General features: G+C 40.6%; 12 protein-coding genes, 1 long non-coding RNA gene and 1 other non-coding gene across 21 annotated transcripts in view; 7 read left to right on the forward strand and 7 right to left on the reverse strand.

The window, feature by feature from the left end:
• Positions 1-17,004: 17,004 nt before the first annotated feature.
• Positions 17,005-21,162, reverse strand: LOC119648131. Its single transcript, XR_005249019.1, has 3 exons — positions 21,151-21,162; positions 20,551-20,555; positions 17,005-17,160 (listed from the first exon to the last, which is right to left on the reverse strand). It is a non-coding gene; the product is annotated as an uncharacterized LOC119648131 (long non-coding RNA).
• A 12,646-nt stretch (positions 21,163-33,808) lies between these two features.
• On the forward strand, positions 33,809-35,074 carry LOC119648130. The gene is made up of 3 exons (XM_038049667.1): positions 33,809-33,968; positions 34,339-34,479; positions 34,539-35,074. The coding sequence occupies exons 1-3, from the start codon at positions 33,908-33,910 to the stop codon at positions 34,835-34,837; spliced, it is 501 nt and encodes a 166-aa protein (XP_037905595.1). The 5' UTR covers positions 33,809-33,907; the 3' UTR covers positions 34,838-35,074.
• Positions 35,075-42,497: 7,423 nt separating this feature from the next.
• Positions 42,498-44,136, reverse strand: LOC119649453 (60S ribosomal protein L10a-2). The gene is made up of 3 exons (XM_038051607.1): positions 44,023-44,136; positions 43,496-43,651; positions 42,498-43,038 (listed from the first exon to the last, which is right to left on the reverse strand). Exons 1-3 carry the CDS (start codon positions 44,025-44,027, stop codon positions 42,546-42,548), a joined length of 654 nt encoding a protein of 217 aa, XP_037907535.1. The 5' UTR covers positions 44,028-44,136; the 3' UTR covers positions 42,498-42,545.
• A 7,396-nt stretch (positions 44,137-51,532) lies between these two features.
• Positions 51,533-61,966, reverse strand: LOC119648211 (protein ANTAGONIST OF LIKE HETEROCHROMATIN PROTEIN 1). The gene is made up of 4 exons (XM_038049818.1): positions 61,785-61,966; positions 52,350-53,099; positions 52,209-52,278; positions 51,533-52,153 (listed from the first exon to the last, which is right to left on the reverse strand). The coding sequence occupies exons 1-4, from the start codon at positions 61,796-61,798 to the stop codon at positions 51,716-51,718; spliced, it is 1,272 nt and encodes a 423-aa protein (XP_037905746.1). The 5' UTR covers positions 61,799-61,966; the 3' UTR covers positions 51,533-51,715.
• An 895-nt stretch (positions 61,967-62,861) lies between these two features.
• Positions 62,862-81,764, forward strand: LOC119648084 (NADH-cytochrome b5 reductase 2). The gene is made up of 4 exons (XM_038049573.1): positions 62,862-63,201; positions 79,677-80,327; positions 80,519-80,618; positions 80,700-81,764. Exons 1-4 carry the CDS (start codon positions 63,184-63,186, stop codon positions 80,870-80,872), a joined length of 942 nt encoding a protein of 313 aa, XP_037905501.1. The 5' UTR covers positions 62,862-63,183; the 3' UTR covers positions 80,873-81,764.
• Positions 81,765-91,338: 9,574 nt separating this feature from the next.
• LOC119649873 (active regulator of SIRT1-like) lies at positions 91,339-92,014 on the reverse strand. The gene has a single exon (XM_038052249.1). It carries the CDS (start codon positions 91,864-91,866, stop codon positions 91,408-91,410), a length of 459 nt encoding a protein of 152 aa, XP_037908177.1. The 5' UTR covers positions 91,867-92,014; the 3' UTR covers positions 91,339-91,407.
• Positions 92,015-92,242: 228 nt separating this feature from the next.
• LOC119649871 (serine/threonine-protein kinase unc-51) lies at positions 92,243-186,385 on the forward strand. 4 transcript variants are annotated; one of them, XM_038052243.1, is made up of 15 exons: positions 92,243-93,162; positions 114,378-114,554; positions 167,679-167,766; positions 167,831-167,956; positions 168,051-168,124; positions 168,189-168,349; positions 168,513-168,649; positions 168,766-168,882; positions 169,124-169,286; positions 169,415-170,272; positions 170,339-170,427; positions 174,740-174,876; positions 174,945-175,080; positions 175,168-175,240; positions 185,342-186,385. In XM_038052243.1, the coding sequence occupies exons 1-15, from the start codon at positions 93,073-93,075 to the stop codon at positions 185,415-185,417; spliced, it is 2,502 nt and encodes an 833-aa protein (XP_037908171.1). In that variant the 5' UTR covers positions 92,243-93,072; the 3' UTR covers positions 185,418-186,385. The 4 variants fall into 4 exon arrangements, with proteins under 4 accessions (XP_037908171.1, XP_037908172.1, XP_037908173.1 ...); XM_038052244.1 differs by having other exon boundaries at positions 92,244-93,162; positions 169,427-170,272; XM_038052245.1 differs by lacking the exon at positions 185,342-186,385 and having other exon boundaries at positions 92,245-93,162; positions 175,168-175,499.
• On the reverse strand, positions 124,778-142,728 carry LOC119649872 (serine/threonine-protein kinase 11-interacting protein). Of its 2 annotated transcripts, XM_038052247.1 has the most exons (7): positions 141,700-142,728; positions 127,164-127,384; positions 126,874-127,106; positions 126,468-126,752; positions 125,708-125,948; positions 125,344-125,610; positions 124,778-125,239 (listed from the first exon to the last, which is right to left on the reverse strand). In XM_038052247.1, exons 1-7 carry the CDS (start codon positions 141,747-141,749, stop codon positions 125,088-125,090), a joined length of 1,449 nt encoding a protein of 482 aa, XP_037908175.1. In that variant the 5' UTR covers positions 141,750-142,728; the 3' UTR covers positions 124,778-125,087. The 2 variants fall into 2 exon arrangements, with proteins under 2 accessions (XP_037908175.1, XP_037908176.1); XM_038052248.1 differs by lacking the exon at positions 126,468-126,752.
• Positions 186,386-214,490: 28,105 nt separating the features above from the next.
• LOC119649019 lies at positions 214,491-235,033 on the forward strand. 3 transcript variants are annotated; one of them, XM_038050974.1, is made up of 11 exons: positions 214,491-214,704; positions 221,713-223,442; positions 224,371-224,931; positions 225,118-225,325; positions 225,408-225,973; positions 231,828-231,894; positions 231,952-232,000; positions 232,050-232,794; positions 232,845-233,546; positions 233,598-233,824; positions 233,907-234,092. In XM_038050974.1, exons 2-11 carry the CDS (start codon positions 221,732-221,734, stop codon positions 233,943-233,945), a joined length of 4,875 nt encoding a protein of 1,624 aa, XP_037906902.1. In that variant the 5' UTR covers positions 214,491-214,704; positions 221,713-221,731; the 3' UTR covers positions 233,946-234,092. The 3 variants fall into 3 exon arrangements, with proteins under 3 accessions (XP_037906902.1, XP_037906901.1, XP_037906900.1); XM_038050973.1 differs by having other exon boundaries at positions 221,706-223,442; positions 233,598-235,033; XM_038050972.1 differs by having other exon boundaries at positions 233,598-235,033.
• A 6,686-nt stretch (positions 235,034-241,719) lies between these two features.
• Positions 241,720-254,374, forward strand: LOC119648272 (U4/U6 small nuclear ribonucleoprotein Prp31). Its single transcript, XM_038049927.1, has 8 exons — positions 241,720-242,176; positions 242,235-242,439; positions 242,502-242,644; positions 242,709-242,820; positions 250,773-250,845; positions 250,917-251,057; positions 253,692-253,841; positions 253,903-254,374. The coding sequence occupies exons 1-8, from the start codon at positions 241,831-241,833 to the stop codon at positions 254,233-254,235; spliced, it is 1,503 nt and encodes a 500-aa protein (XP_037905855.1). The 5' UTR covers positions 241,720-241,830; the 3' UTR covers positions 254,236-254,374.
• Positions 254,375-259,462: 5,088 nt separating this feature from the next.
• On the reverse strand, positions 259,463-259,534 carry Trnap-ugg. Its single transcript has one exon. It is a non-coding gene; the product is annotated as a tRNA-Pro (tRNA).
• Positions 259,535-259,588: 54 nt separating this feature from the next.
• Positions 259,589-260,418, forward strand: LOC119648377 (reactive oxygen species modulator 1). 2 transcript variants are annotated; one of them, XM_038050109.1, is made up of 3 exons: positions 259,589-259,707; positions 259,785-259,994; positions 260,116-260,418. In XM_038050109.1, exons 2-3 carry the CDS (start codon positions 259,864-259,866, stop codon positions 260,222-260,224), a joined length of 240 nt encoding a protein of 79 aa, XP_037906037.1. In that variant the 5' UTR covers positions 259,589-259,707; positions 259,785-259,863; the 3' UTR covers positions 260,225-260,418. The 2 variants fall into 2 exon arrangements, with proteins under 2 accessions (XP_037906037.1, XP_037906036.1); XM_038050108.1 differs by having other exon boundaries at positions 259,591-259,701.
• Positions 260,419-269,739: 9,321 nt separating this feature from the next.
• LOC119650021 (transcription termination factor 3, mitochondrial) lies at positions 269,740-271,503 on the forward strand. Its single transcript, XM_038052497.1, has 2 exons — positions 269,740-270,708; positions 271,102-271,503. Exons 1-2 carry the CDS (start codon positions 269,772-269,774, stop codon positions 271,377-271,379), a joined length of 1,215 nt encoding a protein of 404 aa, XP_037908425.1. The 5' UTR covers positions 269,740-269,771; the 3' UTR covers positions 271,380-271,503.
• A 9,773-nt stretch (positions 271,504-281,276) lies between these two features.
• LOC119649418 (homeobox protein ceh-34) overlaps positions 281,277-288,358 on the reverse strand; it is a 22,250-nt gene continuing 15,168 nt past the window's right edge. Inside the window, exon 5 of the mRNA XM_038051557.1 lies at positions 281,277-281,539. Coding sequence (XP_037907485.1) covers positions 281,434-281,539 — 106 coding nt within the window. The 3' untranslated portion in view covers positions 281,277-281,433. The remainder of the gene's footprint in view (positions 281,540-288,358) is intronic.

Raw genomic sequence — 288,358 nt, forward strand, 5'->3', positions numbered from 1 at the left:
TAACTCTTTCAAAGCTCTGTGCCCCCACGTCCATTGTTTATCAGTAGACCTAAGCGAATTAGTCTATGTGCCGCTTTCATTTCAGTTCTCTGAATAAACAAATCCAAGGACTGCAAATTAAGTAACGCATTTAGAGCTGCGCCGAATGTCATGTTCATAGCGTCGTTAATACCCAGACACACAGTTCTTTGCAGTGTGGCTGTTATACAACGAAAACTTTTTGTTTTCACCTTAACTGACCACACTACGGGTGCATAAGCGAACATCGGCCTAATGATAGCAATATATGTCCACTTTACTAACTGAGGCCTAAGTCCAAATGTCGAAGCAAAGGTCCGCCTACACAGCCTACAAGCTGTAAGAGCTCGTTTCATCTTTACCTCCACATGTTTTTTCTAAAGAAGCTTCTTGTCTAGAATAACTCCAGATATTTCACTTCTGGAAGCCAAAGACGATTCAATTCCCCCCTTTTTGTAAATAATACCATTTATTTATCTGGATGTACTGAAAATCAATGCGGAGGCACAACTGTCAATCAAATCACCAGTGCGTTGTGCACTTTTACACATCGTCCCAAGATCTCGATCAACAACTAGCACAGCCATGGCATGCGCATAAGCATGAGGGGGTATCAGCAGATTCTGCAGTTCACACACGTAAGTTGATCAAGATACTCTACACAAGTGGCGATAGCATACCTCCATAAGGGCAGCCTTTCGTTGCTTCCGTTGTTAAGTTGCGATTAACACCCCCTCCAGCACACAGCAACCTCTACGATATTTTATCGAAAATAATGTGAAGTTGATTTGTCTGACGTTCTTTGGATTTGAATACCAATCTTTTCCAGGCTCACGTATGAACACTACTTTGATCTTCTGCCAAGAAAGCCACGTAGCCCAGAACAACACATTCTCGAAAAATATTTCTTAGTTTAGCTTTAAGTGCTCTATACCCTCCTCTTTTAATATTGCTGGATACATGCCTTTGAATTGTTCAAAGGATAGTATATCAGCTCTCTCTTTTTTTATTGGCAATAATCGCACTCGCATTGCCCACTTTTCCTAGCAACACCTTCATGTTGTAAAGTTTGAAAAAACCACCAATTTTGTCCCTTCCACTTCTGACACTTGTTTTCCCAGGAGGTTTGCTTCCAAAAGAGCCTTTATAGACTCAACTCTGGAGTTCATAAAAGCTCAGATCAGGCTTTTGATAAAAAAAATGACGAAACCGATGACAACGAGCCGACCCCACTTGTGATCGAACAGTGAGAAAATGTCCAAGCGTTACAACATTTAGGTCCTTCGGAGCAGCGCTTAACGGAGTTAGCGGTGTTGATCCTCGGTTTTCGTTAGCAGAGTGTAAATTTCCTCAACACTGAGTAGATGCGGTCCGCCCACTTTTATCAAATGTCCTTTCATAGTATTTTTTGAGAATTGTGGGGTCCTAAGTCCGCATCAGCTTGATGCCGGACCGGACCAAATGGGGAGCAACTTTCTCCCCCCTTTTTTGGTCCACGAACCCCTCGTTTAGGGATTAGCACCCAAACTTTAAAGAAATGTCATCGCCTGACATTTTTTTAAAGTTTGGGTGCTAAGCCTTAAACGAGGGATCCGTGGACCAAAAAAAGAGAGAGTAAGTTGCTCCCCATTTGGTCCGGTCCGGCATCAAGCTGATACAGTCTCGGGACCCCACAATTCTAAAAACATATTTCAGCTCTGGCCAAGCTTTGGTCAATAGAATTGGCGGATTTGCGCTCAATATAATTCGTAGTCATGTTGTATTCTGCAAAGGAGCACTTAACATCTACGAGCCACTTCGGTCACGTTGTTCCCAGGGCAGAGGTGAGGCAGCGTCTGACGATTTGCCTCTGTCCTGGTAAGAAACCGTAAAGCCGTCATCGCCTGACATCCTTTCATAGATTTAACAGCAGCCTCTTGGATTCTCCGAAAATATGGACTGGTGGGTGAATTTCCATTCTGTTTGACAGCAAGCATTGATTGCGCCTCTTCAACCATCACTTTGGCTACTTTTTCCAAAAGTCTATTGAACGCTATAATCGGCCGTATTGAACGCGTTTTTCATGTCCATGATCCAATTACCAGGGGAGACAAAAGAAAATTTTAACTTATATTTTGAAGAGCACTTGATTTCACTTGACTGGTTAGATTACGTTTCTATGCATAATCTGGACATTACACTGCAACATAGACAATGGAATTGGAAAATTTGATGCAAACCCTATCAATATATGCTAAATTGTGCTTGCCATGAGAATATATTTCACTCAAAAATAACGCAATTTAACAAGTTGACGTTCAAGTGAACTTGGTTAAATGCCAAAAAGTAATAAAGCAAAGAATTTCGATTGCGTAAATAACCAAAAGCTGTTCCACCAGAATGTTACACCTAGAGTGTTCAACTTACGATTTCTGACTTGTTACAGTTGCATACGGTTGTAAAATTAATTTTAAATTGCAGTCTTTGGACAATTTAAAAACCTACAAATGGTAAGAGCCTTGTCAACGAGCTTCAAATCCCAAGTTTTATATTCGAGTGTCAACCGTCATTTCATATGCATATTACAAATAAATGGCTACTACCATAAATCAACATGAGTTGCGGCAAGCATTAACTCGGATTTTGTTGAATTTAATAAGGCACAAACTGCTACCAGTTTGATCGCAATAAACCTCTTAGCGGACCCATACTCCCATACCACGTTCACCAAGTCAGCATCTATTTTATTTCGATCAGAAACCTGATGCCTTTCCCATATGGCATTCTTTCTGCAATCATCATTGATGATGTCACACAATAGCATTTGCATGTCCTTATTGGATTCAGTTCAATATTTTCCATATGTGCAAGAAAAAGTTTCAGTTAATCCTGGCATATATGGCGATCAGCGTATTCGAATGGGAGTTTGAAAGCAATCCGCTGCTACCCCCAATTTCGAATAATCTTCAATTTTTCGTTAGCGACCATACATGTAAAAGCTTTCGTTTTATTTTATTTTTTCTATTATGAACGCTGAATGTCAGAAGGGATTAGACTAACGAAAATTCTAAACGCAAATTTGGAATTTAATTACATTAGCGTGTCGCCCGTGTCTAATTATATATGCGTCGCCATTGAGAGGAATTTCTCTTATATGGCGCCAATATACATCCGTGAAATACGCGACCACAAAACTATTCAAATTAATTAGCATTCTTCAAATAATTACAAATCGGATAGATGTTTTGTAGCCGAGAAAAAAGAAGAATTCTATCAACCGTAAAAGGTTATGAGAAGAAGATTTCAGATAGATATTTAACCCTATTTTGTAGAAAGTTTCTAAATTTTTAGAATTAAGTTTTGCATTTCTGAAATTTCCGTGGGGCCACCAGCCTTGGTAGGTTATCCCTGCCAGACTTCCATGAAGATTTCTTCATGCAATGCTTTTGTAGATCAGCTTTTAAAGTTTTTTATAAAACAATGGGATTTTTGCCCACTAGAACCACCCCCTAACTCCTGTCCTCTTCCTCACGGAACCACCACAAAGTATTTTGTCGCGGGGTCCACATGGCTCTACTCTCCCTTCGCACATCAATTGCATTCACAACCGCGAATTTCTCGCCTCCTCCGCCTCTCTTAATCTGCACAAAATCCGCCCTACCATGTCGTTCATTGCATTCACTCCTGACATGCAAGCATTTTTCCAATTATATTTTCCGGTGCTAGTATTCCTCTCAATGTGTCCTCTAAAATCTTCCTTTCATCAGCGAATCTAGACAATGGAAGAAAACATGCTCCGGGTCCTCCGGGATACGGACGCAGCGGGTACAGTTGGGTGAGCTGTCCAATTTAAACCTATAGGGGTATTTACGGTAACCGTCATGTCCCGTCAGAAACTGCGTTCTCTACGTCCACACCATCAATCTTTTGTCGACCCTTTTGTCGCCTGTTCCCACTGTTATGCGATATGCAATGCAGTTGACCAAATTAGCATTGCGGAAAGCAGTATAGAGCTCATCACTCTAGCTATAAGCAGTCTGACAGTCTGGCATCATCCTTGCCAGTGCCATGCTTACATTGGACGCATTGATACAACCATTTTGTAAATGCTGCTTGAAATTCAGTCTCGCATCTATTATCACTCCAAGGTATTTAATTGCTGGCTTTGAAGCGATGATATGCTTCTCCATTTTGATACGGGCAGTGGTTTCCTTACACCGCTTCGTGATAAGCACTACCTGCATCTTTCAGCCACTTCTTTGTTAGCAGTGATTGCTTCGGATGAATATAATTCCACCCCAGCCAGATCTTTTGCAACAGCAATCACCGCTATGTCATCGGCGTAACTCACTATTGTGGCCTCACTAGCAACTGGGATATTGAGAACATCATTATACATGATGTTCCATAACAGCGGTCAATTAAGTAACTGGGTACACTAATCGCCGCCAATGATCTCCTTATAAGGTTCCAACTGGCAGAGTTGAACGCATTTTGCACGTCATGGGTAATCACAGCACAATACTTGCTAGTGCCACGTTCCATGCATTGCATTTTCAGCTAAGCCAGTGACCAGTTTGATGACGTTGACCGTTGATCTGGCCGTACGGAAGACGAATTGTCAGTCTGATAAGCCTCCCAGACTTCCTACAGCCGGGAGCAATCCGTTGTAGATTATTCTCTCCAACATTTTCCCCATAGTGTCCAATAGACATCCTACAGGCCTAGTAGGAAGATGGTTCACCCTTGTTTTTTCCATGTCTCAGAAAGATCCGCCAAGCATGCTTCAAACAACTCTACGAATATGTCTGACTTAACGGCCAACTTAAAGGCTTTGTATGGTATGCCGTCGTTACCGGGCGCTTTTTTGTCTCCCAGCCTACCGCAAATCTTCAGTACTTCTTCCTTCGTTACTGGGGGTATTACAACCAAATCTAAAGACGCCTGTAGACTGTAACCCATTGTGCTCTCCTGAGGGAACAAACCCTCAACGATTTTCAGTAAGTGATCGGGACATGCAATTTGTGGAGCAATCACAACCCTGTAGGCGCTTCCCCATATCCGACTCTGCGCAGAGTTGCTTGAAACAGTCTCTCTTGCTTGGTTGTATAGCCGTTTCTTCGGGCTACATTGTAAGCTCGCTGTTTCACCTCCTGGTCAATCCTATCCATTGCTCTCTGAGCCGCTCGTCTAGTCCGATGGTACGCCGTCCGTAGATCTGACAATTCACTATTCTACCAGCAGTTGGCCCTTCTACTGGGGAAAGTATAACGTCTTGGCATCGATGAGTCGCATGCCTTTACGATACATTTCGTGATATGGAGGGCTCTTTCCAAGGGTGCACCTAGTATAGTGTCCTGATCCAACCACACATCTATGAATATTTGCTCGTCAATTGCTTTCGCAGACCAACCTGACGTTCTCCTCATTTTTGGATGAGCAAATTTCTAACCGCTTGACCTGCTCTTCGGGTCAAAAACTATTGCCTGGTGATTACTATGAGTGTGCATCCTAAGTCCACATCCACTTGATATTGAACCGTACCATCCCTATCCCTCACTTATCCTAAACAATAATTTAGCTTTAGCCTAGTTTAGGCTCAAACTATTGGCGGTTTCACTTGGATATAATTCCCACCCTTGGCGTCTCTTTCCAAATATATATTTGGAAAGACATATATAAAGGAGCGTTTTCCATCTGTTGCCACTCACGGTCACACTGCTCCCAGGGCAGAGGAGCGTCTGACGAGTTGCCTTTTGTTTCATATATAGCAATGTTTTTCATCAAAACTGACATTATTTCCATTTTTAATAAACTCAGTTACAAATAATAAAGTTTTTTGTCAAACTAGGCACGCATAACACATCTTTCATAGTAATGTCGAATTTTAAGTCAGGAACAATATCGAGGTCTTTAGAACATATAACTTCTGATTCGTTTGCTACCGGAATTTCAGGTAAACACAATATGAAATTCCTGTTTCTAATCCAAAATTCGTTCGCCGTTATAGGTGCACTTCCGCAAGAATCCACGTACTACTCTGTTTTGTTAAACTTTTCATTCAGGAAAACGACATTAAATATGCATTTACTATGATTTTTTTTCAATGACGGGCACTGATTTCAATAATGACCATCTTCTTTGCAGTTATAGGATGTTATTATTTTCGTAAATGAATCTGTCATTGCTGTCACTGTCTTCTTATGTCACGTTGAGGGACTGCCATTCTTCGTTGTCCTAGTGTTGTCAGACAAAAATTTATTTGGCGCGGCAAATGCAGCTTCGGATCCCGCACTGTCATTGTCACTAGTCACTTTCATGTTAAGTAATTTCGACTTTATAACATCTGCAGTTATCGAAATACTCGAATGTTCAATTGCCATGATCATGGGAATATAACGATCGGACAAACCTGCTAATAATAATGAACCAACCCATTCGTCTGTTATTGTAAACCCCATTCCATTTAACCGCTGTCCTGTCTCGACCATTTGGGTCACATATGTCGCCATAGAATCGTCAGGCTTTTAGTCTTAAGGATATCAAATTTCGCAGCAAGGTTATTTTTTTTTTAACCGGAATCATCAAAGATGATCTTCAACGTAGTCCATAATTCTGCTGAGCTCTTGGTGTTGGTGTACAATGATGGCTCTATAGTCAATATTAGCTTTGCCTTCGTTTTTGCATCGTCCACTCACTTAACTTGAAAATCTGGCGTTGGTTTGATGGATTTGTACATCCCTTCGAGCACCAACAAATTTTCGGCCGCGAAGCTCCACTCCTCATAGTACTCTCTTTCTTTTAGTTTAGGAACACTGGCTGTTTAAGCGATTTCCCACAATCAATCGATCTTGTAAGTTAACATCAACAGCGTCAGCAATCATCGGTATTGATTGCTGCAAGGTCAGCGTACGTTGCTGACTGATTCCATATCATAATAAACAACAGCAACCTTGCCCATGTGCTAACATACAACATGCACATGTGCTAATGTGCAAAATGCAAGCGATTCCGTGTTCCGGCTTGCTACTGGGCGATGTCGTCACCAGCACCATAACATATGGAAAATATTCTGACGACCTCGGCCAACGGTTGACTGTTGTGTGTGCAGTTTTTGTTTGATTGGACTTTTTCCAACAAACTTAAGTTCCGGGTTGCTACTAATGGACTTTCCATATAAAAAACTGCAGCAACGCGGAAACGTTTTTAGAAGTCAGCTGTGTTGGAGTGGAGCCGTGGTTGGAGTCATACGTTGTGAAGTCAGGTGTGTTGGAGTGGAGCCGTGGTTGGAGTCATACGTGTGGAAGTCTAGTCGTGGGGAGGTCAAACGCGTTGGAGTCGGGTCGGGTCGGAAGTTCTGTTTGGAGATTTTTCGGTTATTTAAGTTTAAGGTAGAAAGTTAGTGATAAAGTAAATAAAATATTCAAGAAACCCGAAAAGAGTGTTTGTGTCATTGTTTCGCTGGAACTTCAGAAACAATTTGGTAAGACCCTAATTTAGTTCTCTCCACAGCCTCACTTGACAGCGAGGGATAAAAGAAGCAGGACTCCATCGCGCCCAAGGGATAAGCGCGCCAAGTTGGATACTTGGCTGGACTTGGGTGCGAACCACACTCTAATAGGAGACTTCTCGAACAATTGGTCCGTCGAGCCGGATTAGGATCCTTCAAGTAAGTATTTGTAAATTAAAATTTATAAAACAGTGAATTTTTATAAAGTTTCTTGTGCAAATTGTTGTTAATAAGTGCGTAGTTTACAAACGTGTTAGTGTTCCGCCGCGACAATACTGAACGGTTCATATAGTACATCGGTAAAGTTATCGGTGCTTTGTTTGTGCTGGAACAACATAGGAACGTTCAGACCAAAGGAAAGATCCTTGTAGTGTTGCGTCTCCTACGTTTTCAGTGCACTATTTTGTTGTTACGTGGGCGCGTTCAGACCAAAGGATAGATCCTTACAGTGTTGCGCTTCCCACGTATTCAGTGCCCCGTTCAGAGTATTGCCATTGCGGAGTGGAAATCACTAATTATTGTTGCTGCGGCGCTCAAATTAGGAGCGCAAAATTATTGTTGTTGCGGCGCCTAAATTTTAGGGCGCAAAATTATTGTCGTTGCGGCGCCTAAATTTTAGGGCGCAAAATTATTGTTGTTGCGGCGCCTAAATTAAGGGCGCAAAATTATTGTTGTTGCGGCACTCAAATTAAGAGTGCAAAATTATTATCGTTGAGGCGCTCAAATTTAGAGCGCAAAATTATTATTGTTGCGGCGCCTAAATCTTAGGGCGCAAAATTATTGTCGTTGCGGCGCCCAGATTAAAGGCGCAAAGTTACTATCGCCGCGGAGCTTGGTATTATCGCGATATTTAAATTTAGCCAGAATGGAGATTCAGGCAATTATTGATGCCCAGCAAGAAAGGGTCGCAAAACTTGAAAGTGTGCGGGAGTCCCTAGTCAAACTCCGGCAAGAAAAAAGGACGCGAGAGCGTTTTGCTGCGGCATGGGAAGAAGTGCAACAGCTTTATTGGGATTTCCTCGCCGGCCACAGCCAACTTCTTCGCCAAAACGCTTCTAAGGACATAGTCTATTTCCGAGAAAATAAACTATCCGTTATGATCGGTATTTACAATGCTACTAAGGAGCTGATTGGGCGTGTTCATCGCGATCTCATTCCCGAAGGCTCTCCCGTCGATATAGAAATCACAGGTGGAAGGGTAACATCAAGTCCACGCCCCGGACCTTCAGTCGAGCTTAATGAAGCTCAAGGGGAGTCGGAGGACGCGACAAAACAACCGGAAAACTTGTTCTCTAGAGAATGGTTTCCCAGGGTTCGCGATGACTTGAACATACCTTTTGGTGACATACCGTTGCCGTCAAGAGGCTTCGGGCTAAGAAGCTCCGAGACCGAAGGCATTCCTTATTGGAATCGCGGTCATAGACCTCGTCCTTGTCCACCAGTCCCTGATATTCCTTCGTTTGATGGGGATCTTCGTCACTTTGAGTCTTTCCGTAGTATTTTTCAATCAGTCTATGAAGGATCTGATATTGGGCGAGCTGAAAGGCTAATGATGCTGCAGAGCAAATTAAAAGGTGATGCGAGGAGAGTCGTAGAGCACTTAGGAGTGCATGGGGAAAACTACGCTAAGGCCTGGGAACTTCTGGAACGACGCTACAGTAATCCTCGGGCGCTGGTTGAAAAGGAGATCCAGGCCCTCATAGATCTTCCCCAGATAGTATTACAAGACCCCAGTACCATTGGAAGGGCACTTGATACAATGCGCTCAGTGGTTCAAAACCTGAGGAAGGCTGGGTTCAATTGTGATCAAGGTGTACCTTTCATACCTTTTATCCTTACCCGTAAAATGGATGTCTCCACCCGACGGGAATTTGACTCATTGCTAAAACAGCCAAAACTTCCCGTAACAATTGATGATATTGATCTATTCCTGGAAAATAGATACATAGTTATGTCTCCCAATTGGGAGGGGTTGGGCGGACTCGCGAAGGTTCAAGCAGAAGAACATTCCGTTGCTAAGAAGGCAGAGACCTTAGGTGGTCGAAAAAAAACCGCATAGGGAAATTTCCCTTGCCGCAAAAGCACAAGGGGGAAAAATAAAGCGGTTTCCATGCTACATTTGTATGGAAGATCATCTGGTATTAAAATGTCCACGGTTAATAAACAGCAAGGACAAAGGGGATCTTCTCCGGCATTATGGTATCTGTGTCTTCTGTGCCTCCCATAAGTACAAAAATGGTACGGAATGTCAAAGGCGTAAGTTTTTGAAATGTGAGCTTTGTCATGGGCAGCATGAAACAGTATTGCATCCCGGCAAAGATCGATCGAGCGGGTCATACATGCAAGGGAGTATTTCTCATCACGCAGAAAACTCTACAAAACTTGCCCATTCCGAAACTATATTGCCCACAGCTGTAATAAAGATAAAGGCAAAGGATGGAAGTGTAATTTCAGTTCGGTGCTTGGTCGACCAGGGTAGCCAGAGCAGTTATATCACTGAGGAGTTAGTTCAAAGGCTGCGACTAACTAAGAAGAGAACCAATGTGGAAGTATCCGGAGTGGGAGGAGTATCCGCAGGAAGAGTGTCTTCAATTGTCGGGTTGACTCTTAGTTTAGAGGATGGCTCAAACGTGGAAACGAAGGCGCTGGTAGTCAAGCGAGTTACCAAAGGGGGTCTTCCTCGTCCACCTAGGGGAATAAATTCATTGTTCCCAGGCAAGAGGCTGGCAGATCCAGTTACAGATCACGCTTCGCATGTTCCGGTTCTTCTAGGTTCCAATGTCCTTCCTCAATTATTTTTGGAAGGAGTGGAAGTTGTGGAAGGATTTTTAGCCCAAAATACTCGATTTGGGTGGGTAGTATCTGGTTCTGCAGCATTGCCTGCTTCTAAAGTTACGGCCTCATATGTTTCCTTGGAGGAACTTGAGCAAAACCTAAGGTCTTTTTGGGACATGCCCATTGACAAAAATGATAGGGTTGAATTGGATGAAGAGCGATGTGAACATTTATTCCAATCACAGCACTATCGAACTGAAGACGGTCGGTATGTTGTACCAACCCCGTGGCGTCAGGAGGATATTCAGTTGGGAAACTCATTTAACAAGGCAGTTCAGTATTTTCTCGGCCAGGAGAAACGGTGGTTAAAGAACGCCGAACTCAAAACGAAATCGGACGAGTTCATGTCAGAATATCGGGACTTGGGTCATATGGAAGAGGTCCCTACTGAACTCCGAGGTGATACTAGTGGAGACGTTTATTACATACCATACCTGAGTGTGATTCGCAAGGATGCTACCACATCGAAGCTCAGGAATGTTTTTAACGCCTCCAGTCCAACGTCGAATGGCGTTAGTCTTAATCAAGCAATTCTTCCTGGGCCAAAGTTACAAACCCACATCTTTGATATTGTTACCCGTAGTCGGAAATTTGAGTTTGTCTTCTCCAGTGATATTACTAAAATGTATCGCCAGATTTTGCTGAAACCAGAGGACCAGTTAAGACTGAGAATCTTATGGAGATCTAACCCGAAGGAACCTATTCAGGAGTATTTTCTGAAAACAGTGACCTATGGGATTGATTGCGCTCCTTGGCAGGCGATTAGGACACTTCATCAGGTAGCCGAGGACAACGCACCCGATGAGGAGACAAAATGGGTAGTAAAAAACGCCTTCTACATGGATGACTTGTTGTATGGGGCAACAAGCATTGGTGCTGCCAAGGAAATTATTAAAAAAATTTCGGGAACATTGGAGAAGGGGAAGATGTCTCTAACGAAGTGGTCCAGTAACCATAGCGAAGTTTTGGAAAACATAGATAGATCGCGACAAATTGATTCCTTTGTAGAATTGCAAAAGGCTGAGAGTGACTTAAAGATCCTGGGGTTGCACTACAATCCTCAAAAGGATTGCTTTCAGTATAGTATCAAGATAAGAAAAATTACTATGTTCACTAAAAGAAACATCCTGAGTGTGAGTGCATCTCTGTTTGATCCCATTGGCTGGCTATTGCCCGTTATTATGAAGCTACGAATCGAAATTCAGAAGTTGTGGCAAGAAGGTTATGGCTGGGATGAAGAGATTTCAGGAGTTGCCCAAGAACAAATAGAAAAAGTGTTTGCTTCATTAGGAGATTTGAATCAGGTCCAAATCCCTAGATGGATTGGGTACGGTAATGAGAGCCACGTAACTGAGTTAGTTGGTTTCAGTGATGCTTCGGGGGATGGATACGCTGCCGTTATTTATAGCAGAGTCAAGACACATCGGGGTTACGTCGTCCGTCTTATTGCATCAAGAGGGCGAGTTACCCCTCTGAAGGCCCGGGTTGGTCAAGCCGAAGGGCTTTGTACCATTCCCAAGCTCGAACTGGAAAGCGTGGTATTATTAGTCGAATTATTAAGGGATGTCAAAAAAAGCTTAGGGGCAATTCCACTAAAGTGCTTAGCCTACACTGATTCTGAGGTAGCCCTCGCTTGGATCCGAAGTCAGAAGGAAATTGAAAATAAGGCTGTAAAGCGTAGGGTCGCATCAATTAGAAAGGTTCTCGCTCCTTCCGAAATTCATTATGTACAGTCAAAGTTAAACCCGGCTGATTGTGCATCAAGAGGAATGCTCCCCCGGAAATTTGTAAACCATAAGCTATGGTTTGAGGGTCCTCCTTTTTTGCAAGGGGATCTACCTGTCACTCCCTTTGTGATAAAAAATTCAATAATAAGTTGCGTCTCTTTAGATTATGGGGAATCGAAGGGCTTTACCGATTTTAGTACCCGGTTCTCGTCGTCGACTAGACTGATCAACACCGTTGCGTGGTGCTTAAGGTGGAGAAACAGGAAATCGGGCTTCCTTTCGGCCATGGAGTTAAAACAAGCAGAAGTCGCGGCGACTAAATGGCAGCAAATGGAGCTATTTGGAAAGCAAATTGCGAGGTTGACACACGGGCTACCCGTGGAAAGACATCATTGGCTAAGTACGCTCGACCCCTTCTTGGAGGAAGGAAGTGGTCTTCTCAGGGTGGGAGGACGGTTGAGCAACGCTCCATTACCATTTGAGCAGCGGCACCCCATCATTTTAGGAAAATGTCATTTGGTGGATCTCCTCATTAGACAGGTTCATGAGGGCAATGATCATTGTGGGGTTGGAGTCACCATGACTATAATTCGAGAAATCTATTATATACCTGCTCTACAGCAAAGGGTTAAAAAATGGATAAGGACGTGTACCAAATGCATCCGTATGAAAGGTCTGACAGTTACCCCCAGGATGGCAGATCTCCCAGTAGAACGGACAGCAGCTGAATTTGTGTTTGAAAACGTTGGGACTGATCTCTGTGGCCCATTTCAAATCAAAAGTGGTCCGTTGCGAAATTCAAAAACAATCAAAGTATACGTGGTTGTGTTTGTGTGTATGGCAACCAAGGCTCTCCATCTTGAGATTTGTTCCGATCTCAGCACCAATGCCTACCTTGCCTCCTTCCGTAGATTTGTGAGTCGAAGGGGACAGCCGAGGTCGGTTCGGTCAGATAATGGCACGAACTTGGTCGGCGCAGCTAAAGTATTGACCAATGCCTGGCAGCAGGTATCTGCCGAAGTCGGGAAAACTTTAGCACAAAAACGGATAGTTTGGCACCACAATCCGCCAAGGGCAAGTCATTTCGGAGGGTTGTTTGAAGCTGCAGTGGGAAGCTTCAAGCGTTTTGTGAGAAGGATGCCAGCGGTTGTTAATCTATCATATGAGGATTTCCATACTGCTGTATGTACTTGGGAAGCCATCCTTAACAGTAGACCATTATATCCGTTATCAGATAATAGTCACGATTTGCAGGTACTGACACCCGCACATTTTTTAATCCAGCGGGGATTATTAAATCCTCCGATGGGGAAAGGTCTCAGGGAAGATCTTCCTGCAACAAGGCGGTGGCTGCAGGTCCAGGAATTGCAGCATCAGTTTTGGGTAAAATTTGAACAAGATTATTTGGGCCATTTACAGAAACGATACAAATGGAAAAATCCAGGGCGCCAGCTAGAACAGGGGGATTTGGTTCTAATAAAGGAAAAGGATCATAGTCCCCTGAATTGGAAGGCGGCACGGGTGGTTGAGACGTTTCCGGATCCCAACGGTGTGGTGAGGCAAGTGAGATTAAAAACAACTGAACGGGATAACGTGAACCGTGCAGTGCATCAGCTTGTCCCATTACTACCGGAGGATGGTAAGCTGCAACCGGATTTATCGGCAGATAGCAGGCCTAATCCGGGAGACAAAGCAGCAATCGATGGTCCTGCGTCTAGAACCCGTGGAGCCGTAAAGGTTAAAGGAGGTTTTCTGGCTCGAGCTGCCTTGATTTTGTGTTTGTTCTTTCTACCCGGCAGTTTGGCCTCCTCATCGGTGGAGCCGGTGTTAGAATCAAAGAGTATTCACTTAGGCGATGTTCAAGTTAAGGTGTTCGAGTTAAAGTACATGGTAGCAACCTCAGTAAATTTAACCGCCGATCTAGAAGTCATAGCAGATCAAATGGAAAAATTTAAAAAAATATGCGCCAGACAAGTCAAACAGGACATCCAGGAACATTGCGGGACTCTGTTAATCGCTAACGAGCAACAGGCTAAGGACGTAAACCAGAACCTTATTGCCGCTTATAAACCCAATCGAGCTAAGCGGGCCCCAAGCGTGGTTCCGTTTATGGTAAAGGAGGCTGTGAAACTAGGGGTTAAGTACTTGCCAGCTGTGTTCGGCACGGGGGCAATGGTATACATGGGCTATCGAGATGTCATGATCGGTAATGAGATACAGAGCTTGCAGAATCAGCAAGCTAAAATCGCATCCTTGATGCTTAATATCACGGATCTCGAGTATCATCAGGTTGAGGGGCAGATTAATGCTGTTGTGGAGCGACAGGAAGTAGCAATGCTCCAACAGGAAATATCAGAATACTCAATGGAGCTACAATCCCTAATAGCAGGGATATGGGCCAAGCATCAACAGTTGAGTAAACTGAGACCAATAGGAGAGCTTACAGAATATGTAAAGCGAATAAATAAGGATGTTCCAGGGATGACCTTACCAATTTTGGAGCATCCGGAGAGCATCTTTGACATTCATCCTCCTTCTGCATGGGTAAAAGACGATTTAATTACTATCGAATTTTTAATCCCTCTGGCTTACAAAGAACGGTTTGCCCACGTAGCAGTAATTACTACCCCCGATCATCAAAGCCTTACGTGGGATTTGGGGACGGCTGTCCCGTTTCGGGGTTTATTCATGGGGCCTGGGAAAAATGACAAATTTTTCTTTGAGGAAGATGCAGTGGAGATCCTACCCGGATTCTTTGAAACTAAGCTTGTTCGATCAGGACCGTCCTGCGCGCGTGAAATTGCAAAAGGAACAAAAAATCCGCGAGAGTGGTGTTCTCTTAGGAGGTGGAGTAATGGCACTTTTGTGGCACGTTTAAAACCACAACTTGGGGCAGTGTTTAAGGGTCAGGTGAAGGAAATTCCAATAATCTGTAGTGAAACTTCTTACGAGCTTCGGTTTCCAGTGTCCTTGATAGACTTGGCTCACTGCACACTTGATATGGCCATGTTCAATATCACAGGGACTCCTCATACCGTAGTATTGAATTGGACAGCAAAATTTGAGACAGTGACTCCGCGATTTCACCAATTAGATAAGTTGACAGTGGCCGCAAACATTTCTGTAGACAGGGATATTAGTATTTTGCGGCAGGAATTAGAAGCAACACTTGGACTGGAATCAGAATTTCGGCAATACATCCCGCACGGATTAATTGGGGGAGGTTTGTCGTTAATCGCAATCATTATCGGTGGTTTAATTTGGGTAATTAAAAAACGAGGTAGAAAACCGGAAGAAGAACCTAGCTTTGTGAGTCACCTATCCTTGGAAGATAGAAGGCCAGGGAGTTGGCGAGAGTCAGGGGAACAAACCAGGGGTGAAGGAATCACCACTTCAATTGTATAACAAAATTGACCAAGAGGGTGCACTGTATATATGTATTGGATTTGTAAATATAGTAGTTGAAGTGAGTATCTAGTTTTTTTCACGGCAATGTAAATATATTCCATGTTACGAATTAAGGTTCATGAATTAGCTTTCACGGCAATGTAAATAAAACCCATGCCGCGTCCTAAGATTCATGATCCTTACTGTGTTTAATTTAATGCATGCATGATTTTAGTATTGTTATTGGGTGATTAACAAAAAATACAGTAGTAATAGTTTACTAAACTAACATTGTCAAGTATGAAAGTCTCTTTTCAATACAAACGTATAACTTCTTTCTATATGTAGATGTTTACATCAAGAAAAATTACGAAAAAAAAAAAATATGTAAAGTAACTTCCATTTTAAAAAAAAAAATATTTGTAAGGAAGTTACTAGTAAGTTCAATTAAATTAACATTTTGTAAAGTTACTTCCATCTAAATCTTGTAAGGAAGTTACTAATCAAGTTAAATAGAAACTGTTGTTACGCTGTAAAGTAGCTTCCATTAAAAAAAAAAACTGTAAGGAAGCTATTAATGAACAAAAAATTTTTAAAGCAATCATTACCGTAACTAATAAGCATCATGTAAAGATTTTTTTTGTAAACTAGATAAAACTATATTCCGTAAGAAATAACTTTGTAACATTAGAAAATAAGTGCAAAATGTACACATCTTGTAATTCGTAATGTAATTCGTAAGAAGAAAATCTTTTGTAATAATAGGTAATAAGTTCAACGACCACAGATTACTCATCTGGCACAAGCAGATCATCAGGACCAACCGAAGTTATTATGACCGTCAACAAAATGCTCCGCCTCAGCAGGAAGTTTTCTCGGGTGGGAGAATGTTTAAGCGATTTCCCACAATCAATCGATCTTGTAAGTTAACATCAACAGCGTCAGCAATCATCGGTATTGATTGCTGCAAGGTCAGCGTACGTTGCTGACTGATTCCATATCATAATAAACAACAGCAACCTTGCCCATGTGCTAACATACAACATGCACATGTGCTAATGTGCAAAATGCAAGCGATTCCGTGTTCCGGCTTGCTACTGGGCGATGTCGTCACCAGCACCATAACATATGGAAAATATTCTGACGACCTCGGCCAACGGTTGACTGTTGTGTGTGCAGTTTTTGTTTGATTGGACTTTTTCCAACAAACTTAAGTTCCGGGTTGCTACTAATGGACTTTCCATATAAAAAACTGCAGCAACGCGGAAACGTTTTTAGAAGTCAGCTGTGTTGGAGTGGAGCCGTGGTTGGAGTCATACGTTGTGAAGTCAGGTGTGTTGGAGTGGAGCCGTGGTTGGAGTCATACGTGTGGAAGTCTAGTCGTGGGGAGGTCAAACGCGTTGGAGTCGGGTCGGGTCGGAAGTTCTGTTTGGAGATTTTTCGGTTATTTAAGTTTAAGGTAGAAAGTTAGTGATAAAGTAAATAAAATATTCAAGAAACCCGAAAAGAGTGTTTGTGTCATTGTTTCGCTGGAACTTCAGAAACAATTTGGTAAGACCCTAATTTAGTTCTCTCCACAGCCTCACTTGACAGCGAGGGATAAAAGAAGCAGGACTCCATCGCGCCCAAGGGATAAGCGCGCCAAGTTGGATACTTGGCTGGACTTGGGTGCGAACCACACTCTAATAGGAGACTTCTCGAACACTGGCAATGTAGTCAAGTTTTCGCGATATAACTTTCACTAATTATCTATTTTAATTCGCGATGCAAATGTAAATGCGAGAGGCACCATCCTATTCAATTCCACCCAATTACTGGCCTACGTTGACGATATTGACATTATGGGAAGAACAACCCGAAATTTACAGTCTACCTTCATCCAGATCGATCAGGCGGTGCGAGATCTCGGGCTGCACATAAATGATGGCAAGATGAAGTACATGGTGGCAACGTCAGCGCTAAAAAGCACAGAACGAACAACAACGAATCGTACTGGTCAAACCAAAACAATGAAAATAAGAGACTACAACTATGAGATCGTTGAAAATTTCTTCTATCTAGGGTCGAAAATCACAACCGATAGCAGCTACGATGATGAAATCCGCGCACGGTTGTTGGCAGTCGACAGAGCCTATTTCAGCTTTCAAAAAGTGTTCTGCTCGAAACATCTCACCATAGGGTCAAAGCTCTTACTGTACAAGACAATGATCTTGCCAGTCCTTATGCACTCCTCGGAGACTTGTGTTCTTAGTAAAAAAAAACTGCGAACTTTTGGCCGCGTTCGAGAGAAGAATTCTCCGAAGAATTGTTAACCCCCTACATGAGGATGGACGATTCCATAGCCTACATAACGATAAAATCTATGAGCGATACCATAACCGTCCGGTTGTGAATAAAATCCGGCTCAACAACTTGCGGTAGGTGAGTCACTTAATCCGTATGGATGGGGATGATCCAGCCCAGAAAGTCTATAAGGGCAATATTTATGGTAGAAAAAGAAGACGAGGCAGACCCTGCCTGAGATGCAGCGATGGCGTAGGTCAAGATATCGAATTGGTGGACCTGGGCGCAAAACTGGGGTGTCTTATTAAGGCAGGCCTAGACCGGATACCGGTTGTTGCGCCGTTGAAGATGATGATCAACATTAAACAGAATAACTGATAATTTCGGGATAAGCCCATAACCTATAATGAATCAAATGAATGTCGTTAACAGACTGACTTTATTTGACAAGTATAATTCAGATTTATTTATTGAGCAAAGAAAAGAAATACATGGGCGGTACAAAAAGAATATTAACTTAAAAGCTCAAGCGTGACTAATTAAGTATGTAACGCTAACCTACAGAAATATCCGACCTAGCCGGTTACGTGGTATAAAGTGAAAAGGCGGTGCATGTCAATGCTCATTTGACATAACATATGCTTAAACCTAAGAATAATTTATACCTTACAATACCTTATATTATACTTACAACACAAAACAACACAAAATAGTACTCCGTACTGGAAAGCGAGAAAATGGGAGTTTTTAGATACCGGTGGACAGGATTGATCGACGGATTCGGAGTGGAGCGCAGTCCTTTCTCAATGGTGATAGCAAACTGAGAAATGTCTACCTTTTAGTCGATTTGGACCAGTGCAAGGGCAGAGACCAAAGGCGGGAGAGATGAAGAGGCCTATGGGATTGCGTGACATGTACTTTAGAGCCTAATCGGTAGAAAAAAAGGACCTTAATTTAGGAGGGAAATTGATGATTACAGATATCAAATTTTGTACAGGCTAATTAATGTTGATTGTCTTAATTAAGACTAGGTAAAGGAAAATAATGAAAAGTGATATACACCTGCGTGGGGATTGACAGCCGGAAAATTGGCCCTACGTGGTTATCCTCTGTGAAAGTTCGGGGTGGAGCTTTGATAAAAGGAGGGGATGAAGGAGGACGAGGAGGCGTGATGGTTGAGAGGAGAACTACTGTCCGAGAGGAGAGCCAGCCCTGACACGTATTACCTCTGCTCGCGTAACAGTGCATTGCGCTTAGAGAGATTTTTTACCAGCGAGTTAGGGTGGGACAGTCACTTTTTCAGTCTGACGCACCACAACTTGATCTTGTGCGGAATTATGAGGCCAACCCTGGAGAGGTCGTACAGGAGAGAGTTTTTGTGAAATTTTAGGTTTGACCTTCTATATTTGGCCGTGCATTTCCTGAATATCGTCCTTTCTAATCGTTGCGGGGCTTCTGCAACGTTTTATGACATGGTAGCCCATGCTAAGAAACCATAGGTCAGGATTGGACGAATAAGATTTTTGTATAAAAGGGTTTTGGTGGCAGGGAACAAGGCCCGGGATGAGAAGAGGTTTTTTAAGGCAGCTGAGGCCTTAACAGCTTTGGCAATAGCACATCTGACGTGAGGGTTTTGCCAAGTATAATCATTAAAGCTGACATTATACCGTAAAAATACATAATACAATATAGTGTCTACATTGCACAAGAGATGGCGTTACTAATAGCAAAATACAAATAATAAATACTTTTATTATTTTGATATATCATTATAATATGTGAATATGAAGCATCATACTAGATCATTCGGTGGAAATCCTACTATTACTAACAAAGTTATAGTATGATAAATCAAAGTTGTCTCTTTCGCGTCAAACTACTTCTTCCCAAATCCCAGTATCATATCGAATTGAATTGAAGATTCAACGTATATATACTACGAGCTATGTACACAAATATTGTTACATATGAAATCAACAACATTTCATAACTGAAGTACCGAGCTTTCGGTTTCCGTAGTGTTAGTATCTATAATAAGTAAACAATAGGTAGTGTATCAGCCTGAACGCAATCAGTAGAATGTTATGATCGGCTAAGTCAAAGTGGTCAAAGGGTAGTATAAGTCCCAGAGCGAAACGTGGATTGGTACCCACGATGGAGCATAAAACCTGGAAAACGCCTGCTGAACCAACACCATCAGCTCTAATACCAAACCCTATCTCCAGGAGGTGATCGTCTTTGTTAACGAAAAGCTGCAGATGGAGAAGGATGAAGGTGAGTCACTTGTTACGAAGCCACAACAGGAGCCTCGGGCTGGACGGATTACACAACGACGAACCCAGCAACCAGAAAGGAATAACTATTTGCGCATTTTCTCAAGGAACGTGCGCTCCCTGTACGGAGATGAAGCTGATAAGCAGCTAGCCGATACCCTGTCCCAATATAGGGCAGATGTAACAGCGTTACAGGAGATGCGTTGGACAGAGACCGGTTTCCTGGAGAAGAGTCGCTACAACATATATTATAGCGGCCATCCAGTAAACCATCCAGTAGGTTTCTTAGTCAGCCAAAAAATGAAACCTGCTGATATCGGCTTTGAAAATATAAGCGAACGGCTATGCAGCCAAATTTAAAAATATAAGCCTCATTAACGTTCACGCTCCTACAGAGGAGACTGGACAGTCGGAGAAGGATACCTTCTATGAGGCAGTAGAACGAACCCTCGAAGCCTGTCCCAGATATGATATCAAAATCTTACTTAGGGATTTTAACTCCTTCCTTACTTGGAAGGAGCCCGTATTCAGGCAATACGTTGGCTCCCATACCTTACACCAAAATACAAATGATAACGGACTGCGGATTATTCAATTAGCAGTGTCACACGAAATGGTTGTTGGAAGTACCTGGTTGCGCGGAAAGCGGTCCACAAACATGCGTGGGCCTCTCCAGACGGTACCACTTTCAACCAAATTGACCACGTGTTGATCGAACGCCGCCACCTCTCAGCTTGATGAATGTCCGAACATATAGAGGAACCAAAATAGACTCCGGTCACTATCTCGTTGAGATGGTGCTCCCAGCTCGAATAACAACACCACCCAGAATCCCCTCTGACAATCAGTTGAGAGTTAACACAGAAGCCATCCACAACACCTATAAGCGGGAAATGGATGCCGCAATAACCGCAGTCAACGGAGATCCTGAAGATGAAGCGTCAACAAACGATCTTCACAATCACCTGAAGAACGTTATCATAAATACGACCACAAACATACTTTGCCCCAGTTGCAAAAAAAGTCGGAATAGCTGGTTTGACGATGAATGTAAGCTAGCGACGGAACGGAAGAATGCTGCATACAGTAATGCTGCATTCTCAAAGATCGCAGGCACGCGCGGAGACTTATTACGAACTCCGTCGAGCAGAGAACCGACTTCACAGACGGAAAAAGGAAGCCTGGGGGAACCAACAGGTCTGTGAACTCGAAAAGTACAGGGAGCAACCGCACCAGGCGCGCAAGTTTTAACAACAAGTTAGCGGGATGAATCCTTACAAACCTCGATGTTCATCCTGCCGAGACAAAGAGGGAAATCCGATTTCCGACAGAATGGCCATATTGGAGCGGTGGATTGAGTATTTTGATGAACTACCGAACAAACAGAATATCGGCGAGTTGGTGGTCCCGCCAACTGAAGACGACGGACAAATACTGCCATTCATCGGCTTAAAAACCATAAGTTGCTAGGAACCGATGGAATTACAGCCGAATTGGTTAAATATAGAGGCGACCAATTACACCAAGTGGTTCATCAACTTGTGCTCAAGGTGTGGGACAACGAATCCATGCCTGACGATTGGCAAAGAGGCATTATCTGTCTCATACATAAAAAGGGAGATATCACACAGTGCAGCAATTATAGAGGTATTAATTTGCTGAGTACCATCTATAAGATATTCTTCGCTATCTTGCTAGGCCGGATAGCCCCATACGACCAGAACATCATCGGCTTATACCAAAGAGGCTTCACTCCAGGCAAATCAGCAACAGATCAGATTTTCTCTTTGCGGCAAGCGATGGAAAAACTGTTGGAATGTGGCCATCAGTTGCACGATCTTTCCATCGAGTTTAAAGCCGCCTATGATAGCATAGCCAGGGGAAAAGTGTACACGGCCATGAGAGAATTCGGTATCCCGACGAAATTGATACGACTGACTATTCTGGCCCTGACCAATGTGCGAGGCCAGATAAAAGCAGCAGGATCACTCTCAAGACAATTCGACATCAACAACGGTCTATCACAAGGAGATGCCCTATCATGCGTCCTCTTTAACCTGGCCCTGGAGAAAGTGATCTGTGATGCTGAGGTAAATGCAAAAGGTACGATCCTCTTTAAGTCCACCCAACTACTGGCCTATGCTGACGTTATCGACATCATGGGAAGAACCACCCGAGACGTACAAACTGTCTTCATCCAGATCGAGCAGGCGGAACGAGTTCTTGACAAAGTATATTGTGGCAACGTCAGCACTAAAAACCAACCAACCAACAACATCAAACCGCACTGGTCAAACGGGAAGAATAAAGATAGGGGACTACAGCTTTGAGACCGTTGATAATTTCTCCTATCTAGGATCGAAAATCACAACCGATAACAGCTACGATGATGAAATCCGTGCGCGGTTGTTGTGAGCCAACAGAGCCTATTTCAGCTTACAAAAACTGTTCCGCTCAAAACGTCTCACCATAGGGTCAAAGCTCGTACTGTACAAAACAAAGATCTTGCCAGTCCTCATGTATTCCTTGGAGACTTGGGTTCTTAGCAAGAAGAATTGCGAACTGTTGGCCGTGTTCGAGAGAAGAATCCTCCGAAGAATGTTTGACCCTCTACATGAGGGTGGACGATTCCGTAGCCTACATAACGACGAAATCTATGAGCGATAACATGACCGTCAAGCTGTGGATAAAATCCGACTCAAAAAGTTACGGTGGGCGGGTCACTTAATCCGTATGGATGAAGATGATCCAGTCTGGAAAGTCTATAAGGGCAATATCTATGGTAGAAAAAGGAGACGAGGCAGACCCTTCCTGAGACGCCAGACAGCTGTTAGGGATATCGAATTGGTGGACCACGACGCAAAACCGGGATGTCTGGAGTTCCTTATTAAAGCAGGCCTAGACCGCATACCGGTTGTTGCGCCGTTGATGATGATGATGAGTCTTTCTAAATTTCACCAGATTTCCTGTTCCAACCACTACGAAGTGGATAAAATAACATAACAACCAAACTAGTGTCAGGCTTTAAAACTGATTCAATTTTGCGCATTTCAAAACGAAGCGGGCCTAATGCCATTGCCAAAAAGCAGATCTCCGAAAAAAAATACCAAAAAACGCCAGCAAAAAAAACAAAATTTTTCCACTGTCCTTTCTAAACAAGTTGCACAATATGGTTAAAAACGACATTATCCGGCTTCCATTCAAGCTGGCCAGAAGAAAGGCAACAAATTCAAGACCTCGAAGACGTTCTAATTAATCATATCGAAGATTTATATCTGTTCCAACGCGATAAAAAAAGCATTTCCAAAGATATTGAGCTCTAATGAATACAAACTCATAAAAGATTGCCAAAAACACACGGATTCCTATTTCAAATAGTCGCGTCTGCAAGTGGCATTTTGGAGCGAAAATAGGTGTAGGTTATTGGTGGCCCGGCTGCGACGAGGCGGATCTAGGCATTTTTTTCCAATTTAAAGCACTTGGTGGCTTTGCCTAATTGAATGGAATTCCATTCATTCTTCGCCCTCTCTCCGCAATGTTTCTTTCTTTTCACCGCAAGAACGTGTGTCCCGGGACCAACTCGCACCTTCGAAAGAGTATCAGATTTGGTGCGACATCTTTTGATAAGATCTTCACAGAATAATTTTAACTATCCATAAATGGGAGGAATATCTGTCTTGTCTTGTTGAAAAATTTAGTAGGGCCATAAAAAAGAGACCTCCTGAAATATTCTAATGTTCGAATTGACGACACCGCCGCCGGCCTTTCTTACTAAACTGGTACATGTGACTCGGTATCAATATCATGCAAATTATGTGCGGAAAAACGTGTGCATATTTAAGTATGGTCAGGTGTACGCCGATAGGTGAATAGCTGAGCAGATTACGGACACATGTCGTATATGGTTCCTTTTGTTTCACCCTAATTAATTTCATGTTTCGGCCAAAGTATGAAAAATTGCAGACGGTGGAATCGAAACACGCTGATGGGAAAACACACATCGGAAACGGCTTTACCGAGACGCAACTTATCATTTGCATTCCAAATGTAATCACTGAAAATAGATTATTATGAAAGCGATTAATTCATTTTATAACGTTTTTTATTGCCTAAGAAAATTTTTTTCCTATAATCCGGAAAAAAGTAACCGAATCACCTTTGCGGAGGTCAGCTACGTTCGGCCAATGAGGATATGATGGTCAAAACTGGCATTCGTACAATAGTAACTGGTTGCTCGCGTTATTGGAATCCTTCCGGCCATTCTTATTCAGCTTATGGTTTTGGACATTTGTTTACGGAGCAATTTAGCAATTCATTTACATGATAATTGCTTAGTTAAAGCGGAGAACAATTGTAGTCTAAACTGAGTTAAATGGTGCTGAACTCTTTCTGGTCCGTCTGAACAAAGCTTGGATTGTGTAGAATGAGTTGCTGAAAGCCCATCTAAAATTTAAATTTTTCATTCAAAACTCAGGAAAGAAAATTATAATATATGTGCCACAAACTGCATCCAATGTGATAATTAAGATCATGAGGAAAGAGATTGGTAACCTTAAATAGTAGAACCTCGAAACGTTGACCCAAAATTTGAAGGCTGAGTGCCCACATTGGGCGCCATTTTTAATAAATTGTCGAGTTGGGAAGAATTTAAAAAGTAATACAATTGACGATCAGAAAAGTAAGGATAGAAATCAAGTACGGAAGTCGAAAAGCGTAACAAATAGTTAGGAGCATTTCCGACCTATGTGAAATGGACCTCACTTGGGTTTATATGAATTTTTAACCATTCGAAAGACTAAAGTTTTACCCCAAACAATGAATGCAGAACTCCTCCATAGACGGTACCCACGGCCCATTTGAGGAAGGAGAAGGGAAGAATCACTACAGTGCGTAACATCCTGCCGTCTTTCGTAGTCTAGGAGAGGCTTCCTCTAATAGGAGACCGTAACGATAATGGTGCTTTCTGCAGCTTTCACCGCCTCGTAGTTGACGGCACATTAGCCATTAGGTTAGTTGGGTCTTAACTGACCAGCAACGTACATCTAATCAGACCAACCACATCACGAGCAGCAGTAGATTTAGTTCCACCTCTTTTAGATTAACTATGATAGTTAGTCATCGTTACATGCGGGTACAGACTGCTCTTCCAAACAAAAGAAAAATCATGTCGGCTATCAATACGCTCAATTTGACGGTCTCCCAACGGAATAATTCATTACAGCTCCGGCTGTCTTTGCAGAGCGGCTACTTCCATCTAAGAATCTAAAATTTGTAATGGTAATGGTCAAAGGACCATCCTGAGATTAAGGGTCGTCGGTTCGGGCCTCACGTTTGGCGCCATTTGTAATGACTTAACGGCCACTCAGGATGGTCTTTTGACCATCGCATTACCGTTAAGTTATTACCAATGGCGCCCAACGTGGGGCCCGAACCCTCGACTCTTAGATTAAGGGTTAATCTTAGGGTGGTGGCCACTGTTACGTGATCCTCGATCGTTGCTCTGCTAGATTATATTTTTGCTACCAATGGAAAATTTGCATAAGAATATTCAAGAAAACAGAGCGCTGATCATTCAATCTGTTTCTATAAATGGTTGAAATTTAATATCCACAATCACTCTCATCACTGTAATATATCATCATCATCAACGGCGCAAAAACCGGTATCCGATCTAGGCCTGTCTTAATAAGGAACTCCAGATACCCCGGTTTCACGCGGAGGTCCACCAATTCGATATCCTTAAAAGCTGCCTGACAGCCTGGCCTACGTCATCGCTCCATCTTAGGCAGGATCTGTCTCGTCTTCTTTTTCTACCATAGATATTGCCCTTATAGACTTTCCGGGTTGGAGCATTCTCATCCATATGGATTAAGTGACCCGCCCACCGTAACCTATTGAGCCGGATTTTATCCACAACCGGACGGTCATGGTATCGCTCATAGATTTCGTCATTGTGTAGGCTATGGAATCGTTCATCCTCATTTAGGGGGCCGAAAATTCTTCGGAGGATTCTTCTCTCGAACCCGGCCAAGAGTTCGCAATTTTTCTTGCTAAGAACCCAAGTTTCCGAGGAATATGTGAGGACTGGCAAGATCATTGTCTTGTATAGTAAGAGCTTTGACCCTATGGTTCGTTTCGAGTGGAACAGTTTTTGTAAGCTGAAATAGGCTCTGTTGGCTGCGCGGATTTCTTCATCGTAGTTGTTATCGGTTGTGATTTTCGACCCTAGATAGGGAAAATTGTCAACGGTCTCAAAGTTGTATTCTCCTATCTTTATTCTTCCTATCTTTGCGGTTTGATGCTGTTGGTTGGTTCGTCTTCGGTCTGACATTGCCACCATATATTTTGTCTTGCCTTCGTTGATGTGCAGCCCAAGATCTCGCGCCGCCTGCTCGATCTGGATGAAGGCAGTTTGTACGTCTCAGGTCGTTCTTCCCATAATGTCGATATCGTCAGCATAGGCCAGTAGTTGGGTGGACTTAAAGAGGATCGTACCTCTTGCATTTGCTGCAGCATCACGGACCACTTTTTCCAGGGCCTGGTTAAAGAGGACGCATGATAGAGCACCCCCTTGTCGTAGACCGTTGTTGATGTCGAATTGTCTTGAGAGTGATCCTACTGCTTTTGCTTTTGCACATTGGTCAGGGTCAGCCTAGTCAGTCTTATTAATTTCGTCGGGATACCGAATTCTCTCATGGCCGTGTACAGTTTTACCCTGGCTATGCTATCACTGAAGCAATCCACAACATTAACACTGAAACCATCCACAACACAGCCCTCCGCGACACCTATAAGAGAGAAATGGATGCCGCAATGACCGCAGTCAACAGAGGACCTGGAGATGAAGCATCAACAAATGATCTTCACAACCACCTGAAAAACGTTATCATGGATACGGCCACAAACATACTTCGCCTCAGTCGCAAAAGGAACGGCTGGTCTGACGATGAGCTAGCAACGGAACGGAAGAATACCGCACACCGAGTAATGTTGCATTCTCAAAGAACGCGGGCACGCGCAGAGACTTATCACGAACTCCGTCGAGCGGAGAAGCGACTTCACAGACGGAAAAAGGAAGCCTGGGAGAACCAACAGGTCTGTGAACTAGAAAAGTACCATCGCTTGCCACAGAGAGAAAATCTAATCTGTTGCTGATTTGCCTGGAGTGAAGCCTCTTTGGTATGGGCCAATGATGTTCTGGGCGTATGGGGCTATCCGGCCTAGCAAGATAGCGGAGAATATCTTATAGATATGTACTCGGCAACGTGATACCTCTATAATTGCTGCACTGTGTGATATCTACCTTTTTATGTATGAGACAGACAATGCCTCGTTGCCAATCATCAGGCATTGATTCGCTGTCCCATACCTTGAGCACAAGTTGATGAACCACTTAGTGTAACTGGTCGCCTCCATATTTAACCAATTCGGCTGCAATTCTATCGGCTCCTGGCGACTTATGATTTTGTAGCCGATGAATTGCACGGACTGTTTCTCCTAAACTTGATGGTGGCAGTATTTGTCCGTAGTCTTCAGTTGGCGGGACCTCCAACTCGCCGATGTTCTGGTTGTTCAGTAGCTCATCAAATTACTCAACCAATCGCTTCAATATGCCCATTCTGTCGGAAATCAGATTTCCCTCTTTGTCTCGACGGGATGAGCATCGAGGTGTATAAGGCTTCATCCTGCTGACTTGTTGGTAAAACTTCCGCACCTGGTGCGGTTGTTGTTGTAATATATAATACATAATATAATCGAATAAAAAGTTAGGTGTTTTTTTTTAAAAAAGGCATAACTTTGTCCGGTTATCGCAAGTGGTTAGAGCACTGGGCTGTCGTAGCAGAAGGCGGCGGTTCAAATCTCACTGGTGGCGGGGAGATTTGTTATCGTGGCTGTATGTCGGATACTAGTCGACTCAGCTGTGAATGAGTACCTGAGTCAAATCAGGGTAACAATCTCGGGCGAGCGCAATGCTGATCACATTGCCTTCTACAGTATACTGTAGTGTACCGTAACGGTCTTTAATGAAGTACTCTAACACACTTCAACGCCCTGATCAAAAATGGATTGTTGCGCCAACGATTATTATTATTATAACTTTGCACTTAAGACCCGTCCGGATAGTCTTTTAACCATCGCATTACCATTAAGTCATTACTTATTCATTATTGTAATGACTTAATGGTAATGCGATGGTCAAAAGACCATTCCTAGTGACCGGAAACGTATACTAAAGGGAAGAGCTATCCTAAAAACCTAAAGAAAAGTGGCTAAATTGGCCGTGAAGGTCCACCCGCAAATATTGAAGCCCCATCGAAGTGCTCCGTCGACAAATGTCCTTTGAGCACTTCGATCCCTCACGTGTAATTATACAAAATTTCACGTATCCATACCGCACCGGATCCTGAAAAATACTTAAAGAAACGTAGGGAGTCGCGTGAACCTACCGAAATAAACACACGCTAGCTAAACCTGGAAATAAAAATTTAAAAAAAAAGACGGCTCAACCACACGCGTGGAAGCGTAAATCGCCGGACCCGAATGCTGCGATCGAAAAGGGGGGCCAACGATGAATCACATCCTCGATCATTGTTTCTCCTACCTCAGATGCTCAGTGAAGCGCGGCCTTGGAACTTCCCATCTTCTCTCCTCCTCCCTTCTCCGCAAAACCCTCATAAAAATAGGAACATCCGCCAAAATAATGATCTAAGAATGCGAAAGAAGGGTGGGAACCTCAGAGGGTGCGCCTCACTAAGCATCTGAGGCAGGATGAACAATAATCCAGGATGCTATCCACCGTAGATCCTCCTTTTTAATCGCAACCCTCGGGTCCGGAGATATTCGGCTCCTCGTGCGCGGTCGGGCTGTCTTTTTTTTTTAAATTTTTATTGCACGAGAACCCCCGGTTTGTTCAAGTATTTTTCAGGATCCGGTGAGGCGTGCAAGCACGTGTCGATGAAGCACTTCAATCCAAGTCAATTTTTTTCACATTTTTGGAATAGCTTTTCTTTCAAAGTCCTCTCCGGCCATTAAGGATGGTCTTTTGACCACCATCAATCACTTCAAGTCGTTACAAATTGTTCCCAATAAATATCGAAAACGATCACAAACCTTTTTTGTTGTTGCTTGCACATATACCGATCACGCTTTTGCCGAGTGTAAAATCACTCACAACGTATGGTATATATGGTATTTCAGGTTCTAACGGTATCGAACTAACACATTAAAGGCGCCTCATAAGATTCTTCTAATAAGTTTATTTTTGCATTACTGATTTGTGTTGACACCAAGCGAGATCCCTTTTGTGAATTAGGAGCGGAAGTGAACAAAAGGGTAAACGGGAAAAAGTTCTACTAATATTAATTTCTGCTACGTAAAAAGCAGATATTTTATCATAGTGAAAATAAATATAATAAGTTATATAATATTTTTTTAGGAACGAAATGGGAGCAAACAACCAGTAAAACATTACCAAAAATAAAGACTGAAGGAAATGTTGTATTCCATTGGAGAATCTCATCTTCGACAAGCGTATTTGGTATCATTCGTAAAAATATAGAAAATGTTCCAGCCACGAATAAGCGAGGTCCACCAAACGTTCTTTCTAAATGAAATGGCAAATACAGTTGATCTGAAACACAAGTAGAGATTTTTTTTAATCTACACTTTTGTGACTGTCGTCCGATAAATGTTTGTCATAACAATTTTTAAAATGGTGCTCTCCAGGAAAAAGTTATTGTTTAGGATAGTGAAGGATCCTAAGTCCACATCCACTTGATGTTGGACCGGACCAAATGGAGAGCAGCTTACTCTCGCGTTTTTTAGTTGGACGAAACCGTTAGTCCCTATGTTTAAATGCTTAGGTGCCATGCCCCACACGAGGGATCCGTGAACCAAAAGAGGTAGAAATTGTCCTCGAAGCACTGTTGGCACCCGAGAATATCACGGAGCACTTGCTAGCCTCTGAAACAACTGCGAAGCGGTGTAAAAACCAATGAAAACAAAGGATGGAGGAGCTTCAGATGTGGTAAAAACAGCACGAGCCGCAGTAGCAATTCCACGGGGTAAGCGAAGAAGAATGAGGTGGTTTTAGTGTCACAGAACCGTGTGAACCTTTGCAAATTGAAGTTAATTGAATTTGCAATCTAAGATTGAGATTGCTTAAAGACTACGCGCCGCAAGAATGGGGGTTCAATTAAAGAAAACATGGAATTCAAACGGAACTTTCTTCAAAAGCAAAAATATAATAATACGAACAATTCAAATTAAATCGATTCAGGCGGCGATTTTGAAGGGTGCATGTGGCCAAGTTGATAGACAGGGTGTGCCCGAGGTGCCAAAGCGATGACCGCTGCGCTGATGGAATAAACCGAGGCGGGTGCGAAGGTGTAGAAAGCACCGTGACCGTCAGAGATTCCCGGTCCGGCGTCGTGGATTGCACTTGCGTCACAGGAAACGGCTGATTCGAGGATGAGGCTGGTGCTGGCGCTGATACAGGCTCGTGGCCGAACATCGCAGGTGACAACGACGACGGAGGCAATGATTCCGAAGGTAGATGATGTGTGGTCTGTCTGTTCCGCGTAAGCTGGCATGAGGTGCTCTGTGTTTTTTCAACACCGTTAACATCCAACAGGAAAGTTCGGTCGTTGCATGTTCGAACCACCCGGTGCTTGCCTGTAGCAGGCTACTCCTGCGGCTTCTTGACAACATCGATACGGCGGAAGACGTATTCGCAGGTGGCCAGGTCCTTGAAAACGAATGGATGATGTAATGTGTGTCTAGCCAGGCGCACCCGACAGATAGCGTTGAACAGTCGCCGGAGTTCCGAGACGAAGTCGTGTGAAGTAATCGCCCGGTATGCGCAGCGATGTGTCGAATACCAGCTGGATCGGTAATGTTTACAAGTTCTCCTTAAAGTGGTGCAGAGACCCGGAAGAACAGCTGGAAGTGCGCGGAGCCAAAGCGTCTACAGTGTGTAGTTTAGGGTCAGCTTGAGTGTTCTATGCATTCGTTCGACCATACAATTTGCCTGCGGATGGTATGGCGTCGTGGTACATAGTATGTGCCCACCAGGTGGCCGAGGTGAATCATCAACTCCGCCTCGAATTTACGGCCTTGATCCACTGTAATCTTGAGTAGTGTGCCGAAGGCGGAGATCCAATGGTCAAATAAGGCTCTGGCAACAAAGGAGGCCTTGACGTCTCGTGCGGGAACCGCTTGAGGCCAACAAGTGTAACGGTCGATGATCGTGAGGGAGTTCACCTAGCCCTCGCATAGTGGCATCGTGACCAGCTGTAGATGGATATGGTCAAAGCGCCCGTCCGGAATTCAAAATTGCCTAGCTCGGCGCTGTTGTGGCAATGATCCTTTTAAAGCGGACAAGGAACGTATGGTTTGGCCCAACGGAGGGCGTCCTTACGGAGACTAAGCCAAAAGAACTTTAGCGCTACCCTCTTAACGGAGGCGTTTCCGCCGGATGGTAGGGCTAGTGTGCCGTATCGAAAGCTTGGCGGCGAAGGGAAAACGGTAGATTCGGCTTGATATAACCATTGTGCTCCGCATAGTAGGCCTCGTAGTCGTCGAGATCGAGCCGGTGCAATTTAAGACGAGGACTGGCCAGGAAGTGAGAAAGTTGAATGTCCTTGGCCTTGCTGATGTTCTTCGCAGATATCGCTGTGGCCATAGAAACGGTCTCAACCTGTGAAAGAGCGTCGGCGACTACGTTGCCTGCGCACGGCGTTTATTACAGGCGCTGATAAAATCCAGTTGCCTACTCTGCCTAGGCGAAGCCTTGTCACCCGTCGAGAAGTAATGGTGTGGATACGGCGCTAATGGCGTGCACGTCCGGAAACGGGCCGATTGTGGAGGCCATGGAGAGACTGGTAAACCCGTCCAGGAGGTGTCTATAGCGCAGGTCGATAAGGAGCCCACGGTAACATTGGCTCCTAAAATGACCATCTGCACGTCGGCGATAGTGAACGGCCAGAGGAAAGGCCGGCGTAGCCCGAGATCCAGGATGAACTGCAGGGTGCAAGGAAGATAGCGGTGCCTAAGTCGACCGGAAAGCGTATCTTCGTGCTATAGTCGGAGACGTACAGCTGTTTTTGGGATATTTCGCCTGCGGTGGTCGGGACGTACAGCGCCGTCGAGTCTAGTTTCGCTGAGAGCAAGGAAAGTTTTACACACGAAAACGGCAGTGTTTTCTGGGACGTATAGCCAGGATACCATGTTTGCTGTGGTACCCGTAATACCCTGTCCTGGGGTTCGATCCCGGAGTTAGTCAGAACGTCCTCTGAGGTTCAAGTCGCGTGGTTGCGGCAGACGGTCCCCCGATGGGCTTGGCGACGGTCGACTTGATGGAGGGGTGGGGAACATGAGCGTGACATGATCCGGGCTGATCTGATGCATCTCATCGGCAACGGCTGCGAGTTCGCCCAACGTCTAATTTCTGATGAGGAGCAGCATTCTGTGAGTTTTCCGCGGTAGTAGTCCAGCTATTTGACCCTGATGATGCCATGTGCTATGCGCGTGCCAGCGAGCCCATGTGGCGTAGTAGCTGCGAAGGGCGTCGCTCGCCGAGTTCTACGCCAATGAGCAGCTTGTATAGCTATGCGTCCGCGGAATCTGTCAACAGAGATAATGGTTGACTTGAGCGCCAAGTATACATCACAGACGACGTCGGAGATCTCACTTATGGTGTCCATAGCCAAGGAGGACACGGTTAAATTAAACCACGAAGGGCCACTCGTGATGTGATGGACGTGGAATTGCGACTCGATTTGCCGAAACCATAGGTCCGGCTAATGCTGCTAACCTCGTGATGGCTGCTGATGTCGAGCAGGGGTGGTCTTTGGAGTTAGTCGACCAAGAAGAAGAATCTCGTTCCCCCTCGAGGAAATCGCGTCTATGCTCGTCGTGGCGCTCGGCGCCCCGTTGCATTACCAAACGGGTTTGCTCCTTATTCTCACGTTTCACGACCATCGCCGGTGTATGCTTTAGACACAACAATGCACAGTCCGTCGGATATCTCCGCGTCGGAATCAATGAGGCAAATGTGCAGAGGCCGAACAAGCACCGTCTTACCGACCATGGAGCCCAGATACACAGGACGCCATAAAGGGGGAAACACAACAAGTGAATGTTCGGAAAAGCAAAGCAGTGGAACTGTCGTACGGTGCGCCTTAAAATCTCACAATAGCGCGTGTATGAGGGTGTGGAGAAAGACACGAGGCACTCCGAAACCGCCGAGCGCAGAGAAAATGCCGGCCACTGCGGACCGATGCCACGAACGCAAACAATAAACAGGGTCACCACTTTGCAAAAGGAGGTTAATTGAATTTGCAATCTAAGATTGAAATCGCTTGAAGACTACGTACTGCAGGAATGGGGGAGCCAATTAAAGAAAACACGGAATTCAAGTCCCAACGGATCGATTACTTTATTGAAGGACAAAAATAATACAGACAATTGAAATGAATTCGATTCAGGCTGCAAAGTTGAAAAGTGCATGTGGCCAAGTCGATGGACAGGACGCCACAAACCTTTCCACCTTCCAACCGCAAAAAGAGATAGACAGACAGGCGAACAGATACTGAATCGATTTTAATAGCTTTTGTTTAACAGAAAACCTTAAAAAGGGTGATAAACAGGTTCATCAATGATCAACGTACTTACGGCCAGCAATTATTATTTCTTCTTCCACGCGCCAACCGTTAACAATTGCGCGCCTCATAAAATACTCACCACACTTCCGGATCTAGGAAACACCAGATGTCTCCAAGATCAGCAGAAGATTAAGTTGATGTCATTTCAGATGTCAAACTCAGATTTTGTCAACAAATTGTAAAGGGCGTTGCTCAGTGCTTCCAAGCAATTATTTTAAAATTCAAGGAGAAATGGCCGGGGTTGGGTCCTGCCTCTTAATTATATGCATTTTAAGCATTGCCATTAATCATTGTGAGTATATAAAATACCTATGAATACCAAATATACTGAGAAAATAGAAAAACACGTCTGTTGTTGCGTGAACATGATGTAAACGATCCATGCATTACTTTGATTCATCTTAGCCACTTATTTGTTCAGTGGAAATTAATTAAGTTAAGCTTAATCAAATGGTATATTCCTAGGTGAAAGTAAATGTAACTTGAGACGGTTAGCGGCTTTGTTGCTAGTCGTTCCCAAATGGCCCCCTTCTAACGCTCATTCCCATCCCTTCAATAAAACATTTCCATTTGGCATTATATTTACAGATTTTGGAAATATTTACACTTACCTTTATCGTATGAATTGCTATTGCTGAAAACTAACTAATATCCATCTCCAGGCTCGGCAATATGGTGCTACCGATGTACGTCAGCTACCCCGGGCTGCGCAGAAAAGTTTAACTGGCGCGGAATAGGTTATTGGGGAGAGCAATGCCCTGAAGATAACGACATTTGCGTCAAAGTCATTGAGCGGCGTGGCGGTAAGTTTCTACTTTCTGCCAAGACGTAACCTTCAACTAATTAATCTCTCTACCACAAGCCCAACAAACTATTATCCGAGACTGCTTGAGTGCCTTACGCGGACCACGAACCGACATTCCTCCGGATCATTACGAAGGATGCCGGCCGGCCGGCAAGGATGTTCGCCTCGGCCACTATGTCAACAACACAATTAAAGAACTAGACGTGCATCGGGATTACTACAACGACGTAACCTTCTGCTTCTGTTTCCTGGATCACCGCTGCAACGGCGCCGACTCACTGCAGTACAGATCGCTTTTAGTGCCGCTGACGACGATCGCGATTGTTCTGAGCTTGTACAAATTTACGAGATTGTAAATCTAGTTTTAGTAAGTGTTGTGTAAATCAAAGAGTCGCGCAACAATTCCGTCCATTTTCGAATGTATTCTGCCTCGAATAGTGCATTCCGGTTTTAAAAGTAGCGTAACGGTTCCCGTCCAAATTCGAATGTATTTTGCAATGAAAGGAATATCCCTGTTTTTACAAAAATAGCGTGTAAGATAAGAGAATTGTTTTATACTACTTGATAACAATAAATTTTTAAAAGACGTGAAATTAGCTTTTTCGACGCCAGCCGGTGTATGCTTTCCCTAGCACAATGTTTCCTTTCGTAGAAAATTTCAAAAAAATACTTTTTGTGTCGATAAATCTTTGGTAACAATAACAGATCTGATACTCAATTATCTCGAATCGACCCTTTCTGAAGTAATTCAAATAATCAACTCAATATTCTGCCTGATTTAGCCACTGGCATGCTGAAAATATCGACGACGATCCAGGAGAAATGAAAAAGGTAAAAATTAAACATATTTAATTCCCCGGGAACCAACCCATTCCATATTTTTAAAAGTTCATAGTAATTCCTTATTTGGTGAGGTAACTTTCCCGATGTGCAGAGGTCTGCAAGTCACACGTAATTCAAAGTTGGGCCGCAATACTTCATTTGGTGGTAAATCACTAAAGCCAAGAATTTACAGATCAGGAGCGGTGCACAAGAAATATTTTTAATGAAATTCCTCAGAGAAATGCTAACTGTTTTTTCGTTCAATGTGCACGAATGAGAGCCAGGAAAAAATCATCGAAAATCGCGTTGGAAAGCTGAATCATCCGTAGTTAAGAATGAACAATGTTGGAAGTACTTTGTCATGAAAAAAAAAACATTTCAGCTGGTCTGATCATCGTCGACTGGCCGTAGCCATCACGACTGGTCACTAGAAATCAGCAATCGCCACATCCTTTTAGGATCTTGCTCACTATTTCGAAAACTCTAACGATATGGTCATCATAAGCTCTTATATGGTGCACAGTGCATCAACCACACTACGCGCCTTCGCTGTCGATTTCTAGAAAGTGGTGCAACATCCTCCACGACATTCTGAGAAGCTTGCTCTCTTCATCTAGGGCTTCGCGCCACTTAATGCCACTCATATGCCCCGCATCTTTGCGTCCAGCAGCGTTAAGGCTCTGCCAATTGCTATTATGGAAGGTTGTTTCCACTTTTTGATAGCATCAGCCAATGCTACTGACACTCCAATTGCTGGTTCCGGTAGCGACATCGGAGGTATTAAACCCTCTTTTACTAAGGAATCCAAACTTTTACTTTCCTCCACACCACAGTGATCAGTTACCCAGAGTAGTTTCACCGTATTGAATCCAGGAATAAGAGTTTAATCGGCTTCTATATTCCTGAACGATCCGAGAATCAAAAGGCATTGCAGAAGCTGAATCCAGTTCCCTAAACAACCCTTCCAGTATTCTTTGCCCCTCATGTCTGTTGCTTTCCCATAGATTTAAACGTATTGGTCTATGAGCTTCTCTCATTCCAGTGTTCTGCTGCACATTGAGTAATGCATTAAGAGCTGCGCCGCTCAGACAGGGTCTGCCCCTTATAGACTTTCGGAGCTGATTCATCCTAATCCATACGGATTAAATGACCCGCCCACCGCAACCTGTTGAGCCGGATTTTATCGACAACCTGACGATCGTAGTATCATTCATAGATTTCGTCGTTATGTAGGCTACGGAATCGTCCATCCTCATGTAGGGGGTCAAAAATTCTTCGAGGATTTTTCTCTCGAACGCGGCCAAAAATTCGCAATTTTTTTGGCTAAAAACCCAGATCTCCGAGGAATACATAAGGACTGGCAAGATCATAGTGTTGTACATGGTGGGACCTTTCGAGCGAAACAGTTTTTAAGCCAAAATAGGCTCTGTTGGCAGTCAACAACCGCGGATTTTATCGTCACAGCTGTTATCGATTGTGATTTTCGACCATAGGTTCAAACGGCCTCAAAGTTATAGTCTCCTATCTTTATTCTTCTCGTGTGATCAGTGCGATTTGAGGATATTGATTCTTTGGTTTTTGGCGCTGACGTTGCCACCATGTACTTCGTCTTGCCTTCATTCGCGTCGCCTGCTGTATCTGAATGAAGGTAGACTATACATCTCGGGTTGTTCTTCCCATAAAGTCAATATCGTCAGCGTAAGCTAGTAGTTGGGTGGACTTGAAGAGGATGTTGCCTCTCGCATTCACATCTGCATCGCGAATCACTTTCTCCAGGGCAGAAGAAAAGGACGCATAATAGGGCATTCCTTTGTCTTAGACCGTTGTTGATGTTGAATGGTCTCGAGAGTGATCCCGCTGCTTTTATCTGGCTAAATATCCCTAAATGCGGTCTGACGTCCTGGCCTACGCCATGGCTCAATCTGAGGCAGGATCTGCCTCGTCTTCCTTTTCTACCATAGATGTTGTCTATGGTCTATTAGAGTAGAGCAAAAATCCTTCATATAATTACTTAAAGCTCTTAGGCCACAACAACATTATCGATCCTTGCTTAATTTATGAATTACGTCAGCGTTTTTTTAGTTATACTATTTGGAAGCACAATTGATAGATATAAGGTGAAGGTCGCTGGCTTGTTACTTGACCATGGTACATTGTGCGGGTGTCTTTTGTCCATTATGATGATTTTGCGTTGAGCACAAATTGTTTTGATGACCTGAGAGTTATTGAATGCGGAGGGATGATAACCTGTTTTCTTGAACCGCCCACCAAGAACCACTGGGTTCTTAGATACTTGTTTCATTATTGGCTGCTGGTATTGGAGCATACCAATTTACCTCTTGGTGGTTTTAAGATAATTGCTGCTGCTTGCAGAAGCACTGGATGTTCTTTCTGAAGAGTAGGAGGATAACGATACTGGCTAAACTCATAACGATAGTTAAGCCTTTTAAAAGATTGAATGCGTGGGAGTAAACTTTTTTATATGCTTCTTGTACTAGCGTGGAGAAAGACCCTGTTGTTTCAAGGAGAGTTGATCCGTTGAGTGCAGATACTGTTTCGATTGGCCACAAAAGGCTTGAAATATGCCCTCAGATCCGCTGATAAGTCTCTTTGTTCGGAAAGATGAATTACCTCTTTTGTTGTTGTTGTTAGGGAACAATCTGAAGTCAACCGGATGATGCCTTCCTCCTTGAGAATTATTTCACTTCTCTGTCCATTGTATAGAGCATATGCAACCATTGGTGAGGATGTTGCATATATCCAGGAATTTTTTTTCAAAATCATGGAGTGCTACGATGATGAAATCCGCGCACGGTTGTCAGCCAACAGAGCCTATTTCAGCTTACAAAGACTGTTCCGCTCGAAACGTCTCACCATAGGGTCAAAGCTCTTACTGTACAAGACTATGATCTTGCCAATCCTCATGTATTCTTCGGAAACTTGGGATCTTAGCAACAAAAATTGCGAACTCTTGGCGCGTTCGAGAGAAGAATCCTCCGAAAAATGTTTAGCCCCCTACATGAGGATGGACGATTCCGTAGCCTACACAATGACGAAATCTATGAGCGATACTATGACCGTCAGGTTGTGGATAAAATCCGGCTCAATAGGTTACGGTGGGCGGGTCACTTAATCCGTATAGATGAGGATGATCCCACTCGGAAAGTCTATAAGGGCAATATCTATGGTAGAAAAAGAAGACGAGGCAGACCCTGCCTAAGATGGAGCGATGGCGTAGGTCAGGACGCCAGACAGCTTGTTGTTGGCTCACTGCGGAATTGCGGATGCTTGTATAAGATCATAGTTATGTATGTGGAATATTGGCAAATATGCTTGCATCGTGATTTTCTGGATTGATGATGAATCTGTAGATAGTGGTAACAGCCTCGTAGTCCTGCTCAATGTTGTAACTACTTCGGTTGTGTCTAAACATTCCTAAATTGACGCTTGGTTTAATACAATTCGCCGCAAGCGAAATACGGTCGCTTACGGCTTCATTTAAAAAATACAAAACTTGTTGGCAATTTAGCTCAGACCAAATAAAATTTCAAATTTAAATCTTGTTGTTATTTTACAGGTTCCATTTTTGTTGTTTCATTCTATACTAATCGACCAACTGGACAATTAATCAAAACTCATAATTTGAGAAAAAATACAGCCACATTTTGTAGATATGCAACATGTGTGTGAGCCGCATATTGAATAAGAAACTAACATTTTCTAGAAACTAACATATTTTCTAGAATTTGATCGACTTCATGGAAAGGATATCAGAACTAGTACAGCATTATCTTTAGTACTGTTTTGCGTAAAAAAAATTCAGGCTCTCTGGAAGATTTCATTTTTTTTTTTTTCGTTAGCAGTAACCGTGTTAAGGGTGTTTTTTTTGCACATAATTAGTGAAGAAAATGGTGAAAATTGAAAATTTTTTTTGGAAATCCGCATAACTTTTTGATAATTTTCAGTTGTTTTTACAAAATTTATTGGTGATATAAAATTATAAGCTACACGTCCCGCGGTTGGAGAATTCTAGTTACGAACTTCAGCGGAATATTGTCGCGTAACTTTTATATTAAATTTAAAAAAAACTCTCGAAGTTACTCCAACCAATATCAATGATGATGCGCAGAACGCAACTACGATCCTGACTGAAAAGCCTCGCCCACCGGATGCTATATTTTCTGTCCGCAAAACTTCAAGGCTTGCCTAGGTAGTTTCACCTCCTGTGTACAATCTTCTTGCGTAGAACCTTGCAAAGTTCTAATTTTTATGTTACGTGGCGATTCCGTTTAGTAAGTCAACAGCCAATCACAACATGGTACATGGTTGTCCGCATTGAATTGTTTACAGAAATGAAACCTTTTGATAGAACTTGTTAAAGGTGCTCTGTCTCCTCTACTTTGGTTTTAACAATCCACCAATTCAAAATGTTTCGCGGATTCGAAATCACCATCAGCACACCTTCTTTAATGTTTAATATGTTGCATTTTTTACAACTGTAACATATTCTAATAATTTTTTTTTGTTATGTGGAGTATAAATCGCTTACTTTACCAATGTAAACCACTCAAAAAATTTTCATTTTCGTTCTTCATTTGTTTGATAAAAAATAATACCGGCATATGCTCTCTGTTTTTGCCTGGCATTTTAATTAGCACATTCTGTTGATTGTGAAAATTTTGCCGAGTGCTTTATTTTTATTGAAAGAAAAACATAGTTTTAAGTGAAAAATCATACAAAATTATCAGAATCAATCAAAAGGCGAATGGTTAGGAACATCTATACACGTGAAAACAATATTAACAAAATTGCTCGGTCCATAGGGTGTTCGCGCAAAAAAAGTTCAAAAGACGATTAAACACAACCAGGAAAATAAGTTTTGCCAATTCAGCGAATACTCTCTAATGGTTCGGCAATCATTGTACGACCCTTTTGTTACTTCCACGCAAATAAGAGTCGCAATACAAGAAGTTATGGTGTAGATATTTCTGTCAGAACCATCAAACAGCGACTTTTAAAGAACAATCTCAGAGAATGCCAAAGACTGAAAAAAGCAAAAGTTACACATTCTAACCGAAAAAAAACGGCTAGCCTTCGTCAGGAGTCATATTGACTCTCCTTTCCCCTTTCGGGATTCAGTGATTTGCAGTGACGAACTAAAGTTCAACTTATGCGGTCCTGATTGCAGAGCTTAGATACGACGTCCTCTTAATAAGGAGTTGTATCCTAGATGCACCAGGAAGTGGGTGAAATTTGGTGGCGCTAGTGTTATGATACGGAGTTGTTTCAGCAAACATGGAGCTGGGCTTGCTGTCAAGGTCAGGGAGAAACTTAAAGGTTTAGCTTACCGGAAGTTACTGTCAGAGCATCTTCTACCATTCGTGCAAAACCTCCCAATGTCAATTTATTTATTATATTTATAGCAAGACAACGCGCCATATTTTAAGTCACGATTTGTACAACGAAAGGTCACAGATAAAGCCATTTCAACCATGGACTGGCTTCTATGAAGCCCGGGTTTAAATGTAACACAAAATTTATGGGTGGTAATTAAACAGGTAGTTATGACACTGAAATCAACCACTGTCCCACAACTTTGGGCCCTCTTCGAGGTGAAAGCAGGTTCCGAAGAATGAATGCGAAAAACTTGTGGTCGCTATTTAACGACGATGTTTTATGGTAATTTCACAAAAAGGATATCCAAACAAATATCAAGTAGGTAAACAACTTACATTTTCATATATTTCCGTAGTTTTTTAAAATTTATTAAATATTTTTCTCTTTTTCTTTCAAGTTCGTTGATAGCTTAATGCAACCATTTTTGCCTTTATTTTTATAAAGAATATTTGCAAGCGTATATTAATAATAATAATCGTTGGCGCAACAATCCACATTGGATCAGGGCCTTGAAGTGTGTTAGAGAACTTCATTCAAGACCGTAACGGTACACTAGAGGAATACAATATAGGGGCAATGTCGTCAGCATTGCGTTCGTCTGATATTATTACGCTGATTTAACTCAGGAACTCATTGACAGATGAGTCGACTGGTATCGGACGTCAAATCACGATTGAAATTCCATTGCCACCAGAGAGATTTAAACCGCGAACTTACGTATGACAGCCTTGTGCTCTAACCACTCTGCTATCCGGACACAAGCTTATATTCCCTGAATTGAAAGCATTTTTATTTTCCAAAGTAAAGTTAGAATATCAATAAAAAATGTGTAAGTTTTCAACAAAATCAATAAACATTTCCAATAAGTATTTATTATGTTTTGTACGACTTTAGGACCATGTACCAGGGTGCGCTAATTAGGGTGCCACTCTTGTTTCATCATACACATTTTTTGGACAATATTCATCATAATAACGTTGGCCCTGCTGTTTTTCATATAAAGTTGTGGAAGTAAACCGTATTTTCATAAGAATTTTCAACAGTCGCAAATGAATAACATTGAAAACGTACTTTCGAAACGGAATATTTCTATTGCCGTACTCTTTCATCAATTTCTTTCCCTATAAACTACCTAACACTACCTTTCATCAATTGTGATTTGAATCAAAAAACCATTGTCACTTTATGTTCTTACGCTAATCGTAAATTGTAAAATATTACGTGGCACCATTTTAACTTAAGTATCTCACCTCATTATGCGCATCACAAACGCGGCATTAATTACAAAATTACAAGTGACGAAGTCGTTTTGAATTATGTCCAATATTCACATGATACCAGGGCAGCAGAGAGGAAAACTGGACCCGGAATCATGCGGAAAACCGAGTGTTGGGTGAAAATTGTCCGCCTAATACCGTATACCTAAGTCTAAACTAAAATTTCTTTTCCGGGCCCCCGAACAAACTCCGGTCCCAGAGAAATCCATCCACCCCTTCCGTCAGGATCACGCTCCACAATTTGTATCAGATAAAAGCACGCTGCGGGGAACCACTACCCGGGAGGAAACTGAAGGAACTATCTCAAACGATTCAGCTGTCACTGAAAGTCTCAAAATAGACATGCGACCTTACACCAATTTACTCGTTATTGAAACGATACATAAAAACCGAGCGCACTTCCCACCCGAATATTTCAATTAGCAATCGAAACCAAGTGCCTTCTGAGCCCCCACAAGTGTACTCGGATCAACTCTCCCTTCTCATCAGCCCTCTAAATATATGGAAAGAAAAAGACAAATTTCATGCCAAATAAATTTATTCAGCATCTCCTTGTGATAAAAACAACTTAATACAATCGTTGTGGGGGTCCCATGCTGGATTTGATGTGCAGTGAGCGGACGTTCTGCCAATGCTTCTTCAGCAGCGACACCAAGAAGTTGATTGACAAATGGATGTTTTGCACCAACTCGTCCTCAGTCATGTTAACGTGACCAACGGCAACTGACAGGCACAATACTTTCTTCATCTGGAACTTGATGGTGGCCTTGACTTCGTCGATCTTTCCCATCATTGATTCGGTGTGCGACAAAAGACCAGGGAACTTACCGGCCTTGTTCAAGCCGGGACCCAACAACCTGGGGATTTGTTTGATCAGTGACTCGGACGCGAGGAAAGCGTCGTATGACTTGGCGAGCTTCTTGACCAATTTCTTGTTCTTGTTCAGCTTCTTCAAGGCTTCGGCATCCATGCACGGCACGTTGTTGGCCTTGGCTTCGTCACAATGTTGTTGATCACCCAAAACGCACACCTTCATCTTTGGTCGGGGAATGTTCTTCAATCTGGAATGATCACAAGCGCATATTTAGTAACCAGAAATGACAAAGGACTTCTTTAGACTATTTGGCTGGCATCAGCGAAAAAGTTGTCGTCAACGTTATTCTAACGATAATACATGCAATAAGACATCATTTGAAAATTCCAAAACAATTCCTACTAAGGGTCGCGATCAAACTCACCCAAAATCTTGATTTCTATCTAAACCTCCTTAAAACTAATCGGCAAGGGAAGCTGCATCGCAACCAGGGAAGACCCCGGCTTACGACCGCAACCCATCACCTTCTCAGTTTGATTTTAAGACCCTGAGTGGAGGTCTGCCGCAATCGGCGCTATTCAAACCGGCTTTAGTGGCGACGAGCCTTCAAGACTGATATTTCCTCAATGCACAGCACATTCGCTTCTTGTCCAAGGAAATATTAACCTTTCCGAGCACGCCCCGCAGCCAGCTACGACACATACTTGACGGTACCGCTGAAACGCTTGTCCTTTTGTGGATCGTAGTTCTTCAATCCAATTTGGAGCTCGACAGTTTCAAGGAAACCTCGTTTCTTCGCCTTGGAGGCGGCGAGAACAGCGTTAACTGACTCATAGAGCGTATCACGGGATACTTTTGACCTGAAATGCAAATGAAGAATTTGTTAGAACTCCGTCGTATGCACACACTTAGCACTTTATCTAGTCACAAAAAACATGTTCGAATTACTGTTACTTCAACAATCCAGTATTGAATAATTGAATTACTTTAATAATTCACGATTGTTTACTGTTAGCAATCATTTCCAAACGAGGCCGCTAAGGATTTCTCACGCGCCAAGTTGGTTTCTGATTGCACAGCGGAACTTTGGTCGCGAATTCCTAGCCATCGCGCAAGAAACCAAGAGAAATTTCACAATAATTCGTTTGAAAACTCATCACCGTATCAATCAATAGAACTTTCAAGGAACGATGGCCAGGAAATCCCGAGATAATTAAGGAATTTTACTTACGCCATCTTCAAACGATGCGCACTGTTTCACGTATTGACTTGGAAAGAAGGTTTGTGTCAAGTCGACGGCCGAGGAACGTCAAACTGTGGTGAATTTAACTAGACAGAATTTGAGTTCAGTGACTGAGGTAAGTTGAAAAATTAACGAGGTTGTTCAGATAGATTCATTCTGAATTTCGAATAATATTGTGTACGAGAAAAAAACAAATTCAGGTTAGACGTAATTTCTCGCTTGAGAGTAGCCATGCAACCCGCCTTTTCCTCCATCTATCCACTGACCATATCTGATCATTTCCTAAATTTAATAATGGGCATTAAGTCTGCTCCAGTCTCCCAATTTTCTCGCTGCCGTTATCAGTTATAATTGGGAAAACTTATTTCAAAGTATGTCCCTTTGAGTTGAGGGAAAGACAGTGCTACAACTGTGAGCACTTAGGACATATTTCTAAGGTGTGTAAAGCAGCCAAAAGTAAATGCTTAAACTGTGGCTCATCCGAAGATTGCAATGGTGCAGCCTGCACAAAAAAAAATATGACTTATGTGAAAGTCTGGAACATAATGCAAGGAACAGGGATTGCCGTAAATGGATGGAGTATAAAAAAGCTGTTAGGATTGCCGCCGTAAAGAATATCACCATCAAGGAAGCGTCCAACACGATCAGAAATTATTACAAGCCGATCAACAATGACGTCGAATACAACATGGCTTTCTCCCAGTTAGTAGTCCAAATCAAACAATCTCACGAGATAGATAGAATACAGTACGGCTGTGAAGAAAAGAAACCCCGTTACAACTTACAGGACTTTTCCCCAGGTAGAGCAAATAACTACTGCCTACTTTATAGTATCTGAGTATCAAAAACTATTGCACAAAGTGATATTGATATTTAACAAACACGCTTTGATTAGATCCGAAATGAAGATATCCGTGGTCGATATGGGGTTCCATCGATCGTGGAAAAGTGGCGAGAGAGGCGTCTTCGATGGTATGGTGATGTAATTTGTGCTAACGAGAATTCACTTGCCAAGATTGGTCTGAACATCGAAGTCGATGGTAAACGACTAAAAGGCAGGCCGAAACAACGGTGGCTTGATGGGGATTTAAAAGCCTCAAGATTGCACCCAGATCAGGCATTTGATAGACCCAAATGGCGAAACCGATCACGACGAGGCAACCCCGCTTGTGAACGGAGAAAAGGCTGAAGAAAAAGAAGAAGCTGAGAGCCACGAGCACCTAGGAATTTCAGACGAGATACAGTACATCAGAGTTATCACAGAAAAGTTGAACCGCTCTAGCAACGTGATATTCATTGAAAATCTCGATGGTAAGGATCTTGCAACATAGTAGGCAAAGCATAATTATCTATAAGGATAAGGCATTTTACAATTTAAACAACATCGACATGGTGTCCCTGCAAGAAACCTATGACACTCACTTTACTCCGATTTCCAAGGTTATAACAGGATATTGTTTAGTGTCCAGATTGAGAGATGATGGATATGGCGGAGTGGCGCTCGCCTTTCGCAACGGAATAACCTTTAGAAAACTCAATTTTGACACTGAACATGAAATACTGATTGCAGAAGCACCAAATTTTAAACTTAACATCACTGTAAGTATTCCCCCCCTGCTCTAGGGAATGATAGGATACTTTACTCTTATGTAAACTGGCTGAATGAAGAAACCAAATTACACTTTTTTCCCTCCAACCACCACTAGAATGGAGGACAGTCAAGATTATCCCAATTCCCAAAACCACAGTGATCTGAACAATAGCATGAACTTTAGACCTATCTCCCTAATAAACACAGCAAAAATTCCCAATGGTATGATCAGGGAAAGACGACCATGACGTGCTTAAACGACCTGTTGCTGAAAATTTCTGTAGCCAAGAGTAAGGGCAGAGTCGTGAAAGCGATGTCTTTTGACGTCAACAAAATGTACGCCGAAACTATGAGAGACAAAAAACTTGCCATCTGATATATACTCTTGGACCCTGCGCTTTCTGGAATACATGGAGCTGAAGCTGGTTGAGTGGTCGTGCTTGGTAAACAGTGGCCTATCCCAAGGAAGTTTTTTAAGCCCGGTGCATTTTAATCTGTACACAACCTCGCTTCACTCCAAACTCAATGACTCAACTGGCATCTACTAATAAGCAGATGAGTTTATCATCATTGCTATGTGGACAGGAGATGATCAGGTGGATAGGCTACTACAAAAACAGGTTTTTTGTGAATAACACCCTGAAAATCTCAATGAACAGAGGTAAGTCTAGCGTTATTGCTTTTAAGAGAAATAATGGCAAACCATGTAAAATTTTAATATATTAGATAACATTTCTGGGCAGAACAAATACGAAATCCCTATCCCTGAAAGATCACTTCAATAAGACAATCATAAAGGCCAAACATACTTCGAGGGTAGTAAACTTTGCCACAGGTTTCTCATGGAGATTAAATCTGTTTAGGACCATTGTGAGACCAGTGCTTGAGTATGCTGCTGCCTCCGCACTCTTGATGCCCAAATACCTGGGCAACGAAATAGCCACTATTGTGGTGTCTCAGTTGAAAAGATGCTTAGGTTTCACTAAGTCTTCACCGCATTATGTGGCTCATGTTCTGGCGGACGAAAAGTGAAATTATGTTGAACAAGATGCGCACTCAGCAGCAAAGGTAGCCCTAATCAACGAAAGAACCATGGTTTCGTCTTTTACAGCTGAGGATGTACTATGGGTGGTGTAGAATAAAATCAGGAAGGATTGGCAAGATGAATACCAGGCAAAGTCGAGATTAAAAGGCAAAGATTTCGCGGCAATCTTTCAGGAACTGCCCATTAAAATAGCAGCTTTCATCTCAGCAAATAATATAGTAATTGTAAAAACTTTACTTAAACTATTGGCGAAATCAACAATGACAATTGTCTAAAGTCTGGCGTGGAGGAGACAATATACCACCTTATTTTTGAGTGTAGGAGGCACAGTGTGGCTAGGAACAAATTCAATTGGAAAGAATCTTTCAACTTCCTAAGAATTTTTTTTAAAAGAAGGAAACCAGCTTCGGATAGTGGAGTTGATCAGCTCTTTAAAAGAATCAAGAATCAAGCTTTTTATTTCATATTTCTTTTACCTTGCTTTTTGTGAGAAACTGTGAATATCGCAAGCCACAAGGCATTTCTTATCCAAAAACACCCTTCCTAATTCATTCCACCCATCCCATATATCCCCTATTTCATTTTCCTAGTTAAGATCAATGTGAATGAATAGTGCAAAATAGCACATACTGGTTTCAAACAAAACAAATCACATAACTCTGCGTCTTATTGTTACAAAAACTAATATAATCTGGCATAATAACAAAACGTAAAGTGCAAATAATACAAAATCTAGAACAAGTAATATACAAGATAACATAACCACAATCATATAAAGACGTTAGCTGCGTCTAAACTTGTCACACGTCTCCTGCCTGTTCGGACAGACTCTGACACAATTGTGCTTGCAATTCATCATCATCATCAACGGTGCAACAACCGTTATCCGGTCTAGGCCTGCCTTAATAAGGAACTCCAGACATCCCGGTTTTGCACCGAGGTCCATCAATTCGATATCCCTGGTCTGGTGTCCCGACCTACGCCATCTTGGACAGGGTTTGCCTCGTCTTCTTTTTCTACCATAGATATTGCCCTTATAGACTTTCCGGGCTGGGTCATCCTCATCCATACGGATTAAGTGACCCGCCCACCGTAACCTAACCTATTGAGCCGGATTTTATCCACAACCTGACGGTCATGGTATCGCTCATAGATTTCTTCGTTATATAGGCTACGGAATCGTCCATCCTCGTGTAGGGCGCCACAAAACAGCATAGTTTTCATATGAATTGTATTTGTGACACGACATTTTTCGGGATACTTTTTGAGATTGTTTGATCATATATTGTTCGACTTGCATGATTCCTTTTTTGGTTCATTCTCTAGACTAGTCTTCAAAAGACGGTATTTAAGCTTAACCAGTTTTTACATTCCGATTTCGCAAATACATTTTCTCCGGAACTGCTGGATCGATTTTAACAACTTTCTTATGAAAACGATCACAACACATTAAGTCCGTTTTCCGTTCGTTAAAAAAAATTAGGGCAATTTTGAAATTGAATTTTTTAAAAGCTTCTACTTCTTAATCGATTTCGTTAGTTCTAGTTCTAAACAAAAGTGTATTTGCACTTTCTTCTTCGGGTTCACAGTTTGGTAAAAAACGCAGAAGAAGTTAGAGTAAGTCTCAAAAAAGGGCAATGTCAACATCAAATAAACCTTATATACAACAACAACATTCCATTAAAGCACGGTGAGTTTAACACCTACAGCCCGAATACCAAATCCTATTCTCACTTCCTCTGTGGTAACTACTAAACAGGTTGAGGGTTTTGCAACAAGCTGCTGTTAGCTTATTCAGAGTATAATATTGTCTTGCAACTCGCATTGGATCGCATATATAACTATGGCTCCCTGTTCAGAACTGCTGCTCTTAGAGCACTCAATGAACATTTCGAGAAGTGCAACGCAATGAGGTATTTGATTCTAGGACGCGAGAAAGCAGCATCGCTTTGCAGTCAAGAAAAATTTTGCCTGCGACATAAGACTTCCAATCGCTGAAAAAATCGGTTGACTTCGAATGAAAACTAAATTTTTCAACGTTCACCGTGGCGTTCACTGTGTATGCTTCAACGGAATACAAGGACGACGAATTCTATAGTCGTCTTGAATCAGTATTCAATTCCTCGAACCATGTGAAGTTATTTCTCGAGGACTTCACCATTAACATTGGAAAAAGCTGATCCGCCGTGGTCCTACTGAGAGCTATAGTCTCCATCATATAACAAACGAAAACAGCCTCAGGTACATAAAATAACAGCAGAAACATGGAAAGAGGATTTTTTACACTACCGCAGGATCCATAGGACAACGTTTTCCTAAACAGCTGGATCTTCGTTCAACCACACACACTTCGGCCCGGTTCTCATTAAGAAACGAGCATCTACCATCCTTGGCATGCGTACATACCACGGGACGAACTGCGACAGCGTCCGATATTCCGTAAGGCGCTGAGCCGATAGTAGGAAACCAATAGCAGTGACATCAAGTGAAGACAGCAGGGAATCTAATTGGGGACATGGAGCAGATTGAAAATTGATGGGCTCGATATTTCAAAATGCTACAGTGCCACAACACGATCTCTACAGATCAAGGAGCTGATGAATATCAGCTAAAAGTGGAAAGTACCAACAAGCAAACAAAGGAAGTGATTCAACAATCCTGAGGAAAAGAGACCATGATTCGTAGCCCTTGAAAGCCAACAACTCGGTTTTTGCTAAGAAATCGGTTAATTTAAACGAAAAAGCTCCCACAGGGATACCTGGAGAATTATGTGAAGAAGCATTGTGCAAAACGATTGGTACAGTAGATTTTGAGTTATGCCGTACATGAACTTCAAGAATAGCAAGTTTCAAAAAACCTATTTAAAGTTTCGCACACTAAGACCCGGCCTAGAACAACAGACGTTTATATATTCATAACTTCGCCAATTTTACCCCATTCGACTTGAAATTTTGACACAATATTCTTGAGATGTTATGCATTGAAAATAAAATACATGATAAATAAAAAATGCAAAGAAAAAAGCTATAAATAGCCTACCCCCCTTGAGCATTAGGAAGCATTTAGTTGACGTCAATGCTCCCTTGGCTACTCAGGACATCGATTTGAAATTATGGTAAAAGTATGTAGAAATGTTAAGGACAAAGTCCGCAGGTGCAACTAGCGACACAATGGCTCCAGCTGATTTAGAGTGATAGTAACCAAACATGGTCCGATTATACCGGAGACCAACGATAGAAAGAAATACAATTTGGTACTGATCGATGACTACACTCACTTTAAAGCTGCATACGCATTGGAGTCAAAGTTAGAAAATTTCCAGTTTCTCAAGGCCTATGAGACAATGTTTACTTTTCTAATCTGAAACTGAACTACTGTCGTTAAGACAACAACAGCATATGGAGTTCCGGAGCGTTTCAACGAGATATCGTCGGATGCTCCACTATAATTTCGGAAAGTCAGTAGAGAGTTCTTCCATGTTGTATAGATGGACTCGAAGATAACCAACATTTTCCACTGATTCTGATGAAAATAAACTTAGAAAGCTAATTATGCGATCAATAACATCAGCTCATCAACTATACATCCAAATCCAATGCTTTTGGAGTACCACCAAAATGAACCAAAGGCAAGCATAGGAGATTTTGTGTGAACTCTGCATCCGCTAAAGAAGGAACACATTTTTAGATATTTTAATGTATTCTAAATTTTGTCTTGGAGGATATCTGGACCACTTCCTCTAAGTTAAAGATTTTAGTTGGTATCTGAGATTTTCCGAAGTATTTGACTCAATTTTATTTCAAATGAAATAACCATTAACTACAGCATTGCATACAACTGCTAACTTCAAACTCGCAACATAAATGATTTTGGGACGATAACCATCAGTTAACCAAATTCAAGGAAACAAAACTCACTTTTACAGAGTATCATGCATGATAGTAACTTTTCAAAGTAGCATTAACGAATCAATTGCCCATTTAATACTGGATACAAATAGCAGCACGCGGGCAGGGAATAGTAATTTCGTTCTGTTATGTAGCCCCGGAAATAGGGGAGCGTTTGGAGCAACGTATCTAACCTCAGTAGGAACCACAGGCGCTTTGCTCCACACCTTCGTTAAGAAAATTGGCAATATGATTAACATGACCCTTTCGGTTTTCCATGAGCTAACAATGTGCCAATATTAAAAATTTTCGGTTACAAGGCCTCGAATTTGACTCAGTCAACGACTTTAATCTCGCAAACGAAACACCGACCGTTTCTATTGGATCAGGAGCTTCAGAACAGGCTACAGAACACGAGGTTAATGTCGCCGAATAGCAGGACATGAAATTACATAGCTAAACTGGGAAGTAGTCTAAAAATTAAGGGTTTGCGTTCATTGTAGTATGATCCAAATAAGGATAACACTTTTCAAAATCTGGCTATTGGATGGATGATCGTTAAGATTCCGAATGTCAGCCGTCTTCACTGCGACAATTGTAAGGGTATCTCCCTGCTTCCAAATGTCGTAAAAATACTAGTTAAAGCCATCCCAGACCACAACAAAGAATACCTCGAAATCTTGATCGGGAAAGTGCAGGTTGATTTTTGCTGTAGACCAATACCGTACCAACCGCTTTAACAGTCTGTAGATTATTTTGAAACAACAAGTTTACCATCCCGTTTCACCTGGCCTTCATCGATTTAAAGAAGGCTGTCGACACAGCACAACAGGTGGTGCATCTGCAGCGAGATAAAGTTTCGAAGGAATTTGAAGTGTAAAACGGAGTCTGCCATGGTAACATCTTTTCACCGATACTTTTTCTTGTTGTTATCGATGACGTCCTTCATGCGGTCTAGAGGACATATCATACCCCTTTAGGGCTGAAAATCGTTGTTTATAAGAAAAAAAGTTTTAGTATTTAGAAAAGTGCGTGTATATTTTCTTAAGTGTTAGCATATATGATATGGAATGTCTAAAAAGATTTATATAAAAAATAAAATAGATTTTCATATCTACTCAACGTTTACTATCCTTAAATACCTTAAACTTAAAAAATCTAATTGCAACAAGTCTTTAGGAAATTCGATAAAAATTCTCTCAGTACATTACCACCATCCGTGTCGGGCAAAACACTCTGTGCATCATTCTCCGGCTGCATGTCTTTGTAGCTCGGCTTCATCTGACCAATCCACTCATAGTTGAATTTGTCGCCATTCATTTCAATTAAATTATGAAGAACCACACAGGCACCAATAACATTCGCCATATTACGATACTCAATATCCGTCTTTTTACTAATAACTCGCCATCGGGCAAAAAGACGGCAAAATGCATCCTCTGCAATGGATGTGACTTCTTCGATGCAGGCATTAAGAAATTCTTGACTTTCATCCTTGGGATTTGAGAACTTTGTAAGAATCCAATCTAAAGATGGGTATGGCGCGCCACCCACTAAGTATCCTCGAATTAATTTTTCGTCGATTGTCCTAGTTATCTGGAATAGTATTTTCGTTTAGTTTCTGTAATTATTGGAGTTTTGGAAAATTTACATCTGGAAGGTCGCCATGGCTTTCAACGTAAATTGCTGGATCACGAGCATTTAGTTCAATTTTACGAAATCTGAATAATATGATGAAGTGAGTATCAAATAAAGACAACACAAAACGTCATGGAGAGGTAGAGGTACTTACATAAACTTATGATCTACTACTCCTTGCAATATGATCGAAGGCCATCCATCGGCGTTTATATAATTCTCGAACCCATCCAGGGGTGGATTAATAGGGATGTGCGTCACCCCGACAGTGCCTAAGACCAGAGGCAAATGTGAAATATTCTCAAATTCGCGGATGATATCCAGTTGCTCATTTCGTTCAGGCATACAAACCAATGCGTCCATATGCTTATCACTAAGTGCTTCACACAGCATCCGTACAAAACGACACACTGTACTTCTCGCCACCCCAAACATTTGCGATACTACCCGATATTCAGATCCAGTTGCTAATTTATATAATGCCATTGCAACACGCTTTTCCAGCGGTATTGGTTTGTTAACCGTTGAGCATTTCGGGGTCATGTCGTCTTTCAAGCGACTACAGAGGATTTCGAATGTTTTCTTCGACATACGAAACGTTTCGAACCAGTCTTCATCGGTGAAAAATTGCACTTGGACATCCCAAAAATCGGAGTAGCGTTCCTCCCGCCAAACCCGTTTTTGCACTGGTCGTGGCATTTGAAGGAGGAATTGATTCTGGATTGCAATTAAACGATTCATGTATTGCATGCGAAGTAAACGCTGGCGTTTTCTAATTCGCTTGGCCGTCTGTCGCCGATTGTAAAGCATTATCTTTTGAAAAGCGATCGTTCGTTCAGCTAGAATGGTTATAATTTTTTGCCAAGCCCGTATCATGTTTTGTTCATGGGCATTCATATTAGTCCTGCAAGAAATATATCGATGATTAATTGAATTGCAATTATATTGTCTGATTGCAAACGTTTAATTTGTATATATATATATTGAATAAGACAGTGAAGGCACTAAATACAGAGATGAAATTTATAACGAAAACTTTGAATGCATGTGCAGAATAATGAAGTCGGATCAATTTAGGCCAATTTCTAGTATATCAATGATTAGCAGCGCGCCTACATACCCAATTCGATTAGACATGATTTTGAGTGCAAATATTTATAATTGAATAAAGTCACGTTCCTAACATCAGGGAACAGATATAGTATATGTTAGATTGCTCCCAGATCGTCTGCATAGGATCTGGCTATTAACATTGGACTCGTGACCTCGTGATCCAAACAAACACAGACTGCGTTGCGGGTTCGAATACCAATGTCATATGCTACAGCTTAACTAAGTTATAGTTCGGCCTCAATTCTAACAAAACCATTACAAGAACATATCTTGTATAAGGATTGCAAGAACTTCATCCCTAACAAGCTGTTACTTCACTGGTAATTTTGCGATGTTTCACTTTATTTTCTTTATCATTATTTCATTTCATTTTCAATCAACGCTTGCCTGAAGGGGAAAATTTTTCCTCATCGCTGGGAGGTTGCGCTGCCGTCGGCATACCGACAGCTCTTTACTTATCCCCACGGCAGTTCGGTTTTACAGCAGGGAGATCCACGGTGAAAGCTATCATGAAGATTGTGAATGCGGTTCATTGAGCTAAGGCGTACAATCGTCGACCTCGCCGGTTAGTGCTCCTCGTAACGCTTGATGCCAGAAATATCTTCACTTCTGTAAAATGGCGGATCTGCTAAGCACACCTCATGTCCCGGGCTTCTGGAATGCTTTCGCACTTGGTCAGTTATGTAAATGACGTTGAGGCACTTATTGCCGGACGTTCAGTTAAGCAGGCACAAAGCAGACTGGGCATATTAATGCGATGGATAAACGAGTGGAAACCGAATTAATCATCTTGACTAAGAAGAAAATTCGGATCCTGCGTCCCGTGACGATCGGCGAGATGATTAGAGAATCAAAACCAACCAAGTCACTGGCGGTCCCAGATCTAGCACTCTCTCTCATGAGTACCATGCAGTCCGGTCTGCGCTACGGCGCTGAGATACGGGCTGATGCTCTTGAGTGATCGAGGGAAACCTCCATAGTGGTGGCACCGGGAGACGCTGTATCGCATCGGCCTGCTGGCCGCGATCCAGTAGACGAATGCTCCAAAGGCCTAATTAGGGCGATCACACCCGAGTCTGCGCGGGGACTTATCTGAAGTGGCAATAGTCACGAAACCTTACCAGGGGTATACTGGTACCATGGGGACCTGGATAGCCCCTGAATTCACATACTTCAGGTGAACTCCTGTTGTATGTGCGTTCAGCTCGTTTGTTTGCGGTTGGCCCCTTATGGGGAGCTTCATGGGGGTTCAATTGCGTTCAAGCGAACAGAGACTTTCGGGTATTAGCGTGGTGTTGCTTTTCAACACGGGTGCCGTACTCCTTAGTTCAGTAGAGATTTTGGTAAGTCTTGCATCGTATGAATGAATGAATGCTGAGCCATGCACTTGGTATAGAATGGTACCGTCGTAGCTTGCTGCGGTAGGGCTCTGATTGTGATCACAAAATCAATCTGTGTCTCAAGAAGACCGTGGGATTAAGTCCACGAGACAGGTATACATGTTAAGCCGGTGTCGTAACTACCTACCATACTGCCTCAGAGTCAATAGTGAGAGTGATCGCAGAAGTATTCTCCGTCGCCCTCCTTGCTAAGGAATGCCAAACCATCTACAAGCTCAAGGGAAAAGACTCCAAAGGAGTGGGTGCCCAAGAAGAATAGCAACATATACTGAATGATTGACAACTCTCTTGAGATAGCGAGCCAAAAGGCGCATGGACCGCGAGGGTCATCGGCAAGTTAGCTCCGTGGTTGAACCAAAAATATGAAATTGACTATTTGCTTATCCAGGTTCTAAGTGGACATTGAGATGTTCAGTTCCACCTGCACAAGCCATGATCCCTGATTGTGCTTTGCTGTGGAGTGGTGGGCGACGATGATCACTTTTTTTTCTTGTAGAAGATGGGCTAGAATTCGTTGGTAACTTTTTGGAGACACAGGGGAGCTCTCTCGGAACAACACTATCAGAGGGATGCTAAGAAACCCCCAAAATGAAACTGTGTTGCTCATTACGTTCTGGTTCTCCTTCTCGATCAGTAGAGGGACCGGATGACAGCGGGTTTTCTCAACTAATAAATAATTCCATTTGTCCTCTCCTCTCCCGTTGGTGAAAGGAAGTACCTCACCTAAAGGCCCCCTATAGCGGGAGAACGCGAAAGCTAGAACAAAGTAATGTATCAAAATGGTTCCAGGCTAGCTCTCTGACGGCGGGGAGGCGATTAGTGGTTGTTCGATGGTTTACCATTGCGGAGGTTCAACACTTAGTGTGTAAGCACAATCATTCACCCTACCCGAAAAAATGTACTAACTTTTACTTCTTAAAGAACCAATCAACCAAAACTATTACGCCTGCATCTTACTGCTAAGATTTAGCTTAGCGCAATGTGATTTTTCATTACCCTCAAAAATTAGAAAAAAGTTTGGATATAAAATCTTTAACAACCATTGTGCAGAATGGAATCGAAATTTATTCATTAGTGCCTAGCTTTTCTCCGGAACACATTGCAAGCAAAAGCTCTTACTTCCTCCAATTCACGAACCTGTGAACGTTTAACACATATCGAATTAGAACTATTTTTACAAAGCACCCAAAATCTCCCGGTTTGAGGTCAGCAGAAAAACTTTTCTAAGGAGTAGGTATTAGCACACCTCATTTACAGGTTACAGGGAAGTGCCCGTTATTCAGGCAGTTATTGAAAATAATGGCAAAATGTTCACTGATGGTGGGCGCACACTTCCGTAGGATAAAGTTGGAAATGCCGTCAGGGCCCGATGATTTTTTTACTGTTCGATGGGATGATTGCAGATTCAACTTCTTCTTGGAAGGTAAAGAAGGAGGCGAACGGGTCGATTCTGACAATATCGTCCGGGCGGCTGGGGGAAAAATGTCATTGGAACAACCCTTCTATACTCACCCTTTTATCGTTGACTGCAGTGGCGACTGCCGAGTTCCAGATGGGATCCGCAGGTGTGGCTAAAGTAGTCTACGCAGACAGATATTTTTTCCTCGGGGGAATGGAACTGGAGGTTAATTGACGTTGAGAGTGGATTTTTTCCTTCCAGACAGTCGTCGATTAATTATTGAAAAAAATGGGGGCCAGGTTTAAGGGACTGCAGAAGTTTCTTGTAGGAGGCATTCAGTTCAGATCTAATAGCTCCATTAATGTTGTGCGATTATAAATGGCAAACTAACAGATAGAAAGAGTTGGAGTTCCTTCTTTGCAATCTTATTAACCAGTGAATTAATTTTCGAAATATTCAGAAACCACGCAGTGCCGGGTGTATGAAAAGTGACGGTATACAATTCATTGCAAAAACCGAACAAACTGCCTTTTCATTACGAATCTTTTACCGCCGTCCATTGTCGTCGTCTATTTTTTCGTGAATTGAACATTCAGTTATTCTTCAACCGTGGTCTCAATACTCTAAGCCTAGTCCAGACAACACGATCGCTACGGCTCTGTTAGGACAGTGCTAGCCTTTCCGCTTGTACATAGCTGGTGCATTTTTGTGTAAACACATTGATTTGGCAGAGAAAAATTACTACACATTCCAAGGGGCTAGAAGTAATAATTAAAGGCATTGAACCTGAAGTTGACTCAGAAAAGGGCTTGAAGATTAAATCGGTATATAATATTAAGAACCGATTCAGAGTACCACAGTTTCTATTTAAGGTGGAGCTGGAGCCGTAACTTAAGAAACTCTGCAAAGGTGAAACGCATCCCATTCATAGGTTGCGTTACTTTTTACATCGGAGGATAACAGTTGAGGAACCGATGAAACGAAAAGGACCTATACAATAACTTAATTGTCAAGAGTTCGGACACACCAAATCATACTGTACACTTCCAAGTGTATGCAGCATATGCGGCGACCTCCATCCACAACAATGGGATCGACATCCTCCTTATATCGCAGATTCATCTCACCAACAAATATAATTTCATGATACCCAGCTACAAATTTTACGATACTAAGCGTCTTGATGAAAAAGATCATAGAGGTTCAGAAATCCTAATTAAAAAGCATTAGGTCATGAAACACTTTGCTAAGGACTATATGCAAACCACATCTATATGCGTAGCAGAATGGGGGGATCCGGTTACAATCTCTGCTGTATAATGACCTCCGAGATTTACCATATCTGCAGAACAGTTTGTAAACTTCTTCAATTCGCTTGGTAGAAGATTTATTGTAGCTGGGGAATTTAATGCCAAACACAATCTCGTCTAAAGGTAAAACTCTCTCTCTGATTGCCATGTCGACGAACTGTGAACTCGATGTATTATCGAGCGGCCATTCAACCTACTGGCCAACTGGTCGTCGTTAAATACTTGATCTTATCGACTTTGCATTTAAAAGCAAATGTATCATTGAAATCAAACATCGAAATCGACCAGGCTGCACGTTGCTTCGCTGAAGTATAACATTAGCTGCCCTGCATGCAACACCAAAGTCCTAATGTGTAGTTTCAGATCATCAAAAGTCTTTAAAAATAATAGACCAGCTTATAAGAAAAAACGACAGTTGAGGTGTGAATGGCAAGAGTTTAGATCGCCGAACTCGAAAAAGAATCCGGCAGCGGCTAGAAAGGAGCTACAAAAAAGCATTGAAAAGGGAGAAGCATAAAAATCTAAAGTGTTTCCTTGTAAATCTAACACCTTTTCCGACAACGAATTATTCTCTTTGGAGAGCAATGAAAAAGCTCAATAGGACAATCCTCTGCGAATCAACAGTCCGATTGTCGGACGGTAGTTGGGCGAGAAGTAGCGCCGAGAAAGTTTCAATTTTTGTTTAACAATTGCAAGGCGTTTCCCAACCAGACACACCAAACGATTCGTTTCAAAGCTTCTGAAGTCTTAAGGTTCTCGCAAGACCACATTGAACTCAAAAAGGTTCCTGGTTTCGACCTTATTACGGGCAAAATCCAAAAACTGCCGAGATCTGCATTCACTTAACTAACACAAATATTTAATGGTTTCTTATATCTTAGCTACTTTTCTAAATGCTGGCAATTGTCGCAAATAACGATGATCCCAAAGGAAGAAAAAAATACTCGGACCACTATCTCATTGGCATGGTGCTCTCAGCTCAAATTACTACACCACCTACAATTCCCTCTATCAATCAGATGAGAGTGAATACTGAAGCCATTCACAACACAGCCGTCCGCAACACCTATAAGGGAGATATCCTATCCTGGAGATGAAGCATCAGCAAATGATCTTCACAACCACCTGAAAAGCGTTATCATTGATACGCTCACAAACACATTTTGCCCCAGCCACAAAAGGAGTCGGAACGGTTGTTTTGATGATGAATGTAAGCTAACAAGAACTCCGTCGAGCAGAGAAGCGACTTCACAGATGGAAAAAGGAAACCTGGAAGAACCAACAGGTCTGTAAACTCGGAAAGTACAGGGAGCAACCGCACAAGGCGCCGAAATTTTACCAACAAGTCAGCAGGATAAACCTCGATGTTTATTCTGCCGAGACAAAGAAGGAAATCTGATTTCCGACAGAATGGGCATATTGGAGCGATGGGTTCAGTATTTTAATGAGTTGCTCAACAACCAAAATATCGGCGACTTGGAGGTCCCGCCAACTGAAGACGATGGGCGAATACTGCCACCACCAAGTATAGAAGAAGCAATCCGTGCAATCCATCGGCTTAAAAGCCATAAGTCGCCAAAGAGGTTTCACTCCAGGCATATCAGCAACAGATCACATTTTCTCTCTGCAGCAAAACCGTTGGAATATGGCCATCAGTTGCACCATCTTTTCATCGACTTTAAAGCCGCCTATAAAAGCATAGCCCGGATAAAACTGTAGAGACGAAATTAATAAGATTAACTAGACTGACCCTGACCAATGTGCGAAGCCACAGAAAAGCAGCAGGATCACTCTCAAAACCATTCGACAGTAACAACGGTCCAAGACAAGAGGATGCCCCATCATGCGTCCTCTTTAACCAGGCCCTGGAAAAAGTGATCCGTGATACTAAGGTAAATGCGAGGAGTATGATCCTCTTAAAATCCACCCAACTACTGACCTATGCTGACAATATCGACATTATGGAAAGAACAAACCGAGATGTACAGTACACCTTCATCCAGATCGACCAGGCGGCGCGAGATCTTGGGCTGCACATTAATGACATAGGCAAGACGAAGTATATGGTGGCAACGTCAGCGCCAAAACCAAAAGAACGAACAAAATCGAGTCGCACTGGTCAAGGGAAAACAATGAAGATAGAAGACTACATTTTTGAGACCGTTGATAATTTCTCCTATCTAGGGTCGAAAATCACAGCCGATAGATAACAGCTATGACGATGAAATCCGCACACGGTTGTTGGCTGCCAACAGAGCCTATTTCAGCTTACAAAAACTGTTTCGCTCGAAACGTCCCACCATAGGGTGAAAGTTTTTATTGTACATATGACATGATCTTGCCAGTCCTTATGTATTCCTCGGAGACTTGGGTTCTTAGCAAGAAAAATTGTGAACTCTTGGCCATGTTCGAGAGAAGAATCCTCCGAAGAATTTTTGGCCCCCTACATGAGGATGGACGATTCCGTAACCTACATAACGACGAAATCTATGAGCGATACCATGGCCGTCAAGTTATGGATAAAATGCGGCTCAATAGGTTACCGTGGGCGGGTCACTTAATCCGTATGGATGAGGATGATCCAGCCCGGAAAATCTATAAGGGCAATATCTATGGTAGGAAAAGAACACGATGCAGACCCTGCCTGAGATGGAGCGATGGCGTAAATCAGGACGCCAGACAGCTTTTAGGGATGTTGAATTGGTGCACCTCGGCGCAAAACCGGGATGTCTGGAATTCCTTATTAAGACAGGTCTAAACCGGATACCGGTTGTTGCGCCGTTGACAATGATGAAAAATTAATGTGATGCAATAAAAACAATATTAATTTTGTTGGACAGGTTTTTAATGATCTCGGAGAAGAGACGGTAGTTATCGTTGCATCTGCTGTGTTGTCGGTGGAATAATGGTTTGGTTCGTTGCAGGAGTCTATTCCTGTCGCGGACTAAGAGGAGGGTTGAGGGGAAAGGCACAGGAAAGGAGCGTGTTTGTCAATTGTGAGATCGAAGACAAAATTGAATTTCCAGATCTAGCTGGTTAGCTCTTCATTGGTATGAACTCGTGTTTTGTCCAGGGGAGGCCCGAGCGCACTGGATAAACCGCGTCGGAAGGCATCCTAGTTTATCATCGTAAAGGGTCTACATTTGTACAGACGGGGAAAGAGGGAAGAATTTGCTATAAATGCATGGAGAAGCTGAGGGCATGATGATCAGAGTGAGCTGTCGTTGATCAACAGCTATTGGATGATTGGACGACATTATAAAACCGTCTAGGAAGGATGAAGGAAGGAAAAAAGGACGTAATGGGCCTGACCGCAATCAATCGAAGGGGACTTTGCCGTTGTCGTGCAATTTCCAAGTTCGGACAGGATGGGGGTGAGGCGATGACCTGTGTCATCCGACAAATAGAGAGAGCCGATTAGGACTCGGAAGGACGCCGCCGCCTCTGACAGGTAGTCCAACGACTGCTAACAGGCAGTTTGAAGCAAGTGAATTGGGAAAATATTTGCTCAAGTCCTGATTTAACTAAAATGACAGTGCCCCTGCCCGGGTCATTGCAGAATATGATGTATCTGGGGACGAGTAGTTTAACGTTGAGGATTTCCGCAAATCTGGTATCGTCGAGAAGAGCAAGATTGGCATTGGTGTCCTCGAAGAACTTGTGAAGGACGAAACGTTTATCATTTAAAAGGAGTGAGTTAGTATTGAGTGTTGCACATTCATTTTGGTTGTCTAACAATTTTAAGGGGAATTGTAAGTATGTTTCGAGTCTGTCTTCAGGTGGAGACGAAGGTAGTTGTGATAGAAGTCAGTGACTGGTGTCTAGAGGGAGTGGAATGCCATATTGAAGAAGGACCTAGCTTTCATAAAAAAACCCCTGGGATGGAAGAGTGTAGAGGCTGATAAGCTGTGGATTTCGGGTCTTATTCGCCCCCTGGCCACTACAGCGTAAGGAGTCAGTGAGGAACCAGTGCAGCTGAAATGAGGCAGAAGGCCTGGCGGAGTCACCAACTGCGGAGGGGAGGGGGAGAGGATGAAGAAGAGTGGGGATGAAGGTTGCCCCTAGCTATCTCTCGCTACATTGAATTGATTCCACCCTTGGGGACATTAGTTCCATTTCAAATTCCACCAGTACTTTAACAGCACAGCAAAATATATAGAATACTATACAATAAAATGAGCAAGTAAGCAATCCCTCCGAGAGTAGTTAAACTAGTAGAATTAATTAAAATTGGTTTCATGAGCATCGAAATACCAATATAAATTATTCAAGTGGAGACATCGCGAAGAACTGTCTTTCCAATCAAACTTATTGGTATCTAAAACAAATATCAATTCATATTTCTGATAAGCAAATTATTCACTTACAAAACTGTTATCATCTTGACTTAGTTATTTTTTAACTCTCTACAACAAAATAACGATTGGATCTAGAAGAAATCCAAAAACTTGTAAACAAAAAGTGAACACCAGCCGTCTAGTGACAGCGTCATATGACGTTTTCAACTGGTGGAATTAATGGGATAGGAACGACTTTTTTTGATTGTTTACATCCAGGAAAAATCATGACAACCAGTTTTATGGTATTCAAGGGGTCTAGAATTAAAAGAAGAATGTTCAGGAGATCTATCCGGTCGGAAATAATTAACAGTGCCATTTGGTGACGATGCGGGAATTTAAACCCGTGTGGAGCCCAAATAACAACTTTTCCAATTAGTGTTCGTTCAATGCTAACGCATCAGCTGATCATCAATCTGATTTGTAAACTTGGAACGGGGGAACAGTATACAGCCGATCCAATTGGCGGCGCGTATTTTGTATGTCGTGTTTAATATGGATTTCAGATGGTATTTCCAGTTCAGGGATACATTTCCATTTAAAATATTTACTCTTAATATGGATTCTAGGGATATTTGTGTAAATCACAACGACTTTAAATAAAAAATTGCGAAATCATATTTCCAGGCGCTGTCAAGTGCGCTAGACGTAAGAACTTTACCTCACAAGGCGACTGACGTCCACCCGCTAGACATTAAGACAAGATTATGACAGAAAATTACATAATTCCGGGCAAGTAAGATTTTCTCCGTCTCGTGTATGTATCCTCGAAGGTGAATAATCCTGCCGAGAACCAATCGCAACAGTGACTTTCCGGGCAGTCTGTCGCATATATTTATTATAGATTTTTTTGTGAAGAAGTCATCGTCTTTAAAATGCTGGAGAGAGCACATGTAAGTAAACTAAAAATATCCTCATTTTCCTCGCAATTACAAATGACAGCGAAAAAGCTACAAATTATCGCCTTCAAGGCAGGCGAGCGAATGTAACGAGCTAGTCCATTTGCATGATTAGAACGTTTTCTATCGTTTTACGACGTTCATAATATAGTAGATCACGTTATGGACGGCAGATAGTGTGTGAAGAAACATTTACATAGAAATATACGTGAAAAAATATTCGTATGGCTTTATCAAGCACGACTGGCGACTGATAAGGTTCTGCTGCCCCGAATAGGAAGCCCAGCCGAGGTCATGTACCGCGCTTCTATAAATCTACGTCGGAGCCCAATGCCGGTTCGAGTCGATAGATTCACCGCATCATTCCATCAGTCGCAAGTGTTTTCGGTAGTTGTACGGATCATCGGTTGGGCGATCTTTGGTGATTGTTCAAAATTCCAAATCTTGCGCCGGTTGCCTAGTGTAAGATTAATCGTGAGAGGATAGGAACGTGCAGGTTTTTTGTGGTTTGACGAAATAGGCAGGTCATCATGTCGGACGAATTTGATGTAAGTTGGTTTTAAAATCGTGTAAAAGGTGTTTTCTAAATCGTGAGGTGAAATTGAAAGTTTCTAAGTTCAATTGTAAATAAATCGGCGCAGCCTGGTCCATTAGAAACCGGTTTAACGAATAAATTAGATAATTCAGCGTAAACTCAGCCACCTTGACATTGTTTTTACTACGAGATAAACTCAATTGCTGTTTTCTTTTTGTGCAACTGCAATTACCCACTTTTCTGAATAGAAACGCCTAAGCATTATTATCTATTTAATTTGCTGCTAATATATTATTTGCAGCGCGATGAGATGCCTCATTTGCATTATGCTAAAGCATGAAACTCTAGCTAGAAAAGTTTATGGCAGTCACGTAGTCGAAATCCACCTAAATCATCTGAAACAGCCAAAAAGTTCCCATTCACTCTTAAGCCAAATAAATTTAAGTAAAAACTCGGCAGCATGGCAAGAGTACGTACGTGAGGTGCAACAACCGATCGGATCCCCCATTGAATATTGAGTAATAAATTGCATCATATCTGAAAATATTTCTCTTTCTTTTTGAGTAACGCTGATAATCAATAAAAATATAATGTGTAGCATTTCACTGCTTGTTTTTAGAGGACGCGTGTTACGCGCAATTAAATCGCAATGAGATAATCTACGCGAGTACAAAACCAAACTCAGCTAAAGATGAAAGTGCTAGACAGTCACAATTGCTTCGGTATTTTGATAGTTTAGAGCTTTTGTGCGCTATTCATTTATGTGAATCTAAAGAAGCTGCTGAAACTACATATTTCATATTAAATACCAGAAAACGATTGATAATTCTCTGATCTTATTCTTTTGATACATTGTAAAAGTTTTTGTGTTCTGTATTTATGTGCAATAATTGAAATTATCTAGCTCTATTGGATGCTGATCTCTGGGCCTTTGTTTTTCGCCTTCCATCATCATCAACGGCGCACCAACTGGTATCCGGTCTAGGCCTGCCGTAATAAGGAACTCCAGACATCCCGGTTTTGCGCCGAGGTCCACCAATTCGATATCCTTAAAATCTGTCTGGCGTCCTGACCTACGCCATCGCTCCATCTTAGGCAGGGTCTGCCTCGTACGTATTCTTTTTCTACGATGGATATTGCCCTTATAGACTTTCCGGGCTGGATCATGCTCATCGATACGGATTAAGTGACCCGCCCCCCGTAACCTATTGAGCCGGGTTTGATCCACAACCGGACGGTCATGGTATCACTCATAGATTTTGTCGTTATGTAGGCTACGGAATCGTCCATCCTCATGTAGGGGGCCAAAAATTCTTCGGAGGATTCTTCTCTCGAATGCGGCCAAGAGTTTGCAATTCTTCTTGCTAAGAACCCCAGTCTCCGAGGAAAACATGAGGACTGACAAGATCATAGTCATGTACAGTAAGAGCTTCGACCCTATGTTGAGACATTTTGAGCGAACAGTTTTTGTAATCTGAAATAGGTTCTGTTGGCTGCCAACAATCGCACGCGGATTTCATCGTCGTAGCTGTTATCGGTTGTGATTTTCGATCTTACCTTTTGCATTTACCTCATCATCACGGACTACTTTTGCCACGGCCAGGTTAAAGAGGACGTATGATAGGCCATCCCCTTGTTTTAGACTCTTTTGACGTCGAATGGCCTTGAGAGTGATCTTGCTGCTTTTATCTGGCCTCACACATTGGTCGGGATCAGCGTAGTCAGTCTTATCAATTTCGTCGGGATACCGACTCCTGTCACGGCCGTGTACAGTTTTACCATGGCTATGCTATCATAGGCCTTTAAGTCTATGAAAAGATGGGGAAACTGATGATCATATTCCAACAATTTTTCCATCGCTTGCCGCAGAAAGAAAATTTGATCTGTTTGCTGATTTGCCTGCAGTGAAACCTCTTTGGTATGGGCCATTGGTGTTCTGGGCGTATGGGGCTATCTGGCCTAGCAAGATAGCGGAGAAAATCTTACAGATGGTACTCAGCAAAGTAATACCTCTATAATTGCTGCACTGTGTGTTATCTCCCTTTTTATGTATGAGACAGATAATGCCTCGTTGCCAATCGTCAGGCATTGATTCGCTGTCCCATACCTTGAGCACAAGTTGATGAACCACTTGGTGTAACTGGTCGCCTCCATATTTAACCAATTCGGCTGTAATTCCATCTGTTGCACAGACTGTTTCTCCAATAGTTGGTGGTGGCAGTCTTCAGCTGGCGGGACCTCCAACTCGCCGATGTTCTGGTTGTTCAGTAGCTCATCAAAGTACTCAACCCATCGCTTCAATATGCCCATTCTGTCGGAAATCAGATTTCCCTCTTTGTTTCGGCAGGATGAACATCGAGGTGTATAACATAAGGCTTCATCCTGCTGACTTGTTGGTAAAACTTCCGCGCCTGGTACGGTTGCTCCCTGTACTTTTCGAGTTCACAGACCTGTTGATTCTCCCAGGCTTTCTTTTTCCGTCTGTGAAATCGCTTCTCCGCTCGACGGAGTTCGTGATAAGTCTCTGCGCGTGCCCGCGTTCTATGAGAATGCAACATTACTCAGTATGCAGCATTCTTCCGTTCCGTTGCTAGCTTACATTCATCGTCAAACCAGCCGTTCCGACTCCTTTTGCGGCTGGGGCCAAACATGTTTGTAGCCGTATCCATGATAACGTTCTTCAGGTGATTGTGAAGATCATTTGTTGATGCTTCATCTCCAGGTCCTCTGTTGACTGCGGTTATTGCGGCATCCATTTCCCTCTTATAGGTGTCGCGGAGAACTGTGTTGTAGATGGCTTCAGTGTTCACTCTCACCTGATTGTCAGAGGGGATTCTAGGTGGTATTGTTATTCGAGCTCGGAGCACCATGCCAACGAAATAGTGATCCGAGTCTATATTGGCCTCCCTGACATTCATCAAGGCTGAGAGGTAGCGGCGTTCAATCAACACGTGGTCAATTTGGTTGAAAGTGATCCCGTCTGGAGAGGCCCATGTATGTTTGTGGACCGATTTCCGCGCAAACCAGGTACTTCCAACAACCATTTCGTGTGACACTGCTAATTGGATAATCCGCAGTCCGTTATCATTTGTATTTTCGTGTAAGCTATGGAAGCTAACGTATCGCCTGATTACGGGCTCCTTCCCTACTTGGCTGTTAAAATCCCCAAGTATGATTTTTATATCATATCTGAGACAGGCTTCGAGGATTCGTTCTACTGCCTCGTAGAAGGTATCCTTCTCCGACTCTTCAGTCTCCTCTGTAGGGGCGTGAACGTTAATGAGGCTTATATTTCTAAACTTGCCTCGCAAGCGCAGAGTGCATAGCCGTTCGCTTACGTTTTCAAAGCTGATAACATCAGGTTTCTTTTTTTGCCTAAGAAACCTACTCAGAACACATGGTTTACTGGATGGCCACTGTAATATATGGTGTAGCGGCTCTTCTCCAGGAAACTGGTCCCTGTCCAATGCATCTCCTGTAACGCTGTTACATCAGCCCTATATTGGGACAGGGTATCGGCTAGCTGCTCAGCAGCTTCATCTCTGTACAGGGAGCGTAAGTTCCATGAGAAAATGCGCAAATCGTTATTCCTTTGTCGTTTCCGGGTTCGTCGTTGTATAATCCGTCCAGTTCGAGGCTCCTGCTGTGCTTCGTAATAAGTTGTTTTCCGTATAGGGTTGTCAGCCCTACCCAACCCCCAACCTGGGGGACCAGTTGGTACAATTTGTCCCGGTTTTTAGGCGCGGGAGACTCGCCTTCATCCTTCTCCGTCTGTAGCTTTTCGTTAAGAAACAGCTCAAAATGTGCAGAATGCAAATGCGCGTGGCATAGCACATGACGAAAACTAAACCAGGCATATGACCAAAACCAGACATGTTCCAAATCGCAGGTCTGTCCGGGCCCCCAAATTCTCTCGTGACCCCAGAAAAGTGAAACTTTTATAAAATTAAAGCATTTTCAACTCGATCCCGGCTTTTCCTTTCTATAATCCTGTCCAAGTGGATAGAATATTCATGCCTCATTAAGCAAGCTACATTCCAAAATGCCCTTTAAGGGAAGCTAAGAAAGTTTGGGAAAGTTACACTTTTTCAATAATAAACAAGGAATATACGGAAATCTCAAAACGTCTCCAAATTGTCAGTCAGAAACAAGCTCAAACTCCTAGGATTTTAGAAATATCATCTAAAGCTTTCACAATATCCTCGAAGGAAGAGCTGTCAAATCCAACTAGAATGAAGTCAATAATCAAAATTACCTCAGCCTAATCAAATCCCAGCACTATAGCCCAGCGGTATTTAGCATCAGTGGTCTTAATACCCATTTTCTTATCCATACGGAAAACATCTGCATAATCGCTAAACATTCAAGTTAAAGCTGCTCCTGGAAGCTATAAACAAACCCTGGTTTCATTATTAAATTCCCAAGCTGGCAAGTGAGTCGTCCTAAAAACATTTGGCACAGAATTGTAGAGGAGGAGGGAGTGTAGGTCACTCGGTAAGACCTGGAGGGAGACAAAACACATTTTAACGAATCGACAGTCATTTGTGTATTCGCTACATGCCCCGTGCAGTGGATAATGGAAACCAATAATTTCCGTCCGTTTGCTCTAAGCAGCGAATTTCATAAATGTGACTTCCACTGTCTTCCACCAAAGAGCTATGCCTATAGAAATTTGTGTCAAGCACAACACATGAGATGTGGTTATAACTGCCCTGGACATAAGTGCAAGGTTGATCTAAGAATTCTGAAAGAGTTCCTGATCCTCCCATCCCAACTGAAATTTCACTCTTAATTTTAAATTGTCTGCAGCTTAGAATAATTACATTTAATGGTAATATCCTATCTGAGTCTGAAAGACCATGCAGATAGCACTTTTGAAGAAGCCAAGCTAAATGGTGTTAATAGCATTAAAAGGGTGTCTAGTTAAAGTTAGGTCCTACGTCCGTTGTAGAGCCTTGAGATTTTCGGAAGTATTGTTAGATTTATTATTAATCGCTATCAATTCCGATACATCCAAGTATCTTTTCAATCAAGTCCAGAGCTTTATGGCTGCTTAATTCCGAAAATACACAACTCTGACAACGGACCGGGTTAACCCATAAGAATTAATTTTTGATATATGCCTACGAACCTTCATTGTCTTGTCGATGTGATCTAAGTATCAAACACTGGACTCTTCTTGTCAATGCTGTCGCAACCTTGTTTCAAATTTTGTTGGGTTTTTTTATTTCTTTCACAATTATTTGATTCCCGACAGCAAAGGCACGTGTTAATCCACGGCGTCCCTAAAAACCAAATATCCATCTCATGATGACTTTCATCGTGAGAAACAGAAATGGCAGGCTTGGCATATGACGTAGGCGTCTACAATAGGTGTTTAACTTGAAATTGATAATAGTAATTGACGGTGTTGATATTAAAAGATAAGTACAATGGTTTCCAGATTTTTCAGAAATATTTTCAGATTACAAAAAAGTGATTTTACTTGAAGAATGATGCAGATATGAGTTTCGTGGTGTCATTGGAAGAACGGAAAAAGTTGTGGTTGCACTATTTATGTTGGTCCACTGTGAGTTTATACTTCGATTCACGATGACTATCATCGCAAGGTCAAATTCCAAGCCAGGCCTATATAGTTAGCAGTATTGATAAAATTATTTATCAATTCTGGCGGTATAAATAAGATTTGTAAGTCCATGATGTATGTGTATTAATTAAATTTTTGTAATAATATTCTACCGCATATCCGAATAAAATTTACTAAGATGATATGATCCTCTTTCATGTTCGTAAAAAAGTCATCAAACACACAGGCTCACTAGATTACATGGCCCCGAAATCAACTTCTTTGATGATATGCGTCAGGGCATCCACAGAGGACAGACAAATTCTTTTTAAATTTCCTGTTTTATCAACGGAATTTACTGAGTTATTTCGTAGCCCCTGTGGATCCAGATCCAGGTGACTGCGACAGTCAGTTATCATGGAATTTTTTAAGTTTCCGTGAATCTTACCCGCTAGGTAGTATGTCGCTTAATAATCCTCTTGTAGGATACAAGCAATTAACCGGTTATAATGACTGTTTTTTTTTCTTTTCCTAACACCCATTTTAGTTAGAAAAAGACCGGTTCACAGTCACAATAGAATCTTTGTTAGACGCTCTCCTAAATGTTAAAGTGCCTATACGGGCGAACACAAACGTTGATGACGACCGAGATTTGAACCCGAGAAACGAGTTCAAAGAATTGATGCTGAACCAACTGAACCAGTTTATCGTCAATACTCAAAAATTTTCGTAAGGATTCCTATATAAGAAAAGACTCCCCGTTTCCGGCTTATGATAATTTTCCCGGAACTGCATAGTAAATCATTTGATATGTCAATATATAAAATGGGACTGAATAACATTTTATCGAAAATTTTAAGGGAGCAATTACAGCAAATATATCGCTTTTTTCTCCGGGACATTGTAAAGTTGCTTATAGAAAAGATCTTTTTTCTCTGTGACGGGAGTCTTCAGTTCCCGAGTCAAGAAGATATGCATTGCGTAAGTTGTCTTCCCGAGTCAAGAAGGCACACATTGCGTAAGCTGTCAAGACATTCCAACACTGGAGTCGCACCTGCAAAATACAAAAGTACAGTGCCTAAAGTGGGAGAGGTGCTCCCCTGGGCCTTTCCATTTCGCTAATCTTAGAATTTCCAGTCGAAACCGATGAGTTCTTTCTTCTCTGAGGCATTCATTAGCAATACGCGAGGTTTTGAAATCTGTAGGCCACGAGTCCACAAGTATCTATTCCTTTTTACCATCATCATCAACGGCGGAACAACCGGTATCCAGGCTAGGCCTGCCTTAGTAACGAACTCCAGATATTTTGGTTTTGTGGTTTTTCTACTGTATATATTTTTATAGATTTTCTGGGCTGGATTACCCTTATCCACCCACCTACCTGGTCGTGGTATCGCTTATAAATTTCATCATTATGTACGCTAGGGAATCGTCAATCCTCATATAGCGGATCAAAAACTCCTCAGAGGATTCGTCTCCTGAATGCAGCCATCAGTTTACGAATTTTCTTGCTAAGAACCCAGGTCTCCTAAGAATATATGACGACTGGCAAGATTATTGTATTGTACTGTAAAAACTTTGACCTTGTGGTGAGACGTTTCGAGCGAAACAGTCTTTGTAAGCTGAAAGAGGTTTTGTTGGTAGCCAACAACCTTGCGCGGATCATCCTTCATCTTCTATTATTATTTTAATTTGACTAGTGCTATTTTATATTGTTGATTCTTTGGTTTTTGGTGCTGACGTTGCCGTCATGTGCTTCGTCTTGTCTTCATTAATGCGCAGTCCAAGATCTCGTGCCGCGTGCTCGGTCTGGATGAAGATAGACTGTACATATTGGGTTGTTCTTCCCATAATGTTAATATCATCAGCCTAGGTCAGTGGTCGAGTGGACTTGAAGAGGATGGTGTCTCGCGTTAGCATCAACATCGGGGATCACTTTTTCCAGGGCCAGATTAAAGAGGATGCATGATAAGACATCCCCTTGTCTTAGGTGGTTATTGGTGTTGAATGGTCCCGAGAGTGACCTTGTTGCTTTTATCTGCCTTGCGCATTGATCTGGGTCAGATTTCATCAGGGTACCGAATTTTCTCATGACCGTGCACAGTTTTACTCTGGCTATGCCATCATAGGCGCTCGTGAAGTCGATGAAAAGATGATGCTTGCGGTAGACAAAAAATATGATCTGTTTCTGACTCGCCTGGAGTGAAGCCTATTGGGTATGGGGCGATGATGTTCTGGATCTATCCAGTCTAGCAAGATAGCGGAAATTATCTTATAGATAGTACTCAGCAACCTCTATAATTTTATATTATTTCTCCTTTTTTATGTATTGGGCAGATAATGCCCACACCTTGAGTATTAGTTGATGAACCGCTTGGCGTAATTATGTATGTTTGTGGCCATAGTAATGATTAGGCTTTTCAGGTGGTTGTGAAGATCATTTGTTGATGCTTCATCTCCAGGACATCTGTTAATTGCGGTTATTTCGGTATCCATTTTCCCTTCAGTATTCACTTTCACTTGATTGTCAGAGGGGATTGTAGGCGATGTCGTAATTCGAACCCGGAGCACTCTGCTAACGAGAGTGATCCGAGTCTATATGTATGTTCTGACATTCATGAAGGCTGAGAGGTGACAAAAGGGCCCACGTTTGTTTGTTTTATATTGGGACAGGATATCGGCTAGCTTCTGAGCAGCATTCCATCTATACAGGGAGCGCACTTTCCATGAGAAAATGCGTAAATCGGTCGTCCGTTTTCGTTGTCAGATTCGTGGTTGTAATATTCATCCAGTCCGAGGATCCTTTTGTTGCTTCGTAACTTTGGTTTTTCGTGTAGGGTTGTCAACCCTGCCCAACCACCAACCTGGAGAACCAGTTGGTACAATTTGTCTCGTATGTAGCAATGGGAACCTCGCTTTGATCCTTCACCGTCTGAAATTTTTCATTAAGAAAGAATTTCCAGCGAACACCACGTGAAAGTGGAGATAAGGTTTGGTAACAAAGCTGTTAATGTTAGTTCAGCCATCGTTTCACAGGTTTTATGCTCCATCGTGGGTACCAATCCAAGTTTCGCCCTGGGACCTATACTATCCTACTTTTACTTGCCTATTACGACATGCAGGGAACAGTTTGAATGAATTCCCAACAACTCAGAGGGAAGCCACTTTCTCAGAGGTAATTTGCTGCCTCGAATAATAGTGACTACTAACCAGAGCCAGTGAGACTTTCCCCTCCTTTTTCTCAAACGAACGTAAGGATATAGTATTTTATTATTTTGATATCTTATTGATTGTTTGTTTCTTTCTTATAATAATGATTTTTGAGTTTTTCTCCTTTTGCTTGAAACTTTAATTGTACATGTTTCTCGAATGAATTGTGTTGAGTTTCAGTATCTTCAGTAAACGAATACACCTATTCAGTTCTTGCCATATCCTTCTGGCATACTAATTACGACTCCAGATAAGAATCATCTCAATCAGACTTTATGCTAAAGATGTTTAGGAAATCTCGATGTTGTGATTGTGCCAAGTCTAGCCGGGCTTGTAATTCGCACTTCTGTCCCTAGAAAATCTTTTCAACATGCACGATATCACACTATTCACTCTGGCTCCATTCCCAAGGTTATTTTCTACACCACTTTCAGCTGATTGAGTGTGAATACTTTGACTTTCGATTTAGAGAGCAAACTTTCCATTGATATCGTCCGAATTATTTATCAAACCTAGATGGAACTGAGCTCAAATTAACCTGTTCAACATCATTCACATAGGTTCTCTCAAGTGAATGTGCGTATGTTATCAGAAGTGCAAATATTTATTTACTCTTCCCATTGCGAAGTTCCATAATATACGTGCTTCATTCTTGATTGTACAAGCTGCATGATACAGCTATATTGACTGATTACGAGCATATTATCATATGATTTTGCAGTTTTAAATTGTTATTAGGCTACATGGTGGTGTATCATAGATTTGATGTTCGGGATTAATAATAGAATAACTTGCAAAGTAAAAATACGAGGTTGCATATATGCTCCCAAGTTCTGATTTAAATTTGCAATGTAAGTAAATGTATTTGAGTGAAAGATCATTAAATTGCAAAAAGCATTTTTTTACTCGTACCTTAGTCGTTTCAACTTGGAAAAGTATATTTTTAGCTTTACGCAATTGTCTGACCACGTATTGTGACATAAGGGAAAGTATTTTTATCTAGCCAGAATTCAAGTAAAAATAATGTACTCCTCTAATGTCATTCATGACGCATAAATAAATTTTTGTGAAGAGGCAACGTACATTAAATTGCTTTCCGTTAGTACCGCACGTACGTAAATCTCATATGAGGTATTTTTAGAGAGTAAATATAATATTTCGGCATTGAAACACGTGTATAAACTCCATTGGAATCTATCAAGAAGCTAGTGAGTACCTGCCGATCGAATCGATTTTTTTATGAACTTTCCTTTATTAAGCTTTACAAAGAATTTATCAAAATCCCTATTTCTAGTTTATTAAATTTGATCATCCATACTGGAAAAGTTTTATCGTATATGTATATTAAATAACTAAAAGGAGTGGATTTTCCCCATTGGCTAAAGGTTTTAAATTGCAAATTTTGGTAAAGTAACTTACTACTAAATGATGAGAGTGAAGAACGTCAGCTTTTCAGTCTCGGTGCCCTTGGTTCCAATTCCGGTCGTCATGGATGTTTGTGTTCATCTTTGCACTTGTCTTGCTACTGTCAGCTTATTAAAGTAATGAGTGAGGTGATGATGAAACTGGAAAACAGTCTCCTGAAGAAAAGCCAGCAATTTTTAGGGGACTGTGTGGATCTTCCCTACTTCACAAAGAGAAATACAACTAAGTGATAAAAATATCCACCAAACCGAGGCCGCGCCATTGCACAAGTCTGTAGAATTATATTATTATTACAATGTTATGGAGATAATATGATACCACGTCAATATTCGACCCTTTCATCGTTCTTATAAGCTTTGACGAAGACGCAGACTGTGTGACCCCTATCTGAGGTTTTTTTCTTAAAAGCCACTTCTCCAGATAAAGAAGCGTCTCCTTCACCGGGATGTTTGGAAAGAAAGCCTTCACGTCGATTGACATTAGCCATTTATCCGGTGTCGTAAACTCCACATTCTTTAGTTTCTTGATGAGGTCCTCTTTATTCCTAATGGTTTTCCAGCGGGTAGTTCCCCTTGCTCCTTAAACCTACTCAACACCCTAGTTCTTTAAACTTAACGATTTTTTGTGTGGGCGAGTTTGTAGTTATAATTTTCCGGAATTCGTTTATGGATCTTAGGCAGGCCCTTTTTTCCATCTGGGCTCTAAGTTATTTCTACATATTGATAGGCCGTCCAGTAGCTCTAGCTCAATGCTCGAAAACTGATAATATGTGGTGCGCGGGTAAGTCCAGCACTCTGGTGCAAACAGTGGACATAACACTTTATCGCGAACGCGCATAACAATCAGTATGCTCTTTACTCACTCAATACAAGCCACGTTTAAACTCCACCTGTAAAAAGAAATTTTCAAGCTCAATTGTAACAGCAAGTGCAAACTCAGTTAAAAATTCGAATGATTCATAATTTAATAAAAAAGAATCATATGTTCCTAACTATGATACAACTCAGTTTTTCATTGGCAAATAGATATTTCGGAAGCAACTTGCTCCCGTCTGCAGTGCTTATGTCTCCGACTGATTTCATCAATTGAAAACAAAAGTATGATCAACAATATACATACATACAGTAAAGTTAACAGTCAAAATACAATAGTGAAGCGACGGGTAAATAAAGGCGAAAAGCAAGGTACAGTGAATTCAATGGGATCAATAACAAAAGTGAGATAATGCAAACTCTGGCAAATGAATTGCGGTCAGCTGCCCACAGAAAACTCAATGAGTTCGCTAACCAGAACATATTAGTGCAAACTCCGATAAAAAATTTGAATGTGCTCAACATGAGGGAACTGTCAACTGACGAAGCCAGTTACACCATTTCTAACCTTCACTCCCTAGGAATTAACAAATTACCACCAAATACCATAATAAGGGTCATAATAACAATCACAAGAACAACCAAATATATAAAATTCGCTGAAAAAGGACGTTTAGCCCGGAAAGTGAAAGTCTGGTAAAAACTTCCGAAATGCCCATAAACAATATACCGGACATTATTATGAAATGTGTGCAGCACATGATAAAGATATCAACGTAAAGAGAGTACAAGGCAAGCTGACAAAGCAAAATTGAAACCCCTGCAAATCGACCAAGCATAGGAATTCTCGTGGGGAACCATGCAAAAAGTAGTGAATTATCCAATGTAAAAACTGCCAAAAATATGGGCATTTTAAATTCCAAATTAACGAGCATTTGATGTCAACTGGAATATTTGATATAATCAACAAATGTAACATTCGGATGGAAACGCCTCACGAATCCTCTCATAACATGATAACGAACCCGCGGCCCCGACGATTACTTCGTGCAGTTAGAACCAATCAATCTCCTATCGTTCACAATGTTCTGGAATCCAAGAAGCTCCTATGGTGGTATATTAGAACAAACGGAAAACAGTCGTTTGCCAGTTCTCTGGCAGTGCTCGCAACTATGATCAGTAATTCCCAGAATGTAGTTATGCAAGTATAAGTTTCTTTAATGAATAATAAATAGCAACTCCCAAACGTAATGAGCTAAATAGAGACACGCTAAATTAATAAATGACCTTCATAAAAATAGTATAGTGAAATGACAGCCTCACGTAAAATTGAACTAGAATCTTCCTTACATATTTACAATATAAACATAATGTTCTTAGTGAAAAACTACCAACGCAACAAGAAGAATTTTAAAGTGTATGATTATACAGTGCACATCAATGACCGTTAAGGACGCCATACTGGTTAAAAATATCAACTATCTTGAGAAGGTTAAAACAATATGGAGGAAATATTACACATCATAACTTTAATAAGTTGAGGGTAAAAATGATAAAGACAATTGGCCGAACTTAAGGAAAACGAATATACCAAGCCAACAGCACTTTCTACAGCCAAAATTCACGAATTCGACTCCGAACCATTTGGCTTTACCTTAAAGGTCAGAGTTTTTTATATAACGGGGAGATTATTGCGTCCACAAACTTATTCTGACAAACAAGATTTTATTGTTGCAGAAGGTGATTACTGTACAATACAGTCCCAGTCCCCATGTATTTCTCGGAGAATTGAGTTCTTAGCATGAAAAACTGTGAACTATTATCCTCGTTCGAGAGAAGAATCCTCTGAAGAGTTTTTGACCCCATAGTCTATATAACGAGCAAATTTTTGAGCGATATCACGACCGTCTGGGTGTTGATAAAATCCATCTCAATAGATTGTGGTCGGCGGGTTACTTAAATCGTATAGGTGAGGTTGATCCAGCCCGTCTATAAGGGCATTATTTATCGTAGCGAAAGAAGAAGTGTTCCTTACTAGGGTTGGCTTAGACTGGATATCGATTGTTGCCCCACTGATGATGATGATAATTCCAAGGTTCTTAGCCTGTTTTTATCCACCATCAACTGGAATAGCATTTTAGAAAATTCGACGTACGAACAAGCTGTGAGCACTTCCTATACTGTTTAAAATTATCCTGCCTAGTTCTACGCTGAAGTTTAAAAACTCGCTGGAGAAAGCCGCAAATACATTTGAGCAGTACACTCTTCTCCTTCATCTTAATTCTAAATCGAAATTAAATAATCTCTCTCACCTACTCTTACAAATCTTTGTCTCTCTCACCTAGAAACAACCAAAAAATCAACTATCCTCTGTGGAAATACATGGTTTTCATAAACTCCTATGTTGGCATAGCATTTCAACCACAGTTACTCTCGCAGGCCCATCTTAGAATAGTGGGCTCCATTTCATATCATAATATCCAATAGAGTTGTCACCCTTTCTCAATGTATGGCCAATCCCCTACCAATTCCGCCTTCTAATGAACATATCCGTGGTACTGTTATTGTCTAAGGCCAGAACACCCCGATAAGATGACACAGAAGTTCCCCCACTGTTGTGGCGGCTATTTTGCGTGGGCTATTGCCAAGCAGTAGCACAGAAAAAAAATTGAATAAAACAGCCAAGGTCATCGCGGTATAAAGTTCGGTGCCATTTTCGGCAGAAACAACGCTATCGGGACATACAAGTCGTTCGACACAATGAATCGAAGGATGCTAATGTAGTCACTACTGGTAGATCTAGAGGAAGAGCCTGACTGATCTCTGTCGATTAAGTTTTCGAGGTGTTCTTTGGCCCGTTTTGGGATAATTAGCTAGTATATTCACGGTAGCAGGTTTCGAGATTTCCAAGAGTTACGAATAAATGAAAGTAGCAACTATGTAGAGGCTTGCAAAGAAAAGTTTCTCGAGGAAATCGTCGAATCGAGGGCTTGAGCACGTTGATAACAAAGATAAATTTCGCTTCTGTTTGGAGGTGGAGCCTGTTTCCATATTCACCGGATACCATACGATTGAGTCACTGTGAAGTGTACCTCTTCGACTGTTTATCATCATGGATGAGAATCATACCGTTAACGTCCCCTATAGGATCATCGAAACGCTTCCCGCCATCTGATAGCTCTTTTGTGTTGCGGTATAGAGCAGTGAAATCGTTGCTATTTGTAGTAGCTTGCTTGACGAACGTAATGGCGGAATTCCTTTTGACCCGCTATACACAACGCTGCATTTCTCGTATCTTTTTTCATAATAAAGGTCAACCTTGTACCACTCACTCTCTCTCATATTCATCAACAACGCTCTCAGCTGCTTACGTTCATTGATCCGCTTCCCCGTTTCTGCAGTGAAGCATGTCTTTTGATGTCCTTTTAGGATGTGGCTGACAACTTCATCCGCACGAGAGGTAAAGACAGAATTTGGAGCTGAAGCTGAGATACCCTGTTCCCCTGCGAACGCATGCAATGGCGATACGCAAGCGAAGGAAAGCGACCATCAGACGATCGTCACTTTCGAGGCCGATGTCCGTACTTCTTCTGTAACGCACAATCTGAAGACAATCTTAGGGACTTGGATCTATGGCTGACCGTTGATTTGATTAGATGTTCGTTACCGATCAGTCGTAACCCAATTTATTTTGTGGCAGGCCTTGTGCTGGAATAGTGTGTCACCGATGACGAGACGGTGAAAGTTGCAGAAATCTAAAAACCTGAATTGCGTGTGATGGCTCATATTCAAAGTGATGCTCCTTATTCGATCTGGTAGTCAAGATCCTGTCAGAAATCGATGTCATGAGAGCGCTCCTTGCGCTCATCGTTAGCAGTAGTCTGACACCAAAAACCAATCATAAACCATTTTCGTTAGCCAAATGTCGAAGGCCTGAAGTCAATTTCTATCCGAGGCGCTATTGACGATTCGACTGCAAGTTTCGCATCCATAAAAATATTTTCCTCTTTACACCTGCCAGGTAACCAAAAATAAACTTCTCGTCGCTACCTACTTCATCTATTTATATTCTTAACTCATTGCATGAATGCCTTTGACTCTCAAGATTAACCTGTAAAGTCTTGTCCAGGCTGCTCTTGTTCGATCTTGTATTATTATCTATTTACACTTCAGATTTGTTCTTGTTTAACAAAAACACGCCGATGGTTTAAATTAGAATGTATCTATTAGGACTCCTGTTAACTACGCGCCCCCTCGAGTTCAAACTAGATACTTTGAAAGATCGGTGGAGTGCTAATAATTTTTTTTCACTTGAAACCTTCCCGACTTTCTTTAATATAACTTTAGTGATCGCAGTCTGTCCAACTTAAATTCCTTTACGACCTGGAAGTAAAGTACGTCAATATCTTAATCATTCTTGCTTACAAAATATGAGGCTTTATCCTTTACTCTTCTCTTCAGTTCAATTCCATCTAAACTTTCGTGTCTTATCTATGATCTGATTTCCTCTCTATTAGTTGTGATTGCATCATCCTTGTGTTATTTCAATATAAATTCACTCACTTTCTATTTTAACATCATGCTTTCCTCAGGAATCATTACCCTCCTTTAGGTTATATCTGAAGTTCAGAATGTTTTCTACCTTCACGTTTCAACCATAAATTGTCTTCTTTTATCAACCTAATTTCTATCCAGAGGGTTAACTTCATCGAATCCGAATGGGTCTTAAATAGCACACGGTAGACCGGTCCTTGTTACGGAATAGATTTAAGTTAAAAACTATCCGATGGGCCTAGGTCCTAATGGAAGAACCGAAAAAATGAGAGGTGAGACGTCCATCAACGAAGTATAGATATATGCCAAAAGCACACTTAGCAGCATTATTTACATCACTCAACACCGACATTCGTTTGGTAAAAGGTACAACTTCACAATCTTCGAAAAAGTCCGCTTTCAGAGGGCAATCAAAACAAACCTCCGATTGGATACTAATTGATTTCATGTTGCAACGTTGCCGGGATTAATTCAATATATTGACGTACCTTAACTAGCATTTAATTGCAACTGCACGTGTGTCACACCTCCGTCTTTTATTTTACAAAGTCTGAAAGTCAGCTATCGTGAAATTACTTTTTCCAATACATAACATCTGACCTTCTATTCAACGAAAAATGCAATGCAGTTCGAGTGTTCAATAATAAACTAGAAGCTAGCTTTCATAGGAACTGATTCATTTGAGGTCAACGCTATAAAACAGCTTTGATTATGTTGCTATCATTGTGCTATTGTTCGATTTACTTTCACATGAACGTTCTTCAAATGATTCGACCATAATAAACATTGAGAAGGATACAATTCAATATCGCCATTTCAAAGTTAACGTCCGCATTCAAAATAATTTTCTGTTTTCGGTTATCACCATTTAGAGTAAGTTAAACATTTGAAAATGACTAATTTCTCATTTTTTCATTTCAGTTTATTCCAATCGCTGTTGGCTTGATAGCAACAATCGCAGGAGCATTCATTTATAATTATTTGAAAAAGAAATCAGGCAGATCAATAGCACCATCAGCAAAAAGCACAAAACTCAAGACCCTAATCGATCCCAATGACAAATACTTGCTGCCCTTAATTGAACGCGAGGAGATCAGTCATGACACAAGAAGGTTTCGTTTCGGTTTGCCATCAAACAAGCATGTTCTTGGTTTGCCAGTTGGTCAACACATTCACTTAATCGCTACCATCAAAGATGAGCTCGTTATTCGTTCCTACACACCAGTTTCGAGTGATGACAATCTCGGCTATGTGGATCTTGTGATTAAAGTTTATTTCAAAAATACACACCCGAAATTCCCAGATGGTGGTAAGATGTCACAGTATTTGGAGTCGATGAAAATCGGTGATACAATAGCATTCCGTGGACCATCGGGTCGTCTTCAGTATTTGAGCAATGGCAAGTTCTCGATTAAGAAACTACGAAAGGATCCTCCTAAATTGGTACAAGTTAAGAAAGTGAACATGATTGCTGGTGGTACTGGTATTACGCCAATGTTGCAGTTAGTACGTGAGATTTTGAAACATAGCGACACAGATAGAACTGAATTGTCATTGATTTTTGCTAATCAGGTGAGATGATTTTGGCTTATTTGATGATCAGGAAGGTCTAAGCAATTACACAATAAATAAAAACGACCTGGTCATTTTAACATTTGTTGTGAAGCTAAGTTAGATATTTTTTCAAATTATGACGCAAAAGGAACACATTTTAAATCTTCTAATGTCCTTTCCGAAATTACAAAATTCTTCTCTATTTACAGACTGAAAAGGATATTCTACTTCGCGATGAACTCGATAGTTTAGCTAAAGCACATCCACAGCAATTCAAAGTCTGGTATACTTTGGATAAGGCGCCTGAAGGTAAGTTTAAGTCATAGCTTAACCTGGATTTTTTTCACAATAGGAGTTACATTCATTATTCTTTTATTTTATTCCGTGTAGGCTGGAAATATAGCACTGGTTTTGTTAACGACGAAATGTTCAAACAGCATCTGTTCCCACCAGCTGATACCACTCTAGTATTAATGTGTGGACCACCTCCAATGGTCAACTTTGCTTGTCATCCAGCACTTGAGAAACTCGGATACCACCAGGATTTGCGTTTTGCTTATTAGATAGTGAGATAGCAACAAAAGAAAATTACCAAACGCGTTACAGTTGTATCAAGTTCCATTCGCTAGTTAGTGTAAACATATCCAGGGTAACATTCACAAAACCGTCAAGACATTTTTCTCTTTTATTATTAATTTAGTTTCCACTACAAATTCCTCGACAATCTTCATTTGTTCGTTGTGCGATTGTTCCGAAATCAGATGTTGGTTTATAGATTAGTCACGTTGTATATCCCTGCAATGTATCCTTTTTTGCGATATCTGTTTCGTGTGGGTATTTTAGGAATCTAAAGATTTAAGGTTAGGAGGGCATTTAGTTCTAATTCAACCAGTGTCTCGCTTTACACATTCGGTAATGTCCGTTTCTCACCCTTTACATATATACCATAAATTGAGATGAAATTTTACATTAAAAATTAGAATTCGTATATCATTAAAAAAGGCTGGATGTAGAGGTGCAAACAAGAACTATAAGAGAAACAGAAGCTCATTAAATCTCAAGGGATTTTTCTTGTATTTTAGAAAGAACTATAATTTTTTATTCCATACTAATAAATCACTTTCGAGGATTGTTCCTTCTTTTCTTTTACGTACATTTCTCTCCTCAAAGAGGAATATGCCAGTAACTTATTGCATTAAATTAAGTGCCGTGGACTAGTAAAACTAAATGATATTATATTTTTTAGTACTAACAAGAAGGGAAATAATTTATTAAAAAAATGTCGCTTGAATTGATTTCAATAAAGAAGCGAATACATATTAGAATTATATTGGTATTGCCAATTTCATTTTTGTACTCTGAAATGTGCTAAGATATTTTTTTAATAAAATTATAGAGCAAAATTGTTGATGTACGCGAAAAAATTGAATGAAATAAATAAGTTATAGAAAGGAAGTAACTATAGTTTTCGATCTAACCCAAGTAATAAATGACTAGATAGGTTCAATTGTCACAGGATATTCTGTGTACCGAATCTTAGGTTGGAAGGACCAACAAAGAGAACTTTGTGAAATGAGGGAACTTTATCTGAAAATGAAGCTACAGCTCGTTTGGACATTGAATAGTGTCGAAATTTATATTTCACATTGTACATAGTTCAAAGTTACACTTATTTGATTCTGCTGTGACGGAATAGGAATTCGGGTATTTCAATTTTATTCCTAATTTCCTTTCCAAAATCATCAATCACGAATTTCGCTTTATTTTCCAAAGTTCGGTCATTTAAAAGACATTTGTTTAAGCTTTCCATTTAACGTTGGTATGTTTGTAACTTTTCAATCCTAAGTCAACTCAGCACCGCACATGAGGTGGAAATACCTTGAAATCCAAACAAGGCCCTTCTACTATAGAATATCAACCGTCCGCCTGCATAAAAATCGCTCATCGCTTCAAAAGAACTGCATCTTTCCTCGATAGTAGTCATACGCGACGGACCAGGTCGTTAGTATCATCCATCTACACCCCTTGTAAAAATATAACCAAAGTGTTAACACTTCGGTTATATTTTTATAACTTACCTCTAATCAACGGAACCAGAGCCATAAATGATTCCCTACTATTCATCGTAGAATTCGTTGGCTAGGAATTTCGGTTAATTCTGCTCGATTTTTCATTTTCGAAATTCACGTCCCTGCACTTCCACAGTTTCAAGCCGCAAGGCATATGCTTTGGCGCCAATTTCCACATAAGCTTCAAAATTCTAATTATTATTCCGCGCTAGTACATCTTTGTAGAAATTTATCATTGCTGAGAGCCTCATAAAATGGTCTTATAGCGCTTTGCACCTATTTGGCTAACGATAACTTTCAAGTTCTCGTACTGCTTCAGCTATGTTTGCTATTCGGGCAATGTGCTTTGCGAATTACAAGAAGATGCATATAACATCTGCGAACCTCTTCGGTCGAACTGCTCCCAAGGCAACGTCTGATAAATTACAAACCGTCTTCGAGCCCTTTTAATGTGAGTCATTAATTCCTTGATCAGTTTGTTCGTCAGTTTTACTGGTTCTTCACCTTTGTCAACTTACATTTTTCCTGCGCTGGCCTGGTGATTCATAGTACAATATTCCTAATTGTCATATTCCAGATCGTCTTGCCTATTTTGCCAAAGTATCCCTTACACAACGGGATGATGAGAGGAGCAATGCCGTAGAATGAAGAAAAGTCGCGCATTTACAAAGAGTCATTAAAATCAGCGCATTGTCAGCTTTTTCATTTTTCTCAATTTTTTCTTTCATTGCTTTTTTTCTGGGCACAGGAAAAACTGGAATGGTCGCAAGGGTCCAAGAGAATATAGTAGGCATTGTTACAAAATTCGCCAGACAAATCTTTTAGAGCACAAAATACGTTGTACGCCAAGTAACGCATTGAGAATTTATCTGACAATTGATTTCGTAATTGCAATTCCTGCGGGGCGACAAATACATTTTTCATGCGCAATACGAATACGCTGCAGGAAAATCCAAAAAGAACAGGCTTAGTCTGTCTGAAATGTCGAATAGTTGTCCTCTTCCTTAGTAAGTTTTATTCTAAATAACTGAGGAAGAGGACAACTGGTCCTCAAAATATCGGTATTTGGAAAATAAAAATTCTTATTCGGCATTTAAGGAAAATTTAGTCTTTTCTTTTCGGTTTTTCTTACTAAAAACAAATCAGACAAAACGACACACATAACAGTAAAATGCTGCAGGAGTTGAAAATCTCAGACGATGAATTCCACTTCGCGAAAAAAAAAGTTGAGCAGTCCTTTGATCACTTCAAAAATCGTTGAGGAATATAAAAACCGATTGAACTCTATTTCTAGATTCAATACGGTGGAACTATTCTGGCTACCTGATCACTGTGGTGTAAAGAGAAATAAAATATTGGAAGCCTTAGCAAAAGAGGGTTCATTTTCCCCCATGTCAGTGTCGGCCGCCCATTTAAGTGTCTGTAGCAATGGCTAATGCTGCTATCAAAAACAAGTTTCCCATAATGGCAGACGGTAGAGCCGAAATGCTGCTAGACACACCAAACTTTTCCTTGTCAAAACCAAACAAAATTTATCCTGTCCAAAAGCAGGAAATGTGCGATGTGCTTCAGTTGGAGCGGGTAGCATCACATCCACTAACGGAAATCGTGCGATACATAAACGAATCCGGAATATTCCGTCATATGTGCTGCATTTAGATTTGAATATGAAATGCCTGAAATGCGCTTTTACTTTTTCTGTTCGATGTCCTCTTCAGAACCAGATAGAAAACGATGTACGTGGCTCTCTTATAGCAGGTCTTTGATATGGGGAGATGAGACCCTTAACCTTAACCATAGCCAGGAGCTATCCTTATTGCCCATCATGTTTAAAGAGCTTGTCCACTGGTTAGACACGGACTAAACGATCATCGAAGAAATCGGTTTTGTAGCTGTAAATTTGTTTCTGGCTAGCCTTCGTAGGTATTTCAAGACCGAAGAACAAGAGGTTTTCCGGTAGTTTTGGTATATGGTCAGAGTTGATTTTGTTCCCGAACACATTCCTGTCTTCATTGAAGAGTTTTGATTAATGTTGGACCAGCTTTTCGCTATCGAATAAGTCCAGGAAGATGGAAATTTAGTGGAGCATTCCTGCAACTAGGATGACCACTTCAACAGATCAGTGGGTGAGTCGATTAACCCTTTTTGACGTTAACCAGAGGACCATGCGCCATCAAGAAATCCGCTTTAAGTATAGCATGGGATGCCGATGATCACGAAGAAGTTAATATTGGTGTATCAGTCGTTTAGAAGCAAGCGAAGTTGGTCTCAGAGGCTGATTTCGAGGAAGAACATAGTAATCCATTGGTATATTCATTGACGGCATATTACTCCTGCCTGCCTCCTGGGGCCCTCTGCACATGGTTGCTAGCATTTCGGGAACCTAACCTTTTGACGTCTACCGACAGTTCGCTTGGTCATTTTGGGTGTGTTGAGTCTTTTCACGAGACTATTCTTATAGCTTGGTTTGAGGCTAACTGCCATGTCCTATGGGCTGAAAATCTTTACCAGACTTTGGGCTTTTTGAGGAATTAGAGAATGTCACTTAATAAGCGATGTCTCATTTGTGATTTTCGAACCAACGAAGCTTTTCATTTTTCGCCAAATGTTCCGAATCAATGGTTCATTCAAGAATGCTGGTCTACAGTCTTCTGTATTGTTTTTTTTTGTTTTTTAAAGGACGGTTGGAGAGGAGGTTGTTGAAAATAGGGCACTGTATAGCGTTGGTGTTAAATCAACTTGCTTTTTTCTAGCTTTTATTGTGAAATACAACTACAGGCCTTCGAACTGCCTACCACAAATGCTATTCCGCAACCTCTACGGAAATATCATTACAAGTTTGTCTACATACTAAGATATGCTGAAAATACCACAAGAAACTTGAATGGAAGAGCACAAAATGTTCGGAACTGCTTTTGCTGTTTACTACTTACTTAAAAAAAATTTAGTCATGACGGACCAGGTGATTTCAGTTATTATTTTCAGGATCTAAACAAAGGAACGAGATTTTTGAATAATAGACAATATGGTGGCGGAAGTGTAATCGCTACTGGAGGATACAAGGATCAAATATTCGGTTTTTAAACAAAAAAAAAAACTCTCGATATGTGAAAATTCTTCATGAGGAGTTTAATGATAATTTGGCAGAAAAACGGGATCAACCATTAATTTTCAAGCAAGATAATGCTGGATTTCACACTGCAAAAATTAATAAGGAGTATTTATGGCAGTAACAAATTGACGTTCACAATTGTCCAACAGGACCTCCAGAACTAAATATAATTGAAAGTTGTTGGGGTCAGCTGGCCCGAATTGTTTACGTTGAATCGAAACAATTTCAAGACGCAAATTAATTAAGAAAGGCCGTTATCACTACATGGATGACGACGGAGCTAAATTTCGAGAAAATATATTAGAAAATTGTATGAAAGTTTAGCAAAAAGAATGACCAGGTGATTATAAAAAAGGAAGGAAATTCAATAAAATAAAAATAATTAAGTCATCACGAGTCGCATACCGGTGACCACAATAACCAAACTGTCACCAAGACAGATTTCTATGACTACCGAGAAATGCTGCAAGATACCTGTGCTCGACTTAATGATTTGAAGGACGCTCTGCTGCCTGAATTCCGGCAACGTGCAAAGCTGCTGCTGAAATCGCATCTCTCGGGGGAAAAATAAACGCTTTAAACATGTTCCTTCCTGTATTCCTTCACTGGTCCAGGGACCGTCACCTACTACTAGGTTCTCATTCCGAATGCGCAACCTAAATTCTGCCGTGGAGAAGATGAACCCGCCTCATAACACTAGGGATGAGTGCAAGTTTGAGTTGCAGTACAACATCACCACCGAATTGACTCGCTGCACTCTTATTTTTACAACAGAGCAGGCACGTCCCTTGCATGTGGGTGTTTGTAAGGTGCTCCGGTGGGGGGGGGGGGGGGGTGAATTCAGACCGGTACATCATTCTATAAACGGTCTCGTGGCTGCGATTGGTTTTCAAGGGATTTTTCGAAGAACACAAGAAAAATAGCGAAGTTCCTCGGCAACTCTATGTAATCAGAATCTTCTTAGTTTCGTGCAGATCCACGAAGGCAAAGCAGTGTTGCAATTTTTAACCGCCATACCGGCCCATCTATCCGTGGTGATAGGGAAGAAGTTGGTAAGTCGAAAATGCTCACTTTTCAGGAGAGCACTTTTAAAGTCTACACTGTTCTCCAAAATCGTACATTTGAGTCCCAGACTTTGTTGTTGATCATAATGTGTTGTTTTTTGTAATACTATTTTATTTATGAAAGGAAATTATATCAAAATTATTATATTTCGGCCACAACTTGACTTATCTAATTTCTCACCTCACACTTACCTAGTTATTCACAGTGTGTACATGAGAAGAGTTAATGAAAAAATACGCTTTTATAAGACCAAGTGTATATAAATCGTATATTCTTATGAAAGTACAGAAGTTGTATATATTTATTCAAACTATGAAAGTAAAACTTAGAACATCAGGAAAAATATAAAAAAAATAAAAATATTAAATGTAATTAATCTAAAATTAACAGAACTTTTTGAGTCATATAAAAAAAATAATGTTAGTGCTTAAATAAAAATATTAATCTTCTTCATCTGGATTAATTTCAACTAGGTCAAGATCTAGTGGCTCCAAATTATTCGTTTTTAAATTTTTAGAAAAGTCATGAAAGGCAGAGTCAATGAGTGGAAGCAAATGCAGAATGTCTTTTTTCTTTTCCTGACTTATTGTTACTGGTCCAATGAGCTTTAAATTAACACTTTGCCAAAAATTTGTATTTTCCTCTAATGTAGTTTTGAAATGCATTTTGACCTCACCGTTCCTGTATTGGAGCCATTGAATTGGCATCCATAAATATTTTTTCCCGGTTAGGTCAACTTTTTTCACATAGAATGGACCTCCTTTCTTACCTAGGAAAGCAAAGTCATAAACATTGTCCATTTCCATCTTTTCGGCAGTGAAACGATGTTCAGTCCTTGCCATTCTAACTAATTGTATCCAATCGTTTAGATGATTGATTTTCATTCTCCTGGTTTCCTTTTTTTTCTACTATGGCATGGTCACTGTCACTGTCCATTCCATGTGACTATGACCACTTACTAAAAATGTATGGTTTATTATTTTTAAACTATCATTGTTTTGCATAAAATACAAAAACATCAATGACAGTATACTATTTTCATTTTCACCTCCGCATCCGTCTTTTTTATCTTAACTTAGTAAATGCTAATAAAGGCAAGAAGCAATTTAGTTAGCGCCTCTTCCTGAAATCGACTCATCCCACATGTAGCATACTGCCTTATCAATTCCAAGATCATGTACCGTCAAATTATTGCCTTTCATAAAAGGATACCGATGTTTGCAAATAAGGTGTTGGAAGATACTGTTGAAGATCAAAAGCATATAACATTTTTTTAGATAGTCTTTTGCGCACAATTTATCAGATCTTTTAGATGAATATGCCATCTCAGCCAGTGCTTGATGAACATCCCTTTTCAGCGATTAAATCTATTTTTCATTGCCTGAGGAGGAAATAATTTTCATCTGAAGGATATCACATTTGTGGCAGATGTTTTTTGAAACTTAACCTCATTTTGTGAAAGCATTGAGAATAAAATGTAAGGGAAACTGGATTCAAACTAGTTTCTTTATACATTGATGCATTTGTGATTTGTGAATCAGAAGATAAAAACTTTTTGAAGTTTGTAGTCTACAATAATGATACGCCGGGAAAAAATTACTATGATTTCTAATCTCTTCTAGTTCATATTCAGTACCCTTATTTTCGGGGGGGGGGGGGGGGGGGGGCAAGACCTCGTTGATCTGTAGAAATTATTCCAGATGATGATAATTTCTTTTTTTGCATAACAAGTTCAACAAACCCTTTGGTTTCTTCTAAGGTTTTTATGAATCAATTTTTACAAATTGGGACGTGGTTATTTTGGATAATTAAATTGTATAAACAAACACAGGACCTCGAAATGGTGGAATTTAACATTTGTGTGTTTTTTTTTTGTTCTTAAAAATAATAAATGAGGCTACATACGGTGCTCTCCTATTGCGGTTTCCCAACCCCCAATATTTTTTGAAACATACCTCTCTGTCTTCATTGTTAATTCTTTTAGCACAATCCATTCGGCAAGGTGTCAATGGCTCCATACGTCTTTCACGAACAATTTTTTCCGTGTACATTGAAACATAAGCTCCCAGTATTTCTTTATAATTTGCTTTTTTGTCTTCTTTCCCTCATTTGCCTCCCTTTTGACATTTCAGAATAACGATTTGCGCATTTTCTTAGTGAACGTGCGCCCCCCGGATGTAACAGCGTTGCACGAGATGCGCTGGACAGGGACCGGTTTCGCGCTTGCGAGGCAAATTTAGAAATATAACCCTCATAAACGTTCACGCCCCTACAGAGGAGACTGCAGAGTCGGAGAACGATACCTGCTACGAGGCAGTGAACGGACCCTCAATGACCTGTCCCAAGTATGATATCAAAATCACACTTGAGATTTCAACAGTCAAGTAGGGACGGAGCCCGTATTCCAGACGATACGTCGGCTCCCATAGCTTACATAAGGATACCAATAATAACAAACTGCGGATTATTCAGTTAGCAGTATCCCATGAAATGGTTGTTGGAAGTACCTGTTTTGTGCGGAAAGTGGTCCAAAAACATACGTAGGCCTCTTCAGACGGAACCACTCTCAATTAAATTGACCACGTGCTGATTGAACGCCGCAACCTCTCAGCCCTGATGAATATCAGAACAAATATGGGGGGGAGGCAATTTAGACTCGGATCGCTATCTCTTTTGCATAGTGCTCCTCGAAAAACAACACCGCCTACAATGCCCTCTGACAATCAGGTGAAAGTCAATACTGAACCCATTCATAACACCTATAAGGGGTAAATAGATGTCGCAATTTCCGCAGCTAACAGTGGTCCTGAAGACAAAGCATCAACAAATGATCTGCACAACCCATTGAAGAGCGGTATCATTGATACGGCCACAAACATACTTTGCTCCAGTCACAAAAGAAGTCGGAACGGCTGGTTCGACGGTAAAAGTAAGCTAGAAACGGAACGGAAGAATGCTGTATACCGACTAATGTTGCATTCTCAAAGAAAGCGGTCACGCGCAGAGACCTACCAAGAACTCCGTCGAGCAGAGAAGCGACTTAACAGACAGAAAAAGGAAGCTTGGAAGAACAAATAGGTCTGTGAACTCGAAAAGTACAGGGAGCAACCGCACAAGGCGCGGAAGTTTACCAACAAGTCAGCAGGATGAAACTTTATACACCTCGATGTCCATCCTGCCGAGACAAAGAAGAAAATATGATTTCCGACAGAATGGGTATATTGGAGCGATGGGTTGAATATTTAGATGAAATGCTCAACAACCAAAATATCGGCGGAGTTGGAGGTTCCGCCAACTGAAGACGACGCACAAAAGTAAGCTAGAAACGCACCACCAGCATAGAAGAAACAGTCCGTGCAATTCACTGGCTTAAAAACCATAAGTCACCATGAGCCGATGGAATTACAGCCGAATTAGTTAAATATGGAGGCGACCAACTATACCAAGCAGTTCATCAACTGATGCTCAAGGTGTGGGACAGCGAATCAATGCCTGACAATTGGGAACGAGACTTTATCTTTCCCATACATAAAAACACACGTTACTGAATTCCATCTATAAGATATTCTCCACTATCATGCTAGGTCGGATAACGCCATACGCTCAGAACATCATTGGCCCATACCAAAGAGGTTTCACTCCAAGCTAATCAGCAATTGATCAGATTTTCTCTCTGAGAAACTGTTGGAATATGAACGTCAGCTGCACCATCTTTTCATCGACTTTAAAGCCGCCTATGATAGCAAGCCAGAGTAAAACCGTACAGATTTGGGTATCCCGACGAAATTAACAAGACTGACTAGGCTGACCCTTACCAATGTGCGAAGCCAGATAAAAGCAGCAGGATTACTCTCGAGACCATTCAACATCAACAACAATCTAAGACAAGGGGATGCCCTATCATGCGTCCTTTTTAACCAGGCTCTAGTGATCAGTGATGCTAAGGTAAATGCGAGGGGTACGATCGTCTTTAAGTCCACCCAACTACTGCCCTACGCTGACGATATCGACATCATGGGAAGAACGACCCGAGACGTACAAGCTGCTTTCATCTAGATCGAGTAGGCGGCGCGAGATCTTGGGCTGCACATCAATGAAGGCAAGACAAAATATATGGTGGCAACGTCAGCACCAAAAACCAACCAACCAACGACATCCAACCACACTGGTCAAACGGGAAAAATAAAGATAGAAGACTTCAACTTTGTGATCGTTGATAATTTCTCCTATCTAGGGTTGAAAATCACAACCGATAACAGCTACGACGATGAAATCCGCGCACGCTTGTTGGCTGTTGTTGTTCCGCTCGAAACTCTCATCATAGGGTCAAAGCCCTTACTGTACAAGACAATGATCTGGCCAATCCTCATGTACTCCTTGGAGATGTGGGTTCTTGGCAAGGAAAATTGGAAACTCTTGGCCGCGTTCGAGAGAAGAATCCTCCGAAGAATTGTTGGCCCCCTACATGAGGATGGACAATTCCGTAGCCTACAAAATGACGAAGTCTATGAGCGATGCCATGACCGTCAGATTGTGGATGGCTCAATAGGTTACGGTAGGCGAGTCACTTAATCCGTATGGATGAGGATGATCCAGCCCGGAAAGCCTATAAGGTCAATATCTATAATCGAAAAAGAAGATGAGGCAGACCCTGCCTGAGATTGAACTGATAAGCGAAAATGACTTAGATGGAACAGAAAAGTCGAAGATGCCCGAAAACGCACATTCGAATAACACTACATTTGTAGAATCATCAGAGGATTATCTATTAAAAAGCATAAAATTAGTTTTAAAAAAAATATATTCATCCCTTAAAAATCCTAAAAATAAGATGCACATTGACTTCCACAATCTAACTAGCAAAATATTCTCTCTCAAAAGCTTTAAAGTCCTCCTCAGTGAATATCGACACTTCCTCCTTTGGCTGCTCCTCTTCCTCATTTCTCAGCTGTTTCCTCTTGACATGGCCCATCAGCTTATCTGTGATCTTCGAGTCCATTTTCTTGGATCCTAGCCTGAGCAGCTTCTGTAGATTCTCCTCAACTTTCGACTTGCGTTGTTCAGACATTTTCCGTAGGTCGTCCACAGTCAGCTTCTCTGAATGTTGTATTTTCTCGTAGCGAACTTCATTCCCGCGGCGATTTTTGTACTTTCCAATTAATTTCTGCTGTTCTGGCATTAAATCGAACAACGAACCATTGGTTCGCTTGGAGGAATGTGACGGCGCAGAGAACGCGTTTTTCTTTCTTTTTGTGTCTGAGAGATCTTCTTCGACAAGCGCGATACTTCGTTTTAACAAGGACTGAGACATGACCGGAAGCAAATGCGCCGCTTTATGCTTGTAAACTATTGTTAAAAAGGAAAAGATCGAGCCAAACTAGCCCGTCCCGCGAGGTTTGTTATTATTTTGACAGCGACTTTGAGGTTATTGTTTGCTCTTGTTGAATGTGGAGTTATCCACCATGAGGTGGAAATGAAAGACTCAGCCAATAGACGTCATAAAAACATTCGTTAGATGAAAGTGTCACATTAATATTAGATTTACTTGTCTGAATATTAAGATAACTTGGACCCTCACTACAATCATTAAAATAATCAAAATATGTCTGGAATGTCAGAAAAATTTGTACACTCTTGCTAAAAACCCCTCCTCCCATTGCAGCCAATATCAGGGAAGCAATCCTCCTCACATTTGACATTTCGCATGTCCCTCACTGTGCATGTATTCGCTGCTTTGAATTTTTCAGACTTTTTTCTGTGCCATTAATTTCAAATGCACAAACACTGTAGTCCGTGCGCGACCAAGAGAAAGTGCTGTGTTCCCCCGTCAGGATTAATATGCAACATTTGCAAATCGTTACGCCCATAGCGACCCAAATCGAGTGCCGTTCCTAGTCCTTCGAAACGAGCGTTGTCAATATCAGAATAGTTAAGTGTCAAGTCGCGAATTACTTTTCCGCATTGAGTTCGAGTGTCGGCAAGGAAAACAACAAAATCGATTCATAATATTCTTTGTATATTGCGTCTATTTCCACACGTTCAAGGGGAGCAAACGCGGCGAGTGTGTGTGCGTGTTTTGATGGATTTCTGATTGTGTGCGGTAACACGCGCAACGCGGCGGAGGTACTTGGTCGTGCTCGGCTGGATGGTGTCCGTTGCCTTACGTTGACGTCTGGGTCTTGTGTGCGGCGCACAGGCGAGAAATGTCAAAATAGTTGAACTTTTCTTTCACGGTGTGTATCGTCAGAAATCGTCTCGTCGGGAGGAGGCATTAGAAAACGGCAAAGTCGCAGTTTCAGTGAAGTTCGCGTAGCGTAGTGGAAACAAAAGTGGAATTCAGTGCAGTCTATGAGAAATAGTGATTTATCCCGGGGGGAAACGAGCTTTAGTGTCGGTGACTTAATTTTCCGCCCTCGGAGCGTTCAAAATCGCTCTACGCGTTCCTGCCAGGTTTCGCACGCTGGTGCCGTTTTGTAACGAGTCGCGAGGCCACCCGCACTTGTAATCCGGATGCAACATGGAAATCGTGGGCGACTACGAGTATAATAACAAGGATCTCATCGGACATGGAGCGTTCGCGGTCGTGTTCAAAGGCAGACACCGCAAGGTAATTCGGCCAGCCCCTGGCCCAGCGCTCGCTTTGTTTATACAGACGGAGCGTGCAATGAGGGCACCATATAAACTAATCAATACACTTCGTATCTTCATTCACTGGACGCTTTCCTCCATACCCCAAGCCTTTGAGTGAGGAACACTTGTCCAAACATGTGCCATTGAATCGACTCGACATAATTCCGCTTGCGACCTTGTGTAACATCGCACGGGAGTTTTACCTCAACCTGCCAGCTCCGTCGTTCATTCACGTTCGATAGCCAGCCCCAGATCGCTTTTGTTTTGATTTCGAGCGAATCATTCCGCTTTGCTCAGCTGATTCCATTTACGACGTCTTCGCAGCGCAGAACTTATGGGAAATTATTATAATCAGCTCGTTCGCGAAAACTCGTTTTTATTGGGCTGCAAGAACGGAACGGTGAGGTGTGGAGCTGTGCAGACAGAAGACAGGCAGCCTGCAGCCAGCCTCGTTACGGTGGTGGCCCATTCGAACGCGGGGCATACTGTTCGGCTTCAATTAGATGAACTCTGCGGTGCTGGATAGGTGTGGGAAGATGTTTACTCAACCATTTGTCTCTGCATCCTGGAGACGAAGCTGCCTGCGGGAACGGGTCAATTTTGTAATTTGATCAGTTCGTGCGAAAGCTTGCAATGCTGCCCAGAATTGCGTTCGAAGCCGGAGCACAGTCGTGGCCTTGAGCTTATCTGAAATGAAAATGACGAAATCTAACGATTTGCTTGAGATACGCTCTTGAGAATCTTCCTAACGTGTAATTTCAAAGTAGAAAATAGTAATTGCAATGTGGGAGCTTACTTACATCAGCAGTCGTGACCGAGCTCAACTTGCTATGGCTGATTTGAGAGAAATGTCTCAGAAACACTTTCCAAACTTTCTTGGAATCTGTTCCAAATATTTAATTGTTAACAATGATGTAAATATTTACATCAGTCCGAACTTTATCGCTATTGATTGTGTAGCAGACCACATTAGAATGTGTGCTCATTTTATAACGAACATTTCTTAACAGAATGACCCATTTTTACATTAATTAGAATTGCTGTCGGTAACCAGGTTGTAAGGCTTTGATATATTATTTTGATTCTCGGTTTGGAAATGACGGTAGAATTGAAAGTATAGTACCCGGTAACGATAATGGTAGCAGGTTTATGGATTTCTACAGCTTCCATCGCCTCAAGGTCAGTTGGGTTTCAACTGACTGACACCACACCACTTTGCGATCAGCAGTAGATTAGGGAGTTAGCTCCTGAATGTGCGTAACAAAAAAGATGCTGACATCTGCCATCGACAGGGATCAACATCTGACGGTCGCTTATGTTTGCGTTTTGTTTCCGCCACCTCTCGCAGGGTTGAGACCCGCCAAATTTAGCATCGACCGCCTGTATGACCCAGCTGTCGGTCTACAGTTGTGGGGCAATCTTACTAATCGGACCGCAGATATACTGAGTACCCCCAAAAAAGGGTATTTTCTCCGGTTCCACGCGGGCCCTGACTGCTGAATCGTGGAAGCGGATCGATGAACGAAAGAGGTTGAAGGCTCTATTGACCGGTGCGTGTGATGGCGGGTGTGCCGTACTCGAAGTCCGATACCGAAGAAATCTTGGGAAGTTCAGGGTAGTGTGCGCCATGGCAGACAGAAAATCAAAAGGGGGACGAAGACGTCTACGGTTTCGTACGAGGGCAGAGGCAACTCATCAGACGCGGTGGAAAAAACATTTCTCCACGGTCCTTAACTATATCATATTCGGTGAGAATACTCTTGTGGATGAAATGGCTAGTGACCGTAACATACGGTCGCAGCACCTGCAGTTACTGCAGATCTACTACTTCCACTCGTACGGAAATCTTGGGAATCCGAGGTCTTTCCCATAGAGTGGAAGAAGGGGATGATCGTTAAGATTCCAAACAAAGGCACCCGTCTTGTGCGCGATAATTGGAGGAGTATCTCGTATCTACGTCTCGAAAGTTTGAAAAACAGACCACGTTGATTTTCTCCCTGGATCCTCTTGCCTTGACCATATTAACACCCTGCGGATCATATTGAAATAGTGCGAGGGGTTTCGATCTCCATTTCACCTATTCGATTTCGAGAATGCTTTCCATGGCGGGAAATGGGCGTTTCAACTCGAAGTACGAGTCGTATTTACGAGAAGATCTCGGTCTCAGTGTGTACCTACGGTGCGTTAGCCGTAGGTTAACGGTAAAACTGAAGGAAATACGGCGAACTCGATGAGCTGCTCTTCTGCAACGATTTCCCAGTAAAAAATATCGGAAAATTCTATTTTCTGATGAAAAAATGTTTATCATCGAGGGAAAATTCAACCGACAAAATGGTCGATGATGATCAGTACTAGTGTTCACAATTCTTATGAAGTCAAAGAAAATACTCCACGAGTCCAACGTCATCATCATTCGACTTCTGTCATGGTATGGTGGGGCGTCTCATATCACGGAGTAACTGATATTCATTTCTGCGAGGCTGCTGTCATGTGCTACACCGAGGTAAAATATCAGAGAAATTCGAATTCCAAGGCGGAGTCTGCCAGAATTGCATTTTGTCACCGTTATTTCTCCTTATTATTGCTCACGTTCTTCATTCTGCCTTCCCCGGAAGACCTGGAGGAATTCAATGGACCATAACATCTTTCCCTCAAACAGCTCGACTACATTAATGACATATGTTTGTTCTCTCACCGGGCCATAAGCCTTGGCGGTTCATTTGGAAAAAGAGTCAAGTAGATTTGGACAAGATAAACACCAACAAAACCAAGGTGCTCAATCTGACAGGTTATCGCGCTCGTCCTATTTCTATTAATTGGCAGAACATCGAAGCTTCGGCTTATTTGTATATGTAGGAAGCGTGGTTTCTGCCGACTCCGGCACTGCTTTGAACCTTGTCTAAAATCTGGAAATGTAGCTATCTTAACACCGAGATCAAGATAAGATTGCTCCGTATTAGTGTTCTTTCTGTGTTTCTATATGGGAAGTGATCGCCACTGTCACTCGAAGGTTAGAATAACTGTCATTCTACAGCCGATTTTAAAGAATTAGTAAGATTTATTGTCTCGTGGCTGTAAGTACATATAGACGGCTCGGATTCGCAAATATGCACAAGCTTAATGCTTATGTTATATCGACGCAGGCTCCTTTCAAATTAATACTGATCTTGAGTTTCATTGCAGATTAGCTGAAATTTAATCCAATGCAGCTTCAGAGCACTCAGGCTTTGGTTAGACCCATTGTACTATCCCCGTAAATCGCCTATTCAATGGCTCCCCGCCTACGGCGTTCGCAGGCTTTTACAAATTTGAGAACATTCTCTAGAGGCAGAGAGTGTGCAGATTCTTCATTGAAGAAAACCTTACCGAAGTGTCTTCGCCTGAGATCTATGGAGTTCAGGGCCATCTCTATTTCCTCCTCACATTGGTTGGCCCCACCATTGTGGATCCAGACCCTTGGTGGGCCAGTCTGTTAGACCACCCCCGTTCAGTCTGCCAAATTCCAGCAGCACCTGATGACTCCACGCAAACTGGCGATTGTCGGAACAGATTCGAATGGTGCGACCCTTCTGTCTTCTGGTGCCATTGGCATATATCTCCACGTGGAATATGGTCGTCATTTTTTTGAGAAGTCGTGCTAGTTCCATAATCTGATTCCCCTAGAACAACTTTGCGCTCGATCCGTCTTCCATGGCTGACCCATCGGTGAAGATTATCAAGTCTGTAACTCTAAACGACTCATGGCCATTTAACGACGACTCTTCTATTTTGGTGATTACGACAGAATGTTTCTTTTCAAAGCTGTTTGTCAATTAATTTCCAGATGGACGCATGCGTCGTTGGCTGCTTTCCTTTTCACTTCGAAATAAATGAGGAACAAATTTAGGATAGCTTCGGATACTACAGTCGGCGTAGTGCTCATTGCTCCAGTAATACTTAGGCAACCAAGCCTCTGAATTTGCATTAGCAGCTTCCTGCTGTTAGCAAAGTTCAGTCTCGGACACCAGACGATGCACGCATGCATCAAAATGGGTTTTATTATGGATGTATACATCCAATGAATCCGTTGCGGTGAAAGTCCCCACGTCTTATCTATCTCAACACTGATATTGTTCTTGAATATGGTGCTTCCTTGTTAGCTTGGAGTCGAGATGTACTCCTTAATACTTGATTGTTTGTACCAGCTAAAATTCCGGCCCTACTAAGGTGAGTAGCGCATAACTGCCCCGGTTGACGTTCATAGTGAACATAACTAGTCCAGTCTTCCTTGCGATCACCGTGAGTCCATTACGGAGGCAAAAACTGGATTTCTTGCATAGTTGCATTCAAATGGTCACATACTGTGTCCGTAAACTTACCGGTAATTATTACGACTAGATCGTAATAATGTTTGCGCCAAGAGCTTTTTGTCCTCCAGGAGGCATAACAAGCTGTTCATTACCAGAAGACATAATAGAAGGGAGAAAAACCTATGTGAAATATGTGGATGTGGATTTTTCTCCGATCCAGCATGCGAAAGATCCAATTGATTAACAGCGGTTCGATTCCGTGTTGTCTTGCTGTTAATGTGGCATAATTGAAGGCACCTTCAATGTCCATAAATGGGCCTAAGGGATATTCTTTTTTGGAAATCGCCTTTTCAATTTTTGCCGTGAGCTCATGGAGTGCTGTCTCCGGGGATTTGCCTTTCTGGTGAGTGTGTTGCCTATAGGAATGTGTGTATGTTTCTGGCTACGTTCTTTGACAAGGATCAGCTTCAGCTTTGAGGTTGCCTCAAGACAGTTAGTCCCTTCCCCAAAGCGTCTCCACGATGATATGATGATCTTTGGGGTTTTTTGTGCCTCTTTATACCGATACCAGTCAGCGGCTAAATCAGACTTCAGAGCACGATTGAGGAGCACCCTTGTCATTCTCCTCTGTTTTACCGAATCCAAGTTCCACCATGGTGTTTAATCCTTCTTTGGCGTTTTGAATGGATAACTTCCATCGAAAGCTTCCCTCATGCTAGTTGTGATCATCTGGGTTGTCTTCTTAATTCCAGCAATCGATTCGATGCGCCTCCCAGGGATCGTGATTCGGGCGGTCAGTTGTATTTTATATATCACCAAACTTGGCCATGTCCATTACGATATCAATGCTCTTGTGATCCGAGAGTGTGATACCGTTTGATACTCTCTACTCTCCTACAAAATCCGCAATGTCAGGGGCTGCCACCGTGATGTCGACGTAATGATGGAATTTCTCCAGCATATGTGGTGGCCGTTCACATCACATCGTGCTATCACCCCCATGACTTTATTTTTGGGATGTTGAATAGCTCTAATGAATCTTCCATTGGGAACTTCTTCTTTGTCATAGGGGAAATAAGCACCACCAAATCTCTTTATCTCTTTGATGAGTTTTTATGGTTAGTTTAGCCGTTGTTGTGTCGCCATCACATAAGTCTTTAACCAAATTAGCCTGGAGGTCTTTTGAGACCATCGTGCAGGAGCGGGATCAATCACTTCTATTGTCATACAACAGTCGATCGTATTTTCGTCGGATACAAGACCCATCTATCGCTTACGATAGCCTTGGTTACAAAAGCCAGCCGAGCCCTCTTTGCTGCTTTTTGTGTTGAAGATTTCGGATCATCCGAGGACTGCTGAAGATTCGGTTTGCCCTTATCCGCAGGTGTCCTGGATGCTCCTTTCTCCTCAACCTTGGCAAGGCCCGCGGGTTGCCCGGTGGCGGTTTGTCCGAAGGCTGTTTGCTGTCTGAGGATAGATGCCTACCCATGGGCAAAAATTTAGCCTCAGCAGGTGGCGCCGATTGGAGCCCGAGGTTAAGAATGCTGAGACAAGCTGTCTGTTCGGATAATTCGTTAAGGACTGACTAGGTTTTTTTTTGTTTCTTGGTTTTTTTTTGTTTCTTGGTTTTTTTTTGTTTCTTGGTTTTTTTTATAATTGGCTGTCATGATCTCAACTTTACCGGGGAAAGTAAGTCGATCTCGGGAAAGCCCCTTTTTATCGAGACAAGGCCAGTGGGAATTGGGTGTCGCCGGGTACCCAGAGTTCACCATCTTAACCCCTGTGGCCATTCAGTCCTCGGCACGATAGTCATACCTTGGCTTGGGGGTTTTGATTACCGTTTGGCTTCAGGCGTCATCTCTTGTTCTCTAGAGGATGTTCCTTACTGAGCTCCCTAATCACGACGAGGTAGGTAAGTCGAAGGAGTAGTAAGTTCTGCATTTAGTGTTGGAGGATTTTGCATTAATTTTTCTATGTTGAGTTTGGATAATTTTAATATTCTCGCGCACCTCAAACCGCAGACCAGAGTTAAAACATGTTGGTATGAGTTGAGTTACATGAATTCATTTCCTTTTGTCTACCAATCGGTGAATGCCAAGTTCTTGGCATGCTCTTCTAAGCAATTTAAATCGAAGACGAATTTGTCAGTCAGTTGAGTAATTGCTATACTGCTCGGGAAACATTTTAGGAAGTCCCAAAGTAGGGTTGTATTTCGTAATGTTTCTCCAATTCCCAAAAAAATATCGACTTCTGTTAGTTTTTTATTTTCTCTATAGTGCTCTAAATTTCTTTCTTTCCTTTTCACATCATAGTAAATTATGAGAAATTACAGAATTGTGTCAATCTGCATCATGAGTTGAAGAACGACGAGCTCCTCCGCAATTGGTAAATTCAAGCCTTTAATACATTTAATGTATAGCTTAAGCCAGTTCCAACTGGGGGTGTATTTTTTATATTTTGCTTTGAGGTTATCGAAACTTGATATTTACCTGATGAAATCGCTAAAATGTCTAATTTGCCATTTGCTCCTAATTGTGATATAGGAAATGAAACACACCTGTGCGCCATCGTTATCGATTTGCTGAAATGTATTTTAACTTCCTTAAGGATTCTTGCACTGTTGGGCCCCATGTATTTCCGGGCATTCGTCGGTCATCTTGGGATTGTATAGCAGCCAACAATGAAGTTATCCTCCGTTATCAAAGCGTCTCAGGTTAGGCTACCCCGATAACACGACGCAGGCCAAATGTTGACGAGCTTGGGGCTTTCAAGTTATAGTGATACCAGCACAAAAACAAGTTGGGAAACCGGAAGCTGGAAGCTTCAGGTATGAAAGGTTTTGTGTATTTCTTTTAAAAGGACATTTGAGTTTGCACTTGTCCTTTTAGTATGTAGTAGGTAATATATGCATATGTTATGTGAGAATATCCACTTTCGCGTGATATTGACATTCAAAGCCTTGAATTTGCACAGAAACGGCAACTTTGGCCTATTATAACTTTGGTAGTAGTGGTGTGATTTCAACCAAGATTGTGTTCTATACTATAGCCTACATTGTTGCTAATTCTAGGATGAACTTAAGGGGAGTTTGCACTCAATTACTAAAAATTATAGCAATATAATATTATTAACTTTATTTGAACAGATATCGATGTGGAGGGTAATTCGGAGTCTAGGCACTATACAGTGGCAGGCTTTTGATTTTTTTCAGATTTTTTGGTTTGGTAGTTTCTGAGAATGGGTCATGATTCATTAAATCCTTCCACATTATGGACAAGGTAACATAGAGAATGTCACCGATAACAAGAAGAAATAATATTGGTGTAAAATGCAACCCTGGTGCGCTTCGCTTTAAACTCCAAATTCCTTGCAGATTTTATTTTGATGCAACACGTCCCATTTTGCACTGTCATATGTCACTCTGATAACAGCTATTAGACAGCTGTAGAAAATTGTCTTGAAAAATCTAAACATCGCGCACTATACCAAAATAATTCGCAGGGTGTTAATTCAAAGGCCACAGAACGAAAACCAATCTGCTCACTGAAATAAAATCCGATTACATATTGTCCTAGGAAGGAATTAAGGTGGATTCGTCCTAACATTCAAAGGTTGCGGAACCGATGAATGGTAGCAGTTTTCTAGCTCTGCGAAAGGGATTTCAAAAAGGTACCTAGAAAAGTTCTACGCTGATGCATGTATTGGAAATTGAGAGTGGGCAGGCAGGTAGGATACTCCACACAATGAATGCTAGGGAGTAGCGGATAATTGTCGGAAGAGGAGTGCAATAGAAAAAGTTTTTGCGGATTAGTCTGCAAATGCCCAACGAAGAAGTTGAATTGAGTAGTTAAATGTACCTCCTTGTGTCCATTAGAATGCAACACAAAAATATAGAAGGATCTTATCTCCCTTTTAAAACTAAAAAGGATTTAACACGACGTTTTTTCATCACAAACTGATGAAAGAAGGACAAAAACAACTGTCAAAAATAGTAACGAAACCAATTCGCCACACAAAGGATCTGTCGTAATATCGTTCTGGTCATGTTTTCCAGGATTTGGAAAGTGGCATTGTATGGCCAAGCTAAATATCTTAGACAGTAAATTGTTCGTGTTTAGGACGAAATCGTTTACCAGATGAGAGAACACGAGAAAAAACCAGCAGAAATTAATATTCTTTGACTACTGCTCTATAAACTATAGATAAGAATTTCTTCAGTTATTTATGTCGTTTTTTCGGCTGATTTTATAATGGAGAAAAAAGACAAAATTTTAATTTTTAAATTCTGAATAATGAGTTTTTATGGCTCAAATACTGGTATTTTGTCTAAAGGCAAAAACTCACTGAGAAAGAGAACAAGTGGTCCTCGAAATACCGGTACATATACAATAAAAACTTATTACTCGGCATTTAAAAATAAATTGTCTTTTTAAGGTTTTGTGCAAAACAAAAATATTGAAATCGGTTTACTGTCTCTCTGTTTGTCTGTCTCTGTGTCACACGCATTTTTCTCGGAGACGGTTATAGCGATTAACACCAAATTTGGTGAAAAGGTGGGAACTGTGAACGCTAACGTATACAGTGAGTTACATCCTTTTATGTCGAATTTCAGGGGAGGGGGGGGTCCCATATATGCAAAAGAGCGGTGTACATTTTTTTTCACCAAATATAATCATGAAAGGTCTCGATCAGTACTTTCCGAAGCTGGTCTTAATTTTGACATTTGTTGGAAAGGTGGGGAGTGTGGGGGATCGAATTTGGCCATTTCTTTAACGGATCCATTCTCAGAAACTATTCAATGGAAAAATATGAAACAACTCAAGAGGCTGTCACTATATGGTGCTTAGGCTCCGAAATACCCTCCATATCGATACCTCTTCAAATAAAGTTGACGATAGTATATTACTATAATTTTCAGTAATTGGCTGCAGAACCCCCCTTGAGTTCATCGTAGCACCGCGAGCAGCAATGTAGACTATAACATAGAGCATGATCCTACTAAGTTTGGTGGAAATCGCACTATTCAACAAAGTTGTCACTTCTTTGTAAATTCAAGACTTTGAATGTCAATATCACCCGAAAGTGGATATTCTCACATAATATATGCATATATTACGTGCTACGTACTAATGGGGCAAATGCACATCCAAATGTCTTTATAAAAGAAACACACAAAACCTTTCGTACCTGAAGCGTCCAGCTTCCGGTTTCCCGACTTGTTTTTCCATTATGTATAAGAAAGGATAATTGAATTTTTGACTATTGGTAGTAACAGTTCTACGATCGAACATTAAGCACTGTCGGTATATCCGGTCCGGAAAGGAAATTTGATCATTTATTTTGCAATTCCTAGAACTCATAGACAAGAATATTGCATCTTGGAACTGCTAGATAGTGTCCGCTTTTGAGATTTTCTAGAAACGTGGAATTTCGGCAAGTTCTCTATTTTGCACACGTTACCTCGGTTCCTGCTACTGAACATCCACAATAGATATTAAAATTTCAGGTTTATTGAGAGACTATTGAAGTCAATGGTTGAGCAGTTGAGAGTTGTTTATCTTCGGCAAAACAACTCTTCGTTCGCTGGAAAATTTCCACAATGCCATGGAAGACTGAATATACAGAAGCAGAGATAAATTATGCATGAGATAAACTCACTATTTAGTAGTCAATTAAGTTTATGTGTTCATGTTTTATTAAATTAGAACTCACCGTGAATAATGCCAATAATTCTAAATCAAATGAGCGGCATGCACTCGTTAGTTTCAGTTCTTGATGATACGTTATTTCTGAAATTTTCCTATTTAATTTTCATCTTCAAAGTGTGCATGTCTTCTTGGGCAGCAAGAAATAATATTAGATTTATCTTTTTTAAGCTACTCTGCCGAAGTAGAGTAGTACACCACTTGTTTCCGCCCTATGGAGAGTCGTGGAATTTTGCTGAAATCCTGCTGATCTCTGATTTGCACCACGAAAGTAACATGTTCTTAAACGATTAGAAAGTTCCTTTCCACAATAGAAATTCGTCGGCATGTAAATAATGTATACATCTCTCAATGCGGTCGCATGGAAACACCAATAAATTTCTCGACAGTTTGTCGGCCCCGGTATAATGTAATTATTTCTTCAACACCCCTTCATTTGTCGGCTGAAATGCTGCGGTCAAATTTTACTTTCAGAATTTTCGAATGTTTTGGATTCAATTTCATAATTTGGTGTGTTAATTAACGATTGATCTTAATCGCAATTAGAATATGTGACATCAATTTCAATTTTATCGCTTCTATCCACACTTTCTAAAAGAATGTAAATAAAATAAAATATAATTGGTTTTTTCCTGAAACTTTAATATATAGGGTTTAAGAAACTAGGGGCACTACCCGCTTGAAAAGCCATCACTAATAGACAGGAATTCATCAGGAAACTAAAAGATGTGACCGACATCGGATGAACGACCAATTTCAATTGACGTCGAGGACTTATTTCCAAGCATCCCAGTGGAGGAGGCGCTTTTGTATCTGGAAGAGTAGCTACTGAGTAAAAATTTCACATCCTTGGTGTGGAAAAGAGAAACAGGGATGCTCATGAAACCTAATATTCAGAGAGGTGGCAATGGGAACCCCCTTTCACCCTTTTTGACTGACGTATTCATGGACAAGATTGAGAATGACCTACATTCTGAAGATCTGGTCAAAGCATCTTCTTCTTTTTCTTCAGCCTTTGTCCTGTTCACAAGCGGGGTCGGCTCGTCGTGATCGGTTTCGCCATTTGGCTCTATCGAATGCCTGATCTAGGTGCAATCTCGAGGCTTTTAAATCCCCATCCAGCGTATCAAGTCACCGTTGTTTAGGCCTGCCTTTTGGTCGTTTACCATCGACTTCGATGTTCAGACCCATCTTGGCAAGTGAATTCTCGTTAGCACGAATTGCGTGACCATACCATCGAAGACGCCTCTCTCGCAACTTTTCCACGATCGGTGCAACCCCATAACGCGGATATCCTCATTTCGGTTGTGATCCAAACGTGTGACGCCACTAGTCCAACGTAACATCTTCGTCTCCATTACTTCAAGACGCCGTTCATTGTCTTTTGTAGTCGGCCAACACTCAGAGCCATAGAGAGCAACAGGACGGACGACATTGCGGTAAATTTTAGATTTGAGATGTTCGTTGATACGTCGATCACAAAGAACACAAGTTGTGGAACTCCACTTCATCCAGATTGCGTTAATGCGTAAAGCAATTTCATAACGCAGTTCTCCATTGGCTGATAGCGTTGAATCGAGGTATTTCAATCGCTCAGTTTTGGGCAGATCGCTGCGGCTGACAGTGATTGTGTCTGTTTAATGGGGATCGGACGTCAAAAATTCAGTTTTGTTTAAATTCAATCTGAGATCATGTTGCATGAGACGATCATTCCATTTTTGGACAAGTTGCTCGAGATCATTTTTCATTTCATTCAGATGCTTGGAAAGCATCATCTGCATAAAGTAGTGTGTAGGGCGCTGGACGTCGGATATCCCGTGTGACAATGTCCATAACAAGAACAAAGAGAAGTGGTGAGAGGGTGCTTCCTTGATGAACACCAAAAGAGACACGAAGCGGTTTTGATACACACGCCATGCTTCGAACTTTACTTTTCGGATCGTGGTAGAGCAATTGAACGCAGCGCACGAGTTCTTCTGGCACTAAGTGTTATCGTAAAGTAGATCCAGGAACGCAATGTAAAGAGGGCGATGCTCCTCACGGTGTTTCTCCATGAGTAACCGCGCAGCGTGTATTGCGTCAAATCCGGCTTGATTCACGGGCTAACTTGCTTACGGTCTGACGCCGTCCATGCGTCAAGAACCCTTGCCCATTTCTCGACAGGACCGGGGCCCGTCCTGCCGTGTCGACTGAGGTGGACGCCCTAGCTTTTCTCCGGAGCTTGTGACTCAATCCGATCATCATGTTTGTAACGACATTATAAGCATTTTCTTGGTCGACCTGTCGCGGGGCCTGTCACCAAGAGAGATCAGATAGGATTTAGCATAGTAGAATAGCTCCAACTATACTCTATTTATCTCTTTCCTTGATCTCAGCATTTTATTTTTGTTTGTCAAAGTATCAAGATGATATTTTTACCATTGCCCATGAGACAAAGTAGAGGAGATGCTGGAGGTCCTGAATAAGGTATATCGGAACTTTAGATTTACAATGGAAGTAGAGGTCAATGGAGAACTCCCGTTTCTTCATTTAAGTATCATTAGAGAAGAGAAGAGAATCTCTTTTGACATCTACAGCAAACCTACAAACACGTAGCAAAGGATACCAGATAATTCGAACCACTCCCATTCACATAAATTGGTCCCTTTTCATGTCATGATCCATCGATTGTTCACCGTGCCCCTTAGTGCAAGAAATAAAGACAATGACATCCCCCCGTTAATAACTTGGAAGGGAAAAGAAAAATAATTGTATTTTATTTTATTTCGAATAAGTGGTCGGTCGTAACTAGGAAACAATTTTTGGTCCTTTGATCCAGTGCCCTATTTTGAATTAAAATCTGTGAAAACTGTATCCTTTTCTTTATACTTTACTTATTCTAAGGCTCGATAATCGTCACAACTTTCCATGCAAGGGTGACGAGCTCCATTTTCTTCTCGAGTTTACCTTTCCAGCTTCTATATTTGCTATCTGTTTTCGTATTTGCACGGAAAATAGAGAATAACATATTCTCGTAATTTGTTATCTAAATATTCAGTTTGGGTAAAGTTCGATGAACGACCCGTTTGTTTTCGTCGTGTTGCTGATGCATCATATTATTTCGCAATTCCTTCATTTCTTTTAATGAGAAGGTAATCTTTTCGTTCTTGCTTTCGACTCGATTTTGGCCTTATTCACAATCCGGATTTATCTTTTATCTGTTTAAAAAATCTAGTTAACTCTTGAAAAGTTAGTCATGACGCTTTATATGATGAATCGGTCAATTCATGTGGACTTTTGGGGACAACTCACCATTTAATTCCGTTATATCTCATGAAATTTGCTTGTTGCTAGATCGCGAATAAATTTAAGTCATTCACAGTTGGTCGTATCAGAGAATATCGATGTTGTATACGAACTGATAACGCAAAATCGCATAGCTTGAAATCTATTTTCAATCTTCATTGCTGACGCTATTCCTGCGTTGCATTCGTGGAGAAGTGAAACGGAGATGCGAAAACCATTTATAATCTGCTCGTTCTAGGAAAAAAATGAACAACGGAAAAGGAGGAAGAAAGAAACTTGCAGATATTCTTGCGTGCTGGTTTTCTACAACTGTGCGAAGCGAATTCTTGTTAAAAATGAATTCCTGCATCTGTCCATAATACGTGTTTTGTTCGGCGAACCCTTAAGCATCCCATGAAAATACAAGTGTGGGAATGTTTGTCTTCGCGTGTTTTCAACTTTTTACCACGAACCCAAATGGTGAAAGATAAACAAAATTTATAAAGAGGCTTCTTGAAGTTATAGGAAGAATATCCTCAAGGATGAAAATAAAAATTGTACAATCTTGAGTTAGGCAGATTACTGCTAGGACCACTAAGCTGGATGTCACAATTGATTCTACTTTAGTAATTTCATGGTATTGGACTTTCTTCCACGTGGTTTCCTATGTTTCAGCTATACATTTTCCCTCTTCAGTTACTAACGATTCGAAAGATTCAAATGTTTGGATGATGGTCGATTTTGTAGTCTGTTTTATCGCCGCTGAATTGAATTAGGTTAAAAACTGCAACGGAGGAAGTGATATATCTTTGAAACTGATGACTGTGAACCGTCGTCTGAGTTGAAAGGATAAACTCCTTAATGTGGACTATGCAGTCTTACAGGCAATTGTAAAAGGCCAGTTCCATTAAAAATTTTATTGGTCTTTGTTTCATGACAGATAGGTTGTGCTCGGGTCGGTTCTGGCGCAACGACTAACCAAGTGTTGCTTGTAAGCCCTTGTTTTACAATAAGATTGTCAATAATGAACGCATGTGTGTTCCATGGTGTACGCCTTATAAACTCCTTTGACGATACAATTCGATTTAGTCCGCAGATCAATCAATATTGATTGTAAATGTCAGTTGTTGCTAATTTCTTGAGCGTTGAACACCGTTACTTCCGATGTCTCAAAGTATAGTTAATTCTGAGAATTTTGTTTTTAATATCGAATTCAACGATTGTCTTCCTAGCATGATGTTATAAGATAGTAGTGACCTTGATTAGGTCGAATGAACGCTTGTCGATAATAGGTAGGCGCCCTTGGATGAAATCGGGGAAAACAACAGGACCTGACGACTTCGCATCTGAGCCCTGGATAACGAGGAGCTGGGACCCAATACTATGGCTCAGTGAATTCTTCAATCGGGTTATTGAGGAAGGTAGAACACCATCTGACTGGCACGAAAGTATCACAGTTCCAATATGGAAAAAGAAAGGTAGTCCAGCAAATTTCCATCCGATCCGGTTACTTTCCCATATCATAAAAATTTTTTAATGCAATCTTGACAACCGTATTCACGAAATCATTGAAACAATCGTGTATCAAGCCGGATATGTCAAGAACTGCGGTGCTACTGACGCAATACACGCTGCACGGGTACTCATGGAGAAACACTGTGAGAAGCATCGCCCTCTTTACTTCGCATTTCTAGATCTAGAGAAAGCGTTTGGCCGTGTGCCACAGAAACTCGTCTGGTATTTGAAATAATTAAAACCTACCTTTTATTATATGCTGGTGTTTTTATTGTTCCCTTCATCAGTGCTAAAAAGTCAAGTCATGGTGAAGGCCAGATAGTTCGAAGGTCAATAGCACTCGTTCGATCCGCAAGGGGAATTATTGAACAATTCGAAGTCTTCGTGTAAAGTTATGATAATATTCTTCCGATTCCTTCTCTTCTTTTGTAAAGAGCGTGGATAATAGAGCTTCTTCAGCTTCACAAAACTGACGGAACGATTGATTTAGTTCGTTGTACGAAACCATAATTTGAACTTCTTGTTTGTCCGTCGATTGTACAATAGGTCCAAATAGAACCCATTCTAGTTTGACGGATTTCCTGGCAATATCTGCTCCAACCACTAAATTAATTTCAGATGGATGTAGTAGCCTCTCATGTTTTGTCCTCGATTCCGTTTCGTCCTCTAATATGTGCGGTAATTGTCGATTCTCCGCGCGTGGTGATTTTATGTGTTCCACCAACACCACCAATTGCAACTTTTGCTTGACTCCTAGGAGCCTATTTAAGATTACGGTGGTCTGCACGTGGCACTGGCCCATAGGGGACCATGCCGTTAAGCTCGGCGTACCCTACAACTCGCATTGCCGAAGCTGCGGAGACGGAAGGGAAACCCTCATGTACTTTCTCTGCGATTGCCCAGCTCTAGCTAGAGTCAGGCTGCGGACACTGGGTAAACCATTCTTTGGGGACCTCAGAGAGATTTATAGCTGCTGGATTGGAGATCTGCTTTCCTTCGTGAATGCTACGGGCTGGCTCTGAACATCCGAGCCGGCTGGATTCTGCCTCCCTGCTCCCATAACAACAGTCACGGTCTTAGGAGTTTGTGGCATCAAAACGGCACACCAAAGCGCTAATTGGGCTCCTCGGAGCAGCCACTGATACCTACCTACCTGCCTACCTAGGAGCCTTTAGTGCTCTCATTGCAGCCTCACTAACTAGAGATCGATCTGTTCCAATATTCAGAAGAGCTAGCAGTGTTATAGTCTGACCTTCCGTTAACCCAGTATCGAAATTTGCACTGATCCGTACTAGTGCTGTTGTTAATAGAACTTTGTTTCTCTTATTAGAAATACTCATACTTGTTATAGTAGTTGTTCCTGCTGGGGGCACCGTTTGTTCTCCAAAGATATGTATTGACGTGTTATGTGGTTTCCCACATATCTTGCAGCCTTGCTTCGATGGAGACTGTTTCGCTCCATGTAGATTTCTTAGGCAATTGAAACATAATTGTTTCGAATTAACGAAGTCTCGCTGTTTTTTAACTGTAGACTGTTTAAACTTTGTGCAATTAAATAGTCGATGCTTTTTCTTGTATATTGGTCATTATGGTCCTGTATGTGCTGAATGGATTACCACCACCCTTTAATTATTTTCTGGTTTCCCCACCGAAGTCATTATTGCTTCTAACATGATGAAGCGGTTCTGCAGAAAAATGAAGTTCTTGAAGTGTTGAAAGTGTTTTTGATTTTCCGATCTGCTCCTGCCAGTCTTTCTGTGTTTCCTTATCAAATTTTTCGTTGAAGATAAAAGCAGCTAATAGGTCGAAAGGATTGACTTCCAGTGTTGGCAGAGTGGTCACCAGCTGATTGGTTGTATCGAACAAATGCTTCAATTGACGACTGTCGTTCTTCTTGCACCTTGGCAGCTCCCAAAACCGCTACAACGTGTCTCCAGTTTAAAGACTGTATGATTCCGATTCAGAAGACTCCACAGTTCATTTATCATCCGTCGGTAAAAATAAGGTTTGAAGAACTTACAACTCTTTCATTTCTCGCTGGTTGGGAATTCTGTAGCGAAGTTTCTGCTGAGGCTCAGCTTATGTGTAGCGTAGTCGATTAGAGATGACCAAAGTCCTGTTGATAGCACATCCCAAGAAGTTGTTATGGTCGTACGGCCGCACTGTATAGTATCCTGTTTCCCATTTGCATTTATGTTTGAGGTGAGGATGAGGTATACCCTCTGAGCACTCAAATCGTAGTGGCCTATTGTACTCGTCTTGTCAGTATTGATATGATTTCTTCCAAGGTATTTCGAGAATGTCACTAGTAGTGGGTAGTGGAGAGTCCTATGAATCTCTCTGGTGACTTTCGGTAGGCAATAAACGAATAATGCAGTGGACATAGCATTGCAACTCCTTTGAGGGTTTAATGTTTCCTATTTATTTCTTAGTGGAGTTTAGGGCATCCGCACGGCATCTTCGTTATAATAATTTACTTCCCTTCATGTTTCAATGAGACTGAGCTTCAGTTTATTGCTGTGCAAGTGATGAGCTCACAGTAGCGAGACGAACACAGATATCCATGACGACTGGGATTCGACCTTAGAGCAACGAGATTGAGAGGCTGGCGCTCTATCTTCTCAATCATGGCGCTATGGAGGGTTTCATGAAGCTTGGCTAACTGATTTTTCTAAATGGAATCTGGAATATTATTCAAGCGTGGACTTATATGTATAGGGAGCTTCAATCAATTAGTTAATTATCGCTGAGAATTCTAAATATCGTTTTCCGCTTGATGTGTTTCTTCTTTGGCTTTAGCCTTTGTCCTGTTCGGAAGCGGGTCAACTCGTCTAAATCGGATTTGTCACTTTTAATCACTTGATCTAAATAAAATCGAGAGGCTCTCAAATCACAATCTAACCTATTAGCCCATCGCAGCTTTGGTTTCTTATTGACCTGGACGTTCATGTCAATCTTAGCTAGTGAGTTGGCATCAACGTAAATATATGACCACGCCAACTAAGGCGCCTCTCGCAATTTTTCCGCGTCCAACGTCGATCGCGGTTGTCATAATTTTGGATGTGATCCAGTGTGTTGCGCCACTGATCCATTGCAACATCTTCGTCCCATTAGGGCAAGACAGCGTTCATTGTCTTTAGTAGCCGACGAGTACTCGGAATCATAGAAAACGACAGGGCGAAAACCACTGTGGTTGATATTGAATTGGCGATGTTCGTTGATAAATCGATCACAAAAAGCGCATCCAGATTGCATTGTTGTTTGAAGCACTTTAATGGGGTAGTCCACAATCCCTCAATTCGGGGCAGCGCTCTGTCACTGACCATCATAGTATTTGTTACATTAAGGTCAGTAGTTGAAAATTTTGTTTTATTGAGATTCAATCGTGGACCATGCTGCATTAGAAGTTCATTCCACTTTTGAATAAGTTGCTCTACACCAGATTGGTTTAGGCGGAAAGCATCAAGCGTCTATTGCAGAGTACAGAATTCAGCTATAATGTCATCAGATCCTATCGGTTCTCCTGGTTTCATTCTTCTGATTGCCTTTTTAATTTCTATGGTGCTGAAAGGTAGAATTGCTCCAAATGTCCGCAGTGCTTTTGGAAGTGGTGGATGAGCAAATTCCTTCGTTTAAATCTGGTCAAAATATTCGCGACATCTGTTGTGCCCCATCGGTCAGTAAAGAACATACCGGTCTATGATTAGCATAACAGAAGTGCTCGATATTCGGGTGCTAGTTTCGTCGTATCTCTCTGTTCCGAAGATCTAATTACATAAAGATATTTGTAATGGTCTGCTAGGGTAAAACTTGGGGTACGATTGATGCCAGTGAGCATGTTAAATTATGTAACATACAACACAGTCCGCTTGCATAGAAAGTTAAACAAGTCAGAAACCCGAAGCTAAGTGCTTCAGATATGAAAGGTTTTGTTGATATTTTGTGTAAGAATATAACACCAAGTTTCATGGATGATGATGATTTTTTATCTGATTTTTCAGTTTGGGAGGTCCTTCAAATAATTAACTTGTTTTGTTTTCAACAAAACATTGAACTTTCACGTATCGACGGCGTGATTCGTTTGGTAAGAGTTTGTTGACAGGTCACGCCGTTTATAATTAACCCGCGTTTTTTGGTTTTCCTCAATTTGGTTTTTCGTTTGTTTAAGTAGTGGGTTTTCTTTCAGTCGTGTGTATTAATTATAATTAACAGAGCAATTACAAAAAACAAAAAGTGCCAACAAAACAAAAGTGTCGACAAACTTTCATCACAACAGACCACCATTTAAGGATTTGCTTAAGGAGGCGTGTTTTTCTCTTCTCTCTTTTCTTTTCTGAACTGAATTGTACTCAGAAAATCTGATGTGTTATAATGTATATTTGAAATGTTCGAAAAAATTTGTTTCCTGTTAAAATATCTCTAACTTTTGGTTGCCATCGAAATTTGTTATACGCCGCATCGCTGGAGCTTCCCTATAGCATGGAAGCTAAAGCTCGCAATTCTTCCGTGAAATGAAAAAATCATAGTATGTTATGTTTCGATTCGAGATTCTATAACATCGTGTGCGTATTCTCAAATATAATAGGAATCGATCAACGCGAAAAAAAATTGATTTTTTCAACCTCTCAAAGCAGGCTCTCCCTTAATTGCAAGGATCCAGTGCGTGCCTTGCATAGTTTCAATGATAGTTTGATTCACAGAACAGCAATTAACAGCCAATGTTGAGGCGCATTGGTGGCTTGCGGGGAGAAAAATATTCAAATTGTGACTTATTCTCTTCACTATAAAGAGTAGGAAAACAATTCAATCGTTTAATAAACCATGAATTGGTAAGTTTAGGGTCATGAATGTTGGTAAAAATGACAATACGCTCGCAACAATCTACGTACACTGCTACCAGAGGGCGACTTTCTCGACATCAAGCTTGTCTGTGCCGCCTAGTCGGTAAAAAAATGATTAATGTGGTCAGTTGAGATAATCGTGAGCCTTATCAACTATGAAAAAACAGACACAGAGATGACAATGTTGACATCATATTCAGTTCGTAGGCTGCCAAAGCACAGGAGTTTAAAGCTAGTTTTACCTTGTTCAACCTTTTCCGGAAGAATCTTGCAAATTCCTTCGTCCTACCAGGGAGGATATCAGCATTTAGCATACATGCACGGATATGTGTGACTGAAACTACTTTGCTCTCGCTTAATGTTCTTTTGGGGATTCCAAAGTCGGTTAGACCCGCAATTCAAAACTCGTTAATATGTTGGGCCCAGTAACTTGACTACTGGAGAGGTTGTCAAGTCCATTCAGACCTCTAGATCCTTTTGGAATTAATCAGTCTGAATTTCCAATAGAGATGCTTATCATTCTGTTTCCCAGGCGGAGAAAGAAGGTAAGGCCCAATATTATTATTTTGCTTGGCACAATTCATTGAAAAATACTGTCTGCTTTCTTTTTGAATAATGGACAGAATCAAATGGCTGTGGTTTTCGAAAATATACACTATGCTATTATAGGAGATAAAAAGGAACGCCCATTTTCAACTAGATTGCCAATCTTAGACAAAACTGGCATAAACTTTAGCTTATTCTATTGCTGGCTATGCTATGCAATGGACCCTAACTCTCCATACAAAGTCAATGAGCTGAGCTCACGGTAGTTATAGGACGAAAAGCGATTGAAGAAGGCCGCAAGCTTCTCAAAAAGGGCCTTGAAAATGTCTTCATCGGGAAGTGATATATATTGACACGAGGGAGTGGATCGTTTAACATACGAAAATGATTTCTTTTTCTTGTATATTCCAAAATTGTCCAAATGAAGTTCATTACACAAGATAACTACCAGCCATGGAAATCCGAAATCCCCTGCTTCCGCGCTTTGGAGAGTATTCAGAATCCGGTTTTGAAAATATTCCTTAACCTTGCAGAATTACTCAATCGATTCCCATATTTACAACGGCATGCAAATGACTGTTTTATGGTAGACAAGTTAAGTGCGTTTTTATTATCTACTTAACTTGCCTCATAAATTCCTTTCGACTAACTATCGATTGCATACTAGTTACCCGGTCATTTCCTTGTGTTGTGTAATCTGTTAGCTGTACTCGGTGACCTAAATATTTCTTTGAGCTTGAATTATATTGTCATGTTGTTTTCGTCGTACTTTGAGATTAGACTAAATAGAAATGTTAAATCGCGATAAAATGCTATTTATTCTCGCGACTTGTTCCGCGAGTTTTCTTATCAGTCGTGATCTTACAAATTCATCAAAATCTCAAAGACATTTTTCTAAGCTAATTATTGTGATAAGATAATATGACGTGGTCATAAGTTAGTGTAATAGAAAATGCGTAATTCTTTCAGACAACTCCAGAATATATAACAATTTCACGATAATAATGAAAACTGCATGATTTTTCCTTTCAGAAATCCAACTTTCCAGTGGCCATAAAAAGTATAACGAAAAAGAGCTTGGCAAAATCACAGAATCTTCTGGGAAAAGAAATAAAAATATTAAAGGAACTAACTGAATTGCATCATGAGAATGTTGTCGCTCTGTTGGACTGTAAGGAATCGCAGCATAATGTATATTTAGTAATGGAGGTAAGTGTATGTGTTTTGAATATATCTTCCTTTTCCATAACTGTGGCCATCCTTCAGTTATGTATTGGTTGACTGTACGTGCATCCCCTGCTTCGAGAGTTTAAAACATTTCAAGTACTCCATTCACTTATGGAATCGTCTGCCCTTATATTTCAAAAGCCCAACCAGAAATCGATATCGGCACAAGTTTGAGATGTGAAATTTTGCTGTGCAATATAAAATTGTTCCTCCAATCACTGAGGGTTGAAAACAAAGATTTATGGATATCCTCGCAGGACTGTGTGATACTATTCCCCAGTTGGCGGCATGCCATATGATGTAAGAATTTCGGCTCACTTAAAAAGCGCACACTACATTGAACTGCTGCTTTAGGAGGCTATAAAAGATTGCTGTGAAATGTACATCGTTTGATACGAACACGTAGGGATTAAGCTAAACATGCTAGTTTGTATGTAGTTTATTTTATAGCGTTTAGGAGAACAATCGGTGTAAGGAGACGGTGGAGGGTCTACCATTCATTGTTCTGAGTTGTTATTCTATGGGTCGTCGTTTTGTAAGGAGAGTTATGCCCGTTTCACTTAAAGACAACATCTAAATAACCATAAAACTTTCAACAATTTAAGCAGTCTTCAATTTCTAAGTATCTTTCATTTCAAATGTTGCCAAAAATATCAACTTTCACCTTAAACCATGAAGTTATGTGCGAAATTTGTTTAATTGCTGGCCCTGGTCATTGTCACCGACTAATTCGTCATAGTGTCGTGTGTGTATTATTAACACAAGGCGAATCGACCCACTAATTTCGTCTATCGTTAGTACGTACTCCATTGCTTTTTGTGGGTGAATTCAAGCAATTATTGATGATGGAATTTGATTAACTTACTTTCAAGACGAACAAAAGCATCGATGCCTAATTTCGTATCATACAAACTTGCTTAGAACAATATGTACAATATCCACTCGGTTTTTAGCGAATGAAAAGACGCATGCTATAAGTATTAGTCAAACATTAATTTTTCTTAGTGCTTCCCCCTTTTTTAAGAAATTTTCTTTGTATGGTATTTTCAACTTTAATTATTTGCTCTTTGTGCTTTGTATCTCGTTATCTTTCATTATACTTTTGTATTTAAGATTAAGAGATAAGATCGTACAAACCAGGGTTATTCCCCAAAACTACGGAGGAATTTTTCTAAAAAATAAATTTTGAATTAAGCAATTTTTAAATTTTTTGTTTGCAAAACAAAACCTTATTAAAATCGGTTCAATGTCTGTCTGTTTGTCTGTCTGTCACACGCACTTTTCTCAGAAACGGCTATACGGAATTTTTCGAGAAGGTGGCAACTCTGAACACGTAGATATGCAGTGAGTGATATCCTTCTTCGTTGAGATTTAGGGGAGGTCCCTATACATGCAAAAGGGGCGTGCAATTTTTTTTTCACCGAATATAGTCATGTTGGGTATCAAATGAAAGGTTTCAATTAGCACTTTTCGAAGCCGGTCTAAGTTTTGAGACTTGCTAGAAAGGCGGAGAGTGGGAGGGGTGGAAAATGATGATTTCCTTCACGAACTCATTCTCAGAAATTTCCCAACTGAAAAATCTGAAATCATGAAGCTGCCTCTATATGGTGTCCAGGCCTCAAAAAACTCTCCATATTGATATCTGCTCAAATTAAGTTAATAACAGTATATTACGATATTTTTTGGGAAATTGAGTAAAAACCCCCTTAAGTTTATCGCAGAGTTGTAAAAAGTTGTAGTAGTATAAAATATAATATGAAGCACGTTATTCCCCATGTTTGATCAAAATCATACTATTACCTACAAAGTTACGGTAGCTCAAAGTTGACTTTACCGTGTAAATTTACGCAACTAAATGTCAATATCACATTAAAGTGAGTAGACTGACATGCTAAACGCATATATATAACAGGCTACTTACAAATGGGATAGTTCTCCATTCAAATATACTCACAGATGAAGCAAATAAATCCTTTCATACCTGAAACGCCGAGCTTCCGGTTTCCCGACTTGTTTATCATTTCAAAATGAAAAATTTCAAAAGACATACAAAATTCAATGCAATTATTCAAAATATTGTCCTTTGCTAACTATACATTTTTCTCATCTCTCTGGCAATATAGGAATATCGCGACGATAAAATGATGCGTCTTTGGGCAGAAACCATTCATTCAACCAATTTTGCACTTCTTCGAAATTAGTCGAATGTAACTCAGCCAAGCCATGCGCCATCGACCGGAACAAGTGGTAACTACCAGGTTGTTCAATAAGTTTTGGGGTTCGATAAGAAAAACATAATTTTATGGGTTGAAATACACTTTACTGTTCAATGAAGTCTCCCTAAACATCAATACACCTGTTCCAACGAGATTCCAATTTATGAATTCCATTCCTGAAGTGAGAATCTGGTAGGGCTGAAAAATACGCTTCTACAGCTGTCATAGCCTCATCATGAAAAACGCTTTCCATGCATGAATTTTTTAAGACTGGAGACAGATACTCCAACAATTCGAACTTGAATTCATGGATTTTAGCCATTTCAAAATGTTCTTGTGATACGGTGCAGTGTCCCGGTGAAAAAGATTTTTTTCCTTCTGCAACATGGTTTTTTTTCCCGAATTTTTTTCTTCAGCTGGCCTAAAAGATTACATTAAAATTGAAAATTTGTTGTTTTCCCAGTTTGTAAATAATACACAAACAAAATTCCTTTGGCATCTCAAAAAAACTAACGCTAACACCTTCTTGGCCGATTTCTGGACACGAACTCGTTTCGGAGCCTAAGAACCAGGTTTACTTCACTCTTTGCCTCTTTTTTTTGATTCAGGATCATGGTGATAGACCCAAGTCTCATCCATAGTGGTGAATCCATCCACAAAATCCACTTTATCCCTCCGAAAACGCTATAAATGTTGCTCAGAAAGTCGCATGTGGTTTTGTTCCATTGCTAACGAACGCGGCAACCATTGTGCACATAGCTTGCTGAAATTTCAGTCAAAATATTGTTTACGCTGCCCAATGAGATGCCTAGGGCTTCTACTAAATTTATTTCAGTCACTCGATGATTTTTCAATACGATATCCTGCATTTTTTCCACGATTTCTAGTGTTGTTGCTGATTTTGGACATCCTTGACGTGGATCGTCTTCAAGGCTTGTATGACTACGTTTAAATTCAGCAACCATCTTTATACTGTACTAATCGAAGGCAAAGAGTCCTTTGCTTTTAAACCTTCCAAAAATAAAAATTCAATCGCTGCACGATACTTGATTTTTTCCATTGGAAAAACTACTGTGACACGTCGATACTAAATGGCTTTATAAACAAAAAATTAATTGACAGAGTGAAATGAAACCTCACATATGTATGAAGAGTGTAGCAACGCCATCTCTTATCGAACCGCAAAACTTATTGAACAACCTAGTAGAAGGGGTCAGATCCGATAAATATGGCGGGTGCGGTAGCACATTACATTTCGGCACTTTGATAGTGTCCTGAACGATGGTAGTGCGTCGTCAGGGAGCGTTGTCGTGCTGCAATATCGCTCGTTCCTGTCTCATACCGGCTGTTTTTCGAGCAATTCAAATTAATGAGTTGTTGTCGATAGCGACACTATTGACAATTTCGGCAGGTTTCAGCAACTCATTGCACTTGCTTCCTGTGTGGTCTTACCAAATGCAGAGCATTGTCTTCTTTCCGAAGCGATTTGGCGGTGCCGTCGATGTTGATGCTTCGCTAAGTGAAAGTCATGACTTTTTTCATCGCCTGTAACAATTCGGTGCAGAAAACTCTTTCTTTCATACCGCAAAAGCAAAATGTCGGAAGCGGTTCTTCAATTCTCCATTTGCCTCTCACTCAACTTATGCAGCCCTCCTTTTCCTTTCTTTTGAATTTTCCCATGGCGTGTAAACGTTTCGAAATACTTTGGTTAGTCATGGTTCATACCTCCGCAAGCAGAAAAGCAAAGCTTCCGGCAAATGCCGCTTATTTTGCACAAAACTCAACATCTTTCAATGTTAAAAAAAAATATGTTTGCGTTCCGATATGTTAGTATTATAAAAGTATAAATTTGTTATTTGTTGTTCAAGAAGTAAAAAACAACAACTTTAGACATTTAAAGTAGACTAAATATGATGCTAGCGCCTTCTATGTGTGAAACCCGGAGGCAAACTTAGTTGCGCACCTAGTAAATTATCACTTCCCATCCATTTTATATTGTAAAGATCAAATTCATTGGAAAGTTGTTCGAGATAAGGAAAATTTAAAAATGATATAATTCAATGTATATTTGTGAAAGTGTTGCATCACGTGTTACATTTGACCATGCAAGCAAGTTAATCGGCAAAAAAGTACATTTCCTCTTCCGTTCTTGTTGAAATTACTTTCTAATTTATTAACCACAATCTATTGGTGGTTGGTAGTCATTGTCATAAATTTCAACAGGAAATATCCCCAATTTTCATGATCCAGATTACCTTCTTCTACCTAATGTTGCTGAGAAAAACAAGAAGCACCTACTGATTTCCTTAATTTTTTCCTTTTATCAAAGCAAAACACCTGCCGCCCAGTCACGTAATTCCCATTAATTCTTAAAAGATACGGCGTTTTTATCGATTTTGGATTTTTATGGTTCTGGAGATGATATTTACTATTCAAGCTCCAGTAGTTTCACTGCAGAGTTTTTCGTGTTTGGATTTTTCCCTCTAGTCATGGTGATTAAGGATGTGTAAAAATTGTCTCGCTTTTGTTTTGTTCTGAAGGTTTTGCTAGGTTTTAGGTTTTAGTAGGTGGGTTGCAAGGGCAACCTGATCGATTGTTTCTTTATAAATGGGCTTGCTATTGTCCTTAGGTGGTATTTCTTACCAAATTTAAATTGAATTTTTGACACCAGTAAAGTTTTTATATGATATACAGATATAGTTCTTAAAATAAACAGAAACAAATATACACGGATAAACATGGCTCTAAGATATGCACATTTATATGGTCGCCATTATCTGCTAAATAGGGCATAGCGCGTTAATCCAGACCGGGAAAGTCCGACTCTGGTTGTCTTCTTTTTCATAGCACGTAGGTATTATTAATGTAGATTTCGCTTTGATAAAGCTTCCAGCTTCTCCGGGATTTACTTGCTACGTGGAGCATTTCAAATATACTCCTTGTTAACACCGCCAAGCTTTCTTGAAATTGATGAGAACCATGTGCAGCGGCGATATAAACTTTGCACACTTCTCCACTATGATCTGAGGAATCTGAATGTGGTCGGTACAGGAGGATCCAGAATAGAAACCATCCTACTCTCTGCTGATTCAACTTTTGAGATGTCCTTCGTTACGTTCCAGCCTTATTTAAGCTATTATATTTGTCACGCCAGAAAGCAAGCAAATATCCCTCTCCAACTATCTTATCTAAGACGGTGCCCTTTTTCGGAATCTGATAGATCATTCCCTTTCATATTGAGAATGGTTTGAGATTTCCAGGATTTAAGGATGTAGGGGCTGCAAGTAGCAATTTCGTAGGGAGACCGTTAATTCCAGTGGTTTTATCTCGCTTGACTGCATTTATAGCGGAGTTGATTTCATTTTTTTCGAAGAGCAATTCGCATCAGCACTTATAGTGGTTTGCTATATCATGCACAAGATACGGAACTTCATTGGATGCGGTACGGTTGCTCGTTCCACCTCTTCAGCTGCTCGTGAATAAGAAATCGTTAACATCCTGCATCGGAACATTGAAAGACTTGTGATCACTTGCAAGTTCTTCTGTTATGTCGCTTCGAGTATTTAAGTAGTTATCATTCGCAGCGGCTTTGCCTTCATCTCCAGCTTATTAATAAAATCCTTTTTCTCACGGTACATTTCCCGAGATCCGGTATCATTAGAGCCCACCTTGACATTCAGATTACTATCGAAATATTACCTCCAGGAAGCCTCTCCTGAACTGCATTGTGTTGCCCGCTCCTCTGTATTGGAAATCTCTGTTAGCGCATAATAGCATACTATTAAGATGTTCTCCATTCTGACCTTGCAGTCGATATTCTCCCTGATACCTGTTTCCAGGACAAGAGTGCACCCCTTATGAAAGCAGTAAACATCAATTCGACACCAGATACATCAGAGTACAATAATATAGTGCCGCAAAAGAAGATTGAATGCTCCCCAGAGAAGCATTCCTGCTGAAATTGGCAGAAGCGAGGAATATGGGAGGCCCCGATATCGTTGTCGAAGAGCTTTCGCCAGTTTCAGAATCCAATCGTAAATCGTACCTCGGAAGCATGGTAACTTTTTCCGAAGCGTAAATAAAATTTGAGAACTCCTTTTAGTTGTCTACACCCTAAATAACGCGTCCCTCAGTGAATGCACCAACTCCGCAGTATCTCGCTAACTTTTTTCTTATCACATCATTCATAGCGACTTTGGAATCTCAACTGTTCTTTGGAGGTAATTTTGACTTTGTTTTTTTTTTTTAATGTTGGCCATAGTTCACTGGTGCTCTGAATGTTCGGGTCTAGTGCAAATTTTGAAACATAGCTCTTCTCGGTAATTCGATTTCTTAATATACGACACCGGTTTTTGAGTTTTAGGAGTTCATTGTACTACTGCAGTTGTTCTTGGGCATTTTCGTCTATGGAAAATCACTCCAGTGTTTCTTGTTTTTTCTCATTGCCCTTATTCTCTCACCTTTTTAGGGGACTTGCTCATTGCAGCTTTCGTCTGGTCGGAACGTACGCACAGTACTTCGTTTTCTTCAATTAGTTTACTGATATTTGAATAAATGAGAGAGTTCAAAAATAAAAACAGAAGACGGCTTCACGGTCTCGTGCGAGGGCAGTGGTAATTAGTCAGACGCTGCCTCATCTGTGAGAGGGTCCAAGTCTTACATCCGTAGAGCTGCGCTATGTATTATTAATGATTTCTAGGTTTGGGATTATATTTTTCTTATATTCGTCAAGTATGATATTTTATATATTGGTCTTTTCCTCATATCTGTTATAATTATCATTATTGGATATATTCTAGGTTCTCGACCACATAATTGATTTTATTTCTACGTTTCGTGGGCAGTCCAGCTCACCTCTTCAGGGTAGACCTAAAACTGATGCTCAGCGTCTATGTCCTATATTCGATGCGTTTCATATTTATAAGATTCTGTTGATTGTCTAAATTATAATATCCCATAGTCATAGTCCCATACATGCAAAAGGGGGGTGCACATTTTTTCCCACCATATATAGTCATGTGGGGCCTTAGTTATGACATTTGTCGGAAAGCTGGGGAGTGCAGGGGTCGAAAGTGATAATTTCTTTCACACCCATTCTCAGAAATTATATAATTCAAAAATCAACAAGCTGCCACTATATGGCTCCGAAATATCCTCCATACCGATATATGTTCAAATGAAGTTAATAATAGTGTATTACTATAATTTTTAACAATTGACTGCGAAATCCCCCTTAAATTCATCCTAGAATCATGCAGCAATGTAGGCTATGACATACAACATGATCCTACCAAGTTTGTTGGAAACTGCGCTGTTACTAAAAAAGTTGTAATAGTTCAAAGTTTCTGTGCAAATTCAGAACTTATCAGTATCAAGCGAAAGTGGATATTCTCACATAATATGTACATATATTACGGGCTAGGTTATGATGCGACATATGCATACTCAAATCGCTTTATAAAGGAAATACACAAAACCTTTCATACCTGAAGCGCCCAGCTTCCGGTTTCCCGAATTGTTATATCATGTAATCTGATGTTCGTAGGATTAGGATGTTTGAACCCGATAATGGGACGAATCGTAAAAAGCTACAATGTGCGAATGCCCAGAATTGAACCAAGCCATAAAAACCAGAAGGCTATATTGGCGAGCAGCAACATTTTCAGAACTCCGGAACGGAGTAGATCAGTCAACGCGTTGGTAGATAGCAAAATCGCAGAATACATCGTTGACTATCTGGATTCTACGCATGAATCGCTAAGGGAAAAATCTGAAACTACATTTGATGTGCCTTTGCAAAGGATGAGTTGATTGCAGCAATGAAAACATTGAAGGGCAATGAGGCACCCAGATGTTCCATAAGTATGGAAAAAACAACAGTTGGGCCTGTCAAATCCTCTTTGCCTCTACTAAGGAAAGAGGATTTGACTTAATCATCCGCAATCTTGAAAAAAAGGCCGAGAGGAATGTTGACAATGCCATGAAATGGAACGTACTGCCCCAGAGTAACCGACGAGTGGTTCCCCTTAGAAGCACATGGCGCAGAACAATAGAAGTGTAGGCTTCTCGCAAGACTTGGAGAGAGCGAAAGCGCATTTCGTCGTATCGGGAACGATGGCACATGGACATGGTAAACTCTATCTAAGAGATGTTGTCCACCATATATTCGCATATAGGCCCTTTTATAAACTAGACCTACCCGGCATGCTGCTTGAAAGAAGGTAAAGCCCGGACTGCAGCACCGTTTTAGACTTGGAAATTCGACTTTGGGGGAATATAGTGGCTAGCATGGAGCAAACTATGGAACTTCTCGAGACGTATAGTCCTACTTGCAATGTTTGACAACCGTAACTTATTCAATAGTCTCAGGTGGGCTGGCATCATAAAGGCGCTAAAGCATACGTTTTCTTGGATATTTGATATAGATATTGCAGAGTTATCTAAGCTCATATTTGAGACAAAAGACGGCATATGAAGGAAACAAATGACGTTTGTTGTAGCCCAGGGATGCATTCTGAGTCCTGGTGTCGGATAATGATCTAGTGGGATATGCTGATCATATTACAGCTGTAATATCTGCGCGCCAAATGGAAGACACTAAGCGAAAGAAGCTAAACCAGGTGATGCGAATCGCTTGCCTATGATTTGAACTTCGCCGCTGAAAATTCGAACAAATACTTCTGACGAAATGACATATCCCATTAGAAGTTTAAGTGCAAGTACAGTACAACACACTGAAAACAGAGAAGGAGCTTAAATATCTGGTATAATGTTTGATCTTAGATTAAATTTCTGGTCTCAAATGTAATATGTAGCAACCAAAACAGGGAAAATAGTCAGCATCTTAAGCAAATTCATGACAAATGTCCGAGGTGCTATGCAAAGGAAGCGTAAACTTCTAATGGTAAACTTCCGTCATACTTAAGGGTAATGAGGTAACAGATAGAAAGTCAATAGAGAATTTTCAGAAAATCAGATAGCGGACGGAAGGGGATGTAAGAATCGAAAGAGATGTTGGCGAGGGAACTTCTCCTTGACGCAATTCTTGTTCGGACATGGATATTTTTTCCAATATCTTCATTGTGCGGGCAAAGCAGAACATTGGTGCTGTAATCTGATGCGAAAATAAATGATGCTAAACATACTTTCTTACGTTATGAAAAATGGCGAAAAAGAGAAAATAACGTTTGAATTGAGAATCGGCAAAAGCAATGCTAGTAATATTGTTAAAATGATGATCCAAAATAAGGAGCACTGGAACATCATCAAAATTGCTGTTCTGAAAAAACAGTGTCTCGATGAAACATCACAAAGACCCAATCAACTAGGCCAACTAAACCAGCTCTTTGAAAAAGAAAGTTGAAATTGAAGTCTTTAAGAAAGTTTGTTGCTGTAGAGTTATCTGAGCTCAGGCGTGAAGCCAAACCTAGATACAGACATGTGTTTGATAAGAAGGTAAAAACCCGGTAGGCCCAAAAAATGGAGCCACTTTCAAGTATTTCGAAAATGGTTCCGGAATGGAAAGTCCAGTTTTCGACAGAAAAGTTAGTTAGTCCGACCAGGTCATGACCTGATTGATAGCGCATCAACCATTTCACCGACCTTACAATAAAAGGATTGCTCATAGCATTTTATTCATTAGGACTAACAAAAGTTTTTGGAATATCTCACCTTAATCTACAGTAATAAATGTTGCCTTTCCAGCACAACCCAGATTTAGGAGGTTCTTTTAATATCATATGCTATATACTAAGTTGGGCAACTACATTTTTGTGGGTATACGCGTACACGTGTTGCCACTTGCAAATTAATCGGTTCACTATGGGTTTATTATCTACCATTAATCTATAATACAATAAATATTCCAATATATCTTTGCATTAACGAATCTTAGATATAACCCCAGAACGGAGTTTCTCATTTTAAAAGATCATTCTAGAGATGGCTTTAATAATGGTGGTAACCGTTTTTGAAATTAATTTAACGAAATATCTCAACACCTCATTTATTGCCGAACAATTTGACACAATATCGTTTTTAACAAATTCCTCTAAACAGAAATGAAACCTTCTTTAATCTTGCAAGTAGATAAATACTAAACTGACGATTTATATTACAAAATAAATAATAATTTTCTCTAAAATTTATTCACTTGTCAGTATTCGATCTCCTTAGTGAAATCTAAAATTAGTCTTTATAAAAAATTAATGTTTCATAGTTCTAATTAATCTTTAACTTAGTATCTCTACAATTTGCTCCATAAATACATATATCGCGTTTGTATCACTTAACTTTTAACTTAAACTTTATTCAATGGTATCTCTTCAGCAGGCCGGACTTGGTCTGTCGGAGGCGGGCGTCTTGTACGACACATTTTCGTTTTAACACCACAAATATCCCGACGACAGATGATCCCAATGATAATCCCAGCAACTGCGACTATTATTATTCCTAGAAAATAATGAAAAGGGATCCAATATAATTTTTTGTTCAAATATTTGGTGATGTGTATTCATATTTTTTATGTATATTCAACAATGGGATATCATGCTCACCAATAAGGATATGATTGATTGTTTGCGATGATATCGCAACCTTATACTCCTCCTCGTCGCCAGAATCGTCTGTTTGTTGATTTATAGCTGGTGTGGTGCCATTTGAAAGACTGTCAGATAGAGTTCTATTTCTCTGCGTCGGTTCCATGGCTGACGGAGGACGCCTTCTCTTCGGAACACTTTCTTGCTCACTTTTTATCGATTTTTCACCGTTTTTGTTGTCCGCATTGCTCGAGTTATCTCTTGAAGCGAAGGATTTCAAACCATCTACAAGATAAGTTGAAAAGTTGTAATAATTCGTTTGAAAGCTACTTATATTCAAAAGTAATGGAAAATAAATGGAGTAAAATAGAACAAGATGTACCTTTGTCATCAGTACTGGGCATACCGTTGTCATCGCCCTCGGATGATTGTCTCGGAATGATACTATCATCGAATGATGAATCCGATTCAAGCTCGAAACAACTTATATCGAATTTTGGAAAGCTGATTATATCAATTGATGTTAGGAGTTTACACAATTCTCTGATGGTGTTTTCCTCTAGTTCAGGCAGTTTTAATTTCACGAGGTCTTTCATAGGTTCGAACACTTTTATATCGATTTGCTGCTTGCGTGTAGTTTATGCACATCGGCAACGAAAACCGGGAAATAAAATGGATAAATTGTTAAATGTATGTCGTACATTTGTGCTAGATTTGGATCTGATTCGGCTATATTCGGAATATTCGACGCTGCAATTGTTGGTGGCGAAAAGTTAGAAGGTAAAACAACTGTTGATATTTACTTTGAGTGGAATAAGGGAGGGGAATCAATGTCAGGGAGTGGAAATCTTTATGCAACTAAAATGGAAACATACGTGTCTTTTCTGTATGAAGAATATAATATAATAGAAGGCAGGAAATATTCACACCTTAAAAAGTATTGATCACCAATTGCATAATATTTTTCTATACTTTAATTCACACTTCGCAATGAATCAAAATTCATTCGAACAATTTTTTCAAATAATGAAGCAAGAAAACTAGAATCCATTAGCCTCATATAGTAACGGTATCACCGCTTTAAACATCAATTAACACAACCTCAAGTGATAACTGAAATATGTTATAAAAAATTGACCTACCTCATCGAATTCATTATTCCCCAGATCAAGTGCGGTCAATCTAGTTAAATTACTGAACGTGTTAGCATTAATTCCATGCACTTTGCATTTGTTCAAACTCAACTCCTGTAAATTTGGCTGATTGAGGAACGAATGTGATGATGAACTGGCGGATATGGCAATTGGATTGTGACTGAGGTTCAAGGTCCTCAATGCATATAAACTAGAAAATGCATTTCTGTCGATTTGCGATAAATGGTTATTTACAAGGGAAAGGTATTGTAGTTTCTCAAGGCCTGAGATTTTCTGGAATAAAAATTAGGAAATGTTAATTCCACACATGATGGTTGTGGTGAATAAACTTGAATATTAAATACGAAACAAAAATAAGTTTGAATAGCAAGTATAAGATACAAAAATCTCTTACCGTAAAATCAACAGTGCCCAATGGATTATTATCTAAAATCAGTTCCTTCAAGTTCCTACAACTAGAAAAATCTCCTTGTTCCAATTTTTTTATAACGTTGCTACTTAAATCTAATTTTTCAACTACGTGTGGAAGCGCGTATGGCACATGTTCAAGGTTTCGCATTGAACAATTGATGTAAGTGAAGTCGAAATTACAGTTGCATTCCTCCGGACAAACATAATTTGGAGTATCTGTAACAAGTTATAAGTTATCTGAGGCAATATATAGATAGATTATTGTGTACATACCTTGAAACGTTCCTCCTAAAAGTTTTGGAATTCTTTGAGTTGTTGCTTTGGTCCTGGAACTAAATCGAGTTGTAGGCGCTGGAGTAGTTGTAGAGGAGGTTGTTGGTGGTTCAGTCTCATTGAGTATTTCATTTAAATCATAGTCATAATCGTCCTCCTCATAGTTTTCACCCACATAATCATCTACACCGTTATCATTGGCAATTTCGCCTAATGACGGCCTGAAAAAAGTTTTCATAATTAGTTGCTAGTGTTAGCATCGTCATCAAATTTTATTGAGGAATCCTATTAGGCAACCAACATTTCGGAGTAGCTAATACGAAATGTATCTCTTGTAATTATTATGCATGTATGTAGGCATAAACCTCGCTTATGAGCTCATAAACTGTTTACTTTGCCCTGAGACAAGGTCCATTCTATCTACGCAAATGCTGTGTTCCAACAGCTAGTCAGAACTGTGGACTTTAAATCTTACATTGCCTCTGCTCCAATGGCACTTTGTTGGCCATTACAATATATATTTCAAATTTGCATACTTTAACAAATGATTAACTGCGCCTGAGCTGATACGAACAATATTATCAACTCAGTGATTCACGTAAAATCCTCTAATCGTCTTATCAAAAATATGTTAAACACAATTCTATTTATTTTGACCAATCGCACTTTGTTGTATAACAAAAGAATGTGATTCAGTCGTAAATAAAGTGATCAATTTTTTACAGGGGAACATTTCAAACACCTTTAGGTATCCGATTTTACGCGCACACCTGTTCAATTGAATGTCAATTGAATAGTATGTTTAAGGAAAAAGTTCTCCTGATAAATGACTAATGAGCGCTAATCAATTATGTTTTTCACCATTTTAGTTAGTGAGGTGTCATTTCGATTAGTAAATAATGATTAAAAGCATATCCGCTTGATGTCATAGTTTTCCAGTTTATCGAGGCACATTTTCTGAATTAAATATAGATAGGATCTTTGAAAGTTTAAGCACGTATAAATCTAGAGACGCCGAAGCTGCATCTTGTTGAGTACAATAAAGTAAAATAAAGAAAAGCCCATACTACAGCAATCACAATCGGATTGATAAGCAATGTGTTATGTTCTATTATCGACAATGTCTAATATTCATTAATTAACCTTTTGCGAATTTACCCGGACAGGTGCGAACTCCACGTCAACTTTGTTTGTAAAAAGTGGATCCATAGAAATAATCACAAATTGATAAAGCCGGGAAACGGGAAACTCATCCAAGATCTTGGGCCGTTAGATTCGCAAAGCAGATAAATTTGTGTAAACTATACATTTCCACATCGCTATTGTAAGTAAGCAAATGACACGACCTTGAGAATTGAATGCTCTTTCCCAGATTCTTCACGGTCAAGTTGCGAGTATAGTCGCTTCAAATTATCTGCTCCCCCGGTCGCATTCAAAAAGGCCACAAAACTCGTTGAAAAAAACCAACTGATCGAAGGATTGTATCAAATTTGGTAGACATCCTAAACCTTACTACTGTGATCAAAAATTAGTAAGACAATTGAATTGAAATTTCGCAAGCATTAGGATATTTTTTTTCTTTGTGTTGGTAAAACCTTAACTGACATCTATGTCAAATTTTGAGACCATAGCTTCAGTGGTACTTAAATCCTTATCCTTAAATGAGGCACGCGTGTTTTTATTCAACAACAAAATGACATTTTTCGATTTTTACAATGAGTGAAAAAAATTCCACAAAAGGGTTGCATTGAATTTTGTTTTAAAAATAGTATTTCGGCTACCTAAACACTGGATATGTTGAAAAAGGCATTTGGTAATAATGTTTTTTCGAGAGCTAGTGTTTTCGGTTGGTACGAATTTTTCAATGAAAGCAGAGAACGCATTGAGGACGATGATCATCTTCGTCGTCCTTCCACGTCTACCGATGAGAACAACGTCAACCAGGTCAAGAATTAAGTTAATCATTTGACTAAATTCAATAAATTTTGAAGGACCAATTAGACCTCAGACGCGTCTCATCTCATTTGGTACCAAAAAAACGAAATTTGTTTAAAAAAGACCGTCGTGACACTAAGTCTGTAAAACCATAATTTATATCAGTGCGACGCGCCTGGCCTATTCGACTAAGTTAGCTCCGTCTGACTTCTGGTTGTTCCCTAAACTGAAATTGCCACTTCGTGAACATCGTTTTGACTCGATTCAGGAGATTTAAATCACAATGAAGAAAGCCCTAAAGGCGTTTCATGAAAATGATTTTAACAACTGTTCTGAAGACTGGAAAAAACGTTGACATAAGTGCATTGCATCCGGAGGGAATTACTTTGAAGGCGACGAAATAAATTTGGAAGAATAAATAAATGGTTTTTGTTTTATTTAAAAAGTCTTACTATTTTTTAATCTATATATCTCCGTTCCACTCCTTTATGGAGTATGGAGTATAGAGCATCCACACAACCTCTTCGTTGTTAATGTTATTTGATCCTTTACTTTGTTTTCATTGAGAATGTGCTTCAGTTTCATTATCATCATACTTAATACTGTGAGAGCAACCAAATCAAGACGCTTATGCCTAACCAGCTCAAAAATCACGCCGCCCAACCTTGATAATATTTAATAAAAGTATGACCAAAGTTGAGTTTTGCAGCTTATCTTAGTCATTGATATCGTAATAATGGAATGGGTGATAATGGAGCTCCTAAAAAGGACTTTGTAATAATAATCGGACTATTTCTAATTCTCATTAGGCCAAGGGTTATAAATGAAAATGAGGGTTCTTCCATATTTTCTAAAATGAGTGTCGTTCTTGTCATTCATTAAAGTAGTTTAGCTCTGGCCAGAAGGGGCGAATTTATGTTTCAAAAATTTCAAAAAAAAATCCTTGCAAAAAAATTGTGAATAAATTTCATCAAACTGGTTCGGCTTATGACTTCTCAAGGTCTGAATGACCCTGCGTAGCAAGATTCACCAATCATCAGGTTTTGTGAACCAACTTGGTACTTATAGTTATATAAAGACAATTTGAGGCAGCGGCTTTTGATGAGGCGGTTTTGCTGCACAGACCCTAAAGCATTTGAACGAGGATAGTAAATTCCTTAACAAAAATCATTTTCAAAAACGAAACTCACTTTAACTCCAGTGGGAACGTTTTCAGTAACGAGCTTCATTTCCACTTTGGCGGGAATGTGACCTAACCAACATTAATGAACTTAGGATCACCATACCGATGTAAGCAAACTAATGCTTCAACTTAAAGCCGCATGTTGGAGCAATTAGTGAATCGGCAGCATCATTGAGCCGTACTTCTTTGTAAAAGGTACTGACCAAATAGTTAAGGTTTCTTGAGATGTGGAAATAGTTTTTGTGGAAGGTTTAAACTTGTAGCATATGTGATTTCAACAATATGATGAAAGGACACATACTACAACTGCTGATATATCAACATTTCACAAATTCGATTCATAAAGACGTAACTCCTACCTGTATGATATTAACGTAAAATCGTTACGGTCTCACAAACTATAATTGTTAAGAATGGAATAATATCCGTATTAGAGAATACTTCTCTCCAAGGGGCACAAATGGAGATATTTCCCTAGCACTAAAATCTATATTCCCCTCAGTTATTGTCGCTCTTATGCGAATGGGATAATTTTTTAAGTAAACTCCTCCTGTGGACCCATTTGAGTGTGTCCTACCTAGGAAATGATCATAATCGTGGTCTTTTTCTTTCCAGTTTGTTGGTTTTTATACACAATGATTCTTTTAAGGTTTGCCTTTCCACATTTTTGAGAGATCAGTTGTAACTAATTAATTCATTCAACCCCGTTTTCATATGAGATGCGCATTTGATAAAAACAATATGTTTATGCAGTAGATGTTACAAATGGTTGGTATTTTAGTTGTCTCCCTCATCATAAAAACTTTATACATTACAGCAGCAATGTCGTGGTGCGAAAATTAATTTAAGGGGGGTTTTGCAGCCAATTACTAAAAATTATAATAATTTATTATTATCAACTTTATTTGAACAGATATCGTTATATAGGGTATTTCGGAGCCTAGGTAGCATATAGTGGCAGCCTCCTGATTTTTTTTCAGATTTTTCGGTTGTGATTTAGATAACTAATTTTTGAGCCATTTAAAGCAGCAGTTTTCCCGCCGTATCATCATCATCAACGGCGCAACAACCGGTATCCGGTCTAGGCCTGCCTTAATAAGAAACTCCAGGCATCCCGCTTTTGCGCCGAGGTCCACCAATTCACCGTATAGCGTTCTTATTCCGTCAAGTTTCATTGCTAACGATAAGAAATCTCAGGAACTCTTAAAAATGCTTAAGTGAGTAAGTGGAAACTACCTGCAATCAATATTTTCCATAAACATTTTCTCCATTAAAAAAAAGGCATCAAGTAATCATGTAAATTGCTTCTTAAGCGATAATAAATTTTTGTAAACGCAGTACGTTGAGGGACTTAGTTTAATTGTTGGAACAACTCTAAATAGTATCTCAGTGTCGACGACCTTAACTTTAGGTTCATGCTCCCTGCATTGCGATATTGATTTTCCATATTTGCAAGTAATCACATTCCTACGATCACTGATAAGGTTCTATCAACGAATAGTGTTTAGCACATTCTGAATAAAAAAATGTCGACCGACTGACGCAATTCCTGCCTCTCCCTCTCGGTATCAGGTTTATTAGGAATAACAATCCAATGTTAAGAAAAAAATAAGAGTTCTAGCAATTATAGAACAAACTTTATTGAATCAACTCTCTTCTTAATCATTAGATGGGTTTTATAGTTTGCTGCTATTTGTATCGGGAGGAAAAAAAATCGGACACTTATTTGTACGGCACGGCTGAATAATAATAAAAGTGAGCCAATCAATTAAATTTTCCTCATAATGACTCCAGTCAATCGTAATTCCGTACAACAGGTTATTGCGATCTCTTCAACATTAAAGGTTTTGCAAAAAGAGTTGACTTGTCTTAAAATGAATCAGGATCAAAGACGTGGTTTGGATAGGCCTTCCCCTTAATATCCCTCCATTTCACTTTGGGAATTGAAAAACAGTGTCTGCCCCATATATTAAATTTCCAGAATAAAGCCATAGACAAAAGATGATCAACTGATTTATGAACGCATAGTATGCATTATGCAGAGTAGTCCTCTTCCACCCTGAAGAGAATTAAGATGATTTTATGCGCGATTATGGAAGCGGACGCCAAAAAGAATTTAGTCGATGTTCTGTCTTCAATTTTACGCTTATTACCTGCTTTCCTCGACTGTACTGATTTTATTGAGATAAACTTCATCGACTTCAATGATCGAAAATAAGTCATGGCATTGTTATCAACCGCTTTCGTCCTAGTCATCAAACAAGTCATATTGTCTGAATACAAATCAAACCATATCAACAAACTTGCAGTATGGTAAAAAAAGACGACTAACCGTTTCATCCAGGACAGAGGTAACTCATTAGACGCTGCCTCACCTCTGCCCTGGGAGTAGCGTGACCGAAATTGACAACAGGTGGAAAACGCTCCTTTATATAATCGCAAAAACGGGACAATGGTGCGAATTATATCGCCAATAGATTGAGCCTAAGCGAGGCCAAAGCTAGATTTTCGTTTGGGATTTGAGGGATCCTAAGTCCATATCTACTTGATGTTGGACCAGACCAAATGGGGAACAACTTACTCTCACGTTTTATGTTTTTTTTGCATAATTGGGTGCTACGCCCCAAACGAGAGGTCCGTGGACCATAAAACGTGAGGATAAGTTACTCCCCATTTGATCCGGCTCAATATCAAGTAGATGTGGACAGGATAACCAATTATCGGAAGTACAAAGTAACGAAATTAACTTTGGGGATCGATAAGTTTGTACGAATTAGCAAGAAATACATATTATCGATGTATGAATTATCGGGATTCCACTGTATTGTAAAGTTGGGATGGAAATGGATGTACTTTGTTTTAAATATACGTTCCGAATTGGTAACCTGGATGGCTAGGGAAAACGAGGGTAGTTCCAACACTTTTAAAAAATCGGAAAAATTAAGTTGTAAATAAACAGCGAATATAGAGATCATGTTAAAGAAGCCTTCAGTTACACTTCTGGAATGGCTTTATGTGCATTGGCACAACATCAACATATTTATTCATCAATGATGTGAACACCTTCACATGAAAAACTGAAGTCATCGAGCATTGTCATAGCCTCATGAAAATTATCATCAAATGTATCATATTGAGTACAAGGCGTTAGTAACAAGTCCTCCTGGGTGTCATTAGGGTTTTCCTAGCGAAATATTGGAATTCCAAGTTAGATATATATTCGATAACGCTGTCGTATAGTCTTTAACAGTATCGATGATCTGGACTGAATCTGTTCACATCAACAATAACAAAAAGTGACGAGGTATGAGATATATTTACTTAAATAATCGAAGGTGTAGATAGAAGTAGAAGTTCACAGTTTCACCACTCCTAAAATTATATTAGTTATTCACTAGTGCTAAGTTTCCTAACTTCATCAAAACAGGCAACAAAGCGGGGAGGGCATAAATTCACTCCAATACTTTTCGAAACTCTGGAGCTTAAAATTTCTTATAATTTCCCGTCTCGTATAATTTGTCGAAATTTGGCTTTCACATTCATACGTGATTTATTAAATATTTGAACAATGGCGTAAGAACTGCTACTACTATAAAAATAATTTATCCAGAGTTTGACGTAATGTTTCCAACTTGCATTCTACCAAAATAAAACTGGGACTGAGTTATTCAAATGGTCTGCGTTGATGGTTTTTATAATAAAATTCTTTTATGTTAGTATTATATTCAATGGTTTTGGCTTTAAGTTTGATCTTTATGCGGGGAGCCAAAGCCAATTCATCATATTTTAGTCGATATTTTGCGCGTGAATTACGTATACGGCTTGTTCCAAAAGAGCTGAACTTTCTGCAAATGGCGCGTTGCAAAAAGTCACTAAAGAAATAGAACAAGTTAATTCAGACCCTGCATTTATAAAACGCAAAATGCAGGTGACGAAATTTGGATTTGTGAGTATGACATGCTAACAAAGTAACCGACAACGTTGCGACTCAAATGAATCACACAAAGTAACTTGTCATAGAAAGAGTACGGATGATTGCTTTGCTCATTGAAAAATTAAAAATTACGACTATGTATTTTGAAGGACACCAAATAAATTTTAATGATTTATGTTGTTTTAGGCTGACTACCGGTTATATTTTGACAGAATATATACCCTAGATAACATAACCGATCCTACATTTCTACATATCAATACGGCTCTATTACTATTTGGTAAACCCACTCGCTCAAACCTAATGAAATTCCATCAATCAGCTTTCCAACGTTATAAATGAATAGTTGTTGTTTTGCGGGAAGCACTGGAAAAGCCAAAGCACTCATTCGACCTTAATTTTCCCGTTTTAGTTACATAATATAACCTATCTCTTATCGGTTAATCAATTTATTGTTACTTAACATATCAATGAGTTTCTATTTATACAGATAATAAAAGGGCGCCTTTACAATTTTTCAGTTTATTTTGTTAATATCTGGTTTATTATTTCTTTCAAATCTTATTATTGCTAAGCTGTCCAATAATTGTCATTTTAACATGCAACTTCTCAAAAACCCTGAACATGGAGCGACATAAAAACATGTAACTGAGATACATAAATTGCGCAAATTATTGCAATTTAAAATTTGATATTTTGTGTGTGTATTATTATTCTTGTTTTCTTAGAAAATGACCATATTAACTACTTTTGTTAATAAAACTGTTTCCGCATTTCATGTCTACCTTGAACTTTGTTTACGACGATAAAGTGTTAATTATAATACATTTACGTTTATTCATCTTGGATAAGGCGCATTAAAAAACACGTTAAGAGTTTTGTAAAAACAGAAGCTCTATAGTTGATTGAATGTTTGTCCGCCTCTTCTTCCCGTTTTGTAATCTATTTTCCCAAAAACAACCAAGCATTTACTCTCAAGACTTGTCAGGATTGTCTCATAAATATATGAAATAAAAGGGAAAAGTTTCCATTTATTTCTAAAATAAGCGTCAGACATGGTTTGTTAGTAAATCTTCCCGGAATATTAAATATGCAATAAAATTGTTTAGTCAATAATTCTGTTAATTTGCAATTCTAAAAACTAACATATCTAGATGAAAAATCATAATGATACAAACTATTTTTATATCAAACCAAATAAAATTGGGCTTAAAATTTTGCCTTGTTTGGAAGATGGATTTGCGAGTTTTGAATGACATTCCCCCTAGTCACTCTTCCTTTGTTCTTAAGAATACAATTTAAAGAATTGGAATTGCCTATTGGCATAAAGACTATCATGAGAACTTGCGAAATTAGGTGTGAATCCTGTAAATATTAAAATAGTTAGGGTAGCTCACAAATTTTATTTCGTAAACACTTAAAAGCCTTTTGAGATCTAGTCTAGTTTTTCTAAACGCCTTATGCCCAATTAAATCAAATGCTGTTCATGTTATGTAACTGCACTGAATCTTATCTAATATTGAACATCTTTCATAAGCCTATCTACCACCCAACTACGCAGATCATTAGCTGCGGGATAACAATTAACATATAATTGAATTTAGCCGCTTTGCACGCATATGCTTGTAATATAATAGAAAGTTTAAACCAAACACCGTAGAAGTAAACTGGGAACTACAAAAAGATACTTGTGTTTACATCATGATTCACTATACAGATAGTCAACCCGATTTAGGTTAATATAACAAGTTGCACTTTTTATTTCAACTTGATTAAAACTTTTCATGGAATGGTGTGTTCATGTTTTTATCTTTTCTGTTAATTTTTTCATTTTTTTAAATACGATGCAGATGCGTCCAGTATGGTTCAAGAAAATTTCCAATTGAATAAATATTAATAAATAATTGATTATTCAAAAAAGAAAACAAGAGGCATGATGAAGCCAGTAAAAATGAATGCTTAGAAGAATTGCTCTGAATCAAGACAGAGGAAAATAAAACAGTTAAATGAGTGGCATAGTAACATAAATGACTTTTTCTAAAAGTTAACAAATTTAATCTTAATAGGTGGTAATAAATAATTCAAAAATGAACATATTTTATCTCGACAAAATATAACCCTTTGATAAGCCAAGGAAATATTTTTACATATGACAATCATTGATGAAATATTTAGTCACGGAAAGTTCAAAGGGCTTTGTATGAACAATTTGCAGTTGATTCCAAAAATTCCCTGGAAAATCCGGTACATTTGATTATGTCTATATGGATTGAACTTGACCCACCTACTGTACCCATTCAAACATCAACTAGTCATGCAGGTGGGTTCGTCATAGTTTAGAAAGCTATCAATTTTCCCCTTTTAAGAGCAACGTCTTGAACGTTGCATAAAAACGTAAACGGTCAACAAGCACGCTAAGTTTTGGACCTTCCTAATGGATTGAATTAAAATGAACTTTGGTGCAAGGCGTTTGTGTCAGAATTGATAGCTAGACTTGCTGGAAAATTAAAATCATATGTTGGAGATATAGGTTACAGTTGGTATCAAATTTCGCATCGATTATTGACTTTATCGATTTCAACTGTCTGCCAGCCTATTAATTCAATTAAGTTCCATCGAAGACTATCCAGTTTCGTATTTAGAGTGATATATTTTTAGAAGATGATTTTTTTAGAAGAAATTATCACAGTAGGAATTATGTATTAGTTGAATATATAATTATACAGAATATAATTATATATGTATGACACTTGAATAAATAAATTATTGGTGGAAGTATTTTTCGTTGAATAATAAGTATAGTAAGAAATATAGTTAAGGTTAGTTGGTGCAAACGTATTTAAAAGCAGCGTGCATATATATTCCTCCGAATTCATTTTTCCGGATAAATTGATAGCATTGTCAACGGCAATGACAATGTTTGAGCTCCATATGTCATTCAGTGTCTCATTTGTCGTTTTTGTTACTCCACTTAACAGTGTTCTTTAATTTGTACGGTCTCAGATTGAATCTGAATAAACAAAATTTTTGGCGACCGATGCCACAAAACTGGCACTATCACTGTCAGTGGCAGTGATTTGCCCAGAACTGAACGATATAAATATCTCAGATCAATGCTGTCAGCTGATGGTAAACTGTGTTATGAAATTGCTTCCCGCAGTAGCACAATTTAGATGAATTGGCGTTCTACAACTCGCGTTCTTTGTGAGCCACGTATCAAAGGACGTCTCAAATCGAAAAATGCCCTCTATGATTCTGAGTGTTGGATCGTGATTTTTAAGCCTCGCGACTGTATTTAGATGAGGTCTTTGACAGAGCAAAACCGATCCCGCTTCTGAACAGGTCAAAGGCTGAAGAAGAAGAAGAAGGATTTTCACGATATATTGTTTTGTCTAACAGCGAATTTGCCTAAAGTTTTATCCTTCGGGTGAAATTTCGAATGCCAAATAATTAAAGATGTTACAGAAGGTTAACATATAAGTGGGTCAAGTCATTCAAGGACGGTGACCAAGTGGCTAGCGATTTGTTACGTTCTGGCTGTCCAGCAATGGGCTAACTAACGTAAATGCTGATAAAATAAGGGAAATCTTACTCAAAAATTGTCAGTACAGCTTAAGAGAGCTAACTTGTGAACTGAACATTTCTCAAAGGTCAGTTCGGGAGACTGCAGTTTATCTTTTGGATATGGGACACGCCAGGAAGGCTTATTCGAAAGGAGATGATTTTTTGCCAATAGCAGCATCGAAAATCAGATTTGAAGTCATGGTTCTTCGAGTCATTAGTAGTCTCATTTTTAGGTAACGCATCATAATTTGCCACGAAACGTGATCTCTGTTTTCAAAACTTGCAAAAATGTATGAAAGATTAGGTCAAACATTCACAAGTGTGCTTTGCTTTAAGTTAACCTACTTTCACTTTTCATAAAATTTACTTTTTTACTAGAACGTAAGTAATAGGAACACTAATTTCATTGAATAACGTATTTTTCAAGTTGAAAATGTCGACTTTTATGAGGTACAGCAACGATTTGCCAATCAATTACATGCGACACTAAAAAGTAGTACGTTTGAAAACCATGGGATAGGTTCAAATGGTGAGATAATAGGGGCGGCATAGATTGGTTGAGAAACAGTAGGAAATATAAAAAAAACCCTTGCAAAATGACGTAACGCTAAATCTGCACGGATAGGTAGCAATATTTTGTGTCTGGTGGGATAAGAAGGGTATTCTGAAACCTGGTGAAACAGTCAATACTGAAATCTATCAACGTCAAATGATCGATTTGAATCATTTAATACTTCAGAAAGGCTCGATTATCTAGAAAAAGCTGCCGCCACTTTGAATGAAATATGTATGTATCTTATCATTCCCCCATAATAAACTTGTATTTTTTAATAAAAAAATCCGGTTTCATATTTAAACAGCTGGTATGAGTAATTCGATGATAGTTGAAACAAATAGAAAACTTTGTTCTTCTATTTGCAATTATTGTTTGACGTAATCCGTCCTTATCAACACTAGTTTTGAGCACCGTAAGACATTAGGATTCTCGCTGTTGATATGAACATCTTGCAATTACTAATCCGCAAACCAAGTTGAATTATGTCTTGACGGATGTGAGAGGACTTTATTCCAGGACCATACAAATCTCTTGTTATTAATGAAATTTTAATCGCCGTCCGTTTTGAACTTCATGATCTTACTACTAAAGCGACCTTTATAGAGTGATGGATTATTCTTTGCATTGTATTTGTAATTAAATAAGGGTAGATCCTACTACGACTTTCTACAAATTTTCGATACGGCTCTCTATTTTATTCATGGTTAAATTTAATGTACGCTAAATTCTTGTTTCTTTTTAAATGTGGTTCCCAGTTTTTTATTATCTTCTTTATCCCTTATTAAGTATCTTTTTCTTCTTCAGTCTATCCCGTTCAGAAGCGGGATTGGCTCGTTTTATTCAATTACAGCATTTTGCTTGGTCATAAACCTGATTTGGATAGAGTCCAGAGACTCGATTCATCATCTAGTATATCAAGCCATTGTTGTTAAGGCCGGTCTTTGATCGTTTCTCAATCAATTTTTTTAAGTTCAAGTTCAGTTGAAGATGTCAATTCCGACTGAAAATATTACCACGGAAAAATCATGTATCATCAATGACGAGCTTGAATCCAAAAGACAAGGCCTGAAGATGGAATACACAACTCCTGCAGCGCGAATTCTTAGCGATTTTCTTGAGGGGGCAGTGCCGTCACTATTATAAAAATTAGTTGGAAAATTAAATGAAATGTTAAATTCGGTGAAGTTTTGAAGTTTTAAAAAAAGGTGTAATTTTGCCTCACGATAATTCACAGTCCTATATAGCCCAAATAACGCAAAAATGGATTCAAAAACTGGGTTGGGAGATTTTTCCGTGTCCTCTTTATAGTGTAATCCCGCCACTTTGGACTTTCAAATGTTTGGTCTCCTTATGTTGGGATTATGTTGAAAAATAATCAAATTTGTCTCGTCACTTTTGAGATACATCGATTTCATCCATCCATAGAGAACTCTTTCAGTGAATGGGCGAGATTTGTTACCAGTATATGATAAGGTATTCTCATCTGAAAGATCTCAGTGCCAGCAATATTCTATTCTATTCTGGGGTAGTCTACTGGCTTTTGGTTAACCAAAAGGTCTTGGATTTATCCTATCTTTGCAGTATTTCTACAATAGTTTGCAAGGGTGTGGTCTTCCAACTAAAATTTTTTTCTTTGTATATCCGAAAGCATACCATCTGGTTTAAATTTGGAGAGTTTGAAATGCATTCAACTAAGTTTGTAGATTGAATGCCTCTTTTGAATCCTTCTAGATTACATTTCAAACTCGATTCACACAAAATTCCCAAAGAAATCATTACACATTTTGTCGATGGGGAATGACGTTTCTTTAGTTTTGGAAATAGTTTCAAATTCGTAATTCCCATCGAAGTCATTTTATGAAAATTTGATTTTTTGGCTTTTAATCATTGAAATATTTTCAGTAATACCAAAGTGTCAACTATCCCACTGCCGATCAACAATCTTTTATTAAAATGTTCAAGGCACGGAAATTGAAAATATTAAAATAAATACAATTTAAGGCCCCCGAAAAAAAATGTGACAAATCAAAGAGTTCAGAAAAGATAATAACAGATTACAAGATTCTCATTATCAAATAATTTACTTTTGTTTTACAAAGAATTTTATGAAATGATAACACCACCAGATTCATCCGTAACAACTGAATGAAGATTTTTTACTGTAGCAATTGACCTAAGAAGCATTCTATGGTTTGTTGATAAGTTTATCATGAAAATGTATACATATGTTCTAAATCAGAAGTAATAATAGTATTTCATTTTATACACAATAGATAAGCGTTTATTGCAACGTTAAAGCCACGAGTATGAAAATTCGGTTTGAGGTCTCAAAATATCATTGTTTAATTATCTTTTTTGTCCAATTTTTTTAAAAGAAAGACGCATTCTGGTGGCTTAGGACGCAATAATCTTCTAAAATGAGATTCATCCTGTTTCTTAATTTCCTCGCATTGTTGTATGGATTCCACAGTTTAGGGTTTCGTAAGTTTATGCATATATAATTTTATATACTTTCTCCAATGGCTAAACATTTTACGGCATTTCCGTACATACAGTATTCCAGAAATTAGTTTTATCCTTTTTCACAAAAGGACCCTACCAGCTTATATAAAGTTGTTTACCCTAACTTTGATATACACATTTCCTTATTCAGTATATGCGCATAATCCATTATATATGTAGATGGTAGGCACATTATTTGTGAACTTTATCGTGTTTTCTATTATTTCTGATTCTGAACAAACTTTCATGCATCACTTCACATACTCCTAAACAGAAGGCACTCATTGGTAAGTTCAATTGAATAAGGGAATTAATTGGGATCAAAAACCTTTTGGCACATTTCATATTCAAAATTCCATTTTCATATACTGAAATCTGATTTCAATTGCAATCAATTAATGGCTATGCTATTTTGGCATCATTTTCTACTTTCAAGCTAAACTTCATTCTGAAGGTTTGTAACAAAATATTCCATGAGACTGATCAGCCTGATAAAGTTGCATTATTTTTTTCTGCTTTACTCTCATAGCACGCGTCTTTGATTGTGAGTTCCGTAACTTCACCAACAACGAAGCAAGTCTGTTTTGAATGCCCTGTTTGGCAATCACTCACTATCAGCAAATGCCAACGGCCGAACCTATTATAACATATACTTGATAATGAACATTACTTTTGAAATGCTGACACAAATTTGTGTTCATAAGTAACGTTATCACTTTTATTACTAAAAATGCTGGTTGTCAGATTAAAATTTAGTTAGCATCAGCATCATATGACGAACATGTCTGCTCCTTTCTTGAACAAAAATAAACTAACTCCGAACAGGTTGCATTGCCCTATATCGAACGCTTTGTTTTCTTACCGAATTAATATGAAAAGTAAAATTATCCACTTTGCGTGTATTGCATTCATATTTGCAGTATGATAAGGTAACAATTTGTATTTCACTGTCTGAAGGTGAAGTAATAGTAACAATTCACACCGTTCCAAAGAGCATATTATGCGTTAGTTGCTACCCGCCTGCTTTATGGCTTTTGCAGAATTTCATATCACATTACGTCATGGTGATAAGCCAAAAGGAAACGATAACTAAGTACAATTAACAATCATTCGATTAGCTAACGATAATTATTAAAATTTCAGCACTGGAAACAATTTTCATCTCCTGTTATCCACAGTTATTTCCATATCAGATCTAAGCAGCACAACTCATTGAACTCCATATGCCATAAGCAAGGAATCACTCAGCACGCACTATCTTATCTTAAACGAATCTTGTTTTATTTTTCCGGCTCGATACCCGTCCTCAATTCGCACAATGCCACATAGAAATAATAACTTTACACGACCCGTTGCAGATAAGTAAGAATCCAACTAGTTTTCAGATAGAACAGTTTTGACTGACTGTTCTGTTTCGAAACGCTCATTAAGACCCGGCTATGAATTTTAGAGCACCAAGGGGAGGTCATTAAAAGTACGAAACTTAATCACCGCCCGTTCGTCAGTGAAAAGATGAACTTCGGAACCGGCATGACCTTTGCAACGCTATCGACATTACGCATTCACATTCCTCTTAGTAAGTCGTCTAAATTGTTTGTTTAACTTCACGAAATCCGGCCTCAATACTTGTTGTTCCGATTGATTTCCTTTGCTTTCACACTATTATATCAAATTCACTCAAGCGCATAGGAGCAACGCAAAGCTCAACAGTAAACCATCCTTTCAGTAGCCCGAACAGTAGAGTAATGAGAATTACTACTATAAAGTAATAACCGCGCCGTCTGCATCAATTGACTAATTACAAACGAATATTATCAAGTGGAAAACAGAAATTTTCAATGCGAACGCCGCATGGTGGAGCCCGATTTTCATACAAATCACAAATCGTATCTCTCTCAAGCTGCTTGTATCTGTCGTTGGCAAAAGATACGATTATAACACTATGAAGTAACGCCGGGTCTGGGTTTCTCTTAAATTTCTAGAGAATGCCCGAATGAAAACCGAACGTTGAGCTACATAACAGGGAGTGAAATCTGCTTTGTTGAGCTCTCAGTTTTGTAGATATGTAGTGTTGCCGTTGTTTGAGGTGCCAATATTTGATATAAAAAGCTTCAAAATAGACTAAGTATTGTAACATGGTATTGAAATTTATGGGCACTAAAAATACTTCATCCCTGAACTACGTTACCGATATTAAGATGTTTTCTTAAAAATAGTCATGATTTTCAAATGAATATTTAAATTTGACTCTTCTGAAGGGGAAAATGATCACACGAATGATAATATATTCTAGGTATTATAATTTACCTATGTCTCTCTACCATATAAAAAAGCTTTTTTCGCGGACATTGACTTTTGTCATATTTCTGTATATCTGATTCGAGGCACTTCCACCCCACACGTTTGTATTCTATCAATTGAAGGGTTTTAGAATTACAAGCTTTTTATAGACGGTAGACTGAGAAAAATCCGCGCACGGTTGCTGTCAGCCAACAGACCCTAGTTCAGCTTACAAAAACTATTCCGCTCGAAACGTCTCACTACAGGGTCAAAGCTCTTACTGTACAAGACAATGATCTTGCCAGTCCTCATGTATTCCTTGGCCGCGTTCGAGAGAAGAATCCTCCGAAGAATTTTTGGTCCCCTACATGAGGATAGACGATTTCATAGCCTATACAATGACGAAATCTATGAGCGATACCATGACCGTCAGGTTGTGGATAAAATCCGGCTCAATAGATTACGGTGGGCGGGTCACTTAATGCGTATAAATGAGGATGATCCCACCCGGAAAGTCTATAAGGACAATATATATGGTAGAAAAAGAAGACGAGGCAGACCCTGCCTAAGATGGAGTGATGGCGTAGGTCAGGACGCCAGACAGCTTTTAGGAATATTGAAATGGTGGACCTCGGCGCAAAACCGGGATGTCTGGAGTTCCTTATTAAGGCAGGCCTAGACCGGATATCGGTTGTTGCGTCGTTGATGATGATGATTTAGCATGTCAGATTTAGTGTCTGTGACAGACAGACATTGAACCGATTTTAATAAGGTTTTGTTTTGTAAACAAAGGTGCGTAGACATAACATAAGATAAGCACAATACCCGAACCGCCAAGTTTCCGGTATTCCGACTTTTTTTAGTTCTTCTTTTGTTATCTGCAATTACATCCATTACACTTTAGGCAATTTACATATCGTATTTACAACTTTGTACCTTTGAGTCAAGTTGCCTAAACACAGTCAATATCTCCATAAAATGCTTTGATTTTAAAGTTCTATTCTCGACTCCTAACTGGCTGGTCTATTTTGCTTCCATCAGGCAAACCTTTTCTTATATTTTTTTTCGTTGGAGAATCCATGTGATGTGAATGCCAATATTGCTACCGGCAGTCTTGCTTTTTTGGGATTGAATACCATTTAGGATGTTGGTCAAAGTCTCCAGCAGTGTTAGGTGTTGAAGTAGTAAACATTCAACGCCTAATGCTGCTTACCAAACTTGCAAAATTTTATTACATAGCTTAATTTCTTCTTCATTACATAGGTCAAGGTTATCTCCAGTACATGTAGATTACAACGCTAATAGATATGTCCCACCATGTTGAAGTCACTGTCGTACCTGAAATAAAACTAAGCATACCAAGTCAGAAAATAAGTGGGGTTTTAAAATTTATTTATACGTGTAAACTATCTTAGCACATCATTTGAATTACTTTATTTATTTGATTGAAATATGTTGAGTAAACATAAGATACCAATAATATTTGAACGTCTTTAAAATTCGGTACCCCTCACTACTGCTATACATGTCAAGCTAAAAAGCTTCCCTGGACTCTTATTAAACATTATGTTGTTGCGGATGAAATGCCGACTTAAATTATAAATTAGTAAAATTTTAAATAACTGTAACTTTTGTGAAAGTAAATTTTATTTATCAAAATAAGCACCAACAGATTCGATGCACTTCTCCCAGCGAAATACAAAAGCAATTATGCCAGTTTTGTAGAAGTCCAACTTTCTAGTGTGAAGAAATTCATCAAAGGCAATTTTGATAGCTTGCTTCATTGCTAAATTATTTTTCCGCCAAAAAGTGATATAAATGCCTAAAAATTTAGTAGTCGGTTGACGAGGGGTCAGGTGAATATGGTGGATGAGGTAAGGTCTCATACTGCAATTCGTTTAGTTTTTGGGCCGTTATTATACATGAGCATCACTTCATCTCTATTGAGCAATCTATGAATGAATGAATAGTATTTGGCATCATTTCAGTTTACTAGTGGTTACATGGGTATTTTGTTTTGCACAGGAAAAAAAATAAATGTATATTTATTTTAGATTTGACTTGGAGCCGCTTTTTTTATTGTCTTCAAGATTTTCACATTTTCCAAATGACCACTTGAAAGCGGAACATAAGTAGGCTATTAGTTTTGTAATTTCCATTAATAGGGTTGTCGAAAGATGTGTCTCCTCTAAATAGCATCCGTTTCTATCCCAAAAAAAAAAGAAAAATATAATATCGGAATCAAAATTCTTGCTGTTTTCAAATTCAAGTCAAAATTTCAAACGTTCATCGAAAAGTTTATCAATAGTTTTATCGATCTAGATCGTTGTTTTTCTAAGCTACATCACTCAAAATAAGAAATTTGTTATTCACACTTTATTCATGAAGGGATAATTTGCCATTCTCTTCCAATAATTTTTATTGCCAGAGAAAGAAGACTTTCGCCTAAAAAATTAAACGTTGTTACTCTTTTTCGACAAGCAGTCTAAAGTCTCGTCTATTACTCTTTGATAACCAATTTGAATTGCGATGAATTCAGGACCTTAACGGTACATCGAAATCAATCAGAATTAAGCATCCAGCAAACACAGACACGATGCAATTATTTCAAACAATCATAAACTGAATAGAATTACATTAAATCATCAAATAGTATGGTATTTAAAATGCATCTAGGATAAGGCGAAGCACACATAAGAGTAATGTACACGCTAAACTGATAATTGACACAGAGCATCAAGAGAGGGGATAAATGACATGTGTCTCTGCAAAAGGATCTAGCTTTGTTAGTGGTCAGATGTATATCATCAGCACTAAATACAAATTATTTTGTTGAATATCAGAGGTAAAGTGACTGATATAAATCAAGAGTCTAAGTTGATGAGAAGATGTTATATTAGTTGTGTTATGGAGGTTATGAATAAAAACACAGGTTGCCAACAATTTTTCACCTGTTGTTGAGCTAAGGATGTATCGCCTTGGAGAAAAACCAGAAGTGTAGATTCAACCAACCGTCGCTTAGTGGTTTCAAAAATAAAAACAACTTCTGAAGGCCACTCATTTAAAATTGCATTCTCAATTCTGTCGCTGTCCTACCCCTTTTTTTATCGGTTTAAAACTTTCAGGGGTGATTGCATGGCTTAAAAATGTCTCCCTATAATTAAAGGAATTTGCATTTTTCAACGTTGAAAATTAAACTAGAATCAAGGAACGTTGAAAAATTTACTCTAGATAGTCCAAATCCTTTGAATCCGTGTGATCCGTGTGCAAATTGTCATTTTTGGAACATCTTCCGGAGCTATAGGGATCTGATGATAGGTCTTAACTAGATCTAAATTCAAAAATATTCGGCAGTTTTGTACGTTGGCGCAAAGTCATGGATGCGAGGTAGTAGTTGCCGCTCTGGAATAATCTGAGCATTTAGTCTACGATAATCTCTGTAAGGTTCCCGCTGTCTATTTTATTTAGGGACCATGTGCAACCACCGTATGGTTGTGGGACCTATCATTCTTGGTTCTTATCGGTGTCGAAATATCCAAAACATCACTTTTTTATTACGAAGTAACACGGGAGGATCCCTGCGAATTTGTCATGATACCACTATGATCTTAAGATATTAAACGGCTTCGACGACTTACCTCCAAGATGATGATTTCATGACCCAAATCTGGTTCGATTACTAAATCGAACATCGGATTTAGACCTATTCAATCTTGCAATTGATCTTATCATATCCGTTATGTGTTACCTGAACTCAGACAGTTCACTTGTAGTCGTCGGAGCTACCGCTCTGTCCGTTGAACGACATATCACCTTGTGAATCTTGTCTGTTTGATTTGCTAACTTCTTCAAGCAGGTAGTAATGTAAGTCCAGTGCTACTTGAGTATTCTCAGGGAGCCTCTGCTACCATTGTAACCACATGCAAACTTTGTCATGACCTAATTCATTCGTGGTTGATTCACTTGCTGACATACATATACATACATATTTCAGAAACCAATCCTAAGATATTGTTGGTACCAAAAGGCCATAGCTGTGAAAGCAGTCCCTATACAAGGCGATGTTGACGTTTCAATTAGTCGCTTTTGACAACAAGGGAGGGAATACTTTGAATATATTCTTAAACTTCATCAAAAGGCAACATGATTTCATTAGAGCTTTGCATCTGCCGGAAAGTAAAGCCAAATTTTTAGCTTCTTGATTAAAATAGTGAAATACTAAGCAATTTGCAAATGTTCTAATATCACACACAAATTGGTTTAATGGACCAATTTTTGAAAATATTCAATGAAAAATCTGAACCTCGCCAAAATTTTCGGTGGTCCACAAACTGAAAAAAAATGTATACTCAAAACTATCTAAACTGATTTCAATGGTATCTAGCTTAGACCTCAAACATAAATTTCGTGTTTTGAGCTTAGCAAAGTCAGATATTTATTTTATTTTTTATTCAAGTGAGCTAAAGATTCTGACTCTGAACATCTCCAGCAGACCTGTCGTTGGTCTTCTTGAATAACGCAAATTGGAAACAATTCGGAGGTGGAAAGCTGACTATAAGACGGTTTTGCTATTTTGTAATCTAATAGACTACCTGCACAGAGTTTTTGGTGAAACGTTCTGTTACAACTTTTCAAATTACGTGAAAGTTTTTATTATTTGTAAACATTGCGTCAAGTTAAACTACTATAATATAATTGATAATTTAACTATGAATTAGTTGCAATTGTTGAATTGCCCAGTTCAGAAATTGTGAAAGCGAATATCGACTAATCAGGAGGAGTCTACGATCGTCCTTGAATTGTCGCAACTCCTCGTAAGAAAAGTCAAGAAGTTCAGAAAAAAATATTTCCATTTTACTTATTTATTAATATTTTATATACCAAAAGACTGGCAGTATCAATTTTTGTGTATAAAATTCGTATAATTAGGATGAAAATTGCTGAAAATTAAATTTCAAAACATAGGCCATGAATGAGATTCTTTTTCTATCGTGGTAAGATGCACGTTGCAGTTGTTATAGCTCAGTAATTGGTAATTTATCCTCCTCCTTCAATGCCATTAACGAAAAGGAATCAAAAGCGCAAAAGAGGATAACGCGGCGAATAATTCGCATAGTCGACAGTGGGCGCATTCAACAAATTCTTCTCAATTGAAATAATTCTCACCGTTGAAGCTGTTGTTGAAAAGAAGTTAGATGTTGCAAAAACCTTATGTGGGAGCCATTTTCCAGTTCCTCAAGAAAAATAACAATTTTCGTCGATAAGAATAAAAAAATTAATGCACCTACTTTTCAGAAAACCAGGCAAATTTTAGCGGCGACAGTTTTGCCTTGTAACAAGACTAGGCTTCAATTAAATGTACACTTAAAATATGCAAAGAACTTTTTCCAGGATTTCACGGTAGGAGGTGTTTAGCTCTCAACTTCGCCAGACGTGAATTCTATCGATTATTCTATCTGGTCAACATTAGAATCAAAATGATCAAAAATGAACGCAATATAATCGACGCCTTAAAAACTGCGTTGATAGGAACATGAAGCGAGATTTCCTTAGATCAGTGCGTGACCTATTCTTCTTCTTTTTCTTCAGCCTTTGTCCCGTTCAAAAGCGGGGTCAGCTCGTCGTGATCGGCTTCGCCATTTGGCTCTATCGAATGCCTGATCTGGGTGCAATCTCGAGGCTTTCAGATCCCCATCCAGCGTATCAAGCCACCGTTGTTTAGGTCTGCCTTTTGGTCGTTTTCCATCGACTTCGTGTTCAAACCAATCTTGGCAAGTGAATTCTCGTTTGCACGAATTGCGTGACCATACCATCAAAGACGCCTCTCTCGCAACTTTTCCACGATCGGTGCAACCCCATAACGATCGCGGATATCCTCATTTCGGATGTGATCGAAACGTGTGATGCCACTAGTCCAACGTAGCATCTTCGTCTCCATTACCGCAAGACGCCGTTCATTGTCTTTTATGGTCGGCCAACACTCAGAACCATAGAGAGCGACTGGACGGACGACATTGCGGTAAATTTTAGATTTGAAACGTTCATTGATACGTCGCTCGCAAAGAACACCAGTTGTGGAACGCCACTTCATCCAGGTTGCGTTAATGCGTGAAGCAATTTCATAACGCAGTTCTCCATTGGCTGATAACATTGACCCGAGGTATTTAAATCGCTCAGTTCTGGGCAGATCACTGCCGCTGACAGTGATTGTGCCTGTTTCATGGGCATCGGTCGCCAAAAATTCAGTTTTGTTTAAATTTAATCAGAGACCGTGTTGCATGAGACGATCGAAGTTGCTCGAGATCATTTTTGCTATCAGATGCTAGGAAAACATCATCTGCCTAAAGCAGTGTGTAGGGCGCTGGACGTTGGATATCCCGTGTAACAGTGTCCATAATAAGAACAAAGAGAAGTGGTAAGAGGGCGCTTCCTTGATGAACACCAACAGAGACACGAAGCGGTTTTGATACACGCGCCATACTTCGAACTTTACTTTTCGGATCATGGTAGAGCAATTGAACCCAGCGAACGAGTTCTTCTGGCACGAAGTGTTGTCGTAAAGCATACCAGATGAGTTCGTGGGGTACACGGCCAAACGCTTTCTCTAGATCCAGAAAGGCAATGTAAAGAGGGCGATGCTTCTCACGGTGTTTCTCCATGAGTAACCGCGCAGCGTGTATTCCGTCAGTAGTTCCGCAATTCTTGACAAATCCGGCTTGATTCACGGTTATTTCAACGATTTCGCGAATACGGTTGTCAAGAATGCGTTCAAAAATCTTCATGGTATGGGAAAGTAACCGGATCGGACGGTAATTTGAACATTCTGCTGGGCTACCTTTCTTTTTCCATATTGGAACAGTGGTACTTTCTTGCCAGTCAGATGGTGTTCTTCCTTCCTGAATAACCCGGTTAAAGAATTCACTGAGCCACAGTGTTGGGTCCCAGCTCTTCGCTTTCCAGAGCTCAGATGCGATGTCGTCAGGTCCTGTTGCTTTCCCCGATATCATTTGTTTTATTGCCTCCTTGACTTCAGTTGCGCTGACTGGTAGAACTACTCCAAATTTCGGCAATGATTGTGGAAGTGGGGGATGAGCAAATTCTTCAGTTGAAATCTGCTCGAAGTATTCTCCGCCATCTATCCGTTGCGGCTCGACGGTTGGTAAGCAAAGTACCGTTCTTGTCATTAACACAACAGAAGTGTTCGATATCCTGTGTGCGTTCATTACGGCTTTTAGCAAGTCGATACAGATCTTTCTCGCCATCCCGAGTGTCCAGTTTATCGTAAAGATTTTTGAAATGGTTCGCTCGGGTGACAGCGACCGCTTTCTTTGCTTCCCGGTTGGCATTCTTATAAATTTGCCAATTAGCAGGCGTTTTATCGTCGAGAAATTTGTGGTAGAGGCGTTTCTTTTCACGGACCTTCATTTCAACATCATCATTCCAAAGCCAAGTATTTCGGTTGATGTACCGCTTACCCGGCTTGGTGACCCCGAGGGTTGCAGAGGTCGCTTTGTGTATGTCATTTGGTTCCATGATTCTTCCACATTCGTAATGGTTGGTAATCATATGAGTGAGACCGTTTCTTCTTTCTTCTCACCAAATCGCTACCATTTAATGCGCGGCGGGCCAGTGCGTTCCTCACGCTGTTTTATCGGTGGCTTAATTCGGAGGCGGCAATCAACGGCCGATGTTGAGGGGCGATGGTCTCATAGGGAACGACTTTGCAATCAGTGACAGTGGTAAAATTTTGGCGTCTTCTGAGAATATAGTCGATTTGCGTTTTACTGTTCCCACTATAAAAAGTGGGAAGATGAGACAATCGTTTGATGAACCATGTATTCATAAGTACAAGGTCATGGGTGTCCGCAAAATCGATTATACGCTCGCCACCTTCATTGCGCGCTCCGAACCCCTTTCTCCCATGGCACCTGTTACCGTCTGCCTTTTCGCCCACATGACCATTAAGGTCGCCGGCAATGATTATGTAATCGTCAGTAGGCACGTGACAAGTCTTTTCATCGAGAAGTTGCCAGAAGGCATCTTTCTCGGCATCAGGTCGACCTGTCTGTGCATACGCGGTGAAGAAGTGAATAGTGCGATCAGCTGATATAATGGTGAGCTTCATCAGCCGATCATCAAATCGTGACCTATTGAAGTCGGTGATTACAACTTTGAGCATTTGATTTAATTTTTTTCTTTTTTGTATTATTATTTGTTATTTTAACTTTCTTTCTTTCTTCTTAGAATGAAAAAAGTTTTCATTTTATTTTGATAATTTTAAGTTGGAAATATTTGCACTAAACTGCTAATTCCTCCTTCTGGGAAATGATGCTTTATATTGGAAATAAAAAGTTGAATTCTTGTAGCTAGGATGATTTAAGAAAGATACAATTATGAGTTTTATTTAGAGAACATTTAACACAGTTTTAATATTAGCATTCGATTCGATTTGTGACCGTTAACGAAATACAATGTTTCCATATTTATGTAACTTCCAATAACTCATTACCTTGACAGTGGGTACGCAATTAGCAGTAATATTCATCCAATTAGACTGAATAAATTACGACCAATAGTAAATTTAGAAATTATTTTTTTGGATATGTGTTATAAGAGCGGAGCTGATATCTGTCACGTATAACGCCATTAATTGATAGTTAAACACTTTCGCTTGTGCATCGTATCTCTACGTATTTCCAGAAATTGCGATCATCTTCTGTATTCTGGACGGTGATGGTGTTTGATGGACAGTCTTCATTTAAATAACCACCTCAACTTGCGAAATAACAACTGATTTATGCTCCAAGCCTTTACCAAATGGCTCTAAACCTGGAAAATAAAATAAAAGGTCTTAAGCGGAAGGCACCCACAAAAGTCCGTCATTCGTAGGGACCGTAATTCTCTTCAATTGTGCACATTATAATAGGGCATTTAACTTCTAGAAAACACATTACTACCCGATAATATTATTCATCCTGTCGCAATCTGACTGGCAACATTGTCAGAAAACTCGAATTTATACAAAGAGTATTTCCCTCAGTCTTTCCCTCCCTTGTAGCTCTTTAGTTTTCCGATGAAACGCAGGTGAGAAAGGTATTTTTCATGTTTCGGTATTTTACCTGGATCACATATGACTGACTACCCATATGTATTCACTACATATTTACCTGGCCAATAAGTCTCGCTTCTTTTCAAGGAAGAGCACTATTTGATGGTGGCTTGTGCCTAGTCACCGGCACGAATATCATCCGATGTTTGAAAACATGCAAAAATATGGACTTCAAGGTGTGCATTGCAATTACACGTGTGAATGAAAATGACGTCATTTGAAGTGGAGTTTCCATGATTTCGCGCTAATATAGAAGCAAAAGAGAACCATGTTCAAATGGTCTGAATATAGTAGTAATATGATCGCATTATTAAAACGAATATACCGTGAATGGCGGAGTGTATTTTCTACTTTTTCAAAAACTCTATGAACTTAAAGCGAATTAGATCATGGAAGTAGGAGCTGATGCTGGCATTTCTGTTGTTCATAAGTCTGGAATAATCAAGTGCCTACGCTCGTGAGTCATAGTGTTCAGTCTCGTTTATTTTATAATCACTTATTTTCTTGTAATTGAAGTTCAATGTACTCCTGTGCCATCCTGCCATCAACAATAGTCATTGGACAATTAAATCTATCTGAAAATTTTTCTGAGAATATTAAACAGAATCTCCAGTTTCTTCTCAACTGTTCAAATATGTGTTTGCTGATGTATTTAATTTCGATTGCTCGTCGATAAGACTGATCAAATATATACAATCAATTTCAGACAATGTTATAGTCACTTACATATGTCCAAAAATTAAATAAAGTAAGCTTGAATGATATGAGGTTAATATTCACACCGGTTTTGTAGTCTCCATTTGAGACATATTATTATTAAGCTCTTTACCCAGTACATAAAATGAAATAATTACTGGGTTACGAATTTATTAACAATTAATAGTTGAGTTGAAAATTAAATATTCTGTAGCTCAAATAAATCTTCAGCTTTCATTAGAATCAAATTCAGATGTTTTTCAGAAGTTGAATTTGTCAAGATCTTACCCTGAAAAAGGAACAGATGGTTCCCGAAAACGGAAAAATTTCTACTGATTTGCATATGAAAATGATTGTCGTGTTTAAACGATTTATATCATCATTTGTTGGTAGTATTTCCCACTATAGTAGAATACCGATAATTCGTATGGTCAAGGAAGTGACGATTTAGGTACGAATTATTAGGAGTGCAAAGTCAAGAAAAGAAACTCTGTGGACCGGTAAATTTGTACGAATTAGCCGGAAATATGAATAACCAACGTACGTATTGTTGGGATTCCACCGTAATGAATTTTTGAGCTGATACCGCTACAATTTTCCAGTTTTTCATAAAACGTTACAATACTATGGAAAAACGTGTTGGTTTGTTTCAGTCGTTCTGCATATTGGTTAGGATTTTGATATTCCTTCCTCATTTGGCCTTTCCATTTATTATCTTCTTCTTTAGCTTTTATTCTTTTCAGAAACGAGCTCCGCTTGTAGCGGCCGGTTTCGTCAAAGGTCCGATCTGGACCTAGTCGCGATGCCATCAGCGTATCAAGCCACCATTGGTCAATTCTGGGCAGGTAACTGCCACTGATAGTGATAGCGCCTGTTTCATTATGTTCGGCCGCCAAAAATTCTATTTTATTTAAATTTAATCCGAGGCCGTATTGCATGAGGCGATGATTCCATTGCTGAAGAAGTTACTCGAGATCAGCTTTGCTATGAGACGAGAGGAAAACATCATCTCGGTAAAGCAGTGTATAGGGCACTGGATGTCCCGTGTGACAGTGTCCATTAGAAGAACAAAGAGGAGTGGTGAGAGGGCACTTCCTTAATGAGTGCACCGACAGAAACATGAAACAGTTTTGATGCACCCGCCCCACTTCGAATTTTACTTTTCGGATTGTGGTAGAGCAATTTAACAAAATGCACGAATTATTCTCGCACCAGGTGTTGCCGCAGATTATACCAGAATTCACGGTGCACACGGTCAAACGCCTTTTAGAACCAAAAATGCAATATAAAAAGACAATGCTTCCAACGGTGTTTTCTCCATGGAAAACCACGCAGCATGTATTGCATCAGTAGTTCCATAGTTCTTGACAAAGCCCGTTTGATTCACGGTTATTTGAACGATTTCGCGAAGACTTTTATCAAGAATGTGTTCAAAAATCTTCATGGTGGATCGGACGGTAATTTGGACACTCTGCTGCACTCAGCTCTTCATTTTCCAGAGTTCAGATGCGATATCGTCAAGTTCTGTGGCTTTCCCCGATTTCATTGGTTTTATTGCTTCCTCGACTTCAGTGGCCGTAACAGGTGAAATTGCTCCAAATGTCGCCAGCGCTTGTAGAAGTGGATGATGAACAAATCCTTCCGTTGAAATCTGCTCGAAATATTCTCGCCATATATGCGACTCGTTGATTGATAAAAAGTACTAATCCTGTGTTCGTTGATGTAGACTTTTGATAAGTCGATACAAATTTCTTTCGCCGTCCCGAGAATCCAGTTTATCGTAAAGATCTTTATAATGAATTACTCGGGTAACAGCGATCTCTTTCTTTGCTTTCCCGCTTGGCATTTTTGGAAATTTGCCAGTGTTTTATCGTGGTGAAACTTCTGGTAGAGACGTTTCTTTCCACAGACCCTCATTTGGACATCGTCATTCCAAAGCCAAGTATCTCGTCTAGCGAACCGCTTACCTGGCTTGGTGACCCCGAAGGTTGCATAGGCCACTTTGTGGATCGTGTTTTTAACTTGGTTTCAGGACTCTTCCACATTCGCAATGGTTGGTAATTGTATAGTTGAAATCATTTCTTCTTTTTTCTTACGAAATCGTCACCATTCAATGTGCGGCGCCAGTGCATTCCTCACGTAGTTTTATCAGTGGCATGATTCGCAAGAAGGCGATCAACGACCGATGTTGAGGTACGATGGTCTCATAGCGAATGGCTATTATACTACTATAAAGTGTAGGACGATGATACATCATTTGTTGTATTTACAAGTACAAGGTCGCAAGTACAAACTCATTGGTTGCTCCATAACTTTTTCCCCCATGCCGTCTGCCTTTTCACTCACATGACCATCAAGGTCGCCCGTAATAACGATATAGTCATCAGCAGGCACGATACAGTTCTTTATATGTATCGAGAAGATACCAAAAGGCATCTTTCTTCCTCTGTCCTTCCAGGGAGGGTGCCGGCATATATTTGTTTTACTCGGATTAATTCCCTTACGTCTTGATGCCGTCCGTGCATCAAGAACCCTTATCCATTTCCCGACAGGATTGCGGCCCACCCTGCCTCAACTGAGCTGAACGCTCTAGCATTTCTCCAAGGCTTTGATTATATATATGATTATATAACACAATCATTTTTGTTTTTAACGGCATTTAATGCATTTTTTTTTTGGTCGGCCTATCGCGAGACCTGTCACCAAGAGAGATCAGATTGGATTTAGCATAGTACAGTAACTCCAACTATACTTTATTTCTTTCTTTCTCTGATCTCAGCATTTTCTTTTCGTTTCACTGAAGATAGCACGAAGTATGCTGTCTCAAACCCTCCTGATTTATCTGGGCTTAGGACTAGCATGCTATATAAATAACATGGCACAGTTCATTACATTCATTAGCTATTGTGACAATATCGCCACTGCACTGATCCATAAAGCAAAGTTTTCCGAAGATTATCTTTTGTTGGCGTCCAGAGAAGTGTAACCCTTTCACTTTCACACATCCTCTAATAAATTCTTTTAAATCAACTTATCCCCATTGCGTATATTCACTATTCATTGACTTTCTCCAGATACCAAACCTACGATTTAGAGCTATTGAAATTTCCCCTTTATTAAAAACTGCGAATTGTTTTTTTGTTTGTAGAGGACATATGAATATATGAACACAACATGGTCCCATCGACAATAAATAAATTGAAACATATTTATCGCAAGTATCTTATTCTTTTTCTTCCTTTGCCTTTTCTAGCAAAACCCGACCGAATCACTACTTAAGTTTGATGTTAATCTATTATAGTTCAAGTTATTAAGAACAAACACTCTAAGTAAAAGAGTCATAGGTTGTCGAATTTTCCTTATGAAGAGATTCAAGGTAGGAAAAGTGGGAATATAAGTTTCGGGAACGACAACAACAATGACACAAACAATATTTTTTTTCAATTCTTGTGACATTTGGACATTAGAAACAAAATAACAGATTCAGGGCCAATATTATAAATTTCACCCCACTCGTTCTACATACATATAAGGTCTAATAATATTTTCAAAGATCATCGTAAGCTAGATTACAAATTCTCAACACCATGCATTGCAAGTAAACGTTATCGTTGTTATTATCAACAGAAATAAAGTTTATAATCTAAGCTTGGCGACGAAAATTTCATTTGATTATGTCACAATATCTGATTCGTTTAAAAAGTGTACTGCGTTTGACTTTATTCGTCATCAGGTGGACTTTCAACAAATACCTTTACGTAATTGGTGCTAAAAAAAGCATATTCTCGAATTGAGTACGAAGTTGAAATATCACATAAGATGTACCTTTAGACGAATGACCGGGGCGTGCAGTTATGCTAGGTTTCAATTATGGAATGTTAGATACTTATGCCTGGGGAATGAATATAACTAACCCTGATGAAAAAAGTAAAAACGAAAGCATCAGTGGATAATGTCCTTGACTCTCCATTCATAGATTGCAAACCCTATTTAACTGGGAATCATATCAAACGATGTGGCTATAAAAATCTCAACATGCTATAAAAATATACCGTACTTTGATCGGAATGGTCAGTTCTTTCTTCTAAAAGTTCTTGATTGTTAAATGTGAATACATTGAAACATAGAAATTAGAATTAAATTCCTCAAATCGGTGTTATGCAATGCAATGGGTATTTCGTATTCTCATAGCGCAGCAAAATTTGCTATAGTTGACTGTTGTTTCATTCTAATTCTGTCAAATACTTTTTAGGTATTCAAGTCTCATATTTAATGCGAACGTCATTCTACGATGACCAAATTATTCTGCATTTACTCGATTCTGGCCACTTGTACTGGTTTCTTTTATTTCCTTTTTAGTCCCTATACTCAAATCTGCATCAGAGCGACAATCTTGACCTATTATAACTTAATAGTAATTATGCTTATGTTATAGCCTATGTTACTGTTGAACTTTATGATCCTATGATGAACTTAAGGGGGTTTCCACTCAATTTTCAAAAAATATAGTAACATACTATTCTTAACTTTATTTGAGCAGATATCGGCATAGAAAATATTTTGAGCCCTAGGTACTGTATAGTGGCAACTTGATTTTTTTCAGAATTTTCGTTTCTGAAAATGGTGCCTTTAAATAAATGCTCAATTTACAGCTCTCGTACTCCGCTCCTTTATAATTTATGTCAAAACTAATACTGGCTTTGGAAAGTAATCGAGACCTTTCATTTGATACCCCACATGACTATATTCGTCCCCTCCGTTAAACTCGGTACGTAGAACGCTTTTACTAACTCGGCGATCACAGTTTCCACTTTCTCATCAAATTCCGTGTCAATGGGTACAGCCATTTCTGAGAAAAGTGCCTGCGACGGACAGATGGACAGATCGATAGACATTGAACTGATTTGAATAAGGTTCTATTTTACACAAAACGTTAAAAAGCAACATATCACAGTTTTTGAAAATATGATCGTTGCTAAGTTGGTGGACGATTGGCTGCTATAGGTTCCAAACACACCACCTCCTTCAATAGTACTCAAACATTTTCGATGACATTAAGGTCAAATGAGTTGTCTGGCCAACCTATTCAAATCGTTGAAAAGTATTGTTTCGCTTCCACTATCAGGCTTTCGCGGTATGATAGCAAGTCCTAACCTTGCATAAAAATGAGACATGTTTTTTTTGGCTCATTTCCCATATTTGTTTCGGTAGTGCTCACCATTAACAGTGCAATGTTGGTCAACGATGAGAAACTCGAATTTGCCATATTCAGATGATTTTCGTGGCAATCTCTTTTCTGATTCCAATTTTATCCTTGATCAGCCTTATTTTTTCTTATTGGCCGATTGTTATTCACGTATGTTTCTTTTCACTTTTCTTGCGTTCTTCGGTTGGTTCTGTAGCTTGGTGTGTCCACAAGAGGACAGCCTTCCTTGAAATCCTGAATTTTTTTATCATACCCTTTTTGATAATGCCATATAGTATTGAAAAAAATATCCATCAGTTAAAAACTCCTGCAAATTTTTATAAGTGATCCTTGCCCTTAATTTATTGTCTTCCCAGTCATTAACTATTATTTTAAAATTTTGGAATTTGGACATAGCATTACTGAAAAATTAGTACTTTGTTGGAAGCCACTAGTTCTTTTATAATTTAGATTTTGAAAAACTTAATAGAAACCTATCAACCGAACACATAGATTTAAGTACTTACTTGAACACACAAAACAAATTATGTTTATCGGATTTCCCATATTTAACTAATTCACCTTTTATCCACCCACGTTCTTCTCTACATTTTTCAAGTTGGCCGAAGTCATAACTGGAATAAATCTTGACCGATTGACTTGACATTTCACTGTATTTTTATAAGTTCATTCTGATTCTTTGCGGGTTTTCACTTTGAAAAAAAATCTACCCCAACCGTCTGACTATGGGATGCAAATTGTTCAATAGAGTACTTGATGAAGTAATAACCAAAACTAACATAAGAAATAAGAATCAAATACAGACCATTAAATCGATTGATTCACCTCGTAATATATGAATAACCGTTAGCGCTAACTCACATCCGAAAATATGCAAATCAAATTAGATTCGCTTCACCACACAAGGAAAACCGAATGCCTTAGGATTAATAATTTTAATAAATATTTATTATTTGATTCCAGTAAAACATAGGGAGCTTCAAAGAGATGTCAAATTGTAAACATGTAGCTGACGGCAACAGAATGAGTCAATCTTTTCCTTTGCGAAAATAATATTTGAGACCAGCTGAATTTCTACAAGTTGAAAACCCTGGAGTTTGTTGATGACATTCCTTATGTTTGGGCGGCGTGCATTCATCCTTTTTATGGACTAGTCGTTCATATAATTGCATTCCATATACATATATATACAATCAACAAAAAAAAAGTGTCAAGCCGTCGAAATTTGGTTTGAAAAATTCGGTGGAGAAGTAACCAGTCTAAAGGAGAAAATATCCTTCCAAGTTTTCACGCAATGCCAGAGTTATCACGATCTTCAGAGAATGAGTAGAAGAATCAAGAAACAATCAGGTTCGTTTTCACTGGTTGTGTCCTCGTCTTCACTATTGTTTTGAGTTACATTGAATATTTCCCATAGCAATAGGTCTAGAGTCTCTTTGGAGAAAGGTTTTCTTTTTTTCCTTCTTTCTTATACTGCTCAGCAAAGGCAGCAGAATTGAGCAATAGGCTATATAATATGTCCTCATTGCAGCTTCCTTGCGAAAAATGTCTTACAAAATGTTGCCAGCAAATGCGAAAATTTTTATTTTGGCTCTCAGTCGCCTCTTCCGATTGTTGGCAAATAGGGCAGCGTGATTAATTATTTTAAATGTAAATGTTTGCATTTCGTTCTGCAAATTTATATATCCTCCATATCGATATCCTTTCAAATAAAGTTAATAATAGTATATTTCTATAATTTTTATTAATTGGCTATAACGTAGAGCATGATTCTACCAAATTTGGTGGAAATCCCACTATTACTAACAAAGTTATAATAGGGTAAAGTTGTCGCTTCTTTGCAAATTCAAGACTTTGAATGTCAATATCACGCGAAAGTGGATATTCACACATAATATAGTGCTAGGTACTAATGGGACAAATGCACACTCAAATGGCCTTATAAAAGAGATACACATAACCTTTCACCATCCAGCTTCCGGTTTCCCGACTTGTTATTCTTTAATATGGCGTACTTTTCCTGCTTTGTACCATGGTGTAAGACTTATTCTTATACTTTTGTATGAATAATTCCTACAATATTCCGCTTAAATCTGCTGACATGTTCGGATAAGCTGCTCCGGAACGTTGACAGTACTTTATACAATTGATAAACCAGTAGCTTACTCCAAACTACAATTTTTATTTTACAGTGCAGATATATATTTCGGGAGCAACTTACCCCCTTCATCAGTACAAAGCTAGCAATAGCACTGTAAAATAAAAATTGTAGTTTGGAGTAAGCTACTGGTCTATCAATTTTTTAGGCTTAACTACAAATAGAAGACAATATCTAACTTTATACAATGCCGATTGATCTTTGGTTTCGTTCGCCTGCTTGAAAACCACGAACACTCGGTGTAGTTTAAAGTTGCACTCCCAGTATTTTTCAATTGTTTGCTTGATGAAAAATCCTCCGTGGCATTCGCTCTTGAAAGACTCCTTTCGAAAATGTTTGAAAACATAATGTCGTTCATAGCTACTAAATGTCACTTTTGTGCCAATCTTCCGTCATGGATACGTCGGTCCAGATTTGCTTTAAGGGTTCATGGACTTTCGATGCTGATTATTGGTTTTGGTGTTCCTCCTGATATCCTTTCTGTAATCGGTGATGTATTTTGAAAGAATTGGAGGACTTGTTGTAAGCCTTTTAATTGAAACTCTTAAAGATTCTAGCCCAGAAATGGTAATTATTAATTTCAACTGATTCAGATATTTGCGTATTGACCAACAATTGCTGTAAAGGATTTAAGCTCTCATGCATGCCATGGTATCAGAACGAATCGTTAGTAGCATGCTCAGAACGTCTAGCATACAGTAAATATGACCTCTGGTGGTCGAAATGGCATCATTGGGGCTGTGGCGCGGCAGGATCTGCAGCATTCGAAATTTATTTCGGATGTTGCGGATGCGGACGGGTAGATGGCGCTGAACGTGGAAACTCTCCACTCACGCGTTTTCAGAACGCACCGGGGAAGTGGAGAGCCAGCGGTAAAAAAGTGCCGTTGGTTGGGACAGTAAGGACCGCATGGAAATAAGTCGGTCTCTTCTGTTCCCAACCGCGAGACAGATCACTTCAGCGCGAGTAATAAAAAAGTATTGTAAGAATTAAATAAAGTAAATCAAGTCAAATCTTTACAAGTCCAATCTTTTGATTTCTTTCAATCCGATCTCGACTTTTCTATTACGAAAATTCCCCGGGCATCTCACAAGAGCGAGCTTATCGTGAGAACAGTAAAGTTTCGATTCCGCCTCGTGAAGATAAGTGAAAGTGGTGACCCCGAAGAACAGCATCCTTGGGAACTCCAGCATCAGCGATCCCAAATAAATCGTTCCCACCAGTTACTCCGCAACAAACAACAAAGAAAGGATCGCAGTGTTTTCCCAAAATCTCGATCTTCAGCCCGGTGCGCGTAGCACATTCAACGGATTGGCACTTTTCTCGCCCGAAAACGAGTCTTGCTTTCGCTGCGTTGCTACAACGTCGGGGATAGTACGAAAACATTTCGCTCAGTCATCGCATCGCGAGCTAATCACCCAGCGCGCCCAAGTAGAGCCGAGCGCGCCCACGGCTCGAGCTGTCTAAGTGCCACCGGCGGACATTTTCGTCGCCCTTTCCCTCGTTGCTCGGCCGGTCAAGTCAATCAACTGTCGAATTGCGGAACTGGGAACTCACAGGAAGGAAACGGCAGGTAGAGTCACGTAGCAGGGACAGGAGTAGCCGCGGCAACGATCAGCAGTAGCGACTGCTTATCGCATTCACGCCAGCCCGAGCCGGGAATCAACAGATCGGAGAGCTGTCCGGCCGTCATCCGCCCAACTTAAGCAGCAGCAGCAGCGGAGCCAACGCATTCCGGAACTCTTGCTTCCTTGCAGCCGAGCGGAAAATCGATAAATTTTCAATTGAAGAAGTGTTTGCGTATTCTCATCAGCCTTTGTCAAAATAATTGTTTGAAATTGAAATATTATTTAAAGAAAAAGTGACAATAAAATTAAAGCCGCTGCAAGAGACGGCGTTGAGGTGTTTCAAATCGCAAGTTCTCTGTTTTCCCGGTGTTTTTGGTCTGCGCTGGAGAGCGTCCGCTTCGGTCGTCGTTTTCTTTTTCTCGTTTCGTGCGTGCATTTGTGGGTGCGGCCTGCCGTGTCGGTGTAAATTTCACCGCGTTTCAGTATAAACTCACCGCGTCTGCATCACAATATCGTACTTCTCGTTAGGAAAAATGTCGTTTGAAAATAAAGACGCGGCAGGCCCATCGGACCCACAAGTGACCGCCCTCGCCGTACGCGTTCCTCCTTTTTGGCGTCGGAACCCCGAGCTGTGGTTCGTGCATTTGGAAGCACAGTTCCAAATGTCCGGTATCACATCGGACGCGACCCGTTTCAACTACGCGGTGGTCGGCCTGGACGAAGAGTCCATACTTCTGGTGTCCGACGTAGTGAAGTCGGCATCGTATGCTCAGCTCAAGAGCGAGTTGATCAGGCGCCTGTCGGCAAGCGAGTCGGCAAAATTAGACCACTTGCTGGCGGGTTTAACGTTGGGTGATCGAACTCCCAGCCAATTGCTTCGTGAAATGAGGCAATTGGGTGGGAGCAAGATCGGCGACGACCTGATCAAGTCGCTCTGGCTGCGTCGGCTCCCGGAGGGCACCCAGGCGATCCTAGCATGCGTCTCCGGTTCCTTGGAGGAACTAGCAGCAACGGCCGATCAAGTACAGGAGGTGTACGTTCGCCCAACCATAGCGGCCGTTCAACCACCGTCGGATGAGGTCGGCGACTTACGGCGCGAGATCGCGGCCTTAACCGCCAGCGTGGCCGAGATGCGGGCGACGTTGGACGCTCAGCGTTCGAGTGCCAGGCCGCGAGCTCGCTCACGGTCTGCCACACGAAAAGGGCGTTCGGGTAGCAGGTCGTCAAGACAGCCTGCGGACCAGGGTATTTGCTGGTATCATCGTAACTTCGGAGACAAAGCGACAAGATGTACGCTACCTTGCAAATTCGCGCCTACCACAAAAAACTAGGTCCGCGGGGGGTCTTGGCGACGGCCACCCAGAGCGCAGCGCCACGTCGCCTAACTATTTTCGACCCCCTCAGCAGGCGCAACTACCTCGTCGACACGGGTGCGGAGGTTTCGGTTCTTCCCGTACCCCAGCATCATCGACTATATCCACAACCCCTCAAACTGGCGGCAGCAAATTCATCCCGCATCAATACATACGGGTACAGGCAAGTGGACGTGAGTCTTGGCTTGCGTAGGACGTTTCCGTGGCGTTTCATCCTGGCGGATGTCAGCTTCCCCATATTAGGCGCAGACTTCTTGTGTCACTATGGGTTGCTGGTGGACTTGCAACATAAGTCCCTTATAGACCCCACAACCAAACTAAATTCGTCGGGCCAAATGGTATCTCACGCTGACAATAACCTTTCCGTTCTTTTGGAAGACATCTCCGACTCTCGTGTTCGGACACTCCTCCAAAAGTTCAGCCAGATAACTACCGAATGTAGTCTCTCGAAACCAGTAAAGCACAATGTGCAGCACCACATAAATACTACTGGTTCCCCGATTTTCTCAAAGGTGCGTCCTCTACCACCCCAGAAACTGGCTATCGCGCGGAAAGAATTTGAACAACTTGTTCAACAGGGTATCTGCAGGCCCTCAAACAGCTGTTGGTCTTCCCCTTTACATATGGTCCCTAAGCCAAATGGCGAATGGCGTCCCTGTGGGGATTACAGAAGGCTAAACGCACAGACTGTTCCTGACCGATATCCGATTCCACTCATCCACGACTTTGCGCATCACCTCGCGAATTGCCGCATCTTTTCGACCTTGGACTTAGCCAAGGCATACCACCAAATCCCAGTAGCTCCTGAAGACATTCCAAAGACGGCAATATGCACACCCTTTGGACTCTTCGAGTTCACCCGAATGACTTTCGGATTGTGCAATGCGGCGCAAACCTTTCAAAGGTTCATTCACTCAGTCCTGCGAAACCTCGATTTCTGTTTCGTCTATTTGGATGATGTTTTGGTCGCTTCTTCTACTGAGTCTGAGCACTTAGCCCATCTCGAGTGCATTTTTCAACGTCTCCTTGAGGCCGGTTTAGTCTTAAACGTTGAGAAGTGCAAATTCCTTCAAAAACAGGTGAGATTCCTCGGCCACTCCATTTCCTCTGAAGGAATACAGCCCGACCCAGACAAGGTGCAAGCAATCACAAGCTTCCCGCGTCCAAAAACAGTGAGGGAGTTGAGGAGGTTCTTGGGCATGCTAAACTTCTACCGTCGTTTCCTGCCCAAGGCCGCCCATCACCAGTCCGTTTTGAACGCGTACTTGTCTGGCCCCAAAACAAAAGACACACGAGAGATTGTGTGGTCTGAAGAGGCTGTCTGCGCGTTCAATAAATCCAGACAGCAACTGGCTGATGCTACACTTTTGGCATTTCCTCATCAAGATGCACCCCTAGCCGTTTTTGTTGATGCCTCCGACATCGCAGTAGGTGCTGCCCTTCACCAAAAGGTGGACCAAGTTTGGCAGCCGTTGAGCTTCTTCTCGAAACAGTTGAATCCCGCTCAACGGAACTACAGCACCTACGATCGCGAACTGCTCGCCGCATACCTGTCCATCAAATACTTCCGTTTCTCCCTAGAAGGCAGGCCGTTCACAGTGTTCACGGACCATAAGCCTCTCACGTTCGCTTTGAAACAGAAGCCCGACAAAGCGTCCCCTCGTCAGCTTCGACACCTGAGCTTCATAAGCCAGTTCACGTCAGACATCCAGCACGTGTCCGGGAAGGACAACATTGTTGCTGACGCTTTGTCTCGTGTCTCCGAAGTCAACATCCCCGCCTCACTCGATTTCTCGGCTATTGCCAAGGCGCAAGTGGATGACGCAGCACTTCAGAGCCTCAAGTCCAACCCCAAATACAAATTTCGGGAGTTGCCCATCTTCGGCTCAAACCTCTCGCTCTGCTGCGAAGACTCGGAAAAGGGACCTCGGCCATACATTCCGGCCACATTTCGCAAGGAAGTGTTCCACGCAGTTCACGACTTGGCGCATCCCGGCATCAGGACAACAAACCGGTTAGTCACCGGAAAATACTTCTGGCCCTCCATGAACAAGGATATCAATTCCTGGGCCAGAGAGTGCATCGCATGCCAGAAGTGTAAAGTCTCCAGGCATGTAAGGAAAGAAGTGGGCTCATTCCCCCGCACTACCAAGCGTTTCCACACAATACACCTCGACATAATAGGGCCTTTGCGAGACTCGCACGGTTACAAGTATTGCCTCACAATCATCGACAGGTTCACGCGGTGGCCTGAGGCAATACCTCTGAAGGACATTACGGCGCAATCTTGTGCCGAAGCCCTCTGCCGAGAGTGGATACCTCGCTTTGGCGTCCCTGCAGTGATCGTCACTGACCAGGGAATGCAATTTGAGTCCACCCTTTTCTCCGAGTTAGGCAAACTCCTGGGTTTTAAACGCCAGCGGACCACTGCATACCACCCGCAGTCCAATGGGATGCTAGAACGTTGGCACCGGACGCTGAAAGCCGCCATTATGGCACGCGACGACCCGTCCTGGACTCAAGTCTTGCCTCTCGTCCTACTCGGCCTTCGTACAACCCGCCGAGAGGAATTTGCTGCCAGCCCCGCGGAGCTGGTTTACGGGGAGAACCCAAGACTCCCAAGCGATCCGGTCTTCGACAAGAGATCGGGTCTCACGGAGTCGGGGTTGGTGCGTCTGCTGAGGGACAATCTCCGTCGCATCAAAGCGCCACCACCCACTCGACACTCGTCCATACCTGCTTGTTCGCCCAAGGAACTGGACACATGCACGCACGTGCTGATCAGGACGGATGCCGTCCGGAAGCCGCTGCAGCCTCCATATGAGGGCCCGTACCGCGTTCTCGAGCGGGGAGAACATTTTTTCCGGCTCGAGATCGGTGGTCACAAAAAGGCGGTCTCTTTGTCCAGGCTGAAACCCGTGTGCGCCCCGAAGCAACGTCGTGTCCGCTTTGTGGATTAACGGCGAACGAAGTTCGGGGATCCGTCGCCGAAACCCCTAGGTTTCGTCTGGGGGCGGAGTGATGTGGCGCGGCAGGATCTGCAGCATTCGAAATTTATTTCGGATGTTGCGGATGCGGACGGGTAGATGGCGCTGAACGTGGAAACTCTCCACTCACGCGTTTTCAGAACGCACCGGGGAAGTGGAGAGCCAGCGGTAAAAAAGTGCCGTTGGTTGGGACAGTAAGGACCGCATGGAAATAAGTCGGTCTCTTCTGTTCCCAACCGCGAGACAGATCACTTCAGCGCGAGTAATAAAAAAGTATTGTAAGAATTAAATAAAGTAAATCAAGTCAAATCTTTACAAGTCCAATCTTTTGATTTCTTTCAATCCGATCTCGACTTTTCTATTACGAAAATTCCCCGGGCATCTCACAAGAGCGAGCTTATCGTGAGAACAGTAAAGTTTCGATTCCGCCTCGTGAAGATTAGTTAAAGGGCCGCTAGCCAATTATAGTATAGAATCCACATTTCATTGCATGTCCCGAAAAAGAAAAATGTTAGAATATGGTACTTCTGGCCTTCCCAACATCCTGGCTTCGGTCAATGAGTGTAGAACGCATCTATCGATTTTTTCACTTTTCTTGTTTTTGCCATGTTACGACCTGTGGAGACAATAGACACCTCAAACTTCTCGACAACCAATTGTACAATTCTCCTTGTATCACCTGCCAGTTCTGTCTTTAATTCTATGCCATTAACGGTACTAACGATGTAGGACTCATTTTTGAAAAGAAAATGTCCTTTGTTGAATTTACAATATTTTTGCAATAGATTCTACATGAAAAGATAGAAATTGCAACTTCTAGATATCTGTCTTCAATGAGACATTATTTTGCACTGTGATCGCTCATTTGAGCAAGAAACTTCCGCTTCATATGATACAATCTGATACAACAAGGCAGAGTTTACAACAGCGCTCTACGCTGAACCCTGTGTTCTGTCAATAAATTTAAATAACATTTGTCACTTTATGTTTGGGCTCCCCGAAGAAAATATTGGAGGCTACGGTTCATTGATAACTAAACCCTAGAGGTGTTTGAAATCCAGTGGCTATTTGAGCATCCGAAAAGAACTGGAAAAATTAAGAAACTTATTCGCCGAGGAAACTGTATTTTTATGAAGAGCAACTAAGTAGAAAAACGCCTTTACATTTGATGCGCCCTCGTATGAAGCTGAACAATCGATTTAGTATATGATACCGGTGGATGCCACCATCAGAGTAATACCTGTGAATATTTTTGAACTTGAAGATTATGCAAGAAGAGCGGAGTGTTTAAAGATTAAATTTCAAACAACAACATTCTAGTTCAGCAACCGTAAGATACATTTTGTCAATCTTAAATAATAAATTTTAACGAGAGTATTAGATGTACTTAGCATAGAAAATACAAAAACATGTGATATAAGTGCACCAACAATATTCAATGAATCTCTTTTTCTTCATTTTCAGTATTGCAATGGCGGTGATTTGGCTGATTATCTCGGAGCCAAAGGAACTCTTAGTGAAGACACGATTCGACTATTTCTAGTGCAACTTGGTAAACATAAAAATAAATCCTGCTGAGTCATTTTCGTTGTTTATTCACATTTGCTTGTTTTCAGCCGGTGCAATGAAAGCACTATTTGCCAAAGGAATCGTTCATAGAGATCTCAAACCACAGAATATTTTACTATCGCATAATTGCGGCAAGGCACTACCGGCGCCAGCAAAAATTACGTTGAAAATCGGTATGTGATTGGCAAAATTTATTTCTTCTTTTTATCTAGACTTTAGAAGCAATAAAAATTCAATTTAATATCGAAATTTATTTTTATTTTCCAGCCGATTTTGGTTTTGCTAGATTTTTACAAGATGGTAATATGGCAGCAACACTGTGTGGATCTCCTATGTACATGGTAGATAATGTGGTTTAGTTTCGAAAATAAAGCAGTAACTAACATAAACATAAAATAATTGCAGGCGCCTGAAGTAATAATGTCGCTTCAGTATGATGCAAAGGCCGATCTCTGGTCATTGGGAACAATAGTTTTTCAATGTCTCACAGGAAAAGCACCATTTCAGGCTCATACACCACAGGAATTGAAAATGTTTTATGAACAAAATTGCAATTTAGCCCCAAAGTAAGTGGCTTCGCTTTTATTTTCCATTTATGAATGAACACAAAAGCAAGTGGGAAGAAGTTAAGCTGTGAAATATTGCAAAATCGCAGCTATAAATAGAATATAGCTGCAGATACAAAAATAGTTTCATATTTTCTTCTCATGAAACCGTTCCCCATTTCAGAATTCCGCCAGGAACATCACCGGAACTAACCGACCTATTAATGGGACTTTTACGTCGCAATGCTAAAGATCGAATGGCTTTCGAAGTATTTTTCAATCATCCATTTTTACAACGGCCACAAACACCAGAATCCCCAAGTATGTATTCACTTTTCAAACATTTCAATTTCACACGATTTGTAGGAAAATATTTCAATCAGTTGAGATTGATAATGTGGCGAAAACAATGAAATTTGATTGTTTACAAATTTCAGTCGATATGCCCGCAGGAGTAAACTTAACACCACCAAAAATGCCAAGTCCCATTCAACAACAGGTGGCAATAAACCAACAAACTTTGCAACAACAGCAAGGTGTCGGAGAGCCAGTCGGTGAGTATTATCGTTCAACTGATGAAAACACTATTCATTTCTCTCCTGACAGAAGAAAGCATGATGCGGTTCAAAATTCCTCTCTGTTTTCATTCTAATATTTTTATCTCTTAGACGGCGATTTCAAGTACCATAATTACGTAAAATTTCTATTTTGGTTATTGTTAGATATAAAATCGCTAGTTTCTGCTATGAGAGATTATAAAGACTTTACGTTTTGGATTGAATTTGCTCTTTTCAGAAGCGTTGGATAATACAATTGCGGCCACATTGACAAATGCTAGAGTTCTCGGGGAGGGTAGTAGTCCAAATAGTGGTTCCAGTAGTCCCGAAGATTCCGATGATTTCGTGCTAGTTCCAAGTAATCTTCCAGTCGATCAACAAATTGTGAATTATGAAAGAAAGTGAGTGTTAAGTTGATTTTTTTCTGGTAGAGAATTTAGTAAATGCGTAGTACATCTTTGAGTAGGTATTTGTTTAAATTTTCACCTTTTTATTTTGATGCAAACTAAAATTGTAATATGCAATGTAGATACGGTTTCAGGCAAGGCAATAGAATGCAACCGACAAATCCTCAAGCAAGTCCACCGCGACCAAGTACATTGCCAATCTCTGAACCAAAACCCGTTCCCGTTCCGGCACGCCGACTCTCAAACCAGGAGCGACAAAAGAAACCTGAATTCACGTCATCGCCACCAAAAACTATCTCTAATACTGCAATACCACGATCTCAACCAATTAGTATGAAACGTTCCGAGCATCGAAACAGCAATAATAGCGATATAAATTCAATCTCACCACCGGCCGTGCAATTCGCGATTGGAACACCACCGGGTGGAAGTAGTCGCAGGCGATCAACATCAGGTGGTTCATTGTCGGAAACACCACCGGCGGCACCATGTCAATGGCAAGTTAGTCCAGCATCTCATCATTCACCGTTACGACGATCTGGTACCAGTTCACCCGTCCTACCATCATCGGCACTATCGAAACTTCCAACACTAGGCAGTCCAACAACCGTTATGATTGGTGAAAACAATAATCATCATCCTGTATTAGGGCCACGAGCGTTCACATTGCCTGAAATGGGAGCAACTGGCGGCCTTCAAAGTCTTCTTGATACAAATAATTCGGATGGACATCATCATCATCATCATCAGACAATTCCGTTCCAAGCACCTGAATTACAAGAGGAGACGCTACTTGGACGAGAGCACAACGAAACCCTGTCCAAGTTGAATTTCGTTCTAGCTTTGACTGATTGTATTCAGGAAGTGGCCGACTCGCAGTGTGCTCCACTGTCGGCATTGATGTCTACAGATGCGCAAATTATCCCACCACATGCACCGGAAGATTGTAAACGATTAGAACGTTTAGTATTGTTAGTTAGGTGAGATATTCGTGTAATATCGTTCAGAAGCAATGAATTCAGGTTTTGTTATTTACGTCTTTACAGAGCATTACAATTACTCTCATCGGGTTTGAGTCTGGCATCACAGCAGCTACAAAATGGCCATCTGAAACCATCTGCAAATGTAAAAAATGGTAAGAAATCATAGACTCATCATAGAAGTTGTTCCAATATTTTTTTCTCAATCTTTACAAATATTGATATAACCATAGTTGCGCAACTTTTTATCTTTTCCAATTTTCCAATTTACTATGAATGAATAGTTATATGAAACGTGATCTATATACTACTTCAACAAAACGAAACAAATTAATTTGAATGCTGAACACAAGCAAGCCAAGAAGAACATATTCTCGCATTGTTCCTCATTGATGATCTTACAAATAAAGTATAATCTAGGGAACCGGCACCTAGGTATTGTTTCCAACCTACACAGTATTTTTTCTCGCTACTCGCCATGAACTTCAATTGCTTTTTTGATAATGAATATTTTAATACAACAATTTCTCCATTGTGTTCCTAGGATTCTATTGAATATTATACATAATCTATTCAAATAAAGAATCAGTAGTTCCGCTAGAGTCGACCATACACACAAAAAGAAACCAGTTGCCCAACGTACCTTGCACAATTATTTAGCATTCACATCAAAGAATATAGCCTGATACATTTAAACTTTCAGAATCAAATAAAGAAAGAAAATCCGATCTTGATCTTCGTTCATTCCCTACAGTCAATTTTCAGTTCATTAAAGGTGTGATGGGGATGCGGGTCTCGCCGACCGTAACGATAATGGTGGGATGTTTGCGGATTTCCGCAACTTTCACCAGCTCGTCATAGGTGACACATTGTTCGAGCACAGAGCCTGCCATAAAGTAAGTTGGATATCAACACCGTGCGGTCAGTCAGATTGCCCACTTTGCGATGAGCGATGATTTGGAAATTGTCTTTTTCGGCCTCGAAAAGGATCACCTTCTTATGGTCGCTTACGTTCGCTTGTGTGTTGCGTCTGTCACTTCTCGCAGGGTTGAAGAGCTACTTCAACATCGACCACTATATTATAATCCATCTGACGAAGCAATGACTTTAGAACTATATACCCTATCACGAAAGAACTTGCATGATAGCCAACTTTTTGATGATCTCGTAAGGAACGTTAACGGTCGGCTCCCCATCCACGATGACTAGCTGCTGACGAGCTGGATGGAACGAAGATTATTAACCGTATTGCATCGCAAATAAAATGGCTAAATAATCCTGAAACGCTTGAAGGAACATCTCGAAAGCTTGATTGACCGAGAGCAGGCTGGTTTCCGCTCCGGATCCTTCTGCATTGACTACATCAACACCCCGCAGATTATTCTGGAATAGTCCACAAACTTTAGATCTCTCGCTTCATCTACTCTTCATCGATTTCGAGAAATCGTGAGCAGGGAATGTATTTGGCGTGCCCTACGGAAAAGAGCCATCGCGGCGAACTAATAACTATTATGAGAGCGATGATGGCGTAAAATATTACGTGCTGCATCAAGGTACAACCTCAGAGGAATATGAGATCCAAAGCGGAGTCTGCTAGGGGTGTATTTTGTCATCGATGTTCTTTATTTTTGTTTCTTGTTATCGGCGACGTTCTTCATGTCTTGTCCGGGGACTTGGAGGAGTTCACATATTAACATAATTATATGCTATTATTAATTTGATTTGAGCAGATATCGATATGGAGAGTATTTCCAGCTCTGGACACCGTATAGAGGCAGATTTATGATTTTTTCAGATTTTCCGGATGAGTAGTTTCTGAGAATGGGTCCGTTAAAAAAATCATCAATTTCGACCTCTTCCACTCCCCGCCTCTCCAAAAAATGTCAAAAATAAGACTGGCATCGAAAAGTACTAGTCATTTGATACCCAACATGACTACATGCGGTGAAGAAAAATGTTTTGTAAACAAAACCTTAAAAAAGACAACTAACAAAGAACATCAAATTGAAATGAGGGTAGAAATAACCAAATTTTCGAGGGCCGGGGGAAACGGGACCCCCATAAACCCATGCACAGCAAAACCAGCAATACAATTGTCGCCCCTACTTAATGTGTGATCTATCATCGCCACTTCCGTCTTCTGATTACATCTTCCACGTGTAACTGGTCTGTGCGCCGACAAATTCTTTGTTTTAAATAGTATCAGGCTAGCGTACCTCTATAATACGTTGCAGACAAGTTTCATGAAACCTTGGAGCTTCGTGGGGTCACTTTGCAAGTGCTACTTCTATATAGCAACATAGAAAGAACACTAGCACAGAACAGTCTCAACTTGATCTTGGTGTTGAGAACTGCATTTCCAAATTTAAGGCAGCGGCAGGGGATCTAGCACTATTAATACGTCGGGCGACTTTCAGTACGGTGCCACAGATAACACAAATAGGGGGAGTGCGATGACCCGTCAGACTGAGAATCTTAGTTTTGTTGCTGTTTATTTTAGTCCGACTCTACTTGCCTGTCTTTCTGAATCCAGAGCTATTTGATCAAGATTCATGACCCAGTGAGAGAGCAAACAGATGTCATCAGTGTAGTTGAGGTGTTTGAGGAAAGATGCCATTGACGTAGTTATCGTAAATTGCCTTTGACTTCCATTCATTGATTCTTTCTGACCACCCAAAGAATATAAAGTTCGATCCAAGGTAAGTGGAATCCACCCCCCAATCTGCCTTACAAACAATACGTATGGAAGAGCCTAACCTGCTCCTTGTTGCACAAATAGGCGCATAGCTAGTCTACTTGGCGGTGATGTGGTGCGGCAACTTTAACTACGCTCCTACCTCTGATTTAATGAGATTGACCCGTTCCACGTAGACTTTAGTAATTCATTCATAATTTGGACATAGTGTCCGTGTCCACCGCTGGACTTTGTCAGATCGAATACATTCAGTGCACTTATTCTAATCTTCCCCGAGAGATGCGATTTCGGCAACAGTTTCATACGTCGCAGGAATTCAGACAGCAGAGAATCCTTCAAATTATCGACTCGAGCGTGGGTTCCTTGAGAATTCCATCCCGAGCTTGGATATGGAGGTTACCAATGGCGGCACCTGGTTCGTGATGACCTTTGTGGATAACTTAGATTTAACATTTGTCTAAACCAAAAATTGATGGACAACTAACTTCCTCCAAAGTACAATTTTAGTTTTCAATGTAGACATATATTTCACGAGCTACTTACCCCCTTCATCAATACAAAGCTACTAAAAGAATTGCTATTAGTCTAGACCAAATTTCATCTGAATATCACGGCTATTATTCGCAATAGACTCCTAAGATGGTTGTCAGTATCAGCATACAGCCATTCAGAAGTCATGGGGATTCAATACCATACAAAACCAAAGGGGACTCAATGAATCCCCTTGGAAAATGCTTCTCGTATGCGTATGTTCTCTGAGGTATTGATACTCTCGGAAACGCACTGACAAGGTGGTGTGCCACACATCCATGTTTGCCGCCAAAATCTTTCATGCAATGTCATGCAAACGCAGAACATGGCCTCTATTTGCTTGTCCTACAACTACCGGGTCGATAATGAGTTGCTCTCTGTAACTTCTTGATTCGGTGATCCTTCTGTTTCTCGGACAGAATGTTGATCTCGAGGTGCGCATTAGCCTTTTTATTAATAATGGACGATATGTATTTACAGAGGGTTGGTTGGGGCGGTATTCTACGCTAAGTCCCTTTTAGAGATAAAGCAGGTAATCTCCGCAGTGAGGAAGGGTGGAAAGTCCTCTGGCCACAGATTGTGGCGAAGAAGTTGCCATGCACTTTATACCCAACTGCCTGATGTGATAATAGCGTCCTCAGTTAGTGCAAGACCACAGAATTCTTGCTCTTTCCTCACCTACCCCCTGGGATGTCCGAACTGACGCTCATCACCCACTTCTGAAATTCGCACTACAGACCATCTTTCATCTTTTGCAACGTTTTATATAATTTCCTCGTCCATTACATTCCTTCCTCCCTCACATGCTCTCATCTAAATAGGTTTACAAAGAAGATCAGCAACATTACCCACTTGGAACATACAGTGAGAAAGATGTTTCCGCTTTCCGATTATATTTCCGAAATTCGGAAAAATCTAACTGACTTCGCTCATTTCAAAGCCTTTTTTTCTCAGTGGTGTATAACTCCTAATCCTCATCCGGCCAGTTACAATGTCCTGGAGCTTGTCCTCTTTGATTATTTCTCTCTTTCTAGTTTTAACCATAGGTTAAGCCTTCTACTTTCTACGCTCTCTCTATGAGTAGTAAGTAGATTCTTTTTTCATTCATTGTTTCTCTGAAGACAAATAACCTAACTAAAACTCAACGTAAAACATTAGCATTTGCCTTAAAAAATCAAATTATTCGTAATGTTCCACTCTAAAGCTTTCTCTTAACACTAATACTGATCTTTCAATTTCAGCCCTACTAGCGATGAACTCTAAATATCGCGCGCTGTTAGCAGAATCCAAAAGATTAAATGGTGCAGCATTACTACAGAAAGCAGCTGCTGCCAATATTACTGCTGACAAAATTCTATACAATTACGCCATAGCAATGGTAAGTGTATCAAAATAACCTCAAATCAATTCTAATTAATGCTGTTCCTTTTGATTATATTCCAATAGTGTCAATCCGCTGCCCTAGATGAATTATTTAGCAATAAAAAGAACTGTTTTGAACGTTACCACACGGCACACATCCTACTACATTCGCTGGCTCAAAAGTGCAATCATGAACAAGATAAATCATTGCTAGCTAAATGTGAGTACGGTCTGCATATTTATCTTTTAACTGAATTAGATTGCGATTTCGATTTTTATCTGAATCCTGTGTCTTTCTAATTTACAGATAGAGACGCTGTCGAGAAGCGGCTGAACATTCTACAGCAACAAGGCTATATTTACGTTACCGATGATTCTTCGTAAGCATAAATCTTAGGATATAGAAAATAACAACAAAGTATATATAAATTGGTATGAAGAGACAACCCCTGTCACTACTATATGGTTTGATGAATAGTGTGATAATAACTAGCAATTCATCTCTTTGTTTTTTACTATTATTATTTTTTAATTTGTATGATTGAATTTTAATCTATTGCATATGAAGCAAAAGCATAAAGTCTCACATGTATCCATTAATTCAATTAGTTTTTAGAAATAAAATGTTTATTTCAATTATTCTTTGGTTATCATTCATTTATTTTTTGGAAAATGGCTTTATGATTACACTTAATTCGGCTTCAGTAAAGTCATATGACGTTTGCTTTCTTACTCCTGCCAATTTATGTAGGACAATGAAACATTACGATCTAGTTGTACTTGGTGCCAACGGTCGTCGATAATATGCAAGGCTGCATAGAGTTTTGTAAAATGATTGTTCCGTTGTCACTTTTCTTGATGATATCAGTCTGAATATAAATGATAGTTACCATTTGTAATTGAGAACAGCAGTTCTTTAAGTTTTGAAGAAATGGGTTTCTTCCATTCGATAATAGAAGAGGTTAAGTTCATTACATGCATTTAGCAAAGTAATAAATGTGGATAATTCTCTGAAATCCACAAGCGTAACAATTTCACCTTAAAAAACGTAAATTCTCTAGGACAAAAACTATAGCTCATATCGAATCTTCGCCTCCGAAATGAATCATCTGTCTCGTTCCAACGATCCCTCCAAATCTAAAACATTAAAGGCAATTTGCTCTCTGTATCATTTGAGTCCCCCACTTTCCTTTTTGCTGTAATCAGTTTCCTTGAAGTTCCTTTTCCCTTTAAAAATCAAGCGCATGTTAGTATTTCGTGCCATTGGTCTTCTTTGGGACATCTACTCAAGCTGGTAGGTTTTCAAACCATTAATATAGCTCATGGTTGTATTGAGTTTATTATAGTTTTCCCTCTTTGATTGCTCCATGTACTTTTCATAGAATTTTCCGTTTAAAAGCGTCGGTCTGCTTTTTCGCGTTTGCGTTTATGCGTCTGTTTGGCATCTACACAGCCACAAAGGGCTTATTTGTACTTTGTAAATGCCTAGTTCGCTTTTTATGGATCTTTCTCGATTTCGTAAATTTCGCGACGCTCATGGCAGTCCTTCATCACTGGGATCACAAAGTAACTGAACAGGTCTGCCTGCTTGAAATTGTATTCATCCATTGGGATTCTGTGGTATTGGCTTAAGCGTGAAATTTAATCTTGTTATGAATAAGGTTTTGTTAAATTCGCTGCTGAAAATTCTGTCCCAACTAGTAAGGGAGGGCAATCTACGGACCTTCAACACCACTATCAGGGATTCTTATTCTCAGGAACTAGTCTTTCCTCGTAAATGGTAGTCGAAGTGCGCGAAATTCCCATGTTATCTAGACCATTTTAAGGCGGGCTGATACCGAATTTTTAATCCTCCAGTTCACTATAAAATGTATAAAGTCCCAAAAGCTTTCACTGAGTACTTTCTCTGAAATTTTATTAAAATGAGAGTATTTTTTACACCATATAATACTTGCCTATAATATTGTGAAAATATCACACAGCTGAATACGAGTCTTGCTCAATGAGTTTCTTTCGACTCTTGATTTGAACTTCGAGCCATGTTCTGTTTGTTTTTATTCTAATTACTTTTAATACTGAATCTGATATCTGCCTTTTACGCGGTCATTTTAGAAGCCCTTCACATATTCTTTTTGCTTCTGGTTTTCTTGCAGTAGCGGTTTTTAGATTCAATCGTTGATCCCCGCTTAAGAATTTGTGGCATGGGCTTCCTATATCACCTCTCTAATCAGTATGAATTTCGACCTCATTCAAAGCAATTGCTTACTTCACCCATTTGCATTTTAGAGGAGCTTAAAGTCGTGAATAATAGCTTGTTTTTTTTTCTCAACTGATGAAAGTAAAATGTTTCTTAGTTTATAATAACTAATTTTCATTTCAGTGCATCCCATTCTCTATCAATTGTAATCCAAACACTGCATCCTCCAATTGGTGGTGTATCTTAAAAGCTATTTGCTGTCTGCTTCAGTTAGATTTTACATTGATTTCGTGTTTTCACTGGCGGTTGATGTTCCAGAGCTTTGCCTTGTACATAATTTTATAATACTAGAAGTACATGTATAGTAGGTTTAGGGGTTGCCTTCCCTTTTTGCATACTTCCGCTAGTAATACATCAACCCCGGGAATTTGTTACATTTTAGGTAACATCAGGTTGGAGATGTGCAGTATGACATATGGACAGGGAAATACCCCATTTATTTTTGCTTGTTGCCAGGGTCGCTTGTCATATTCCTAGCCTTACAAAATCCTGTGTGCAGTTTGTACCCTTGTCTCATTTGCTCTATTATTGTGTATGCAGTCCGTGTGCCATTTTTACTAACTGGTCGTGTTTTAAACTGTTGTCACTGTAGATTTTCACTTTTCCCCCCAGATTTCTTTCGCAATTCACCTACGTTTCTGAATATTTTCTCCTTTCGATCGCTTGACGTATAACTGTTCTGCTTCTATTCTATTGTTTTGTAGTATATCCTACGATTTCTACCATTATCGTTTTACCGTATTCTTGATATGCTTCCATAATAAACTCGTTAATAATTTCTGCGCCAGTCCTATTACTGCTTGATGAGGAAAGTCGTTAGTATTGATGCATATCCGTCTGTTGCGAATGAGGGTCCAATGTTACGACGACGACAGCCGTATTTCGCCCTTATTAGATGCTCATCCGAATCCCGTTAAGACCCGAGGTGGTAGGATACTGAGCATTTTCATCAATTAGGAGATTGTTTATTTGGTTAAATTTTTCACCATTTAATGATCCCAATATCCTCTTATATATTTCGTGATCTGGACAACAAGTGAAGCTAACAAATATGCTTCTAAGACGCCCAACTGTTGGTCATTGTCATTACTAATTTTATGGAAACTGTGTCCCCTCTGGGTCCTTTGTGAGTCTCCACTGATCTTACTCTGGCCTTGACATCCCCAAGGATAATTATTTAAGAGTTATCAGTCATATGCCTTCTCCAGGGTGCTGTAAAATGCTGTATCGGTCCGACCTGCAGTTAGCCGCCCACTTGACTGTACGCACTACGTGTTTGTAATACACGGTTAACCGCCAGTTTTAATTGACAAGCGTATTTCGCAGGCATGAATTTCGACACGAAGAAATTTGTAGTTGATGCACTCACGAAATTTTGTATCTTGTCTTTTGATAGTTTCCCATAATTTCTGCCGCAATTCATCAAATTGCGCAACACTCATTCTCACATAACCGAAAAAAATATCCTCGTGTTTTCTCAGTTTTTGAAAGCAAATTGACCAGATTCGTGACGTTCTTAGAGTGAAGGACGAAACCAATATTTCTTCTTTTCCTTTCGCCCTTTTAACCAATAGTATGAATAGATAGCACCAGCTAACTCAACGGCGTCCATTTCGTTTGCGAACAGTTGCGGCACTCATCCCTTAAAAATTAATGGCTTCAAGGTTGGTTTTTTTTATATGATCATGGTAAAGTTTGAATTTCCAACCCTGCCCCGGGAAGAAGAGAGGATGAGGAGGATATGAAGGAAAAAAAAGAAGTCTCCCTTTCTAATCTGTTTGAAAAATTGTAATGGTCTTCCGCCCTTAAAAAGTTATCGCACCATAAAGTGGGGCTATTTTCATGTCAAAATGATTGGGTTTGACTTCGAATCCCTGCTCCGCAAGGATAATGAACGGAACGAAGGAAAAAGCATGAGATACCCTCTCCCAAAGTGGCAGGAGTTTAATATCCTTGTATGTGTTCTTTAACAGTAAGCATTTTTGATACGGTGATGATATATAATAATGGCGTCCACTGTACTTTTAATTACCTTATGACATGATCACCCTATTTAAATTGGTAATTTAATTTTCCTCTTGGTATTGATGCAAATAGATTTACCTAAGTGGGCATTACTCACATTTGTGTTAAATCCGTTCAAATAATTGCACTTTACCTCTTCTATCACCCTTACCTGCCCTATTTTATGTCCTTTTTCGACAATATGCCGTGCAACTACAGAGCTGATATATTGTCTTTTACCACCTTTTACCAATTCAGCTTCCTTCAATTGTTCTTTAATTCGAATAATAACTAAACATTTTGTTTGCCTTATGTATTTACATGAGCAAACCGCCCCGTTTTTTGCTTTTGTTTCTTAAGAGGGCCATACGCGATCCAGAAGGTCCGTCAGTTACTCCTGAACAGTCCATTCGGCCGAACACCATATACACACCAACGGTTCTATCAGTTCAACCCCGGCCGTACAGGTAAAGTTTAGATATTTTTGAATGTGAACATTTAAAACAGAACGCTGAATGCCTAGACGGCCGGTCCGGCGACCATCGGCTGGGCGCCTCAATCCGCACATGCGCAGATTTACTTGATCTCTTTTCCGGCCGGCCTGATGGCAGAGTTGTTTTTCGAACGATTACCGACCACTTGAACAGTCGCTGAGTAGTTGCTGACTGTTCAGGTGTAACTGATAGGCTAGGCCTTATTAGATTGTAATTAAATGCTGGCCAGTATCCACTTTTCATAGCGAATGTATGATTTGACGTCCTTACGCGCTGGGTATTCATTAGCTTTCTGTATATGTGATTACTTTGCCTAATAATTTGGAGGTCCAGAAAAGGGTTTTCACCATTTGTTTCTTCTACTATTGAGAATGTTATGTTATGGCGATTTTTTAAAAAATAGTTCTAATATAATTTCTTTACCATTTAACAACAGCGTAACCATATTCTAAATTGATGTCCTGTTCATTATTATTTTCTTCTGGTCCTTGTAATGATGAATGTACGATTTGGTGGTGCCCAAAGGACCAACCTGAGTGGCTATTCCAAAACTTAAAAAGAAATGAAAAAAAAAAATAGTTATCGAAATGAAAGTTGTCGAAATTGATCGTGAAGGTCCACCCGTAAATACTGAGGTTCCATCTAAGTAGGTTCGTTTGATTGCAGGATAGAGGCGATCCAATTAGACGCTGCCTTTTACTTGCCTTTTGCTCAATTCAAAATTCGACAGACTGGTTTTAGCTAATATAACTATTTTTTTGTATGTTTCTGGTCTAAAGCAATTAAACTCTGTAAAACTCCAGACTCATGTTCAACGATCCAGAGGGAAGATACGAAACGTATCGCATTCTCAGTCGATAATTCTCCTGTCTCAGATGTACAATGAGACGTGGCCTTTGAAGTTCCCTCCCTACCTTGTCATTCTCAGGGCACTCAGGATGGCCTCTTTTCCAAATAAAGCCTTAAAAGGTTTCAATAAACAGGCATTTCTCGTTTTTTAGACTGTCTTACAATAATGTACTGGTCAGCATTCGGTGAAGCATTGAATTGTACGATGCAATTTCTTGTGCGAAGGTTTTGTGTGGAGGTTGGTTTTCCAGTTCAATGTTCGCTCTAAAATTGCTGTTAAGTATCTTGAAGAAGGGTAGTTGATGATTACACAGAACTCACAAAATATCATCATGAGCTTACCATTTTTCGTTGTGCGTCAATATAAACAAAATGCCTTTCTGTTACGAAACATCGCCAAACACATCTTCATAACGCTGTTTCTTTTCGTTGGGAAAGGACATACATAGTCTTTTCATATCCAATTATTCAGTACCTAATTTCTAATACTTCTTGCTTACCATCTCCGCTAGCCTTTTTATGTCGCAGTTTCTTGCGTGATAATCTTATTTGGCCAACCATTAACATGTTCGGTGTGGCAATTCGTACGCCTCCTTGAAGCTCTACCACTCAATACTTTATTAACGGAAATTGGACCGTTAATTTACCCAGATATAACCTAGCTCAACGGTTTGACCTCTTCGATGGTTTGTATATCGATGCAGATAAGAGAAGTAACATGAGCCAAAACTCCGTACTACTTCATTTACATCTAAAGACTTCAGCTAAGGCTCACGACTTGATTAGTGAGCAACCAAATATTAGTAGATTCGTAAAGGTGTTTAAGAAATGTTATAAACTATTGCACTTTCCTCCTTCGGCTATAATAAAATGGTATTGGCGATAGAAAGCAAAAATACTTCCAACGTTACTCCTTGATAAAATACATAACATTTTGGGCCGTTATATATCACTCTGATAACAACTATTAGTTCCTGCGGAAGGTAACTCCTGCGTACAGTGTTCCAAAGCACTCCCTATTGACACCGTCGAAAGTCTTCTCGAAATCATTGAAAAGCTGTTTGAACGGGCACGAGGTATTGATGTACCCGATACAAGATGACCCCGATCAGGAATCAGCCTCGTTTTGTTAATGAAGTTTTGGATATATTCTTTGATGCATTTCGAAAGACCTGTGATCACATCAGGGAAGAGAAAAAACTGGAGAATGGTATAGTTAGGTTCTGAAATACGATATTTGTTTTTCACCACATTGTTTAGTCAATAACAGAACTTCTTTTCGGAATCCGATTAATTTAATTTTTCCGTTCGTTAGTCCACCTCCATATTTCTGCATTCGGTCAGAACTTAAGGTAATCTTTCAAGGTCTGGTCGACAGTTTATAATAATAATAATAATCGTTGGCGCAACAATCCATTTTGGATCAGGGCCTTGAAGTGTGTTAGAGCACTTGATTCAAGACCGTAACGGTACACTAGGAGGCAATGTCGTCAGCATTGTCAGTCGACAGTTTGACTTGCGTAAAAAAAAAGTACTCTAACCACGGCCTAACACTTACTCATATTCACTGGTAGAGTGTAACATGTTGCCACTGAAATGAATAGCTGCTTCTTGGCTTTTCAGGCTATAGTGTTTTACCATCAAATTCTATATGCTTTAATCTTTTTTCGGTCAACATCAGTTTGGCATATTGTCGATTCCACTCTTTGGATCATCTTTTATAATAAATGCATAAATTGGTCTTTGGTGAAGACATAATAGTTGGGACTAGATTTGTAAGACCTAACATGTGACAAGTAGCGATCTTGAAATTTTTCACAACTGTCTATAGACAAAATTCTGAATTTGTTTACAAAAAGTCGTGAGGTTTCGATTACGAGTGTGTACTAACCTTCCAAACCAACATAAGACTCTCAGGCAGAATTTTTCATAGAAACGCAAAGATTAACCATCCGGGAAAATTTATCTCGGGTGAGGAGGTAAAAATCGTTAAATTGGTTACAGTTCACTTGCAAAATCTTGGTACTACGCTGCAAGATTCACTTTCTTTGCGTTCGCGGGCTCCAATATTTGAAATTTTAATTTCAAGCACTCAATAGAGAAGCATGTACAAGTTTATGTCGATAGCTTTTATAATTTCTTATACCAGTTTAACATCATGCCCTGTTTTACGCAACAATAGAATAATTCCTTAAAAGTGTTGTCTGATATGTCTCATTAAAAAAATCAATCGCCTTGATAATTAGTAAAGGTTAAATTTGCAACCCCAACCTCATAGGGCGCGAGAAGTCTATCCGGGGGGAGAGGGACGGACCCCTTCAAGCCTGATGAAAGCTCGTAGCGTCCACCCCCTCGCCACCCGTAAAATGTTATGGCCCTTCAAAGTGGGTTTTTGTTATTATTATTATTAGAAGAAAGGATAGAGAAGTATGCAAGACGGAGAGGAAGTCTTCCGTTAAAAAATTGCGACGGCCATTCCTACTCAAGAAGTTATGCCACCTCGAATTGGGGCTATGCATATCAAAATGTTAGAGTTTAACTTTGAACCCCATCTACCAGACGGAAAGGACAAGATGAATGGAGAAGTAGAAGATCTTCTCTTTCAAATCGCAGCGTCCACCTGCCCTTAAAAAGTAATGGCGTTTCAAATAGGGGGTACTTTGATATCATCACGATAAAGTTTGTTTGCCAGCGCCACCCCGGAGAGGGTACGCAGTAGAAAGAAAGAGATACTTTTTTTTAAAAAACGCCAAACAATTGTGAAAAAAGGCTATTACCGTAACACTAATAAGCTTATCGGTACGGCAATCATTGTCGTGATGTGCAAGGAAGGTTGATAATATCAAAATATTCTCCATTTGCTGCGCCTCAACTTTTTTTAGTTCTAATTTTTAGGGATATCGAATTGGTGGACCTCGGCACAAAACCGGGATGTCTGGAGTTCCTTATTAAGGCAGGTTTAGACCGGATACCGGTTGTTGCACCGTTGATGATAATGATGAATTTTTAGGAATTGTTGTACACTTGTATACATATAGCCCGTACCTGAATTATGAATTTCCATTAATATTTGGAACCCGAAAAACAATATTTTTGTATAATTCAATATGTATACCTTCTTAAGTGGACGTTAACGGTCGACCTCTCATCCACGATGATGAACAACTGAAGAGGTGGAAAGAACACTTCACCATGGTTCTTAACCGTTTTACATCCGATTATGTTCCTTCTCTTGGGGATGAAATGGTTAGTCAGTGTCCTCCGCGTATTGCTGTTACTTAAAAGCTCCAAGCTTTCGTCAATACTTATCTGCGTCATATCATCGGAATGCGCTAGCCTGACACTATTTCAAACGAATAATTTGACCTGCGCACAGGCTTGGCACTCGTACGCGACGTGATAGGAAGACAGGAATGGTAGTGGATAGATCACACATTAAGGTGGGACGACAATTAGATTGCGGTTTATGCCATGCAGTGAAATGGAGACGAGTGGGTCGCCCCAATGGCACTTGGCGCTGAACAGTAGAGAACGAGTGCAAACATTTCAGAAAGTTGTGGGGGGAGCTGAGCACATTTCAGGTAACCGCGAGCGATGGCGCGTAGATGTGGTCGGCACCCTAAACCCCACCAAGGGATGAAAGGCAACCCCATAACAACCCATATTGGATCCCAGCCTTGAAATGTGGAGTGCTTCATTTAAGACCGTAACGGTACCCTACAGTGCACTGTAGGAAGGCAATATGATCAGCATCACCCTCGTCCGAGATTATTACCCTGATTTGACTCAGGTACTCATTCACAGCTTAGCCGACGGGTATCCGGCATCCAGTCACTATAACAAATCCATCCGTTACCAGTGAAATTCAAACTGCGACCTTCCACTACAACAGCACAGCACTCTAACCACTTGAGCCATCCGGTCAGCTATCCCAGAATACGCCACAAAAATTTCAAAACGAAATTAGTATTCCTTTAGGTTTTATGAGGATAGAACCGAGCGATTATCAGGCTCAGGCTTAAACACCAGTCCCTTCTACGCGTGCATTTGTATTTGTTCTTATTGTATTTTGTTTGTTATTAAGATTGAAAAATTTCTTCATATCCGAAAGGGGAGTTTTCATACAATTTTTTTTTCAATCGCATTTTTTTCAAAATTAGTTTTTTCACATTTGCGGGAATTCTAACTCAAAAAGTAATAAACCGATCAATACGAAAGTCGGGGTATGATTCTTCATAAAATAACCGAGAACATGAACCAACATTTGGAATGATATATCATCATTTTACTGATTTGCTACGGACATTTTAAACTTTCTATTGAGCTTAAAACATTGAAAATACATTCTTTAGATTGTAAATGAATTTTTGAAAAAAAAAATGAATGAGGTACAAGATGGTACTGTAATGAATGCTCTAGAAATCCAACAATAACAGGCCACTTCCAAACGTTCCTTGATGAGTGGCCTAGCCATGCTCATAATTTCATGACTAGGAGGGCTAGAGTGTGAAGATAAACTCTCTCTAGTAATGTTGTGTTATCACAGGTTCCATATTTGCCAGCCCTACTTATTGAGGCTGGGTTTCCTGAAGTTCTGACTACGCACAAATGGACAATGTGCATTGACCTCCTTTCCAAGTAACTATCTAGAACCGTAAGAGGTGTTATCTTGAGATTCAAAATCGAGTATCAGACGTGGAAACGTTGGGTTTTAAAACTGGAGCATGGCTCAAAACGCGTAAATTCTCTCCATTTTGCTTTTCAAATTCCCAGCTTAATACCAGGTTGTCTACAAAGTAACAGTGAACAGTTAAATTGTAGCAATTAAGTCTAATAATTTCTAGAACAAACTACTCAGTTTAAACATCTTTTTTCAGGCTTTCTATTCTTCGACAACCAACTACCAACAAATCGACGTCACCAGTTTTCTTTCGCAACACTCTTTGTCGCTAAAGCGTACAAGCCAGGAACTGAAAAAGTACCAATAAAAACGGAAATAAAAGCAACTATTTAATTTTTATACGTTGAAGGTCGATATGTAAGCATTATTATTTTCCACTTTATACAGTCTCTAAATCAAATGTAGTGGTAAGAACAATAAAATGTAAAAAACAAAGCATGCAAACCAAAAGAAATCAACTTTAACTTTAACATACGTATCAGATTGTAGTGTAAGTACAACTCATGTTGTATACCAACAGCATTAAAATTAAAATACAAATTTAATAGAAAAGATTAATATCTAACTAAGGCTTGAAGAAGACTAAAAAGTAAAGACATAATGAAAGTAGCCGTATTAAAACCCGAAAACACAAAACACAAAGAACCGCTAAAACATAAAATTGTATATTTCTATTAAAAAATATGGAATGATAAGAAAGGCTACAATTCTATCGAACTCTGAATACGAGCAAAGGAAGAGGTTTATTAAATAGTATTTAGGAACCCAAAACTACTACCTACTCACTGCAACACTCGTTGATTCTACTCAAAACACATTACGTAAGTTATGTTCTCCCCGCCCTGAAAGCTTCTTTATTTTGTAAATAAATTTGTAGAAATTAACTTGTAGTTACACTGATCGAAAGGGGCGGCATTCCGTGACATGGAGAAATTACCAGATTGTTAAATACATAGTTATTTGGATTGAAAGTTCTTGAGAAATTAAAAATAACAGAAATGAGAAATGTAAGGGAAAGTATATAATATATATTTATCCAAATCTATTATAATGTGTAATATCAGTATTTAATCACAAATATTACAACAAGGAAATAATATTTGAAAACGTATGTTATTCATAAGTTAGCCCCGTTTTTTTCTTGGACTGAAGGATGGAAATTATTCCCTAGGACGTATATAATCAGTTTAATCCTAATTTTGATATATTGTAATTATATTTGAGTTTTAACATGAATGACAATTAAACATTTTTTTAAAAAAAATTAAATAACATTTCCTTTACTTGTTGGTAGATCAGAAGTACTTTGAAATGAACGAGAAAAATAGAAAAATTAGGCTGCTTTTGTCCTATTATTAAATAAACCCTTTCTCATTCGCCACTTTTTTTTTGTTGTGGAATTTTTTTCAATATATATTTGAACAATATGACCTGGTGAATTTACAAATTCGCTTAGATTTTAGGAAGTTCAGCGCACCTGGCAGGTACGCAATGTCTAATATGTTGGACTTGCGCTTATATGTTTTGTTTGTTCTTGCCCTTCTTCAATGGCGCGACAGGCCAAATTGGCTCTTGGGCTGCAGGATAGACTTCCTCCAGCCATCTTCATCCTTCGATTGCATATTCCAGTTGGAAAATTTCAACGGCGTTTTACTGGCCTCGTTCACTGAGTCCTCCCACCACTTGTCGCTTGTCGTCTATCGGTTCTATGTGACCGGTCCACTACAAATTTCATAGCTTTACGAGCACCGATGCTACTGGGTCGTCAAAGAGCTGGTACGACACATTGTTGTACCTAATTCGCCAGTCAGCTCCATATTTTACCGGCCCAAATATTCGACATAGAACGTTACGTTCGAATGTGTCGATGGACTTCTCTAACGCCTGCGTTATAGTCCACCCTTCCCAGCCGTGCAGTAGCATAAATCGTATTATGGTCTTGTGGGTTTGGAACTTTTTTTCCTGTGCACCATTTTACCTTTCATTATTCGTAGGACTGAATACTAGATTCGTCAGCAATCATTATTTGTCGCAGAACTGCGTCCTTTTATTACCATCCGTCGCTATGTTTATTCCTAGATATACACAGTTGTCCACCTTTTCCAAATTAAAATTGCCCATTGTTAGGTTTTGTCGTATTGGCGTCTGTCTTCTTGATTGGGTCATGAATTTTGTTTTCTCGTCATTAATTCCTAGTCCGACTTGTTACGCTGCTTCATTTATTTGCAGGAATACTCCCTTGGCATCTGGAATTGAACATGCCATCATTTTTATGTGGTGAGGAGATTCCACTATTTGCGAAGATTTGTAAAGCAATGTTCCCGTGGTACCTTACTTCAGTTTGCGGATAACATATTCAGGGGGTAGGTTAAAAAGCATGGAGGCAAGTCCACCTCCTTGCTTTAATCCGCACTTCGTTTCGAAGCAATGCATTAGCTCGCCAAGCACCTATATAGGATTGAGTTTTAGCCATCGTCAGTTGGACCATTCATACTAATTTTTTAAGGAAGCGGAACCTGCACATGATACGAGATGGTGTTTGTTACCCAACCACTTTTGCATAGAAAAAAAAACTTTTTTTGAAAAAGAGTTGAAGAATGTTTATATTTCAGAAAAACCGAAAGGATTGAAACTGGTCACCACAGCATCCAGTCCTATTCACCTTGTTTCATAAAAATCTATGGAAATACTTTTTCTTACTTTTCAAGTTCTTGCAAATAATGGATGATTCTTTATCACGTTCGTCTTTTTTTAAATCTGTTGGCATTTTTCGATATGACAAAGGATGGAAGATGTCTGGTCACGCCTCTTTCTCTGGCAAGTTTTGGTGAGCTTTGTTTTTCAGTGAGTTGCACAAGGAGTTGCTGGACTCACCTGAGTTCTCATTCGACATGGCGCTAAGGTGCTCATCGAAGTATTCGCCGTGAAGTTTGGACAATCATGTCATACTGGCACTTGTGATGTTCACCTTCGTTGGGTGCGCCAATTTTTCACAATCATACCATGCCGGCACTTACGAGGTTCATCTTCGCTGTGCTCCAATAATTCCTTCAATAAAACAACATTGGTCACTTTCATGCGGTATAACATGGAAGGAGAAGACATCTTCAAAAATAGACCCGATGGACTGGACAGTGTAAGATTTTCACCAACTAAATTAGCTCAACCTTTCAAAACCATGATTAATCGTAAGCAAATCGACTAGTAATGTTCCTATCGGAAACAGCCAGGTTAGTTGAGAGAATCATCGAAAACTTCTAATAATTTACAGGGAATGTTGCACCATGATCCCATACGTATGGCACGCAATTAATTCATAGTCGCCAACAAAACACAAGAGAGAATAGTCAGGCCTGACGAGAGAGGGCGGAAAGGGCAATTCCTCTGCGCCTCAAGTTCGTCGCATGATTTCCCCCCTCCCCTCACATCCGTATAATTTTCACCCCGTGTCCGGTTTTTCGCATTTTTTCACACCGGGCCCGAATTTTCTCTCTACGGCTCTGAGAATAGTACTTGCAGCAGTGAAAAGAAAAATAGATACAATGAATAAACCTTACTGAATAGTATAGTTAGTTATTATTCATAAGCTTCCTTACTAAAGAATTCTTCGTCAAAATGGCGGATGAAACACGAAAAGCGAGTCCTGACACCGGTGCTCTCAATCAACTCAAATTCAGTCAAGTTTCATGGCTACAGTTGATCGTTTACACAACTTGATGGTTTTTTTATTTGCAAAATTGACTTGAGATCCTATTTACAATATAATTACATTAAGGATCTTATTTATATAGACGCCAACCTTCTCCGAATCGATAGTTGGCACTTAGATTTCTTCTCCCGCAGACTCATTTTCTAGTGAGTCAGTAATGCTCGTCAAGTGCTTGACTCACCTGTTCGAGGGCAGGGATATCTGCCACAGCTCGCGCATTCTCAGTCGACGAAAGACAATCGGTCGAGCTCAAAAAAGGAATGCTTTCTTCGCTGAGGCTTCGTCCATGACTCATTTTGACTGAAAAGAACTCCAAACAGAACGACAAAACACCGAAAATAGGTTTGCATTAGGTTACATGCTCATCCACACATAATTTTTAATTCACACTTTTACTTTACTTTTTAAGCTACGACCCTAAATATTGCGCCTTTCAAATGTCGTCAATTTCATTGGAAGTATTCTGAGTTTGTTTTGTTCATCAGATGCGAACTGACGAAAGGTGGGCATGAAGTAGGTAAAGAAAACGCCGAGTTCAGCTCGCAAAGAGAGCCTTCTACTCGGTCCTTCCGATTTTAAAAGCCAGTTGCAGATACAAGAAAGCAATGCTTCGAGCATACAAATCGATAATATGACCTGTGCTATGCTACGAATGTGAAACATTGAGCCTAACACGAACTTCGCAAAAACTGGTCAATACCTTCCTGAGGAGAATAATAGGAACGAAACGAAAGAACGATCAATGGCGAATCAATTACAATCATGAGTTGTATCAAATATTTGACGACCCTGAAGTCTAAAAAATAATCAAACTTCGGAAGTTGCAATGGGTCGGCCGAGTGAATTGACGACAGTCGAATACTTAAAAGGGTTTCGAAGGCGGAACTGAAGGACGAAGGCCGGTGGGAAAACCCCGAAAGCGCGGGGAAGATTCTGTTTAAGAAGACAGCGCTTTACTGCTCGAATTTCAAAACGGGAAGACGGGACATTCTAAAGGCCAAAGTCCGAAATGAGCTATGGAAAATCCTTCGACGACGCTGATATTTAAAAAGAAAAAAATAAACGGTTCGACTACGCGAATGCTTTAAATTCCTATTTCAAAATCATCATATTACACTTATTCCGAATCAAAATTACCTTGAACTTACTATTATATGTTGCAATTATTCCGAATTCTTTCCCAGACGAATACCATATTTCGTTTCTAGTGCATGCCAAGTACGCAATTTTGAATAAATACTTTTGATAGTGAAGAAATGTAAGGAATTTTCGAGTTGTATGTAAGCCAAGTGGTGTTCGAATAAACTCCTGGGGAAAATATCTTTACTTTCATTTTTCAAAAGTTTCGGAATGAACCCTTAATTGGCGTGTGGAGTCAAACAACTCACAAACGATAGAGGAGGGAAAATACACGACAGATCGCAATCTGATCCGATATTTCTTATGTTTCAAGTGTTAGTGAGGCGGACCATGCCCCACTAACATCTTAGATGGAAGAAGTATTGGATGAGGATCTGATTTGACATGGACTTTCTCTACTCGATAGTGAAATTCTGATTTGTGAGTTGTAAGAGGAGGTGATTCCCCCGGGAGCGGAGATTTGTCGAGGGCTTGGATCTTTTGCATACTTTTCACTTGAGGCAGATTTTATCTCTACGGTTCTGTTGTTATGCCCGTCCGCGGTTCCAAACCATTAAGTGCCATTTTGCACTCAGTGTACGTGATCTATCAAATAAAACGTAATCTTACTCAAATCCATCAGAATAATACTTCATCTTTGAGGATACAAAGAGTGTAAACTTCTTCCATAATAATTTTCCTTAAGTTTGTCAAGTTCATCAGAGCAGGGCGTTTTATAACTAGAAATACGTAAATAATCCATATTAGAAAAGCTTCGATCAATCCACCCACTTCCATCTTCCTGGAATTTCAGATAAACGTCGTATAACAGTGAGATGTTCTTCTACTAGACAATTGATCCAATACTAGAAGAAAGCGCTAAAGTTGGCATCGCAGTTTAGGAGTTGTCAGCAATTTACGTAACTTCCTAACTAGCTTAAAATGTCACGTTTTGCGAACTTCTAGCCGGAAAGGAATGTATGCATTGCCATGCGTGGGTTGGGAGCTCGTCTTCCATGAATAAATGCTCCCTACCAGATTATGACAAAGAGGAGTCAATACTCTATTTATTCTTCTTCATTGATGACATTGGCTCGGAAAAGGGGGAGTAGGAAGAGTGTTCGTGATAACCTCTCTGTTCAACAGGATGATCGGAGCCCATCAAGGGTCCGCTTATTTTCGAGTCTCCATGCGGTCTTATTCATATTAACAATTAACTTACGGAAGAGTTCATTGTATTGATTGATTGCAAAGTATAGATCCCTTCTTTCGCGTCTTCTTGCTTCTGTAAGGTAAACATTTTGTTTGATTTTGGGATCTCATGCTTAAAATGAGAATTGCCGAAATCTATAGCAACCGGAGTTATAGGGAGAAACTTCGCTTTTAGGGTGAAAATTATAGGGTGCGTCCTTCCCCCAATTTCAAAATCAACCTAATTTTATCACTTTCTATTCCCAGCTCGGTCTTGAAGAAGTCATTTTCTTCCTCCTCCTTTCTTCTGCCAAAAACTTCATGTTTCCATTATTGAGGTATTGGCGTGTAGCAATAGCTCCTTTGTCTTCGTCTGAATTTAAAAAAATTCTCGAAAAACCTGGCTATCGTGACTTTTCCACTGTTTCAGGCATCCTCCACACTTTAGTATGTTAGGAATAGTTTTTAATTGCAATATACAGGTTATTCTGCTAAAAATGTTAATCGTAGTAGGGGGGTCATGGGGAGAAAACCCAGGCTTGAAGTGGAGACCATACCTTCCACTGGTTTCTTCATGGCTAACATGCAGACATTTGTAGGGGCTTCCAAAATCCACACCTCTGCGCCTTGATTGCTCAAAGCGACGGATGGATTCTAATCAATACTTTCCTGAAGAGAATAATATGAGCAGAACGAAAGGATAACCAATGGCGAATCAGGTATAACCATGAGTTGTATCAAATATTCAACGACCCCTAAGTCACCAAAATAATCAAACTTTGGAAGTTGTAATGGGTTGGCCACGTTCAACGCATGAACGACACTCGAATTCCTAAAAAGGTTTCAAAGGGAGAACTGAAGGGCAATGCCAGTGAAAAACCCCGAAAGCACTGTGACTTACCACAACGTTTGAACACTCCTAGTATAATAACGAGCTTATTATAGGCAACCTCAATACGATAAATTAATGTCAAAATGTTCAGTATTAAACGATTTTTGATTGTTCTAACCGTGGTACGAGCTGAATGAATCCCTTGAAATTGCTTTAAAATTTTATAATTTAATATCGAGAATCAATTTCTTTCTTTTACCGCTCATATTGTTATCCTGAGGCAGGTAAGGGTCCAAGTGGGCCACACCGTACGCATTTTTCTCTAATAATTATATTTTTTAACTGACGCCCACGCTCATCTAAGTAATTTCATTACGTCACGTGCGGGGGTGTTTGTCGAACATAGGGCTTGGCTTGGAGCAGTAATACAAATGGCTTGGGGTACAACTTTCTGAGCTTAGAATTTCGTTTTTCTTATGTTTAGTTTCGATTCTTCCAATATTTTCATTTTCTTAGGTAGAGTAGATGAATGTGCATACACATTAAGTGTTGGACTACCAATTGAGTACCGTAGTTCGACGCATTACTGTGAAGAATTCCTTTCACCAAAGGGAGGGCAGGGAATGAAGGGAATTGTTAGTTCAAAGAACCCCCTGCCATCCGGTCCCTCGCCAATCGAGCTCTCGCAATAAGAGCCTGAACATAATGTGCAAAGCGGGTTAATCTGTAAACGCTCCTCAGCACCTTTCTGACAACTGTTGTCCGTGGGAGCTATCCTCTATCTCCGTAAAGTTTCCATCCCATCACTTCCAGAAGAAAAAAGACACATAGTCAGGGAATCATACTTTCCCAATCTTGAGCAGGTAACACTCAGAAGCAGAGGACAGAAATAATCAAACTTACCATGTTTTTGGCTCAACCACGGACCTAAGTTACTAATAAGCCGCTCAATTGTCTCATGCTGCTAGTGGGATCCTCAACGTTTGCCATCCGCCGATTTAAGGCTGAAACTCCAGCTGTGGTTCTGTCCGCCGCTGCTTTGACTTACTCGAAAAAGCAAATCTTGAAGTCGAAGGTCAATCCAAGGTACTTAACCGTTGGTTTTGACTCTTAAATAATCTCGCAAATCGATAAGGAACGCAGGGTCAGAATTTGGTTTTTAGTAAAGACGATTTCGGTTTTTCCAACGCAAATCTGAAACCATGAGCCGTCATCGATCCACAATCACATCAATTTTTGCATGCTGAGTCTTAACAGACCTCCTTAAGAAGTCTTCAAGAAGTACGCCTAGGATGATGATTTTCACCCTCTTCTGACCCTCCAGCGTCCCATAGAGCGGGAGTCGTCTCTCAAATAACCCGTCAATATGCGCCAGAGGTAGGCTAACATGAGGAATGATTTTTTTAGATCGGCAACAAACGGTGTCCTCCAAAGCATATAAGATATGTACGTTATCATTAGCAGGTTCATAATTAAATTTACAATAGTGTCGACTGTAGTGCCACCACCTCAACAATTGTCCGCCAAATCGGTTCTGTCTATTTCAAGAGTTTTCACGAACTTCCCGATGCGGCGTTACATGCACAGAAAGAGTACCGAGTTAGTGTACGGTGAGAGATAGCGTCAACCACTTTCAACGCGATGTATTGATGGTCGGTCGCCGGAAAGGCTCTCTCTCTCTCGTAATCTAGCCAGTGCCGGCACCACTGATTCCAGTGCGAAATCGGGAATGCTTTCTTCACAGCCTGGACTGGCATAGTCGCTGAAGAGCGTTATCCCTACACATCAACTCCAGATAAAGCCACCCCCCGGGCTTAGGCCCGAACTGGAAGTCGGATGCCAAACCCAGCGACAGTCCTTCATAATAAGTCGAAAGGCCATGTTCCTGGGTTCGGGTGTTCACTAATAGCACTAAATCCACTTTTATCTCCACAGGGAATGGCGCCAGCAGCGCTAGAATTAAAGAAAATTACAATTCGCAAGGTTATTCTGTTTTTAAATTCCGTTTGGGATTCAGTTTCTTAGGCTGTGCTGTAATCGAGTTGGAAGAAATTTTGGAGGGGGAAGATGGCTTTCTGGAAGAATACAATACTCTTGCTATTCTAATGCTTACACAGGAAGTACAGAATTATTCCAATTTCTGGATCAAATAGATAATAAGCTTTGCGAGTGGCACAATACACAAAGTAAGGATTCCTAATTCTTGTAGGAAGTAACCGAAGCTCGAATCGAAAAATAGAATGATGACATTATTAACCAAAAGTTATTTATCGATTAGCTGCCATTTCGAGGGTGAGGCATTGAAAATATAGGTCTCCCATGCAATATCAGAAATAAGACCAATTTTTTGTTTCACACAAAATTTTTATTTCACACAAATCTTTAAAACGGGCTGGGCAGAAGTAGATTTTTCATATATGAGACTTTAATATTTCACTCGAATGTCAATTTGTATGGATTAAGATGCAGTAAATTCACACGAAATTGATAAATTTAAGCTGCTATAGCTGCGATAAAAATAGCCGGATTTGCACGAAACTTATTACTATTTGGGATACTATCTTCTATACTAATGAAATTTGGTATTTCTAGGATGAGGAGGGTTTTCGGCCAATTTCCATGGGACATATTTTGTGGCCCAGATTTCATATGAGCGATTTTTGGTTTGGGTAGTTTCCGAAAATCAGTTCTGTCTCAATTTAACGAGGTGTTGTGATGTGACTGCCATTTTTCGAAGCGTTTTTTGAGATTTTATTATGAGAAAAGTATTTAATATTTTTTAATGCAGTTTTATTTGAACGTTTTAGAGTATAAAAAATAGTAATATTTTCTAAGAAAAGTTTCTTAGTTTGGGAACTGCCTCCTTACAAAAATAGGCATTCCAGAAAAAGGTAGGTCAATGTTTTGCATGAAATGGCAGATACGAGTGGTCTGAAACAGAAGTAGAGATATTTTTTTTCAATCTATAGTTTTGTGATTATCATCCAACTGCTTTATAAATGTTTATCACAACAATTTTTAATCGTGCTAGTATCTTATTTGTAGATAGTTAAACTTACAAAAAATAATAAAAAAAAATAAATTTTTTGAAAGTGTTACATGAGACACTGCCTTAAGTGGACACACTTTATTTGATTCCCCAGGTGAAAAAAATGTACATCTTCCCTTTACATGTATAAGGCGCCTCCCTTTAAATAATAATAATAATCGTTGGCACAACAATCCATATTGGATCAAGGCCTTGAAGTCTGTTAGAGCACTTCATTCAAGACCGTAACGGTACACTACAGTAGACTGTAGGAGGCAATGTGGTCAGCATTGCGCTCGCCCGAGATTATTACCCTGATTTGACTCAGGTACTCATTCACAGCTGAGTCGACTGGTATCCGACATCAAATCACGATACAAATCCCACTGCCGCCAGCGAGATTTGAACCGCGACCTTCCGTATGACAGCCTTGTGCTCTAACCATTCAGCTATCCGGACACGCCTCCCTTTAAACCCCACCTAAATTCACTGTATGCGTGGGATTTCATAATTCCGATATGTCTACCAAATTAAAACTAGAGCGGCCGATTCATAAATGACGGGTGAGAAATAGGAGAATGTTTATTTTGAAGGCCTATCATATGGCCTAACTATTGCAAATTAGAGTCAAACTAATTAATTTCCTTAAATTAATAAAATTAACACACAAACGCGTTTTTCCCGAAATAACATTTTTCATCTCTAGCTTTATAGTGAAACTTTCAAGTGAAGCACATGCGATTTTTGCGATTGACAAAAATTTGACGATTTTAATTCTGATTCTAGATCTTTATTTTTTGTAAAAAATACAACAATTTTTTTCTTTCAGATTGACACCTTTTTAAGCAATATTTTCAAAAAAATCCTGTGCACTTCATTAAGTTTTTACATGTCTTTCAGGGAGCTCTTTGATTTTTTCTTTGAGATAAAAAATTACGAACTGCAATTTGCTCATGGAGGTCAGAAGTATCCTTTATTTATTTTATTAGACGCTGCCTTATCCTTATCATTTGAGCAGCATGACCTGGATGGAAAAATCAGGTTCGATTAGTTTAGGCTAACTCGTTTTTCCTTCCATATAATTAGCATCCAGGAACCAGTTCAGTCATGCTACTCTCAGAAAAGCTTATGGAAGAAAAAAATGAACAGAAAGCTACTTTCTAATTGATCTGGTTCGCTATCAAGTAAAGTGGTGGACTCAGGACTTTTAGATTCCAAAATAAAAGAAAACAATTTTGCTTCTATAAACTGTAGAAAATTACCCTTGATTTCATGCGGTAGTAGTATTAACCGTTAAGTTAGTATTTCCCCTTAAGTAAATCTCGTTAAGGTTTTCCATTTCCTGATCTCAAATTAACAATGCCTTGATTTAGAAGAACTAGTTATATTCCCAAGTTTTTCAAGCTTACGTTGCGAATAAAGTATGGCTACTATTGTGACTATCATCAAACTTAATCCTGTGCATCTAAAAATTCAGATAATGCCAACAAAGGCTGCATCTGGTATCTTTGCGCAATAAGAGGCAGTTCACGAACAACCAGATCTCAGAGGAAATTTTAAAGTGGAAAGTTATACTACGTTCTACTAAGTTATACTAAGCATATTGCTGACGATACATTTCGTACAAATTGATACCTGAGACAATACGTCATTGATACGTAGGGTGATACTGTGAGGTAAAAGAGTATGAGATTCAGGACTTTGCCTGTTTTGGTCAATTCCTAATATACCATTGAGGAATATCCTGCACTCAGTTTTAAATACCTCAAGAGTTCTATGTTGGAGAAATCCCGGAAAATGATGACAATCCGGGGGATTATCCATCCCTCTGAAAGTTACATATATACCATCTGTAAGAATGCAAAACTTTCATCTACTTTACTGCATTTCACATACGTGTGTAGCTGCACATAGACCCTTATCAATATTCGTTCTTTCCAAGTTCCGTGATTGATTCATTTCATGCATTTTAAATTATCCTTAATGCTACTCCTCATTCATTTATGTCTATTCATTTATTAATCACTGCACAAAGAATGGACGTCTATTAATAGAAAGTTATAATAGCTCGTGAGCAATTACGCTATATGTATATTCTATTGGTATGCATAACACACGTACTCCTTCAGTGCAACGCTTGCATGATTGTATACGTACGCAGGATATTACAAGCATGCAGGGCACTATCGTCTATTCTAGTTCCACATAGAATCAACAGCAACAGGTGATGAAATTGTGGCTTACGTGGTTGATAGAAAATATTGATAGAGACGAATCCTGACGTGGTCATTAGAGACAGGTGACATTCAAACGTTAATCATTCGAGCCAATAGTCCTCAAACTTTTTGTTCGCAATTCGGAAGGAAATTCTTAAGGAGTTAATTCTATTTTGATGTTTGCTATCACTTTTCCTTTATATTGTGGTCCTGAGATCTAATTGGAACCATACTCGTCATAGGTCAATTCAAGACATATTATATAAACCAAAGCCATTGGAAATATTTGAAATATGGGAACTTCAAAACAAACCCTACTTTGACTACCATCCTGTTGAATACGTATCCGTTCTTTCCTCTCGTACCGCTAAAAATGATTTTTTATCACACATGAAAAATACAAAGATGAACAATCCGGATCAGTTCTGAATTTTAACAAATTGACTTTGATATTGATTCAAGATGTATGTGAGGAGCATAAGTATGAAATATATTTACAAAAGAAAAAAATTTAATAGCAATAACTGATGAGCACAAATTTTTTTCTTATATCCTCAAATAACAAGCCTTGTGCTTTCCCTATTGTCTTCCAAGGGTCACATTCCGGAACTTTTTGTAGTGCTTTTCCAATAAAGGAAAAACCATAAATAAGTTTGCCTCCTCATATGTGGATCTTCTGCTGTACTAAAGTTATGTTCGATGGTGAGCTTTTGAAGCTCAGAAGAAAATGTTACTAGTTCTAAATCAGTTCAAAAAGGCAATAGTCTGACTCCTCAACAAACACTCCAAATTACATATACAACTGAAATATAAAGTGCAGGCTCAATTATGTGATCGGTTTGCAAGGTTGTTATATGGTTACAATGAACTAGCGCATCAACCATACCTGCCCGCCATCGCTGTCAGTTATTGATAATGCATTTTCCAGACCATCCTGGGATAGTGAGTCCCATTGCATGGAATTGTCACCCTTTCTCAATATGTGTACCAAGTTCTTTCAGCCAGAACACAGACGTGAATAATAAAAGCTTACAACTTCTGAATAACAAAGGTGGTCATTTTCCATGTACTACTTCCATAGAGTAGGAAAGAGAGAATATTAGGGCAGAACAGCTCCAACTTGATGTTGCTTAGATATGTAGCTGCATTTAGAAATTTTGGACAAAACCGCGTCGCGTCGAGCGAAATCAAGTTCAGTGCCGACGTGAGAAACACTTCCTAGATATACAAATTATTTGACACCGATGTGAATAGGAAGAGTGAGATGACCTGCCAGACAGTCAATCTCGTTTTTGTTGGTGTTTCCCTTCAGTCCAAATCTGCTTGTTTCCTTCTCCAAAACCAGAGACATTTGACCAGGCTCCATGACCTGGTGAGGGGCAGTAGCTTAGTCGAGATGTTTGCAAAAGAAGACATCGTAGATTGTACCTACCACTCAAGGCAACATGAAGAACATCATCGGCAACGAGAAGAAAAAGTATTGGCAACAAAATGCAATCCTGGCGAACTCCGTTTTGGATTTTAAAACACCCCCATGTAGTACGTAATATGCCGCTCTGATAATACTTATTCATTTTAGGAATACCCCGAGTGAAGCATTATAGATGTTCCTTCTTTTCACGCTATCGAAAGCCTTCTTATAATCGATGAAAAGCAGATAGAGCGAAGATTATAACTCCACACAATATCCCAAAATTATCCGAAGCTATTATCTTTGCAACAATAGAAAGCCCGCAAATACTCCTCCAGTTGTCATAAGGGTTATCCCCTTCTTCCGTTTCCCTGACTCGGCGCAATAACAAATTCCCTTTTGTCACGGCACAAACTACGTTGAACTTCTCTGGATTTCACTCGCTATCGGAATTCGAGCGCTTTACGTCCATCATTAATCGCAGTGGTCAATTGAGCCTTCAACCCTCTCCGTTCATAGATCTGCTTCCACAATCCCGCAGACAGCCAGATCTTTTGACAACCTGTGTAGCACTCGAGAACGGAGCATTTTTTAAGGCAACCAAACGCTCATCGATATTATTGAGCGGGTTACTTAGTGTATTTGCCGTCTGATCAGCATGATAGCTCTACCCCTGTCGAGCACATTATACAAGCAGTCAATGTTGAACTTAGGAAGTCAAAGCTCTCCTACCCTGCGAGAAGTGCCGGACGCGACATTCAAGCGAACGTAAGAGACAATCAAATGATGTTCCCTTGCGCAGGTTCTGTGCTCGAACAATGTGGCAATGACAATAAAATCCACAGACCTCCCACCATTGCCGTTATGGCCGTCAAGACGGTGTTTTCCTATCATATGTCCGAGCGAGGTATTGTCAGAACCCAAATAGGCGTTCAAATTACTGACTACGATCACAATATCTTCTCCTGACTTGCTTAAAATTGCTTGAAGAAAGCATCCTTCTCCACTATATCAGAAGTCTGTCAAAAATGGGTTTCCAGGTCAAGAGAGCGCGCCTTACAGTAGCCGGAAAAGGGAGGGGAGTACTCCCCAGAGTCCCACCATCTTACTTCGCTTAGGCTCAGAATGTCCAGCGTATATCATTGGATTCCTCGCTTGACCTGGAGAAAGTAAGCATTCCGAGGACTCTCGCTATCATTGTCGAGGAACGTGCGCACATTCCAGAAACCATTATCATAATAATATGCAATAAAAGATACATTCCCCACCAAATTTTTCTTCTCCTTCTTTGCCTATCCTTTTGACTCTTTGTGTCTCCCCGCCCAACTTCTTCCCGTTCATTCTATCTTGTGTATACGTCCCCTGTGCTTACCCATCTCACTTGTATGAAGAACTGTTTGACAGTATATCTGAACTCCAGACTGTCAGATTCCCTTCCCTCCCTTTCTTTCTTTGTAGAGATTTTAACATTCCATGCTCCATTGGCCTAATCATCCTAGCCTTCCAATTACTTTCAACAACCTCGTCCATTCTTCCCTTCTACTTTCTTCCTTTATGAACACTTGCTCTACCTTGAATTTCAATACCACCAAAAACACCTTTTGCCGCACTCGCGATCTCTTCCTTTCCGACCTGCCCGAGCGCCACCTCTCTTCATTTCCTTGCACATCCCCGTATGTGAAAACTGTCGCTCACCACCCCCCACTTGGATTTGAAGTGGAGCTCTCGTTCAATCTAAGTTCAACTTCCGCAAACCCAACTTTGGCGGCCTCAACTTAGCTTTAACGTATATCAAGTGAGTTCATATATTAAGCACTCAACCTGTGATCAAGCTCTAAGCACCTTTTACAATATCTTGTCCGATCTTCTCTCCTGTTATACCCCTTCTTCCTCTGTTTGCCTGCATTCATACCCAACTTGTTCTACAACGGAGATCCTTAATAACATTCTCCTGAAACATGCACTGCCGAAGAAGTTTCGGGCTTCTAAGAATGACGCCGACCTTGCTCACTTTACGGCTGTGCGCTCCCCTATGAAGTCAATGACTAAAAAAGTGCATAAAAGGTATTTATTGAGCGTCGCTCTTACCCGCGGTAATTTGAAACCCTTTTGGTCCCACACTCGCTATTCTCGTAATCTCACTCAATCTCTCGTTTCTTCTATCAGTTTCACTGACTGCACTGCCGCCTCTCCACAACAATCCTGCGACCTTCCCTGCACCTACTTCTCTTCCGTGTTTTCTCCCTCGACCACTCCACCCTCTATGCCTCTTTTGCAGACTGCTCTGAATCTCTGCCCATTCCTCTCTTTACGCCTTCCTTGGTTTAGTTCCTTATTGGTAATCTTAACTCCAATGTCGGGCCTGGCCCCGATGGACCCTAACCTCTTCCCTCTTAACTGTAGAAAACATTTCCATTTCCATCTCCCTGTGTATAATCTAGAACAAAAGTCTAGAAGAATGCTACTTTTCCCATCTCTGGAAAGAGACCCTTATTATCCTTATCTCGAGAGCTCTCTTGCTGTCAACTACCGCCCAATCGCTCTTCTCTCCTCTCACTTCAAAATCCTGGAAAGATACGTCAACGACTGGTTGACCACGCACTTCAATAACCTATTGTCAAAGAGCAGCATGGTTTCGGGAAAAATAGATCTTTACCAACTTCCTTGCTGAATGCTTTTATTCACGACAGGAGGTACATGTTATTTATACTGATTTCTCCAAAGCCTTTGATACCGTTGACCATAACATTCCTCTCTCTAAACTCTCTCTACTTAACATTCCTCCCTCAATCATCTCCTGGCTTTCCTCCCATCTCTCACACCGTTCCGCAGAGTTTCTTTTCATGGTTACTCATCTCGTTCCTTCTTACCTTCCTTTGGTGTTCCCCAAGACTCTTTACTTGGTCCCATACTCTTCCGGTTTTTTATTAATAATCTCGTCTCTATCCTCCCATGTTCGTGTTTGCTTTACACAGACGACCTTACATTATTTGTCTCTGTTTTGTCTCCGCTGGACTGTGCTCTCTTGCAGTCCTCTAAGACCTGGGTGTACTATTCGACCACAAACTTCGTTTCAATTCCCACTTTTTTGACATCTTCAACAGAGCTTCCAAAATGTTTATCCTACGTTCGTCGACTTTACTTCAATTTAGCCCTCCTTAACACTTTTCAACTGCCTTGTCAGAAATATCCTTGAATATTGCTTTGTAGTCAGGTCCCCTGTCCGCATCCACGACTGTCGCGTTCAAGAAGTTGTACAACGCTGCACAGTCTTTTACAAAAAGAACCTTCTACGGGTTGACTATCCGTCACGACTCCGCACCCTCAATATCCCTTCCCTACAGCAACGCCGTATTTCTTTTGATATGTATACTCTCTGCCAACTCGGATATTACTTTCCGCACCGCCTCTCACAACACACGTAGTGCGGACATTTTTTAGGTACCCTTCGCGGAGCTCAAGATTTACTTCCATTCCCCGATCCCCAGTCTATGTCGGTCCTACAACGCCCAACAGCTCGGACCGTTTGACTCTGTCTCCTTCCTTAGTCTTAAGCGTAAGGTAAACCGTTTACTTGTTCCTCCCCCTGAGGGCAATATGTAACAAGGAATTTGTTTTCTGTATATTGTCTTAATTAAATAAATAAAGAAATGATTTTTGGTTTCGCAATTCCACGAAACGGGATGCACTATAATTTGGAGGAGATTTTCTAATTAACCTCTTATAACCTCAGCTTCCTACTTTGGAACTAAACATGTTCATATAAAGTTACTTTTATACTTTCACATCTGACACAGTTGATGGCATGAGCCAACAACGAAAGCGACAGGACACGAACATAGACAGAACGCCGCCAACCAGCTGTTGGAGATGAGGATCGACGGTCCGACGGGGGCTGACGAACCCCCCACGCAAGCAGATCATGCTGAGGGTAACGCAGACGCATTGATACAGGAGCCCTGGGTCGGAAGCGACCGAACCATCAAAGGGCTCCAAAGCAAATAGTTTAATTTATTCCAGCTCAATGTACTCCTGCATCTCCTCCCCCTAGACCTCCACATTAAATATGTTGCAGCGTGCAGTGCCGTTAGACTACATTAGTCCGGATGCTGGGCAGTGAACATGGGGAAGGAACATCCTAGATGAAATACCTCGAGAAATCTGGGCATCCCCCACGGATTATGTCACACGCAAGCTGAACTTCACGAGAAACTTTGCTGTGGACTTTCCAACCAGGGCAAAGTGGAAGACCGGCGGCGTGTTGCAAGACTATGACACGGTATTCCTTACGGACGGATCAAAGATGGCCTATGGAGTCGGCGCGGGGGTTTTCTCGAATACACACGGTGTATCCAAGTCGTATGGTCTCCCAGGTTTCGCCAGTGTATTCCAGGCGGAAGTACTGGTGATATTGGAAGTCTGTCGATGGCTGGAGCAAGATTCGAGCCCCAAGCGTAACATAGCCATTCTGACCGACAGCCAAGCGGCCATCAAGGCCTTGTAACGACGACATCTTCCCGGCTGGTGGGGCAGTGCAGAGACGCGCTCAATCATCTGGGCGGCAAGCTCAAGGTCACTCTCCTCTGGGTCCCTGGGCATAGGAACATAGAGGGGAATGAGCGGGTTGACGGATTAGCCAGGCAAGGCTCTGCTCTTGGCAGTCCCTCGGCGAATACAGTTGGTGTTCCGCTGGCGGCTGTCGGGGGCCAAGTCTACTCGCACTACCTAGCAGCCGCGGGCCTGAGATGACGAAGGCTTACAAGCTGTGCCAAGTCAAGGAGAATTTAGCCCGCTTATAGCATAGCCCGATCACGAGAGCTCCTGTGCCAGACGCGTGCAAATGCATTCAAGATTACGGCGGCCTGCACGGGGCACTGGCCCATAGGGGACCATGCCGCTGGGCTCGGCATACCCTACAACTCGCATTGTCGAAGCTGCGGAGAAGGAAGGGAAACCCTCATGCACTTTCTCTGCGATTTCCCAGCTCTGGCTAGACACAGGCTGCGGACACTGGGTAAACCATTCTTTGGGGATCTCAGAGAGGTTTCTAGCTGCAGGGTCGGAGAGCTGCTTTCTTTCGTGAATGCTACGGGCTGGCTCTGAAGATCCTAGCCGGCTGGACTCTGCCTCCCTGCTCCCATAACAACAGTCACGGTCTTAGGAGTTTGTGGCATCAAAACGGCGCACCAAAGCGCTAATTGGGCTCCTCGGAGCGGCCACTGATATCTACCTACCTACCTAGACAGAACGTGACCTTGGGGAAACGCACATCGAGAACGCAGGCCTGACGAGAGAGGCTTGAGGAAGCGCCCAACGGAAACGTCCATGGGCGAATTCAAGGAAGTGATTGGCAAATTCGGTCAAATTGCACCGAATTTCTTTGGGCAAATCATAGTCAATGGAGACGGTACCGTCCCTTGGAGTCGCCAATTATGTAGTACCTCAGTCGTGGAATCGGGAGGATTAAAATTTGAAATTATAGGAAACGAAGGTTCTTGGACTTTCCCGGCATAGATTATAATACTAAAAGCAAAGTTGAAAATTTGTGGTTTCTCTTCACTTCTTCACTTACGTAACATTAGAATTGTATTTTAGAATTGCGCAGATCAAATTAAAAGATCTGAAAGGCTAGCGTGTATCATTCATTGGCTAATATGTATATCCATGTGTGGTATCAACAAATTCCCGTCCACTTCAATTATAGTTATGTATACATTTGAACATGCATGCACACACCTCATTTTCCGATAAGAGAATATAAACATTCAACTGTTCTTTACTTTTCAAAAACAAAAAAACGCGCCATAAAAACATGTGAAAACAGAAGCAACCAAGTAGTAGGCTACGGAAGGAGTTTGGTCTTCATTGAGAACTATACGCCGTCGTTCTTTTATTCTAACCAGTGGATTACATGGAAAGCCAGGTTTAAGTAACTCCGATACGATCCAGTGATGCGAATACGATTCGAGTCGTAATATTTTCGCGAGTCAGTTTATCAGTATTCTTCGCTGTAGCGGGATCTTCCATGAAATTTTAAAGTCGTAATTTCAAGAATAGTCTCCGAATTGCTTTTGCGGGTTCCTGTCGGTGGAGTTCCGGTGCCGGGAATGAGTGGATCAAATTGATATTTTCTAACAATAAACTTTGTTTCGATTGAGTTTAAACGTATCCATCCACGCCAGATTTACTTATGAAATAGCTCTTAAAGACGTGCCTGTGGTGAAATTAAAGGATTTTAAACGTTTACCGTCACAGAAGGTATGTTTCTCTTGTATTCAGTTTTTGGGGCTGTTTTCGGTGGAAGAAAAAAAAAATAATGGTGTCTTCCGCTGCAGCCCCATTTGATGGAAATTCCCGTGGTAAATTTATAATTTTGCCTCCACTGTTATTAGTGCAAATATGGGATGAGATCAAGGTACTTGAAGCTACCATCCTTTGGTTTAGGTTACCTTTGTAAGTTGGCCAAACACCTTGGTAAACTTTGGTATTATTATTCTGTTAAGGGAAGGTGCACTGCCTCCTTAGAGAATTATTATGTCCCTCTTACTGGTTATATTGTACTTATAAACTATAATATGTCAAGGAAGCCTATAACCGGCAAGATTTTTATAATGTTCTCTACTTCAAAGTGTTTTAACCGGTTATTTGGTATTAAGTGTACTGCTAGGTTCCTCGAGCTTCTTCGCACAAGTGCCAGATACTGACCTAGAGGTTTTATCATACATCGCACAGAATTTGCAGGCAGTGTCCGTAGACGTCGCTAGTTTCCCCAAGTGGTAGTTTAGTCGGCAGTGACCAGTGAGTATTCCCACTATAATCCGGAGGTTCTTCGTGAGGTTTAAACAGTCTTTTGTGTGCTTGTCCCCCGTAAGCATCCTGGACTGCTAAATTGCTGGTAGGCTCGCCCAGTATAGTTCTCAGCCGCTCCTCTTCATTTTTTAATGGCATAGCTATGAACCCGTTTCGGATCCCACAGAAGCCGTGTAGTCCGTGTAGAGACGTCGCTGTTCCCTTCTTGGCCATTGCCTGCCAACCCAACATGGCCTGGAGCCCACAGTATCCAGACCTTTTTGTGCGAGCAGAGCATATTCAGTCTCAAGGCATTCCCACACCAGTTTAGAGTTTATCTATTTGGCTCTAAGTGCCTTGATCGCCGCTAGGCTAGCAGCCAGAATAGCAATGCTCTGCACCCTGTAGTTCCTTTGGAGGTTAAAGAAGGCACATTTGTCTATAGCGTATATTTCTGCCTGGAATACCTTAGTGTGTTTACCCATTGGTGGCAAGTACATTTTACTTTTATCAGTGATACTGGAGCCGCCCACTCTGTTGTGCGGGATCCGTCAGTGTACCAAGTAATCAGTTGCTGGTTTAAGCCGTATGTCACAGCCACACTCTCCCAGTTTGCCCTGTTACTCTAACGTGCTTCAAACTTATTGAAGTGAAACCTCGACATGTTCTCCCTTGGTATCAATAATTCGAGGTATCGCATAGATCTTCCATGGACTACTGATAGTCTCGGCCATCTTGCAGATCCCCCTCTTTGCCGATGTCTGCATGTGCAGATGGATAGGAGCTAATCCCAGGAGGACCTCGTCCCTCATTGCCCCACTGATATGCATGCAAGTCAGTCCTGGAAGTCTGTGTTATTCCCTGGCTGTTGTGCTGAGTTAAATTCTTTCTGTCCAGATTACCGCCCCATCATTAGCTTTTTTGTTGAAATGTATATCCAAAGTAGTATCTTCGGATGAAACCCTATTTTTATCTTTCTATGGACCTGCAAGCCATCGGAGCCCTCGTTAGCTTTCCGGCAAGTGTTTCCCACATGCGTCTTCCAGATTCAGTGTAATTTATACTCATACACTTTATATTTGATCTCTGTTTCTTGTTTCACCTTCATGCTATGTAATCTTATGGCTTTCAGGTGATCAAGCCACCGCTTCCTAGTTTTGGTTCGATGGGTACGCAGCCCCGCCTTTCTGCACTAGGCACTAGCAACTCTTAGTTCAGTTTGGATTCTATCACACTCCTCAATATAGATTAATACAATGTAGTAAGCGTAACCCTGGATTTGTATTCTAGTATTTGTTAGCTCGTCCAAGATTTCATCCAATACCATCCTCCACATAAGCGGTGATAGTACCCCGCCATGTGGACAACCTTGAGTAGTATTCGTGATAATAGAATTTGTATCTGGCTTTACTGCTATTTGCCTATTCTCTAACATTCTGCCCATCCCAAAAGTCAGGGTGTTTCCCACTCCCTTGCGGTTTAGCGCATTTTGTATCTCTGTGTACGATCTGTTATCGAATGCTCCTTCGATATCAAAAAACGCACACAGTGTTATTTCTTTTGTTTCTGTGACATCGTATAATACATCCGTCAGCTGATACAGATGAATTTCGGTTGATCGCCCTACACGGTAAGCGTGTTGGCACTGATGTAGGGGATTAAGCATTAGAAGTTGCATTTATTAGTTGTAATATAGTTGTCTCCGACCTTCTCCATCGTTTTGAGTATGAATGATGTTCGGCAAATTGGTCTGAAAGATTTAGGGTGAAAGGGATTCTTTTTAGCTGCTTTCGAAATAAAGGCCACTTTTGCTCGCCTCCATGCCCTTGGTATATAATCTAGGGTTATGCTGCCCTTTCCACCCTTAGAAGAGAGAGGTCTGTCTGGAGCAGTGGTGGGGCGATGCCATCTACTCCGGGTAATTTCTGTGGCTTAAAGATTCCCACTGTCCACCTTACCCCAGCTTTCGAGCATATCTCTTTTGCTATTTTCCAGTTTTCCTTTTTTCCCCTTTTGTTCGGTGTTGGAATGTCAGGCAGAATGTTATCGCCTTCCGTCGTGAGATGTACTCTGCCCTCCTTATTCTCAGTAAATTTCCTATCTTCCTTCTTCAGACGGATAGACGATAGTTTCCTGTCTTTGGCTATAGCTTTATATAGTCGGGTTGCTTCTGTAGTTTGTTCGATCCTTTCACAGAATTCCCCGAAACTGTTCCGTTTTGCTTCCCTAATGACGTCACTGTACGCAGTCAATACTTTTTTATACCTAGGCCAGTCTCCGGTTAGTTTTGCCGAGACCAATAGTTTTCGTACCTCTGTTCTCATTCTGCCTAGGTTCCTGTTCCACTAGAATACATCCGTTGATGACTTAACTTTCTTAGCTAAACAGCTGGCTTCATATCAATGATCACTGATGACTTTGTTGAGGTCTTCCATCACTGTTTCCAATTCGCTCCTGATATTACTACCCATTTTTGGTGAGTGAGCCTTGTTGTAGCCCAGGTCCGTTGCATAAAAGTCCCAATCCGTTCTCTTGGGATTCCTTACCATTATTCTTTTTATTTTGCCCTCAATACCGAATCTGATTATTCTGTAGACTAACATAGAGTGCTCCCCCCCGGCTTCTAGTGAGACTTGGATAGCCGCAAGGTCCCCGGTCAGGAACTCATAAACACATATATATTTTAAACTACATTTAAAGATGATGCAGAAAGGTCCCAAATTACCTGTATGCTTCCTCCTTGCAGATCGCGAATCTGCCCCGGTACACCCAGGGCTCTTGAGTCAGCTTTATTCTAATTTTACCCTTAGAATTTGCCCTTGCAGATGCAGCTTTGGCATGGTGGGGGTTATATCTACTATATCTACTGGGCAATTGCTCCTCCTCCGCCATGACACTTCCTTGCACGTTGCTGTCCACCCACATTAGGATAGATCGTCCAGCTTCTACTCATCACTGGGCGGCAGGCATACTTTCCTGCTTTATCCAGTTCTTTCCGTCTTTATGGCCTCTGAGATTCCTCCGGGGACCTCAGTAGGTTTTTCACCCCATGTCTCCTTCGAAGTGCATATCCTAGGCTTTCCCTGGGTACATGCACAGGTATGTAGCAGCTTCAACATTTAATTGCCTCCAGGGATTGGTCATCCATCTCGATCATGAAGAGTCTACACTTGCCCTCCACCTTGCTTTTGAAGACTCTCCATAATCGCGTATGTAGATCCTCATTCTGAGCAATTAGAAGCCCCATAAGATCTTCCGTCTCTAGTGCTGCAACGTTAGGAAGAAACACTGAGGCCATGTGTGCTCCTGGTATATCATCTTCATCATCGCGCATGGAGATCCTCATTCTGAGCTTTTAGGAGACCCATATGATCTTCCGTCTCTACTGCTGAAGCTATAGGAAGAAACACTGTCACCATGTGTGCTCCTGGCATATCATCTCCAGTACATGTCAACAGTTCTGTTCCTTCCCAGCCTGATCATAGGGACTGGATATGAAAAGGATACATAGTAGCGCATCCCCCCATTATGCATGGGGAAAGGTCTCGAATTGTGGGCTGCTTTTATATTGTCTCGCACATTAATCAGGATTTAAAATTAGAAAGATGACGAGAAGTTATTTGACCCTAAACAGGTAAACTACAATTCGGATGAGATGACCATGTGGAAGAACATTAAAAATTACTTTGTATATGATTACTAATATCCTCTAAATGAAGCACAACTCAATCTTCGGCAATTTTCGCATCGTAACATGTTAGCGGGTCGGGAATAATGTAATGTAACTAAAACCTACCATTCAATCATATCATGACTCCATCATCGCCCTTAATATTAAGGGCTGCTTCAGAAAATCGTATAGCATATTTTATTATTTTTCAAATTTTCAAAAAAGCTTTTACGCTCCTGGATCCTTTTAATGGATTTGAATAAGAACTGGTTTCAAATGTTGTAATAACACAAAGAAAATATTGTGGGAAATAGTCTTCGATTTTAGACAGATTTTAGACAAAACAGCGAAAGCACTGTGTTCGTGCGGAAGGTTTTATCAAGGTCTGTGTCACCGTCGACGGAGACAATGGTACCAAGATGGATAAATTGATCGGCTCCCTCGATATTCTATCGATTAATGCAGATAACCTTGTTTTCATTGGTATTTGGCTTCAGTCCAACTTCGTTATCACTTGAAAAGCTGGATTCCCTTCTTCGATGACAAGTTGATCGTCAACATCTTTACTCTTATCGTCTAGTTTTCAGGTAAAATTTGCAAAATTTCCAAAACTTGAAGTCGACTGTGGTTAGATCAGATAGTCTCAAAATAATACTCTGCAATTTGAGGGAGAACGTAATTAGGACGGTTGCCGGCTTTTTGCCCTAGATCCAGTCGCAGAGAATTACTATTAGGCAGCAGATACATTCAGTTCAGGAAGTGCATTCCGATGGTGATGGATTATTTGAATGTCAAGCTGAGCTCTGACAACCCCTTACCCACCGTCTATATGATGGGGAGGTGGAAGGTTTGTACACTGTTCGAGCACACGCTTGCCTTCACTTACTACAGGCTAGAGCGACTGTTCGCAGGGCAGCAGAGCGTCAGCCCCAAAATCCAATACGGACTATTTCTGCGATCTGGTTGTCGTTCAGTAATGGGAAAATTTCTTTGCCGCGGACACGACACAAACTCTAAACCACTTGCCCAAGAATATTGATGAGCACTCGGCCGCGATAGACAAACATTGAATAGGGTTTTTTTTCGAGGCGGGGTACTTTAAATTGAAGTAAACCACCGAAAAATGTTCTGAGTATGTATGAAATTGGTTTTATTTGACAGATAATTTTATACCATTAATGCTTGAATATGATTTCCATAGTCATGTAGGCGGCCGCCGCTTACATTACGTAATTCAGAGGTCCAGTAAATCGGGCTGTATTTCGGCAAGAATACGTCGAGTCGACTTCAAAGTGCTCAATTGTTTCTCATTTATCGGTGTAGGCATGCTACTTAACATATCCCTAGATATAATAATCTAAAGGAGTTAAATCACGAGAATGGGTTGGCAAGTTAATAGGTCCATTTTATGGAATTAATTAAATAAATGAACTGTATTGCGAGACATGAAGGCACATATCAGTCATATTAACGTCTTCTAATTGGGAAAAGTAAGCATGTGATTACCGTTTACTATGACATTCTGTGTTTTGAAAACATGGAGGCTAATGCTCCCACCGTTTCATAAAGAGCACCAAATGGTGGCTTTTCTGAATGTAATGGGGCAATATAGACTTGGACCACTATCTCGTTGGTATATTATTGCGAGCTCGAATAAAAACACCACCTCGAATCCCCTCTAACAATCAGGTGAGAGTGAAGCCATCCACAACACAGTCCTTCGTAACACCTATAATCCGGAAATGGGTGACACAATAACCACAGCTAACAGATGTCCTGGAGATGAAGCATTAACAAATGATCTTCACAAGCACCTCAAACCCGTTATCATTGATACGCCTCGTATCCTCCGCACCTCAAACCCGTCGCCTTGTCCTCAGTCGTGAAAAATATTGGAACCACTGCTTCGACGATGAATGTAAGTTACCAACGGAACGGAAGAATGCTGCATGCCGGCCGTTGCTGCACTCAAAGAAAGCAGTCACGCCCAGAGGGCTATCACGAACTACCATCTCGTGGGAATGCAACTTCACAGACAGAAAAAGGAAGCCTGGGAAAGTCAACAAGTCTGTGAATTCAAAAAGCACAGGAAGCAACCGCATCAGACGCGGAAGTTTTACCAATAAGCCATAAACACCTCGATGTTCATCCTGCTGAGACAACGTGGGAAATCTGATTTCAGAGCGTATGGGCATGTTGGAGTGATGGGTTGAGTACTTTAATGAAGTGCACGACAGCCAAAATATCGGCGAGTTGAAGGTCCTAACAACTGAAGACGACGAACAAATGTTTCCACTACTAAGCATCAAAAAAACTTCCGGTGCAACCCATCATCTTAAAACGCATAAGTCACCAGGAAACGGTGGCATTATAGCCAAACTGGGTAAATATAGAGGCGATCAACTACACCAAGCGGTTCATCAACTTATGTGACAACGACGATTGGCAACGAGGCATTATCTGTCCATTATATATATGATATAAAAAGGAGCATATCACACAATGCAGCAATTATAGAGAGATACTCTCTTATCTTGCTAGACCGGGTACCTTCATATGCCCAAAACATCATCGGCCTATACCAAAGAGGCTGTAGTCCAGACAAATCAGCAACAGATCAGATTTTCTCTGTGTGGCAAACGATGGAAGAACTTTTGGAATATGGCCATCTGTTTCACTCATCTTAACTAAAACTATAGACTGCCATGAGAGAATTCAGTATCCCGACGAAATTAATAAGACTGACTAGGCTGACCCTGACGTGATAATGAGGTAAATGCGAAAGACACTATCCTCTTTAAGTGCATCCAGCTACTGGCTTATGCTAACGATGTTGACATCATGGGAAAATGACTCGAAATTAGGGCGAGATCTTGGGCTGCACATCAATGAAGACAAGACGACATATATGGAGGCAGCGTCAACACCAAAAACGCAAGAGGCAACAATATCAAATGGTATTGATCAAATGAAAACAGTAAAGATAGGAGACTAAAAATTTGTGATCGTTGATAATTTTTCCTATCTAGGGTCGAAAATCACAACCGGTAAAAGCTACGACAATGGAATTTGCGCTTGATGGTTTGCATCTAACAGACCCTATTCCAGCTTACAAAAATCGTTCCGCTTGAAACGTCTCACCATAGGGTCAAAGATCTTACTGTACAAGACAATGATCCTGCCAGTCCTCATCTATTCGTCGGAGACTTGGGTTCTTAGCAAGAAAAGTTGCAAACTTTTGGCCGCGTTCAAGAGAAGAATGAACGAAGGTCTGGTGTGGACAAAATGCAGCTGAATAGGTTGCGGTGGGCGGGTCATTTGGTCCTTATGGATGAGGACGGACCAACCCGGAAAGTCTATAAGGGCTATGGAAGAAAAGGAAGACGTGGTAGACTCCCTGCCTTAGATGGAGCGATGGCGTAGGTCAGGACGTCAGACAGCTTTTAGGGATATCGAATTGATGGACCTTGGCGCAAAACCGGAGTGTCTGGAGTCCTTTATTAAGGCAGGCCTAGATGGGATACCGATTGTTGCGCCGTTAATGATGCTTCTCATTTTAACACTTATGTTTAATACATGCTATTGGGCTCTTTCTTTATTTACTAATCATCAGCATCATCTTCGAACACTGACGATTTTCATAAAGTCGTGTGTAGTTTGATAATTTAGCTTTTCTCATAAAAAGACAATTACGCATTATGTAGGCGTATAATTTTGGACAGTTTTTTTAAACATTGAAAATTTTTCGATATTCAAAGATATGTTGGTTTTAACAGTTATCTAATGAAAACAGGAAAAGACAATAATCATCTAGGATACTTGAAATTAAGCGCTACTTCGAATTCTTTATAGTAGCGATAATTTATTCTCGTTAATTCTGTTTTTCGAGATCACTTGGTACCACTTTTATTATATAATACAAATTCTGATATGATGTAGCTAGTGCAGTGAATCTTCAATCTAGTTCTGTCAATCTTTCACAGATTTATTTTGAAAAACCGAAACAACTCAAAATACACGTAGAATATAGCTTAGCTAATCCTTAACGTATGTGTGTCTATAGCGCCTGAAACGTTTATGACGATAATTTTCCTCAATTTAATGAATCCAAATTTGGGTGCTGCTTTTGTAAACGATCAAATTCAACTTAGCCTTGAGCCGGTTCTTCCACTGTAATTGAAATTAAGCTCATTCTTGACCAAATCACTCCTGGGTTGTCTTAGTTGAAAACACCTTTCATCGCCATTTTGAAAAGATGCTATCAGAAAGAAGCCGAAAAATGTCCCACTGTGGGGGTAACTGCGAATTCATGGGGCATTTTTGATAGTGTTAGAACAGCTGCGTCGGTGAACTCTATCATTTTGGCGATTAAACTACTCGTCGATGGAGAACATTTTTGGTTCCGAAAAAGTATTCGTCGATACTCTTTTTTTTTTTTTACATCCTTCCAGACGTTTTTCAGGTCCATCGGTTAATAGATGACTGGTACACCCGCGATAAGCCCCTAAACGTAGTTCGTCGCGTAAAATACGACTTAGACTACTTTTCGATATGTTCATTTGAACTGTAAGTGTTAAGGACAACAGTTTAAGCGTTTTTTCTGCGTTCATGTAGTGCCATTATTACGACATTTTTGTCATATAATGCGAACTTCATCGTGCAATTTCTTCAGGTTCTACTGACTTGTCCGATCCGAATACCCTTGATCAGAGGATGTAGTAGGAAAAATCCGAGCTGGAAATCATGCGAAATCGTCGATTATCCCTTTATTTCAATAAAGTTATTCTATATAATCAGCCCAGAGGAATCAACTTCTTTCTCTCGTCCTCCGGCGGGGCATCTTATGTTCATTATATTGTACATAAGTATAATCCTTTTGAAGAGGCAGCGAAATGTACGGAAGTGTGACTTAGATTGAATTTCAACAGCTTAGCTTTTTGTTTTAAGGAAATAAACAAGTTAAAAGTTGAGAAGACTCCTTTCGTAAAAAAGAACCCTCCACGATTAATAATAAATAAAATTCCACTTAATTTTGAAGAAAGTAAAATATAAAAGACAACAAATAGTGCTCCCTTCATTACTCGCTATCTAGTCTACAAGTGAAAGCGTGAAAATTGTTGGAAAATTATAGGGAAACAGTTTGAGGATAAGTATTGTCGATATACAATGATTAGGACATGCACAATAATAACATGCAGGGCGAGCATTTCCTTTCTTAGGGCTTTTGATTGTAGTTACTTTTCAGTTGAAGACACGGAAAGTCGATTATAGTGCGTGGCGCTATAAGGTTCGGTTCCGGTAAAGTGCAGTGTCCTTTCCCGTGGAAGTTGTTAAAAAGTGCAGTCCATAAATTGTTGATTCATAATCTGTTAAGGTTTGATATATGTTTATCCTATTCAAAAGGCGTTCATGGAATTAGTTGCACTTGCACCTTTTGCAATGAACTTAATAGTGTTGTTTGATCATGGTTAAATGTAATTTTCATTAAAAGGAAAAAAGCTCAATATTACAATCTTATAGTGCTAATAAAACAGCAGTAAAGTTACAAATATTCAATAATGGACATAAACTGCAGTGGCTCGGAATGTGAAAAGGTAATATACGTAATATAACGTACAACATTGAACCTAAACCTTAAGTTAGGTTGTAATTATATTCTCTAACTTAAATTTAACGAGTTTAATAATCTTAAAAATAACACAATCATATAATCCTGAAAAAAAAGATTTTTTTTAGAATTTAGTTTTCAGCATTTTAAAAAAGATATCCAACGAAACACCAAATAAAATAAATCTAAAATTAGTCATATTTATCAAGCACTACGTGTCCATTATATGATAGGGAGTAGAAGATATTGCCATAATAGGGATTATAAAGATTTTGAAGTTACTTAACATTGAAATTAAAAGGGCAAGATTAGATATTCATGTTCTTGCAAAGGAATGGAGAAATTTTGCAAATTTGTAGGAATTTGATTGATTCTGACGACAGTGAAGATAAACAGGGTTCCGTGAATAGTCGAATGCTGCATTTGGAAGTGATAACTTTTTTAAACGATAAATTTAGGTAGGTTCGGATAATTTTGTATCTTTATGGGTTATGCCCTTAACGGGTCAATAGATCTTATCCATGTCATTTGAAGAGGGTGCGTGGGTATTTTTGATTTTTCCTGGTACTTTGGTAAGGTAAATTCAAAGGCTTGCGTAGCTTAGGTTCATAGTTGATTTTTGATCAGACGCTCTGTTTTTTCGTCCGTTATTCTGTACGCATTGGGATAGATTTGATTAATGAAATACCGTATGGGGGTTAATATGAAGGAAATTTGTAGCACTATTTTTTCAGCCAGTTAATTTATGTAAAGACATAAATCATACAAGGACATTCGTTGTTATTCATAGCGAGTCACATTTCTGTTAGAACAGTGTGTTAACCGCACCTACGCACCATTGGCAATGTAATTCAGCTTCCTCACGACTTTACTGTCTTTTCGCCACGTAACTTTAGGGTGACCTATTCGTTGACCATTCTGGAATAGTGGGTTCCATTGCATGGTATGACCCGCGATGGCATTGTCACCCTTTTTTCTTTCTCTTTCTGCCGAAATTCTAGAGACTAAGATCTAAATATTCGCCACGCTCTCCCTGTGGATGAAGCGTTTCGGCATTGCTTTTTGGGGAGGCGTGAACAAGTGTAGGCCGGGACTTTAGGTTCTGAAGCCTCAGCGTTTCAGGCTCCCATTTATTTCGGCTTATTTCAGCACCAGGAATTATCTTTCCTACGTTCCATCAAATTCTAACCGTGGTTTATTGCTTTCATGTCGTTAAGCGGTATTCTGCTTTCGCATTAAGGTTCCTCCTTGTTGCTACGAACTTTGCCCAGCTGAAGAAAACACATGCCGCATTTTTCGCTCAATCAATAAAGGTACTTTTTATACCCGTTGTGTTTACTTAGGACCTGCATCACACTGCAGTTCGCCTCACACTTCATATAGTTCACCGACCTTGGTTGGAGAAAAACTGACGTGTCCATTTTTTTTCCGAGCCCTTATTAAATGCTTGATACAAAGTTATTCGATACTATAAAAGTAATGGTCGGCTATGTTTTTATCTTACGCACATCCCAGTCTAATGTTTCAATCAACAACAGCAGCTTTTACTCTATGGGGAATAGCCCTCCTTTTGGCCAATCTCATAGAGTTTAAGTGAATATTCTGTTGCGACCTCCTAATTGCCAATTTAAATGCCTTATTGTGGATTCGATTTAAACCAGAGTCTGCGTTATTTCGGAATCTGCATTTAACTTCATTTTCGGTAACTAGTGGAGTAATTCCGGCAGCTACTATAACCGGTAGGAAAGCTTGACTAGTATTTGTTACTAAAAGAGTAACAAATCATGTAATCGTGTTCTTATCAGATTTCCAGACCATTCAACAGTCGATTTTAGAATTGGTTGATCTCTGTCTCATGCTAATAACGATTAAAGTCTTTTTTTTAGCATAGATAGAGAATCGAATGTTGAATAAAAATTTGCCGGAGGAACCCAATCTCGAAAGTTAAAGCAAGGAAAGTGGGAAGTCCACGCTAGACTTTCAAATGCATGGATGCGTGGTCTTTCTAACATCCTTGTCTTTTGGGTTCCGGCATTCGGTTGGAAAAAACAAACACGTGGAGCTCACACAAATCGTGGTGAGCTTAGAATCTCGACGATCTACTACAAGCGACAGACATCGAATTGCATTATACAACACTTTTGTTTCAGAAAGCGAGAATGAGAAAACGCAACACCAGTCTTCCATAGGAAAAGAAATAACGAACAATAAACAGAATAAACTGCATTTACTTATGCCCCGCAGTTTAAGGAACTAAGCATTCCCCGAGGGTAGTTCTCACGAGGTAGTTGATAAGGAGAACTGGATGGAGGATGGAGGGTTGGATGGTATCAAAATGAGAGGAGGAACGAAGTATAAAGCCCGACAATTTTGCAGCATGATTGGTGATTTCGGGGCAGTGGGTGGCTCTGAGGACTTGAGTGTTGATCTGTTATGATGAGCCAGGATTTGGCGAGTAACACATAGAGTGACCGACGTTTAGCGCTAAACAATTAGTAGAGCAACAGTGAACCAGAGTGTCTAGGTTTGATTGGAGGAAGATAAAATCAATAAGCAATGATATAGCGGAAAACAGCTTAAAGTCGTGAGCATAGAGCAAACAGGGTCAAGGAAGAAGGTGGAGGGGGAGATCGTTTATAAAGAATAAAAAAAAAAGGGCCCAGAATAGATTCCTGTGGGACGCCGGAGAAGGGGGGAAGAAACGGGGTGTGCAGCCATCAAAAGAGATGCGGCTGGATCGTTTGGAAAGGTGTAAGAGACAAGCTATTAAGTTAGTGATATGGGAACACAGAGGCGAGAGTTTGTACAGGCGTATTTCACGATTTACAGTGTCGAAGGATTTAACAAGGTCAGTGTAGATAGTATGCACTTCCTGCCGTGAATTTAGACAGTTCGCTTCAAAGTTGCTAAAATCGAGCAAGTTGTAGGTAGTGGGCCTACTTTTAACAAGGTCGCTTTGCACTTTTAAAAAAATTAGCAGTATTCAGCAAGGTCAAGGGAAACTACAACCCCCGGACAGGCGACAGGGTTCAACATCTGTTTGCCAGTCCGAGAACAATACAGTACTTATATTCGCTTTTGGAATCAAGGGCTACGAGCTTATTTCTGGGTATTCATGAAAATTAACGAAATCATGTAAATCTTACGTGGTTAAGAAATATTTGCCGTTGCGACTTTTATAAAGCATATTTTCATATAATAGTATTACGTGTTAATTCAGTGAGTTTTGTTGCGTCATCCAGATCCAATCCAACTTACCGCAGAAAACAAACGTCCACAAACGTTTGGCTTGATTTTGGGTTAGTGTTTAGTGAGTAGACAAGAGCATTCCCTTTGATTTCCCCAAAAAAATCGACACTCGATTGAAACGACTGCAATACAGAAACCAAGCTAAACATTTTTGAATTTGCGATGATTTGTCGTGTGGATCGCAAACTCCAATCCTCCACAAATATTTGACTTGATTTTGGGATCCAAATACCGCCATCCACACGCTTGCAAGTGCGCTAGTGTTTTCCGAACAGGCAATCATGACAGACAAGCTTTGCTAAGATGACTTCATGCCAGAGTTACTTTCTGTGGGTAGAACATACGTGTGGATACGTCGCAAGCTCTTGCGGCAAATTTCCTCCGATTTGTGCCAAAAGACTCATACGCGATCGAATCGGCTGCAATCGCTTGCACACGTTTGAATTTGTAATGGCTTATTGAGATTTGGCAAGGTGTGGATCCGGCAATAGAATTGAGTGAGTTTACTAACAAAATGCTTTAAATTGTTTACGCCAAGAACTTCACCATGTCGCACTTTAGTCATGTTCTTCACAATTAAAGTGATAACCAGAGGAACGACTAATTCTTATTAAAGCTCTTCACTAGGTACTTCATGCTGTGAATAGAAGAAACTTGTTAAGAAAAAATCAGATTTATTATTGCTGTGATGCTCATTTCATGATGGTTCTTCCTTTTACCACTTCCCCCAATACGATTTTTGTAAAGGTAATGACAAGCGATTGGGCCTACTCTATCAAGTGTGTTTTTTTTTTTTGGTGTCACACTAATTTTCCGTTGCTTTTCTTTTCGGTGACTTTCTATCCTGGGGATAAACTTGAAAGTCACTCAAAAGTGAATTACTGATCCATATAGACATGTTATTTTGCCACTAGTTCTTTTCGGGATACGAAATTAACGAAATGTCTGAATTTTGGACTTGATTTGCCAGAAAATATGTCATTTATCAACCTGCATCCTACGTTTTCGAGTTAGGCTTCGTCCCATCCATCATTTAAGGTTCCTACTATGTCCAACCCTTCAGCTTTGATTAGCCAACACCGGCGTAGTTTAATACTGTGCTATATTTTTTGCCTAAATTACATTTACCATTTGCCGATCTCTTACTTATAGTCCAGTAATTGAAGCTTTCAACCTCCGAATTCTTTCGGTCAAGACCGATTGATATGAAATTTCGAGAGGAGGCGGAAATAAGAAACAGCGCCGATGTGTGCTTCCTCCTAAGGGATGTGAGCTTTTTTTTCGAAAAAACCACAGAATCGATTAAATGCTCATTTCTAAGCAAAAAATGTTTTATAAACATAGTTCATGTTTAAACATGTTGCTTTTTCATCGAAAAAATGGTTTTTAAATGGTTTTTTATTCGCAAATAAGTCGGACACCGTGCACTTTATGCGAAATGATAATAAGCAGAAGCAAAGTATATTTAATAACAACACAACACTATTTTTTGTAGGCGCAATATCGACTGAGTTATATCTCATCAACCCTAAACTCGTAATGGATAAAAAAGTAGTACTTTTAAAGTCAAATAACGCAAAATCAGTGAATTTTTAGTGGAAATTAAATTAAAGCTTTTTTTATGTGCTTGATAAGACCTACGATATATATATAGAAATCAGTAGGATAAGTAATAATGGAGCGATGATCAAAATGAGTTTTTGATACAAAAGTCAATAAAAACAACACCTGACTTTCTCATATAAACTACGCAGAATCCCCTGAGAATCTTTTTAAGCCCTCGCAATAAATTCTGAGAATTTAGCGGATTTAAAATGCGTAGTTTCGGAAAAAGTGTGATTTATACAAACAAAAACTTATTTCAGCTTACAAAGACTGTTCCGTTCGAAACGTCTCACCATAGGGTCAAAGCTTTTACTGTACAAGACTATGATCTTGCCAGTCCTCATGTATTCCTCGGAAACTTGGGATCTTAGCAAGAAAAATTGCGAACTCTTGGCCGCGTTCGAAAGAAGAATCTTTCGAAGAATTTTTGGCCCCCTACATGAGAATGGACGATTCCGTAGCCTACACAATGACGAAATCTATGAGAGATACCATGACCGTCCGGTTGTGGATAAAATCCGGCTCAATAGCTCAATAGGGCCGGTGGGCTCCGTATGGATGAAGATGATCCCACCCGGAAAGTCTATAAGGGCAATATCTATGGTAGAAAAAGAAGACGAGGCAGACCCTGCCTAAGATGGAGCGATGGCGTAGGTCAGGACGCCAGAGAGCTTTAAGGGATATCGAATTGGTGGAACTCGGCGCAAAACCGGGATGTCTGGAGTTCCTTATTAAGGCAGACCTAGACCGGATACCGATTGTTACACCGTTGATGATGATGATTTTTTAAGAAGTAATTTTTTTGTTAATATTTCAAAAAGCAAAGCCGATATTGAAAAATTGCTGCGGCCACATTTTACTGCTTTAGTATCTTTTCACCATCTTTTTTATTTGTTGAGATATTTAAAAAAAAAAATGATTTTCAGGTGGATTACATGGATTTCCGGTTGATTTTCCATAAGCTGTTCCATTTGCACCCAGCCTCCTGGTACAAAATTATAAAGTTGCTAAATTTAAATTCGGCTGCAAACGTTTCCCGCTTATCCAAAAATGTTTACCTTGATTTTGCGTATCAAATGTCGTTATTATTTGCAAGTGCGTTACAATAGCCACAGACAGCTTGTTGCCGCAATCTGATCGGTCAACCGTAACTTATCGCTGCAACTGCAATTGCCCACAGACGTGCAATCTCGCTGCAACCAACAACTTGCTGAGAAACTTGGTTGCATGTCTGTGGCTAGCACTAAGCGGGTTTCATATGTTTACCACTTGCCGCAAATTTCAAACCTCCATAAAAGTGCAATGTGAGTTGCAACTCATAGAATGAAAATTCACATCGGCTAAATTTGTTCGAAGTGAGCAAGATTCGCTCACAAACTTTCATTCGCTCATCCTTTCAAAAATTCAATTTGCCTCGTTTATGCGTGCGACTTTGCAAATTATAGTTATTCTGCATTGCCCCATACGATTGCCTGTAATGAACTTGATTTCACACCGCTCCTTCATCTCGCACACATTCCAGTTTAGTACATCCTCTCTGGACCAGTCACATATTTCACTGGTGATCGTCGCCAATGCAAAAACGAGACCGAGTGCTTACAAACATGCGGATGATTCGCAAGCGCTTGTGGCAAAATTCCTTTAATTTGTGGCAAAAAACTGACAATCACATTTTTATATACTGCCAAAATATCCTATTTCATAAATTAAAAACAAACACACATAATAAAAGACCTGCAAAAAGCTGAACAGTGCCCATATGGGAACCCACACTATTCTTGCGTGAAAAAACCCTCATGGCGAGTGCTAACTTGCTTTTCATTATAGTTAACATTAAATGAAATAATCAGTAGTATGGAGAAATTCCGACTCCAGCGTGAAAACAGTGCGACCCCGCGGGGAAAATCACCCCCTTTTTCCCTACCTCACTTTTCTCGATTGGACATTCGTACATCGATTATTCGTATTCCCGCCTAATTCGTACGAATTTTCCGCTCCCCTGAGTTAATTTTCTTTATTTTGCACTCCAGATAATTAATAATCCCGATATTTCGTACCAAATTCTCAGTCCCTCGACCATATGAAATCTAATTCTACTATTATTAAAAAATCCTTAATTTTTATTTTTTCGAGTTTTCAGATTTGCCTCCGCCTAAAACATGGAGCAGCGCAGCAATGCTCTCCGAGTGCAGCCACCGCGATTTCAACTGCCGCGAACTCTCCAAGAAGGATTTTCGCCAAATGAAGTCATCCACTCTTTCTGCAATATACTCTTCGAATCTTGGATTCATCCAAACACAAGGGAATATTCATACCACATAATTTCGTTGGACAATTTTGGTCGAATATTCCACAGAAGTTGGAATTCACTAACCAAGTTCAATCATCCTCCCCGTATAGTACAAACTTTTACATTAGCCCTTGAGAAAGACATGTTCATCGTATTGAAATATTCAGCCGGATATAAAGTGGAGCGTTTTCTTGTGTTAACGCAGCCTTTGATAAAATTTATAGCAGATCTCCATAAGAAACAAACCGAAAAGCGAAATGATATAAATAACAAAGAAATTCAACTCCCATCGCTTATAGTTAAGATAAATCGAAAGTCATTACCAAAACAGTTTATTGATAATATAGAAAATAGCTACGGCATAACATATGGTCCAAGCCTTCAGCAGCTCTTTGAATGCTATCTACTGCCTGAAATGGAGAAGCCTTATATGCTCTTAGGGCATGCACTTACATTAAATGCAATAAAGGATTTGGTAACAGAATATCAAATAGACGCGGTCAGGCAAAATCTTATGTACAGTAAATTTGTCCGTGCAAGCGATGTAGAACCTAGTTCCGAGACTGAATCCGAGGAGAGTGAAACTGATCAGGAAATCGAAAGCCTGAAGAAAGTACAAACCCAAACAACAACTCTGCCTGCCACCAACACACTAATTCAAACGCCCCAAACACAAAATGTAGATAGAATGTCCAGTCCTTTCGAAGCAGATGTTCCAAGCTCAATAAATCGGAAACAAAGCTTATCAAAATGGAGTGATGAGTATTGTCAGGAGTCAGCAAACTTGGGTCGCGAGGATGCAAGGCTGCCAAATAAGGAGCAGAACAAACAAGAACCCAAAAATAATGAAGTGGAAAAGAATAGAATAAATAAAAGGCATCAGATCATTGAACAGGTATCCAAGCCATTGCAACCTGACGTCAGAGAAAATTTGAACGAGCTCGATGAAGATATTGTTGATATGGGGCCATTGGATTTATGCTGCGGATTAGACTCCAGATACTGCCGATGTTATCGACTCAAGGGTTATATTCCTAGAACTCTCAATTATGAACTCGTCTGCATCAAGTTTTCATCACTTAGTACTGATAGTTGGCGAGTTACATTTGAAAAATACTCTTACGATTCAGCATATGATGATCTCTACAAAACAGGAAATATAATGAGATCTCGTGATGCTGGGAATAATGCAGTACAAATGTCACTAGCTGATGCCGTGGAACAATACGGTGAAGAAATTTTGAACAACAAATATATGGCAGCAATCCCCTGCAAATTATTCAGGATGTGGCAGCAGAACGAACTTCAGGCTGACAACGATGCTAAATTTTTGATGGTACGTTTAGGAGACAAAAACCACCTTTCTAAGTTAGGGATATTGGATACTGCAGCAGTTGTCTTTAGGCAGAATGAATTTCAAAGGATTCTTAGTCAATTTACCACGTTCTTCGCGTGTAGCGAAGGGGATGACAATGCATTGGAAAAAAGATCGGAAGGAGAACCAGATTACGAAGAGGATATTAGATCGGTAGAAGTTATTATAGAACCTGACTTACCAGATTTTATAACAGATTCAGAAGGTAAGTAACGATTTAATTTTGAACAGAACTGTAAGAATAATAAAATTGATAGACCAGTAGCTTACTCCAAACTAAAATTATATATATATATTTCGGGAGCAACTTACCCCCTCCTTCAGCGGTACAAAGCTACTAAAAACAATTGCGATTATACGGTTGTTTGTATACTTAAACACTAATTACCTAAATTACTTTAAAAAAAAAACATTAAATTATTAACCTAATTACCAGTTAATTACCGCGGCGAGTCTTTTAATTTTGAGGGGCAATTACCAGAATCTGTGTTTAATAACCGCGTCGCGTCTTCTCTCAAAATTTCTAGACTTTCTCAAGTGTCCAAGGTTGTCGTTCGGTTTGTATGACGCAAGAGCTCAATATTTTCGCGTTGAATGGTATGGGCTTCCTCGACTATGTGCGCTGCGACTGATGATCTTACGCATGACTTTTGTTTCCGAACACTACTTGATGTGATTTTGTTTCCTTGATGTGTTCATTAAATCTAGTCGTTATCAGGCGTTCAGTCTGTTCTATATATGTTTTATTACAATCGCTGCACGTTATTCGCTAGATCTCGCTTTTCTCCTCCGCTGCCAAAGGATCCTTGACGCTTTCCAGTAAATTCCGCAAGGTGGACGATCGACTCGAACCTACGACTTCCAGTTGAAACTTTTTTACGCAATTCCTGATGTTGTTAATTAAAAGTGGTTATAATCCTCAGACTATTGACAAATTGATCGGAAGGAAAATCAAGCAACACAATTCGCAGCAGAAGGAGGTAACCACCAGACGGATAAGTATCCCGTATTCCTACCTACTGTAAAATAAAAATTGTAGTTTGGAGTAAGCTACTGGTCTATCAGTTTTAGGCTTGACTACAAATAAAAGACAATATGTAACCTGTAAGAATGATCTTCTCATTTACCGACAGAGCAAACGATGGAAAGCAGAGTTAGTGAACCAACACTCAGAAATTACAAAGTCCGAAACTCTCAAATAAAAACGAAATCAATTGGAATACAAGTTGAGCTCAGCGATATTCCGTTCTCAATAGATTGCATTGCTGAAATTCATTGTGACTTGAACATGCTTGCTGTAACTGGTGATGATATTTTCAAACATGGTTTCGATGTATGGCTTCAAGCAGACTATTTAACACGCGCTGCATATTTTCACAATGGTCGCAAATTAGAAACAGAAAAGTATGTAATACACTTTTTGAAAGATAGATCTGTAAGCATTCTACTAAAGGAATATTCTGAAGAAGACAAAAATTCACCAAACAACAAATCTTTGAATGGAGTTGAAAACTTAGTCACTGATTCTTTAGAATGGAATATTGAAATGATGGGGCCTGGTCCAGTCCCATTTTATTTTAAAAAATTAAAACCTGCTTACATAACAACTGAAAATGACTTTCCATCAACACTTGTAGCGAAGAAGAGAATTGGGAATCTAATTAATGAAGTTAACGGTATGATTAAGCACAGCGGTAAGTAAGCAAAGAGGAATCGGAACATTCACTTTTTTCCTATTCTACGGAAAAACTGAACGGAAAAATATAACAATCTTTGTTCAGTGCTCTGTACTAATTTATAATGAATATTGAGTTAATTTTTCTGTTACTTCATTTACATAGAATATGAGTCTTATTTTCTTCTTAAACTTTTCTGCACAGGCAAGCGACCGATTCCAGTTTTATGGAATAGTACCAAAACGTTAGAGCTGTCTACGGTCCACTATCACAGTGCAAGCAAAAAACTCTACTTGTTGTTTGAAAGGAATTTACACAACAAATACAGCCTAGATGCTATATACTTCCCAGATTCAGCATCGTCTAAGAAAATTTATAATACGAAATATGGCACGTTTGATACACTGCAAATGCACGTACTTGTTAATAGATGTCTTCTATTTTCTCTGAAAATTTGTTTATAAACATCTCTCATATTATCAAATTTTCTACAGGGAAACTCAACAAACCGCCAAAGTTATCGTCAAAATTTCAGATTTCCCAAAACCATTACTCATAATTATATCCGATGCGTTTGTATTGAATAACGGATTAATACGTGAATGCGAAGCCCTGTATCACTTTGAATGCGGTGATGAGGTGGAAAATAAATTGAAAACCTCAGCAGATGACCCGAAAAATCCCGGTATTTCAAAGCGTTTGGTTGTGAATCGTGCCAGAAATGGTCGGCGCAGTGCTATTAAGCCGCCAAATTTTTATAATGAAAACGCTATCCAACTACGATTAAATAATATAGTTAACAACTATATTGAACTTCCGTATGAAAGTAACAACAATCCAACTAGGGAAGCGATTGAACAAGCTATGATGGATTTGTCTTTGTCATCGGATGATGAAGAGAGTCGTCTTGTTATCAATGAATTTGTAGATGAGCAAAACTCAGACGTTGTAACTGAACAACATGAAGAAAACGTAAATGTTACTAGCACAACCGAAAATAGCAATGAACTGTTAGATCAAAATGAAAAGGACAAACAAGAGAAACGAAAGGAGGAAATGTGTAAGTGTTTGTAAGCTTTACTTTTCTTTAATTAAATAAATACATTCTGATATAAGTAAAACTTCTTACTCGCGGAAACAGGATTTTGTCCGTTTATAGGAAGTGTCCGCTGGAGAGAAACTGAGGGTGGGTGAAAATAGTAAAATAATGTGCATGAGTAACAATTTTTATTCAAATACTGCTTAGATTATTTTAAATTGTAGAGATTATGTAATTGTGTATTTATATGAACAAAGAAATAATAATTACAATAAGTACTCTTGGTTTTCAGCAAGTGTTCAAATCCGTAATAATTTCATCAATTTGAAGTGATGTTTCTTCTGTTGATGTGTATTCATCGATAGATACGTAGGATAGATGCTGTGACGAATTTTTAAGGTTTTGTGTGAAACAAAACCTTACTAAAATCGATTCAATGTCTGCCTGTCTTTCCGTCTGCCACACAAGATTTGCTCCGAAAAGTCTGGAGCTATCGTTACGAAATTTGGTAAGAATATGTGCTACAGAGAGAGTATGGTCATGTGGGATATCAAATGAAAGGGCTCGACTAGTACTGATGAAAATGGGTTTATTTCTGACATTGGCTAAAGCACAGGGGAGTGAGAAGTGAAACAGGTTTCATTCTCAGAAACTATCCTACCAAAATATCCAAAAAAAGATGCACCCATGCAAAAGCTTGGCCTAAAATGTATTTCATTCTATCTGGCCAAATAAAATTAATAATAACATATTACAATATTTTAGAAATTTGCTTGGAAACTCTCTTAAGTTTATTGTAGATACACACAATTTTGCAGTAACACAGATAATTATATATCGCATGATACTAGCAGGTTTCACGCTAATCATATTCAAATCAACAAAGTTATAGTACATCAAATTAGTACTTTTTATGAGAGAATTACCATAAACTCCTTACCGATTGGAGATACACATACTAGAACTCTGCACAACAAATCATTTTATTCTCATTAGCAACTGCTGAAACCAGCTTCTTATATGCGAGTTAGCTCGGTGTGTAATAGTAAAGTCGGCTTAACCACTTTTTGCGATTTGTAGTATTTTTATGGAGCCATATGGGGTTTTTATTTGCATTTTAAGGTTTTGTGTAAAACAAAACTTTATTAAAATCGGTTTATTGTCTGTCTGTCACATGCATATTTCTCGGATACGTTTATAGCGATTGATACCAAATTCGGTGGAAAGGTGTAATCTCTGAATGCTCATGCATACAGTGAGTTACATCCTTCTACGTCAATTTTAATAGGGGTACCCATACATGCAAAACGGGGTGTACATTTCTTTTCACCAAATAAAGTGCTAGCACAAAAACTCACCATACATCCAGACCACTGAAACGCATGCTATGGTGGTCTGCTAAGATTAATATGCCGGAAAAGTTGCATATGGTCGATAAGTGGTTGAATGATTGCTTATTATTCCGGCTTTGCGCTGGAAAAACAACGAAATGGTCAACTTAGCTGAAAAGAAAATCGCGATCCTGCATCCCGTGTCGATCGGTGAGTTGATTACAGGATCAAAACCTTGAATTCATGCTGGACTCGAAAATGAGCTTTTTAAAGCAAATCAAAGTAGCAGCGGACAAGGCCACAGCTGGAGTTTCGGGCTAAAATTGACTAATGGCAAACAGTGTTCCTATCTAGCAGAAATTTTTCTCCTCTATGACCCGGAGACTTATGCTGATGCTCTTGGTAAGAAGTGGTGTTGTAATTGTCTTGCGCAGGTACAGACACAGGGAGATTTGGGGGGAACCGTGGAAAATCTGAAAGCGTCGTGAGATTGATAGTTTCTTAACCCAGCTTCAATGCCGGCATGGAGGTTTCCACTGACAGATGCAGTTATTTTTGTGCATTTTACATAAATATTTTCCACAGATATGCCTTTTATCTTCATATCATCTGGAATTTATGATTTAAGTGCAAGTTTGATAAGGGAGCGATCAATATTTTGAATGTTTCGGTGACGCTGCTAACAATGCACAGGTGAGGCAGCGTCTAATAATTTGCTTCTGCTCTAGACGAAACTGTCAGTCGTTCTTTTCTTTCGATGATCACAAAAACATGTTTAGAATATAAATTAAACTATTCATAATCTACAAAATTGCACTTAACGCCCTTTTCACAGGTGCCACAAAAATATACTGATATAAGATACTCCAGGCGCTTCGGTTTGTCGAGATATTCGATATAGCCAGGGCACTCATTCAACCCGAATCGATGCAAATATTTCCTATAACCATCGCATTCCATAAAGCATATTGATTAGAGCTTATATTTTGGTGTTTCTTTCGATCAAGAACAATCTTAACTCATTTCTTAACATACGGGTTCAGTGTTTGAGCTCAACTGCCTTTTTGAAGTTACCCCATTGTTGCTGCCATCTTCTGTGTAGAGGTTCCAGAGTCTGTACTAATGTTTTTCATTCACTAGTAGATTTACACGCACCGTTGCCACAATGGTATAATTGCTTCATTCGACGTTCTCATAAATACATGCAACAAAAAAACCTACAAAAAAAAACAAAAAAGTTTATTCGTTTCCGAGCTATCACAATTTCAGCGGATGCCCGATTTTACCTAATACTACCACTAAATGCCAAGCACACCACACACAGCTCGGACGATCCTACCTATATAAAAGATAAAAGGGTGGTCTGGGTTTATGGAAGGTAAGCGAGAGAATCCGCCGAGAACTCACTTCTGCATAGTTTGAACCAGGCTGTGTGAGAGCCCCAGGATATCAAGGGTACAGTACCTGTAGCTGACAAAATGAGAACGACAATCACTTTCTCGGTCCCAATACTTTCTGTAACCGGATTCGGATTCGGGTATTCACATCGGTAAGCCGGACATGTTCCCATAATCAACCCATGCTTGTATATGTAGGTCAGGACGACAGCTTTTAGGGATTTCAAATTGGTGGACCTCGGCGCAAAATCGATATATCTGGAGTTTCTTATTAAGGCAGGCCTAGACCGGATACCGGTTGTTGCGCTATTGATGATGATGATCCTACGGTGGATAGTGGGAGAATCCGTCGAGAACTATCCGCAACATCGAGTACGTTTGCAGAATGGTGTATTTCTGCATGGTTTGAACCAGACTGTGGAGAGTCCAAGGACACCTAGGGAGCCGTGGGGATTTAGGTATAATACATTAGCTGATAATGTTATAGAAACAACAACCGGTACCAGTGGCTTATAGTTCATCTTCCTCTCGAGGTATTTCCGTTCAATGCTGTTATTATGGGAGGATAGCACATCAATACTGCACGTACAGTGACCCGGCTTGTCAACTAACAGCACGTCAGACTAGGTACATATGTTAAGCAGCAGCATAAGCATATATAGTAAGCAGAACTATCAAGTAGTTCCTAGGGTTCATATTGGTAAACCGGACATGTTCTTGTGATCAGCAGGTATGCAAGGTTTTGAAGAAACGAGATGATCCAACCTCTCCACCCTACATTCTGCACTGGTCATTTTCTAACCGTTTTTTCATGATTTTTATAAGCCCGCGTCGCACTGATAAATCCCTCCGCCTCAGCGAAGAGCTCCTCAGCACTCCATCTTTTCGACAAGTGGTTGCCAGAGGTAATTGACGTGTTTACCGTGTATTGCCTTCGACTTCTATTCATTGATTCCTCGGCTGACTTCACCCACTCAGAGGATTGAAAGATTGATCTTTCAAGTTATGTAGAGTCCATACGCAATCTACCTAACAAATAATCGCATGCAAGGAACTACCTGCCCGTTGCTGCAAAAAGAGGCGCGAAGCTGCTCAACCACGCTTCTACCTCCGCAATCAAAAGGCAGGTTCATTCGCTCCACGCAGAATTAGGGTGATTCATTCGGAATGTGGACAATATTCGATATCCACCGTTGGACGATTTTCAGACCAGTCATCGGCACAGCAATATTCTGGATGCATAAATCAATGAAGGGATGACGGATACGTTCATCGCGCTTATTTTATTCTTCCCGAGAAATACGATTTCGGCACCAGCTTGGCACTTCGCGGGTCGCCAGGTCGAGCATGTGTTCCTTGTAGAATTCCTAGGTATTTTTAGAAGTGTGCCTCAGTCATGGCTTGGATATGGAGCTCACCAATGCTATATCCGGCATGCGACACGTGATGACCTTTGTCGATGGCTTGGCTTCGGCACTCGTCTATTCCAAATTCCATCCGAATATCACGGCTGAACATGTCTACTATTCGTAAAAAATTTCTAAGACGGTCGTCAGCTCGCACTTAGCACGTAGGCCATATTTGATTGCAAAACCATGCCCTCTAACATTATTCAGTGCCATGCAAAATCAAAGGGAACTCAACGAATCCCCCTCAAAGATGCCTCTCCGTATATGGATAGGCTCTGAGGTATTGATCTCCTAAGATGAGGGCACTGATAAGGTAGCATGCCACCCTTCCATGACTGTCGTTAAAACCTTTCTTAGTTTCTTATCAATGCCATACAGACGTAGGACATCGATTAGCCAAGTATGCGGGATGCTGTCAAAATCCTTGGCGTAATCGATATAGCAACTGAAAAGATTTCTTTGGGTTCTAGTTGCTTCTCTTATAACTACTGAGCCGATAATAAGTTGCTCTTTGCAACAGAATGACATCAGAATATTGTTGGTTTCGAGGGGTACATTGAGCTTTCCACTAATAATGGACGTTATGGATTTATAGAGGGTTGGGTTCTGGACCGTGTCCTTTTTAGGTACAAGGTAGTTACTTCCCACGGCGAAGAAAGGTGGAAATCCTTCCGGCCGACTAATGACCTGATTTATGCTATATGCAAATCGATTATGTATACTGGTAAAATTTTATACCAGAAATTCTGCACCTGATCCAGATCAGGGCCCCCTCAGTTCTTCGAGCTGTTTATGGCTCTTTGATAACATCCGCCAAATTCATGCCCGGTGTAGTGGGATGACGGGTGCCTTCGGCGGTGGCATGTTGGGCGTATAACCCCCACAGTCCATCCCAATATTCTTTTGCTTCCGTCATCGAAAACTGTACTGTCTGGACGCTCTGTTGGGATTTTTTGAGTGGTCTGCAAAAAGAACGGGTGTCTCACTGTGGATGGCATAGTACCTGTAAGTCTTCTGCATTTAATTTTTCACTCTTCTGCTGGCATTGCCAGTGTTGATTTAAATCAGGCTAGTAATGTCCTGCCTTAGTGAGTCACGCTGATGGATGGATCTCTTCGGTCACTCAAACTGATAAACCGAAAGTAAATCTTTTGACCGTGCCGTATGACAGCCGTAACCGCACCACAATACAGAAGTGATTATAGTTGCAGCAGCGACATATCAGCACACACAGCGGCACAGTAACATTCGCGAGTTACGCGAAACGCTCTACGAACCTCTGGTGCAACAAGGGGTGGTAAGATGTTGTACCCGCGCCGTTATTTCGTCACAGGAGCGGATGGTCCACTTCATCCGCTGCGTACGCGAACCTGCTGAAGTTGTCGCCACAGATTGTGACGAAACAGCTGCAGCAGGCGGAACAATATTCCTGATCGTTGTAGCGCCTAGACGTTGAACCGCCACCACGACTAGTGGTTTCAACGCCGTGCTGTCCATCACGGGAGCCCGACCCAGTCATCAAGTCAGACGACTCCCGCCGGTTATCCGTACCGGGCTTCAAGGCTCTCCTTCTCATTCGACGGATCTAGATTTTATACCTAATTGCTAGGTGTGGTATAATCTGCAAGACTGCAAAGTTTCTGCACTTTCCTCACCTACCCCATTCTTAAAATGCATTTTTCATTTAGGTGGCATTTCTTTGTCAAATAATACTGATTCCCATTGAAATTTATTTCAGGCATTCGTTCATCTTCCACATTGGTGAAAAACAGTTTACCCTTGCAAAAAAAATATGCAATAACACAGTAAGTATCTTCAATATTGTTATTATGTCATCACACTTCCTTACTTCGTCCAATTAGAGAATGGGGCCGGGAAATACGAAGGAACACTGATAAAATGTTTCTACAGGTAAAAATCTCCAAGTCTATGGCGTATTTTGATCTAATATAGGTTTTAGAGAGATATTTCCAGAATCCAGCCAATACGTGATCTGAATGTGACGCTTTCTAATAATCGAATAAAGTTATTACGAGGAAGTTCCGCCAAAAGTGAAGGCAGCAACCAAAGGCCAGAATCGAGTATTGAGTATCGAAGACAATTAGAAATTTCTAATGAAACTGGCACAAAGTGTTTTAAAAGAACCACAAGCAAATATAGCAATCTAACACAAACAGGAAAGGGAAATTTAAACAATTCAAGCGAACCACAGGACAGGAGTAGAGATTATCAATTATTAAGCGCTTGCCAACGCACTCAAATCTTGAATAGTGATTTATTAACATCAGCAAGGATAAATGAAGATGATTATAATCACAACTTGGGGAAACTGAAGAGTAGATATCACATGACGTCGGAATCTTCGAAATTTCTTCAGTTAGAACAAAATTCATCTCTGCAAACATGGGCCACTGTCAGCGGAAGCAACACTATTATTTCAATGGAAAAAGTGGGTCGTGAAAAGGAGAATATTGAAATAGCTTCAAGTACGGAAAATAGTTACAAACAACCTAACCACAACGTAGAAGACAGTATTCCAGCTCATACAATCCCGAAAGTCGTTAACCACTTGGGATGTGCAGAAAGCAGCAGTCGAAGACCTTTATCAGTTTCGAATAAAAAATATTCAATCAAATCCACAACCATGAGTACAAATGAGGGAAATCATACTGAAGTAAATGATACTATTGCAGACAGAGACTCAGGTATTTACATCTGAATAATCGCAAGTGCATCAACTAATATTTTTTTCCAGGTGAATTAGCGAAAGACACCGATCAAAATAAAGCCAATGATACTGCATTAGATTTGTCTACAACACTTACAAAGGAAAAAGATTTGGAGTTGTTATCTTTACCTCAATTGATGTTGACTTATCCGAAACCTTTACCAGAATCTCAAACCAAATCAAAGGATATTTCGGATATGAGGAAAAATGACGATAAGCGGCATATCTACAAGAAAGTGCTTAAGGCAAAAATACGAGAAAATCTACTCCAACACGAACCCGATGTTGACATTGTGCAGTCGTCGAATGATATAAACGCTCTGGAAGTAGATTCTGATATTTCGGTTGATATAAAAGTCACTCTAAACGAGCTGAACGGTTCGACAGAACTACTAACATCATCACCAATAGTCCGCAGAAAGAAAGATAATGTACCAGTAATTAGTAATTGCACTGAACGAGAATTTCTTATGGAACCAAGAAATACTGAAGAAGTTTTGAATGGACCTACAAGTCATAAAAAACGACGCAAAAACTCTGACTTTGAAGCGAGAAAAAAAGCAGCGTCAAGTAGAACAGAATACAATGCCGTCAGTATTAGAGGGAGATCCTTCCATGCATATTCATCAGGAAATAATGGATCTGAAGAAAATGCACGGAGAATTTCTAATTCCAATTACAATGAGAGAATCGAGAATATACAAGCGCCGCATTTACCACTTCATTTCGGTAATTACAATTGAATTACCAGTTTTGTTTCTGATGTAATTTTTTTTACAGAGCCAGAAAAATCAATGGAACGGGTAGCACAAAGTTCATCTTTTCGTAGCCCAGATGTTCCCGTTCCATCAGCAGAAGGAAACTCAAGTGAATTCCCCCTACACAACATAAATCCAGCTCAATCTGTAGGAGACCGGTCACCATTCTTTATATTCTCACCACATTCTCCATTTGCACAATCCCCTAACGAACAATTCACTCAGCGAGTTGATGAATTTGGAAATTCTGTAAGTGCAGATCTAAGATCTTCGTCAACTTATCGTCATCAGTATTCGACAAATATGCACAATTCGTCTTTTGTTCCGACAGTACCTAACTTTTTTCACATACGAGGACCCCCAAGAATGATGATGCCTCCTCATCAGCAGCATTCACAGTACAATCATATTGAAAATTCTATAAACAATCAACATATGCGCTTACCAGCACCACATTCAATGCCAATTTTGAACAATGTTTTGACTAATTTTCAAGCAGATCCAAGCCATCCTTACAGGAATTCTATTATTGAAAACGCACGGCCTGCAAGAAGAAAGTGCAGCACACATTTGGGACAGTATGCACCGCTCATTCCACCTTGGATTACTGGCCTCAATGCGAGCTATCCTCGAACTCATCGGCCTACGCCAATAAGAAGTGGAACGATACCGCCACTGATGCAAAATACTTCTTCGTATTTGGCTAATCAATATCAAGTGAGTAATGGAGGAGTCTATGGGGGTTTGTCAGCACCGCATCCTATGCATATTCGTCCTTTTGCTCCAGAAATAGTTCCCCCAGCGCTCCGGATGAATCCTATCATGCAAGCGTCGCCATTCAATACTAGAATATCTCAGGATCATAATGCCGATCATAGACGTCAAATTGAGAATGAAATTTATAGGAATAATCTGGATTATGCGCGACTGTTGCAATTGAATTGCTCTAGTCACTATACAGGGAATTATTTTAGTGGCTTTTGAAAGATTAGTAACATTTTTTTTGGCAGCAATTCGTGGATTTCGATGCGTGTAAAAGTTATTATGAAATGCAAATATGTTATATTTTTTCTTTAAAATTTTTAATACCCAAAATGCTGCTAATAGTGTAAGCGTGGATGACAATTCAAAGTCGAAATCCCATACCATAATGATGTAAGAGTTGGGGCTCAAAATGTCCCGATCCATGTATATAGAAGATACATACGATTACTATGTACGGAATAGCACTTTTATACAATTTCTTAACTTTAAACTTGAATATGAATTTGTAGTTGAAAAAACGTTGATTTTCTACCAGCGTTTATCCGAATATTTACATGTAATTCGGTTAGAATATTTTTTTACCGCGCGTTTGATAAAAGTTGGAGAATGCGTTTGTTAATTTATATACTGAAGTACTTTTCTGTTCTGTATTTTGCAGTAAATAAAGTCTCATTCGTGTTTTGGTATACAAGACGCCCTTGCAGTTTCTTTTGCAACGTTATTACCATCGTCCTTTGCCTAACATTTCTGAATTTAAAGTAGATAATTCGCTTCATTCATCCAACCGTATTCCTTTAATACTGGTTTGGGGTTTCATTAGAGAGCATTTCCATTGTCCTTACACATAACTCTCAAAGTTAAAATAATATTTCCGAACAATTAAATAATTTTTAGAGTTAATTGTTGTGCAGTATCAAGTAGTAACTAGTGAAACTAAACTGTCACAAGAACCCGGAATTTTCTTTCAGATTTGAGATTGCTTAATGAACTGTTCCAGATTTGTTTCAGAGTGTTTGTTCCAGAGTATGAAGGTAATCCAAGAAATCAACATTGGATTGGAAAACGATTGGAAATTTTCTTGAGAACACAGTGCCGATCAAACAATATTTTCTGGACGAAGTCTTTCGGTCGTTTGCTATTTGCAAGCCATCCTATTGATTGGTGGAGACGATTGAACAAAGTCTCTTTGGTCAGATGAAAATTAGTTAAAGTTCAGTTACGTCAAATCGATTTGATGGACAAAACTGGCTCATGGTTTATGGTATGATACTACTTTTGTTTATCCCTAATCTTAATAAGTTATGGTATTATAGCTGATCCAATTGAAAGTCTGCCTGCTTTGAAAAAGTATCGAAGGTTGTGGCTTATTGATGTTTCTTGGAAGATATAATGCTGCCACTTACAACTATTACTAAAAGAAGTCGGAGAGTACAAGCTCGAGGTTCCAGGTATGAAAGCTTTTGTTGATTTCACTCTAATTTTATACAGACATTTTTTGATGTCTTTTCCAAAAATATGTAAATTGCTTGAAATTACTGCATCTTTGTCAATAATAGACTGAGCCTTTGATTTAATTTTCAACTCTCCCACTCCTTCGCTTTACAATTCAAAACTAAAACGTGTTTCCAAGAGAGTACAGCTCGTTAGTAGACTAAGAACTCATTCAACGGTGGAATTTCAATTGGAAACTGAATTAGACAGAATAAATGATTGAATTGGGCGGAAGAAATTAACAGTTCAATACGAAAGGATTGCAACGTAAATGGAAAATTGTGAGTGCGGTGGTTAACAGTGAAAAAGCAAGCTATGCTAGCCTTTGAGTATTTCAAAACACCTGGTTTGGATAGCATTTTTTCGAGTGATGTTAAAGGATGCTTTAGAGCGCCTAGAGTGACTTCGAGTAAATATCTTTCTGCCGAATCTTGCTCTGGATTACGTGTCTATCTCTCAGCCAGAGAGCAAGGGCAGTCCTCACACCAAAGTTTAGGGAAGATGATTATTCAAAACCCGAAGAACTTCAGACAAATTAGATTTTTGTCATTTATCATAGTTGCATTTATTTCAATCCAAACAATATGTGCGGTTACAGTAACAAAGGCAAGTCCTGCGTCCAGAACGACTGGTCGCGTGCCATAATGGCTGCCCTAAGCATCCGAAGTCAACGTCCTAGTATCCATCAAGGATCTTTCCAAGCTCGGAAGAAAGAGTGGATTCGAATTGCATTTCCTGGTTTGTGATGATTACGGCCTTTAGGAGTAGTGTTACTTGTGGCCATGCGAATCTCGCAAAAGACCTAAATTTTCGAGGTGTATGGTGTGGAAGCGTTTTGTTTACTTAGGGAATAGACCTAATTTCTTCTAAACATGTGCAGTGACCTTAGACTTTGGCATGCGATGCTTTCTCTGATCCAAGCATTCAGATCCATATTCATGGACGGCCAGAAATATTTGCTGGATACTGGCCGTTTCGTTGAGTACGAGTGCGGCGGATGGTGCACCGAGCGAAACACATCCTTACGAAAAGCGGCCGGACCTAGATTTTTTTTCGGAGATCTCGCAGTTGATCAAAGGTGAGCCGAAGATGACGAACTTCTTAAACTCGTATTTGGAGCCCGAATGTAGGATCTGAAGATCTGCGCCATCCTTCTGGACTGCAGCGATTGCCGAAAAGTCGACTGCGGCTGGGATGTTGATCTCAGATATCCGAGAAAAAACATCAACGACTGGGCTGTCTGCACCGGACACATGTACCTTAAGGCAAAATCAGAGGCTTATGGTCCGTGAACACGGTGAACGGCCTGCCTTAAAGGGAACACGGAAGTACTTGATGCTCAGATACGCGGATAGTAATTCACGATCGTATGGGCTGTAATCCCGTTAAGCGGGATTCATTTGTTTTGAGAAGAAGCCTAATACTTGCCAGCTATGAATTACCGTCTGCTGAAGAGCAGCACCTGCTGCAATGTCTGTCAGCGAATACGCTGGGAGTACATTTTGTTGAGGGAATGCCAAAAGTGTATTGTCTACCAACTGTTGCTTGGTGGTCTCAAACGCTTGGACGGTTTCAAGAGACTACACAACCTCCCGCGAATCTTTGGTCTTAGGACCAGATAGGAAGGCGTTAAGTAATGCCTGTTGGTGAGCGGCCCTGGGTAGGAAACGACGGTAGAAGTTCACTATGCCCGAAAATCTTCTAAGATTTTGGCAGCGAAAAGCTCGCGATCACTTGCACCTTGTCTGGGTCGGGTTGTAGGCCGTCGGGTGGTGATGGAATGGCCGAGAAATTTCATTTGCTGCTGGATAAATTGCACTTTTGAACGTTAAGAATTTGGCCATTAGGGTCAAGGAGATGTTGGGAAATGCACTAGAGATGTGCCAAATGCTCGAAATCGGTGGAAGATACGACGAGAATGTCATCCAAGTATATGAAACAGAAGTCCAAATTTCGTAATACAGAGTGGATGAATCTCTGGAAGGTTTGCGGCGCGTTGCACAGGCTAAAAGTCTACCGTGTAAACTCGAAAAATTCAAAGGGTGTGCAAATTGCTGTCTTTGGAGTATCTTCTGGAGCTACAGGCATTTGATGGTAGGTCTTGGCGAGATCCAAGGTCGATAAAACACAACAGTTCGCTAAATAATGCGGAACGTCTTGGATGAATGAAATAGGGTACCGGTCTGGAACCGTCTCAGCATTCAGGCGTCTATAATCTCCACAAGGTCGCCATTCGCTGTTGGGTTTTGGGACCAGATGGAATGGAGACATCCAACTGTTTTTATGAAGCCTGCATATATCCTGCTTAAGTATGTAGCTGTTCAAATTCGAAAAGATTGGGGAACTAGTAGTGCTAATGTGATGCTGAACATCATGTATAACTGAGAGAGACTATGTTCGGTAGTAATGTTGCGGTATTTTTGAAAAAGTGCACGAATACGTGGATCGGCAACATCTTTAAAAACGATAGGAAGAGTGCTAACGACCTAAGTAAGGTTTCCCTAACCACCTAAGTAAGGTTGTGTGGTCCAACATCCCATAGTGACAAAAGAAGTCCGCGCCTAATATGAGGATACTGATGTCAGCCAAAATGGAGTGCCACGAAAAGGTCCTACTCAAGGCAAGACTCACTTCTACTTGCCTGTAGCTGTTAGTTGTGATATGGTGAAGTTTGCTGTCGCTAATTTTAGCTGCTGAGGGAGAAGCTTGTAGGGTGTGGGAACAGAGAGGATCGAGACTTCCGCGCCCGTATCTTCTAGGTAATTGCACCTATTAACGGAGTCGTACACTGTAAGGCGACGTGTGGTGCACTTCGGTTAGGTGTTGACGCGTCTCCCAGTGAACTCAGTTTTTTGAACTTGCAGGAAAAGTGCATGGGCTGGTACATTTAGCGGTCTGTTCTACAAATCTTCGATGGGACAAGTGCGCGCTTATGGGGAGCGTGGCTACACGAACGCCCATTTCTCGAACGAATGAATTCGCGGCCGCCCTCTTGAAGGCAAATCATTCATCGCCGCCCTATGTGTGGCCACATTGGCCGTAAGCGCGAGCATTTGAGTTTGTATATAAGTCCCTGGTGCCATACAGGACCGAAAGTTTGTGAAGATCTAATGTGATAAATTGCACAGATTTTTTGACATCTAACCCCTTTGCGATCTCTTTAAGAATTTGGAATACTCGGTGTGTTGTGGCATGGTTCTTTTTGAAGCCGAATTGAAACTTCGGATCCTTATCAAATTTTCCAACAGATACCCAAATTGCTTCCTTCCAAATTCGAAGAAAGCAAGAGAGTTTCAAACAAAAAATTATGATGAAATTAAGGTAAACAATTGCTTTCTTTGGAAGGTTTTTAGTTAGTATATTCGAAATTTTGTCCAGACCAGGAGCTTTATTCCTTCTCATCAACTTAATAATTCTCACCAACTCGGAAGCTCGGCATAGCTCTGTCGAGCTTTTGGAATAGCCAAAGATGCTTTCTGTGGGGTTATTTGTGCAGCAAGATACGAAACAATGTTTCACATCCGCCTTAGTATGTCACGCGGGAAATTAATATTTATAGTTTTATATTTTTATGAGTAACTGCCAGTTGATTAATTAAATATGGAGGCGACCAGTAGTTCATCAACTTGTGCTCAAGGTATGGGACAGCGAATTAATGCCTGACGATTGGCAACGAGGCATTATATGTCTCATACATAAAAAGGGAGATATCACACAGTGCAGCAATTATAGAGGTATGACGTTGCTGAGTACCATCTATAAGATATTCTTCGCTATCTTGCTAGGCCGGATAGCCCTATACGTCCAGAACATCATTGGCCCATGCCAAAGAGGCTTCACTCCAGACAAATCAGCAACAGATCAGATTTTCACTCTGCGGTAAGCGATGGAAAAACTGTTGGAATATGGACAACAGTTGCACCATCTATTCATCGACTTTAAAGCCGCCTATATAGCATAGCCAGGGTAAAATTGTACACGGCCATGAGAGAATTCGGCATCCCGACGAAACTAATAAGACTGACTAGGCTGACCCTGACCAATGTGCGAGGACAGATAAAAGCGGCAGGATCACTCCCAAGACCATTCGACATCAACAACGGTTTACGACAATGGGATGCCCTACCATGCGTCCTCTTTAACCTGGCCCTCGAAAAAGTGATTCGTGATGCTGATGTAAATGCAAGAGGTACGATCCTCTTTAAGTCCACCCAACTACTGGCCTATGCTGACGATATCGACATCATGGGAAGAACCACCCGAGACGTACAAACTGCCTTCATCCAGATCGAAAATCACAACCGATAACCGCTACGATGATGAAATCGGCGCACGGTTGTTGTCAGCCAACAGAGCCTATTTCATTTTACAAAAACTGTTCCGCTCGAAACGTCTCACCATAGGGTCAAAGCTCTTACTGTACAAGACTATGATCTTGACAGTCCTCATGTATTCCCCGGAAACTTGGGTTCTTAGCAAGAAAAATTGCGAACTCTTGGCCGCGTTCGAGAGAAGACTCCTCCGAAGAATTTTTGGCCCCCTACATGAGGATGGACGATTCCGTAGCCTACGCAATGACGAAATCTATGAGCGATACCATGACCGTCCGGTTGTGGATAAAATCCGGGTCACTTAATCCGTATGCATGAGGATGATCCAGCCCGGAAAGTCTATAAGGGCAATATCTATGGTAGAAAAAGAAGACGAGGCATACCCTGCCTAAGATGGAGCGATGGCGTAGGCCAGGACACCAGACAGCTTTTAGGGATATCGAATTGGTGGACCTCGGCGCAAAACCGGGATGTCTGGAGTTGATGATGATGAACTACCAGTTGCCGGGCTACTGAAGTTCCTTGGCTCGAGTTGTGACGTCACACAACATGGCGCGGGCATTTCAGCTGAATTTAATTGAAATTTAAAATGCCGATAATTTCGAATAGTTTTTTTTAATAGAAGTGATTTCTGTCATTAATGAAGATAGAGCAGGAGATCTATTATAAACTAACCACAGTTGAACATTTGTGGTTTTATGTTTCGGGTCGTTATTCTGATAGAAGCTGAAACAGTCAGCTATATCTAAATTCTGGGTACCACTCGTAACATTTTGCTTCAGAATCTATAGATACTTATGCTGATCCATGATTCCATCGGATGATATTGACCCCCAAACCATAACAGACCCACCTGTTAACTGTTGGCTGTAAGTTTTTCTTCATATTCCTTGGCTTTCTGCAAATCTATTATCGGCCATCAGAGCGAAAAAAGTTGAACTTACTTTAGTCGGTAAACAATACCTCTTCACAAACGAAAAATCCTTTTTTTTGTGCAGTTTTGCAAAGTTTAACCTTTCTGAACGGTTTTTCTTCTTGCTATACGCGATTTTTTTCGCGCGACTGTACAGGGCGTTTGAAAAAATACCTTTAACGCTTTGAGCCACTGTACGAGCATGCATGTAGCAGCTTCCGTGTGCGTGCATATGTATATTTATGTATGAAAGAAAGACTAAGGAAACGCTGTAGAATATTGCTTTCCAGTAGCCAGTCTTTATTTTGTCGAAACATTCTTAAATCGATCTTATTTCATATAAATTATGGTAAGAATTAAAGAGTTTCAGAAAAATGTCTATTCTTATTAATAGAATTATTAAGATGACCTGAAATGTCGATATCTTTTTTAAACAATCATAACTTGGAGGGAAATAGAGCCAAATTAACACAGAAGGCTCCGTAAAAACTCCATGTAAATTGATATGTGCTATGTAAATAATCTAATAGGATTCCAACAGTAGGAACCCATAAAGCGATAGTGGCGCCAAAGAAATGTTAAGCGGCAACTAACTAAACTAGCTTAAAAACCAATTTTGACATTTCCCAGCAGGTTATGTTTACTGGAGATTGCGGTGTTTACGTTTGGTTGCGTTTGAGATTTATGAGATTCGCAGTTTGTTTTATAATAAAATATTTCTCAGAATATTGTGAAAATATTACAAAGGACGAATCATGTCGCTAGCAGATGAGCTTCTGGCAGACCTCGAGGAGAATGACAATGAAGACTTGAAGGAACTTATCAAGGAAGAAGTGGACGCGGAAAATGAGGAAGCGGCTGCACTTGAAACCCTCCGGCCTGTTTTCGAACCTATGGAGGTAGACATTAAAGTGAATTCAATTCGCGAATTATGCAAATTGCATGATTCATCCCGTTTACAAAATATTCTTATTCAAATAAACAAATATGCACTAAACCCGAGGACTTCATGCGACATGATAGGCAACGTTGAATCTGATCCTGAATACCAACTTATTGTGGAAGCGAACGGTATAGCCGTGGAAATCGACAGTGAAATTTGTAAGTATTCCACTAATGTAACAAAAGTGCTACGTCTAATCGTCATCACTCTTCCCAGCAATTATTCACAAATTCACTAAGGAAAAGTACCAGAAGCGATTTCCTGAACTAGATTCCTTGATCGTCGGTGAAATGGAGTATTTGCACACGGTCAAAGTCCTGGGAAATGATCTCGAACAAATTAAGAATAATGAAGACTTGCAGCAAATTCTTACTCAGGCAACTATCATGATTGTGTCGGTTACAGCGTCAACTACCCAGGGGTGAGTGCATGTTGGAGTTTCCTTCGAAAAATATCACTACATCGTATTTCAACCTTCTCTAGATCTCTCCTAACCGATGTAGAGAAAAGGCAGATCGACGAGGCTTGTGATATGGCAATTGATTTGAATAATTTCAAATTGAGGATTTATGAATACGTTGAAAGTCGGATGACTTTCATTGCACCAAATTTGTCCATGATTATCGGTAAAGTTACTTTTAGCTCATTTCCAAGGAGTTTACTATGACTGATTTTTTTAATTATTGGCAGGAGCTTCAACTGCTGCTAAGCTCTTGGGTATCGCAGGTGGATTAACGAAGCTATCAAAGATGCCTGCATGTAACGTTCTCGTGCTCGGATCACAAAAACGAAGCCTCTCGGGGTAAGTCTGATTTTATTTCATACAATGAGCATATACGTAAGTGGAAAGGTTGCAATTTATTTGTAAACGCAATGAGGGATATTAAAGAATTGCATTGAACTTTGATGGAGGGAAATCGTGCAGTTTTATAGAACACGTCGAAATGCGCCTTGTTGGGTTGTCTCCCTTACAAATTCGAGGCGCTAAATCAACTTAGTGCGATTCGAGACGAAAAAAATCGTGAAAATTATTGAATTTTATTATTAAAAATTAGTTCAGGATGGAAAACCTACATTCACAGGCACAATTAGTCGCCCACCTATATAAATCGTCGCCCTGTTTGTTCACGTTAACTGTGGCTTGTTTGTTTCTTTGTCAAGTGGGTACTCTTGCAATTAAATAAACAGTAATATCGTTATTTCATTTCATAAATTTATGACACCGACGGGTTTTTGCAATTTTTTCGTTGTTTGATATTGTTGCAGTTGTATTACTTCATTGATCTTTTCCGTTCTTTTCTGCTACAGTGTACGAGTAGTGCTTAATTTGAGTATATAGTGTGTTGTTTGTGACTGTAAAAAAAGGCGCTCGATGCAACTGGTGCATCTATGGCAGTGGCTCTAGCTGACACTGTGTACAGCCAACGTTGTATCACCCGGTCACTCGATGTACCTTGTACTGCGGTACGGGATGACATCAAACGATTTCGGGAGACAGGCTTATACACCTCCAAGCCAGGTCAAGCCTGATATTGATGCACTTCAACTCGAGACGGGCGCTTCGTTGTCCGCAATGTGTTGAGAAATCACTTTTGCACCGATACTGTTTGTACACGTATTTTTGAAGTGAAAAATGTCAATGTGAGTGAAGTTCGCATCCCACAACTGCTCCTTCAACACCGTAGACCTAGAATATGCTGACTGGATTGTGGAGGGATGGAAGGACGCCCTGTTCCCAAATGAAAGCAGAATAGCCTTAAGAGGCACAGATGGCATCAGTGCGTCTACAGGAGCTATATTTGAAACAGTAGGCCATCAGGGAGGCTCCATAATGGTTTGGGGAGGTGTCTCCTACGAGACTTGTACGGTTCTTATTGTGTTCGATAGAGGAAGTGTGATCGCTCAAAAATATGCAGAAGATGTTCTTCAATATCATATCATACCTTTCGCACCATTCGTTGGTGACAACTTTAGATGACCACGAACATTGCCGTACCACAAGATCAGTCGCTGAGTACCTTAATGAGGTCGACCCAGAGATGCCGTCTGCATACAGACCGCTATGTATGCTTGATACGGCCGGGAAAGTGCCCCAAAAGCTTATCAGAAGTAGACTCGCTGAAGCGATCCGCGTTGCTGGGGACTTATCCTCAAAGCAGTTTAAGTTCAGAACAGGGAGATCCACGGTGGATGCTGTTATGGAGGTGGTTGCGTGGATGCGGTTCATCGAGCCGAAGCACACAGCCACCGATCTCGACGATTCTTGCTTCTCATAAAGCTTAATGTCAGAAATGCCTTCAATTCCATAAGGTGGACAGATATGCTAGGCCCATTAGAAAATTAATTCCGCGTGCTTAACTATCTCTGGCGGATATTAAGAGATTATTTGAAAGATCGCTCTATGAGACGCTAGAGGGCTAGAGGAGGAACAGGGATCCATCCTAGGGCCGGACCTCTAGAACGCTTCCTACGATAGTCTGCCAAGATTCAACATGCCAGAAGATTCGGGCCTGGTCGGTTATGCAGACGACGTAACGGCATTTGTTGCCGGACGCACAGTTGAAAGTAAACTTGGCATATTGATGCGACGGGTAAGCAGAGGGACTGCTCATGGATAAACCGCAGTAGTCATCTTGATCAAAAAGAGAATCCGGACACTGCATCCCATGTCGATTAGCGAGTTGACTGTAAACCAGCGATTAAATACCTTGGTTTAATGCTCAACCCGAAGACGAGCTTCTTCGAGCAAATCAAAGGCTGCAGGTGGAGTCTCGGCTAATGGCGAATGTTGGGGACCCTATATCTACTAGGAGACGTCGTCTTATCGGAGCAACGCAGCCAGTTCTGCTCTATGGTACGAAGGTATGGGCTGATGCCCTTGACAATGAGGTGCATCTTAAGTGCTTTGCTCAAGTGCAGAGACATGGAAGTTTTACGAGTGTCGTCTGCCTATCGCATTGTCTCCCAACCGGCCGTAATGCTGATTATGGGAGTGATCCCCTTTGTCCTCCTTGTCAAGGAGCGTAAAGCTTTCAACAGCCGCAAGGGCGAAAACTTAACCCTTCAAAGACGTTAATTTTTTTAACATTGAATAAAGAATTTTTTTTAGTATTTTGGCTCTAATTACACTTATGAACTCAGGCAAAACTCGCAATAAAATCACCTCATTTCCAAGAAGCAACGAACACAGACCCACATCACAATTTAAGCACTTAGTCCGCACTGAAGATTTGCAATCCTCTCCAGCACACCCTCTTTTTTTCTTTCCTTCGTTGAACACTATTAAGGGTTCAATGCGTCGAATCTTATCCCATCAAGCACTTTTAATGAGAGTGACGTCTTAGAACCCAATAAGTCTCCAGGAGACTTCGCCGCCATAATTCGTCGTTCTGGGTCCCCGGATAGACCAAGACCCCGTCAGTTCAATCCCTGTTATAGGAACTCTTTAATACCGCACGTACAGAACTCTCTATTCTGATCTGAGCAGTTGCTGTCAGCTGACGTCCCATAAATTATCGGCTAAACTCTCTATTCTGATCTGAGCAGAGCAGTGGCTAAACCACCGACGCCCTCGTCTGCACTGTCCTCATCAATGAGGTTACTCGGCTCAGTTGGTGCTATGTACACCGGTGTTGATTCTATGGAAATGTCTTTATCGTGCATTGTTTCCAGTAGCTGAATGCCTTCTTGAACAATCAAATTATATAATTTGATAATATTCCTGAAACAATTAAGGCTTCTTGATGTTAAACCACCATCTACGATAATAAAGTAACTTTAAAAATGTAAAATAGTAAAAAGTAGTGAGAAAGCCTAGCGTTACATCTGGGTAACGCTGACTTTTACATCAATTTAGTGCATGAAGATTTATAAAAATGAGTTTTTTCAAGTATATAAAAGATTCATTTTCTAACAAAACTATTATCAAATCCAGCCGAAATTATTAATCAAAAATTACTTAGAAAGTTAGCAAAAATGTTGTATAACATACACTTGTTTTGCAATAGAACAAAGCCACTAGAAGAGGATTTCACGGCAGAAATGACGGCCAGATAATACTACGTTGTAACAAAAAAAGAGCAGTAGCTAGTCAGTAGCTTTATGCAGACACAGGTGAGCTCTCTACAGACAACATTGTCAGCGATATGTTGAGGAGCGCGGGCAGATGGAGTCGTGTTTCGCATTATGTTCGGGCCTTATTGCGAAGATGATTGAATTCGTGAGGGTTTCTTGAACTAAGAACTCAATTCCTCCTCTTCCCTCCCGTTGGTGAAAGGAATTCCCTGACTTGCGCGCTCCCAAAGCCGGGAAAGGGGGGCGGAGGGGTGCTAGCCCGAAGTAATGTATCAAACGGTTCCAGATTAGTTCTCTGATGAGAAGGAGGTGTTTAGTTGGTAGTCCGCAGTCTCGATCTTAACCGAATTGAACATATTTAGGACAACCTCTTAAGGCGTGTACGAGCTAGAGTATAAGTCGTTACGATCCTTGGAGAGCTCAAGCCTGCTGTGGTAGAGGAATGGCATAATATCCTCCAATGGGATATCCAACATATCATGAAAAGTTTACCAAACCGGCAACAAGAAGTCATAAGGGCGAAGATATTAATATAACTGCGTTTTAAGCTATAATGAATTATAAAATGGTACTTCAATTAAAAATTTGGAGCTTAGCTTGCATGTGCATTCTACCTCGAATTGCTATACAGTGACTTACCAGTCCGATCGAATGTTTCCAATTATAAAATCAATGAAAAAAAATCTTAGATAGCTAGAGTAATAAGTAAGTTAGCGTAGAGCGCTATTTTCAAAATCAGCTGTTGACAAGGTGGTTCGGTTGGGTTTGAATCCGACGATTGCGGTGGCCACTCGAGCATTTGGAAGGACTGACTTTGTAGTCATGTTAGCAGAATACCTCGGATCATTATTGTGCTAGAACATAATTTCTGAATCACTTTTTCCTAATGTTTGATGGCTCCCATCAAAACTATTATTCCAAATAGGAATGTACCTTTCCATTGCCATTCTTCTCCATATCCTCCCAAACATATCAAGCCTCCTGACGTCACGCAACCCTACATCATCACATTACCCCCACTGTGTTTCCTTAAGCATATTTAGTTCAAACTTGTCTTCTACACCGCGCCATGACTACTTACGTGCGTCCAATCTTAATCTATTTATTTTTATTTCGTCCGAAAACGTAGCCCCCTCCCAGCTCTCTATAGTAAATTGTCTGTACTTTTTCGCGAAGCTATGCCTAAGTTTCCGATGTCGTTTGGTCGACATCGGCTATCTAATCCTTGAACGGTCCCGTAAACCACTGTTCGTTAAAACTCTACGCACTGTTTCTATACTAATATTAATTTTATGTCTATGGATTGCAACGGCATTTTTTTCCTCTAGTCCTAACCGCTCGCGTGATTTTGCGCTGCGTCACATTAGATAATTTCAGTGGCCGCCGATTTCTTACGGCATTGCATTCAAGTCTTCTTGTGATACTATTGCGCGATATGTACTGACCGCACTAATTGGTATACTTAACTGCACAGAAATTTAACAATGAGAGTGTCTCTCTTTCAATTTTTTCTAAATTTCCGCGATCGAATCGGAATTTACCGGTTTTATCATAAATGAGGATGAAGTAACAACACCAACAACTCTTGTTGAGTCAAAAATGCTTGAGAAATATCCAAAGAAAGTTTTAAGTTAAAAAAGTTAAAAAGTTTTAAGTTAAAAGTAATCTTTGCTAAATATATACGAAATTCACATAACTAATCGTTTTCTCTGTTTTCATTTTGAGAAGATTTTATCGCTACTTTATTAAACGCGATCTATTTCAAGTCCCACAAGTACCACACAAATGGTAATAGTCTAACCTGAACATGTACTTGGCGGTATTTTATTTTGCAATCCAATAGCGGTAAGAAAAGCTTAAATATGTACGAAAAGCGAGCACTCGATCGGAATTGTGAGTCACTGTAAGTCTACCATTCTAAAATCGTAGAACGGCGTATAAGCTAAAAAATTGCAGTCATTAATTGCTGCTAGAATATATTTCGCCGACGTGATTTGCCACAAAGGTTTTCCTGGTGGCAGGGCCAAGCCATGCCAACACTATTATGGAATCCTTCAATAGTAGGTCGTTGCATCACTAAAATTGAGTATACCTTTGACTTGTTGTATCAATTTGGCAAGGAGTAGAGCACCAGCTCGCTCAACGTCGTCAACCTCCGTCAATAAGTCGTCCACGTAAAAATCTGTCAATGTCCGTTTTGATACATATTGATGATCCAATTGTTCATCTTCTATCAGTCTCCGTTGTGTAAATGGTGCACCCGCTGTGAGATAAGTTTACGGTTTTCAACCAATAGTGCTGGATTGATGGCCTTGTTTTTTGATAGTCTGCGCCCCTGCTATCTACTAATATCTGGCGGTACAATTTCTCAATGTCCGCCGTTAGTGGAAGGAGCTTGATGGGAAACAACAAATACAATGCGTACCTTCGAGGATGTGCTTTGATCACAGAATGGTGTGGTAGGTAATATGCTGGTCTTGAATAGATTTGCTTCCTCAATTTTTCCTAATGAGATATATTCCTACAGAAATTGGTTGCACTGACTGTTTAGGTGTTTCTCTAGGCTCACCCTATTCTCGATCTGTTTGTAGCGCCTTATTGCTTCTCTTCCTCTGTTAACATGGGAATTCTTAGTAAGTCCTTTACTTCCCGAAATTTCTTGATTTCACGATTCGTAGAATCCGATAAGATCCAACTTAGTTTTCTGGATGGTGATTGTATGAAGTATCCAGGTTACGGTAATGCATAAAGCAATTTCATAACGCAGTTCTCCATTGTTTTATGGGGATCGGTCGTCAAAAATTCAGTTTATTTAGATTAAATTTGAGACCGTGTTGCGTGAGGCGATCATTCCATTTTTTGACAAATTGCTCGAGATCAACTTTGCTATGAAACGCTAGGAAAACATTATCTGTATGAAGCAGTGTATAGGGCGTTGGATTTTGGATGTTCCTTGTGACAGTGTCCATAATAAGAATAGAGGGAAGTAATGAGAGGGCGCTTCATTGATGAACACCCAGCACACGAACTCTTCCATCACTAGGTATTGACTTCATGTGGCATACTGTCAAACGCTTTCTGTAGATCCAGAAATTCAATGTAGAGAGCACAATACTCTCCATGAGTAACCGTGCAGCGTGTATTGCATCGGTAGTTCCGCAGTTCTTGACAAACCCGGCTTGATTCACGGTTATTTCAACGATTTCGCGAATACGGTGGTCAAAAATGCGTTCAAAAATTTTCATGGTATGTGATAGCCATTGGATCGGTCGATAATTTGAAAATTCTGCTGCACTACTTTTGTTTTTCCATATTGAAATTGTGGTACTTTCATGCCAGTCAAATGGTGTTCTACCTTGCTGAATAACCACAGTGTTGGGTTCCGGCTCTGAGATTCCCAGAGTTCAGATGCGTTGTCGTCTGGTCCTCTTGCTTTCCTCGATTTCATTCGTTTTATTGGTTCCTTGACTTCAATTGCTGTGACAGGTGGAACTACAAATGTCGGCAATGTTTGTGGAAGTGGAGGATGAACAAATTCTTACATTACGTTGTGCGTTGATGTTGGCTTTTGACGAGCCAATACAGATCTATCTCGCCGTGTCCAGTTTATCGTAAAGATCTTTGTAATGGACCTTCGGGCGACAGCAATCGTTTTCTTTGTTTCTCGGTTGACATTCTTGTAAATTTGCCAATTGACCAGCGGTTTATCGTCAAGCAACTTGTGGTAGAGGCGTTTCTTTTCACGGAACTTCATTTTAATATCGTCTTTCTAAGCCAAGCATCTCGGTTGATGAACCGCTTATTTGGCTTGACGACCCTGAGGGTTGCATAGATCGCTTTGTGGATCGTGACTTTAACTTGTTTCCACGAATCTTCCGCATTCTTAATGGTTGATAATCGCGTAAGTGAGATCATTTTTTCACGAAATTGCCACCATTTATTGCGCGCCGGCAAACGGCAATCAAAGGCCGATGCTAAGTCAGTTAAGGTGGTAGTATATCGGCACTTTATAAGAATATAGTCAATTTGCGTTTTACTGTTCCCACTATAAAATATAGGAATACGAGACAATCGTTTAATGAACCATGTATTCGCATTTACAAGGTCATGGGTGTCTGCAAAAGTCACTATACGCTCACTACCTTCATTGCGCACTGCAAACAATTTTCCCTCATGACGTCTGTTGCCGTCTGCCTTTTCATCCACATCAGTTACCAGTAGGCACTTTACAGGTCTTTGCATCAGGAAGTTTTTGCATAGTGAAATAATCCAATTATACTTTATTTATCTCTTTCCCTGATCTCAGCATTTTATTTTTGCTTTACTGAGGACAATACAAAGTACGTTGTCTCAAACCCTCCTCCATTATTTGGGCTTGGGACCAGCATGCTATGTAAATAACATGTCGGTGTTATAATATTTCCTAATATGTTAAATATTTCCAAGCTGATAAAGTGCCTTTAACGTTGAACGGTTAACAATTTAAATCTAGTTTTGCTTCGCATGAACTTTCCTATAATATGTAACCGATTTTCCTGAATAGCTGGAAAATCCTACACTTGAAAGATTTGCTTTTTCTTTCATTTACATATGAAGGACGAATTACAAGTGCCTTCATTAACATTTTTTTTTTATATCGTCACGATTTATATTTGTGAATAACTTTTAATTTAATTCCAGATTTTCGAAAGTACAGATGTTACCCCATACTGGGTTTATATATTACTCCCAAATAGTACAGGATACGCCACCGGTAAGTAGAAATCATAATCTTACGGACAAATTTCCTGAATTCATTTTCTTTTTTTTCCTCCTTTTTTTAAGGATTTGCGAAGGAAAGCTGCACGATTGGTAGCATCAAAGTGTACATTAGCAGCTCGCGTAGATGCATCTCACGAAAGCATTCATGGTGAAATTGGTTTGAAGTTCAAAGAAGACATTGAGAAGAAATTGGATAAATTACAGGTACTGAGAGGATTTTATCTATAAATTTTAAACTTTTCATCAAAATAGATATATCATTTTGAATTTCGGGGCTTTAAAAAGGAAATTCCTTTTTTCTTACTGCAATGTCTCATCGATTGCCCAACCAAATTTACCATTTTCCTAACCATATTCATAAATTCTTTTGTTCTTTTTAATGTGGCGTTGTCCATTTACTGTGTTGATAAATTTTGTGATTATTGATTACAAATACAACTTCCTTCCAATTATTAAGAATAATTTCTTTTAAAGTATAAAATGCGATGTTAGAACCGAGAAAATTGTCTGACAATAGTCGATTTGTTTTCGGTAAAGTTCAATTTTGGCATTGCTTGTGAAAAAAGCGAAATTCATCACCAACGGCGCAACAACCGGTATCCGGTCTAGGCCTGCCTTAATAAGAAACTCTAGACATCCCGGTTTTGCGCCGAGGTCCACCAATTCGATATCCCTAAATGCTGTCTGATGTCCTGACCTACGCCATCGCTCCATCTCAGGCAGAGTCTGCTCCGTCTTTTTTTTCAACCATAGATATTGCCCTTGTAGACTTTCCAGGCTGGATCATCCTTAACCATACGGATTAAGTGATCCGCCCATCGTAACCTATTGAACCGCATTTTATCCATAACTTGACGGTCATGGTATCGCTCATAGATTTCGCCGTTATGTAGGCTATGAAATCGCCCATCGTCAGGTAGGGGGCCAAAATTCTTCGGAGGATTCTTCTCTCGAACGCGGCCAAGAGTTCGCAATTTTTCTTGCTAAGAAACCAAGTTTCCGAGGAATATATGAGGACTAGCAAGATCATTGTCTTGTACAGTAAGGAGCTGTGACCCAAGAGGGAAAGCTTTGACAAAGAGGGAAATCTGATTTCCGACAGAATGGGCATATTGGAGCGATGGGTTGAGTACTTTGATGAGCTACTGAACAACCAGAACATCGGCGAGTTGGAGGTCCTGCTAAGTGAAGATGACGGACAAATACTGCCACCACCAAGTTTAGGAGAAACAGTCCGTGTAATTCATCGGCTAAAAAATCATAAGTCGCCAGGAGCCGATGGAATTGCAGCCGAATTGGTGAAATATGGAGGCGACCAGTTACACCAAGTGGTTCATCAACTTGTGCTAAAGGTATGGGACAGCGAATCAATGGCTGACGATTGGCAACGAGTCATTATATGTCTCATACATAAAAAGGGAGATATCACACAGTGCAGCAATTATAGAGGTATTACGTTGCTGAGTACCATCTATAAGATATTCTCCGCTATCTTGCTAGGCTCCATACGCCCAGAACATCATTGGCCCATACCAAAGAGGCTTCACTCCAGGCAAATCAGCAACAGATCAGATTTTCTCTGTGCGGCAAGCGACGGAAAAACTGTTGGAATATGGACAACAGTTGCTCAATCTATTCATCGACGTTAAAGCCGCCTATGATAGCATAGCCAGGGTAAAACTATACACGGCCATGAGAGAATTCGGTATCTCGACGAAATTAATAAGACTGACTAGGCTGACCCTGACCAATGTGCGAGGTCAGATAAAAGTAGCAGGATCACTCTCAAGACCATTCGACATCAACAACGGTCTACGACAAGGGGATGCGCTATCATGCGTCCTCTTTAACCTGGCCCTCGAGAAAGTGATCCGTGATGCTGAGGTGAATGCAAGAGGTACGATCCTCTTCAAGTCCACCCAACTACTGGCCTATGCTGACGATATCGACATCATGGGAAGAACCACCCGAGACGTACAAACTGCCTTCATCCAGATCGAGCAGGCGGCGCGAGATCTTGGGCTGCACATCAATGAAGGCAAGACAAAATATATGGTGGCAACGTCAGCACCGAAGACGAATCAACCAACAACATCAAACCGCACTGGTCAAACGGGAAGAATAAAGATAGGAGAATACAACTTTGAGACCGTTGATAATTTCTCCTATCTAGGGTCGAAAATCACAACCGATAACAGCTACGATAATGAAATCCGCGCACGGTTGTTGTCAGCCAACAGAGCCTATTTCAGCTTACAAAAACTGTTTCGCTCGAAACGTCTCACCATAGGGTCAAAGCTTTTACTGTACAAGACAAAGATCTTGCCAGTCCTCATGTACTCCTCGGAAAGTTGGGTTCTTAGCAAAGAAAAATTGCGAACTCTTGGCCGCGTTCGAGAGAAGAATCCTCCGAAGAATTTTTGGACCCCTACATGAGGATGGACGATTCCGTAGCCTACACAATGACGAAATCTATGAGAGATACAATGACCGTCCGGTTGTGAATGCGGCTCAATAGGTTACGGTGGGCGGGTCACCTAATCCGTATGGATGAGAATAATCCAGCCCGGAAAGTCTATAAGGGCAATATCTATGGTAGAAAAAGAAGACGAGGCAGACCCTGCCTAAGATGGCGATGGCGTAGGTCAGGACGCCAGACAGCTTTTAGGGATATCGAATTGGTGGACCTCGGCGCAAAACCGGGATGTCTGGAGTTCCTTATTAAGGCAGACCTAAACCGGATGATTTTGAATATTCGACAAATAAGGAGCTCAATGAACTACAAATCATTATATTTATTATTTCCAAATATTTTATGTTACTGTGCTCTTATTTCAGGAACCACCTCCAGTTAAATTTGTGAAACCTCTACCAAAGCCAATTGAAGGAAGTAAGAAAAAGCGAGGTGGCAAGCGAGTCCGTAAAATGAAGGAAAGATACGCTTTAACTGAGTTTAGAAAGCAGGCGAACCGTATGAATTTCGGAGATGTAATATCGCTTTTTTCAAAACAATATTCCAAAACAAATACTATGTGGACTTCATTTTCAGATTGACGAGGACGCATATCAAGAAGATCTGGGCTACACGCGTGGAACAATTGGCAAAACTGGCACCGGCCGGATTCGTTTGCCCCAAGTAGATGAAAAGACTAAAGTTCGAATTAGTAAGACGTTGCAGAAAAATTTACAAAAGCAACAAGTCTACGGTGGGAGTACAACGGTACGGAAACAGATTTCTGGTACAGCTTCTAGTGTTGCTTTCACACCGTTACAAGGTCTTGAAATTGTTAATCCTCAAGCTGCTGAAAAGTCGACGGATGCTGGCGCGAAGTATTTTTCGAATACATCAGGATTTTTGTCGGTTGGCAGAAGAACGACTTGAGGATTTTGTGATTTCGGTAAATAAGAGAAAAATATAATATAATTCAAGCGATATTAGATTTTATCTTTAAATTAAATATTCATCTCTATGTAATACTAAAATGCAATCGAATTGGGTTTCTGTCAGAATTATCTTTATATCTTGGTGATAAATTTGAGGCACTTTACATGGCCTTGTTATTCAAGCGAGCAAAATATCTTGCTCTTTCTACATACCGCTGCAAACTATGATACACAAAAGTTTTGGAGCGTTGAATTTCTACCTTTTTAAAATTTTGTTGAATTGAAAAGAAAAAACGAAGGCGGAAGTCTAGCTACTAAGCCCTATTCTAAGGTCTCTTGAGTGGCATTTTGGTAAATGTTCAATATCCTTGACAACTTGCTTCTGGTAATTTTTCTAAAGGACGCCATCTTCGAAATATTTCCATCAATTCTGAAATGAATTATCTGCATTTAGTCGTTCCTCTTTTGTTGACCTCAATTCAGGTGTTTTTCGTATCCGTTTTCTTTCTGTTTCGCAACCTTTTCTGTAATCTTTGTATCATAACAGTTTTCTTTTGAATATCTACAATTTTCTAAGAAGCAAGTTTTCCTCTCGATTTAGAGAAGGCGTTTTTCTTCATGCCCCCAAATTCATCTTTGTATGCTGCAACAGTATTTAGTACCAGAGAGCTCATGGAACTACTCTTCTACGATGCAAACCGCATTGTGACAGGTATATCGAAATACAGGGGTGGTTCCAAAAGTATGTAGTCGCCGTACGCGATGCAATCGAAACAAAACGTCACGATCTTATATTAAAATGTTCCTCCCCGTTACGGTCTATGTGAAATATGTTCATTTGCGTGAGTGGAAAAAAAGCTTCCGGTTCGCGTAACGAAACTCTATCAACGGTCATTCATAAAAATTTAAACTTTGAAACACTGTACGTCAATAAAAATTGCTAATGTGTTGCGGGAGGTGTGTGGTGAGACTACTTTGGATCGCTCCATGATTTCTAGGTGGCCGGCAAAATTTAAAGGCGGTCAAGGGTCGGTGGAAAGTGATCCACGTTCGAAACGACCACACACGTCCACGCGCCTCTATCGGGGGTGTTTTGGTGTGTGATGGTGTTGATACAGGTACTACTACAGACGGTGAAAGATATGCGTATTTATTACACAAAAAGTTACGTCGACAAATTCGTAAATGACGGGGAACGTTGTCGGAAACGGGTGTCATCATTTTGCACGAGAATGCGTGACCGCATCTTTATGCCTCTGTTGTGTCTGTATTTGGCGAATATGGTTGGGAAACACTGCCACTTGTTGCTTACTCTCCCAACACCAGTCCTCCGGACTACGACTTATTCCAGAAGCTCAAGGCACCAATGAGGGGCGCGTCCGTTTCACTGATTTGACCGTGCTTAACGACGCCGTCAGCGAATGCATCCGCGAGCTAAATTCTAATAGGCTGTTAAACGGTATTCATTGGCTTCCCGAATGTTGACGCCGTGTTATCCAGCCAGTGAGATTATATAGAACGCTAGTAAGTAAATTTTGGTGTTCATTTAAAGTAAAAAAATGCTTAAACCATATTGTGCATTACTTTTTGAACCACCATCGTAGCTTTGCGCCTCCAGGAATACTTTGCACGGAAGTGCTCCCTCGCCATTTTTTTTGCTTGTGTTACGGGGGATACCTAATGTTTCGCTAGCCTCAAGAAAAATTATATCAAGCAGCTCGTCCCCCTAAGTATTTCAGCTCTATATTTATACCTGGAAAATTGCGCGAAGAAATTATTTCACGAAATAGCGAAACTTGAGTTGAAAAGCCATAGATGCGCCAGGTGCTGGACGAACGCCATTTCTGGTTATGGAGATGAAGGTGTGGCACTGGTTCAGCGACGTAACTAGCTATGATCACGTCAGAAATGAGGAAATCCTTAGTCGGTGTGACGATATGCACAGCATTATTTGCTGTAAACTACCCACACGCTGATTTGTTAATCGTTGAAAATTATGCTGTTCTAGCAATTATCCGAAATATTCTTTATTTTTATATTTATCTACAATGTAAATTGACTGTATTTTGTTTAACTATTGACTTTTGTATTCTCGGAATAATGGAAAACATTCACCAATTAGGACAGGAAGAATGTGTCACAGATTTGTAGGTTTCAGAATTGGTGAAATGGTTGTCTTCCATGCAAATGCTGACTTTGTCATTTCCAAATGTCTCTACTTTTTCGAATCGTTGAAATATTTCAATCTAATTGGTTGGCCTTGTGATGGTTTCTTTTGATCGAATCACTTTCTCGATTCGTATCTTTTTAGTTTCCCAAAAATTCAAGGCTTCTTCTTCTTTTTCTTTAGCCTTTGTCCCGTTCACAAGCGGGGTCGGCTCGCCGTGATTGGTTTCGCCGTTTGGTTCTATCCAATCTCGAGGCTTTTAAATCCCCATCTAGCGTATCAAGCCATCGTTGTCTCGGTCTGCCTTTTGGTCGTTTACCATCGACTTCGATGTCCAGACCAATCTTGGCAAGTGAATTCTCGTTCGCACGAATTGCGTGACCATACCATCGAAGATGCCTCTCTCGCAATCTTTCCACGATCGGGGCAACGTGTAATGCCACTAGTCCAACGTAACATCTTCGTCTTCATTACCGCAAGACGTCGTTCATTGTCTTTTATAGTTGGCCAACATTCAGGATCATAGAGAGCGACAGGACGGCCGACATTGCGGTAAATTTTAGATTTGAGACATTCGTTGATACGTCGATCACAAAGAACACCAGTTGTGGAACACCACTTCATCCAGGTTGTGTTAATGCGTGAAGCAATTTCATAACGCACTTCTCCATTGGCTGATAGCGTTGACGCGAGGTATTTAAATTGTTCAGTTGTGGGCAGATCACTGCCGCTGACAGTGATTGTGCCTGTTTCATGGGGATCGGTCGTCAAAAATTCCATTTGTGGACAAGTTGCTCGAGATCATTTTTGCTATCAGATGCTAGGAAAACATCATCTGCATAAAGCAGTGTGTAGGGCGCTGAACGTTGGATATCCCGTGTGGCAGTGTCCATAACAAGAACAAAGAGGAGTACAAAGAGGAGTGGTGAGAGGGCGCTTCCTTGATGAACACCAACAGAGGCACGAAGCGGTTTTGATACACCCGCCATACTTCGAACTTTACTTGAAATTGAACCCAGCGAGTTCTTCTGGCACCAAGTGTTGTAAACCATACCAGATGAGTTCGTGTGGCACACGGTCAAACACTTTCTCTAGATCCAGAAATGCAATGTAAAGAGGGCGATGCTTCTCACGGTGTTTCTCCATGAGTAACCACGCAGCGTGTATTGCGTCAGTAGTTCCGCAGTTTTTGACAAATCCGGCTTGATTTACGGTTATTTCAACGATTTCGCAAATACGGTTGTCAAGAATGCGTTCAAAAATCTTCATGGTATCAGTCAGATGGTGTTCTTCCTTCCTGAATAACGTTCTTATCATTAAAGCAACAGAAGTGTTCGATGTCCTGTGGGAGTTCGTTACGACTTTTTTTCGATGAGGAAGTGAATAGTGCGATCAGCTGATATAACGGTGAGCTTCATCAGCCGATCATCAAATTGTTCAACGTCTTTAATGGCATCACGGAAACCTTTTGAAAAGGCAATATCAACACCGTATTAAGTGTGTGGGTTACCAGAATAGAGAAGTTTATAGCCGTTTTTACCGCGTTCGCGTTCAATGTCGTAGCTTCTGGCACCAGACCACCGGGTTTCTTGCAGAGCGCAGATATCAATGCGCCTTTTCCGAAGGGCTGTTGCAAATTCCTCGAATTTTCCAGTTAGGGTACCAACATTTAGCGTGCAGGCATGTATTTGTTTCGTTCGGACTAACTTGCTTACGTCCTGACGCCGTCCATGCGCCAAAAACCCTTGCCCATTTCTCGACAGGACCGGGGCCCGTCCTGCCGCGTCGACTGAGGTGGACGCCCTAGCATTTCTCCGAGGCTTGTGACTCAATCCGATCATCTTGTTTCTAACGACATTGTATGCATTTTCTGGGATCACCTGTCGCGGGACCTGTCACCAAGAGAGGTCATGTAGGATTTAGCATAGTAGAATAACTCCAACTATACTCTATTTATCTCTTTCCCTGATCTCAGCATTTTATTTTTGTTTTACTGAGGATAGTACAGTGTACGTTGCCTCAAACCCTCCTCCATTACCTGGGTTTGGGACCAGCATACTATGTTAATAGCATGGCGGACTTTATGTGTGGGCTATTCTTATTTTTAGCTGATTCGACCTCCTTTATGTGTTCTAACAGCCTAGTATGGACTAGGCGTTTTGTTTGCCCTACATAACTCTTGTCTTGTCTTATAAATGCTGCTTTTTTCAGTACACTCTTTTTTGTCCTTGACTAATTGTAACCGAGTTCTAAGTCGGCATCGTCTGCTGGTCGAGGTGACCCGGGATCCAAGTTTGTGTAGCCGCCTTTTGATGTTCTGCGTCCGACCCGAGTAGGTTAATGTTATCCATTGGCCTAGGTTCTGTCTTCGCCTCTTGGAGGAGTGTTGAAAGTTGCTGTCTTGAGACCTGGGGTAGTTTCTTTTGGTCCGGTTTTCGATGAGGTTTCTGTTGTATTCCCTTTTCTTGGTTGTTATTAGGATGTAGTTTATTTTTTTTTATTTCTTCTCTCCTCGTTGAGCGGTGTTGTGACCATCCTGTGAATCATAAAGTTGTATGCCGCCATATTATGGTGAAAATTGTGGTTTTGAGGTGTATGTGATGGTTCGTTTTCTTTGTCAGTTTCCCGTAGGTGTCGAATTCAAAATTCCCTCTTTCCCGGATTATTTTTAAGTCAAGGAATGGTATCTCCCCTTTATTTTTGAAACACTGAAAAAGGAGAGAGTTGGTTTCCGAAATACGTATTTGTATACATTACCAAATACTTTTAGCCAATAAAAAGGAAAATATTTTCACAGGCAAATCTTTCACTTATAATTTCGGCTAACTCCTCCTAATTAAAACCATGAGCAGGTTTTAGTGGGCAAAAATCCATCGCTATCAGTACGCGTTAACCCTGGGGTTGGTTTTTTGATGATTTTCACCTCTGAAAAAAATGGCTTTTGACGACAATTTGTTTTTCTGGTGTAGTTCAGAAGACAGCGGACTTTTTAAGGTAACCTTGGCTGGATTTACAATTAATTATCAAGTTAATAGATTTGCGGGGAGTAAAAAGCAATGGGCTCAACCGGGATTTGAACCCGGGACCTCTCGCACCCAAAGCGAGAATCATACCCCTAGACCATTGAGCCGCTTAAAACCACTTACACTGGGAACTTTCTCGTAACGCTGCCACCTTGCGCCTTCTCCAAATTTAAACCAAAGATAGCAGCACCTATTCTAGACAGAGTTCATTTTCCTCGACCTGTCAGAAATCGTACGTGACGTCCGGAGTATAATTGGGCAAAATTTAGAAAGTGTGTGGGTATATTATTTTTTTTTTGATTCTCGTCACTGGAGTAGTTCCCTAAGGACACAGGAACTAATAGTTACAATTATTAGGTTCGAATCAAATCAATTTCTCGAGATATCAATTGGAACATCTGGCACAAAAGCGGGCAAAAACATTGTGTAGGGAAACATGCCGTTACCGAGTGGCGCGTATAACCAGCAAGGACCCAGCTGCTTCGACAAAATGAAAATGGGCTTCACGATCGGTTTCTGCGTAGGAATGGCTAGCGGTGCATTGTTCGGAGGATTCTCTGCCTTGAGGTATTGCATGTTATTAGCCCGGCAGGATGAGGTTATGTTTTGATGGGCTTCCGTGTCTCATTGATCTGAAATAAGTCGCCGATATTATGTAATTGATTGTGGAATTGTTTGCATTGTCCAGGTACGGTCTTCGCGGAAGGGAGCTAATAAATAATGTTGGCAAAGTGATGCTGCAAGGTGGCGGAACATTTGGAACGTTTATGGCAATCGGTACCGGAATAAGATGCTAGCCTCCGCGGTGATGCGTTGCAACGACGTCTAGGAGATATCACTTAAAATTAGATTAATGTTTTCAGTTGGTAAACTCGCGATATTTTTAAATTTATTGTTGAAATATAAGAGAGGAGAAAGTCTGATTGAATATTTATTGGATTCCAGTTGTTGCCTCCATGGGGGTTGAATAAATATTCGATACGATTCCAAATTAAAGGTTTTCCTTATTTTTGGTTGACGGCAATTTAAAAGGAGAGTTCTGTCCTTTGTAATCTTTATTGCTGATTGGACGATTTTATCCTAATAGGATCACGGATTGCGGGGACTCTAAGAAGAATTCTGCAATCAGTTTTACTATATAAACTATAGAGCTTACAATAATAATATTAGAATTGCAAAACTACTAATATATCATTATAAATATCCCTGGATATCTCAGTGTTGTGAAACCAATAGTGATTTGATCAGATACTCCTAAGTAACGAATGCGCGTCACAACTGAGGATTGCTTAAAAATTGTAAATAGATAAGTGAGATTAATCTGCTCAGATGACTCCAATTGTATGTCATTATGCAGGTTTCTGGTTAGTATAATAATTGCCCTTGTACCCGTGGAGTTCATGTATGATATGGATCTTGGGGATGCTCCTGACATGCAACTTCGATAGTTCCTTCGTTGATATTTTCATTATGAGGTTACATAGTGAAGCGCATTGAAGTGTTGAAGAAGTGCGTTTCGTCCGAGTTATGGATCGAAGCGGTTGATAATTAGAAAGCTTGAAGTTACTGGATAGTGCGAAATGAATTGCGAGCTAAAAGTATTTAAGTGGTCAAATAAAATAACTGAAATCGATGGTAGAATCACATTGCGATTTGGCTCCCACTTCCTACTTATTGTAACTTAATGCCAGTAAGAGCCATAAAGACACTAGAGTCTGACTGGAATCATTAAATAATTTTGGGAATTTATGACAAAGCAACCACTGAAGATAATCACAAAGCAATCACTGAAGATAGTTTAATGATTTTTAAGGTTTTGTGTAAAACAAAACCTTATGAAAATCAATTCACTCTCTATTTGTCGCACGTACTTTTCTCCAAAACGGCATTTCCCCCATCGGTGGACAGATGGGAACTATGAAATCCCCCGCATATAGCGAGTGATGTAAATTTAGACATTGTTTAAAGGGAGGCTCCCAATACATGTAAAGGGAAGATCTAAAAAAAGTTTTCACCGGATATAGTCGTGTGAGGTATTAAATAAAAGGTCTCAATTAGTATAATACTTTGCGGATCTGATTTAGTCGCGCTGGTAAGGAATCAGAATGTATACACTTAAAGTGAGACAGGAGTCATTTTCGGAAACTATCGAACCCAAAAATCCGAAAAAAATAAGGTGATGCGCCTAGGTGAAATCTAGGCCTCAAAATATGTCCCATTCCGATATGTGCTCAAATAAACTTACTATTAGTATATTACCAACTTTTAGAAATTGACTAAGAAATCCCCTTAAATTCATCTTAGGACTTCTAAATTTTGCACCAGCATAGAGGACAATATTTCATGGAAATCTGGCAATTAACGTCAAAGTTATAGCAGTTCAGCAATTTCGCGCGAATTTACTTCTTCCAAAGCCATGCAAATAAGATGATGACGTCATAATTAGCATGTGCAGTTATGAAGAATATACTTCTGAATTTATGAAGAATATACTTCTCCCCAGACCTTTTTAAGGTTTTGTGTAAAATGAAATCTAAGATTCGAAAGATCTCATTCCGATATCTGCCTAAATAAACTTACTAATAGTATAACACCAACTTCTAGAAATTGACTTCAAATAACCCCTGAGTTTATCCTAGCAACACTAAATGTACCGGCATAGAGGACAGTATCGTGCCTACGCATGTCAACTTTCATGAAAATCCGGCTATTAGTGTCAAAGTTGTAGCAGTTCAAACGTATAAATTTCGTGCGAATTAACTGAATCCTAAACCGTGCAAATAAGATACTGACGTCATAATTAACGGAATTGACATTCGAGTGAAATATTAAAATTCCATTCATGAAGAATTTACTTCTTTCCAGCCCTTTTTAACGTTTTGTGTAAACACAAAACCTTATTAAAATCGCTTTACTGTCTGTCTGTCTGTCTCTCTCTCTCTCTCTCTCTCTCTCTTTTTTTCCCCCGATGGAAGGCGGAAAGCTTCAAAAGCTACCGCAGGCTCCTGCCACACGGTTATGTGAGACTCTTACCCACTAAAACCACCTCCTTCTCCTTCCACTCTTCCCGCGGGACTCCCATTTGGTATTACTTCGCGGGGCTGAATCAGAATTTAATCTGCGCTCATGTTAATATTCGTGTTCCTCTCACGTTCATTTTTTCGGATGACTTCTTCCTGCCTAAGCTTCTTTCGGATGACTGCAATCAATTTTTCGATTTCGGTCTATATCCCCTTTGCTTTCACCATAAGTTCCATTATATTTTCGGGTGTGAAGTACGCCCCGGTTGTTGTAACTTCTAATGTAGCCCTTTGGGTTTAAAAACTAGGGCAGTGAAAAAGACGTGGTCTGCATCCTCTTCAATATTTGGGCACTTTGGACAATATGACGAATCGTCACCCCCAAATCGATACAGATATGCTCGGTAGCCTTCGTGTCCGCTCAAGAAATGAGTTAGGTCGAAACCTTCTTCGCCGTGGGGTCGCTCGATCCATTTCCGGATATCCCATATAATTTTGTAAGTCCAGCGGCCTTTTTCTGACTCGTGCCACTTCTCTTGCCATTCCGCGACAGTTTCAGTTCGTGCGAACTGTCGCCGACGGGCTGGAGATTCTCCGGTGAGGTACGTTCGATCGTAAAGTCGTTGTATTTCTTTCGTCAGGATTTCAATCGGGACCATTCCTGCTATCACGCAAGCGGCTTCATTGGATATTGTTCTGTAAGCGCAACATCTTTCTTTTATTTGCTATATTTTTCAGTGCATCTGCCCATACTGGGGCTGCATACAGTAGGATCGAGTCGACTCCTTCCAAATGAGGAGTCGACGGCTCGGCCTTGGGCCACCTATATTTGGTAGCATTCTCGCAACCAGCGCTCCTATGTTATATGCCTTGGTTGCTGCACCCTCCACATGCAATCTGAAATTTAATCTCTGGCCAATCATTACAACCAAGTACCTAAGTGCAGGCTTGGAATGAATTGTTTGCGTTCCAACTTTGATCTTCATGGAAGTGCATTTTCTCCGCTTGGTAATAAGTACTACTTCCGTCTTATGCTCTGCGAGCTGTAGACCAGCATTCTCTAACCAGGATTTAATCTCATAGACTGCCACACCAGTAGGAAAGTCTAGGGTCAGTACCCCATTATACATAATAATCCACAAGAGTGGCTCTAGGACAGACCCTTGTGGAACTCCGCATGTCGTTTGCTATGATTTCATTCCTTCATCTGATTCGCAGCACAGAATCCTGTCGGCAACGATACGCACCAGGTACTTCGCCACGCCTAAGTTGATTAGGGACTCGAGTATCTTGCTCCATCTAGCGGAATTGAAGGCATTCTTCACATCAAGTGTAATCACTGCACAACATTTGCCCTCGTCAAGTGCGGTCTTAGCTGTGTTAGCTACTAGGACAAGTACTTCCGTTCGAAAACCGAATTGATTTTCTTAGAGACCGCCATCCTTTTCGGCAATTCGAATTAATCTGTTATAGATTACTCGATCGAATAGTTTGCCGCTTTTATTTAGAAGGCATATCGGCCTGTAAGACGAAGCTTCACCCAAAGGTGTGTTTGGCTTGGGGGCTAGTATTAATTTCTGCTTCTTCCATTGTGTAGGAAATGCTCCTTCTTTAAGGCATGTGGTGAACGCCTCGGCAAACATATTTGGAGCTATTTTGTCTGCTGCCTTGAGAGCTTTATTTAGCCTTTGCCCGGGGTTCGATTCGTCGTGATTGGTTTCGTCGTTTTATTTTATCAAATGCCTGATCTGGTGTGAATTCGCATTAGCGCGAATTATGTGACCATACCACCGAAGACGCCTCTCACAGTTTTTCCACATCCACCCACATGCACCCCACATCGATTGTGGATATCCTCATTTCGGATGTGATCAAAACGTGTCACGCAGGACGGACAACATTCGGTAAATTTTAGATTTGAGACGTCCGTTGATACGGCGATGACAAAGAACACCAGTTCTGGAACACCACTTCGTTCAGGTTCCGTTAATTCTTCAAGCAATTTCATTACGCAGTTCTTCATTGGCTGATAGCATTGACCCGAGATATTTAAATCCCCAAAGATATCAGACAATGGAGAACTGCATTATGCTCTTCACATGGGGAAACACAAAACCTTTTATACCTGAAGTGTCAAGCTGCCGGTTTCCCAACTTGTTTGAATTGTACATGTTTTGATTTCAAAAATATATTCGGAAAATACCTATTATTTTTCTTATATTCGTGAAACGTCCTTGTCCTAGTCCTTATGGATATGTCATGGCAACTTTGAGATACCTGAACGATAATTTCATCTATCTGAGATAAAAAAAGTACATTTTTTATTAATAAGTGTTCCGTTTACTGTTTCCTCGTTTGGGATTTTTATTTTTTGAAATTTGGCAAAAATATGTATCTTTTTATAAAAGAGTTGTAATTTGTACTTTTTTAAATTTTATGTAAAAATGGAACAAATCAAAATTTTTAAAAACTGGCTCAGGAAGTCATAACGAGATGTTTACTAAACAACTGAACTGAAAAAAAAACATTGGATTCGTTAAATCTTTCCGGATATGCCTCAATATTTAAAAAAGTCAACTTTCGCGAAAAGATAAAGTGTGGTATAAAATATGATTCAATCCACAATGCCAGGGGCCCAGACTTTGTCCTCATTAAGAAAATGTTCTCGGTTGGTCGAACTTTATTCTCTTGAATCCGGTCCTTTTACGCAGCGCCGCCGACTCTACGCTCTAAGCGGTCGATACCTTTCTCGTGTTCAAAGGTAATTCTCAACACGTCAATGATTTACAACATGGACGAAAATCCTTTAAAAAATAGAAAGAATAACTAATGGTTTCGTCCAGGGAGAGGCAACCTATCAGACGCTGCCTCATTTCTGCCCTGGCAACAGATGGAAATCGCTCCTTTTTTATATAATCGCAAACACGACAACGGAGCGAATTATATCTAGATTAAAAGCGTCAATGCTTTAAGCTAAAGTCAAATTTTTTGGTTGGGAACATGGGGGTTCCCAAGTTTACATCTACTTGATGTTGGAAGGCACCAGATGGATAGCCACTTAGTAGGATAAGAAAAGCGGGCTGACTCAGTGTTATGGTTGTCAAAAATTTGGGCACGTCTACGACAATTGTATTTTTGATTCAATGTATTAAATGCGCGAATATAAAGATTACACTAGATCATCAGGATTTGTACGTTGCATTGAATTGCCTCAACTGTGGATAATTTCCTTCTAATCCGACGCAAAAAAATGATAATTCAGAAAAAATCTATAGCATAGAGTACCTGCTTTAATGAGGTCCAACACCCCACGATTTGCCTCGGTGGCATATGGTACAGCCTGAAACGAATCGTTTGATCGACAGTATATCGCTTTGCAAAAATTACCAGCTACCAATATTCCGATTTTCATAAATTACAAGCTTTTACCCCATGATGATAAGTTTGGTGCATGCCTCCTCCCGCTAAGTCGCTCAACAGAAGACTCTTTATCAATAATGCTATTTCTGCATAAGCTTTGAAGGACATGCTTCCTCTTTTACACTCATTAAAGAAACAAGATTAGGGGAAATCTGCAATCCCAAGTTATCCGTATGTATCTATAAACATTTCCATAATAACGCGAAAAAAAATATGGCCATATAAATCTAGAGTCAAGAGACCTCATATTATCAACTTTTCAATTTCAGCGGAACTCTCCCTAAGAAGTGGGGGTTTTCTAAGGCTGCTAACCGGGTGTTACACTTTCTCAAAGGTCTTAGGAGTCGTTTTATGTCCCTTTTTCACGAACTTACGGATATAGCGCTTACATTTGATACTTTCAAGCAACATAGAAACTCGCTTCTCTCCCGCCGCTCATGCTTTCTTCACTGACTCTTACTTTGAGTGAAATTCTAAGAAATCTGAAAAAATGCACCACGAAATAAATTCTCTAGATCGGTTGATCTTCTATTTTGGGACACCTATGAAATAGATGCATATTTCGATAATTTCAACTCAGTTCTTCTCAATATTGTGCGCCATTGAAAAGCCTACTCCAGGAATACCGTTAATGCATTACAAGCATGTTTGATTTCCTTCCGCAACCAATGTGTTAAGGAGTTATCCCTACTTATGACTTTGAAAAAAAAAATCGATTCTTTTTATTCCGAAACGTCAACAACGCCTCGGATAGGGACTGACCAGACGGCGTCGATTTTTGGCTACCGAAAACGGTCTATGATTGGTTTCTGGAATGTGCGCCCGCTGCTCTACAATGGTAGCGAGGGTCCTCAGAATGCTCGCTTTATCGAATCTGAGCGAGAATTCCAACGAAATAAGCTGGATATTCTGGGTTTTAGCGAGGTAAGATGGTGGGACTCTCCAGAGTATTCCTCTCGCTTTGACAGCAATGTGCTTTTGTACTTTGGAAAGCCAAGTGGTAGCAGACGAAAATCTGGTGTCGGGTTTTCTCTGACGGCTACCGCAAGGCGCGCTCTCTTGACCTGGGAACCGGTTTCTGATAGACTTCTAACTGCACGATTCCGATCCAGGTTAAGGAGCATCACAATTGTACGATGCTATGCACCAACGGAGACTTCCGATGCAGTGGAGAAAGATGCTTTCTACGAGCATTGACACGCAGTTCAGGAGAGGCTTCCTAAAGGTGACATTGTGATTGTGATGAGTGATCCGACAACGCCTTGCTCGTTCAGGAAACGTGGTAATGGTGGGAAGCCTGCATGGAGCCTGTCATAAGGTCATTTGGGTGGTTTCAACCGACCGACGCCGTATAAGCAATCAGATCGCCACTTCGTGATCTGTAGTAGATTTAGTAGTTTTTTCTGGGTGTGCGTAATAAGAGAGGCGCTGACATCGGCTTCGAAAAGGATCACCATCTGGTGGTCGCATACGTTCGCTTGTGTGTTGCGTCTGCCACTTCTCGCAGGGTTGGGGAGCTGTGACCCCCGGAAGTATAACATCAACCGCTTGTATGACCCAGCTGTCGCTCGACAGTGGAAGAACTATCTTGCTGATTGGACGGCAAATACACTGAGTAACCTGCATCAAAAATGCTCTTTTCTCGGGTGCTAAACAGTTCATTGATATATAAAAACCGTATCAAATCCGATGAAATTCCTCCTTTTGTGGATGAAATGGTTAGTCACCGTAACATGCGGATACGGACTGTTGCTCTAAGCAGAAGAGAAAAAGAGTAAAGTCGCTTGGTATGACGGTATTCACGTAGAGTTGCTGCAGATCTGCTGCTTCCACCCGTATGGGAATCCGATAAGTTTCCCAGAGAGTGGAAGAAGGGGATGATCGTTAAGATCTCAAAGAAGGGGATCCGTTTTGAGTGTGGCAATTCAGGGGTATCTGCGTGCTACCTGCCGTCGCAAAGATAATAACTGAAATAATCTTGGAACGCATCAAAGAACATCTCGAAATCGTGATCGACGGAGAGAAGGCTGGTGTCCGCTCTGGATCCTCCTCCATTGATCACATGAACACCCTGGTGCTCTTCATCAATTTCGAGAAAGTTTTCGATAGCGTGAACAGGGTGTGTATTTGGTGTGCTCTGCACAGTAGGGAGGTTCGGGAGAAACTAATAGCTATTATCGGAGGAACATATGACGGCGCCAAATGTCATATGCTGCATGGAGGTAAAATCTCACAGGATTTTGTGGTCGAAAGCGTAGACCGCCAGGCCTGCATCCTATAACCGATATTATTTCTTCTTGTTTTTGGTGATGTTCTTCATGCTGCCTTATCCGGAGGACGTGGAGGAATTCAATGGACTATGACATCTTTCTTCAAACACTTCGACTACGCTGATGACACGTGTTTGCTCTTTCAACGGGTCATGGACTTTGACTAAATGACTTTTGATTTGGAAAGAGAGGCAGCAGAATTGGACTGAAGATAAACACCAACAAAATCAAGGTTCTCAGTCTGCCAGCTCATCGCCCTCTCCCTGCATTAATGGTTGTTGCCCGACGCATTAACAGTGATAGATCGGCTTTCGTTGTCCGGTCTAAAATTCCGGAAATGCAGTTATCTCAACACCAAGATTAAGTTAAGACTGGGGTAGTGTCCTTTCTGTGTTGCTATACGGGAGTACCACTTAGAAAGTGAACTCCATTCCACCTAAAAGTTCCAAGCTTTTATCGTATCTGTTTGAGTCGTATCATGGGAGTGCGTTGGCCTGAAACTATTTCAAACGAAGTACTTGGTCGACGCACAGGCGTGGCACTCGTCCGTAATGTGACTGGAAGACGGAAGTGGTAGTGAATAGGTTACAATTTAAGGAGATGCGACAATTTCATTGCGGGCTACGTCATGCAGTGGAATCCATTCTCCTATTTCAGGTAAACGCGAACGATGGCGCATGGGTGTGGTTAACGCGGTATACCCCATCAAGAAGTGAATGGCAACCATGCAGTAAGGATAACCACCCAAAGTGGATACTAAGTTCACTCGTGTTATCCTCATTTTTTTTTAGCAAGATGCAGAGTCATTGAGTGAGAGTAAATTGGGGTCCTTCGGAAGAAGATACGTGAGTTGCCTTTGTAATGACAGAATATAATGAATTTTTCAGTTAACCATCGCACACGCAGATTTTGAAATGTATTTCAAGGAATGTGTACCGCAATGAGAGCATTTCCTGTTGGTGTTCTGCTCCTGTTCTGTCAAACTGCTCTTAAGAAGCAACGTTTTTTAGTTTTCTCTGTTATTTCTGTTATTTAATTAGGTAAGGGAAGTAATGCTTCCTTCCCTTGCTTCCAATGGCGTCATGCCAATGTCACCAATGTACCTCAAATTATCGGCAGCAAAACCCCCCGCCAAAGGAAAAAACTATTCGTCGCGTTATAAATAACCATGATCGTAAATAACCGGGAATTTATTTCAGAGTATTATGTTTAAAATTTACTTCCGCCTCCAGGTTTGTCCGAAATTTCTCAAGAGAAAATGGAAGGCATTCAGGCAAGGTTAATTTTGCTTTGTTTTAAACATAATGCTTTTCAATGGCGACCGCTCATAGCGTAATTAACTTCATAGTCTAAAATCTGGTGGCAATTGTGTTCAAAATCTTGTAGTCGATTGGTGGTCCTTTAGTCGATGCGGGATGATTTATAAGGGAAGAGGTTTTTGTCCAAGCTGGGCCTGAAATGCACTTGAGGTGATGGTTTGGGTCTAGTTAACAATGACACGAGAATACCGATACGATTGAAGTTTTCTCCACTTCTCAGAAACCCAAAGCACATGAGTCGCATTCATTGTACTCCGCCTTAAAGTGTGAAGACCATATGATTGAGTTGACATAAGTCAACTGTCACTCCGCAAGATGTTCTCTTTGAAATCGGTCCGGCTTTTCCGAAATGCGGTTGCCAGTAAATCTAATTTAAATTTTACTCGAATACAAGAGCTTCGACGAATCGTCAAATCATTTGAACCGATTTCAAATGTAGAAAACCCTGAAGATGTCGCAACCAAATTACCCGAAATCTCAAACGTTACAGAAGTGAAGAACCCAGTAAGGAATCCTTTTAGGTCGCTGAACGATTCCTATCATTCGGCACGGGAATCCATAGCTGCTGAAGTCCTAAAAGATGTAGAAATTACGAACAGCACAGATATCACGAAACCTGTTAAGTCCCGCCGGGAGTCGCTTCCTTCCCCATTTGATCCTGTCGATTCAGACAATCCTCCGGACTTGGTGGTTAATTTTCCTCCAACGTTCAACCTAGCTGCCTATGTCAATGAATCAGAAACTCTTCAGCAATTAATAAAACTTGGTGTCGATCTCAGCCGAATAGAGAAGCGAAAAGGTCTTCCTCAATTCATCCTCAAATTAGACTTCGAAAAGGACATGAAGCAGCATCTCACGTTCCTAACAGATGTTGGTGTTCCACCGGACAAGCTGGGTGAATTCATCACAAAAAATCCACTTATATTCAAGGAAGATCTGGGAGATTTAGAAGTTCGTGTGAATTATTTGGAGGTGAAGAAATTCAAAAGGGAGCAAATAGCTCGGATTGTTGAGAAAAATCCTTTTTGGTTGATGTTCTCGACGAAACGCATTGACAACCGTCTGGGATACTTTCAGAAGAATTTTCAGTTGACTGGGGATGATATTCGGTTTTTAGCGACCAAACAACCTCGACTGATTACGTACAGTATGGAGCATATAAGAAAGAGTTCATTTTGTATACGGGAAGAAATGGGGTTTGATAAGGATGAAGTGAAATGCTTGCTGCTGAGTAAGCCAAAATTGTGGATGAGTAAGTAATAATCATCTTTCATAAAAACGACTTCCAAACGCCAATTGGAGGTCGTGTTTGTCCTTCCTTTTTGCGAAAGGAACTTACCTTTAGAATTTATTATTTGTCTATTCGCCACATTTCCATTGTCCATAACAATAGTTACAGTTATTTTCCTTCTCTTAGAACGGTTTTGCTTTTTGAAAACAAATACAATGCATTAATCCAATTGAAAACTTTGCCTTTATTGCCATCTGTGGTGTTAAGGAACGAAGAAAAATTTAGGAAAAAAATCCTAAGACATTTAATTTACTGAATTTATTTTTAACTGACTATTCAGATTTCCTCGCTCACTATTTTGCTTAGCAATCAAACATGTCAGATTAAATGCGCTATTCATTTTTCCTTTTGCAGCCTCTGATGAACTAGTTGAACGTTTCGATTATGTTCATCGGACAATGAACATTTCCCATCATCAAATCATTCAATTTCCCGAAATTTTGATATCAAGGCTATTCCGATTGAAGGAACGACATGGGTTTTTGAATTATCTAGGAAAAGCCCAATATGATCCCAGTAAAGAGCTGTATGTTTCGTTAAAGCGATTGGTGGAAGGTTCGGATAAGGAATTTGTAATTGAAGTTGCCAAGTCAAGTATGGAGGAGTATAACACCTTCTTGAGGAGTTTGTAGGATGTTCTTAGAAGCGATAGTGCTGTGCTCTGGTCCAAGGTAGGTGGAGTTATTACTTCGTCTTTTGTGGATGCAGGAATTGAATGTATCATATTTTTGTAAAATAAATTAAAAATGGAAATGAGACAATTTATTACGTTTTATTAGATGCATATTTGCTTCTTGGTCATTCCTGGAAGTGCTAAATATGGTGTATTCATCGTTTTGTGTGAATATGCTTTCTCTCGAATTCACACAAAAGAGGTTAGTAGGTGTCTGCTTCCCTCTGTCCACTGTAATTAACGCTGCTGCACGCTGTTTTGATGCAACCATTTCCCAAGACCATTACAAGGGGCGAGGAGTAAAAAATGTGGCGGGCTCTGAAACTTAGAGCCAGTCCATAGAATATACGAAAGACAATAACTTTCTTGTTCTACAATTAGAGATTTCCTTCATAACGCCAAAAATGGTTCATATAGTGTTCCGTGTTTGGTTCTAGCTAGAGCTGGGCAATTGCAATAGTCAGCGCCCCGCGCACCATGGTTCTGGTTCCTATGTGGGTTTTTCGTAGGGGAGGCAAATTTTCCTCGACCCGATACCAAGTAGTGCAAGATCATTCCGCTCCTCACCACAGACAGCGGAACGCAGACTGTGTCGGCTGGTGGGCAGTGAAGAGTGAAACTCATCTCTAACTGGGAACCCGGAGAGGAGAGATTTTGTGTGAACTAAGCGAGAGAGAGTGCGTGTTCAGTTCATTCCTCGATAGCTTAGAAGTGATCACAGCTCGCTGAAGCTTCCTTGGGAGCTTGACTACCGATCAAAGTAGCTACATTTCACTTTGGAGCCTGACCATACCCTATCCGCTGTAAGCTCCCCAGGAAAACGTTGGAAGTTCGCTTCAGAAATGTGTGCTGTCTATATTCAAAAAGCTCCTACTCCGATTCTACAGGTCTTTTTTTTTAACCCGCCGGTGAAAAGAACTCTGGGAACTCTTGTAACACAGCGCGGTTTTCCACACCTTCGGCTTCGATGTCCAGTGTCTATACATATTCCGAAGCATAACTGCATTGCACGATGCAATGTATTTGACATGGAAGTCCAATTTTGCTATCAACACTATTTCGATTGAAGGAAAGATTTGAGTTTTTGCATTATCTAGAAAAAGCACAATATGGCCCCTGCAAAGGGCTGTATATTTCGTTAAAGCGGTTCATATAAGGAATCTGTGACTGAAGTTACCAGATCAAGGAGGAGTGCAATACTTTTTTGAGAAGTTTCTGGGACGATGTTACAAGCGACAATCCTTCAAATTGGTCCAAGGTGGTGGAGTTATTGCTCCATCTCAGTTTGGTCTCCTACTCGGGAATGAGGGAATGGACCTCCTAGGCATGGACGCGTCACATGGTTTGGCGATGCATTGGGCCACATGGACGGCTCTTTCTGTAAAGGCGCCTGCTTTATGAGGTTGATCTAACCACACCTCTATGAAGGCCTGCTCATCCAAAGATTTTGCAGACCAGTCTGAAATCTTTCTCGGTTTCGGACATGATAGGTCTTTGCCCTGTGGCTGTCTACATGTCTCAAAGAAAATCGCCTGGTGATCGCTGTGGGTGTAGCGTTCGCTGACGCACCAGGACATACCACGCGCCAGCGCAGGGCTGACAAAGGTTAGGCCTACAACTGAACCTGACCCCCCTTTCTGAAAGGTGTTCACAGCAACTTCGTTAGCCAAAGCTATGTCCATTTGTGCAAAAGATGCTAATAAACTACGCCCGTTGGCATTTGATTCTCTGCTACCCCACTCAAGGGCTCAAGCGTTGAAATCACCAGCAATCACCTTTAGACTTCGTTCCCTTGCGTCGAGAACAAGATTATCAAGCATTTGTGGGGCGTAGCAGCTGTATACGTATACACCATTTATTTTTGGTCACTGGCTGCCTGACTTGCAGTACATTGTATGGCCTGTCGATCGCAAGTCCATATCGCCGCTCCGCCAGTCGAATCTGTGACCCAAATGCTACCGTGACGGTTTCTGTACGGCTAACTTATGGTAGCGACTTCCATCTCAGATTTGAACGTGGTCTGCTCAAGATAATCCTGAGCGAAACTGCAATGATTCAGGTTTATTTGAATAAACCTCATTTTCTAATTGCAGTGAGCGCCTTCCGAAATTCCGGACATTTACTACTTCCGGCAATATGCCGGTTATCCTGTCTCTCCTTCACCTCACACAATAGGCATTATGGCCGTTCTCCCCACACCTTCTGCATCGATCAGACCGATCAATGCTGCTGGTGCATACCTTCGCAAAGTGCCCAAACATGATGCATTTAAAGTACCACTTTAGTGAAGTTTGTTCTCTTAAACGGTAGACAACCCATCCAATCCGAACTTTTCCGGCCGCCAACAACTTCTCCGCTGCCTCCGCTGGTACTCGTATTGTGGCCGTTTGAGCACCGCCATAGGCTCACAACAGACTCCTCGGCAAGTTCTTTCAACTTGAATTGCTCGTTCAGAGCAGTACAAATTTCTCCCTTCGATGTCACTTCATCGAGATCCTTACATTGTATGTAGATCTCATGTTTTTGGGCACGCACTGCGCATTCTCCCCAAGTGAGGTTTTGACCTGAGTGCGAAAGTCATCAGTTTTGCCCACGCTGGATCTTTTCAGCTCGAACATGAGATCCCCTTTTTGGGTTCTTCGGATTCGGTTCACATTTCCGCTCATATCTTTTAGGTCGGGATCTGCTTTGACCTTTCTGAGTATCTCCGCGTAGGACAGATTGCCTTTACTAGAGATAACAATCGCATCTGGACGGGTTCGCATTTTTGCTTTTCCTTTCGTTTTTTTGCGGGTAACCTTAGTCCATCCATCGTTTCCGTTCGTCTTGGGCTTCGCAACGCTGGACGACTTTTCTGCATTCGCTGTACGCTTTCCTCCTTCAGAGCTATTAGTGCTGGTTTTCAGAGTTTCCTGTCCGCCTTTTTTTCTCTTAGGCGCCTGTTGATTATTTGAAGGATCCCCCTATTTTTCACGTACTCGTTTATTTCTCCATATTCTTTATGGCTTGGTGCACGTTGTGCTTGTCCTTGATGAACTCGGACAGCTCAATTTTTTTTGATCCAAGCTGGATAAAAGGTAATTGCTCCGGATCGGGACTCTGCTCCCTATAAACCCCGGCAGGGTTACTAATTTTATATGCTCCTTCACTTTTGGCGTTTATTGATCCTGCCTGTACTTTATCCTTCATCGTCTTTAGCGTTGGTGGAGATCTTCAACTAGATTTCTTTTGAATAGATCCCTTACTTGTTCCTGGAGCACCTCCTGCTGTCGCGCATCTTGAACATATGTGGTGGGTGTTGTCACGGTTTTTGTCGTCCAACGATTTGCCTTCAGTTCATCTTTTTAAGGTTTTGTGTAAAACAAAACCTTATTAGAATCGAGACGGTGTCTGTTTGTCCGTCTGTCAGTTTGTCTGTCTGTCTGTCTGTCACACCCGATCTATTCGGAAACGGGTAGACCGATTGTCACGAAAATTCGTGAAAGTATGTAATCTGGTGTTCCCTTTACATGTAGTAAGTGGCGCCATCTTGTGTTACGTTTAAGGGGGCTCTCCATACATGTGAATGGAGGGTGCAAATTTTTTTTCACAGAATGTAGCCATGTGGGGTATCAAATGAAATGTCTCAATTAGTACTGGTTCAATATTTGATATTGGGTAAAACATAGGGTAGTGAGGGCTCAAAATATGACCTCCAAAAAGTGCAACAGGCCTCATTCTCAGAACCTATCCAACCGACAGATCTGATAAAAATCATGGTGGTGTATCTCTACGAAATCTACGAAATCTGTGTGTATGTAGGTATATAATATATGCGTGCTAATGAACTTCGCGGGTAGTGCCTAATTCAAATAGATATAAGAAGTAAACCGGAAATATGGGTACGATCAATTTATATACGTGCATATATGTGTAGAGTATTCGGAAATAGGCAGTTTGTTTGTTTAGGGTGAGCGTAATATCTATAGCTGTAATATGTACGTATGTCTCGTAGTTTGGAAAAAATATGAAGGATTATATTGGATTCGTAGCTATATACGGGTAGAAAAATGTGCGTTGAAATTTCTTACATAAGATGAACACAAAACCTTTATACCCGAAGCGCGAGCTTCCGGTATTCCGACTTGTTTGGTTTTGCTACTGGGGTTTTCGGTAAGGTCGTACTTCGCTTGAACACCTCCTTCTCCAGAAGGAGATCTGTCTGTCTGTTTGTCTGTCACACGCACTTTTCTCAGAAACGGCTGTACCGATTGTTACGAAATTCGGTGAGAAGGTGGGAACTGTAAACCCTCAGACATGCAGTGAGTGATATCCTCCTATGTTGAGATTTAGGGGGGGGGGGGGTCCCCATACATGTAAAAGGGGGGTGTACAATTTTTTTTCACCAAATATAGTCATGTGGGTTATCAAATGAAATCAATACTTTTCGAAGCTGGTCTTAGTTTTGCGATTTATTAGAAAGGCGGGGAGTAGGAGGGGTGGAAAGTGATGATTTCTTTAACGGACCCATTCTCAGAAACTACCCAACCGAAAAATCTGAAAAAATTCATGAATTTGCCTCTGCCCAGGCCTCAAAATACTCTACATATCGATGTCTGTTCAAATTAAGTTAATAATAGTAGATTACCATATTTTTTGGGAAATTGAGCAAAACCATCCTTAAGTTTATCCCAGAGTTATAAAAGTTGGTAGTAGTATAAAATATAATATGAAGCATATTATCTCCAAGTTTGATCAAAATCATACTATCAGTAACAAAGTTACAGTAGCTCAAAGTTGACTTTACCGTGTAAATTTACTGTAACTAAATACCAATATCATACTAAATTGGGTAGTCAAGACTTGCTAAATGCATATACATAACGGGCTACGTACAAATGGGTTAGTTCTACACTCAAATCTACTCACAGAAGAAGCAAACAAAACCTTTCATACCTGAAGCGCCCAGCTTCCGGTTTCTCGACTTGTTTTTATCAATTCTCACTAGGTTTGCACTTTCTTTTTGAATGAAGAATTTTATAGATCGGCAGTAATTGGTAGACGATGGACGTGGATTAACCCACCATACTTTTGTTGTTCTCTTATCCATCAATTTCAGTAGCACCATAGCTATAAGAAACAAACATTTATCGGTGCTTGGTGCATCATTGGTGACCATTTGCTGGCTGTGGTGATTATTATTATTCTGTTAAGGGAAAGTCGCACCGCGTCTTTGAAGAACTATTGTGCCCCTTTTACTGGTTATAGTCCACCTGTTGATCATAGTATCTCAAGCAGGCATGTAACCGTTAGGAACTTTAGAATGTTCCCCACTTCCAGAAGTTTCAGCTTTGCATCTGGTATTATGTGTTCTCCCAGATGTATCGACCTACTTTGCACAAGTGCCGGACACTGTCCCAGGACGTGTATAGAGGTTTCGTCCTCCTCCTCACAGAATCTGCAGGCAGTGTCCGTAGATATCCCTAGCTTCCCTAGGTAATAGTTCAGCCGACAATGACCAGTGAGAATTCGCTCTATGATTCGGAGGTTCTTTTTGGTGAGGTTTAAGCAATCCTTTGTACGCATGGGTTCGTATCCCCCAATAAGCACCCTGGACTGCTCCATCCCTGGTAGGCCCGCCCAATATAGTTCCCTCAACCGTTTCTCTTCGTTTCTTAGATTCATAGCCATGAAACCGTTTCCGATTCCACAGAAGGGTTCTGGCCCATGTAAAGGCATCACTGCTCCCTTCTTGGCTAGTTCATCCGCTGCCTCATTGCCTTCCAACCCAGCATGGCCTGGAACCCAAAGTATCCAGACCTTGTTGGACGAGCCGAGTGTATTCAGTCTCTCAAGGCATTCCCATACCAGTTTAGAGTTCACCTGGTTGGACCTAAGTGCCTTGATGGCTGCTTGGCTATCGGTGAGAATAGCTATGTTCTGCCCTCTGTAGTTCCTTTCCAGATTAAAGGAGGCACATTTGTTTATGGCGTAAATGTCCGCCTGGAATATGCTAGTGTACCTGCCCATTGGCTCAAAGTACATTTTCTTTGGGCCAATGACACCGGCACCGGCTCCCTCTACTGTGTAATCAGTTGCTGGTTTAAGCCGTATGTCGCAGCCACGCTCTCCCAGTTTCTCTTGTTACTCCAACGTGTTTCAAACTTCTTCTCGAAGTGAAACCTCGTTGTGATGTTGTCCCTCGGTATCAGTAATTCGGGATACCGCCTAGAAAGGATATCAATCTTCCTTCGATTTAGGCAGCTCCCCGCCTCACTCATACTACCGGCCATCCTGAATATTGATCTCCTTGCCTGCATCTGTATGTGCAGATGGAGAGGGGTTAATCCCAGAAGGACCTCCAGGGATGCCGTTGGGCATGTCCTCATTGCCCCACTGATACACACGCAAGGCAGCCTTTGGAGCTTATGTAATTCCCTGGCTTGTGTGCTGAGTTGGGTTCTTTCTGCCCAGATTACCGCTTCATAGGTAGTCATTGGCCTTACTATTGCAGTATATATCCAAAGTAGTATCTTCGGGCTGCAACCCCATTTTTTTCCTGCTATGGCTCTGCAAGTCATCAGAGCCCTCGTGGCTTTCCGACAAGTGTTTCCGACAAGTGTTTCCGACATGTGTCTTCCAGAGTAATTTTTTTTTTGGCTGTGGTGATAGTACCATCATTTATCTAAACTTGCAATTCCCAATATAACATACTCTACACTTTCAGTTGAAATGTTGCAAAAGAATCTGCCCAAGCGGAAATTTCATCTGAAACAGTTCGATGTGATAAAAAGGCACTTTTCTTCAAATTTAATGAGTATAGGCTAGGAAAGCAGCCTTTGTTCAGACCGTTAATCGCAGATCTAGCTGCAGCAAAGCAATACCCGATGAAAATCAGCCTTTTCCTTTTGGATTGAATTCTTGTCTCGTACGAAGATTAATGCTAACGACGATTTGCACAAAAAGAAGAATTTTGCTATCTAGTCTGAACCACAGTATATCTAATAAGCAGTACCCTCACTAAATGGGCCGAACTTGCGAATTGATTAGAAAACCTTATCTACACATCATAGGCCCTCAATATCTAGCGGTATCTATATGTGGTTTAGTACCTATGATGTGTACGAACAAGCTTCCCCAATACATTCGCAAATCCAGTTCATTTAGTGTGGATACTACTTATTTGATATCTGAACCACAGTACATCTAATAAGTAGTACTCACACTCAATGAGTCGGACTGGCGAATGTATTTGGGAAGCGTATCTGTTCACTCGACTGAGGAGTTTGATTACACGTTATTGCTTAATGAAAATTTGGTTTCGTTCGCTTTAATTTTTCACTGTTGTAGCCAATTTTCGATTTTCCTTTATATGTTCTTGCAGATTATGTCATGCCAAATGAAGGGTGTTGTGCGAACTGAGAAATTTAGTTTCATTTGCGGAATTAGCGAAATATTGATATGCGTTTTTGGACCAATTTGTAATGACGTGTATTTTCTTATGTTTCACCGAAAATTTCCGATTTGGAATGAGGGATATTCTGCTGATTATTTAAATCAGACCAGAGTCCTAATTTTTGATAAATGCCTTTGCGAACACTTTAACTTGTCCGCAATGCTACCTCCGGTTACTCCTTACTTATTAAAATCGGTTTACTATCTGTCTGTCTGTCTGTCACACGCATTTTTCTCGGAGACGATTGTAGCGATTGATACCAAATTTGGTAGAAAGGTGGGAACTGTGAACGCTCACACATATAGTGAGTTACATCATTTTACGTCGAATTTAAGGGGGGGGGGTCCCCGTACATGCAAAAGGGGGGTGTAAATTTTTTTTTATAGTAGGTCAATACTGTCGCTTCTGTGCAAATTCAAGACTTTGAATGTCAATATCACTTGAAAGTGAATATTCTCACATAATATATGCATATATTACGTGCTACATACTAATGGGACAAATGCACACTCAAATCTCTTTATAAAAGAAATACACAAAACCTTTCATACCTGAAGCGTCTCGTTTCCGGTTTCCTGACTTGTTAGGTTTGCTGGTTTGGGAAAAGTGCACCTTTGCGGTGCTTAGTGAAAGCTCCTCCCTTCTCTGCGTCACTTCTTGCCCAGGGTTCATCAAATAATTTTTATGCGGATTCCCATTGAATTTACGATTTTGCTGAGCGCCTGATTCTTATTAGGCATCGAATCGACGAAACTTTATAAAAAGGTGTGGTGCAGTTTTATTATACCGTATGTTATTGATCATTTTGTCTAATTCAACAAGAGATTTGCGTTTCTTCTTAATTATCTGCACCTTCATAATGTGCCAAAGACTCTCGATGGTGTTTATATCAGGTCTGTTTTCAAGATACTCTAGCGTAGAAATGCCGACCTCTGCTAACTAATTCTTTCAGGTAGTAAAAGAAATATAAATTTCCTTCAATCAATCTAAGAAATACACGAATAGGTGTTTTACTTCGAGGCCATAGGTTCCTCCTGCTTCTTATTTTACTTACTTTTTTCGCTAAGTCTCATGGGTTTTATCGGCTAGTACATTGTAGTTCTTCAACATTAAAGTGTATTTTAGTAAGTGAAAACGTGTATGTTCAATAACTTCGCACAAAGAACACGCAGGACATTATTGATTAGGCACTTTAGCACTGTATCTAAAATTGAATTGATTGTGGATTGTTCTCTTAAAACTCTTTTTTTCCCCTGGGAGCTTTGGTAGTATGTACATTATGTGTATATTGCGCCAAGTAAGGTAGTTTCCACGCTATGCCTAGCAACCTGCAATGGCGATATCTAAACGACAATTCAGTGACCGTTGATCCTCACTAACCTGTACGCTGTTCCACTCGATTTTCTACCTTTCCAAGGGGAGATTTCTTTCACATTGAGGATGGATAGATAGTATATCTGTTGATATATGGTATATAGACTAATATCCCTTTTCGACAATCACAAACATCCATGACCCTTCCAACCACCTCAGCACTGTCCCACTGGCAGGTTACTACTTCTGTTAAAGTTCCATTTATGCTCTATTAACTTTCTTTCCAAATTGACTGCAATGAATTTAACTCGCCTCAGAAATAGTTATTGCCAGGCAAGAGATTTTTTCTGTTGTAAATTTACTCTCCTTTATTTTTAATCTCTTTCATTTTAGTCCTTTATAAAGTTTTTTTTTGTGCGAGCTAGGGAATTTTCTGTCGCTTGCAGTAGTGGCAAGTTTTTGTATATAAAAGACGCAGCAATCAGCATGATGAACATACTTGCTTCATAGATAATGTTCAACCTATGAAGTAAGATATTAATAGGAATTGTAGGATTGAACTCCTCTACGTGCTTCGGCCAAAGCTAAAATGTTGCAAAGTTTCATTATCTTTTGCCTATCACATCCTCTGGGAAGTTTAATGATAGCAGACTTTAATCTTTAAGGAGCTTCACAATTGTGCAATGCTATACACCAACGAACATTTCTGATGTAGAGGCGAAGGACGCTTTTTACGAGCAACTGCACGACGTTTGGGAGAGGCATCCTTAAAATAAAATTGCTACGATGATGATTTGAATGCCAAGAGGTCGACTTTGCTCGTCTAAATGATCGGAGACATGGTTTCGGGGAGCGTGCAACTTATACTGTGTCGTTAGCGGCACACTATTCGATCACGGGGCCACCACAAGGTCAATTGAAACTGATTGGTGACGAATATCTAATCAGATCGGCCACATCTTGATCGACAGTAGATTTAGGCGTTGTCTTCTGCATAAGAATGATAACAACATAAAGCTAGTGCTGCTCATAATCGAAAACAGCAAGTGCTTTTGACATTTCATGGGAATAAAATTAATAACCATATTTGAAATCATAAAACTATAATTTGACTCTATTTACAATTGCACAATTTTAAACTTATTATATTATATTTCTACAATTAAATAACAATGTCTAATATTATATATATGAGAAAACAATTAAATCGAAACTATTTACATATTAGTTTATTGGTGTAATCTTGCGAGGAATTGAAAAAAATCTATTGACCATTAAACACCGATTCTGGATAATAGCTGGGAGCGTTGAACATTCTTGGAAAATTGGCTGGATCAATCTGGTTGACTGGTATAACGGACATCAGATCCCTGGAAAATATCAAAGAATTAAAGTTATTAACTTGTCCTATTTGCAATGAGGCTTCATCTACCTTTCAAGTGAAGTTCATATAAATTTGTTTACAATCTACTAAGGCTAGGTTAAATATTGAAATTAAATAATTCTGGTATTTGCGTATGTGTGTGAGATATATACATTTGACGTTGATAGTTAATCTGAGAACATTCTCCAGAAGCAGAGAGTGTTCAGATTCCTCATTGAAGAACATCTTACCAAGGTGTCTTCGTCTGAGATCTGAGGAGGCCGGGCAGCTGCATAAAAAGTGCAGGGCCGTCTCCTCCTCACATTGGCTGCACATAGTCAAAACCACCACCATAATCTTTTAAATCATCATCATCATCAACGGCGCAACAACCGGTATGCGGTCTAGGCCTGCCTTAATAAGGAACTCCAGACATCCCGGTTTTGCGCCGAGGTCCATCAATTCGATCTCCCTAAAAGCTGTCTGGCGTCCTGGCCCACGCGATCGCTCCATCTTAGGCAGGGTCTGCCTCGTCTTCTTTTCCTACCATAGATATTGCCCTTATAGACTTTCCGGGTGGGATCATCTTCATCCATACGGATTAAGTGACCCGCCCATCGTAACCTATTGAGTCGGATTTGATCCACAACCGGACGGTCATGGTATCGCTCATAGATTTCGTCATTGTGTAGGCTACGGAATCGTCCATCCTCATGTAGGGGGCCAAAAATTCTTCGGAGGATTCTTCTCTCGAACGCGGCCAAGAGTTCGCAATTTTTCTTGCTAAGAACCCAAGTTTCCGAGGAATACATGAGGACTGGCAAGATCATAGTCTTGTACAGTAAGAGCTTTGACCCTATGGTGAGACGTTTCGAGCGGAACAGTTTTTGTAAGCTGAAATAGGCTCTGTTGGCTGACAATCTTTTAAATCTTTTAAATATGGTAGTTAAATGAGCAGTGCTCCGTTAAAAGCCCTAGTAGGATTTTCATGTCCTATTTCTTAAGGGACAACACAAATCCCGCTCTGGTGACCCCAGGTTCTTTCACAAGGATTTTCGCCTGCCGGCAACAGTTCAAATTTCTCCACTCGGCTGCGTGAATCCTTGCAATTTCACCCTTCAGAGTAGACTTGACAGTGGATGGCCAGATTCCAAAAGCTGGTTCTGGCCCTACCATTGAGCATCCATATCCTCGGCGAGCCAGTCTGTCAGCCTCCTCATTACCAGCGATGTTTGAGTGCCCCGGCACCCACATCAGGAATGTTTCGTTCAGTCGGCCAAGTTTCAGCAGCACCTGATGACAACTCCACACCAACTGGCTTGATATGTCGTTGCTGTAATAGTTTGGGTTTGGGGAGTTACTCTGGGCGGCTAGAAATGGAATAGTCTATGATGCTCTTTAGACGTTAAAGGGCAGTGTCTGGTTCAGAGTTGTTACTGAATCCTGCATGGTACCGCATAATAAAAATCTGAATAATGGTCACTCATCCAATTCTACATCCCTATTTTCAAATCTTACATTTGCACACAAGAGAGGGTGCACCGGGTAAAACAGAAGTAGGCCGGTTCGTGTTCCAGGATTGGAGCGACGCAATAGACTTACAACCTATTCACACAAGTCGTATTGTTATGAATCTTGAAGTGAACGGATTGGATTTACAAGTATCCAGGTGGTATGCGGAACGTACGTAACCTGTGTGTAAAGAATTCTTCGAACAAATTGAAATCTTGGCCAGTCAGCAGACGAAATTACTAGATAAAGAGGTATTTCATTGTCGATCGTTACTCGGTAAAAGAGAAATTCTACGGTCGTCTTAATAATCTATCCAAAAACACATGTGGCTTTGAATATCTCACAGAAAGAAGTGTGGGTTGGTAAATATCGTGATATAAATTGACCTTGAAACGCCTGCCTCAGGATGCGCGTTGTGTTGCGTGCGGTGTATGTGGTTTTTCCGATTTGCTGCCGGTCCCAATCCAATCTATTCTGGCATGAGAAACTCAATTATTATGGATGGATATAATGACTCTTTCTCAATGATACCGGGATTTCCTAAGCTCCAGAAACGCAAATCTTACCACTAAGATGGGACTGGGCCTCCCCACTCATGATGAGTTTTGACAAAAAATTAGGCGCTTTGTAATCTTCATTTCAAATGCGCCGCAGAGGCGTGAAAGGTCCAATTGTGCTGGTATTGTTGGGTTTTCCATCATATTTTGATCCATAGAAGCGATATTGTGGGGCAGAACGACCAATTCGGGGCCTTTCACTGTACAATGAATATCTTGTTCATTCAGTCCCTTTGAGTCGAGGGACTAAAGGACGAAATTTTACGACCTAGTTTTGTAATTTGTAAGTTCTAGATTGACTGAGAAGAATAAAAATGGAAACTTTGGGTAGTCAAGGATATAGATCGGTTTGTAGCACCACAAACCTGACTATTGCGGTCCGCTCTCTTGCACACGATGCGTTGGCAAAAATTAAAACAGTGAATAAAGAAAATCTAAATGAGGAGATAGTGGGAATATAGAATGAGTTGGTCGCGTTTGTATGTATCACGAAAGTGTGACGCTCGCTCCAGCGCCCAGCGAAGGATGCAGCAAGGGCTGAAATACCCAATGAAACGTCAGGATGCGCAAACAGGGAAGACTCGCAAAGTGATGCCTCATCTGCAACGGAGATGGCAACCCACCACGCATTGCTGTTGTCGAAGAAACTGACTTCGAATGGCTTCGAATATAAGCCGAGTGGGAGCGCTGTCGACTTTTCTTGCGAAAGCCGAAGAGGAAAGGCTTATCAAGAAATATGCGTCAGTTGTGAAACGCATGCGGTCACGACATTCTTCTAGAAAAACGTCAGCAAAGGGGTGAAAAACGGGCCAATGGAGCTGGAAGAGCTCTCGAACAGAATTTCGTTTTAAGGGCGGACATGGAGTGTAACAGAAGATGCGCGAAAAGCAGAAACAACTGCGTCCTCCGCTGAGAACACCGCAAACACCAAACGGATCGCTGACAGCCCGTTGCATTGGGGAAAAAACGAAAGAAGGAAGGGGCATCTGGCTTCACTCAGGTATACTCCAAGGCTCAAAAAAAGAAGGCGAAGGGGTACAAGAGGAAAAGACACACCGTGTCATCAGAAAAACTTCTGTATAAAATTAAGGCAGACAGAAAGGATGGAGCACCAAAAAAAAGGTGGGGAGATGAAGGTAGACTAGACTGTTAGCTCTGCTTATTAAGCTGACGGAAGGCAAAATCTTTGCGGAAGATTTAGTGCTCATAAGTGAATAATATCGAAACAGGGAATTAGCTTCATGGAATCCTGACATCTGGTTTCGGAACGGCACCCACCTTAGGGTTCTTGCCCAGGGCCGTGAGGATGGTTTTGTCTGTGTTCGGTGTTTGGAGATAACGGTTTTCAGTGTCTATTCAACACCGAATGAGTCGATGCCGGACTTCCAATGCAGGCTTGATGCTCTGGAAGATGTTATCTTGGGTACAGAGGGGCGGATCCTGGTCGGGGGTGACTTCAATGCCAGGGCACTTGAATGCATGCCTTAAACAGAGTCCAGAAGGCAAAAATATGGCGACGGGAACAAGACTTGTTTTAAACACTGGATCCACTCCAACGTTCCGGCCCGCAGGTTACGAGGGAAGCATTCCCCACGCTCTTTTTGTGCGCGAAACGCCACGAAGGTGAACACCGGGAGGTTTGTCGAAACTCTTGGAACAGGTACCGCCGCACTGGAGGGCACCCATGTACCCTTGCATTGCATCTCGCACTGTCGTAAATTCAGTTATGAACTTGATAACGACCGCCTTCTGAGCTCCTATGCCCAGAAGGGCATCGAGGCATTTCAAGCCTTCTATGTATTGGTAACCGGTGGAAATTGCAGAGCTTTGAAAGGAGTGTCACAAACTCAGCCGCTTAAGGCAACTTCTAAACGACCGTTTGGCATAATAACAGGGAATAGATCAGCCAAAAGGATACTCCGCAGCACAATAAACAGGAGCAAAGCTCGCTGTTGACAGGACTTGATGAATGGGGATTCGTGGCGACTCGGTTACAAACTGATAACTCGAAAAAACGGGGCCCTGCGGAAACCCTGTTCACTTAAGGCTGAACAGATGGACCGCATTTTATAAGCACTATTCTCTGCACATTCCTCCCGCCTCCACAGATGGCGAGGGTTGCGCTGATCACCAAAGGGAAAGGCGACCATAAGTTGCCGTCTTCATTCCGACCACTTTACAAGCTTGACACTGCCGGGAAAGTGCTCGAAAAGCTCATCAGAAGTAGATTCGCTGAAGCGGTACGTGTTGCCGAAGACTTATCTCCACGGCAGTTCGGTTTTAGAGCAGGGATATCCACAGTTGATACTGTCATGCAAGGCGTGAATGATTGATATTGAGGAAGTATCTGAGGAACCGCTCCTTGCTCTATGAGACGCTAGAGGGTCAGAGGAGGTCGCTCAGGGATCCATTCTAGGGTTGGACCTCTGGAAAGCTTCCTATGATATTCTGCTTAAACTCGACATGCCGTCGATTATGCAGATGATGTCGCAGCGCTTGTTACCAGAAGCACTGTCGAACAGGAGCAAAGCAGACTTGGCATATTGATGCCACGGGTAAGCGGATGGATGACTGCCCATGGTTTCAACCTTGCACTGGAAAAAATCGAAATAGTCATCCTGATTAAGAAGAGAATGCCGACTCGGCGTCCCAAATCGATCCGCGAGTGGATAATCGAGTCAAAACCAATGGTAAAGTACCTTGAAGTGACTCTTGACTCAAAGATAAACTTTTTCGAGCCACTCAAACCAGCAGTGGACAAGGCTCCACAGCGCAGAGGTATGGACTGACGCTCTTGGTAAGGCAGTATATCGTAAGCATTTTGCACAAGTAGTGAGACGGGGAGCTTTGCGGGTGGCATCTACCTACCGCACTGTCTCTGAACCGGTCGTGGTAGTGATCGCAAGAGTGATCCCCGCTCCAATTCTTGCTAAGGAGCGTAAAACCATAAACAAGCGCAAGGGAGAAGAGTCAAGGGAGGTGGTTGCTCGTGAAGAATGGTAACGTAGTGTCAATTCTCTTGGTAAAATGAGACTAGAGGCAGATGGACTGCGCGACTCATTAAAAACTTAGGACCGTGGCTGAATCGTAAACATGATGAGGCTGACTATTTCCTTACCTAGCTCCTAAGTGGGCATGGAGGTTTGCAGTCTTACATAAGATTGGAATGGCACAATTTTATGGTGGAGTTGTGGACGACGTCATTCAGAACTTTTTTTCTTGTGGAAGGTGTCGAAAAGACGCTGAGGAGTGCTGGCAATTCCCATCTTCCTCTTCCCTCCCATTCTTCTTCTTTGAAGGCTGCGCGAGGGGGGACAACTCGGGGGCTAGCCCGAAGTAATGTGACAAACGGTTCCAAGCTAGCTCTCTAACTATGAGGAGGTATTTAGTTGGTGGTCCGTCGGCGTATCGCTGCGGGAGTTCAACACTCTGTGCGCAAATGCATTCATCTACCCTATCTTCCCAAAACAAAAACAAAAAAATGCCGTGTTCGCAATGCGCCGTCAAATTTGTCGGAGGTATACTAGCTCGAGGCCCATTATCTTAGTTCACTGTTCAGCAAATATCGAAATTCTCACTCAACTTGGAGTAAGCAAATTTTCTGAGGATAACAGTATTTAGACGCCTGCGTAGATTTCTAAACCCATAACCCAAAAAGTGATTCTTATCGAAGCTGAGATGCGGATCACGTTCCATTAATAATAATCGATGGCACAACATCAAAATTTAATATATTACGCCTTGGAGCGTGTTGGAGCACTTCTAAGAGATATGGTTAGAATGGCGCCCGCATGGAATTATTATCCGGATTTGACTTCGGTTCTTATTTTCAGTTCAATTGGCTGACGTTCGAAATCTAGTCTGCAACACAAATCCCTCTATGACTGAGGAGCAAGAAACGTGACCGCCTCTTGCGACAGTTTCATGCTCTAATAACTCAGCTATCTCTTCATAGTGCACGTTATATGATAGATGAGTCACTATTTTAGTGGGGTATTCTGTGAAGTTGATAGAGTCACTAATGATCTATATTTCACGAAGGTGCGTGTGCAACGGGATGGAGGGATTGGTCTTCAACACCCTCCCTCCTCTCTCGGGTCTCTTGGATGATCATTTCAATAAAATAATCAGACTTGAATTAAGTAAATAAAATTTTCCCTCTGCATAAAATAAAAATCTGCTTTTTCGCAAATTTTTTGTAAATCTACCTTTCCGAGTCCCCTAGATATTTCTGAACCATTCACGGTGGTGACTTTTCTTTGGGATTCGCGTCGACTTTAGCGGAGCTTAGGTTCTATTAGAGTTTGCAAAATTTCACTTTCGATATTTCTTTCTTTGTGCCTACCTTTTTAAGATAGATATTTATAGAATAGTAATTTTAGTACGAAATCGTCGTCCAATTATCTGAATAATTACATTTAGTTTTGCTGAACAGAAAAGGCTTTCTTTTGGAATGAGCATGTGGCAGGCTGTAGAACGCCTGTTTCACACATGTCTAGAAAAAATCTACCATCAAATGAAGGGAATTTCTATGGTCAAAAATGAGTCAGCGGGTGTTCATCATGCCGTTTACTATTCTATAGAATCCACTCAAAAATTTCGGCAATTCAAATAATATAGTCCTCACAAGAAGTGCACTTTTAATGACCATAAAAATCGTAAATTCTGTCACCATTTCACAGACTTTTGTCTTACTATTTTTCTCCTTTGTTTTTGAGGGAAAAAAATATCTTGTCGGTCAGATGTAGTCATTAGGA

Source organism: Hermetia illucens, chromosome 2 (genome assembly GCF_905115235.1).
Source record: "Hermetia illucens chromosome 2, iHerIll2.2.curated.20191125, whole genome shotgun sequence".
Classification (NCBI taxonomy): Eukaryota; Metazoa; Arthropoda; class Insecta; order Diptera; family Stratiomyidae; genus Hermetia; species Hermetia illucens.

Bases quoted from the DNA above. Each gene is read 5' to 3' on its own strand.
- LOC119648377 (XM_038050109.1), top strand. From the start codon at position 259,864: ATGCCGTTACCGAGTGGCGCGTATAACCAGCAAGGACCCAGCTGCTTC. The intron at 259,995-260,115 runs GTATTGCATGTT...TGCATTGTCCAG, and splicing joins GGAGGATTCTCTGCCTTGAG to GTACGGTCTTCGCGGAAGGG.
- LOC119649019 (XM_038050973.1), top strand. From the start codon at position 221,732: ATGGAGCAGCGCAGCAATGCTCTCCGAGTGCAGCCACCGCGATTTCAA. The intron at 231,895-231,951 runs GTAAGTATCTTC...TCGTCCAATTAG, and splicing joins AAAAAATATGCAATAACACA to AGAATGGGGCCGGGAAATAC. The intron at 232,795-232,844 runs GTATTTACATCT...ATTTTTTTCCAG, and splicing joins TATTGCAGACAGAGACTCAG to GTGAATTAGCGAAAGACACC.
- LOC119650021 (XM_038052497.1), top strand. From the start codon at position 269,772: ATGTTCTCTTTGAAATCGGTCCGGCTTTTCCGAAATGCGGTTGCCAGT. The intron at 270,709-271,101 runs GTAAGTAATAAT...TTCCTTTTGCAG, and splicing joins TAAGCCAAAATTGTGGATGA to CCTCTGATGAACTAGTTGAA.
- LOC119648272 (XM_038049927.1), top strand. From the start codon at position 241,831: ATGTCGCTAGCAGATGAGCTTCTGGCAGACCTCGAGGAGAATGACAAT. The intron at 242,645-242,708 runs GTAAAGTTACTT...AATTATTGGCAG, and splicing joins AAATTTGTCCATGATTATCG to GAGCTTCAACTGCTGCTAAG. The intron at 251,058-253,691 runs GTACTGAGAGGA...CTCTTATTTCAG, and splicing joins AGAAATTGGATAAATTACAG to GAACCACCTCCAGTTAAATT.
- LOC119648130 (XM_038049667.1), top strand. From the start codon at position 33,908: ATGGCCGGGGTTGGGTCCTGCCTCTTAATTATATGCATTTTAAGCATT. The intron at 33,969-34,338 runs GTGAGTATATAA...ATCCATCTCCAG, and splicing joins AAGCATTGCCATTAATCATT to GCTCGGCAATATGGTGCTAC. The intron at 34,480-34,538 runs GTAAGTTTCTAC...CTCTACCACAAG, and splicing joins AGTCATTGAGCGGCGTGGCG to CCCAACAAACTATTATCCGA.
- LOC119649872 (XM_038052247.1), bottom strand. From the start codon at position 141,749: ATGAATGCAATACACGCAAAGTGGATAATTTTACTTTTCATATTAATT. The intron at 126,753-126,873 runs GTAAGAGATTTT...TTTTTATTCCAG, and splicing joins TGGGCACTGTTGATTTTACG to AAAATCTCAGGCCTTGAGAA. The intron at 125,611-125,707 runs GTACATCTTGTT...CTTATCTTGTAG, and splicing joins GCCCAGTACTGATGACAAAG to ATGGTTTGAAATCCTTCGCT.
- LOC119649873 (XM_038052249.1), bottom strand. From the start codon at position 91,866: ATGTCTCAGTCCTTGTTAAAACGAAGTATCGCGCTTGTCGAAGAAGAT.
- LOC119648084 (XM_038049573.1), top strand. The intron at 80,328-80,518 runs GTGAGATGATTT...CTCTATTTACAG, and splicing joins CATTGATTTTTGCTAATCAG to ACTGAAAAGGATATTCTACT. The intron at 80,619-80,699 runs GTAAGTTTAAGT...TATTCCGTGTAG, and splicing joins TTTGGATAAGGCGCCTGAAG to GCTGGAAATATAGCACTGGT.
- LOC119649453 (XM_038051607.1), bottom strand. The intron at 43,039-43,495 runs GTATGTGTCGTA...TGATCATTCCAG, and splicing joins CGTTTCAGCGGTACCGTCAA to ATTGAAGAACATTCCCCGAC.
- LOC119648211 (XM_038049818.1), bottom strand. The intron at 52,279-52,349 runs GTAAGTACCTCT...CATATTATTCAG, and splicing joins GTAGTAGATCATAAGTTTAT to ATTTCGTAAAATTGAACTAA. The intron at 52,154-52,208 runs GTAAATTTTCCA...ATACTATTCCAG, and splicing joins GCCATGGCGACCTTCCAGAT to ATAACTAGGACAATCGACGA.
- LOC119649871 (XM_038052243.1), top strand. From the start codon at position 93,073: ATGGAAATCGTGGGCGACTACGAGTATAATAACAAGGATCTCATCGGA. The intron at 93,163-114,377 runs GTAATTCGGCCA...TTTTCCTTTCAG, and splicing joins TCAAAGGCAGACACCGCAAG to AAATCCAACTTTCCAGTGGC. The intron at 168,125-168,188 runs GTAGATAATGTG...AAATAATTGCAG, and splicing joins GTGGATCTCCTATGTACATG to GCGCCTGAAGTAATAATGTC.